This window comes from Pinus tabuliformis, chromosome 6, assembly GCF_031772625.1.
Source record: "Pinus tabuliformis cultivar Carrire ecotype Pingquan chromosome 6, CPIR1, whole genome shotgun sequence".
Taxonomy (NCBI): domain Eukaryota; kingdom Viridiplantae; phylum Streptophyta; class Pinopsida; order Pinales; family Pinaceae; genus Pinus; species Pinus tabuliformis.
In genome coordinates, this window is record NC_142292.1 from 259,389,729 (window position 1) to 259,678,086 (window position 288,358).

Below are 288,358 nucleotides of genomic sequence, written 5' to 3' on the forward strand. Positions count from 1 at the left end.
AGGGGTGCCAACAGTGGCATGCATGCATCCAACCAATTCCTTAGCCGCTGGATCTCCGTTTGAAACAAATTTTTGGCTGTCCCAAACTTCTACAGGAAGTTTCCTGTAGAACACAGAGCTTCCTGTAGAAATCTTGCACTTTCCTGCAGAAAATCCGCGTCTTCCTGTAGAAAGACTGCATTTCCCTGTAGAAAAACTGCATCTTCCTGTAGAAGGTTCAAACCATGATAAAATTGCACATACCTTGAAAAAACATTGGGATTCTTGGAGGAGGTGCTGGTGAGGTCCCTTGATAGCATGATGAGGGCCCTTGGCTCGGATTGGAGAGGCTTCTTCTCCTCCATAGAGCATCTGCAACCTGCATGCAATTTTCATATTGTGCTTATTATTTTTTCTTTTTTTTTTTCTCTTTTTTTTTTTGGAAAGATAACAGGGGCACCCCAAAGAGGTTTTCACCCGTGCCATCTGCCCTGAGTGCCTCAGAGAGGTTTTCACTCAAGGATCTTTTTCAACCTTTTCTCTTCTTTTTTTGAAAAACAACTAGGGCGCCTCATGGAGGTTTTCACCCTAATTGCCTGCCTTGGGCGCCTCCAAGGGAGGTTTTCACCCAAAGATCTTATTCCCTTTTATTTTCTCTTTTTTCCAACCCATTGACCGCCTCATGGAGGTTTTCAATCAATGAGCCAATCTAAGGCGCCTCCGAGGAGGTTTTCACCTTAGATTTCTATTTTCCTCTTTTTTCATTTTTTTCTTTTTCTTTTTTCTCTTTTTTTCTTTTTTTTCTTTTTTCTACCCTACCCTACTTGAAAAACAAAATCATTCTCAAGTATAATAATACTTCCAATGGAGCCATGTGCACATCGAGATTAGAGAAAAAACGATGTGAAGGCTCGAAATGCATGCTTTGATAGGTATCCAGATCTCAGAGACCAAATGATCTGATCTTGAAGGGATCAAACATAGCTGAGGAAGAGAGTACTGCTGCAACTTAGTGACTATCTGGAACCATGTCTCAATATAGCTTTGATATCCTTGGTCCTTTTGCTGATCTGGATCATTCTTCATGTCACCTTCTATCATGATTTTCTCATCTTCCTCTTTTTGCTGATCTTTCTCTTGAGTACATGGAGGATTTGATGGTAACCATGAAGGAACTCTCTCGATCTCTGATTCTGATCTCTTCTCTTCATCAAGTGCAATCAATGGTTCTTTGATCTCCTCTTTTGAATCTTCTTTTGCTGGATGTGATCCTTCAATGCTTCCAAGATGATCTCTTGTTTGCAATGCTTTTCCTGAGCTACGGTGAAGATCATTGAGCTCAAGAGGAGTCATTTGCACATGTTGTGCCTTAGCTTTGCACTTGTGTTGAGCTACTCCAATGTGTGGGTTTAGAGATGATGGTACGGGTAGTTGAGTGGAGGTGTGAAATTGAGATGGAGATGGATGGCAGTGTGGTTGGGTAGGCATTTGGGGTTGCCTTGGTGGAGGAGGAGGCGATGGTTGTGGATGAGCAGGTGGTGGAGGAAAATGAGCGGGATGAGAGTTGTACTGGGGCCTCCACTCCTAATAAGGTGCATTCCACTGAGGCTGTGGCTGAGCATAAGAGTGAAATGAATGAGCAACTGGTTGGGCATAATATGGATCTGTGAAGGAACAAGGAGGATATGACCAAAGAGGAGGTGTAGACCAGGAAGGATGAGCAGGGGGACCCCAAGAAGGCATGAGAGTGGCTTGATAGGGGTCATAATAGGTCTCGGGTGTCCCTTGCAGTTCTTGTTGGTAAGATCTAGGTCCATATGGCCTCCTTTGGTTCATATAGTAGAGTGATTCAGTGGCTCCTTTGGCTCTTTGATATGCAGCTTTGATTCTGGGTAAGGAAGGGCACTGATCTGTAGGATGGTATTCTTCACAGACAAAACACACTTCTATGGAGTACAATGGACATTCATTCCTAGGATGCCTTCTAGTGCACCTAGGACAAAAAATGGCCAAAGCCCTCTTGGCTTCTTCTTGCTTCTTTTGGATCCGCAAGGTATCCAGTTGCATGGCAAGAAACTGCCTCATATCACTCTTGAAATCTTCCAGCTGATTTTCAAATTCATCTTTGGACAAGATGTTGCTACCAACATTTCTGCTTGTAGCCATTTGCTCCAGAGGAATGTTTTCTTCTTCTTCTCCCCTAGAGGTTCTTCAAATATGTCTTGATGTCCACCCAGGGGTTCTTCAATCACAGCCATCGAAGAAGAGAGAAGGCTGTGTGAAGCAGTGGGGGTGTTTTGCAATCATTTTTCTAACTTATCTCTACTCCTACAAGGCATGAAATGAAATATTTTTGCTTGAATTTTTCTTTTTTCTACTTCTACTTGCAAAACTGAAATAAATTGAACTGCAACTAACTATCTTGCTAAAATGAAAATGCGGAATTGAAATGAAAGCAGGAAAGGACTAATCTATCTTGCTCAAATGAAATTGCAGGAATGAAATGCTAGGCTACGCTTGCGAAATTGAAATGCTAATCTACGCTTGCAGAAATGAAATTGCGGAATTGAAATGCTAATCTATGAAAGCAGGAAATACTAATCTATGAAAGCAGGAAATGCTAGTATATGAAAGCAGGAAATGCTAATCTACTTTTGCATAAACAAAATTGCATAATGGAAATGAAATAAACTACTTAGCAGAAGGTTGTAGTAGAAAATAGAAGAATAGCAACAATCACCAATACTCTGCCGCTTCCCCAGCAACGGCGCCAAAAAGATGGTGAGCTCCAGTATTGTAGCAATAATGCTACAACTCCTGGGGCTTCCTGTCTCTTAATTTTATCAACCCGGTAGTTCGTACAAACTTGGAAGTGACGGTGCTGTATGCACAAGTACTAGCTCTTGTCGCAGCTGTCACTTGGTCAGATGGCACAAGTCCGCTAGGGCTCAAGCCAACTTCTATAGGCTCTCAGAAGAAGCTTGTTAAATGATGGATGAAAGCTAGCTCAAAGAAGACTAATCTACTTGGCAAAAATGAACTGAAAGCAAATCAAAACATGGAAACCCTAGGAAACCCTAATTTAACTTGTCTAACCTCTATGATGCAGGGAATGTGAAGGAAACTTGTACCAATGATGCCATTACTTCTAATAAGTGAAAATGCATGAATCTAATCTACTTGCAGATTAAAAGACATGTTTTTGTATTTTTTCTTTAAGTGGATGGAGTGATTGTGATTTTGTGCTTATTAGGGTTTGGTTGTGCAGATGTGATGCGGAAGGAAGGAAAGCTTGGGAAGGTTGGGGAGGCTAGGAGAGGTTCCCAGAGATCCTTAGCATCAGTCCACAGAGGTTCCTCACGTTTAGAGGCTCAGCAACCGAGTGAGTGGCCTCCTACAGGATGTCTGCAGGGGATTCTACAGGAAACGCAGGGGTTTCTACAGGAAGTCTACAAATTGCTACAGGATGACCTACCGTGGGTGTTTGAAGTGATGGTGGAGTGATGGAGTGGTAGGGGGAGATGTGCAAGGTAGGAATAAAGCTGGTGATGGCTCAGGAGTGGAGAAGTAGGATGGAGAATGAGTGTATGAAGTGGGTTGATGGATGGAAGGTTATAACAACGAAATGTCTAAAGAATGAAGTTACGTGACGAGTGGAGGAGTTTGGGAGATAACAGAGCGGAGAAGAGGTCAAGGGTGTGTTTGAATGCGTGATCAAGACGAAGAAGAAGGTAATAGAACGGTGAAAAGCAGTGTAAATGAAACAAATGGCTTATGACTGTCACCAAGATGAAAATTCATTAACCTAGCTACCTGAACTCAATGAACAGCAATATAAAGCGTGTAGAGGAATGTGCATGAAGTGGTGATGAAGGTGTATGGTGCAAGAGTGAAGTGCATGGAAAGATCTATCATAAACGAGACTATGTTGCAGCATGTATAAAGTGAAGAACTGCGTATTTTTGTGGCTGGTATAGGCTGCACTCCAATCTCCAAGTAGAGATGGCAGTGGTGACTTTCTCAACCTCTTTTTGCTGGAGCTCCAAGAGATTATATCTATCCTCCTATCAAACTTAAGCAACTGAAAGCAATTCACCATAAACTAGTCCTGCCTATGCTCATGAAAACGACTAAATTACCAAACTGTGAATTCGAATTGCATGTGAAAACAAACTCAAAGTGCTGGAACAAAATGCAAACACATTACAACATGGAGGAGATCTATTGCTCTCAGGTTGGGCCCTAACATGAGAGCTATAGCTCCTTGAGAAAACTCATAACTAGATCAAAATCTGCCTTCTTTATTCATAATCTGATGTCATGCCAAATTTGCTTACAAAAAGAACTACACTGAGCTGTGCTAAAAAATTACAATAGTAATGCGAAAGTTTCAACAACCTATCAAAGGCTACGGCCTTCATACTTATGCAAAAACGATCATCCAACAGGTGTCCTTGATTTTAGGAGCTCGGTTGTCCAACTGAAGTTTAACTGTTGATCCTGTAGGACAGTCATAACTACTGTTCCTGTAGAACAGTTATAACTGTTGTTCCTGTAGAACAGCTGGCTGCTTCTAAGCTCGGTGGGGAGATGGATTGGAGCTCGGAGTTCTTGGTGGGAATCACGAGGAAGGTCCCCAAGACCGTGGACATCCTCTCCTAAAAACCAGCAGTGCCACCTCATTGTCTCCTTGTCTCCTTTTCCGTTGTCTTTTTCTCCCTTTTAATGCCAAAAACCTGAAATCATAATGCATTAGTCACGTAGATAAAGTGCCTACCCTTCTTCTACAAACAACATGAATAAACTAAGAAATGCATGCATAAGCAGTAAAAAGTGAATGGTTTGAGCAAAGCAAGTAGGCCAATTGAGCCCAAATTATACCAAAAATTGGGGCTCATCAGATGGAATGAAGGTCAGTGAATGAAAGGTAACTAAGTAGCTCTCATTATGCTAACAGAGGGAAGGTGAATGAACATCGATATAGGAGCAGTCAAGGATTCCTAAACAACATTCATATATGAAGGAACTAGCATAAATATGAGCAAATTTGTATTCATATTCAGGACTAATTCAGAGGAAAACATAGATAAATCACAAAAATTGAGAACAGAATACAACTAAGTGAGGTCTGAACTATTCCTTCTTTCTGCTATTTAGATAGTGAAACAATGATGGCATAAACACATATAAACTGTAAACAGAGATAAGAAACACTTATTGGGATATGTAGAAGCGTTAGGATTCCATAGTCACTCTTCAGTCATTAAAACACAACAGCCAGTTCATCTCCCAAACATTCCAGCGATCTTTGATTATAGAGACTCTCAGAAAATACAATGCAAGTCTAGAGGAAGTTATCGACCAACCAACCCTTAAAACAGTGCAGAGGGTGGTTTAAATAGAAAATATTTACAAACATCCCTTGAACAGGTGTCAAGGGAGAAAATATCTCAAAATATCTATCAAAACAGATTCAAAAGAGATCTGTGCAATAACTGCTTCTAATGCTAAGTTGTGCTGGAAATAAATGCAATAAAATATCTAAAACAGCTGCACATAAGGCAACAGCCTCATCAAAATGGCTCTTTAGGGCTGCACAGGGTCCTGCAGCTTCAAAAATTGACTGAAAGAGTGCCTTGAGCCACGCGCTATCCTCTGTGTGATAACTATGCATTTAAGGAAGCAGCGTTGCTCCAAAAATATGACTGGGAACAATGTCTCTGCAATAACTCTGCCTTGAAAGCCTTCATCTATGCCTTTAGGTGGCTTTAAAGCAACAAAAGAAGTGTTGGTGAGCCTTAATGGCTGAATGATGCTTTTTTGACTTTGCTGGGCTTGCTTTGCTTTCATCTGCTTTGAAAAACTGGACTGATACTCTTTGCCGCATCCTGATACACTTTGGCACTGAATCTGGGCCTTTTCTCACCGCTAATACTCTTTAAACTGTCCCATCGCCCCCTTCTGCCTTTTAATGCAAAAATAACTACTGCTAAGGTCCTCTGTGGCCTTTGGGTGCAATCGGCACTTGGCCGATCAAAAATAGCATTAAACTTTAAAAAATGGTGCAAACAGGAGGAAAAAGTGTTGCCGACTGTGCCGAGGCCGAAACTGGCTATTTGAAGCAAAATTGGGCCTTGGAGCGATCTCAGAATGCTTAGGGATGCATGAATTCCCTTATCGGGAGCAGGGTGGGAGCATATATGTGAAAATATGAACAAATGCCACCTTTTCTTTTACACAGAAAAAGACCAATTTCTATGTAAAATTCGTGAAAAGCATAGGCGGGAGCGGCACTATAGCGGAGATTAAATCTTGGCCGTTGGATTGCGCGAACGCAGATCCAACGGTTGGCGCTAACTCGCATCGGGGCGGACCATTGGTCCCAACACATAAAACCCCCGAAATGTCGCAGACCCGAAATGCTTATATGCCCTTCCTTTATGGAGATCGGGTCTGGTCCGTCGGCGATTTCATATCGGCGGGTTTTAACAAAATCAATATGCAGACCCGAAATTCTTTAAAATTTCCCTTTAATATTTTTCAGCTCTGGGATATAGGAGCACACAATGTGGACCCTTTCGAACCCGATATGCCTTTATGCTGCGCTTTATTACTTTTCGGCTCCGCTGGTCGGAGCCATATAGGAGTGATGCGATTAAATATGGGCTGTTGATCTCTGGGCCTGAATGGGCGGCTGAGATTAACTCCGCAATTCACTATCGGTGGGGTCATGGGGTTGCCACATAAAAACGCCAAAACCCATCGGACCCGATAAGTTATATAGGCACTCTTTATTTTATTTCGGGTTCGGCCCATCGGCGGGACAGAGGGTTGACATATATGTGATCGCCGAACTGCGCGGACCCGATATACTATTACCGGTCCACTTTATATTTTTTCGGGTCCGGCCCATCGGCGCTATGCCCCATGCCTTGAGACTTAGCCATTTTCACTTATATATGCCACTGCCCCCTCTCGATAGCGATATCGCATCGGAGGGAGATCAAACAGATCTTTATTCTCATTGGAGCACGTTTTTTTATGAAAAGGCAAGGCAAATGAATTTGGAGGGGTTATATATGATGTTTTAAACATATGATTGCCCCCTCCCGATAGTGGTATTGCATTGGAGGGGGTCCAAATGAAACTTTATTATATCGGACCCATGTTTTTGTGAACTGCCAAGCCTTTTGGGAAATCAGAAGGGTTCCTTTATAGTTTGGCATGGATTCTAAGGCATCAGAAGGGGTCCGATAGCCAAAAAAGGGAGGATTTTATCCTTTTTTGAAGGTTTTTCATGGTTTTTGCATTCTTATGCCTTGGAAGGAGTCCAAAGGCACTTAGGGGGAAAGTGATGTGGTTTTGAGAGGGGTTTAGTGGCCAAAGAGGGTTTCATGCCTTATAAAGGCAAGCCAAGGCCAAAGGGATGATTTTTATACATATGAAGGTAAACTATGCAAAGGAATGAGTCCTTTTGCATTTGGAAGATGGTTAGAGGGGTCAGTGAGGGTTCTTGCTGAGTTTCAGATAAACTTAGCAATTCCCGAGGATATATATGGTTATTTTTCAACCAAGGGGAAGGGATAAGTATACAGGGGAGTTATATACATAGTTTTAGTAGGGGAAGGGGAAATAGATAGGGACTTACATAACAAAGTTAGTAGTTAATATGATAATGATGAGAAAAAGCGCTAAGAATGAAGTCTTAGGCTATCAATGGGGGAAAATGACTGATACAAGAAGTGTGAACATTCCTTTAGTGAAGCAGATCTTCACCAAGGCAGATGATATGGAGAATGATGAATCTAAGAGGTATCAAGCAGATCTTGACCTCTTTAGGGGAAGTTAGTGAGTGACTTGGGGACAGAGGAGGAAGGGGAAAGTTAGACATGCATTTCTTGAAGTCTTCCAACTGAAAAATCACCTGAAACTTGTGATATGATAGATATAACACTTGACAATATGAAATGGATCACAAGCCATGATTCTGCAACCACAAAGCTACTTACCCGGCCTATTCACCTAGCATGTTCTCTTCTTTTTGGTTTGGGTGCACTTGAACTAGCATACCCAACTTTTCATTCTTTCCTGTTGCTTGTGCTCCTATCTACTTCTACACTTATTTCAGCTAGGGGCTCAGATTAAGCTGTTGAGCACCCTTGTTTCTCTACCTATCTACAAATCTGCCAAGATTAAGCTGTTTGGACAGATGTTCATTCTCTATATTCTACAATAGGAAATTGAAACCTAGGGAGGCCAAGATTAAGCTGTTTGGACCTCCCTATACTTGAAAACTGATCAAAATGGATTACTCATCAAAAATGGAACACAGCAGTGGCATTTAGACTAGCACACTCTCATGGATACTTCTCTGGCCATCTGTAGCAAATATGAAGCATTGCAACATGCATAGTATGACATATTTGGCATGTAAAAATGTCAATCATGAAAGATGATTAACCTGCTGCAGCAGGAGGCTAACAAGTCCAATGGCTACAATCCCTGGATACAATAGCTTTTAATTTTCAAGAACTTTTCATCAAATTTTTGACGGAAGGAAAGGAAGTTGAATTAAGGGGTATTGCAGGGAAACCAGGAAAGATAATCAGCTCTAATAGTATGACAAAGCTTCTAAAAAAGGAGCAAAGAGGTGTAATTGCAAAATTATGCTCACTAGATGTTTCCACATCGGAATCATCTATTTCTCCAAATCTCCAAAAAGTCCTGGACAATCATTCCAAGGTATTTGAGACTCCCAAAGGTCTCCCACCTATGCGTGATCATGATCATGCTATTCATCTGATTCCAGGAAATGTTCCTCCAAACATCAAGCCGTACAGATATCCCTATGTCCAAAAGAGTGAAATTGAACGTATGGTTGCAGAAATGCTAGAGGCTGGTATAATTCAACCGAGTTAAAGTTCTTTCTCTGCTCCAGTAGTATTGGTGCACAAGAAGGATGGATCATGGCGCATGTGTCCAGATTATAGGGAGCTCAACAAGCTCACTATTAAAGATAAGTTTCCCATTCCTGTCATTGATGAATTACTGGATGAATTGCATGGATCAATTTACTTCACCAAGTTGGATCTTCATTCAGGATATCATCAAATCAGAATGAAGACTGAAGACATTCCGAAAACAGCATTTAGAACTCATGAGGGTCATTATGAATTTTTGGTCATGCCTTTTGGCCTTACCAATGCACCTTCAACATTTCAAGGTTTGATGAATTCAATTTTCAAACCATTCCTTAGAAAATTTGTGTTAGTATTTTTTGATGATATACTAATCTACAGCAAGTCTTGGAAGGATCATGTTGAACATGTTGACAAGGTGCTACAACTATTGAAGGAGAAACAATTATATGCAAAAAGATCCAAATGTTTCTTTGGAGTCCAGGAGGTGGAATATTTGGGTCATATTGTATCTCATGAAGGAGTTAAGGTAGACCCTAGCAAAATTAAAGCCATTAAGGAATGGAAAATCCCCACATCCATAAAGCATTTGCGAGGATTTCTCAGGTTGACAGGGTATTATCGCAAGTTTGTTAAGAATTATGGGAGAATAGCAGCACCTCTAACAACATTATTGAAGAAAGATGCATTTTCATGGACTCCGGAAGCAACAAAGGCCTTTGAACATCTTAAAGAGGCAATGTGCCAAGCACCAGTCTTAGCTACACCGGACTTCACAAAAAACTTTATTGTGGAATGTGATGCTTCCGGAAATGGAATTGGTGTTGTTCTAATGCAAGATGAAAGACCCATTACTTTTGAAAGTCGTCCAATCAAGGGAAAGTTTTTAAGCAAAGCTATTTATGAGAAGGAAATGTTGGCAATACTCCATGCACTTAAGAAATGGAAACCTTACCTAATGGGTAGACACTTCAAGGTAAAAACAGATCATGATAGCCTTAAATACTTTTTACAACAAAGATTATCCTCTGAAGAGCAACAAAAGTGGGTCACAAAAATGTTGGGTTATGAATTTGAAATCATCTACAAAAAAGGGAAGCAAAATGTGGTGGCAGATGCACTCTCAAGAAAGGATGAGGATGTGGAAGCATTGTTGTGTACCATTTCTATTATCCAACCAGATTGGATAAACGAAGCAAGGGAGGAATGGAAGAATGACAAAGAAGTGTGGGCACTTATTCAAAAGTTACAACAAGATTCCAGTACGTTTGGTACATTTAGCTGGAAAAATGATTCGTTATGGTACAAAGATCGCTTATACCTCTGTAAGAATTCCCATCTAAAACAAAAGATTCTTATGGAATTGCACACTTCTCCCTTAGTAGGGCACTCAGGATTTTTAAAAACTTACCACAAGATTAAGAAGGAATTTTTTTGGGATGGCCTTAAATCAGATATTCAAAAGTTTGTGGCTGAATGTTTGGTTTGCCAACAAAATAAAGTTGAAACAATTAAGACACCGGGTCTATTACAACCTTTATCCATTCCAAGCCAATGTTGGGAGGAGGTTTCAATGGATTTTATCACAGGTTTACCCAAGTCTGAGGGAAAGAGTGTCATCATGGTGGTAGTTGATAGACTTACCAAGTATGCACACTTTTGTGCATTATCACATCCATTTAAAGCCAGTACAGTTTCTACTGCATTTATGGAAACAATTCAAAAGCTACATGGAAACCCAAAGATTATTGTAAGTGACAGAGATCCCATTTTCACTGGAAATTTTTGGACAGAATTATTTTCTTGTCTTGGTACTGAGTTATCTCATAGCTCATCTTATCATCCTCAATCTGCTGGGCAAACTGAGATAGTAAAAAAATGTTTGGAAGGATATCTTCGTTGCTTTGTATCTGATAAACAGACACAATGGGTCAAATGGTTGCCTCTGGCTGAATGGTGGTATAACACTTCCTTCCATACAACAACAAAAATCACCCCATTTATGGCACTTTATGGGTATCAACCACCATCCATCATATCATATTTAAGAGAAAATTCTAAGGTTTAGGCAGTGGAACATCACATCGAACATCAACAACAAGTCCTCCAACTCTTAAAGGATAACCTCGTGTTGGCACAGAATAGAATGAAACAACAAGTAGATGAACATCGTAGTGAAAGAAGTTTTGATGTAGGTGATTGGGTATTCCTACGGCTACAACCATATAAGCAAATGTCCCTCAAGCAAGCTAAGAAGGATAATAAATTATCACCAAAGTATTATGGTCCGTACAAGGTGTTGTAAAAGATTGGTACTATGGCATACAAATTGGAGCTTCCTGCAGCTTCTCGATTGCACCCAGTTTTCCATGTTTCATCTTTAAAGAAGGTTATAGGCAACAAGCTCCCAGTTCAAACAATATTGCCAGAACTTGATGAGGAAGGAAAAATTATATTGGAACCGGAAGCAGTCACAGAAACAAGAACTCGACAGCTACGAAATTGTTCAATTTCAGAGTATCTTATCAAGTGGAAGAACTTATCCGCTGAAGATTCCACATGGGAGGATGAGAATTTTATGCAGAAGTATCCAGAACTACTCAAGCGTTGAGGACAACACTTTTTTGAAGGAGAGGGTCATGTTGGGTCCCTATAATACTAGTGATTACCCCATTACTATTGTAGTTATACCCCTTATTATTATTGTTGTGCCCCTATTGCCCCCATATTGTTATTACTGTGCCCCATAGAATCCCTCTATTGTTATTTTTGTGGCTTTATATTATTATTGTTAGGTCGGCTAGATTATATTGTGACTCCTTAGACTCCTATATATAGAAAGGAGGTTTGTCATTTGAATCATCCAAGAATTGTTCATTTATGTAATGTAAAGGGGGTTGCCCCCTCGAAGAGGCTGAATTCTAAGGCGTTGATCTATCTTTTCTATCTTTTCTTGAGCTGGTTTCATAACATGGAGCAATCCTGGAGCGATTTCACTCAGATGTATGTGGACCATTCTCTACAGCCTCCACCGCTAAGCAAAGGTACTATGTTATTTTTATTGATGATTTTTCTCGTAGATGCTGGATCTACTTTATGCAAAAGAAGGATCAGACCTTCTTGAGCTTTTGTGAGTTTAAAGCCTTGGCAGAGAAAGAATTAGGAAATAAAGTAAAATCCTTGCGTGGCAACAATGGTGGAGAGTATTCTTCCCAGTAGTTTAAAGACTTCTATGCAGCAAAAGGAATTATACAGGAACTGATGACACCTCATAACCCACAACAGAATGGGGTGGCCGAAAGGAAGAATAGATCTATTGTGGGAGCAGCTCGAGCGATGTTGCATGACCAATGCCTACCACTTCATTTGTGGGCTTAGGCATGCAATACAGTAGTGTACCTTTATAACAGAAGTCCTCATCATATTTTGGGGATGAAGACACCTATGGAGGATTTTTCGGGGAAGCGACCAGATGTTAGTCACTTCCGCATCTTTGGATCACCAGTTTTCTATCATGTGACCAAAGATGCTCAGAAGAAGCTAGACCCAACAACTGAGTTGGGGATACTTATGGGGTACACAGATACACCCCACAACTATCGTTTGTTTCTGTCTACCAGTCAGAGGACCATAGTGCATAGGGATCTGAAGTTCGATGAGTAGAAAGCCATGCGAGTGTCACTTTAGAGGGAGCTCAAGTTGCATGGCGATGAGGAACTTTTAGTTCCAAAGGAGGAGGAGCCTCCTGATGATGTGGATTAGCCACATCCAGAGGATCCAGTAGTGGAGACCACCACTCCTAGAGATTCTTCTAGAGATGGGCGAAAATGCTCGCGGGAAGCTGACAAATTTATTCTACATGCGAGAGAGAATGTGTGGCAGCCATCCTCTCAGCAGAGACAGAGGAGATCTCCCGATAGATACACTAGCTACATGGCCCTGGTTGGGAAATGTGTAGCAACCGAACCTTCTTCTTTTCAGGAGGCAGTTCAGCGACTAGTCTGGGTTGATGCAATGGTAGAAGAGTACGATTCTATCATACAGAACAGTGTGTGGGATGTTGTCCCTAGACTTGGGGACAATTTAGTGGTTAGTTCTCGATGGCTTTACAAGGTAAAGTAGGCAACTGATGACAGTGTTGAGAAACACAAGGCAAGGTTTGTTGCCCGAGGTTTCTCACAGGTTGAGGGGATCAATTACGATGAGACCTTTGCTCCCATAGCAAGGTACTCATCTATCAGATCAATGCTAGCTCTATCAGCTCAGATGGGTTGGAAGATCCATCAGATGGATGTGAAGACGGCGTTCCTTAATGGGAAGATTGAGGAAGAGGTATACATTGAGCAACCTAAAGGATTTGATACCTTCGATTGCGAGTCGCATGTTTTCCGACTCAAGCGAGCACTGTATGGACTGAAGCAAGCACCCTGTGGTTGGTATACCAGGATCGACAACTATTTCACCAGGTTGGGCTTCACCAAGAGTGAAGCAGATGCGAACCTTTACCACATCATGGTAGAAGGTAAGCCATTGATTATTGTACTTTATGTCGATGTTCTGATTTTGACAGGTGATGATCAGCTGATCAAATCTTACAAGGAGGACCTTGCAAGAGAGTTTAAGATGAAGGACATGGGCCTCATGAACTACTTTCTAAGCATGGAAGTGTGGCAGAAAGATGGGGAAGTATTTGTGTCTCAAGGCAAGTATGCCAATGAGATACTCAGGCGCTTTCACATGGAAAAGTGCAAACCCATGCAGACTCCTCTAGCTGGGAACTCGAGGAAGGAGGATGCTACTTCAGGTGAGGTAGTAGCTATTACTGTTTATTGGCAGCTGGTGGGTTCACTTATGTATTTGGTGAACACACGACTCGACTTATGCTTTGCAGTGAACCAGCTGAGTTAAGCTATGGTTCAGCCTACCAAGCTATTTTGGAAGGCAGTGAAGCATGTGCTGAGATATCTCAGAGGCACTACACAGTATGGATTATGGTACAGACGGATAGAGGGAGTGAAGCTGCAAGGCTTCATAAATGCGGATTGGGTTGGTAGTCCATCAAACTGGAAGAGCACTTCTGGAGGAATCTTCAACCTTGGTTCAGCTACAATTTCTTGGTATATCAGGAAACTGAGATCAGTTGCACTTAGATTAGCAGAGGGTGAATACATGGCTGCTAGTCAGGCAGCATGCGAGGCCATTTGGATGCAGAAGATTCTAGTGGGATTATTTGGTCAGATGATGGGTCCTATAGTGATATACTATGATAATTAGAGTTGCATAAAACTCTCTGAGAATCCAGTGCTTCATGACATGTACAAGAATATAGATATTCGTTACCATCATCTATAGGATTGTGTGGTCAAGAGGATCATGATGTTGCAGTATGTTTCGACCAAGGAGCAGGATGCAGATATTTTGACTAAGGCATTGTAAAAATTCAAGTTCAAGTTCCACAGAGATAAGATCGGGGTTACTGATAATCCCTTTCTTGTTGAGAGGGAGTGTTGAAATGTGCAACAAGAAATGCTAAAAATAGAAGATGCTAAAAATAACATTGCTATAAATAGTCGGGCTATAAACAACAGTTCAGCCATTGTGGATCTTAGCAACAATGGGTGAAAAGTGAAAGTGCTAAAAATAGCTTTTTTAAAAATAGAATTTCGGGATCCCTTCTTATTTTAGTCAGTCCCTGGACTAAACATAGGAAGTAAAATTCGAATTTGATATTAATAGCAATTTGTAAATTGATTAATTAATTCATCTTGAGTTAATTAGTTAAGGAATTATGAACTTGAAGTATATGTGAGGACATGCAACAGTTTCTCCTTTGATTGAGGGATTTATCCATCATTTAAAGAGATAAGAGTGAGTTGTAATATTGAGTTGTAATTAGTTGGTTCAGTTAACTGAGTCAAGTCCAGTTAGATTAATTTAATAGTTTGTTAAATTAATGAGAGTTCTATTAGTTAATGCTTGCATGCATGTAACTAATGTATTTTAGATAACTGAAGATTCACTCATGGAGAACTCAGTCAATTCAGTCAGAGACCCAGTTGAGATCAGATTGAAGGACAATGTACTATCAGTTGCTATGATATTCCTTGGTGAATATTGCTTGCATGCAGAAGGAATATTATTCCTTAAGGATTGTGCAGTTGGACCTGAGGGAACAGTGAGTGTGATGAGGCCAATTCAAACATGTGATATCATTGGACCCCAATCAAAACTGCGCAAGGAATAGGAGGCTTGGAGGGCTTGAGGAAGATATATTCTATGTCTATTCAGTCTTTGAGCAAGTGTTGTTTGATTGCAGAGAGAGTAGGATAGCTTGAGAGCTGATTCTTTTTGTAACTTGAACAAGATTTCCACTTGTATGATAATACAGAGTTGGGCTTTTAAGCTGGTGCTTTCCCCAGTGATATATATTTTGTGTTATGGTTGAATACTTCTCATTCTTAGTTATATCTGTTCATGCTTGATGTTGCTCATGTTTGATTAAGCTTCCGCTCAATTGTTTGTAGAAGTAGATCAAGTGTTTTTCTTTAGTAAATTGCATTACCAGGTGATCTACAGTGGGAAATTCTACAAGATGGTTGTGGAAAGAACAACTCATCAACATCCTCTCTATGATCCTCGGTGACGAACTGATGCCATACTTGGTACTGTGCAATGGTGTTCGCTTACTCTTTGATGTTTCCTTTCTGGAAATGAACTCTTCCCTCCATTGCTTTCGGGTATACTGATTTGGAACCTCTATCCCACTCATCCTGTAACAAGAGAAACTTAGCCTTGAGAAATGTCGGACCAGCAATATACATTCGCATGTTATCTATGCTAGTGGCCATGAGCATTAACTAATCAAAGTATGCGTCGAGCTCTTGTCAGACTAGGTTCTTCTCTTTGGCTTCGGTGAGAATTCCAATTCACAGGGTGCCATATTTTCTCACCACGAAATCTAAACTCATAAACAACGTGCGTACGAAGCTTCAACATTGGTGATGGGCGGTTGGAGTTTCTCATAGTTCCGGATCAGACTCTAGATACATGCTTTGTCCAACTCTACTTGTGGCTTCATCATCTTGTTCAAGTGAAGTGGGGCTCCCTTGTACCTCATTGTCCATGTCTGTACATGATCATTTGCGGCATGTATATCTGTGAGTGTTTGCGCTATCCATTGTTGATGACCATGTAGATGGAAAACTGCCTTGTGCACGATGATGAACCTGTCATACAGTCTCCGCATGACTGTCTCAAAAGATGATACTTCAACTAGTATCACTTTCTTCATCTCTGCTCTGGCATATCCTATGGATTGTTACTCTCTCTACCTAGTTGCTTGCAATTCCTTAGCCATGTGCTCGTTCTCTGCTATCAAGAACTTAACACTCAAGCTTGTGGCTTTAGCATTAGCCTTTGAAGCATCAACCAAGGAAGTCGTATGTCTTCACACATCTGACACAATCACCTGTTCTTAAAAGTGCGCAAGTGATGCGTGCTCATCTGGGGTGTGCACTATACGTGCTTGTACAACTATGTGTTGTGACTCATCAAAGGCTATGTTGTACACATCTATTCCCAAATTATCCTCAAGGAGAATGGTATCCCCTTGCTCACTTGGGACTTGCTCTGCTGATGGAGCTGGTGAATCCTATGGGTTGACATTGGTTTCTTTTGGCATGAGGTTGATGTCTTGATCTTGTTCTGGTTGCTCCATATCCATGTCCATCTATTCTACTATCGGTTCATCCTTTTGAGAAAGTTATTATTCCTGTAGTTGCTCACCTTGTTACTTATCTGAGGTTGGTTCTAAGTCTTAAACATGTATTGGCATAGGTTGCAATGTCTGTGCGCCTTGCACTTCCTCCTGTTCATGTTCTTGTTCCTTTTCTTATCTCTCCCTCTCTCTGCTCCTCTACCTATCGCATTGTCGCCTCTTTGATTCTATCTCCAAAGTTACCTTATCGATAAGTGGATCTTCCTTGAGCTTGTAGCTTTGCTCCGTCTCTGTGATTTTGGTAATCTTCCTCTTGCCTTTGTCTTGTGTAGGTTTGCTACTTGCTGCTACTGTTGTTGCTGCTCCCTGTGGTGTTGCTGCCTTGAGTGTTGCTAGCCACTCTACTGCCATGTTGAATGGTTCATTAAGCACAGAGGAATTATAGCAATATCTCCATGGCTTTCCTTTGACCAATGACACACTCGTGGATCTAGGAATATTACACTCTCTCACAGTGGTCCCTGCATAAGCCATGTGGATCATATGGATTGAAACTCTTGGTGTTGAACTTAAACTTCTTGAAGTCCTCAACCTCGGCATCTGCTTCTTTCAAACTTTGGATCACGTACAACCCAATTCACAAAGGAAGCATAGGCCATGGTACCTGCTTCTTCCTATGTAATCCAGCCGATAACCCTGTAGAGATGTGGTATGCAACCTCCTGCATGAACAACTTGTTCATGGAAAACCTCGGAAACACATGCAGAGCCTTCTCTATGTTGTACATCCTGATGAAGGTGCCATTAGGTGAGGCATACCAATCTGCAATGTTCAACAACACCTCCATTGCTGCCTGGGACATGCTAGGAGGATCTTGTTCAAAGATCATTATGTACAAAGGGGCAATCAAGTGGTCAGATAGTCTAGCCATGACTCCTCAGTAGCTACAAACTGAGAGCAACTTACAATATACATTCACAGCATTCTCTAAAGGTGTCCATGCCCAATGCATGCCAGGAAACTGTTGATGGGCACATATTACATCGAGCAGGTAGGCAGACATGAAGAATCCTTTTTTTTTATCCTTGGGCAGACTCTAGGCATTGGATACATGAAATTTCATCTAGAGATCCAACATGTCACACCATTTGAAAGGTTTTCCTTCACTTTCCAGTTGATCCAACATAACAACCCAACTCTGCAAGAAGTTCTCCGTACTCCCTTGGCCATACAATCGACATGCAAATATGACCAAGAATTGGTAAGCCTTCCTGAGTGTCTTCATCTTGTATAACTGGTTGGGTGTCGTCCTGAACTTTGATGGCTCCCTTACCCAACACTTCAAGATTTCTCTTGTGTTCACGCTATTGCTGGGAGTGTAGAATGGTGCATCCATCATGTTCACCAGCTATGGAAAATGGTACATCTACTAATAATATTTCGTCCTGAAGGAAGCAAGCTCTACTCCACTAACATTGCTCAGTATCATCGTCTCAGGATCAGTGTGTGAGACAATCCAGTGGATCACATCCATGCATGAGAAGGTGGGATAGCTGCATGCAACCTTGTATAATCCTGACTTATGAATATTTACATAGACTTGTCAATCCTCCAGATTCTCCTCAAAGCTTCTATTGAAAATAGTGTTTATTTCTTGCCATGTGATCTTGATGTCTTTCTCAATGAACAAGTGTGTGTCTGTGTACACGGGCAAGCTCATAAACCCCTTCTCAACCACATCTCCAGTACTACTTTCAACTGTGTCTTTTGATCCAGCTCTCTTGGAGGCCATGATACCTATACTACTGAGAAGCTGCTCAAAAACCTGTGGTACCTGGAGATAGAGAAGACACTCATGACAAGACAATGTCAACTAAAAAACATAAAGCAACTCGAGAATCAATTGGGCAACAAACTGGTGACTATTGGGGCAAGATTGCACAACATTAACTCTGGGAGGCTGGGAGATTGTCAGCTACAATTGTGCATTGTGCAGTCTCAGCTACCTATGAGTCTCACTGTTGACTAGAACTACGCAATGTGCAGTCTAGAGAGGCTGATTCTTGACTGAAACTGCGCAATGTGCAGATCAGTCAGATTGGGTTGCTGGTTGGAACTGCACATTACGCAATTCTAGTGGGTAGGACTCAGTAACTGCCTCCCAAGATTGCGCAAAAAACAACTGGGAGCCATTGTGGATAGCCTTTGTGAAATTCCTAGGGGTAAGGCAGGGCCTTGACTACCAGGAATACACAGAGCATACTGGGAGAAGCAAGATCTGGGCCAAGGTAGCCGAGATCTGCCCAAGGGCAACCTAAAAATGCGAAGGACTGAATGTGTGTGCAAAGCTAGTGCAAACCTAAGTGAATAGACATGCATGTAATTCAGGTAATTGTAGAAATCAGTCAAATGACAAAACCATGAAGCTCATGAAGAGAGTCTCCACAACGATGAATGTTAGTGTAGAAATAATATTATGCATGCGACACTAAGGAAATGCAATGAAAAACTTCAAATAACACTTATACAAGTTCAAACACATTAAAATGCCAATGATCGTTCAAGAAAATGAGGAAAATAATACTCATACAAGCCAAGAAATAAAAAGCGATAGAAAAAGCAGAAAAAGACATGAAAATAAAAACTTACTCAGAAAAGATGCGCCAACTGTGCCGAAGGTTCCTAGATGCCTCGGGAATGCTAGAGCTCCAATATCGAATATGAAGAATGAGATCTGAGGTGTCATTTAAATAGATTTAGTGAACTTAGGGTTTATGATGCACATGCCACAAATATAGGAAAAAGTGACAATTGGCGGGGAGTTTCTAAAATTGACTTTGCATGTAACTCCTACTCCTAAAAATAGATCCCTAAAATCTAGGGATGCTTTTTCACTTTTTCCTTTTTGTTTTTTCTGGAAAAGTTGCCCAACATGCGAGGAAGGATTGCATAGTTCTAGAGGGAACCTGGTAACCTACAGGCACATGTAATAGACATGCACTAAGGGAAAATATTTTGCGTTGTTTTTGGGTTGAGTAGCCCTGGTTGGCTGGCCAACTCTACGCAATTTTCCATAGCAATGTTGTTGGCCTGCTCTGTGCAATTTTTGAGTGCAGGATAGCTGTTGGGCTGCTCTGTGCAATTCTTGGGGGGGGGATAGACGCCCTCCAAGATTGTGTAGTTTTGTATGACGACACAAGACTGGATGTGAACCAAGTGTTGGGTAAGCTTGTGGTTGACCGACATGACAAGTGAGTGAACACAAGCTATTAAGCGACAGATGAAATCAAATATACACAAGTACCTAATCAGTACAGGATAACTTCTATGATTTCAAGGAGGGAGGCTCCAAAACGAAGTGAAGGAAAAATTTTGGAGGAATTTTGTAGCCGCTACAACATTGGCGACACACCGGTGGAAATCCAACTCTTTGTGTGGACCTTGTTCGTGAAAAGCGAGTCTAACTCCTCTAGAAGTATTGTTTGATTCTTCGATTGTCATGGCTTCAGCACATAGCTTTAGTTAAAGATATAGTGCCTACCATTCTCTTGATTAGTCATCACACATACCAAGACAAGTCAACTGAGTTGTTTCAATGGGGGATGAGGGGTATATTGGTGCACAAGTAATATACATGTCAAAGTTTTGGTTTCATATTTGGTTTTGCTCCGCTGCTAGTAGGCCTGGAAAGTGCCCGACGAGTCATGTAGGAACACAAGCATCGCTTCACTGCCAGTGAGCCTGATCAGTACCCGATGGAGTTACTTTCATCACATCTCTGCACAGGAGTCCTTTCTCTTCTTTCACCTTATTTATTTTTCATTTTTCATCTTCTTTTTATTTATTTATTAAAGAACTATGCATATGCACTTATTTATTTCAGAGGTGGAAGAGGGATCCCGACTTATTGAGAGCAGAAGAGGTTTTCCCTTCAGAGAAGTATTTTATATATACCTCTGACAATACTTGTTAAGGTGTCCCCCCTCACCTAACTCTACTTGACTGAGCTGACAAGGGTTAACCCAAAAGAACCTATTAGAGTAGGTGGTACTAGTTAAAGTGCAAGTGTTTTGTGTTTTCACCAAGATTCACTCTGAACATAACTCCATCAGGGTATCATCGACTAAAGACAACAAGCTCTTCATAAATAGAGAGGACACCATATAACCAAGTGTTGATAGTTGTAAAAGTCCCCTTGTATCTCACCATGCTTGTCTTAAGGGCCACACAGGTTTTCATGTGAAACTAAACCTATGGGTGCATAAACAAGAAAACAAAAAAAATGAGCAAAGAGTGGAAGTAAAGCGAAAGCAAAGCAAGAAAGAAAAGTGAGCAAATAAGAAACACAAACAAAGTAAACAAAGAAAGAATGAAAACAATGCAGAACAAGAAAGCAAACACTACTCCTACTCCTAAACTAAACAGTGCATGGGCCCACTCACGTAAAGTGATATTTCCAATGCAACCACTAACACATTGGTTGACCCATGTTGATGAAGGCATGGTTTACAAGAAAAGTAAGTGTGTAAACCAAAAAACAAGAAAGATATAACAGTGAAGAGAAACACGCTTCGAGTTTAAAAGCGTCCATAGAAAAGAAAAGAGAAAAAGTGCAAGATAAACATTATGCAGACCTATCATGGTTATGCAACACACTCTACGCAAACAATAAGCACATACACTCTTTTGACCATGACAAACGAGAAAACATAAGAATGAAAGACAACTTATGTTTAGCAAGAGTGTTCACTGTGTATGATTCTTCCAATTCATGAGTGATGGGATCATGTGATTTTGGTGGAGGATGTGAAATATGTGAACTAGATTGATCTTCAATTTAAACATGAGAGTGATTAGGAACCTTGGGTGCTTCAAAAAATTTATAATCAGGAGTGGAACTGACCTCAAGACAATGAGGACCTCAGATAAGCACCATCTTAGGTTGAAGTGCCTCGACAACTTATGGTTTCTCCACTTCATCTATAGATAGATCGTCAAAGATGGGAGGCTTCGAAAGATCAACAACGATTGAATCATCATCATGATTGAATGAAGGAGTAAATATATCATGACAACAATGATCAGAAAATTCAATAAGTTCATCGACATCCTCATGGTTCGACGAATCATACAAAGGGGTTGATGAGAAGCAAGAATGTTCACCCTCTGCATTTCCTGAAATAACAAATAAAATATTGAGTGGATTTGCAAACAAAAATTTGTCTTGTTCGCTATGTAATGACAGACTGACATCTGGTGTGTTCTGTGAATGATCAGAAGTAGATGCATCCAGGAATGAATTCTCACACGAAAAATTAACAATGGCATAATCACCAAAGATGTCAAGGAAAAGCGGATGAGGTGCGAATAGAAGGAGGTCATCCTTCACCATGATTTCTTCTCAGATTCCCACGCATACTTATCATAAATGATAGCGCATGTTGGTTGCTCAACACTGACTCTGTCGACAACTTGATCCTCATGAATAACAAGTGTGGAGTCTAGAACAGGAGAACTCAACACAGTACAATCTAGATTATCAAAAAAGTGGAGGGACGAAGGCTGAGGAAACAAGTCCACATGACAACCAATAGTCTTGCAAGCCAAATCTGCATAGAAATCAAGAGCAGGTGTGGTGGGAGGGTGTGATAGTTCAACAGATGGATGTGCACCTTCTCCCACCTCACACTGTGAGGCTAGAGTTGTTTGATGAGATTAGGATGGACAGTCACTTGTGACAGTGACCTTGTGCATCTTAGATTTGGCAGTGCTAACACCGAGGTATGTTGGGAGGGGTTTGAACAATTCTAACACTTATAGATTTTCAGATATGTGAAGAAGATAGTGAAATCATTCACGAAGAAATTTCCAATCAATTTCATCCTCTGGGAATTGAAATGCCAAATTACGACAGCGTTCCCAAAATTGCAACAAGGATTCATCAGGAGCTTTTTACTAATTCCATATTTTTTTTGTTAAGTGCTTTACAGTCAAAATGATGGAAAGCACGGTCCACCTCTACAACAAAGTGATTAAAAGAGTAAATAGATTAATCGGGCAGTGTGACACACCATTGCAATGGATGCCCTTGAAGTGTGAATGCGAACAACGAGCAGGTCATGTAATCCTCATAGATTCCATACCTGTGGCAGAGGCTGGCAAAGACAGCTCTGTGTTTAAGCTAGGTTGTTCTTCCTTCACCTTCGTATGTGTTTTGTGACAAGTCATTCTAGAGATCCTCCAAGATTTCAAAGTCATTTCCATAAGACATACATCTCGGAGGATGAAGTGTACAATTAGTCATGATAGATGTGTAGAGATTAAAAAAGAGACTTTGAGGACTGAGCTTGTCATTTGGCCCTCCATCTAGCGCCATAAATGTTGATGGTGTTGGAACCCCCAACATGTCAGGGCGTCTCCCCTGTAAGAAGTCCCAACTAGACCTCAGACCATTTGGAGTAGGAGTCTTAGCAGTGGGTAGTAAAGTCATGCCTTGACTGCAACAATGCGTAGGGGTAAGCATGATATCTTTGTCGGATGCAAGTGTGTAACCTTCCAGCAAGTCAAGGGAGATAAATGGGGAGGTTCTAACACACGAAGTGGAAAAGGAAGTGTGTCCCTTAGAAGCTTGTAATAGTACGCAGCCTGAAAGGAACACACAAGCAGAATGACATCACGGTTGGAAGCGGAATAGTCCACCATCCAGGGTGACAGGTGAAACCAACAACACAATTCCAACAAGCTTCATACAATCATATACAAAGTAGTTCATACATGAATGCGTAAGTTAAATAACATACATTACTAAAACAACCAGAGTAGTCCAACTATAGTAACAACATATGCATGAAAACGTGTCGGTTCCTTCGCATGTGATGAGAATAATCTTAGTTGCAAGTCACAAGTTGCATCAATAGAGACTAGTCTCAAGTTGCATCAATAGGGGCTAGTCGCAAGTCACATCAACAGAGGCTAGTCGCAAGTCACATCAACAGGGGCTAGCTGTAAGTTGCATCAGCATAGGCTAGTCACATCTTCAAATTACATTGTTGGTCACAAATCCTCTTCATAGTGTTGGTTGCATTTTCCTCTTCACAGTGTTGGTTGCACTTCCTCTTTGCGGTGTGGTCGCATCTTCAAGCCACAGTGTTGGTCGAATCTTCAAGTCACAATGTTGGTCGCATCTTCAAGTCGCGATGCTTGTTGCATCTTCAAGTCATTGTGTTGGTGACTAAAAGTGCAACTTGCGACGTAAGGGAGCAAGATGGTCAAGTCTAGTTGTAGGTTGCAATGATAGAGGGCAAGAAATGGATACTAGTGATGGAAAGAATGATTAAGGGCCAAATAGTCATCTTAATGCTCAAAGTGTAAGTTTTTATCTCAGTTGGTAGTGGAGAAGAGTGAAGGTTCAATTCTAAGAAGAAATTGCAGGTTGCACTAGAGGTGTAGTGGTTGCAAGGAAAGGACACTTTGGAGAGTGAGGGCATAAGAGGGATATGAAAAGGATGAAGAAGGATAGAGTCTAGATGTAAAATACAAAGGGGAAATATGCATATGAAGTTGAGGTTTAGGGAAGAAGAAGGGTCGAGGAATATGAAGAGACAGGAATTCAAAGAAACATAGGAAAAGGTCGCAATTGCAAAACACAAGGATATGGAGGTCGCAAATCACAAAACTAGTGGCTAGTCATAGGTCACATATCTAGTGACTAGTCACATCTTTCATTTACATAGCCAGGTCACAAGTGGGAATGTGACTTGAGGGGACTCGTAGGGTGAGAGTGATTCGTAGCTTATGAATAAAAATAGGTCGCAAGGTCATAGGGGAGAGGTCACAAGCTCACAGAAGAGACCGGGTCACATAGATTGTTGACCTTCTCGAATGTGATCTTGTGACTATGCAACTAAGGAATGGTCAGTCACAAATCGCAACAAGAGGTGGATCGCAAGTCGCATAAATAAATAGTTCGCAAGGTCACAGAAGACACTAGGTTGCAGGAGTTGTTGGTCTCTGCAACCACGATTGTGACTTAATGACTAGGGGTCTGATAGTTAGGTTGTAGGGAGGGAGGTCCATGTCATGTGTGTCCCATGTCCCCATGTCAAATGACTTAGAACGGTTATTTTAGTGTAAGACTTGGCATGATATGCATAATATTAGTTTTCATAGGTGGTTTGAGTTTAGTGAGGTATAATGGTATTTATTTGGTTAAAAAAAAATATGCATGTTAGTAAGAATATGTATATTCTAAACATGTAATCTTGAAAAATCTTGTTCTTTATGTGTTCAATATGCATTCGTCTCATGACCATCAATAATAAAATAAGAGAATATTTTTGGATAAGAATGAGAAAAAAATGTCATAGAAAACCAAAATTGAAATTTTATGAAATGACAAATTCACAATATATTTAACTATGAAATAGTTATAGATATATGTCTCTAATAAATTATTATATTATACAAATTCAATATATATTTTATAATTATTCAATATTTTTTTGTCTTATTATAAAGTTAAGTTAAAATTTATACCGATAAATAATATGGTAATGATTTAATGTGTTTTATAAAAAATAATATCTTTATTTAAAAAAATTAGTAAAGTTTTGTAATAGAAAATAGTACTATTGTAAAAAGCTTTTATATTTAAAAACATTCTCATGCATCATTATCATTCCATTACAAAAATATAAAATATAGGTTGTAATGTGAAAATTGTACTGACTGATGTTTTATCATTGTAAATTAAACGTATAAAATACATAATATATAATGAACTACAACAAATTCTCACCAAACATTCATGGTTTCTCGAAGGCTCTCCCGGTCATGGAGGTCCCGTTTGATAATGACAAAAATTATTAATAAATTCGGTATGTTTAAAGCCGCTGAGGTGACCTTTCACTGGTCGACCCGTCGGATCTCTGGCCACCTCCGCCATCGCGCTCTCCCACCATTTGTCGACCTCTGTTTCCCGTGTCCGTTAGGAAATTTATGTTTCATTGTATTTATTAATTTCAACGTCAAAATCTCAAGTTTGTGAAATTACATTGGTTGAGGAAGTAATTTTGAAAATTCAACTAATAAATGTAAATATGGGGATAAGGGGTTATTGGATTGCAAGTAAACAAAATTAATTGATAATTTAGCAATGTTGAAAGTGTGACTTATAAATCTAAATATAAAGATAAGGGGTCAGCCGGGGCAAGTAAACAAAATTAATGGATAATTTTGTTTGTGTTTGTAGATTATTAAAATCATTACCATATATATGTTTGTCATGTCTACAGGATTATTAGATAAGGTGATATAAGTTTAAGTTTTTCTGCAATATCCATTTATACATTATATAGTTTTTAAATCTCGGTTTTTTATATAGGATTGTATTTTATTTTGATTAGCTATTCATTTTTGGTATTCAAGAACACAATTATACTTAATTTACCAAAGTAAATGCACCTTTCATTTTTGTATATTTAAAGTTGTGTGTTTCAAGTTACACATTTCCAATTTAATTTAGTTACATGTACTAAATTATATCTTTATATGCGTGAATAAAAGAAGTTATATGATCAAGTTAAATCTTTCTATACATCAATATATAAATCATATGATCTTGTTTGTAGATAATATATGGTGGTTTTGCTATGGATGTTTCCCCATGAACTTTAGCATGGATGAATAATGAAGGAGATTTTAGTCTTGCCATTTGTAGCACCATATTCTCTAGTTTGATTTTCATTTTACAATTGTGTAAAAACTAAGAATTGATAATTACAATGTTATGTGTTTCATGTCCATTATATGCAAGTTCTCATTGCAAATAATCTGATCACACAATTTTTATGTTTGTTTGGAATGCCATGCTATTAGAAACAAAAAGGGAAACATAAATGAAATGCAAAATGGAACTCGAAGGTTTACAAAGAGATAACAATCTAAACCCAACCCCTTTTCTACATATATCATGCTTATGAGATTGATCCTATTAAGCCTTATGTAAACCTCATGTCAACCCTAAAACCCCTTTCATGGTCCCATTTTATTATAATTGTACCCTTTGTCTCCTATATATACACTAAGTACACCCACTCTCAAGATTACCCAATATTTTCTTGTACATTGTATTCATTGTAAAAGGAGGTTTCCCCTTCGAAAAGGACTGTAGTTATTTGTTTTTTTATCATTTTTAAGGTGCAAAGTTCGTGACAAAGGTATCCATAGCATGTGAACCTAAGGTTTTGCTACTTCAAACATGTCATCGTAGCATTTTCGCTATAAATTTTTGTTGGAATGTTTAAGATGGTGAAATTTTGGGCATATTGAGGAGACGATCTCAGGGAAGATCATGTTAAAATTTCATGTTATTTTTGTGTTGTAGCAGCTACAACCACCCTCCAAAATTTTGTCTTAGCTTCATTTTGGAGCCTCACTACCAACCTTTCACAACACCTTGTCTTGCTTCGTTAAGTACACAAGCTCCAGTGTTTTTCTTGCAGAAAGATAGCCTGTCAATCAAAGCTTGATGCATTCTCCTCATAGGTTGTTCCTCCAAACTTGGTCCAGCTACAGGCTGAGCAACTCCCTCAAGAAATTGCGCAATTCTAGAGGGAAACCAACCTTCCCTCTAGAAATTGCGTAATTTTGTCTAGAAGCTTGCTGAGCTCGAGAATTGCGCAATCCTGCCAGTCAAGCTTCATCCAGAAAATTGTGCAATACCTCCCAGCAGGGCTGCTCAGCCTAGGAATTGCGCAATCCTAGGCAGTAGCCAGCTGCTCTTCCTAGAAATTACGCAAATCTCCTGGGCAGCCAACCCATCTCCCATCCAGAAATGCACATTTTCTCCCAGCAGTTGAGCAACCTTTTGCATGTGTAGTTGGGTTGACTAATTCCAACCGGGACCGAGAAAACTTGACTTGCATGCATGGCTTGCTTTTCCCAGAATAGCAAAAGGCAACATGCATAAAGCATCCCTTTATTCAGGAAGTCATTTTTAGCAGCTGGAGGTTGCATGCAAATATCGTTTAGAATCTTTCCTCCAAGTGTCTCTTTTTCCTAGATTCGTGGCATGCGCGTCATGAGCCCAAAATTATTTATTCGACGCGTCAAGCTCATTCTTTCACATCAATCTCGAAGCTCTGACATCCCACAACACATCCAGGACTCTTCAACACATCCGGCTTAGCTATTCATGGGTAAGTGGTCTCAACTTGTCTCTTTCAACATTTCTATCACTTTTTGTGTTTTCTCTTCTGTGAGTGTTGTTTGCTTGATTTATTTGAACGCTTGCTGTCGTTTACATGCATACTAGCATGTACTAGCACTGTTTCAGTTTTCGTTGCTATCTCATTGTTGTCGCATGCATGAAACTATTCTTCACGAACAATCGCGATTCGGCGACTCGCTTCACCCACATGCACATTGTTCTATTTTCTGAATCTTTCATTTGATGTTTGCATGCACAATCTATCACTTATGCTTTCACTCAATATCACCATGAATTCGCCTTCACATTTTCTTTCAATTGCCTGTCGATGAGTCTGGGCAACCTTGGCCCAGACCGTGCCTCACCAAGACAACATTATGAAATATGGAGAAGGAAGGCTTTGTCTTCCTCTCCTAAAATGTGCATTTCTGCCCAGGAACTATCCTCCACGACTGCTTTGTGCATTTCTGAGGGATAGTGATTGCTGGCCCAGAAAATTGCACAATGCAGACACTAAGCCTGTAGTCATTTCGAGTTGGAATTGCACATTGCGCAATTCCATTAGTCAGCAGTCAGCCTGGATTGCGCATTGTGCAAATCCAGTAGCTAATCGGCCTCCCCAGACATCCCAAAATGCTTTTTGCGCGATTCTGGCATCTAGTCTCCTAGCCTCCCAAAATAAATTGTGCAATCTTTGCCTATCATTCCCCAGGTATGTGTCATGTCATTCCCTGAATTTTCTTTGGTTTTCATTGACAGATTTCTTGCCATGCATGTTGCTTTATCTCCAGATCTTTCAGGTGTTCATCCGCCTCTTAGCAGTACATGATCAATGGCCTCCAAGAGAGCAGGATCAAAGGACACTGATGGAAGTGCAGCTGGAGCAGCAGTTGAGTGGGTGTTTGCACATCTACTGATCTATGAAGATACCAAGTTGTTTCTAGACAAGGACATCAAGCTGAAATTGCAAGAAGTCAATGAAGCATTTGTAAGAACTTTTAGGGAAGACCTCGAAGACCACCAGGTGTATGTGAACATTCACAAGTCCGGCTTGTACCAGATTTCATGCAGATACCCTGCGTTCCCATGCGTGGGCATGATACACTAGATCGTCTCGCAGTGTCAGTGGGACGAAGATTGCAACCTTCTGGGATTATGATGAGATGTATCAGATGTTGGAGCCCATGACTATCATTGATACTCCCTTAAGCTTTCCCAGCAGTGGTGCCAACTCCAAAGACATTCTGAATAACTGGGTAAAGGAGCCGATTAGGTTCAGGATGACACCCAACCATATCTACAAGACGGAGATACCATGAAAGGTGTATCAATACTTGGTCAATACTGTGGAAAGCACGAAAACCTTCCCACAGAGTTGGGTGATCGCGCTAGACCAACTGGCCAGAGAGGGAAAACCATGTAACTAGTCCATCATGTTGGCTCATCAGCTGGGGGAACAGGTAACGAAGGCTAAATGGTCGCCTGAAGGTATGCAAGTAGAGGTCTACATGTCTACCTGTATCCTAGATGAAATCTATGCCCAACAGGAGTTCCTGGGCTTGGAATGGACATGGTCACCAGCGGAGACTGCTATGAACACTTATTGTAAGTTGTTGTCCAAATGCAGCTTCAGAGGAGTTATCACATGACTGTCCAATCATTTTGTCACCCCGGTTTACAAGATGATATTCGAACAGTATCCACTCTGCATGTTGAATGCAACAATGGAGGCACTGTTACACATTACTGATTGGTATGCCTCACCATCCGACACCTTCATACGGATGTTCAGCACGTGGAGAATCCTTCACATGTTCTACTGAAGTTCACCTTGGACATACTCGTCGTGCAGGAAGTAGCATATCACATCTCAGTAGGACTGACAACTAGATTACACCGGAAGAAGAATGCACCTTGGCTCGCTCTTCCGTTAAGGATTGGGTTATACGAGATCCAGAGTTTCAAGAAAGCAGATGTTGGAGTAGAACAGATGAAGAAGTATCCATTCGACCTCCAAAGTTACAATCCATATGACCCACATTGTCTTGTGAAAGATCATTGCGTGAGAGTATAGTTCAACTGGATCTACGAGGCATTTCATTGGGCAGAGGAGGACCCATGGAGATATTGCTACATTTTCTCCAGACCCAATTAACAGGTCAGCTTCGTTGTCGAGTGGTTAGTGAAGTAATGTGAAGCAGCATCCCAGAGAGCACCAGCACCAAAAGTAGCAGCAACAGCAGAAGTAAGCATACTAGTGCACGACAAGGGCAAGAGGAAGATTGTCGATTGCATGGAGGAAGAGAAAATATGCAAGTTCTGAGAAGATCGAATTGTGGAGAAAGCAACTTTGGCTATAGAGGCAAAGAGGCAAAAGTGCGACAAGAGAATTGCACAAAGGAAAAAGGAGAAGAGAATAATGGAGGAAACAAAGAAGGAGTTGCGTGAGCTGAAGGAGCAACTCTGGAAGGAATAAGAGCTGCGCAAACAGGAGAGGGAAGCACAACAGAAATAGGTATAGCAGGGGCGAAACATGTGAAAATGGATGAAACAGCACCCATACAAGTAGTGGACTCATCAAAACAGCTGTCATCAAGCAGACATGGGTGAACCATCGCAGGAGCAGGACTTCACTTGCGAGATAGAGCAAGCACTTCAACAGTTGGATACGGATATGGAGAAACAGGAATTGGAACAAGACATCAACCTCATGCCTCACCACCAAGAGGTCGACTTACCCACTTCACCGCATCCAGAAGATGAGCAAGCCTCAAGCGACCAAGGGGCACTGAGATCCTTGGATATTAGCCAGAAGGAGAGATGCACAACATCTCATTCGACGAGTCTCAACAGTAGTCTCACAAAGTGTCGACTCCGAATGATCATACATCTCCTGCCAAGTTGAGGAACAAGTGATCGTTCCTAACATGCACAAACATATAGCAGCCTTGGCTAATGCTACCAAGTGTATGCTGAAGCCACTAGCTCAAGTGTTCGCTTTCTGATAGCTGAGAATGAGCGAATGGCTAAGGAACTTCAAACGGCCAAGCAAGGAGGAGAGTTGGTGAGAACGCCCACCCAAGCTGAACTGAAGAAGGAAATACTAGATGAAGTATTGTCCCTTGACATAGTTATGCGAGCGTTGTATTCCAAGTTTGGTACCGTGCATAAGGCATCTGTCCATCTCAACGGATGACAACAGAGATGTTCTAGAAGAGCATGTATCTTGGCAAACTTGCATGTTTCTGTTGATTACATGAAAACATGGATGATGAGATACAAGGGAGCCCTGCTTCACTTGCCTAAGATGATGAACGCCAATGCGGTCAAGTTGAAGGCATGTATCCGGAGTCAGATCTGGAACTATGAAGAGCTCCCGCAGCTCATCACTAGTATACAGGTTTCCCATGAATGTGTATTCAAGAATATGGATGTTATGGTGTGCACACATGCGATCCCATCTATTGGGACTCTCACCCAAGCGAAAACAAAGGCACAGGTCCGACTAGAGCTTGACTCATACTTCGGCGAGTTGATGCACATTTCCACCAGCCTAGACTTGCCCATCAGTGCAAACATCATGCATAAGTATGTTGTTGGTTCGGCTGCATTGAAGATGATGATGCACATGCTTTCAAACGAGTTGGATAGAGGAGCCCAAGTAGTGTACCCGGATGCTGTGAGACAAGAGTTAGGTTCCAGAAAGATGTCACCTTGGAGCACACAGACACCATCACAGACTACCGATCTTGGCATCAGTATGTTACTGTTGATTATCACGAGGATGTTGAAGAGTTGGAATTCCATGGTTTTCTAAGTCATAGTGATGTCTAGCATGGCTTGCTCAAGCCATTTTGTCTCACATGGGTACATGTGCATTGTAATGTAATGTCTTGTCAATTGTAATTCAAGTGTCGATAGTTGGATGTAACAATCATAGAGTAAATGAAGAGTCGTGAGGGTAGATGAACTGTCACAAAGGAGAATGTCAAGGGTCACCCCACCCTTTGTTATAAATACTCCCTCATAACTCATTGTAAAGGCTTTTGGCTGTCCAAGCTTCCGATAGGACTATCTTAGAGAGAGCTTGGATAGTATTGTAATGAGCCTTGGCTTCTCCACTGCACAAAGCTAGTACATCTCTTTGGAGGAGCACGCGGTTGTGGCTCTAATGTTCCGTTGTCGAAACTAGTGGTTGGACATGGATGTATTGTATGACTAGGACTTACACTTCTTAATATAACAAGATCCAACACATTTCATGCATATGTTTTATTGTATTATATGTTATCTATTTTACTCTAAATGATATATGTATCAGTTTACTTACGCATGCATGTATAGCTATCTATGTATGTATGTATGAATCTTTCTGAAATGTGATGTTGGTTTAACCATCAATTTGGATTTCTAGCTAACTTGCCTTCCATGTTGTGATGCATCTTTGCTTGTGTGTTCCCTTCTTAACTGCATGCTATCACAGGTTTCCAAGGGGCGCACTCACCTCAACCCCCATGTGTTAGAACCTCTCATGCACCTTCCTTGACTCACTGCAGCTATCACACCCTTGCTACCAACAGAGTTATCTTACTTGCCTCTGTGCGAAATCATGGTCAAGGTATTACCGTACAACCCACTACTGGGACTCCTACACCAAACATCTGAGGTCTAATTGGGACTTCTTTTGGGGAAATCCCCTGACATGTTGGTGGGTCCAGCACCGTCAACATTTTGCTATACTTTCTATTTTCAGAGGGAGTCAATAAGTTCTAATTTGGGTTTATTGCAACTAGTAATGGTGGACTATTCTCTTTGCTATCAATTTTATTAGTCTCTCATTTTACTACTTATAGCTAGGATTTAGTTAGTTGCATTGTATATTACATTCTTGCATTGCACTTTAATTGCAATTCATATAATGCCCTTGTATTGAATTTTAATTGCATTGCATATTGCATTCTTGTATTTCATATTAGTTGCATTTTATTTAAATCATAAAACCCAAATTATGGTAGCTAGGGCATAATAGAAGGTTTGTCATTTCAATAGTGAAAGGTATAATTATGCCCTTTTTCTAGGTAAGCCTATGAAATTGACAATGGCCATTTGCTCATGTTAAAAGGTAATTGGAGATGAAGAATTCTATCTATAGTTGCGATGTAATTTTTAGAGAGGTTAAAATTCCTTTTAAGTGTGAAAAACCAAGAGAAGATCAACCTGTTGAAATATGGCAACAATAATATTCCAATTTAATTTGTCCTTGAATTAAATTGTGAATTAAAATCGAATTTAATCTTAACAACTACTTGGAAATAATTAATTAATTTATTTTAAATTAATTAGTTGGAGAAATTCAAGTTAGAAGTCTTTTTGAAGTCATGCAAGAGTTATCCCTTAAATTAAGGAGATAAGTGATCTGATAATGAGATCTAAAGACAATTATTAAGGTATTACAAACTCATGTGCATGGTTTGCCTATGTTACTTTGTGCAATGGATTGATAAGATTGCGAAATACATAGACAATGAAGTAGTAAAAGAAACATAATAGACAACACACATAAACACAACAAGTTTAATAAGGATTTCACCCAACACTCCTGGGCTACATCTCTTGGTCTATCCTTCAGTGGTGACCTCTCTATTATGTCTTCAAAATAGTGTTTTACAACAGTGAGCTCAATTTAAGCCTCACACAACAGATACAAAACAATAAGGCTTTACTTGGATCACCCAAGTATCTTTTGAGTACACAGACTCTCCTCACTGACTCTCTGTCTCTGTTGCTCTGTCTTAGCACTGCCTGCTCCTGTCTTCTGTCTTCTATGGCTTTAAAGCCAATCCGTGCTATCTGTTCATTTCTACTTCTCGGGCTCTCTGGCTTCCCAACCTCTGTCCGCTTAGATCCCTTTCTGAGCATTAGCAATCATTGATAAACGCTTTAAAGGACGGTCTCCACCTATACTGTAATGGAATGGGTCATTGATCCTTTGAAATCCCAAAAATGGTCGTTTTCTGTTTACACAGAGAAACGTTGCAAAACACGGAAAAATCCGCCAAAACACTATTCATCGGATTTGAAATATTCATAACTCCACACAATTTTTCTATCGGGTCCGCCTTTGTAGCGATATCACATCTCCACCATTGATATGGGAGATCCAGATCCAACAACTGTGGTTCATTTCGGACGGCTCTTTCGTACGGAGGTTAACCACCCAATAAGGGTGGTTTTCTCTCTCCTCAGCCTGGACACGTGGCAGACATTGTATGGGATCGGGCGGAGCCTGGCCCAAACCATTTACTGCCTATGTTCTCTCGAAATCCTGCCTGTTTTTGATTTCCCTTTATATTGGAAAATACAATAAATATGAAAATCCCACTTATCGGACTTGAAAAATCATATAATAGCATTAAGAAACCCTTTCGGGTCTGGTTCATTACATCGACGCTTTATCCTTTGTATTTCGTTTATTTAACGAAAATCACAAATACAAAGGAAAACCTTGTTTTCCGGATCTCAAATTACATCAAATATCGTTTATAATATTATCAGGTCCAACTACTGCGAGTTATGTTTATATCGGCCCTGCTCCTTTGTAATCGTCGATTGCGATATCGTGATTCAACTTGGGCCTTCGATCTGCACGCTTGATCGACGGTCCTCGTTGACCCCGCTAATCACAGTCACATATACCATGTGGTCTCCGCCGATAGCCTCCCTTTGCCACTACCGATTGCGATTTGCGGATCGAATCTGGACCGTTGATCGGCCAGATCCGACAGCTCCAATTCAAAGTTACTTTGACCACCGATAAGCCTGTTTTTGATCATTTCTTCGTGTTTTTGGCTGCCGATAGTGTTTTCCGCCTGTTCTAAGGGTTTTTCCTCATGCGATAGTTTTGATCTTTTAAACGATTTCGAAGACTTAGAGGGTATTTGGATCTATTTTGGATCACGCCTTCCCACTGAAAAAGCTTTTGCACCACCAAAAGTTGGTTTTCAAGCATCGATCAAGTGAGGATACAGCTTCCTCACTTGTCCAATTTCCATCCAATGTGCACTGCTTGGTTTTGAACCTTTGAGTTCGATTCTGAGGTACTCAACATCGCCTCTACGTGTAGTTCTCACCTTTCTTTCCAGAACTGTATCTTCCTGCAACTCATTGAGATATTTAGGCAACATATCATCAATAGAAGGAAACTGACTTTGCTCTTCGAGATCTTCAATCAATGAAGGTTCAAATAGTCTCAAGTTCTCTGCATTAACCACTGAATAGATGTGCATGTAAGCTGGTAAATCAAGGCGAAAATCATTCTCACCGATTTTCTCAAGTATCTTGAAAGGCCCATACCTTATTGGCTTCAACATTTTACCTTCACCTTGCATTCTGTCTTTGTTGATGTACAACCAGAATTGATCACCAACTTGGAAGCTATGCTCCATTCAATGCTTATCATGCCTTTCCTTGTACTTGTCCTGGCTCTGTTCCAGTTATTCCTGCACTACTTGGAGATTTTCTTGGATCTGTTCAATGAACTTGGTTTCTTTGTCCACATCACTGTGTCCATCAACTACTATGTCTTTACTAAAGACAAAATCCAAGGGAGACATTGGTGTAAAACCAAAACAAGTCTCAAAAGGAGATCTTTGTGTAGAAGAATGCTTAGAATGGTGTAAGCATGTTGCACATAACATAAATGTTCATCCCAAAGCTTGGGATGCTTGCTGCAATAGCCTCTGAGCAACTGGATCACTATCCTGTTGACCACCTCTGTTTGGCCATCTGTTTGTGGATGAAAGGTTGTTCTCTTCTTTAGTTTGGTGTCCATTAACTCCCATAGACTTGACCAAAAATTCCCAACAAATCAGGAATCTCGATCAGATACAATAGAAGTGGGTAACCAAAATGAACCCATACATGCTGAAAGAACATTTTTGCTGTTTGTTCAGCTATAATCTACTTGTTACAAGGTATTAAAATACACATTTTGCTGAACCTGTCCACAATAACATATAAATAATCATGACCTTTTCTAGATTTTGGCAGTCCCCCAACAAAGTCCATGGAAACACTTTCCCAAGGATGAGAAGGAACTGGAAGTGGAATGTACAAGCCTAGTTTACTATTGCTGGGCTTGCTTTTAGCACACATGGTACACCATTTAATATATCTAGAAACTATTTCTTGAATTCTTGGCCAATAACAAAATCTTTGCAGTTGTGCAAATGTTTTGCTTACACCAAAATGACCTAATATTAGAGAAGTGTGTGCTTCTCGGATTATGTTAACTCTTTCAGTTTGAGGAAAGCATAACTTTCCCAAATGATACAAGAGTTGGTCCTTAACATGATAATCCAATTCTTCTACTTGTTTTTCATTACTTAAAATTGCATATACATCTTTAAAATCTATATCTTGAGCATATTGTTCAATGCATCTTTCATGCAATACTGAGTTATGCTTAAGTATAGTAGATGCATTTATGATTGGTCTGGACAACATATCTGCAACTTTATTGTGTATGCCCTTCTTATACTTGATGACTAGATGAAACTGCTGTAGAAAAGCCATCCTTCTATAGTGTCTTGATTGCTGCAATTTAGTTTGTGAGTGTAAATATTGAAGTGGTTGATGATCAGTATGTATAATTGTTTCTTTGCCCAATAGGTAATGTTTCCACTTTTTCACACTTTTCACTAATGCATGCAATTCTTTATCATATGTGGGATAATTAACTACTGCAGAAATAAATGTCTCAGAATGATAACATATTGGTTTACCATGTTGCATCAACACTGCTCTCATGGCATAGTCACTGGTATCTGTTTCAATCTCAAATGGTCTTTGAAGATCTAGCAATGCTAGTACTGGTGCTGTACTATTTTTTTTCTTTCAAGGTGTTGAAGGCTTTCTGTTGTTTTCCTCCCCACTGAAACACCTTGTTCAATCCCGTCAAAGCATGTAAGGGAGCTGCAATCAAGGAAAAGTTAGCAATGAAATTTCTCCAATATTGTGCTGTTCCTAGGAAGCTCCTAACTTCTGTAGCAGATTTGGGTTTAGGCCAGTTTACAATGACTTCGATCTTAGAGGGATCTATCTTCAATTCACCACCCCCTACAATATGACCCAAATAATTCAAAGATGTTTTGCCAAATTCACATTTTGATAATTTAACATAGAGATTTTCTTTTTTCAAAACATCTAGAGTTTGCTTTACATGCTTCAAATGTTCTTCCCATGTTTTACTGAAAACAAGAATGTCATCTAAATATACAATTACAAAATCATCAATAAAAGGCCTGAGTACATCATTCATAACTCTCATGAAAGTGGCAGGAGCATTAGTTAAGCCAAAAGGCATAACTAGCCATTCATATAGCCCTTGCTTTGTTTTGAAAGCAGTCTTCCATGCATCTTGTTTTGCAACTCTGACCTGATGGTAGCCACTACGCAAGTCCAACTTGGAAAAGTAAACAGCTTCTTTCAACTGATCTAATAGATCATCAATGCGAGGAAGAGGATAATGATTCTTTATCGTTATTTTATTCAATGCTCTGTAATCAATGCACATCCTCCATGAACCATCTTTCTTTCTCACCAACACGATTGGAGATCCGCATGGTGACGTGCTTGGTCTTATGAACCCTTTCTAGAGTAGCTCCTATACTTGCTTCTTGATCTCTGCGTTCTCTAAAGCGGATAACCTTTTATACTTGCAGCTATGACTGTTGTTTCATCACCTGAGTCTGACCCCAAATCTTCCTGAATAGTAGCAGAAGTCTTCTTCTTCTTGCCATCGAACTTCTTGGGTTTCAGCTCCAGATGCAAAGACCAGCAATGTTCATCATCGTTTCCACCCTTCTTGGAGTGAGTGCGTGAAGGTTTGTCTTTCTGTATAGTGTTTTCCTTCCTCTCTTTCCATTTCTGCTTCCTCTTTTCCTTGTTCTTACTTGTAGTGGGTTTTGATGATCCCCCAATCTCTAGGTTCATATTCTTGCCTCTAACCTCTAGATGTGTAGCCTAAACAGATACCTCATCTATGCTAGTGGGGTTAAACATGAGAATGGTGTGCCTCAAATAGCTATGTAGACCACCTATATACTTCAACAAAGTTTCAAGTGAGTCTAGAGAAATGTCTACAATTAAATCTCTTTTTCTAAATTCTTGGGTATAGCTTTGTACACTTTTCCCCTTTACTTAGCGAAGAGTTTGCCAATTCATCATAGCTTGCTGCATATAAGCTAGTGGATAGAACTTTTTTTTGATGGCAGAAACAAATTCACTCCAGGTAGAAAGAATTTTACCATGCTTCTTCAAATCAGCTTGGGTCCTGCCTTCCCACCACAATAGGGCAGTTCCTCCAAGGTGAAGGCTGGCCAGCTGAATCTTTCTCCTTTCTGAATCGATGTTCTGCACTATGCAATATACATCAATTTGTCTAATCTAGTTATCTAGATTTTATGCATTTAATTCTCCATCATATATTGGAAAATCAAATTTTACATCTAATTTAATCAAAGGGCTAGAAGGAGGTGTTGTTAGAGGAGGCTCTTTTCCTTTCCCTTTGCCTTCAAAATGGCCATCTAGAAGAGGTTCCTCTGTTCCTTTGTCTTGTTTGGAGGTTGAAGTATCTTCATCTCGACCTTTCTTAAATTCTCGATACATCTCTTCTACCATGGCTCTCATGGTCATGAAACTGTCGATGAACTGAGAATCTGATTCCAAGGGAATTTCTTCTACCATTTTCCTCCTAGGATAGACTCTTCCTATTTTTGGGTTAGTCTCAACCAGTTCTCCTTCTCCTGATTTGAGTTTGACCTAGTTAGAATTCACCAATCCAGCACAAGCTTGTCTAACCTTAGCAAACCTAAAGCTTTGATACCACTTGATCTAATAATGAGATCTAATACAATTATTAAGGTATTACAGACTCATGTGCATGGATTTGCCTATGTTACTTTGTGCAATGGATCGATAAGATTATGAAATACAGAGACAATGAAGTAGTAAAAGAAACATAATAGACAACACACATAAACACAACAAGTTTAATAAGGAGTTCACCCAACACTCTTGGGCTACATCTCCTGGTCCAACCTTCAATGGTGACTTCTTTATTATGTCTTCAAACAGAGTTTTACAATAGTGAGCTCAATTTCAGCCTCATACAATAGATACAAAAAAATAAGGCTTTACTTGGATCCCCCAAGTCTCTTCTGAGTACACAGAATCTCCTCATTGACTCTCTGCCTCTATTGCTCTATCTCAGCACTACCTGCTCTTGTCTTCTGTCTTCTGTGGCTTTAAAGACAATCTACGATGTTTGTTCATTTATTCTTCTCGAGCTCTCTGGCTTCCCTTCCTCTGTTCGCTCAGATCCCTTTATGAGTGTTACTAATCATTGCTAAATGCTTTCAGGGATGCTGACAACCTGTACTATAACGGAATGGGTCATCAAGCCTTTGAATCCCAAAAATGATCATTTTCTGTTTACATAGAGAAACATTACAAAACAAGAAAAAATTCTCCAAAACACTATTCATTGGATTTTAAATATTCATAACTCCGCACTATTTTTCTATCGGGTCTGTCTTTGTAGCGATATTGCATCTCCATCGTTGATCTGGGAGATCCAGATCCATCAGTTGTGGTTCATTTCGGGTGGCTCTTTCGTATGGAGGTTAACCGATCGATAAGGGTGGTTTTCTGTCTCCTCAGCCTGGACACATGGCAACCATTGTATGGGATCGGGCGGAGCCTGACCCAAACCATTTACTGCCTTTGTTCTCCTAAAATCCTGCCTATTTTCTAATTTCCCTTTATATTGGAAAATACATTAAAATATGAAAATCTCGCTTATCGGACTTGAAAAATCATACAATAGCATTAAGAAACCATTTTGGGTCCAGTTCATCGCATCGACGCTTTATCCTTTGTATTTCGTTTATTTAACAAAAATCGCAAATACAAAGGAAAACCCTGTTTTTCAGATCTCAAATTACATCAAGTATCGTTTATAATATTATCGGGTCCGACTATCACGAGTTATGTTTATATTGACCTTGCTCCTCTGTAATCGCCGATTGCGATATCGCGATTCAACTTGGGCCGTCAATCTGTGTGCTTGATCGACGGTCCTCGTTGACCTCGCTAATTGCAGTCGCATATACCATGTGGTCTCCGCCGATAGCCTCCCTTTGCCATCGCCGATTATGATTTTCCAATTGGATCTAGACCGTTGATCGGCCAAATCTGATGGCTCCGATTCAAAGTTACTTTGACCGTTGATAAGCCTGTTTTTGATCATTTCTTCGTGTTTTTGGATGTCGATAGTGTTTTCTACCTGTTCTAAGGGTTTTTCCTCATGCGGTAGTTTTGATCTTTTAAACGATTTTGAAGACTTAGAGGGTATTTGGATCCATGTTGGATCAATAAGATTGAGTTATATTTGATTTGTAATTAGTTAACTCAGTTTACTGAGTTAAGTCCAGCTAAATTAGTTCCAAACTGTTTGAGGAACTAATAGAGAGTTAACAGTGAGTTGATGCATGCATGCACTCAACTAATGCTACTCCGGTTAACTGTAGATTCCCTCATTAGAAACACATGCATGTCTATTCTGAGAAAGACCCAATTTAGATTAAAGTCAAGGACAATGTACTATCAGTTGCATGTGTTTTCTCATGGAGAAAACTCATGCATGTAGTCAAGGATTTAATCCTTGAGGATTGCGTAGTTTTGAAGGAGATCATCCACTTGGTTAAAGGAGAATCATCCATAAGGAATAGTGTAAGGGAATAGGAGCTTGGAGGGCAGAGAGGAAGGCTGAAGAGAAGCCAAGATTTCTTGTGAGCATCTGTGAGGATTTCACTGAGAGCTAGCTAACTGTGAGAGCTAAGGCTTTGTATAATTCCTATGTATTTCCACCATGTATGATAATACAATAGGTGGGGTTTTTAGCTGAGGCTTTCCCCAAAGTATTTTCATGTGTATTGTGTGATTGATTCTTCTTCTTCTGGTTATATTGTTCAGCTCGATCTTTAATCTTCGCAAATGATATTAGAAGTAGGTTATAGTATTCTGCTTTGATTTATATTTCATTATCAGGTTAACCTGCCATCAAATTTTCTACACAACCAAAAGCGATGCAATATGAGTTGATAGATGAAGGTTCTAACCCAATAGAAGATGACGAAGTAGATGAATATTAACCTTAGACTCGAGCCTTGAGGAGATTAGTTTGAGAGATAAAGATAACATTGATCCCTTTATTTATATAATATATGTATACATAATCGTACCTTGTTTGCAAAACTAAATGTAGCTCAATTTTAATTACAAATTCGATTTTAAGAAAAATGCAAGTAATTATTGGATTTATAAATGATAAATTTCACTTCTTAAAAATGCTAAAATTGTATTTTTAAACTTATTTGTTGTGGAATTTTATGTTCTACTATATTTTATTATTTTTCAACATCAAAATCTCAAATTAGTGAAATTACATTTATCTACATATGAGAAAGTAATTTTGAAATCTATTAATTGCCTTATGTTGGGAAATGATGAAAATTCAACTTACAAATGTAAATATAGGGATAATGGATCATTAGATTGCAAGAAAACAAAATCAAGTGATAATTTAGCAATGTTGAAAGTCTGACTGATAAATGTAAATATAAATATAAGGAGTCATTGGATTGCAAGCAAAAAAAAATAATGAACAATTATGTTTGTGCTTATAGATTAGAAATATCATTATATAATACAAGGGGTCCCTTTTTATTATAATTGTACCCTTTGTCTCATATATATATACTAAGTACACCCAGTCTCAAGATTACCAAATCTTTCCTTGTACATTGTATTCATTGTAAAAGGAGGTTTCCTCTTCGAAATCGACTATAATTATTTTTTTCCTATCATTTTTAAGGTGCAAGTTTCATAACATTGGGTATCATAGCATGTGAGGCTAAGGTTTTAGTGGCATCAAACATGTCATCTTAGCATTTTCACTATAACTTTTTTTTGGAATGTTTCATATGGTGAAACTTTGGGCATATTGAGGAGAGATCTCAGGAAATATCATGTTAAAATTTCATATTTTTTTGCTACACTTTCTAATTTAGGAGGTAGTCAAGAGGTTCTAATTTGGGTTTATTTCTACTAGTAATGTTGGACGATTCTATTTTCTATCATTTTTACTGCTCTCTCCTTTTACTACTCAAAGCTAGGATTTGGTTAGTTTAAATTCATATTGCATTCTTGCATTGCACTTTAATTACAATTCATATTGCACCCTTGCATTGCATTTTAATTGCACTTCATATGCATTCTTGTATTGCATATTAGTTGAATTTTATTGAACTCATAAAACTCAAATTATGGTAGCTAGGGCATAAATGGAGGTTTTCCATTTCAATAGTAAAAGGTCTAATTAGGCCCCTTTTCTAGGTAACCTTATGAAAATAACAGAGGTGATTTTCTCATGTTATAAGGGAATTAGAGATGAATAATTATATCTATAGTTGCAATGTAATCTTTAAGGAGTTAAAAATTCCCTTCAAGTGCTAAAAATCAAGAGAAGGCGAACCACAAATGATGCAAATTGAGTTGATAGATGAAGAATCTAACTCAATCGAAGATGATGAACTAGATGTAGATTAACCTTAGACTCTAGTCTTGGGGAGATTGGTTTGAGAGATAAAGATTACAAAAAGTAATAATCAACTTGACTTTCATTCTACCTTTGTTTTGTCTACTATTAATTATGATACCATAATCGTTAGGGCGTCAATTTAAACAAAGGGGAGTAAATTTTGGAAGAATTCCATGGTTAAGGAAATGGAGATAGTTGTTGAGACTTAGAATTGCCATCTTTTCACAATATTTCATCTAACTTTTTAATACTTTTCCATTTTTTCTTAATCCTACTTTTACTCCATTTCAATATTTATATGTGCGATTAGGTTCCATATTTTCCAATACATTTATTTTATTATTCTAAGCAAATTTATGATTAAATGTTAGAAAAGTGGAAGGTTTTCACTTATCTTTGAAAGTTGGGTTGGTTTGGTGATGATTGTAGGTATATTTATAACTTGCAACAATGAAATTTTTTTATATCTAAGATCCATATTTAAATTTTCTCCTCAACCCTTGAAGATTTGATGAGGATTTGGGAGGATCATTCTAGTATCTTGGATAGAGAAGAATCATGGAAGATTTTTTATCAAATATTTTCAAGAGATTTGTGGAAAGAGTTTTAGAGATATTACTTGCTAATTATTAGCAAATGATTGTAACCACATTAGAGATATGTGGGTCTGAATTTATTATTGGTAAAGTAAGTTTTTATATAACCAAAAGTGCATTTTCAAAGAAAGACTCTAAGCCTGGCATACATTTAAAATATGATGCAATAAATTACATTTCATGAGATATTTTGTGCATATAATTTGTAGTTATTTGATTAACTTTTCATTATAAGTTGTAGCTTTATAATTCATTTAGTTTAAAATCAAAATAAGTTATGTATGTTGTATATTAGCAGTAGCATTCTATTCTACAAAAGCAAGGGCCCACAACAAGAGAACCAAGTGTTCTTTAATATATGATATCTTTTAATTCCAGGTTTACAATATGATTTATTATTAAGCAAGTGTGTTGTGTTTCCTAATTCACCATCAATGAAATATTGATCTTCGGAAAGTTGGAAAATTTGAGATTAGCAAAGAGATAACATGGTGACAACAATGTAAACACCCTCACCCTACATTTACCCAATCTCACAAGATTTTGAGGGTAAACATGAGACAAGAGTCACTGTGACATGACCCGAACTCCAAGTTCCATTTATGGAAGTGGGGTCGACACATTGACAACTCACAGACATCCTCAGGACCCTAGGTCACCCAGAAGTTATCCCACACCTTTGATGACCAGATCCTTAGCTGGAACTATGTTTTCATAAATCTAACCCCCAACTGCACCCAAAACAAGGCATGCATGCGGTTATGAGACTCCAAATGCACTCATAAGCCTAACTGCGAGTGGTTATGACCTAAATTATTCAGTTATGAGCATGCGATCTCGAGATTTGTGTCACCTTTTCAGGCTAGCCTCCAAACCACTTCCCATAATTGCCTAAAACTTTCCAAAATCATATTTCTTATAACTAAAATGCTAATCATCCAAAATTGAATCGGAAACTTAACCTAGACTGCCTAATCCATAACATATATTTTGTTAAACACATGGAAAACATGCAAGCTATAGGTCACGAATGAAAATCTTATAAGAAGAGTCTAAGATTCATCTTAGAATCTCCAAGAAGTCTTTATTCCCTCTCCACTTATTTTCAACAACACTTATTAGTCCATATATTCATCAATAATTAGATAACTAAACAAATCATGGAAAGAGCCATAGATAACATACATAATGTAACCAAAAAATAGCCAACATAGAAATCATGGCAACTCAGCAATAATATCACCAACATAATCACTACAAATTCTCATAGATCACAAAAGGAAAATTTCTCATATTAACATACGAAAATTCCCACCAAGTCAGGGACTTCCACATATGACCCGCCCATATATTGGACTGGACCGATTCTCTCTTTCATCCAATCACCCATGCACCATATTCCAAGCATGAATGTGCGATCTCATGGAATAAACCAAAAAAAAATCATATAGGGATTCCAAATTCCAAACCACCTCAACCCTCAACCACAGTGATTCCACCTCTACAATCTGAAAATCACTAACACCAACCATATCAGTCTCTACCCAAGTTGTACAGGGCTCCAAGAACTAGTAACTCAACCCACAACATTCCAAGGCTCTAGAGCGTTTGTTCAACCTAGCTCTAGGGACTAGTAAATCAATCCATGAAGGAATCCAGATTGTTTGTCCCAATCTAGGCTCTAGGATTAGTAACTCAACTCAAGTTGTTCCAAGGCTTCCAGAGCGTTTATTCCAACCCACATACATAAGGAACATGAGCACAAATTAGAAAGAAAACAAGTGGAAAAACCCACAACACCATGGTTATCTAGGAAATGGCAAGGCAAGGCTAAAACCACTGTCAATCCAAGAAAATCTATGCGCCAATGAAAACACATAACCATAAAATCACATGCATATACCATGCATCCAAAAATCAGAAAGGAAATCAAACATGCAACTTGTTACCTACAAAGAAATCCAGTTGTAGTTGTTAATCCAATTATTCCCTTATGCTTTCCTTCTTTCCTTTGCCTTCCTTTTCCAATCCAAGTGAATTCCCAAATGGTCTAATAATTCTCCAAGTGTGCAAGAGTATGAGAGAATGAGAGAATGAAATTAGAACTCCCAAACTATACTAACCAAAGCTATGAACTGATTCTCAAAAGCCTTTTTATCATTGAGGCCTTTATTTTCTTCATTTTCCTTCATTTTTCCTCTAATTTCCCTTGCATGAAAATTTTGTCCCTTCACCTTCCTTTTCTCATATTTTATTTTATTTTCATAAATAAATGCCAATTATTGCATCTTTTCCTTTGCCAATTCCTTTTCCAATTTCCATAGCCATAAATTAATCACAAGTGATACCCATCGCTATGTTTTTCCCAACATTCAGATTGGAATACGTGTGCAATGACCTTAGTCTTATTCTATTTACATGGGAAATCAACCAGGGGTTGTTACAACCCCCCTCCCCCTTAGGGGAACACCGTCCTTAGTGTTCTGAAACTTATAACCAACAAACTACTGAAACAAAACATACAGCCTATGGAGCTTTTAGCATAGCTCGATGCAGTATTTACAAAACATACTACTTATTGGAGCTTTATATCATATCTCATTGTGGTATTTACAACAACATCCATATACATATACATATACCAATACCAAAAACGCATTTGTTTGAACGAGCAAATAATGAAGGATATAAAGCCTACATCTGATCAGCCATCTCCCATGTAACTTCATCGGGCCCAAAGTGCTTCCACTCCACTTTAACCTGCTCAATTGCTCTGTTCTAGAGCATGAGATGTTTTTGTTGCAATATGCATTGTGATTCTGCCTAGAATTCTCCCTTTGGTTCCACCTGCAATACAAACCATTCAATCACAGGATCAACATCCTGGACATACTTCTTAAGAAATGAAACATGGAAAACATCATGGAATTTCATTGTTGGCGATAATGAAAGTTTGTAGGCCACTAGTCCAATCCTCTCAAGGATCTCAAAATTATTGCAATACCAAGGTTCCATCTTGGCACATGACCCAATACTCAAGGAGCTCCTCTTGGGCTTGATGTGCAAGTAGACATGCTCCCTAACCTGAAACTCCTTGAATGCCATGTGTTGATATGCATAACTCTTTTGTTTTTCCTGTGGTGCCTTTAAATTCTTCTTAATAATTTTCATTTCTTATTCCATCTCTGCTAACATGTCTAGTCCAATTAACACCATGTTCACTGGACGACTCCAAACGATAGGAGTATTAAAATTTAGCCCCTAAAGAGCTTGAAATGGACTCATCCTCAAGGATTATTGATACACATTATTATATGAAAACTCTACCAGTGAAATATACTCCTCCCACTTCCACTACTGATGCATAACATACATTCTCAACATATCCTCAAGAATCTTCTTCACCCTCTTTGTCTGTCCATCTATGTGTGGATGATAAATTATAATAAAAGATAATTCTATCCCCAAACCTACAAACAACTCCTTCCAAAACCTAGAAGTCAACTTGGCATCTCTGTATGAAATGATCTTCTTTGGAACACCATGCAACCTCTCTATCTCATTGATGAAGATTTGAGCTACCTCGCTAGCTAAATTTGTGGACTTCACTACAATGAAGTGAAGTACCTTACTTAACATGTCAACCAAAACCATGATGGAATCATGTTGTGTTGATGTCCTTAGAAAACCTAATCGGAATCGGCCGCAATAAACCACCTGGATTCTTACACTCTGTTTTTACCTACTGACAATCCAAACATCTCGCGATAAACTTAGCCACCTCTTTCTTCAAGTTTGACCAATGATATAATTTTCGTAACTGTTGATAGTGTCTTCTGATATCCTGGGTGACCTAAATACTGGTTGACATGAAACTCACTTAAGATAATATTCTTAAGCTTACTGTCATCTTGGCACATAAATCTTGTTCATGAATCTTACCAAACCATCTGTCATGAGGTGATACTCCTCATACCTATCACCTTCACCATCTTTTTGTAACCTGTGATTTAGCTGCTGGTATCTATCATCATGCTATCTTGCCTGCAAGATCCTCTCTTGTAAGTCTGTCCATTAAGAACTCACTACTGCAATGTGTGTTAGGATATTCCGACACATAGGATATAGTTAAGTTCAACTTGGTCTAGCATAGAGTTAGGTTAGAGTTAGGTAAAGTGTGTTTCTTTACCGCTGTACATTTTGTAACTTACAATCTGACGGTCACGATATGTAGTGATCCGACGGTTCACTCTCACCTCGGTATTACCGACACTTGATCCGTGGCTTGACACCCGATTGGTCCATGAGTTCTATTTAAAGCGCATGGAGGGTCATTGTTCGGGTAATCCGTGCATGAGAGAAGCTTATGTAAATTTTCATTCTTTGATTAATAAATTGCCTGTAGTACCCACGTTGGGACAGGCCGTGGACTGTTTCCCTCCTTGCACTATGAGGGTTTTAACCACGTCAAAAATACTGGTGTATTGATTTGAGATCTGGTTGTGAGCGGTGTCCTTTTGGTATTCTTTCTGTGGAACTTACCCTGTAAATTCCTACATGGTATCAGAGCTATTTGAGGGCCGCGTCCGTTGGTGATCCAAATTTGAAGCCGGTAGAACTGCATGCGGCTGTCGTTTCCTAGATCTGTTGTTTCTGACTGCTTTCGGACCGAGAGGACTGCTCTGTTGCGTTCGGAGCATCTGTTCCAGTGAGGAACCCCTTTTGTTTCATGCGAAAAGGTTTCCGGTAGCCCTAGCTGCGTCATTTTTCAGATCGGGAGGTATACAATGTTTTTTTTTGCAGTTTACTGTTAATTTCTCTCTGCTTATTTCGGTCTCAGTTTATTTAGCCTTTTTCTTAACTGGATCTATACCTTTCATTTCTGCGTATGCTCTTTGCCCTGCGACTCTGTGCGATCTGGGCAAATCAGAAACAGAAAGGAAGGATTTTTCTCATGCGTATGCTCTTTTCCCTGCACCTTAGTGTGATCTCAGAAAATCAGAAACATTGAGAAAAATATTTAGTTTTTCGGCTAAAGCTAACCTTGAGATTTTTTTTTAAAATTTCTAGTTTTTTGGCTAAAGCTAACTTCGAGCCGCAAGGTTCGTTTTTTTTGCATATTCGTGTTGGGTTTTGTGTTTTGTGTTTTGTAGGGAAAAAGAGCTTTCTCAAGGCACGCACGCAAACCGAGGCCCCCCCCCTCTCTCTCTCCCTCTCTCTCTCTCTCTCTCTCTCTCAAATTTTTTGTATAGATCAATTGGTTCAAAGCTATTTTTAGAGAATCGAGGTCTTGGGTTCAAGTCTCCATTTTGTGGGGGCGGATTTTTTCATTCCCGCACATTCGCGCACTTTTCCGGCAACGTCAACAAGTTTTTTTCAAAAAGCCATAACTTCTTCATCCGGAAGCCTTTTTCAGAGCCGTTTTTTTTAAAACCGCCTATTTTTTCGAGATCTATCCGTTGGTACACTTACTTTCAGCATCTTCAGCTTCAGTTTTTTTAAAAAATGGAAAGTCCATGCCAAGTCATTCTTGATAGCACTAACTACTTCCAATGGGTAGAATACATGGAAGATTTACTTAGAAGTAAAGGTCTCTTCAGAATAGCCACAAAACAAGAGAAGAAACCAACAGATGAAGACAAGGCGGCAAAATGGGAAAATAGACAAGATCAAGCACGTGGTTTGATAGGGATGTCTATTTCTCCTGATCTTAGATTCCACATTGCAGACTTGAGACTCCTCATGAAGCATTAGAAAAACTTGCTAAAGTTTTTGGGATTAAAAATGAAATTAGATCCCATCAACTTGAAAATGAGCTGCTTACTTTGGATCCTAATAATTTTTCTTGCATTGAAGATTTCTTGTCCAAATTCAAGACCCTTAGATATCTCTTGGAAGGTGTTAAAGTTAAGAAAGATGATGGTAACCTTATTTATTCCATCCTTACTAAGTTAGGACCAGCCTACTCTGTATTTGTTTCCACTTTCCATTCTACAAGGGAAGCTTTCATTTGTCAAGGACAAGACTACAAGGCCCCTTCCTTTGACTCCTTTTGTGATTCCTTAATAAGAGAACAAGAAAAACTCTTACACCTTGGTCTTCTTAATTTGGAAACTCTTCCACGAAAGCGTTAGCCGCCCAGCAGCAACCCAATTCAAAGAATCTTAAGAAGTCATATCCTCAAAAGAATGGTCCTAAACCATCTCAGCCTCAAAATGAAAGATCATTTCAGCAAAATGATAAGACCAATAAAAACAAATGGAAGAAGACTGATAGACATTGTAACTTTTGTAATCGAGATGGCCACTTAGAATCTAAATGCTTTAAGAAGATGGAAGCCTTGGAAGCCGCAATGAAGAAACATAACATCCATCTGGAGCCTACTTCAACTTCAACTTCCGGAACGGCACTTTCTGCATGTCATCGTCAATCATCTCAGTCTGGTTATGCATTAAATGTATCTTCTTCCTCTTCTCATTCTCATGAGTGGCTCATTGATTCTGGAGCCTCTTGTCACATGGCCAAAAACCAAGCCATGTTTTCTTCTTTAAATGATTGTAACACCAAAAATATATATATTGGTGATGATAGATCTCTTAATGTTGTAGGGACTGGAACTGTTCATCTAGACAATGGTCAGTTCAATGATGTATTATGTGTTCCAAACTTATCCTGCAACCTTCTATCTGTCTATCAGATAACTCATTCAGGTGAAGGTAAAATTGTTGAATTTTCACCTCATGATGTTGTAATCAAGGATCTAAAAGATCCTAAACAGATTCTAGCTACTGGTCTTGCTGATGATTCCAAAAGGTTGTATAAGTTTCACAACTTTGGGTCATCCCATCTTCCCTCAGTATTTGTTGCTCATAATGATGAAGTGAGCAAACTTTGGCATGAGCGGTTTGGTCACTTAAACTATCGCTCCCTTCAGCATCTATGTAAAGAAAATATGGTGACAGGTCTTCCTATGGTATCTTGCAAAGATGGTGTTTGTTCCGGATGTGTACTCGGAAAACATCATCGGGACAGTTTTGACAAACGTGCCTCTTGGCACGCCTCAGCCCCTTTACAGCTTGTGCACAGTGATTTATGTGGTCCTCTTCTTGTTGCTTCATTCTCTGGCTGCAAGTACTTCTTAACTTTCATTGATGATTTCTCCAGACGCACTTGGGTATACTTCTTAAAACTCAAGAGCGAAGTATTTACCACTTTTTTGGCCTTCAAAGCATTTGTTGAAAAACAATCTGGACATCAAATTCTTAAGCTAAGAACTGATAATGGTGGAGAATATGTTAAAAACGCATTCATCAACTTTTGCACCGAAAATGGAATTCAAATGCAACATACTGTTCCATACACTCCACAACAAAATGGTGTAGCTGAAAGGAAAAATCGCACCTTAAAGGAAATGGCTAATTGTATGCTGCAATCTAAAGGACTCAATCTTAGTTTTTGGGCCGAAGCAATTAATTGTGCAAATTATATAATCAATCGCACTCCTACTAAGGTTCTAGAGAATATCACTCCAGAAGAAGCTTGGAGTTCCATTAAACCAGATGTAAGTCACTTTCGTGTGTTTGGAAGTGAAGCATGGGCCCATATTCCAGATGAAAAGCATAAAGCTTTAGAACCTAAGAGTGAGAAATGTACTTTTGTTGGATATTCTGAAGATGTAAAAGGTTATAGACTTATTCCATTTAAGTCCAAAAATGTTATCATTAGAAGAGATGTAAAATTTGATGAAAATAAATCGGCCTGCGAGCCTAGTCCGGCGGATGTGCCACCTCTTCCTATCTCTTCTATCTTTGAAAACATTTCTTCTTCTGATGATGAAAGCGAGGATGATAATCCTCCCCCACCTTCTCAGGATCCTCAACTTCCAAGATGGGTCCGTGCTACTCGGGATGCAGCAGGTGATCTTGCCGGTGATCCTACAGATCAGCGACGTACACGTTCTCAGTTTGAAAGAGCCTCTTCTTTACTGGCTCAAGCTCCAGTAAATCATGATCCTGACACTTTTGCAGAAGCTTCAGGCCATCCACATTGGGAAGCAGCTATGAATGAAGAATATCATTCATTGATGACAAATGATACATGGGATCTTGTTCCTCTACCAAATGGACGCAAACTTGTTAGATGCAAATGGGTTTACAGAACCAAGTATGGACCAGATGGGAAAGTTGATAAACATAAAGCTCGTCTAGTTGCTAAGGGCTTTTCACAGGTTGAAGGCATTGACTACACTGAAACCTTCTCTCCAGTTGCCAAAATGAACTCTATCCGCCTTGTTCTTTCCCTTGCTGCCTCTTTAAAATGGGAAGTCCATCAAATGGATGTTAAATCTGCCTTCTTGCATGGGGACTTGCAGGAAGAAATCTATATGGAACAACCCATTGGCTTCATACAAACAGACTCCAGCCTCGTTTGTCGACTTAAGAAATCCCTTTATGGCCTCAAGCAAGCTCCTCGGGCTTGGTATGCCAAAATGGATAGCTTTCTTTTAGAATCTGGCTTTTCTAGGTGTCATTCTGACAATACTGTCTACACCAAGAAAGTGGGCAACTCTCTTATCATCCTTGTTCTTTATGTTGATGATCTTATTCTTACTGGTAGTGATCCCAACCTTATAAACCATGTGAAGTCCAGCCTTAAAAAGAAATTTGAAATGACAGACTTAGGACACTTACACTATTTTCTCGGTCTTCAAGTCTTGCAATCCCAAGAGGGTATTTTCCTTTCCCAGTCCAAGTATGCTTGTGATATTCTTCGTCATTTTCACATGGAAGACTGTAAGCCAGCCCCTTCTCCCTTTCAGTCCGGAGTCAAACTTTCAGTCTCTTGTACTTCTCCTGAAGTTGATGCTACCTTATACCGTCAACTTGTCGGAAAACTCTTGTATTTAACCCATACTCGTCCTGATATTTCCTTTGCTGTTGGCCTTGTTGCTCGTTTTATGAAAAACCCCCGTGAAAGTCATTGGAAAGCAGCTAAAAAAATACTTCGTTATGTTCAAGGTACAGTACAGTTTGGGATTCATTACAGTGCCAAAGCAGCTCCTCTGTTAGTTGGTTTCACTGATTCTGATTGGGCTGGTGACCTGATGATCGGAAGTCTACTGCCGGTTATGTCTTCACTCTTGGTTCAGGACCTATTACATGGGCTTGTAAGAAACAGGCTGCCATTTCTCTTTCGTCAGCAGAAGCAGAGTATCGTGGTGCTGTGGAAGCTAGTAAGGAAGCCTTGTGGCTTCGTCAGATCCTATCAGAGTTTGGCTTTGAGCAGCAGCATCCAACCACACTTTGGTGTGATAATCAAAGTGCCATTCAGCTATGCAAAGATCCAGTCCAGCATCAGCGCAGCAAACACATTGAACTACATATGCACTTCATCAGAAATCTCATTCATGACCATGTTCTTGAAGTGCAATATTGTCCAACAGATGATCAGGTTGTAGACATCTTCACAAAGGCTCTCACAGAGGCGAGGTTCACTAAACTTCGATATATGCTTGGAGTTCAGGAAGTTGTCACTAAGGGGGGATAGGCTCTAGTGCCTCCTTCCTTCTCCTATTGTGTCATATTTGTAAATCCTTCAATCCTATCCCAAGTTGTTCTTAAGGGGGGATGTTAGGATATTCCGACACATAGGATATAGTTAAGTTCAACTTGGTCTAGCATAGAGTTAGGTTAGAGTTAGTTAAAGTGTGTTTCTTTACCGTTGTACATTTTGTAACTTACAATCCGACGGTCACGATATGTAGTGATCCGACGGTTCACTCTCACCTCGGTATTACCGACACTTGATCCGTGGCTTGACACCCGATTGGTCCATGAGTTCTATTTAAAGCGCATGGAGGGTCATTGTTCGGGTAATCCGTGCATGAGAGAAGCTTATGTAAATTTTCATTCTTTGATTAATAAATTGCCTGTAGTACCCACGTTGGGACAGGCCGTGGACTGTTTCCCTCCTTGCACTCTGAGGGTTTTAACCACGTCAAAAATACTGGTGTATTGATTTGAGATCTGGTTGTGAGCGGTGTCCTTTTGGTATTCTTTCTGTGGAACTTACCCTGTAAATTCCTACAATGTGATTCACCTAAATTCTCCTATTGAGATCATCTACAACTTTTTTCTCCTTGCCCTTAATGTACCTAATCTGAAAGTCAAACTCAATGAGAGTAGCCAACCATCTAGCTTGCCTAGAATTTAGATTAAGTTGGTCAAACACGTACCTCATTCCACTATTATCACTCATCGAGACAAATCTCCTACCAAGAAGGTAATGTCTCTACATCTTCAATGCATGAATGATAGTTTCCAATTCAAGATCATGAGTCACATATTTTTTCTTGTGCTTATTCAACTTCCTTAACTCATAGCATACCACATGTCCTTCCTGGATCAATACTCCACCAATTCCTCTCTTGCAAGCATTTTTACATACCATGAACTCTTTACCTGGATCTACAATCTTTTAGACCTAATAATTTGTAAGAAAATTCTTCAATTGCTCAAAAGAAGTTGCACACTCTTCAGTCCATTCAAACTCTTTCCTTTTTTTTTGTAAAGCTATAATAGGATAGGAAATCCATGAGAATTTTTTGATGAACCTCCATTAATAACATGTTAGTCCCATGAATGATCTGAGCTCATCCACATTCCTAGGAGTTGGGTACTCCATGATAACTCTAATCTTTTCTGAGTCCATGGCTATATCTTCCTTGGAAACAACCTGTCCCAAGTAATGAAATTTATTATAAGAGAAACTTAATTTGTTGAGCTTGGAATACACCTGACGCTCTCTCAACAATATTAACATTGTTTCCAGGTTCTTTTCATGCTCCTCCTCATTCTTATAATACATCAATATATCATCACTGAACACTATCACAAACTTGTCTATATAAGGACACAACACACTATTAATCAAACACATCAAAGTAGCTAGAGCATTAGTATGACCAAAAGGAACCAATACAAACTCATAATGCCCAAACCTATTACAAAATGTGGTCTTGTAAATGTCCTCTTCTTTGATGATATCCTAATCTCAAATCAATCCTCGAAAATATTATTGCTCCCTACAACTGATCAAACAATTCATCAATCTACGGAAAAGGATAATTGTTATTGATAGTCGCCTTGTTCAAATTCCTATAATCAATGCAGAACCTGAGAGTATCATCCTTCTTCTTTACAAACAACACTGGTGCAGCCCAAGGCAATACACTTTACCTTATGTATCCTTTATCAATCATTTCCTTAAGTTTCAACTTCAATTCCATAAACTCTGGAGTTCTCATCATGTACGACGTATTTGATGCTGGTGCTACTCCTAGTACCAACTCAATAGAAAAATCCACTCTCCTATGAGGCGGTAACTCTAAAATCTATGCTAGAACCACATCCTAAAACTATTGCATAACCGGATACCTCTTCATGACTTTCGCATCCTCAACATCCGTCCCTTTGCACTGGAAATATGAACTACAAACAATACAACTCCTTTCCTACTACTGCACTTTTCCTCCATAGTTGTAACCATTCTCATTGATGTAGGATTCTTCTTTCCCTGTGAGATCCTCTTTTCTCCATCATCATCCAGACACTCAATAGCCTTGCCACAACAATCTACCTTAGTCTTGTGAAAGTAACACCAATCCATGTTGAAAAGCACACACTATGTGAACCCAAAGGAATCACATTTATATGTGTTGATGTAGACATACCATTTAGCTCAAATTCACAAGATTTGATTCAATGATGAACTATTTTCTTGGTACTTGTATCCAACTACACCAACCAAGCTTCTGCATGCACTTCTTTATTCGAGCAACACTTATCCACTAGGTTAGGACTGGCATAGCTATATTTAGATCTAGGGTCAATCAAAATAGAAACAACTTGATCACAAATTTTACCTTCCGTATCGATAATAAATGTATGATGATCAACCTACCTATTAACCAATGTTGCATAAATCTAACTAGTTCTCTACCCAACATCTCCAACTCCTTGTGTGTCGTGAGCATTGTAAATCTGAGGTCTCCCACTCTGATGTTGTGGATAATCTCTCTTGTGATGCTCTCCACCACAATTTCAACACTGTAAAGGCTTCCTGCCGTCACCCTTGTTCTAATCCTTACGCCGAGATCCATGTCCTCTAACAACTGCGTTGAACTTCTTGTATGATGTTATATTCTCCTTGTTACCTACATCCTAAGGTATTCCTCGCTTCTTATTACACTTTACTTTTTTCTTTTCATTTCTCTTCCAATCATGCTTAGGCTCGTATTTACATTAAGACTTCTCATAACAATGTTTCAACTTCCCAATGCCTTCCTCCAATGTTTGAGGCTCATCATACTCAATTTGATGCTTAAATGCTAATGGAAATTCACTAACAAATCTTTGAACCTTCATTTCTCATCCTTAAGATATGACACATACCTTAGTAGCTCCAAAAACTTGGTCGTGTACTCTTCATCTTTCGTCAACCCCATCTTCAATTCATAGAAATCCTTAGCCTTACCGTCATAATATCTTTCTAACAAATACTTCTGCCTGAAGAGTCTTTTGAAATCATGTCAACTCAACTCCTCTATCCTGATGCCTCTGACTCACTTCACATGTTCCCACCAGATGTCTTATTTTCCTTTGAGACTGAAAATAGCTATTAGGACCTTCATATTCTCTAAATAGCCATGCAGCTCGAAGAACTTCTTCATCCCAATCATACATGCTTCTGAATCTTTTGGTTTCTTCAACTCTCAATCAAATGTAGGAGGTTTGGCTTCCTTGAACTCACCTGGAAAGTATTTATTCTCACTCCTCACTCCTATGGTATGGATGGTAGTGATGATGACCATGATATCTCTCTGATCCAAAACTAGAATAAAACCCATAACCACTACCCCTCCTATCAGGTGTATCCATCCATTTGCCACCTCTAATTGTGTCATCCATGTCCAACCTATGTCCTCCATGAGACCTCCTACCATATGCTTCGTTAGTCCTTTCCTCCCATCCATAATTGATCTATGGTTGTCCCTATCTCTACAAATATGATAAACTTTGAAGGATCACTGCATTGACCTCTACTTTCTTTTGTTGAGCTCTGACAATTATTTCATGTGATTGTATTATCCTATCATTATATGGCTTGCAACTTTTGATTTTTTCCTTCAGACTTTTCAACGTATCTACTATATCAAAAGAGTACTCATCTCTTTGTTTCTCAGTTGATCTGTAAGGAGATTCATGTGAACTATAATCCAACATTTTCCTTGCAACATCTTATATTCTTCTTCCTGCAAACATACCATGTCATATAAACCAAATATAAACATAATCAAACATACATTAGCGAAGTTGATGGGAGGTTATCTCGTCTACACAACTCATTCTAGATTAGCACAATATCTATCTATCTATCTATATATATATATATATATATATATATATATATATATATAACATCAACATATCAACCAACATCATCAACCTCAACATGATGACACAACTACAACAATGATCATCACGATGAATAACCAACATGCATGCGTGATAAACACATAGACAATAGGACATGCATACATAAGAATCACATCTACCGCGAAGTCTAGTGCTGCAACCTCACTCTAGTACAAATCTATAAACTCTCTCACCCCACATTTACCCAACCTCATAAGGTTGTCAGGGTAAACATGAGACGAGAGTCATTATGACATGACCTAACCTCCAAATTCTAGTTATGGAATTGGGGCCAACACACCGACAACTCAGAGACATCCCTCAGGACCCTAGGCCACCCAAACATTATTGCACAACCACTGATGACCAAATCCTAAGTTGGAACTACTTTTTCACTTATCTAACCCCCAACCACACCCAAAACAATGCATGCATGTGATTATGAGGCTTGTTATTGGAAATTTTGTCACATCCGATCAGTGAGCCTCCTAATGGGATCAATCAACAACCTATTCCTTGTAACACCCCCTCCTCCCAGTTCTACCCAAGAAACCGGCCAGCCAGGGTAAACATGCGATGAGAGAGGCCACTATAAGGGATTAAAACTCCTCGATGACCTTAAGGAAATGGAATAGATGGAACACATCAACTAAACCCATGCACATCAACAACAACACCTTCACGAGACATGTCGACCACTCAGACATCCTATCCGTGAGTCCCACTGATGTTTTAAGCCTTTTAACCCCTGGTCACTCTCATTCTATAGGCATGACAACATCTAGAAACCAAGATTCACTCTCACAAGCCTATGTGCCAGTGTCCATGGACTCTTCTCAGCAGACCCATGCCAGCGTCCCCGGGATTTGAGCCACTTTTCTATCCCATAATCCCAACCTCTGCCCAGAACTTGTTACAACCTCTAGAATCCATCAAAGACATGATGATCATACTAATAAATCAAAATCAACCTCAAGATTAGGCCTGAGCTTCCCCAACCAGGTGTAACATTTTGTCAAACACTTGGCATCAATGCAATCTACAGGTCTAGGATACAAGACAGAGCAAAAATGATTGAAAGCACTTATGAAACATAACCAGAAGGATCACCACCTTCTCAATTGAATTGTTATAACCTCAATTAGGTATTGCATCCATCATTTTAACAATTACAATTAAACACACATGAAATGAACATGACATGAACTAGTCATATAACCATGCTTATAACCATCATAAAACCATATAAATATTAGAGATATGATAGCCATTAAATCCACATATAAAAGAGCACATTAGTAATAGAACTTAGCTTTTATTAATCATAGAAAATTTGATCAGGTTTAGGGCTTCCACGTACCACCTGACCATAGACATGGTTGAACCAAATCTTTCTTTCAGCTAGTCACCCCTGCTCTATATTCCAAGCATGAATGTGGGATCTCATAGAAAAACCAATCCAAGAACAACCAAGGGAATCCAGAGGTTAAACCACCTCCACCCTCACCAAACTGTGATCACACCAAACCTGGTTCTTCAATCACAACCGAACCAAAATTGGAATGCCATCCAGAATCCATCACTATCCTTGAGGAATTTTTCATCTCCTTGTCTATTAGGTTTTACTGCAATCCAATCTGAATCACTAGGCCCTAAACCGATACTTGTCTCTCAAGGCTTACCACAATCCAAACCCGGGTCACTAGGCCCTAAACCAATACTTCTCCCTCAAGATTTACTGTGTATACTGCCAAAAACGGTCAAGGGATTCCTAGGCCTTTGGGAATGAAACTTGAGACCACCTCTGCCCTAGATTCTGATATCCATCTGGCAAAGCAAAGATCAAAAACCAAAATAAACATCCCAACACCATAGCATCCAGAAAAAGGCAAGGATAGGCTGAAAACCAACTATGATAAGCTAACAAAACCATGCCACCGACAAAAAGAGAACTAGACACTAACATGCAAAGCCATGCATGTCCAAACTAGCTAGGAAATCACACATACAAAAGGTTACCTTCAAGTATTCCTGCTGAAGCGACATGATCATGCTTTTCCTTCCTTTCTCCAAAGCTAGAGTGCTCCAAGAAAACTCTAAGTGACCAAGAGAGAGAGAGAGAGAGAGAGAGAGAGAATAATGAGAGAGCTCCAAACTTGAACTAACAAAAGGTTACCAACTGATCCTCAGAAGCCTTTTTATTAATGAGGCCTCTATTTTCTTCATTTTTCAATATTTTCCTTCATTTTCCTCCTCACATGCAACCTGTGACCTTTCACCTTACTTTTCTCCTAATTTCCTTTATTTTCATAAATAAATGTGCCAAAAATTTCTTTTCTTATTTTAATGCCTTTGCCTTAGCCTTTTCCAACTTTCCCAATCTGAAAATGGGATTCTTAGGCATCTTGTCTAGCTTACAAGAACCTCTCCCACTTCCAAAGCTTGAATTTTCCCAAGTCTTTTATTATTAACCAATGCAGAATTAAGAAATGCTTGAAAATATAGGTGTATGCTTGTATTTGTTTTAACTGATTATGTGTTATAAATTAATGTGCTGAAACTGATATCTATATATATATAATATATATAACAATAAATAAAGCAGCAGAGATAATGCGGCAATATAACACACAAATAAACAACAATATTAATTTGGAGTTCACCCACAACTCTTGGGCTACGTCTCTGTGAGCTCTTGTCAATTTGACTTGGCTCTCTGGGATTATGGTGTAAGTCTTTTTACAAGATCTTTGGCTCAACTCCTACTATTCTACACATAACAATGGGTTTAGACACCTTTTTATCCCTTGGCTCTTGAAGCTCTGGCTCTTGGCTCTCTGGCTCTTGGTTTTGGCTCTTGGCTTTGACTCTGGCTCTTTGGCTCTTGGTTCTGGCCCTTGGCTCTGACTCTTTGGCTCTCGACTCTTCAACTTTGGCTTCTTTGGCTCTCTATCAGAAAAATAGTCCCCTTGGCTTTTTACTTGGCTTCCAAGTGACCCTGTAGGCCGCTCTTTTGCTTCTACGCTACTCTCTTAGCGCTACCTGTTTGTGCTCAACTTCAACAACTCGACCACCATCAACAATTTAGCAGCCCCTGCACAATAGCTCTTGGCTCTCTATCGCTCTACTCTCTCGGCTCTCTAATGCTACTATTTTCAACATTCAATAGCAAACAATAACTCGGCCACCGTTCAACAACCTAGCAACCCACAATATTTGACATTCACGGCTTAAAAAGCCAAATCGTTCTACCTGTTGGTTTTCACTTTCAGGCTCTACAACTTCCAGCCATGTCTGCTTGAATCCCTCCTTTGGCATTCAATAATCGTTGTATAATGCCCTTTGGGCAGGTGGCCACCTATTTCTGCCACAAATAAGGGCAATCTGCGCTCGAAATCATTAGTAATAGTCATCCTCTATTTACACAGAGAACGCTATGAAAACACGGGAAATCCACATAAAACACAATATATCAGACTTGAAACATTCATAATCCCACTTTATAGCGCCATCGGGTCTGCCTGGGGATCGCCATCGCATATTGCAATTGGTCTGCTCCTTGGTTTCCCCTTTATATTTAAAATACATTGAAAACAGCTAAAATTAATGTAAAATGGCTTTGGGCAGATCTTAAATCATATATATTTCCATTTCGGAACCCCTTCGAGTCCGGTTAACATCGCATATCACTTCCCCTTTGTATTTTCATTAAACAATGAAATATATGTAAATACATTGAAAAGTGGCATTGGGCAGATCTCAGGATCCATACAATATGGTTGATAATGTTATCGAGTCCGATTCATCGGATCGCCCATATATATATGTGTGTGTGTGTGTGTGTGTGTGTGTGGCCCCACTCCATTGTAATGTGGCGATGCGATATTGCGATACGACAAGTCGCAATCGCAAATTGCTCATGCTTGATGCCTCTTTATATAATGGTCTATGCCAGCGCTGATTGTGATCCGCTAATATCGGTGATCACACATTGGCAAGTCACCGTGCCTGTGGGTAAGTCCTTCCCGTTGGTTTTAAGCAATGCGATATTTAGGCAATCGCATGTCACGATGCCTTAAGACCTGCGGTTCCTCATTTATATGGCCATCCGCCGATGTGATATAAATTCTTCTTAGACCAATCAGAGTGGGCCACGTGGCCCAATCCCGGCCTGCCATGTGTCAGCTATGGATTGGCCCGTGAGCCTATAATCAAATTTTTCAATGCAGTTCAAATTTTGACGAAATTGCCTCCTTTTCAAAGGAACATTGGGCAACCTTCATTTTACAATAACTCCTTCATTCGGAGTCTGTTTTCACCCATCCAAGTTGTGCTGGATTTAGAATGAGGAGATCTCTGAAATGAGACTATCTATAGGAGTAGCCTACAATTTTCATTTTCCTCAATTTACAAATGATTTGTGCCATTTGGCACCTTTCACCTCTTGCATGAAGTCTTTTAGACTTAGAGGTTTATCCAGGATCCATTTTTGGATCATGCCTTCCCACTAAAAGAAATTTTGGTCTCAAAAAGACTGATATACTGATCTGAATAGTAAATGAAAGTGACTCACTCTCTTCTTTTAGCCTCCCTACACTTTCCTTTGCATAGTTCCTTTGAGCCAAAGTTTCTGACCACTTCCCTTCTCTAGATGGGCTAGTCTTCCTGAGAAGAACTGTCTTCCTCCTTGCCTTCCTACAGAACTTCTACTGAAATGGTAATAGAAGGTAGTTTGAGATTCTTTGCCTTGATCATTGATCCAAGGTGGCTCAACAAATGTGAAGTACATCTGCTCCACAAAACTTTCATTTGTACCTGTTTGACAAGATGCCAACAACAATTGTTAACAACAACAAGCATACAGACAACAACTAGATGGACTAACTCCTGCTTCAACAAAAGAAACATATTTTCACAACTTGTGAAGACCTCCATGTCTTATATCTGCATACAAATGATGTACTAGAAAATGACCATTAGGAATCTTTTTCCAAAAGATGAAACTTTCATCATTATCTCCATTTGGAGACCAAGTTAACTTCTTCCAAGTCAACATGGCATCACATGCATGTTAAAGAAATCAACCCTGCAAGTTAATTACACATACATGTTCAAAAACAAGGAAATCATTGACATCCCTGTGTTCATGCATCTCAAGCTCATGCATGCATTTCATCCCTCAACTTTCACTTAAGCACACTATACTTTCGAAGCTGAAATGAAATATAATATAGATGCATCAATAGACATGCAATCTTAATTGGATAAGAACTCTAACCGTTCCTTACCAATCCCTTTCAAATGTACTACCGTTGCCTGCACATTAGCATCAACATGTGAATCATTTTGAGACACATCATTCATGGAATCTTCACTTTCATTTTTGCCATCTTCTCTTTCCACTTTCTTCTTCAGTTTTGGTGGAAGCATTGCTGGATTCAGTGTCCAACACTTTATAGAAAGATGTCCTTGCTTATGGCAGTAAGTGTATTGGATGTGCATCCTCTTGATAGCATGATTTTCCGTGTCCAGTGGACCTTTGGCTGCTTTTTTCTTTTCCTTCTTTTTCTTCCTATATGTGGCCATTCTCTTCCAACATGTAGAAACATCATGGTTATCCAAACCATAAAAGGAACATGCAACTCTTTCCTCATACTTATGTGGAAATTCATCATGCTTTGAAAAATAAAAATTTATGTGTTTAGAACCAGATTTATACTTGCCTCTTTCACCTTTATTGCCTTCATGAGGAGGTGAAGCAAATGAAGAAGTGGCTCCCTTTGGAACACCATCAAACTCTTCAAGGTTGTTAGAGTCTCCCCAACTCTCTGGTTCAAGTGTGTGCTTCTGAACACCTACATCTTGAAATTGATGTTTCAAGCTATTGCATTCTGCTTGAATACAACCTTCAAACTTTTGAGGTAGAGGACATGAAATGAAACTCCTTGAGACTGTTTCAATGGCTTTCATGGAAGCTTTGGAATTCTCTCCATAAGACTGTCCATAGCCAAGACCCAAATATTTAGGCCTTTCCTCAACCATTATTGGTTCAAAAATACCTTGTGCATGCTTTCCCAAGACCTTTCCTTCATAGCCCATCTTGGACATTAGCTTGGAACCTATGACTTTAGTATGTTTCTCAAAAGAACCAATACAAGCATTCTCAGAGGAATTTGAAGACAAACTGGAATGGCTTACCTCTTCTTCAAGTTGGTACTTGACTAAGGCTTCTTGGGCAACAAAGAGCTGCGTTTCCAACTCATGCATCCTCTTTAGGTTCATATTTGCAATATGAAGTTGCCTCTCCATTTCCTGCAATTTGTCAACAAGCAATTGCTTCTCTTCCTTCATGGAATTCAGAAGCTTTCTAATCATGCTGCTCTTCCTTCCATCCTCATACATTTCTCTCTCCATATCCATCATGGTGGAAAACTCTTGCTTCATGTCTTCATCAAAGAATCTTGTGAAGAGAACAAAATTTGAGGACCCACTTCTAGAAGTTTTCATTATGCCATTGAACAAAAAAACTTCAACAAGATAAATAAAGAGCTTATTTAAGCAACCTCTTGCAACAAACCTCTTGTGTTCCAAAGATTGCCTTGAGGTCCTTGGGATAGAGAATGCCTTCAGCCCTTATCCTTCTTGTCCTTCCTAGACTGAGCTATCAATAGCTTCCCCTTTAATTCTACAAACTCAACAAATAATCAGTGTGCAAACAAGCATACAATCAGCCTCTTGTTGTTCAAACATCTTTCAGACAAGTAGTCTTTGCTCTGTCAATTAAGCATTCTAATATAACCTTCTTAAAGGTGTGGTTAATCAATCTTAAGCTTTGATACCACCTGATCTAGAAATGGGGTTCTTAGGCTTCTTGTCTAGCTTACAAGAACCTCTCCCACTTCCAAAGCTTGAATTTTCCCAAGTCTTTTATGATTAACCAATGCAGAATTAAGAAATGCTTGAAAATATAGGTGTATTCTTGTATTTGTTTTAATTGATTATGTGTTGTAAATTAATGTGCTGAAACTGATATATATATATATATATATATATATATATATATATATATATATATATATATATATATATATATATATATATATATATATATATATATATATATATATATATATATATATATATATATAATATATATATATATATATATATATATATATATATATATATATATATATATATATATATATATATATATATATAGATATAACAGTAAATAAAGTAGCAAAGATAATGCGGCAATATAACACACATAGAAACGATAATATTAATTTGGATTTCACCCACAACTCTTGCGCTACGTCTCCGTGAGCTCTTGTCAATTTCACTTGGATCTCTGGGATTATGGTGTAAGTCTTTTTACAAGCTCTTTGGCTCAACTCTTGCTATTCTACACATAACAGTGGGTTTAGACACCTTTTTATCCCTTGTCTCTTGAAGCTCTGGCTCTTGGCTCTCTGGCTCTTGGCTCTAGCTCTTGGCTCTGACTCTGGCTCTTTGGCTATTGGTTCTGGCCCTTAACTCTGACTCTTTGGCTCTCGGCCCTTTAGCTCTGGCTTCTTTGGCTCTCTATCAGAAAAACAGTCCCCTTGGCTTTTCACTTGGCTTCCAAGTGACCCCGTAGGCTGCTCTTTTGCTTTTGCGCTGTTGTCTCAGCACTGCCTGTTTGTGCTTGGCTTCAGAAACTCGGCCACCATCAAAAATTTAGCAACCCATGCATGGTAACTCTTGGCTCTCTATCGCTCTGCTCTCTCAGCTCTCTGCTGCTACTACTTTTAGCATTCAGCAGCAAACAATAACTCCGCCACCGTTCAACAACCCAGCAGCCCATAATCTTTGACATTCACGGCTTAAAAAGCCAAATCGCGTTGCCTGTTGGTTTTCCCTTTCAGGCTCTGCAACTTCTGGCCGTGTCTGCTTCAATCCCTCCTTTGGAATTCAATAATAATTGTATAACACCATTTGGGCAGGCGACCACCTATTTCTGACACAAATGAGGTCAATCAGCGCTTGAAATCATTAGTAACAGCCATTCTCTATTTACATAAAGAACACTGCGAAAACATGGGAAGTCTGCATAAAACACAATATATCGGACTTGAAACATTCATAATCCCGCTTTATAGCGCCATCAGGTCTGCCTGGGGATCACCATCGCATATCTCAATTGGCCTTCTCCTTGGTTTCCCCTTTGTATTTAAAATACATTGAAAACAATGAAAATTAATGTAAAATGGATTTGGGCAGATCTAAAATCATATATATTTCCATTCTGGAACCCTTTCAGGTCTGGTTTACATCTCATATCGCTTCCCCTTGGTATTTTCGTTAAACAACAAAATATACGTAAACACATTGAAAAGCGGCATTGGGCAGATCTCAGGATCCATACAATATGGTTGATAATGTTATCGGGTTTGGTTCATTGGATCACCCATATATATATGTGTGTGTGTGTGTGTGTGTGGGGCCCCACTCCATTGTAACAAGCCGATGCGACATTGTGATGCGACAAGTTGCAGTCGCAAATTTCTCATGCCTGAGGCCTCTTTATATAAAGTTCTATGCAAGCACCAATTGCGATCTGTCAATATCGGCGATCACACATCGGCAAGTCACCGTGCCTGTGGGTAAGTCCTTCCCTTTGGTTTTAAGTGATGCGATATTTCAGCAATCGCATGTCGTGATGCCTTAAGACCTGCGGTTCCTCCTTTATATAGCCATCTGCTGATGCGATATCAATGCTTCTTAAACCAATCAGAGTGGGCCACGTGGCCCAATCCCGGCCTGCCATGTGTCAGTTATGGATTGGCATGTGAGCCTATAATCAAATTTTTCGATGTAGTTCAAATTTTAATGAAATTGTCTTCTTTTCAAAGGAACATTGGGCAATCTTCACTTTACAATAACTCCTTCATCCGGAGTCTGTTTTCACCCATTCAAGTTGCGTTGGATTCAGAATGAGGAGATCTCTGCAATGAGACTATCTCTAGGAGTAGCCTGTGATTTTCATTTTCCTCTGATTTACAAAGGATTTGTGCCATTTGGCACCTTTCACCTCTTGCATGAAGTCTTTTAGACTTAGAGGTTTATCCAGTATCCATTTTTGGATCATTTCCTTAGCCAAAACACACATCTAGTGATGCCCACTACGATATATTTTCCCAACATTCAGCAGAGAATAAGTTTCCCTTCACCATGGTCTTATTTTGCCTTTATTAACTTTTATTACATAAAATTTTCACCAGGGCTATTACAGAACCCTCCCCCTTAGGGAACACCATCCTTGGTGTTAAACCACATCTGACCTCAACAAAACCACTGAAAAGCAAACATACTACCCATGGAGCTTTATAACTTAGCTCGTTGTAGTATTTACACTGAAAGACATGCTCAAAAGCAAAACATCATGACAAGATAATAACCATACCGATTATTGGAGCTTTATAACTTATCTCATGGTGGTATTTACATCCATATACATATATACATAAACTAGAACATCAGCAAAATATATGCCAAACATATACCAACATCAAACCAAAACTTCTTTTCGTCAACCGGAAAAATTTAAGGATACAGGGCCTACATCTGATCTGCCATCTCCTATGTAGCTTCTTCAGGCCCAAAGTGATTCCACTACACTTTAACTTGCTCTATGGCTTTTTTCCTGAGCATGAGATGCTTCCGCTGCAATATGCATTGAGGCTTCAGCTGGAACTCTCCTTCTTGATCCACCTGCAATACAGACCAATCGATATCATGATCAACATCCTTTATAAACTTCTTAAGCAATGAAATATGGAAAAAAGCATGGACTTTCACTGTTTGAGGTAGTGCAAGTCGATATGCCACTAGTCCAATCGTCTCAAGGATCTCAAAAGGCTCGCAATACCGTGGTTCCAACTTGGCACATGATCCAATCCTCAAAGAGATTTTCTTGGGCTTGATGTGAAAATACACATGCTCCCAACCTAAAAATTCTTGAATACCATGTGTTGATCAGCATAACTCTTTTTTCTATCTTGTGCTACCTTTAGATTTTTATCTATAACTTGCATTTCCTTCTCCATGTCTTCCAACATATCCGGTCGAATAAGTACCTTGTTCAGTAAATCACTCCAGCTGATGGGAGTGTTACAACTTCATGCATACAATGACATAAAAGGACTCATCCTCAATGACCCTTGATAACCATTGTTGTATGCGAACTCAACTAATGGAAGATACTCCTCCCATTTCCTCTCTTGGTGCATCATGTACATCCTCAACATATCCTCCAAGATCCTGTTGACCCTCTTTATTTGTCCATATGTTTGTAGATGATAAGTTGTACTGAAGGCCAAATCTATACCCAAGCCTGTAAATAGCTCCTTCCGAAACTTGGAAGTGAACTTTGCATCCCTGCCCGACACAATCTTCTTCGACACACCATGCAGTCTCATTATCTCTCTAATGAAAACTTGTGCTACATCACTAGATGAATATGTAGTCTTTATTGGAATAAAGTGATCTACCTTGCTCAACCTATCAACCATGACCATAATAGAGTCATGCTGTCTCAATGGTCCTCGGAAGACTTGTGATGAAATCCAAGGAAATTACCTCCCATTTCCATTCTGAAATCGCTATAGGTTGTAGTAAACCACCTAGATGCTTACATTCTGCCTTTACCTACTGACAATCTAAACATCTAGCCATGAATGCTACCACTTCCTTCTTCAGATTCGGCCAATAGTAGAACTTCTTTACCATTGCCAACATCTTCTAATATCCTGGATGACCCAAGTATGGCTTGGCGTGAAACTCCCTCAATATAAGCTTCTTGAGCTCATTACAATTTGGAACATAGATCCTGTCCATAAATATCACCAAACCATCTGGCGTGAGATGATAATCTACATCCTGATCACCTGTACTTGAACCTATACTCTATTGTAACATATCCATGATTTCCATGTATTTTTCATCTCATTGTCCTTCCTGCAAGATCATATCCTATAACTCTATCCCATAAGAACTCATAGCTTCTATATGATTTACCTATACCTTCCTGCTAAGAGCATCCACAACCCAGTTCTCCTTCTCCTTGATGTATCTAGTCTCGAAGTCAAACTGACTAAGGGTAGCCAACCATCTAGCTTGCCTAGCATTTAGATTCGGTTGGTCAAACAAATACCTCAACCCAATATGATCTCTCAATAATGTAAAACGCCTGCCGAGGAGATAGTGTCTCCACATATTCAATGCATGTATGATAGCTGCTAGCTCAAGATCATGCATTAGATAGTTGTGCTCGTGCTCATTCAATTTTCGTGACTCATAGCACACTACTTGTCCTTCTTGCATGATAACTCCACTAAGTCCTCCCTTGCAAGCACTTATACACACTACAAACTCCTTGCCTGGATCTACAATCTTTAGCTGGTGCATGTTTCAACAACTACTTAAGCTACTCAAAACTAGCCTCACATTCTTCTATCCATTCGAACTTCTTACCTTTCCTCCGTAATGATGTGATAGGATATGAAATGTGTGAGAAGTTCCTGATGAACCTCCTGTAGTAACCTGCCAATCCCATAAATGATCTCACCTCATCCACTTTCTTAAGAGTTGCCCACTCCATGATGGCCCTTATATTTTCTGGATCTACTTTTATGTCATCCTTAAAGACAAAATGCCCCAAGTAATGTGCCTCAGTTTGAAAGAAGATGCACTTTCTAAGTTTAGCATATGACTGGTGCTCTCTTAGACATCTGAACACTGCTACTAAATTTTCAGCATGTTCTTCCTCATTTTTAGAATATACTAGTATGTCATCAATGAATACAATAACAAACTTATGCAAATAAGGGCACAACACACTATTCATTAAAAACATAAATGTATCTTGAGCATTAGTCAAACCGAATGGAACAATACCAAACTCATAATTCCCATACATGGTCTTGAATGCAGTCTTGAAGATATCCTCTTCCTTGATGCGTACCTAATGGTATCTCGATCTCAAGTCAATCTTAGAGAACACTGCTACTCCCTTCAATTGATCGAAAAAATCATCAATCCTCAGAAAAGGGTACATTTTCTTGATGGTCACTTTGTTCAAATACCTGTAGTCAATGCAAAATCTAAGAGTATAATATTTCTTCTTTACGAACAACACTGGTGCACCCCAAGGTGATTGACTTGGCCTAATGTATCCCTTTTCAAGTATCTCCTTTAATTGCAACTTCAACTCTACCAACTTAGGTGTGCTCATCCTGTAAGTTGATTTTGATTCTAGAGTTGTCCCTAGCACCAACTCAATAGAAAAACCTACCTCCTTGTGAGATGGAAACTCTGTAATGTCCTCAAGGAATACATCCTAAAACTACTGCAAAACTAGGTACCTGCTTATCACATCTCCATCCTCAACTTCCTTACCTTTATCACTAGGAATGTTGTAACATCCTCCTCCCAAATCTACCTAAGAAACCCGTTAGCCAGGGTAAATGATGAGCCCCAAAAATGGATAATTATATGGGCTCATTTAGCCTCCTAATTCGACTTAATCCACCATTCTCATTAGTTATTGCATGTTTTTAATTATATTTATGCTAATAGAGTGAATTGGATTAGTCATTATGCCAACAAGTCTAATGTGTGCTTTATGCAGTCTTTTTGGTCAATTTGGAGACAAAATCAAAGGTTTAAATGAGCACTTGGCAGCGAAATTCATGGAGAGGATTTTTAGGAAGGTGTTCCCTTCGTTTATGGGCCCTTACCTCAAATTCTCCACCATCAGCTTGGAGTTCAAGGGCTACCAAATCAATTATCACAAGGGCAGCCGAGCAAGGGCTAGTAAAGGTGCTGTTAACTACAAGTTTTGGCAGCCGAGTTCCTAAAGTTTAGGAGGGCTGTTGGGGTCCTCAAATTGTATAAATAAGAAGGCTTAGGGCCTCATTTTAGTTAGTCACTTTGTAGGCAGAAGTTAGCTAGTTTGTAGTTTGATTTTAGTCATTCTTTTAGTCATTTTTTAGGCAGTAGATTAGCTCTGCATTTCAGCACACTTTCAAGCTTTCCCTTGTGGACAGTTTTTGATGTAACTATTATTTCTTTCTCAATAAATATGAATCCAGCTTTGCACCATCTCTAATCTCTCTTAGGAGGCTGTAGTTCTTGGGGTTTGGCCCAACCCAAGTGCCCAGTACCTCTTTTGTTTACCTTTATGTGTTTTTGCTGCATTCTTAGAATAAAATTTGTTATTTAGATTAAAATATTGCTTTGTTACTTAGGTCATTTTTTATGATTAAAATAGCTTTTCATGTTCATATTGATTTGATAGGTTAATAACAGAGAATATCTTTAGAAAAAGGCTATCAAGCACCTCTAATCTCACCTCTCCCTCAGTGGGATCATGAGCTGGAACAAAGGTGACCTTGCTGCCAACAAAAACACTGTCCTTGCCTCACCATGCAATCATTAGTGTTAGATTCTCATTTGCAGAAGTTGATACCAGTTGTGGTTAAGCGTTCAGATTCATGATTGCTCAATTTTCATAACTATTTCACGTGATTTCATTGCAAATAAACTTATGTTCATTTCCTTTGCTGTTACTTAGGCCAGATTAGAATAAAGTAGCTAGGTCATTGGTTTTCCAAGTCATTGTTTGTTCAGTTTGAGAAATAACTTGCAAAGCACCTGTATTACCTCTCTATCTACCTTTCCTCCATTAGGTAATCTGCTCCAACCCTTAATCCATGATTCCTACCCTTCATTTTCCATACCTTTCCCCCCTTGCCCTAATTTCTACATTCTTGTGCATCATCGCTTCCTCCATCCTTGAACAAATCCAATCGCTCCTTAGCCTCATTCACTGGGTCCTAGACCCCTTAACATCATTATCCAACCTCCATTTCCACTTTCCCACCATTTTTCCTCCATCAACCCTCCAAAATCCTCTCTTCAGAACATCTTGTAGACCCCTACAGACTTCCTATAGAAGCTCACGAGAGCGGTTTCTTGATAGCCAAACTTTGTGAAACTCTTTGGAAGGGTGCTAGGGACCCCTTAGGCCCTCTTCAAACCTTCCCAACCTTCTACAAGCATTTCCTCTCCCCAATCCACCTCTGCACAGTCAAAACCAGTTAAAAGCACATGCATGATAATTCTAACAACTTATTCAAAAAACAAAAAGATGTTTTTTTTCTAGATGTTACTGTAGAGGTAGCTTAGACACATGCATCTTACCTTCCTAGAAGTCAATGGCATCTCTTTCAGCAGCTTGCATCCTCTTTCTGCAAGCAGGTTAGCCTTCTTTTAGTTAGCTTTCATCGATCAGTTAAAAAGCTTCTTCTCAGAGCTCATAGAAGTTGGCTTAAGCTCCTAGAGGACTTGTGCCAGTTGACCAAGTGATAGCTGTGGCAAGAGCTAGTACTTGTGCATACAACACCGTCGCTTCCAAGTTTGTTACAAACTACCAGGTTGATAAAATTAAAGAAGGGAGTTCCAGGAGTTGCAGCATTATTGCTGCAATACTGGGGCCCACCAGTAAACATATGACGAGAGGCCACTATGATATGATTCGACCTCCTAAGTAACCTTAAGGAAGTCTAATCAATGAAAACACACCATACAAACATTTGATATTAGCTTTAGGACACCCAAGAGCTAATCCACTACTCCAGGTGCCCAACCATGATTTAACCTAGCATTTAAATGAACTAAACCCAAAGTCGCTTCACATGAAAAGGCATGCATGCGATTGGAACCCTATATTCGCTCCCACAATGCCTGTAAGGGAGAGGTTGTAGTCTTTTTTAACCAGTTTTGTGCCAAAGACTCCAATATTTAAGCCACTTTTTCAAGGCTAGTCTCCAAACCAATGCCTAGAACTTGATGAGACTTTCCAAGACAATAAATGAAACTAAGGAAAAACCTCTGACACAAAACTTTATCAATGGCTTGACGTAACCAAGCCTAACCATGACATACATTTGGTCAAACACTTAGTAAATATGCAACCTACATGTGTAAATAACAAATCTGATCATAAGGGTCTCATACTTATTTGAGATTCGCTATGAAGCATTTTATCCTGATCACATTAGCTTCCATTTCATCCACTAGGTCATAGATACATTCATCATTCAATAACAATTAAGACCATGATGAGAGCCATACATAGTTGTTGTCATAAAATACATACATAACCAGCATAATAGGGATAGAAATACCAATGAAATCATAGCCATATAAACCACATATAATCCATCATAATACTCATAGAAATACAAGGAGAAATAACCTTTCATTAATGATGCAAAAACCAAACCCGAGATGGGACTTCCATGTTCCACTCGACCGTAGAATGGCTGAGCCAAGTCTCTCTTCATCCATTCACCCTCGTGCCATATTCCAAGCATGAATGTGGGATCTCATAGAACACATCAATCAAAACTCATCCAGGGCATCCAGAGGCCATCCACCTACCCCCATCAAACAATTATTCTAACCCACGGTTGGACATCACAAAACCAACATCAAATCAGTCTTTATCCAAGCCTTACAAGGCTCCAGAGCGTTTTTCCAACCAAGGCTCCGGGAGTAGTTACTCAACCCACAACTTTTACTAGGCTCCAGAGCGTTTGTCCAACCAAGGTTCTATGACTAGTAACTCAATCCACCAAGGGCTCCAGAGCGATTTTCCAACCAAGGCTATGGGACTAGTAACTCAACCCAAGCTATTACAGGGCTCCAGAGCATTTTTCCAACCAATGCTACAGGACTAATAACTCAACCCAAATCGTTACAGGGCTCCAGATCATTTTTCCAACCAAGGCTCTAGGAACTAATAACTCAACCCAAGCTAAAGAAACATGAGAACCAACGAGAAAAAAAAAAAAAAACCCACAACACCATGGCTATCCAGGAAATGGCAAGGCTAGGTAAATCCATTGTTAATCCAGACAATCATCCATGCCAGTGACAGATCATGACCAATAAACCACATGCATGCCAAAATAGTGAGGAAAACATACATGCAACTCGATACCTGCAAGAAAAATTCATTGTAGCAGTTGGTCCCAATGTCCTCTTACGCTTTCCTACTCTTCCTTTGCCTTCTTGTTCCAAAATTCCAAGTGTGCCACACTCTCCAAGAGTGCTCCAAGAAAACTCTAAGTATCCAAGACTATGAGAGAGAGACTAGAATAGAAGAGAGCTCCACTATAACCTCTCAAAATCTTACCAATTGGTCCTGAGAAGTTTTTTTTTATTAATGAGGCCCCTATTTTCTTCATTTTCCATTATTTTCCTTCATTTTCCTCCTCACATGCAACCTGTGACCTTTCACCTCCCTTTTCTCCTAATTTCCTTTATTTTCATAAATAAAATGCCAATAAATACCTCATGTCTTTTCAAATCCTTTGCCATTGCCTTTGCCAATTTCCTTAGCAATAATAAATCGAATCAACACCCACTAGGATGTTTCCCCCACCATTCAGCTTGGAATATGTGTCCCATAAATCATGGCCTTATATATTTTACATGGAATTTTCACTAGGGCTATTACAGAACCCTCCCCCTTGGGGGAACACCGTCCTTGGTGTTCAATGACACCTATAACCAAAAAAACTTCTGAAAACAAAACATACTACCTAAGGAGATTTATAACATTGCTCGTTGCAATATTTACAATTACTACTACTGAAATATGAATGGAGCTTTATAACACAGCTCATTACGATATTTACAATCCACATATACACATACACATTTGCTTCAACCAACAATTAACCATATTGTCTATGGAGCTTTACAAATCCAGGTCGATATAGTATTTACAATAATGTACACATATACACATATATACATTTGATCAAGTAGAAAATAAAAGGATATGATGCATGCATCTGCAACAAGGGAATCCAGAGGTTCCCACCTCTACACTCAAAGTAATACCAGGATTCACCTCCTTCCCAAGAAGTCCAGAATCCACTGTGAAAGTCAAATCTACATCCAATGTCGAGTGCTATAGTCCAGCACCACTTGTCCTCTTAGTGAAAAATTACCGGCTCATTGTTCCATGGTGCACTCCCAATGTGCATCTGATTCCATCTGGAAATTCTAATGACCAAAACCAAATCCATCCATGACCTTCCCTTCTCTACTACACAGTCCCTTAGGAATATGGTCGCCTATTTCGTGCAACCACTCACCTTCCAATTTCTACTGCCACCCCCATCTCGGGTAGTCCATCCCTTGGCAAGGCTTCCTCGCATCGAAAGATACAAAAACCAGGGCATATCCCTACCTTAAAACCATCATACCATTCACAGCATGCTCATGGAAATCAATGGGCACTATTAGGTACCAGTGTCCCACAATGGCCCTACTTTGAATTCTTTACCAGCATACTGCCGCATTTTCCAATTCCTTTTGTTGACACTGCTAATTCTTGTAGTCAGTTTCAATCACCCAACCAAGCATTTTCATGAATTCATGCACCAAGCACAAAACTTCCATTAGATTCAAAATAAATTGAAATAAAATAAAATCATACATCAATTGTAGCTCATTAATAAGGTACACTTTCAATTCTGTTTACTTCCTGTCACAACAAGTCAAACTAGCATCTTTGACCAAATCAACATGTATAAAAACATCACATCAGGTTAGCTCAAAACATACCATCATAGATCAAAATCATAAATCACATGTAACCATCATAAACCAGAGCCATAGATCACATGTAATCATCATAGACCAGAATCATAAATCACATGCATAGTAAAACTGAATAAAATATTGATACTTATCCTTTAATAAATCCTTGGCTTCCACCTTTATCCTTATTTTGTATGCACTCCGGATTGGTTGCAACACCCGACAAATACCCAATGCCTTCTCCTGAACCAGGTGCACATATGCATAGTGTACATCACACACATATAACCACACATGACGTACACATCATGCAATACATGTACCTACTCTTGACACACAACACATACACCTACATCCAGTGTATAATACAACACAATACATATGCCTACATCCTTTGTACAACACAATACATACACCTACACTTGATGTACAACATAACACAAATACGTATATAGAGTGCAACATAATGAATGCATATGTCACGATACCATGACTAAAAAATGCACATTCATAGTACTGCATGCCCGCAACACAGCATGTACGACATGCACTCAATTCCACATGTACACCATTACCACATGTACCAAGCACCACCTGCACAACATGTGCACAACATCACATGTACATGGCATCACCTACACAACATGTACATTGCACCATTTTACAACGTGTACACAATACCACATGTACACAGTACCACATGCACAACATAATTGTGACACCACATGTACAGAATGCCACATGCACGACATGTTCACAACACTACATACAAATAGTACAAGTTGTACCACATGTACACGGCACCACATGCACACAACACCACTTGTATAATCATGCACACAACACCATATGTACATAGCACCACATGTACAACATGCACGTAAAACCACATGTACATAGCACTGCATATCCAACATGTACATAACATCATCTATACACAGCACTGCATATCCAACTTGCACAGAGCACCATATGCACACAATGTTGCATATACATCATGCGCACAATACAATATGTACACAACACCGCATATACAACATGTACATAAAATTGCATAAACAATAAGTACACACACTATATATACACAACACCACATTCACACAACATCACATATGCAACATGTTCAACATATACAACATATGCACAACAGTAGTATCACACATCCAAACCACATTGTCTCTACCAAGCAACCGTGCTTCCAGTGTCTTACCCATGCTTTTCCTAGCATATCGTAGACCACACTGCTTTCATTTCACCGATGTATCCCTCGGTATAAGTTGTCCATAACATAGACATAATATAATCACATAATATCAACTCATAACCACATGATATTGACCTCATATATTTGTCATGACCACACTTCCCACTTGATTCCTCATAAACGAGGAACCTCTTCATCACATTCGCCTGTGTAAGCAATCATTCCTTCATAAGCACAATTCCTAATGACCCTGTCAGATAGTGACATAGATACATAGATACATATACATAAACATTTAGAATAAAAAAATCATGATCCTGTCAGACAACAACATACATACATACATACATATAAAAACATCAACATAATCATGATCACAACATAATTACTAGATATCATAAGGTCTAGGTTAAGAGAACTTCCTTGTTTGTACAAAAAATGCACAGCATTGAGAACCATAGTTCCCAACTTAGCCAAGCCATCAAACACCTCAGATCCATTTACTTTACCTTTACTGGTTACCTATCTCATGATTGTTTTGTCATCATCCATTTACAACAATGGACCCAACTAGTCCAACCGACTGTCATATTGTTACCTTCTGTTGCGCTTACTCATGCATTGAGCTTCATCCAAGATTTACATCCCTATCGGGTACCACATAGCTCTCCCCAAACTCCATTAACTTTCCTCTTTCCCAACCATTTCCCAAGACTCTAAAAAAAAAATAAAGGAAATACTAAGAAGAAAACAAGAAAAAAACAATGGAAAACCAACAACAATACGACACCACAAACAAAGTGGCATGATAATCCACTAGACATAGAAAAAAATACATCTCAAGCATAAGAAAATCACAAAGACCAAAAGCACAAGACTAACAACAGACACCATGACTCAATCCCTATGGTTCCCAATGAAAGATCAACCTGAGCCTTTTTTAAGATTTCATGGCCACCTCTCTTTCCATAAAACTCCCTACATCATACTCCCATCAACACATAACTGTCATTGCATAAATAAATATGACGATATACCATTTATCTTACCTTGTTGTGCCAAGCACTTTGCTTGCAACTGAACACATCCAAGTCATCTCTCAAGGGACTCCTATTCCCTCCACCTATAACTAGAAACTAGCTAATATCCCTGCAAGTACATATTCATGAATCTAGCACATATCCATATAATTTCATAAAAAATTAGGGTTAAGAGGACTTCTTGTATGCAAAGCACTCCTTCATTTGGAATTAGTGTTTCCAATCATAGCAGAAGGAATTATTGACCAATTCCTTTCTTTTACATTTTTACCTTGTTTCAATCGAGACTTACTATGTGTTGTCACATCACCCAGCTATTAGTTATGTAAACACATCAATTATTACCTTGTCACGCTAATACCAAGCATGTTTCCTGCAACTCTTCACACATGTCAACCACACATTTGATATATCAAGACAATCATATATATCAATTTAAAATCAACCTTTACCAAGACTAATAATCATGTCATAATCCATAGTCAAATCATAGTCCTTAGACATAATTCTACAATTGTCACCTACTTACACTCAAGTACAAATCAACCGTCCCAACACATATGTATTAGTACAATCATCTTAAATCAAGATCATTGGAAAACATACTCATATTATGCAACTCATCAAACATTCAACCAACATGAAAACATACAATGTTAAATAAATCAAATAGATGACATAATAGACACCAAACACTCGACACCAAATAGACAACATAATCAAGAATGAAGTACCAAGTATACTACATAAGAAAACTCATACCTTAGTGTACCTCAGCCAAGGTTATCTTGTCTGCACAGTTAATCTAGTTAGCAAGATATAACTTTACGACATGTCAAATCAAACATAAATAAGATCATGATATCCATAACACTTGCTAACTAACATGTTCACCTCATAAAATCATAAGCATTTATCATGTTAGTTCCTGTTAGTCATGTCAGTCACCAGTGATCAAATGTGCTCTTACAAAGTGTTTTATTAGGGTTTCAGGTCAAATTTTTATAGTTTCAAATAGATTTTCAATAAAAATTTGGTCACCGGTTAGGAAGGTCAGTCTTTACTACTCCTTTCAGTTCCATGGTCAAATAATACCATCTTGGTCAATTCAAATCACTGTTAGAAGAGTCCCATAGTCATTATGGTCATAATTCATCTAATAAGCCCATGCTAGGTCACCACTAGGTCATAAGGTTAATTTCTGAAAACTGGTCATTTCACCATTGAAATCCATTTTATAAAGGAGTAGTAAAGGTTAAGTTGGCAATTAAAGTTTTAAATCATGTTTTTATTTCATTTTTAATTAAATACTTTCATAAAGTCATGAAGCAGCAAAATGTCCAGGTCAAGTGGGTCCACTACCACATGTAAGTGAAAAAATCAATTTTCATAAGCTATAAAAGAGTCCCACTCACTCTCCATTTTCTCATTCCATTTTCCAAGACATCACTCCAACCAAATAGGTCGAATTTTTCAGATAGAGATCAGTTTTTGCATGCCAAAGTCAAGTTTCCTTTCTATGTTGCGCAAATCCTCAGGCTGTGCTACGCAAATCCTGGCACTGTTGTTTTTTTCATCCAAAGGCTGCAAACTTCTTTGCAATGATTTATTCCATAACATTCAGGTTGTGTTGTAGTAAATACAGGTTGGTGGCCTCTCATAAAACTCAAGTAATCTCTTAATTCTCTTCATTGTGTTGTTATGTTTCATTTCCCTCTCCTAGGGTTTTGAAAACAATTTTCTGGTTTTCATGATTTCCATGATTAAATTGTTATTAAATATTATATCATGATGTTTATACACCTTTTCCTATCCTAATCATACCTTCCTAAACACCCTCTATCAAACTCCTCCTTAAATTCCATCATTTTTACATAAACCCTAGCTAGAGTACACTCTCCTAACCTTGGACACTGTTTCTCTTCTTTGAAACCCTTCCCCTCATCCAAATTCTAAAATTCCACCTTCCTTAGCTCCCTAACATCCCTCACTATCCTCCCAAATTTCCCATGATTTTTCTAGTTCCCTATCCCTTTCATTTCCCTAAATTTCCTCATAGCTATCAAAATCCCCTGTTTTACTACAAGAAAAACCCTAGTTTCTCTCCTATAGAGTTAGGTGTTATCATGGAATCTGAAACCTCTAAACAAAAGAAACATAGAGGAGGGCAGGTCATCATATATGAACCTACATCAACTCAAGAGATCTTGTCATCTCCTTTCATCAGAAAATCGTTTGAAGATGCAGGGTGTCTTACCTTTTGCCAGACAATTGAGCAACTAAAGTTTCATGCTCAATTGACTAGTGCTTTTTCCACCAAATTAAGAAGGGGTAAAGTGACTATAGTAAGAGATGAGTTCATTGTTTCAAGGCAAATCATCACCATATCCATAGGGATTCCAAACACTGGAGAAATTTGGTTCAAGAAAAGAGACATTGACCTTCAGAATTACAAGATGTACCTAAAAGCACCATATAAGACAGCTCCAAAACATGTTTTTCCATTCAGAAATTTGTTGGACAGATATGCCCCTCTCATGAAATTGATCATGAAGTATTTGACATGTGAGGGCATGTACTCAAGGTTGTATCAATACCACATGAGACTTTTAATGCATTTCACCAGAGTTCAACAACTCAACTTGTCTTACTATCTATACAAAAGCCTAATAAAAATGACAGAGAAGGTACAAAATATGGGAGAAAATCATCATACTAGTCTGTTTCATCATGGCTTGGTGAAAGTTCTAGTTTTTCATCAATTAGCACAGGTAAGTTTTTCTTGGGATGGCTTTTCAAATTCAACTTTTCCTCAATCTTCTTTAGCTATATCTAGTGATGAATAAACACCTCCAAACTCACCAGTACAATAAGAGGTTGCTTCTTCAAGAAGACCTATGAAGAGGAATTATAGGGCAGAAGTGACTAAGAATAACTCCAGAGGTGAAAGTCTTGTGTTTGCTCCAAAGATTGTTGAAAGGGCCAAGCCTATAGTAGGTGAACAGAGAGCATCCCCACAGCATGAGGAATTCACTCATCCAAGTACCAATGTGACAGATATGGAGAAAAGCCATGAGGACAAAGTTGCAAAGAAAATCATAAGGGACAAGGAGGCTGACATCAAAAGTTTGGAAGACAAGTTGACAGAGAAAAATGCTTTAATAGCATGCTTACAACAAGAAAACATTGAAACTAAATCAAATGATCCAAAACAAACACATAGCCTATTTGAAGAAAGAGGATGTAAAGGGAAAATTAGTATTTCAGTTCGATGTTTCACAAGACAAAGGAGAAAAAAGCACATTAGGGAGACCAAGAACAAGAGCCTTCAAGAGAGCCTTGAGCTACAAAAATAAGTTTCTCCACCCATAGGTTAGATCACTGTAGATTACTTAATTACTGAAGAGATCAATGCAAATAGAGTATATTGGCTTGACAAGATTAATGACCACGTAGAGAATCTCCTCAAGAAGGAAAGTTGAGACAATAACTTGCAAAGACATATGGCTATGCATTACTACACAAGAAATAGAGTATCCCAAGTCAGAATTAAATATTTGAAGAAGAAGCTCAAGGAAACTCTAACAAGCCAAAAGGACAAAGAAAAGCTTGATCTACTTGCTAAGCCTCTCTCATGGCATGACATATCATATGATGGCTTCACTTGGCAATTTTGAGGAAATTTTGATAAATTTTTGCCATTTTGAAATTTTTGAGGCCTTTTCGCCTGTTTTAAGAACACAGAGGCAGTTATATGCGCAATGCCTAGGTGCTACACTTTTTCATTAGCCATCCAAATAACAAAAACTTTACATGGTTCGATAGATAATCTCTCCTACATGTCATTTATCCAGTTTTTCAAGTATTTTAGTAGATAGATTGGGATAGAACGCTCAAAAATAAGTCAAAAAATCACTTTCTGCTACTTTTTTTAAGCAGGCACTACACATATCGAAGTAGTCTTGAGAAAAAACGTTTTTTTCCATGCTAGAATGTCCAAATAACCTTCTTGAATAGTCAAATGACAACTAGAAACCTTGTCATGCGGAAAGAGTCAATTTTGCGGACAAAACCGACCTCCCTAGAAGCTAAGGCTTTCTAGTGACAAACAAGACAATCAAGCACTATCTTTCCCTAAATATGCATTTAAAATACAAGCAACCAGGTGTTTAAAGCATACCTTTAGTCCAACGCTGTTTGTAGCAGCCAAGCCTCTCCGATCCAGATGAGCTCCTCCTTCTCTTTGAAACCTGCATTCACTAACAAGCAAACGATTACATAGCACCTGAATAACTCATAAAATAAAACATATTCATCATAAAGACCAAGGAGTATATGAAACAAATTATATATAACAACTTGTTGAGAAAATGAACTTAATTGTATTAATTGGAAACAAAAGAAACCATTACAACCAGTGCATTGGTGTTGTGCAGGTCCCTCCCAGGGTCCAGCAAGAGTTCTCCTTTACTTTGATCAGCTCACCCACTTCCAAATGAAGCTAAGAAAGGATAGGAATCTCTCCTCTCAAGCTTTATAAGGGAGTCCTAATTTTAGCAGCATCTACCCTTAGGAATGTTCAGCTTTCAACCTCCCCTCCCTCTGGCCCAATGCCTGTATTTATAATGCTTTGGAGGAAGTTAATCAGGTCCACCATCAATGGGATAAGCCCCTCTTTCAATGGGATAGCTCCCCTCTTGATGGGATAAGTTCCTCTTTCATAGGGATACATGAACCATCTGGAGGCACTCAATACACGTCAAACCATCTTCTAGAATGCTCTAGAATCGACCACAAGTAACTTTTTTGAAGTAAAACTCGCGCCTTTTGACCTTTACAGGAGTACGCACCCACCCCTTTACATACAGAGCATACAAGTACGCAGGTATTGTGAACTTGAGGTGCGTACATGCAGGTAAGGTTAAGAGAAATTGCGTAACCAGAGTTATTTGACTTTTTAAGGACTTTCTCTCTTTCTTTTGACATGAGGAGCAGAGGTATAAGACTTGCCAAGGAGGATAGTATGACAGTTGATGGAGCCATACTAACTGCAAATAGTCATGGTGACAAATTTTAGTGTAACAGATTGCCCCCTAAAGTGCGAAGCCTGTAGTAGATTAGGGTTTCATATCATCTAGGAAGGGTGAAGTACTTTATCATTTCAAGGATTATCTTGTGGAGAGCCCAGTCGGAACCTGCAAATATTCAACACAAAATACATATATGAGATCATATCATCGCTGAGGTAGGCATTCCCATACTCAAATTGAAAACTTTAACTAACAAACTAACTACTGCTGTGATACAGGAATGATTTCGCAGTACATCATAATCATAGACTCATGTAGACACAGTATGGATGCAACCATCTGTTTATGATTAGTCTACTATATAATGAATACAAAACTCCTCGCAGCCTGGATGGTGGAAACTAGATCCAGGGTCTTCATTTCTACTTCCCGAAATAGTACGATTCTATCCATGCGAATAAATGAGTTGATGTCGAACATGGTAGAAACCACTTGATTACCAGTCGATGATGTAAACTGTTAACAAGTGTGAGAGAGACCACCAGTGATGTCAATGGTTCTCAAAGTACCCAGTACAATCCATGAGATGTGAATGAATGCGTTGATGTCGAACATGTCACAGAATCCTTCGATCGAAAGTCAATGATGTAAACCATCGTCAAAGGCGAGAAACTTGCCATTGATGCATGCAGATTTCAAGGTACTGACGATTTCTAGGTCATCTTTCTAGATAATGTGCTGATGTCGATAGAAAGCGACCCGTTGCAGGCAAGCCCACAACACGAAATCATAAATCAAGTTGAAGAAATGTAGCTGTAAGGACTGACTCAGGGATGGTCGAGATGGATGACAAGTATTTTGCAGATGAATGGTTTATTTGCAGTGACCTCTTGAAAACATAACGACACGACAGATGGCTTGGTGACAATTGACCCAAAGTTAATACCCGGAACCAACTGAAGATTTTCAATGTGGTTTGATCAACTGTTAGGCAAAGGATTTCCCAACCCAGGAGAATGAAAAGTGTCGTGTTCAAGAGTGGTGATAAGGTTTTTTCTGAGACGAAGGATAACAAACAGGCTCATTTTTCTCTCTTTCCCCCACCATTTCTGGCAAGTACCTCTTTATTTTTTACAAGCTTGAGGAGGATAACATATGCTTGATTATAAGCTCATCCTTCAGATGAGTCCAACTTAGTTTAGATTCGAACCCTAAGAAGGAGTGGTCCGTTCCTGTTTGTAATCGAACAGGTCCTTTACTGTGAAATTTTAACGAGTCCAGTATAGGAGAAACTCGGCGTTTTTCAATTTTAGAGAGTCTGAAAAAACTTAAGAAGACTCCAGGGTTGACCTTTTTCGTAAATTTGTGTCTCCCAAGCCCGAAAAAGTATAAAATAATACTTGAGAGAACTGCTTGATCTTTACGACCAAGGCGTACTTTCATGATTAGTGTCTTTGACTTGAAAAGTAAAAAGCGATCAAGGACACGTCGTTTTATTTCCAGTATCGAATTTGAAACAACAAAAATCCGGCAATCTTTTCCTGTTTTTACGGTCAGAAAAGGGCTATAAGGGGACCGTCTTTTAATTCCGTTTTAACGAGTGTAAAAGAAATGCTCGGCAATCTTTTCATGTTTTAGGAGTCAGAATAGGGCTTAAAGATGACTCTGATGTTTTTGTTTGTAAAAAATGACAATTTTCCCTGAAAATCCTTTATCCTGCACAAAAACCAACACATTACTCATACCTGTTTAAAGATAGATAAAAAAACTTTGAAAAATACCTTTTTATGGTGAAAAATAAACGAATTTACCATTTATTTACCCAAAAAACCTATAAAAAGGGCTTTTACCAATTCATTTTTACCATTTTACTGTTGAGGAGAGAAAAAGGGCTTTTGGCAAGAAACTTCCCGTGGACATTGCGGAGAATCCGACCGTCGAAATCGAACGACGTCTCTTTCAGGTATTCTACAACATCCTCCTCTTCATTTTCATCTGTTTAGAATTTGTTTTTAGGCCCTAGATGTCATTCTTTTGGAGGCTTTGGGGTTTCAAGATCCGCCTTTCGGGGTACGCAGGTGCCACACTAGGGACCCGCGTACCCCGACATTTTCTCAGTTGGGAAAATGGCGGGCGTATGCAGCTTGCCTTAAAGGAACCCACGTACCCACGCTCTGTTCCTAAAGGCGGGGTGCGTACTCCATGCAAAGGGTTTAAAAACCCCAAATTTTCCAAATTGGACCAATAAATTTTGATTTCATGGGTTCTAATGGATGTTTTCTGGTGTGTAGATTGCCCACCATGCTTGATTGGCGCGAGAAAGAGCACGAAGATGTTGATTTGGCCACCATTAATCATCAACCGTCCATTGATGCTTTGAAGGCATGCAGCCTTTACAAATACTGGGCCATACCTGGCATGAGGGCCCAGGTGCGCTTTCTAGAGTGGCTGGTAGAGAGATGGAACGTTCAGGACCAGTGTTTTTACATTGGAGGGCACCAGCTCGAGATAGAGCCCTCAGATATCTACTTCCTCACTGGTTTGCCCAAGAGAGGCGAACACTTGACTCTGTTCGGGACTAGGCCGGGTGGCCAGTCCATCGCTAGTCTCTGACTAGAGTGGTGTAACACTCAGTCTCAGGAGAAGGGGATAGAGATCAAAACTATATCCCGACCTGAACTTATGGTGATTGCTTTTACAGTTACCAAACTTTGCGGGGCTGCCGCTTTACACATTGCCACTGGATCCCAGATGCGGATGGCGATTGATTGCTATCGAGGCACCATTTTCAACTGGTGTGATGCTGTGTTGGCCAATTTAAAGGGCCAACTGACTAGAACCAAAAACGGACAGCTAAAGACTTTTGGTTATGGGCCTTTAGTTGTGAGTTTTTCCTTAGAGAGGGTTCCGATGCTGATCCCACAACAGCTCACTGTTGAGGCTAGGCCTCCCCGAGAGCCTAAATTGATGCGATGGGTTGCGGTTATGGCCCGTCATCCTGATGAGGGCATGTAGGTTGTCCGATTTACTCTGGAGTACTTTCACTGGTTAGAGGACCAGGTCCTTTCTATACAGGATTTTCCTTATGCCGGAGTTGATTTTCGTGGAGATCCGGACATGGTTCTTCCAGCGGGAGAACAATGGGATGACACAGGTAATTCATTTTTCACAAGTTTTTAAATTATCTATTTTTTTTTGTTTTTTATATCGTCTCAAAACTGACAGTAATAATTTTCAAAATGCAGATGTAGGCCCACATCGTCCAGCCAATCCCCAGCCTTTCGAGAGGAGACTACCAGTTGCAGTGGCACCGGCCCCACGAGACGAGGCCACAGAGACCCTAGCTGAGTTGGAACAAGACCTAGAGCGTCTTACAGCAGACATACCAGAGACTACTATAGATGATATTCCTATCAGGCTTCAGCGCTATGTAGTCGCAGTCCCAGGACCTTTTAGGAGGTTCTTGTGTAGGGTAGCCCATGCAGTGGTGTCGTATAGAGAGCATCACCAGTGATTAGATGGTCGTTTTTGTAGACACATGTGACATTTTGGTTTTTTGTACTTATCATTTTTGCCGATCATAAGGTGTTTTTCAACCTATGATCGAAGACGATGTATTTTTTGACACACTCCTATCTATATATATCATTATTACCGGCTTATCTTGTTAAACATGTGTGATGAAATGTTTTTAAATTTACATGTATGATTATTGCAAATGTCTGTTTAACATTCGAGAAGCAATTGCATCTGCTAATGTATTTAAAGACCTTGGAATATGCTGATATTCAATGTAATCAAATTCACGTTCCAAGAGACGCACTCTCAAAAATAACCTTAATAACACTGGATTTCTAATGGCATACACTCTATTAAGCTATAATACAACGAGTTCAGAATCTAACCTCACTATCAAACTCTGAATCCCAAATGAAATAGATTCAGACAATAACTCAATCACTGCACTGTACTCGGCAATGTTGTTTGTTGTTTGACCGAGGCTCACCCCATGCATAGAAACTAACTCGTCAGAGGGCGAATAGATAACCCAAGTTGCGGAAGAGATATTCCGTGTACTACGACAAGCACCATCAGCAAATCCAATGTATGTTTGGAGAGGCATCGACATCTGCAAACATCAAGGGTAAAACCAAGATAAGTAGAATAACGACGAAAAACACACTCTCTAAGCTAAGCACACTGTCTAAACTAACAAACACACCAGCTAGAAAGAAAAACTAACCTAACTAAAAATTCTCCATACCCATCATTTAAGCATAATACCTCTTTAGGTAAAGTCCATTTCTGGGTTTACCCAAAGAGTCCCCGTCAAAGTCTACCAGCTCATAGGCCCCTTTTGCTAGCTTTCGCTTGACAATATAGGGCCCATGCCACATAGGAACGAATTTTCCAGCACCTAATTTATCGTTAGCTTGATCATATAATAGCACTAGGTCTCCTTCCGAAAAATTCCGAGGGGTCACATTTCGATCATACTGAGCTTTCATACGTTTTGCATGAGTCTCGATCGCCAATGCAGCATCACGTCGAGTCTCATCTAATTGAGCTAAGTATAATAAATGCTTCTCCTCTTCGGAAGTAGCTGGAAGTAACTCGATGGCCATTTGCAGTGATGGAATCTCGCATTCAATGGGCAGCACAGCTTCCAAACCATAAACTAGTTGGAAAGGAGTGAACCCTGTTGATGTTTTCACTAAGGTTCGGTACGCCCAAAGCGCGGAAAATAACATGTTGTGCCAATTCGACTGATGAATACCAATGATTCGTCGGATCATGATAACTAAAACTCTATTGATGGACTCAACCAGACCATTCGCTTGTGGATAATGAGTTGAGCTATCGTGACGCAAACCAAGCTGGCCTGTAAGTTCGGTCATCATAATGTTTCGAAAATGGCGCCCATGGTCAGTGATTATTGCTTGAGGGACACCAAACCTAGCAATTATGTGATTGAATACGAAAATTGCAGCTATCTTGCTGTCTGCCTCGAATGTAGGCATCGCCTCGGCCCACTTAGTAAAATAATCTACCGCAAGGATGATATACGCATGCCCCCCGGCCGAGTGAGGGTTACATGTAATAAAATTGATACCCCATTTGGCAAAAGGACCAACGGCAATTATAGGGTGGAGAGGAGCAGGTGGAGCGTGCATCTTGCGATCAAACACTTGACAGTTGTGGCATTTCTGGACCGCAGTAATACAGTCTTTAAACAAGGACGGCCAGAAGTAGCCAGCACGCAATATCTTTTGGGCTGTGGCATACCCAGACATATGACCGCCACATGCTCCAGAGTGACAGTCATTCAAAACCCTTTCAGCTTCCTCGTGAGTTAAGCAACGTCGAAAAACCAAGTCCGCCCCACGGCGATAAAGAGTATCTCCAATAATTTTGTACTGTTGGGACTGGAATCGAATTTTTCGACGTTTCGACTTTGAAACTTCGGGCCGAAAGGATTGGGTCTGGAGATAGACGATGATATCCCCATACCACGGATCTAAAGTGCTGATGAGAAACAAAGATTCGTCCACAATGGGTTCCTCTGCCACAGTTTCTGTGTCAGCACGCGGGAAGTCACACATTAACTCTGCAAAAACTAAAGATTTCTTAGACTTAGATTTCTCAAACTCCAAGTCGAACTCTTGCAGGATAAAAATCCATTTAGAGTACTTGCCCCCTAGCAATTGTTTAGTCAAAATGTAGATCATAGGGTTGCAATCCGAAATGACTGTAGTTTTACGGAGTAGAATGTAGTGACGAAAACGTTGGACAGCTTGAACGGCTGCCAATGCCAATTTCTCCACATGTGAATATTTGAGTTCAGTTGGATTTAACGTCCGACTAAGGTAATATATCACATGTTCCGTTCCAAATTCATCTTCCTATACTAAGACCATTCCAATGGTGGAATGAGCGGCGGCGAGGTACAAAAAGTAATCCTGGTTGTAGTTGGGAGGATGCAGCAATGGTGCATGGGTCAACGCATGCTTGAGTGCATCAAAAGATTTCTGAGCTATCTCATCCCAAGAGAATTGAGCGTTCTGTTTCAGCAACCGGGTAAAACCCTTTGTAACCTCGGCGTAGTTAGGAATGATCCGTCGTAAAAAATTTGCTTTCCCCTGCAAACTTTGGAGTTGGTGAAGACTCGAAGGAGGAGGCAATTTGATGATAGCTTCTACCTTCGAGGGATCGACGCGAATGCCAGCTTTCGAAACTACAAATCCCAGCAATCGTCCCACTTCTATACAGAAGACACATTTGTGTGGGTTCAACCGAATACAATAATGCCTACACCTCATGAAGATTGCTCGTAAATGGACAAGGTGGTCAGTTCGATGTAATGAATGAGCAGGCAAATCATCGAGATACGGTTGCACAATGTGTTTGATGTCATGAAACGCATAAGACATCGCCCTTTGAAAAGTTGCTCCGGCATTCTTAAGTCCAAAAGGTAATTTGAAATAAGCAAATGTCCCCCATGGACAAATGAAAGCCGTTTTTGGTTGATCGGCAGGTAGAATATTGATTTGATTGTAACCGGAAAAACCGTCCATAAAGGAAAATATTTCACTGTCGGCACAATCGTCAATTATTTGATCGATATAGGGTGTTGGGTAGTTGTCCTTTGGACAAGCTCGATTAATATCTCTATAGTCGATGCATATCCTTATTGTTCCCTGTTTTTTGTTAACCGGAACAATATTCGATACCCAGTCCGTTAACGGGATCGGGTAAATGAACCCTGCTTTCAACAGCTTCTCAACTTCTGCTTTAATTGCAGCCGCTTTTCGTGGGTGAATCTGACGCAAACGTTGCCGAACGGGTTTAGCGTCCGGGTAAGTCTTAATCTCATGGACAACAATCGCGGGATCAATTCCTGGCATTTCCTCATAGGACCAGTTAAACACGTCGCGAAATTCTTGAAATAGGGCCTTGTATGTCTGAATTTCGTCATCTGAACACAAGGCACCTATATGAATGTGCTCAACAATTCCGGGCTTGACTGAAATGTCAATGGGAATAGTTCGAGAGATGTTTCCCAAATTCAGCTCTGAATCAGGATGTTTCATTGGATTCTGAGCTTCTTTGACATATTCAGCTGTAAAGATTGATGAGAAATCATTTTCAAAACGATCATCCTCAGGTAAAAATGAAGATCTGTGATGGAGATCTTCCCATGGTAAATCGTCTACACACAGGACTTCACGAAGTTGCTCGTCAGATGACACAACTTCGGGAAACGCTATTAACTCCGAGGTTGACGTGAAAAGTGATTCCTCACAGACCACATTCATTTGGTCGATTTTGGTTGAACGCGGGTCGGTAAAAGACTGCACGGCTTCATAGGCAATTTCATATGGACTCAAAGGCATAGCATCACCAAATGAGTCTATCTCAGATTCAGAAGGAACGATCCAAGAATCGTCATAAACAATGGTGTCTGATGTAATCATATGAATAGATGCAAATGAAGACAATGCGTTGATTGGAGGAAAAGGAAAAGTTCCCAGTAAACCGACATCTTTAACTAATCCTACTCCAACATCCTTATAAGGGATAGTCGTTTTGCCGACATGCTGAATACTCTCTGAAGAGGCTGGGTCGGATGAAAAGTAATCCATCTGGTCTATTGTTACGATCTTGCCATTATATGGAAACTTTATTACTCGGAAGACCGATGAAACGACCGCTGTCATAGCGTAAGACCAACTTCGACCCAAGAGAAGGTTGTAGTCTAGAGGGGCATCAACCACCTCCACATCTAGACTAACGGTTTTTCCTTCAACCCCTATAGGCAAATCCTGTAGAATGCCAAACGGATGAAACCCACGGCCATCAAAGGCCTTAAGAATTGTCGGGGATTGATTTAGTGAAGGAGAACCAAGCGATCTCCAGCACTGTATCGACATAATACACGTGGAAGCTCCCTCATCAATTACAGTCCGATGAATAGGCCGGTTTTTGACTATCACTGGGATCTGGAAAGCCATTTGATGAGGTAAGCGCGGTGTACTATTTTCTAGATCAAAGATTATTAGGTTCGGGTCCTGAACATCAACAACTCCTATAGCCGAAAAAAGTAATTTGCGTTGTGCTGGGCATGATTGCAGCACTTCCAAAGCCGACATTGCTGAGGGTGAAACAGCTAAATCCTCAACAATGTTGTAATTCTGGGCCGCTCTCGCATGTGGATTGAAAGCAGACCTTCGAAGTACACCCTTGGCGGGCGGTTTGATTACTAAGTTCGGGTTAGGTTTCTCGATCTGTAGTGGATCGGGACCGGGAGCTGAGGTTGATGGATTAGAATGAGAAGATTCTACTTCTTTGCCATCAAAAGGACTTTTACTACCATAATCTTGCGACCGAGTTGCAATCCTTACATGAGACATCATCAATATGGGTTCTTCACTGGCACTCGAGGAAGAACCTATCATCTTACTCTCCTGCTTTGGAAATGGATCTTTCAAAACAGCAGGAGTTAGGGAACCCTTGACGATTTTCACAACCTCGGCCCGATGAGGGCAATCTCTTGTAAAATGATCCTCTTCACAAATAAGACAAGGATATCGAGGTTTGCATTTTTTGTCATTGGTTTCCGACTTTTCAGTTTTCTCCTTTGGAGTTTTGTCTGCCTTATTCTTCTTCTTACCTTTCTTTTTCCCACCGGATTTTGATTTAGCCGTAGATGACTCGACAGCGTGAATATCAGCGGAAACTTCAGTAGAAGAATCTCCTGTCGGGGAGTCTGGTAAGGTTATAATAGGCGAAGAATTCTTTGAGGATTTCTTCTTGCTTTTAGTATTCACCGTACCAATCATGCCATCAGCGGCATGAGACCCCGAAGGAGCAGCAACGATTTGATTTGACTCAGGAAGATCTGGGATCTTTTCGTGTAACGTACCTGACTGAGTGTAAACTAAGTCAAGGTACTGCGCTTAAGCAATCACTTGCTCCTCAGTAACTACTCTGGCCTTAGCTACGTCTTCAGTAATCTTCGGTAATAATGATTTAACAAACCATTCAACTAAGATTTGGTCCAGGATAAAAACTTTCACTAACCGCCTTCGACGTCTCCATTCATGAATATGATCGGAAATATATGTGGACGTCGATTGCTTTAACGAAGTTAGTAACTCCGTGCCATTATCATATCTGACCGGCAACTGAAAATGAGTTAAGAACAAGGTAACTAACTGGCTAAAATTATAAAAAGAGGCCCGTGGTAACTCAATGTACCACTTGGCTGCGAGACCAATGAGAGTACGCTGGAAAAGACGTAAGTGGATCGAATCATCCGAGATGGAATTAGAGGCACACCAGAGGTGGTAAGTCATCACATGATTCGACGGGTCCTCTCCAGACTTACCTTCGAACTTGGGTATGTCACTAGGCAACTTATTTGGCATTGGCGGCCAAAACGGAAGATAATTTATTGGATCGTTCGTTAGGCGCGACAAGTCTGGTAAATCCAAAGTTGCGATAAACGGTAACTGCCGATTAGGATCCCTAAAGCTCTGGGTCACGAGACTAGTCCCAGGAGGAGGATATCCAGGATAACTTGGAATAGGAATCGCGTTCGGGATATTGTATCCTCACGGAAAACCAAGATTAACCGGACCGTACTGGGGTTGTTGTGATTGTTGATAAGTGTACCCAGGATACGGTTGATATTGGTAAACTGGCTACTGGACAGCAGGCCCGTATTGGTACTGTCCCTGGTACGGTTGATAAGTGAATTGTGGTTGACTGGTGACAACCGTACTTAAACCAGGTTGTCCTACAGGCATCTGAACTGTAGTTTGAATCGTAGATCCAGACGATGGTAAAGATGTCTAAGGAGTAGTTACAGAGACAGTAGAAATCGGAGCTGTCGATACTCCAGAAGTAAGTGGGGTAGATTGAACAGATGTTGCGGTAGTTGCAGCAGTCGTTTGAGATGGAGTACTAGGTGCAATAGGCCCAGACTGAGAAACTACTGAAGGTACAGAAGTTTGAACATTAGACTGGACTGGTTGCTGGGGTGAACCAGAAACTAAGGGTTGTCCAGTTTGAGATGACAACTGTACACTTGGCTGCAATACCTGTTGAACTTGCGATGGATCCCACACTATGTTCATTCCGGGGTATTGACCCATAACAGGTTGAGGATATTGAGATCCATAACCGGATTGAGGGTAGGATTGATAATTGAAAGGTACATTTCCCGTACCTTGAACATAAGATTGACCTTGGGGTGGTTGGAAACCTTGACTCGAGTACTGATCTCGGGGTAGATACCCTTGAGGTAAGTACTGATACTGGGGTTGACCTTGAGGTATAAATTGATACTGAGGTTGACCTTGGGGTACATATTTAGGCTGGGGTTGACCTTGAGGAATGTATTGCACCACGGGTACATACTGTCCTTGAGGTTGCCCCAGACGCAATTTGTGTACCTTGAGGTTGCCCCCAGGCGTTAATTGAGGCTGCCCCCCAGGCGGTAACTGGCCACCTTGAGGTTGAGAACTGGGAATTGAACCTGACATCATGTAAATGTCTCCTACGCCCAACGGTTTATTACCATTGTTTCCAGTTAATAACCCATGTTCAATGGGTTGAGGAGATGCTCCCGCAAAAGTACCAGAAAGTGACTGATACCAGAGGGAACAGAAGGACCGCCGTACAAAAAAGATTCAGGCGATTGAGTAAACATGGACGACTGACCTGACATATTTACAGGAGTATAAATACCTCCAGGTGGATAAGGAGCACGAGGTGGAGAAAAACTTAACCCTGAGTTGTCCAAATAATTAGTTAAAGAAAGATACCAAGTAGTACTTCTAGGTGGACTGTAAAAAATGGATTCACGCTCCCTTAGATCAATAGTAGGTTGATTTTCAGGGATAGGGACGCCTATTTCTTCTTCTGGAGCAAGTTCTTCAATAGCTATCAAACCAGAAGGAAGATTTTCGGTGATGACTCTTTCTACCCTAGGTGAATCAGGAGCACTAGAAGTTGGAGTAACAGGTTCAGATATCTCAGGTTCTTCGCCTATATCACTAGTAGATGAAAAACTACCAGCAAGCTCGGAAACTGCAATAGCTTCAGGATTATAACCTGTTTCTAGACTTTGGTAATCAGGATGAACTACCAACGAAGACTCTCCTTCTTCAGGTGAACCTACTTTACTGCCACTAGGAGTTACAAGGACTTTCAAACCTTCGTAATGACCCGGGACGTCTTCAGGAGGTTGGCCCCGAAGTCTACGGGACTTCCTCAACAAATCAGCCACGGTTACAATCTCAGGAGACTGACCCCGAAGTCTACGGGACTGTCTCGGTAATTCAGCCACAGTTAAAAACTTTTAACTACTGCACACGCAAAAAAAGTAAAATCTCAAAGCAAACTGCCTAAAGTCTCTAAAGAACCAAACAAATTCGAATCACACGCCTAAAGAATCTAGGGCGTCAAACCATACACAAACAGTAGCCTTCCAGACCGAAAACACTAGTTGGTGATGAAGTCCAACATCGCCGAATTCAGTACAGAAGTGGCGGGTGGAACAGTTACCCTGGCAACCTGCTTAATGAATAGACCGGCACAAGTTCCTCCACTTTAACCGTCTCGAGTGAAGTGAACCCCCCGGAAAATCCAAGTGAGTCTAGCCGACGTCTGCTCCAGGTACAGTGGGATCTTCCCTCCACCGTCACCTTGGGTAGAACCCTAAAGATAATGGTCACTAAGGTCACCAACAGCAACAAATATACCTGGGGGAACAGTCTACGATCCGATAGCACGCAAGGGCAGAGTATCAAGCTCAATCCCCTTGCCGGCTCCTTAACAATAATCCAAGGTTTACCGACAAGTGACCCCAGGCTCCTCGACAATGGTCAATCCGAGGTTTACCGTTTGTAGTACGTGCGTATCTGGCGTCGTTCCCAATGAAGGAGGATTGATCCCCTCACTGGTTCGGACACGATCTCGTGCTTCTCCTTTAAGAGGAGCTTTCCCAGAGCATAAATGTAACTATTGGATTTATCCTACCACAAGATGAGCTACTTGTTTGGTTTTGCTGTCTTGGAGAGTTAATTACTCTCCTACTCCAAGACACTAGCCTGATCTATATTGGTGTTTCAGAGCCCTAGTAAATAAAAAGTTACTAAGTAAATTTTACTTTAAGCGTTAATTTTATGGCTTTTCTTTAGGACAAAAGGTAGTGGAGATGAAACTGATGGTGTGTAGACTCGACTCAAATCCACTAAAAAGATGCACCTAAGATGATTTATACTATTTTTCTTTTTCAATGAATTCCCTAGCTAAGAGAGTTGGAGAATGCAAAATTTATAAGGACAAATTTCTTGGCAATGAAAATCAAAGAAACAATCTCTTTATCTTTTCCAAAGCACACAACACATGACCACTAATTATTTCATGAAAACTTCCTTTCTCTTTTCAAAGACTTCAAATGCTACTAAAACAAACTTTTCTTCAAAAGAGATTTTTGTATTTTTTCCTATATTAAAAAAAGCATGTAAAACTACTTAACAAAAATCAACTTTAAAAAATCTACGACAATCAAATCAATTTTACCTAAAAGCAAATATAAAAGAAATTTACCTAAAAGCAAATCTAATGAGGTAAAAGCCTACAAAATATAATTCCAGGATGTTTTACTCAGTTACAATTCAACCAAGGACTAGTTCATGCAGAATCATAAACCAGTCAAAAACAAAAATCAAAATCTTTTGTTCTTTTTCTTAAGAATGAAATTCACAGCTTTAACAAACAAGCTTTCTCGAAATTCTGCAAAGAGACAACACAAAGGTAGGTTTCTCGCAAAGGTGGATTTTACGAAAGGTCCGACTCCTAAGAAGACTGAAAAGACCAGGGATATCCAAGGTTTTACAACTTCTAAAGCCAAAGTCACTACAGGACCAATGCAAAAATCAAACCTAGGGCTAGAACTTCTATGAACTTCACTAAAACCCTTGATACTAATGAAACAAGCTTAGATGAAAACTTTTGACAGGTAACCAGTGGATCTGGGCAGCAAAAAACAAATTATAAACAAAATATAAGAGGCAAAAAGGAAAAAATTGGAATTTTCTCAACTTTTGACAGGGTACGCAGGCAGCCTGTTTGCACAGGTGCGGCCACGCTCTGTGTACAAAGCTGCAGTGCGTACAGGTACGCACTGTGCTTAACGCAGAGGGTGCGTACTGCTAGAAAAACCAAGAAAAATAAAAACTAATTTAACCCTAAGCTATTCCACCCAAATTCACAGTCAATCAGTCAAAAACCAGAAAGAAATCGACTTTTCTCAAATCAAAGTATCAATCAAAAGAGAAATCAATCAAATCCATGGAATCCCCAGTGGAGTCGCCATTTTGTCATGCGGAAAGAGTCAATTTTGCGGACAAAACCGACCTCCCTAGAAGCTAAGGCTTTCTAGTGACAAACAAGACAATCAAGCACTATCTTTCCCTAAATATGCATTTAAAATACAAGCAACCAGGTGTTTAAAGCATACCTTTAGTCCAACGCTGTTTGTAGCAGCCAAGCCTCTCCGATCCAGATGAACTCCTCCTTCTCTTTGAAACCTGCATTCACTAACAAGCAAACGATTACATAGCACCTGAATAATTCATAAAATAAAACATATTCATCATAAAGACCAAGGAGTATATGAAACAAATTATATATAACAACTTGTTGAGAAAAATGAACTTAATTGTATTAATTGGAAACAAAAGAAACCATTACAACCAGTGCCTTGGTGTTGTGCAGGTCCCTCCCAGGGTCCAGCAAGAGTTCTCCTTTACTTTGATCAGCTCACCCACTTCCAAATGAAGCTAAGAAAGGATAGGAATCTCTCCTCTCAAGCTTTATAAGGGATTCCTAATTTCAGCAGCATCTACCCTTAGGAATGTTCAGCTTTCAACCTCCCCTCCCTCTGGCCCAATGCCTGTATTTATAATGCTTTGGAGGAAGTTAATCAAGTCCACCATCAATGGGATAAGCCCCTCTTTCAATGGGATAGCTCCCCTCTTTATGGGATAAGTTCCTCTTTCATAGGGATACATGAACCATCTGGAGGCGCTCAATACACGTCAAACCATCTTCTAGAATGCTCTAGAATCGACCACAAGTAACTTTTTTGAAGTAAAACTCGTGCCTTTTGACCTTTACAGGAGTACGCACCCACCCCTTTACAGATAGAGCATACAAGTATGCAAGTATTGTGAACTTGAGGTGCGTACACGCAGGTAAGGTTAAGAGAAACTGCGTAACCAGAGTTATTTGACTTTTTAAGGACTTTCTCTCTTTCTTTTGACATGAGGAGCAGAGGTATAAGACTTGCCAAGGAGGATAGTATGACAGTTGATGGAGCCATACTGACTGAAAATAGTCATGGTGACAAATTTTAGTGTAACAAACCTACATATTTCTAATGAGCTATCAAGTTCTGAATTTGGAGCATGGGAAGGCCTCCAAAATCCTCCTGCAATATGGCACTATGCATATGCCTGAAGGCACTGTGCATATCACTGTGACAATTTTTTCTCAAAATTTCTTCAACAAATCTTTACTTGAAGATGTAATTTCATTAATTCGATGTCTTGATGATGTAATCATGAATAAATTAGCAAATAGGTTGTTTTTATGTTTAATTAGGCCTCATTAATGAAGAAAAACTCAAATCAAAGTCTAAGATAAGAGTTTGTTTTCAACCTTCTCACTCTCACTTGTTGGCTGAGATATTCTTGGAAACTGTTCCACCACTCATGGATTCAACCCCTGAAGGTGGGGAAATTATTTATCTTAGTCTATATGTATCATTTTCTCAGTCAGAGTGAAGGGTTGGATATTTGAGGAGAGAACTCTTGTAACTTTTGCTTCAGCATTTTCAGGAAATCAAAGAATAGTTGCAGCTATTATCTAGGAATTCATGTGCAGTGAGTTTGTGATCTTGTTTCTTCTCTGTTATAGTTTCATATGATAGATATTCATCTCTTCTTTCTATTCATCAGTTTCTTCAGTTATTTTTCCTAAGTTTATAAGCATAATTATTTTATTAAAGCTCTATTTTGATGGAATTATCATTATATGATATTTGTTTTCATGCTTAATGAATTCATGACATATATACTCATTAAGTCCTCTTATTTCTTTTTAACACTACACTACAATGACAAACCCTAAGCCATCACAAAACTACTTCTACCTTGCTCCTTTATATTTTTGTTGTTATTACTCTTTGATCTTTTTACCTAGTTACCTAGTTTTCATCCCTTGTTTAGCATCAAAACCCTAAATTTTCAAACCTATCTGATCCTAGCATATCTAGCCTAAAATCCTTTTATATTCCAGTCAATTATTTGGCTATGATCTCATAGAGAGAGCCCTCTCTGGTTTGGTGGGGCTAGCTACCAAACTGAAAGCTTGGTCTGTGGTTACCTCTGCCTATTTCTCTCAGCCTGGGACATTGTGGGGGATAACATATCGCTCATGCATAACAACCACGTGTGAAAATTCATCACAAATATGTTGGCTCATACTTGAATATCATAACCATAACCATTTGCATAGTCTAATCCAATTTAGCACGATACATATAACATCAAGATATTAATGTTATAACCCTAATAGTCAAGTTACTAGAATATAACAACAATAAGTTATATATCATGCTGATTAACAACATATAACCTAACTATCAAGGCATCTAACATAAAACAAAAATAGCAATACATACAACCGTAGGTTACTATCATTCATGACTATCTGACACATGTTCATGTGACTATACTAATCAACTATCATCTATCATGTATGTAACCATAACATCAAAAGACATGTACATAAACCTAATGTGTATGAACCTAATACATTGTAACCATAACATCAAAAGACACGTACATAAACCTAATGTGTATGAACCTAATACATATAACAATCCTTAACTTACATACCTGCATGCCAAACATACAATACCTGTATGATGATCTTCTCTTATCCCAAAGTCTAATGTTGCAACCTCATTATGGTGATCTTCATCTCCTGCTCTATCTCAGCCAACACATTAGCATCATAACAACCAATAACACCATGATGACCTAAATTGCATACTGTGACTTCACAAGGCATGTTTGACCTACATTTCATGCATAACTATAACTAAGAACATGCATGCATAACAACTACATATAGACATATGACACGAGTACAAAACCATATACACATATTTCTAGCTAGAGTCCAGTCATCGATGCATCACCATATCAACTACCCAAACCATGACCTCATGTGTGACAACAACAACTACATCAAGTGCACTCAATAACATGTGAACACTGACATGCATAACAATGCATAATCAACCATACATATATGAAGACATAATCCACGACAACACCTTCAACCTTCACATAGCGACATCACTACAACCATGATCAACACCATGCAAATGAAACATGCACATGGAATACAAGAAGAATAGACACATATGCAACCAACATGAATGCATGATGAACACACAGCCCAAGGAGAGCACAACCAAGCTCTGCTACCACTCTATAACACCCTTCTCCCACATATACCCAAGAAACCAGCTAGCTAGGGTAAACATGTGACAAGAGGCCACTATGATATGATTCAATCTCCTAAGTAATCTTAAGGAAGTGGATTTGATGAAAACACACCATACAGACATTCGACATAAGCTTCAGGACCCCGAGGAGCTATTCCACCACTCCAGGTTCCCAACCCCTGAGTTAACCTAACATTTCAATGAACTAAACCCAAATTCTCTCCCATGACAAGGCATGCATGCTAATGGAACCCTAGAGTTGCTCCCATAATGCCTTCAAGGGAGAGACTCTAGTCTTTTCATCCAGTTCTGTGCCAGAGACTGTGAGATTTAAGCCACTTTTTCAGGGCTAGTCTATAAGCCAATTCTTAGAACATGATGATACCTTCCAAGACAATAAATGACACCAAGGAAAAAGCCTCTAACACAAAACTTGATCAAGGGCTTGACCTAGCCAAGCCTAACCATGACAAACATTTTGTCAAACACTTAGTAAATATGCAACCTACAGGTGTAAATAATAGATATGAGCATAGGGGTCTCATACTTATCTGATTCACTATGAAGCATTGTCTCCTTATCACATTTGCTTCCATTTCATCCATTAGGTCATATATACATTGATTATTCAATAACAAGTAAGAACATGATGAGATCCCTACATAGTTGCTGACATAAAATACATACATAACCAACATAATAGGGACAGAAATACCAATGAAATCCCAACCATATAAACCACATATAATCCATCATAATACTCATATAAATAAAAGGAGAAATAACCTTTCATTAATGATGCAAAAACCAAACTCGGGATGGGACTTCCATGTTCCACCCAACCGTAGAATGGTTGAGCCACGTCTCTCTTCAGCCATTCAACCCCATGTCATATTCCAAGAATGAATGTGGGATCTCATAGAACACATCAATCAAAACACATCTAGGGATTCCATGGGCCATCCACCTCAACCCATCAAACAATGATTCCACCTCACGGTCAGACATCACAAAACCAACATCAAATCGGTCTTTATCCAAGCCTTTCAGGTCTCTAGAGTGTTTGTTCCAACTTGGATTCCAAGACTAGTAACTCAACCCACAACTTACATCAAGCTCCATAGCATTTGTCTAACTAAGGCTCCATGACTAGTAACTCAACCCACATCTTTTATAGGGCTCTAGAGTATTTGTCCAACCAGGGCTCTAGGACTAGTAACTCAATCCACCAAGGACTCTAGAGAATTTGTCCAACCAAGGCTATGGGGCTAGTAACTCAACCCAAGTTGTTACAGGGCTTTGGAGCGTTTGTCCAACCAAGGCTATGGGACTAGTAAATCAACCCAAGTTGTTATAGGGCTCTAGAGCATTTGTCCAACCAAGGCTCCAGGAACTAATAACTCAACTCAAGCTAAAGAAACATGAGAACCAACCAGACAAACAATAAATAAACCCACAACACTATGGCTATCCAGGAAATGGAAAGGCTAGGAAAATCCACTATCAATCCAGGCAATTGTCCATGCCAACAATAGATCATGACCAATAAACCACATGCATGTGCCATGCATGCCAAAACTAGTGAGGAAAACATACATGAAATCAATACCTACAAGAAAAACTCATTGTAGTTGTTGATCACGATGTCCTCTTGCGCTTTCCTTCTCTTCCTTTTGCTTCCTTCTCCAAAACTCAAAGTGTGACACACTCTCCAAGAGTGCTCCAAGAAAACTATAAGTATCCAATACTGTGAGAGAGAGACTAGAATAGAAGATAGATCCACGAGAACCTATCAAAATATTACCAATTGATACTCATAAACATTTTTATTAATGAGGCCTCTATTCTCTTCATTTTCCATTATTTTCCTTCATTTTCCTCCTCACATGCAACCTGTGACCTTTCACCTCCCTTTTCTCCTAATTTCCTTTATGTTCATAAACAAAATGCCAAAAAATGCCTCATGCCTTTTCAAAGTCTTTTTCATTGCCTTTGCCAATTTCCTTAGCCATAATAAACTGAATCAACACCCACTAGGATGTTTCCCCCACCATTCAGCTTGGAATTACATGGAATTTTCACTAGGGTTGTTACAAATGTGCACTGCAAACATTACACAACCTTTTCTACAACTACACTTAGCCTGAATATCAATAACCATCCTTACTGATGTAGGATTTTTCCTTCCCTGCAAAGTCCTGTTTTCTCCACTATCATCCACACACTCAATGGCCTTGTCAAAGCAATCCACTTTGGTTCTGTGAAGGTATAGCCAATCCATACCCAAACTCATATTATGCGATACCAATGGAAATACATTCAAATGTGTTGTTGTAGGCCTACCATTTAACTCAAATGCACAAGATCTTACCGAATGGTGAACTCACTTCTTTGTACCTATAGCCAACTATACTAACCAAGATTCTGCATGCACTTCTTTTCTCAAACCACACTTATCCACTAGTTCAAGATTAATATAACTATAGTTAGATCTAGGATCAATCAAGATACAAAAAAATTGATCACAAAGCTTACCATCCATCTCAATGATCGATGCTTGATGATCTGCCTGCCTGTTTTCCATAGATGCATAGATCTAAGGAATGTTATGACCAACATCACTAATTGTGTGCACCTCCTAATCACTATAGATCTGGGGTCTACCACCAATCTGACACTGCGTAAAATCCCTCTTACAGTGATCCTTACCAGATATCCAACACTACAATGGTTCCCTACCACCACCTCTAGCTTGATAATCTCCATTTCCCTTCTCAGTTGTATTGAACTTCTTGTAAGGAACATTGTTTTCTTTCTCACTTGCATCTTGAGGTCTTCCTTTCTTTGGTGGCCATTTTCCTTTAGCTTTCTCATTTCTTTTCAAGTCATGCTTAGGATCAACTTCGCGCTGCTCATCGAACACAATCTAGTATCTGTATTCTATTGGCAGTCTACTAATGAATCTCTTAACAGCTCCAAAAATCTACTAGTATACTCCTCATCTTCCATAGAACCCATCCACAACTCATAAAACTCCTTATCTGTGTTGTCATAGTACCTCTCTGAAAAGTACTTCTTCTTGAAGAGCCTTTCAAATGCATGCCAAGTCAAATCTTCCTCGTGTATCTGTTTGATATTCTTCACATCTTCCCACCAAACATTCACTTTACCTTTGAGGCTGAAAGCGATTATCTTTGCTTTCATGTTTTCTGAATAATCATCCAATCAGAATAATTTCTTCATACCCAGCAACCACGCCTCTGCATCCTGTGATTTCTTCATCTCCCCATCAAAGGTAGGTGGCTTTTCCTTCTTAAACTCATCTAAAAAGTATCCCCTATCACTCCTCTTGTAAGGATAATAACGATGACAATCATCATGGCTGTCAAAACTAGAACTAGAGTAGTATACGTGCCTATCACCTCTCCTATCTAGAGTGTCAAACAACCAGCCATCTCTCATTGTTTCAGATTTTTCTGACCTATGTCTACCAGGAAAACTACTGCCATATGCCCCATTAGCTCTATCCTCTTGTCCATGGCTGATCTGAGGTGGCCCCTAACACTGCAATTTTGACAAACTTTGAAGTAGTATCGCATTCACCTCTACTTTTTTCTCTTATTCCTGCATTATTTTACATTGTCTTCTTTGCAACTCCTTATTTCTTCCTTCAGGCTTCTCAATGTGTTTGCTAATATAGAAGAGTTCCCCACACCATGTTTCCCATCTAATTCATAGGGATATTCTATGTATTCTACCACCTTTCTAGCCATTCGATATCTTTCCTGCAAGGCATACTATGTCAGTTAAGCCAAATCACAATAAACCAACGTACCTTAGCATAATTTTGGGATGATTCCTTGTCTACAAGATTATCAAATCAGCATGATACATTTACAACACAAACATAATAGCATATAGACATATATCGAATAAGTGCATCAACGCATAAACATCATTCTAGTTAGGGTCTTGTGATCAATGCAAGGACATATCAACAATTCATGCTATGACATCATGCATGAAAAACAACCATTACTCCATTGTACACATTGCCACATGCAACTATCAACATGAATAATAAATTCCTAATCAACTACACATACGTATGAACGCATGTAATCGACCATAAGCGATCAATTCTTGTAACCAACCTACAAGACTGATACATCTGATCAAACAACCAAGAAGGAAACCTAACATATAAGGATGTAATCAAGCTGCATATAATCATGTAACCAGTCATATACTCCTGATGATGCATTCCACAAAATAAACATCAAATTACTCATGAAAACCTTACTACAATCATGATCAATGAAATCAATGCAACAAGCACATAGAATAAGAGACATACATGCAACTCACATGGATACATGACCAACACATTCACCCAATGAGAGCACAACCATGCTTTGATACCAATCTGTAACACCCCCTCCTCCCAGGTCTACCCAAGAAACCAGCCAAATGGGGTAAACATGTGACGAGAGAGGCCACTATAAGGGATTCAAACTCCTTGGTGACCTTAAGGGAATGGAATCGACATAACACATCAACCAAACCCATCCACATCATCAATAACACCCTCAGGAGACATGCTGGCCACTCATACATTTTGTCCCTGAGTTCCACTGATGTTGTAAGACTTTTAAGCCCTAGTATCTCTCGTGCTATAGGAAAGACAGCATACAGAAACCTAAAGTCGCTCTCACAAACCTATGTGCCAACGTCCATGGAATCCTCTTAGTAGACCTGTGCCAATGTCCTAAGGATTTGATCCAATTTTCTAGCCAAAAATACAGGCCTCTGCCCAAAACTTGTTACAACCTCCAGAATCCATCAAGACATGATAATTAGTAATAAATCAAAATCAACCTCAAGATTAGGCCTAAGCTTCCCCAACCGGGAGTGACATTTTGTTAAACACTTGGCATCAATGCAATCTACAAGTCTAGGATACAAGACAGAGCATGAATGAGTGAAAGCACTTATGAAACATAACCAAAAGGATCACCACCTTCTCCATTGAAGTGTTATAACCTCAATTAGGTCTTGTATCCATCATTTTAACAATTACAAGTAAATACATGAAATAACCATGACATGAACCATTCATATAACCATGCTTATAACCAACATAAAACCATATAAATATCAGAGATATGATAGCCATTAAATCCACATATAAACAAGTGAAAATGTAATGGAACTTAGCTTTCATTAATCATAGGAAAATCTAACCAGGTTCGGGACTTCCACATACCACCCGACCATAGACATGGTTGAACCAAATCTTTCTTTTAGTCAGTCACCCCCGTGCCATATTCCAAGCATGAATGTGGGATTGCATAGAACAACCAATCCAAGAACAACCAAGGGAATACAAAGGTTAAACCACCTCCACCCTCACCAAACGTGATCACATCAAACTCGGTGCTCCAATCACAACCTAACTAAACTTGGAATTCCATCCAAAATCCATCACTATCCTTGAAGAATTTTCCATCTCCTTGTCTCTCAGGCTTTACCGCAATCCAATCCTAGATCACTAGGCCCTAAACCGAGACCAGTCTTTCAAGCTTTACCGCAATCCAAACCTAGATCACTAGGCCCTAAACCGAGACTTCTCCCTCAGGATATATAATGTATCCTCCCAAAATTGGTCAAAGGATTCATAGGCCTTTGGGAATGAAACTTGAGACCACCTCTGCTCGGGATTCCAAAATCCATTTGGTAAACCAAAGCTAAAAAACCAAAATATACATCCCAACACCATGGCATCCAGAAAAAGGTAAGGCTAGGTTGAAAACCACTATCATAACCTGGCAAAACCATGCCATCGACAACAAGAGAACTATACACCAACATGAAAAGTCGCGCATGTCTAAACTAGCTAGAAAATAACACATGCAAAAGGTTACCTACAAGTATTCCTTCTAAAGTTGCTTGATCTTGCTTTTCCTTCCTTTCCCTTTACTTGCTTTTCCTTCCTTGCTCCAAAGCTAGAGTGCTCCAAGGAAACTCTAAGTGACCAAGAGTGAGAGAGAGAGAGAGAGAGAATAATGAGAGACCTACAAACTTGAACTGATAAAAGGTTACCAACTGATCCTCAAAAGCCTTTTTATTAATGAGGCCTCTATTTTCTTCATTTTCCATTATTTTCCCTCATTTTCCTCCTCACATGCAACATGTGACCTTTCACCTTACTTTTCTCCTAATTTCATTTATTTTCATAAATAAGTGTGCCAAAAATTATTTTTTACCTTATAATGTGTTTGCCAATTTTCCTTAGCCAAAATACACATCCAGTGATGCCCACTAGGATATATTTGACCAACATTCAGCTTGGAATACGTGTCCCTTAACTGTGGTTTTATTTTTCCTTTATTAAATTTTATTACATGAAATTTTCACCAAGGCTGTTACATTCCCCCTTGTCACTCTCTTTCACAAATCCCTAAGGATGTACCTCTCATTTCCTAGAGTTTGAGCTCTAAAATGCTTCATATGAGTCAGTTTGAGGACCAACTCTCCCTGTAAGTCTACTAAGGTGCATTAATCAGTAGGTTGCTCCACTGTGGCCTGCGCTGGTCACTAGCTGGTTGCTCCCCTTTTCACCTATGTTGGTTCTAGAAATCTAAGAGAATGATTGAGATTCTTGAAGCTTCCTCTTATAGGAGTTTCCAAAACTTGTTACAACTACTTACCTTGGATAAAAAAATTAGATCCCGTCCATCCCTACATTGGAGTTTTCACCACTTATCCTTTGATCTTATCCCTCCATCAAAGGTGTATCTCTTACCCTATATTGGTAATTGGATAAGAAATCCCAACTTACCATTCTTATCTATATATTCCCAACCTTCTATGTGGTTGGGGTTGGCTTTTGGAGAGTGATTTTGTGCTTATGTTGTTGTAGTGAGTGGTCATCATTCCATTCATTTAGGGTGATTGGAGGTGCATATTCTGACAAGGAAAGGACAAGTCAACAACTTGGAGGAGCTCTTGTACAAGATCAACTATTTATTATGGTTGTAATCTCCTTCCATTTATATTAATGCAAAGAATTCAATGTTTTCCTATATGTGATGTTGTTATTTCACTTAATTCAATACTAGGTTGATCTATTGACTAAAGTACTTAGATGATACTACATAGATCTCGTGTTTCTTGGCTTGTGTTATCTAACTATGTAGGTTCTAATTTTGGCAATCCGAGATGGAATTGAAGCTTCCAAGCTAAAGAAGGAGTGAAGTGTGCGAAGGATTCCAGGTAGGCCTCACTCCATCATCTATTTACTTTAAGGAAAAACATTGTGTTCCTTTTCTCTCTCTTGTTCTAGGTTATCCAACGACCTAGGGAAGATACTTTTGTCCACAAACGTAAATCCCGTATAAAAAATTGGTGACTCCACTAAGGAATGGAGCATTACCTTGGTGGTATCCTTGTCCATTTTGTTTGATTACCTCCTTAACAAACCTTATTGTATCATCCAACCAAGAACCTACCTAGGAAGTGATTTCATTGAACCTTTTTTTCATTTTTTGTGTAGGAAACCTCTTTCCCAGGCCCAATGCACCACTTGTGCTTTTGACAAAGTGTTGCACCTCACCCTGGCCCACTCTCCACCAACGTTGCAGCGCACTGTTGCCTCTTCTGCACCAGCTTGGCCCGTGTTTTTGCATGAATTTTGCCTTGGTTCTTGAGCCTATATTTGGTCAGCCTACTTCTAGGTGAACTTCCCTGAGTCTTTAGTGTCTTGTGGTATCTCTAGGTCCTTCATTTCGTTTTCATTTGTGTTTCTTTCCTTTGATAAAAATTGGTTTGGATTTTCTTTGTTTTTATCATTTGGTCACTTGTAAACTAATTTAGTTTGATTGTTGATTTCTTGGATGAGTTTTTGTTCTAGTCCTCATTCTGAAAAGTGTAATTGAATCAATAATTGGACATTTTCATCTTAGTTTTCTCCATTTTGAAAATTAAGTGTGGTGAAAAGAAAAATTTGCATCAACATTTAGGGTTTTGCATGTGCATTAGTATAGGAATGGTTGCATCGGAAAGGAAATTGCATCTTACATCTTGTTTGTTGCATATTGTGTGTTGCATCTTGATTGTTTCTTCCCTTCCTTAGCTAGATTTTCATTGAAAGAGAAATAATTTCTATTTTCTCATGCTAGATTTGCATCTTAGGATATTTAGGTGAAATTCGTGGTGAGCCCTAAAACTGAAACATAATCAAAGATAAACAGTAAAATTTATTGAATCAACCTAAGGATCATTTGTAACATTAACGCAAACATTTAGAGGTCTAGTCTAGAGATGTATTTTGGCATTGTTAAACATAGGAGCTATCATTGTTTCCCAGTGTTTCATCTTGGGGGTGAAATCTCGTTCCTTGTATGTCAGTGTATAGGACCGTACTCCATGTACCTATGGGTATATTGGTGGCGCTCCACAGACGTGAAGTATATTGGAACACTCTCATCGAAATGTTACGCATTAGACAACACCACTACGTACTACACTCTCACATACCATCGTGTATATTTTGGGAGTCCCCAATAGGTTGCTATCCATCCATAGGTAACTGAGTTTTCCACCTTGTATACCATGATACAATAACAACAACATTCGGGGAGATTGGTTGTCATACGTTAAGTCCCTGGTTTGCCAAGGTGTTTATTTAAGTTCACGATTTCTTGGTAATTCTTTATGCATATATTATCCTTTTTTTTATTTATTTATTTTTGTGTTAATAAAATTTAATTCCCAACATGGAAGGACAAAATCGCCCTCCCTGTTGTTTGCGTAGAATGAAAAATAAGACTCCACTTTCTCCAGAAGATATTCCTAACCATCGTCTTAGACATAGGCAAAAGCAAACTACCGAATCAGGAACATCGAGAACTACTTCTGGACCTCCACCCGATATTGATTAGCCAGAATCACATGTCCCTTTGAGTTTTGAACCTGAGATTACATATATTCTTGTTGGTGACACTAACACAATTGAAGTAGAATTCCCTGAAACTTTGTCACCTGAGGTCATTGAATCTGATCTCCCTGAGTCATAAACTTTATTTCCTGAGGTTATTGAACCTAATGAGCCTCAGCCATCTTTACTTGAGTCTTTGGGACCTTCCTCCTCTCTTCCTTTGTCTTAATCAAAACCAATTTATCTTGGGCCTGATAGTGAGCCTTTTCCATACATACTTCTATGTATTTGAAGATATCCCTAAAGAAGAGCCTCATCCTTCTACTCCTGTTCATTAGGAAGGACTTCATTTTTATCAAACCGAGCCTCTTTTGCCTCCTCAACCTTAGACACAATCTCCTTTACTTGATTCTTGGGCTTACGTGCGCATTTCTCGCAACAATATTCATTAAGATTGTTAACCATGACTAGAATTGATTCAATCTCCTAGCCTATGTCCACCATTATGGTTGAGACATCAAGCATTGCATCCTCATCCATGTTTGTAACATCACCAAAATCTTATTTATATGGTGCCTCGTCTGTCCCACCTGGCTATCAGTCATTATGTGGTACCTTTTCTGGTGCGGCTTCTAGTCCTTGGACCTCTCCCATGACATCCAACTCAAGAATAATGTCTAGTACCTCTCTTATGAATGTGACACAGTCTTCTCCTTTTCCTCGATCTACACCTATAGTATAGCAACTGGATTTCCCTTATGTTAGTGGGCAATGCTACCCTCAACAGCCCAACCCTCTTTATGTTGGGTACCCTCCATCCTATGGAAGGGGAGGAACCTGTTGTTGGTATACCTCAATATGGTAATCCACCTAGTTACAGTCCTCCTCATCCTGGAATGGCTTCCAATGTTTGGAAACCTACTTTACCCATACAACCTAGTTCATATTGGGATCAACTGTTGAATTCTCAAACTGTACCATCTTCATCACAAATTCCTACCTGTCCATCAACACCTCAACAAGCTCAAATACATGTGAGTCAACCTTTATAGCCCATTCCAAGGGTGTCTGGTTCCCCTAAAATCCCGAGTTGTCAACCTATACAAGGTTCCTCACCTTCTCAATTGCTTGCACAAGGTACTCCTCACATTTTGGTAGGACAAATTTTTAGAATTTGGCGTAGTCCCAATCGAACCCATACCAGGGGGCAATGCAAACCCCGATCGAGAAACAATATGGATCACATCAAGTTCCTTTTCAAGGCCAACAAATCCGAACCCAACCATTCCAAAATCTTTATCACTATCCTAGGATTAGAAAACAGAACCACTTGTATGCTGGTTATCATACCCCTCCATATTCTGGTAACTAGGTTCCTTATTATCAGAACCCTCCTTATCCAAGAATGAAAGTGCTTGTTTCCCAGGCTATCCCTTCATATCCAGTTCATCTACCTCCAGACTTTAACAAGTAGTTTCCTTTTGTGGCTACTTGACTTACTAATGACCCCATTTCTCATTCACCATTGTGGCCAATCATTCCCACTAAGTCGCCTTTTGGTATCCCAAAGTTCAATGGGAATCTTGGAGAAGACCCGTCGACGCATGTCATGACGTATCATATGTGATGTTCATCAAATTCACTTAATGATGACTCCATTCGACTCTATATTTTCCAACAAACACTTACGGGTACCACAACTACATAGTATATTAAATTACCTAGAGCATCATTTCACGACTTCAGCACTTTAGCCACTACCTTCTTGACACATTTCCAATTTCCCATTAGATACGAAATTGGAACAGAACTATTGACTAACTTTAGAAAATCAGACACTACTCATATTTCTGATCAAATTCATGAGTGGAGACGTTGCTGCCGGTTGGTCAAGGCTTAAGTTCCCAATCATTTGTTAGCAGAATGGTTTTTCAAGTCTCTGTTATCTCCCATAACAGAATATGTGGCCAAAGGTGGAGTTGTAACGAAGAGAAAGTTATTGCTTGTGCTCAATATTTAGATCTGGTCTATACCCAATCAGGCATTCTCTATGATAAGATATCAAACACTCTGAGACCTTTGAATATTGTTCCTCCTCCACCTGGTAAAGAATCTCATGCTACTGATGGCATTATAGGTTCTACCAGTTCGCAGTCGGCGAGTAAACCATCTGGTATTGCTCTTACCGCTCCTGCACAAAACCATCTATGTCATCCTTCTACGGATTCTTCTTTCGAGATAAATGTCATCTCATCTGATAAAGGAAAGTCTCAAAAAAAACCTAGAAGCAAGAAGAAAGGTAAAGGTAAGAAAAAGAAAGATTCCTCACCATAGGATAAACAAACAAATTTGTCTTCCAATGAGAAATGAAAGCCTTGAAACCCATGTTTGATTTGTAATGAGGGTCATTTTACACATGATTGTTTGAACCATGCTGAAGTGAATCAATTCCTTAAATCATACACTACTCCCACTATCCTGATTGACTCATCTCCCAATCAAGAGACCCATATGGTTTCCTGGGATGCCTCTTCCTCTAACATAGTTTTGATGCTTTCCTCCTCAAAGCTGAAGTCCTATTTCATGGTGGCCACTCGGAACAACGACTACGGTAATGTGAATCCACCGAATGGTCAGGCTACTAATCAACCTACCAATTCGGAACTAGCTTCATCTGATTATGTTCCACCTCTGGTTCCTATGGAATTGACTATTAAGCCTCTGAAGGGTGCTATCCATAAGTCTACTTTCAACCCTTGTTCGACAGCCGCTCAAAATAACAACGTAGTTGAAGACTTGGCTCAATCTCCTTCAGCTATGTTGACTCTTCAGGTGTTGCAAAATTTCCCCACCCATAATAAGGTCTTATTGTAAGCTATCAAATGTGTGGATCCATCAGATTCCAAACTAGTGGTTTTATCTCATGAAATCTATACCCCTCAACTTTCGGCTCAATTAGCTTTTATGAGCTAGGTTGTTTTCCATGGTAAGAAAATTCATCATTCTATTGTTGATGAGGGATATTCGACCTTCATAATGTCCTTGTCTTTCTAGAAGGTGATTGTTTCACCCCAACTAAGTCAATTGACCACCACATTAAAAGCCTTTGATGGAAGGACATACAAACCTTGTGGGATTTTGAACTCCCTCCAAGTGGAATTAGGGGGAAAAGTCGTCTCTGTTGAAGTAGAAGTTATCGACGGACCTTTGGATAATATTCTACTGGGACGTACATGGTTTTATGCTATGGTTGTCATCATTTCAACTTACTTCTGAATGATCACCTTTCCTCATAAAGGTGGGATCGTGGCCATAGATCAAATCACCTTTTTGCCTCTGATTCTAATGTTACTGGAAGCATCCCTCTTGTATGGGAATCCCTACATTCATATCAACATGTTGGAGTTGGTTTATTGAAGGATTCATTTCTTATGGGAACTTTTCGCTCCCTCCCCCTCCCCTTCCCAGCTCCTCCAATTCAGTTGCTTATATCAACATGATATCATCATCTACAATCCTGGACAATCCATGGATTGTCCCTGATGACACTGACATCAAATTTTTTGGCGATCAAATGTCGCTTAGGCCCGTTGAGAAATATTACGAATCCGTCTTCTTGGCTTGTGTGGCCCATAATTTTTCTTCGATCAATTAGGTAGATCGATTAATGTATTATCGTTCACCCTTTGATCCTTTCTCGTGTACATTCTCTACTGACAAAAGCATCATGGAGATCATGATGTCAAACGACGCGCCGTGGGACAAACATCATCACTGTTCCTCCTTCCTAGATACCATTGAACATAATCTTAGTGGTGTGCATGTAGAATTTAACCCCCTACATAAATTACCTACATACGAATTCTAAAAAACTGAGGATAAACAACGGAGAGAGCATAAAACATAAAATAGATATACACAGATATTTCCCCCTGGATCCCAAAACTGGGACTACCAAAATGATTTTTCATTATGTTCCTTTCAATATTACAATACACATATATACATGCCCATCCATAAACCTCAATCCATTAACCCTGGATTAGAACAATCGTAGTTCCTTGACCGGATCTACAAAATACCATGGGTAGGAAACCATCATACCCAAAACCATGTGCGAAAACCACGCACAAAACCATAGGTAGGTTCGCCCACCTAATATAGGGTCCCAAAAAAATTTCCTTGGGGCACTACCCCGGACCCCATAGAGGAGGGATACCGCCCCCCTCAAACCCCCCAACAAGGGGGGTTGCCACACCACAATTGCGCCTGGCGTAATGAAGGTACAGCTTGCCACCCCCACTCTAACCCCCCAACTTCAATATTGGGGCTAGTCATGGAAAGAATATAACACACATCCAACATTGTACCTAACTAATTTTGTCGATCCCTTTACAAATTTTGTTTCCATTCATGAGATCAAATTTGAAAAGAACCTTTGGAATATCGAAGAAACCATTCCTCTCAATATTTCGAATAAATTAGGAATAGCCTAAATTTTATACATTAGAGCATCTTGTACTTCATCTGAAGTCGAGATTTAACGAGCCCTTTTTCGCTAGTTTAGAGATGTATTTGCCTGAACATATGAGTAAATGCTAGGTATTGATCCAAACATCATAATACATGAAATCAAGATGTATCCTGATGCCAAACTTGCCCGATAGTGCCTCCATTTGGTCCATCCCAAGAAGGCTACTGGAATAAACGCTAAAATCAAAACTCTTCTTCAGTATGGTTTTATATACCCTTTTCCTTTAACTGATTAGGGATCTAATGATGTCCCTGTCATGAATAAATAGGGCATGATCTGAGTATGTGTCGATTATCGGGACATAAATCACGCTTGTCCAAAGGACATCTACCCAACCCTGTTTATTGACCAAATTGTTGGTGAGTGCCCTGGCTGTGAGATTTATTCATTTATGGATGGATTCTCAGGTTATAATTAAATCAACATTCTCCCAGCGGACCAACCTAAAACCGCATTTATATATCCCTAGGGTACTTTTTCTTATAAAAAGCTCCCTTTCGATTTAAAAAATGTGGGGGCCATGTTTCAATGTGTGATGGACTACACTTTCCATTATATCAAGCACATCATGCAACCTTATCTGGATGATCTGAATGCTCACTCTAAGCTTCGAGTTGTTCATCCCATGCAATTACAGGCCATCTTTTTCTATTGTAGACATTATAACATTTTACTCAACCCACACAAATGTGTGTGCTGTGTTGGTTTTGGTCGACTCCTTGGTTTTGTAATTTCAAAAAAAAGAATTCTTATTGATCCTTTAAAAGTCCAGGAAATCATTTATCTTCCTGCACCTTCCACTCCTATTTAGGTACAAAGAATCCAAGGGAAATCCAACTTCCTTAGGAGGTTCATCCCTAACTACGTTGAACTAACCAAAGGATTTACTCTCTTACTGGAAAAAGTGATTCCCTTCCAATGGGATGACGTTGCGCAGAAAGCATTCGATGCCTTGAAATATGTTCTGGTTTGGGAATCTCTCTTATATCCTCCTGACTATCAGCACAATTATTTCATGTACCTTGCTTCTGCCTTCTCTACTATAGCTATGGTGTTGGTCCAAGAAGACGATATGAGGGACTAAACATCCCATTCATTATCTGATTCAGAACCTTAATGATACTGAGATCTGATATACTCATGTGGAAAAGTTAGCTTTGGCGGTCGTTCAAGCCATCCAGAGATTTTTCCATTACATCTTGCTTCGTAAAACTACAGTAATTTCAGATTGCAAGCCTATGACATACATATTTTCATGTCAATTGTTGGGGGGTAAACACTCTAAGTGGATCGCTATTCTCCAAGAGTTTGACCTGGAATTAAACAAGTCCAAGTTGAAGAAATCCTTAGTTTTTTCTGATCTTATGTGCGATATTGCTTCCCGTGATGCTAAATCTATATTTGAATATTCTATCTGAGACAATTCATTGTTCCTATTCTCGTCGACCCATGGTATGGAGATCTTCTCATTTATCTCCAGACCCAGAATTTTCATCCTAATACCTCTCGCTCAGAGCAGCGACATATCCGGTACCAATCCCGAAACTATGTGATTATCAGTGGCATGATTTATTGTCATGATATCGATATGATCTTATGGAGGTGCCTCACTCCTGAGGAGGTTGAGAAAGTATTGAATGAATTCCACTCGGGCGGGGCATGCGATGGACATTTATCTAGTTACGCTACCGTGCAAAAAATCTTACGCCTGATTATTTTTGCCCATCATTTTCCGTGATTATATCCTCGCACTCTGTAAATGTCATGAGTGCCAGATCTATGATCAAAAATTCCTCGCTCCTTTGCATCCCGTTGTCGCCATTAGTTCCTTTGCGAAATGGGGCATCGATTTTATGACACGTAACCCTGAATCAACCGAGGGGCATGGATATATCATTGTCGTTGTTGACTACTTTACTAAGTGGGCTGAAGTGATGCCTAAATTCGATAATATAGGAGAAAAGGCTACATACTTTTTCTTCAACCACATGATTTCTAGGTTCGGTGTTCCGCAAGAAATAGTAATGGATCATGGGAAGAAATTTCAAAATCATATGATGGCCTAATTAGCTGCCAAATTGGGACTTTCACATGAAAATTCCACTGCCTATTATACTTAGGCTAAGCGACAAGTTGAGGTGATTAACAAAGCTGTTAAGACTATGCTTCAACATATGATAGGGATCCACATATCAGACTGGCACTTGCTTGTCTTTGTTGCCTTGTGGGCATATCAAACCTCAGTTAGGACTGCTACTAGATTCATACCCGTCCCGTTGGTATATGGTCTAGAAGCGATCCTCCCCCTCAAATGTGAAATTCCATCGCTAAAAATAGTTATTAAACTTCTTCCTGCAACTTTGACAAAGGAGGAGCGTCTTTTACATTTGACCCATTTGGATGAAACTCGACGCAATGACATGTTAGAAAATGAAGCCCATAAAATATCCATCAAAGTCCAATATGACAAAATTGTTAAGCCTAGAATCTTCTCGGAAGGAGATCTAGTTCTCTTATATGACTAGGAGGCCAACAAGTTAGGTCGAGGAAAGTTACACCCTGTGGCTGGGCCCATATGTTATCAAGTGAGTCCTTAAAAAATGGGATTATGAGTTAGTAGATCTCGATGGAGTTCCATCAAAAAATAATATTCTTGATCCCATGCATGGTACACTATGTACATACTTTCTATAGGTGTGTTGAGTGTGTTTGCAATGCGTTTTTCAAAGATTCCCATGGTTACTGTTGATTATGTTTACTTTTGGGTTGCATATGTCAACCTCTCTCGAACCGTATATTGGTTATGATGATGGCGCTAGCCATAGTACTTAGAACCTATCCTCTGCAGCATGGGTTATCTTTGCTCCAAATGGAAAGCTAGTGAGTATGCAAGGGATTTGCATTGGTCGCTCAACCAACAATATCATTGAGTACAACATAGTGGTTGAGCTACTTTCTGATGTTATTTCACATGGTATCCACCATATAGTCATCAAGCTTGACTCATAGCTCATAGTACTACAACTTGTGAACGTCTATTCAGTGAGAAATCTCGCCATCCTTCACATGGTTTTTGAGAGTGCATATTCTAGAAAGACATTTTGATTTCATATGATATGAACATATTTCTAGAAATCTAAACACATTAGCAGATGCCCTAGCTAATTTTGTTTTAGATTGACATTTGCAAATAATGTAAATAACTTTCAATTCACATCACACCATATTGAAAGTAGAATAGGAACTAGGAAACACTGAATATATATATATATATATATATGAAGTTTGGTTTTACAAAATGTGTGCCCCAAAACACATATGGCTACATCGTCCATATAAAAAATACATGAAAAAATCCTAAGTAGACAAATCAGTGGTTCTCATGATGAAACGACACTGCATGAGCTATCTTGGGCAGTAATTGACCAATACAACTAGGCATTTTGATTGTGTGTCGCTGAAGTCGCAATGAAAGATGATCAACGATGGTCTCATCAATCCCATGTTACAGTCCTTCCATGTGGCGCTCCACCTCTTATAGGATCTCTTCTACATCTGGATCTCATAGAGCATCCCCTACTACTACAACGACCTATACTTGTCACATGCCTCCTCCAGTGGTTGTCTCTCTATCCGATAGAGATATGTAGCACCCACTGGTCAAACAAGTCCAATGTGTTGGGTGTGGAGCATGATTATTTAGAGGTCTTTGTTTCAGCCAGATGTATACCCCAAGAAGATTGTACACCCCTCCACACGGGAATGATGTATCCCCTTGGTGGTTTATTTGTCTATTGTTCTTGTCTTACCTCTTGTTTAGACCTTTACTGTCTTATTCAGTCAAGAACATACCTAGGAAGACCTTTAATTGAGTCTCAATTGCAATCCTTGTGTGGGAACTTTACATCCTTAGACCAATGCACCCTTTGGTCTTTTGACAGAGCATTGAATCCCAACTGAGCCTTCTTTGTGCCTGTGTTACATAGCACTAGTGCCCCATTTTCACCTGCGTTGGCCCCTGTTCATGCGTAATTTTTCCTTTGTTGTATTTTCTCTCTCATCAACCTTGTTCCAACTGCTCTTCCCTGAGTCTTTGAGTGCATTGTGGTCCCTCTGAAGCCTCCATTTGGTTTGTTTTCAATTTAATACCTTTGGTAAGGATTTGTTTAAATATTTGTCTTTGTTCTTATCATTAGGTCATTTGCAAACTTATTTTGTTTGATCATTGAGTGCTGAGATGAATTGGTGTTCTAGTCATCATTCTAAAAATCTTGTTTGAATCAATGATCAGACGTTGCATCTTAGTTTTCTTCATATTTGAAAATTAAGTGACTTGAAAAGAAAAATCTTTGCATTGACATTTAGGGTTTTTTGTGTGCATGAAAATTGAACAGTCACATTTAAAATGGAATTGCATTTTTCACATTGTTTTCTGCATACTCTTTGTCTCTTCCCTTCCTTAGATAGATTTTCATTGAATGAGAAAGATTTCATTTCCTCATGTTAGTTTCCATTTTAGGATTGTCAAGTGACATTCGCGGTGGGCCCAAAATTGAAACTTAATTGAAGATAAACATTAAAATTTATTGAATCAACCTAAGGAGCATTTGTAACATTAATGCAAACAGTTTAAGTTCTAGGCTAGGGACGTGATACAACATTCTTAAACATAGGAGATGTTGTTGTTTTCCATCATTGTATCCTAGGGGTGAAATTTCATTCCACGTACGTGAGTGTATAGGATTGTTCTGCACGTACCTTTAGGTATATTGGATGGTGCTCCACGCATGTAAACTATATGGGGGCACTCTCATCGAACGGTTATGTATTAGAAAACACTACTACGGAATGCACTTCCACGTACCATTGACTATATTTTGGAAGTCCCATATAGGTTGCTATCCTCACCATGGGTAACCGAGTCATCCACCTTGTGTACCATGATACACCAAACATAGTATTCAGGGAGATTACTTGTACGTACCTTAATTCCTTGGTTTGCTAAGGTGTATATTGCAGTTCACGGTTGCTTGGTAATCCTTTATGCCTAGATTACCCTATTTTTTATTTATTTTTGTGTTAATTTCTAAAATTTATTATCCAGCGTGGAAGAAAAAAATCCCTCACACTGTCATTCGCGTAGAATGTAAAGTAAGCCTCCTCTTCCACCAGAGGCTACTCTTTGTCGTCATCAGAAGCATAAGAAGATGCAAACTACCGAATTGGGAAATTCGGGAACTAGTTCTGGTCTCCTCCTAAATTCAATCAACCATAATCATCTTTCCATTTGAGTACTGAGCCTGACATCACATCTACTCTTGCTGGTGAATCTGAAATAGTCAAAATAGAAGTCTTTGAAACCTTATCTCCTAGGGTTATTGAACCTAAATTTCCTAAGTTAGATACTTTACTTCCTTAGGTTGTTGAACCTGAGGAACCTTATCCATATTCACCTGTAACTTCAAGACCTTCCCCCTCTCTTCCTTTGTCTTAGACAGAAACTCCAACTGTATATCTTGTACCCGACGGTGAACCTCTTCCATACAAACTTGTGAGTATTGAAGAGATATGACAAACAAAGAGCCTTTTATATCTACTCTTATTCATTGGAGTGAACTCCTTTTTTATGAGATTGGTCCTCTTCCTCCTCTTTAGACTCCATCAAAAACTCCTCTACCTAATTCTTTTGACAGACACACAGATTTCTGGTGGAAATATTCATTGGGATTGTTAACCATGACTGGATCCGATTTGACCTCCCAACCTATTTTCTGCACTATGGTTGAGACATCAAATATTGCTTCCTCATCCATGTTTGTAACATCACCAGAGCCACATATGTATGGTAGTCTATCTTTCCCACTTGGCTATTAATATTTATTTGGTAACTTCTCTAGTGCAGCTTCTAGTCCTTAGACCTCTCTCATGTCATCCATTTTGGGATTCCATCTGCCACTTCTCTTATTGTTATAGACAATTTTGTGCCTTACAGCAACAGGCATGAATTGTCAATAATCCAAGGGATCCAAAGTTCCCTAAACATGATGTTCCTACCCCTAGAGGAACAAGGTCAGCAAACCAACAGCTCTCAGATCAGTTCTCCACCTGAAAACACTCAAAAACAAGCAATCCTGAAATCAAAGCAGGTGCTCCACTAGGCTTCTGCGTTGAAACTCAGATCCTCCATGGTGTACCTGCGTTGCAAAGCAAGTGGAACAAAGGCCACCTGCGCTGAGCGAGATGGGACAAGTGGCACACTGAGTCATTACTCCAAAAATGACACTTGGATCAGGGATTTCGCCTTGTGATGAGTCAGAGGCTCTTTTTCTCCAAGTGGAAGCAAGGTTCTCCAAGTGGACTCAAGAACTGAAGATCAACTAAAGATTAACTGAAGAGAGAGAGGACAAAAGGCAGCTACACATCAGTTGCAAGCTGACTCATCCTTTCTCAATTCATCTATATATTGAGCTCTCTCCTATGAGCTCAGGGGGCTGGAATTTTGTGCAAAGTAATGATATGCTATTGGTTTCACTATAGAGCTATTGGGTGATTGCTTGAGGGAGGTGAAGAGGAGAAATTCTTTCTGCTGGGAGGTGTTGCTGGATTAGGACCTTCAATGGTTGTAACACTCTCAGAACCTTTACTTCTTCATTAATAAAAGCTATTGAGGTTCTTCTATATGCATTTGTTCCAATGATGTTTTGTGATAATTGTATATTTGGTTTATGCTAATCCGTGAATCAGTTATGATTGCATGCCTCTTGTAGTCTCCTTCTTTGTCATTTTGCAGGATCTCATTGTAGCTGGGCCGGCAAAAGAGCAAAGAGCTGGGAGCAAGCGGCCATAGAGAAGAGTTTGGATTCGACATTAAGCGCAAGGCAACGGTTAGTGCATTTATCCACTCTCTTTTGTTTTCATAAAGAAGTAAACCTTAAGTAGTTTTCTTTACAGTTGTTGCTGAGGTACTATCACCCTTAGAGTGGGATAGGGTCATCCGAGTCGGATACTTTTCCCTACAACAAACTGGTGACTCCACTGGGGACCGTATCTGTTTGATTGTTTGTAGTATTTTGCTATTCATTTCCTGAACGAAAGAGTACCAAATCGAAAAGCTTTTGACTATATCAAAAGCGAAGTAGAGGGCAGCTACTCTAGCTCATTTCTGAGCAAGTTCATGATTTGAAGAGCTGATCTACAAGGATCCTTGTAAGCTCTTAGTGATAGCTTTTCATACTCCTAATCATCCCTTTAAGTGTGCTTGACTGATTGTTTCTGATTTGAGCAAAAACTGTGCATTTTTGAGAAAATTATGACCCGGAAACTGTGAAAACGCAATTCTCGTTTTCCAAAGCAGGTAGTACACAGGCTACGTGCTTTGCAACGCAGGTCCCGAAGGGGCTACCTGCGCTAAGAGCCAGACTGGCTGTGCAGCACCTGCGTTGGCCCAATTTTGCCTAGTGTTGTTGGGTTTCCTCCTTTTCTCTTGCCTGTTTTCACTATTGATTTGGCTGCCAGTTACCAGTCTTGCACCTGTTCTGAAACCAATATTACTTGCCATCATTCTGCCTTTGTTATATAACGAAATTGTACTTGTTCTTTGTATTTCTTACTCATTTACGATTTCCCATGACGAAGAGTAAACTAGTCTTGCTTTTGGCCTCTTAGATCTGAACCTGTGTTAGGCATTTTGCTGGTCTAAAGAGTTAGCTTGTTTGCTGTCCATAGCTGATTAGTCATTTTACTTTCGTCATTATGGTTTGATTTCATGCATTTCCAGTGATTAAGCAAGTAAATCTTAAGGTGTCTTTTGATTTTGGACAAGCTTGTTTGTTTTCACTTTAAATCGAAATCAAAGTTATATAACAACTTTCTTTTTGTAACCCATCTACATTAAGAAAGGGAAAAGAAAATACATGCATTGTGCATTTTGCATTTGACTGTTTGCTTGACGATTTAGGAAAAATTTGCATTTAGTGTGTGCTCTATGATCTGTGTGAAAAGATTTGCCTTTCTTTTCCCTCAGTAGTTAAGGTTTTCAAAGTTGAAAGATTGAAAAGTTTGCTTCTCATCTTAGACTGCATTCAGGAATTTGTTACATACATCTCGTGGTGATCCTTAAAGGCAAACTGCTAAGCAAGATCAACATTAAAATAAATTCAATTTACATAACAACGCTTTGTAACATAACACAAACACATAGAGGTCTAGGTAGAGACGTGTTCCGGCGTCGTTAAACATAATGACTGTCGATCTCTACGAAGGTGGGTGATTCCTCCTGAGAGTCGGTGGCACTAATACGGACTTGTGCTCCCACGTACCGTCGCGTATATATTGGGAGACCCCTATAGGAAATTAACCTTTATCCATAGGAAGCCGTGTCGGCCGCCCTACTGATCGCGATGTAGTGAACACAACATTCACGAAGATCGACCACCCGTACCGTAAAACGTATTCTGTGGTTTCGCGAAATGTTTGGCACACCCTCTTCCTAGAACTCCAGAGAAGTTTCTTTTGGCCTTTTTCAAACTCTATAACTGAAAAAGTCCATCCGAGCATTTGTCACTTCGGGCTTGTTAAAACATCGAAGGCGACTAGAGTCATCTTTAGCTTTTTCTCGACTCTTAAAACATGAAAAAGCAAGTTTGTGTCTAAGAGCATCGTTAATAAAACTTATTTTAAACGGAACATAATCACCTGTTATTCCCACGTTGATCTTTCAGTTGAAAAGTATGGAGCCCACCAACCAAGGAAGTAACCTTGGTGGAAGTCCAAATCCCTTCTCCTCTTGGGGAGATGTTGGTGCGCCTCATATGGCCACATTGTCACTTCCAGGATTGACAATTGGCCTACCTGTATGGCTCTTTTCAACTAATGTAGTTCAGATCGCCACTAATCCTGAGCAGTCGAATCAACAGTCAGACCAGTCTAGAACTACCCACCAGCCTTCACTTCTTATAATTCTCCCTCTGATCCTTCATCTTCACAAGGTAGAGCCAGCAAAAGTCAGCCTCCCATGGAGAAGAAGGAAAAGAAGAAGAGAGAAAAGAAGCAGAAGGGGCCTATGGCGAAGGCGACTGGGGGCAAGCAAAAGACAGCTGACAAAAACCCACACACTGCACCGACCGGGCCTAAATCGCCATGTGTCATTTGCAAAGGGGCCCACTTCCATCGTGATTGTCCTTGTATTCCCGGATACTAAGGGACTGGTCCCAAGGTTGCACAATCCGGTAGCATCAACCTCTGGTAGTCATGTTGATTGCAGTCCGTCAACTAGCGAGAGTGAAGGACAAAGAGGGAGACCAAGATCACCCTGTATGTTGTGTGAAGGCGATCATGCCATCCACCGATGTCCATTCTTAGATGAGGCGAAGAGAGTTTTGGAAGATCGTCCGGTATCACCGTTACGACTTCCTCCTGGATACCAAAAACTCGTGCCTAATCCCTCGATAGTTGAAAATCCAGCTGGCCCGCTCAAGTGGTCAGCTGAAGTGTCGGTCATTGAGAATGAACCTGCTGAATCCAGACCAGACGAAAGTCTAAAGGTCGAAACGGCAGTTGACCCGGTTCTTCCTTCAGAGGTTTCATCCTCAAATGACACCGTCATTGAAGATTCATCTTCAAATGACACTCTCACTGAAGAGGATAAGGATGACACCGTCCATATTCTTTTCATCAACACAGACTCTGATGAGCATCAGGGCAATGCGCCCATTCCTTTATCGCAGGAAGGAACATCGTCAGGGTCATATCCGGCCGTATATTCGGTCCCACCACCAAGCAACCTAGTTGTATCCTTTGATTGGAATCAACTAGGCAGACCCCGGTTACCAGCCAGTATCCCATTCAGAATCATAGTCCAAATCTACAGAATGGTGATGGCTGGAACTATCATTGATGAGGGGGCATCTGTGAGTATCCTTTCCTCTATTGCTTGGAAAGCACTGGGTTGCCCGGCGCTTTTACCTGAGATGAGAAATCTATCAGGTTTTGATAAAGGAACCAGTCACCCGTTAGGGATTCTTCCCAATGTTCCTGTTACATTGAAAGGGAAGACAGTTCATATGAACATCATGGTCGTCCAGGGACCCTTGGTTTATAACTTACTCCTTGGACGAGACTATATATTTTGCATGGAGGCAATAGTGTCCTCGCTCTTTAGAGTCATGTGTTTTCCGCACGAAGGAAGAATGGTCAAGCTCGTAGGCCAACTTTCATTTCCAGGATCACGCATCACAAATAGTCAAATACCATCCCTTAACGGTTTATTCACTCAAGGAATGCCACCACCCCCGGTTCTACTTCCCGATGAATGCGAGTAATTCGGAAAGAAAGAACTGGGACCCAGGGGGCATGCACCCTGGCCTGCCTTGGGCAGAGAAAACCTTGGGTATAAAGTTAATTTCCGCAGAAGAATGGACTAGTCCGTACCCCGTCCGAAAAAGGAAGAGAGGGTTGTTCTAGGATAAAATTCTTTTGTCAAAGTTATGTGAAGCGGAAGAATCGCTCCCTTTGTCTAAAAAAGTAGGCTCTCCTAAGGGAAGATCCACTTGTGGCAGCAAGTAGCCACCATCTTTGAATGTCAAGCCTCACCCATTAAAACAATATGTTTTGAAAGAGAGTAGGGGCAGTCTCCAAAGAAAGAGATGAAATTGCTGAAACAAGTAGTCACCATCCTTAGCAACCTAATGATAGACATCGCCGAAAAGAGAGTTTAGTTTGCGGCAGCGAACAAAACCATTTTTCGGATAATAAGTAAGAGGACAGAATCTCGAAATTATACTTTATACCTGGGGGCATGCAAACCTTTTGGAGTGCAAGCACGGGACGACTATTTATTTTTTTAAATTTTTAGGTCCTCCCTTTAAACCCGTAGGTCTAACCTGTTAAACTCGTAGGATTAGCCTTTTCCAGCTTGCATAAAGAAAGGATGAAAGGCAAAAGTTAAAACCTGCCAAATTGGAGTAATTAGTGAGGTATCGCTCCTTAAATAAGATTACCTCACCTAAGGCATTCCTTGTATTAAGACTGGTATAAATTGAGCAGTTTTAGCAATGTTCATGCTCATTAAAAAATAAACGCAAGAATCGAGCAGTTTTTGTGCAGAGTTCATGCTCGTTAAAAAATAAACATAAATTGTGAGCAATCTTTCCCTAGCAGTTCAAGCTCACTCAGAAAAAATGAACCGGTAAATAACCATTGAGAAAAGTAACCTTTGAAAGCCATATTAAAAGCCCTTGGTCGTGTTTATATGCCATCACCTCCATCCATTCATTTTGGCCAATTGTTCATCTCCATATGTGTGTTTACCCATTTTTAGGAACAGCTGCGAAGAGTGATTTCACTTTGCCATCCTTGTGACACTGCCGTGATTGGAAAATTCCAACCTGTACCTGGAATCTGCTGCTATCCCTGTTTATCACTCGTTCCTCAAAAGACGAGTCTTCTTTGAGCTCTTTTCACTGACTCGTAAAATATGAAAAGTTTGCCGAGTTTTGGCCTTCCAGCTCGTTAAAAGGACCGGAAGAGCTATCCCTCCTCTAGATTTTAATCTTTTTGGACCTGAGGGATTATTGCACAAAAAGATCGAGCGCTTGTTTTGTTCGGCTCGTTAAAGAAATCGAAAATTCATCCCTTCTGTATGGTTTTATACTTTTTCGGACTTAAGGGATTAGAAGACGAAAAAGGAATTTTGGAGTTAACTTTTCGTACCTTTTCAGACTCTCTAAAAATGAAAAGGACCGAGTTTTCCTTGTCGTTAGACTCGTTAAAATGATTAAATAGCGACAAACTTGTCTTTAGACGAGAACGAGTTTCCCTATCGCTAGGCTCGTTAAAACATAGCGATGGGCTTGCCCGAAGGGCAGGTTATAGAACAAGCATATGTTATCCTCCTCAAGCTTGACAAAAATAAAGAGGTACTGGTCAGCAATGACTGGGGAAAAATTGGGAGAACCTCACAGCATTAATGGTAGCAAGTCGCTCTTGAACATGACACTTTGTCCTCCGTATCACATCGGGTTGGGTTGTTTCATTCACCGGTCTCATAACCATGGTCCTCGCCACACCATCCAAAATTTGGGTAATTCTACCAATCCATCACATCAGTGTCGTTATATGTTCAAGAGATGTGGTTCTGCAAAGAGTCAACCATGTCCCATCCACTGCCATACATTATCCTTCATCCACTTCATGACCGCCACCCTGAATCATACATCACAGTTTGTTTTCACCTCATCACAATCACTAGCTCCATTCTGTGTCACTGATGTGGGATTCATTAAGGCCCTCCTTTGATGGATCGCTCCTTGTCGACATCAGCTCATTATCCAAGGAGTTGATCTAGGAACACCCCCTTCAGTACTTTGAAGCTTGCATGCCTCAATGGCAAGTTTCTCACTTCCGGCGACAGGTATACATCAATGACCTTCGACCAGAAGATTTTGCATGGTGGTCGACGCCAAGTCCTTTATTCCCACCATGTGGATTGTACTGCCATACCTTGAGGGTCATCATCCTTATCGGTGATTCCTCTCGCGCTTGTTAACGGTTTACATCATTGACCGGTAATCAAGTGATGTCTTTCCATGTTCGACTTCAAGAAATTCTCACATGGATCGACTTGTACATCGAGTGAAGATCGGAAGAGATTGAAGACCCCGGATCTAGTTTCATCCATCCGAGCTGCGATATATATTCAGGACATAAAGACATTTGATATGTACATCATTACAGCAGATGATCATCCTTCTCAAAGGATGATAATTTCAGCAGAGAATTATCAGTCTACAATCAGACGATCGTCTGTTCTATGTACCAAAATGTATTTATAAAGCTGAGCATGGGAATGCCCGCCTCAGCTAGATCATGAAAATGTATGAAAAATAATGTATTGTATTGTATCTTATTACAGGACACTTCTCAGCAGATTGAATGAACTTCGGATCCTCTCAATAAAGCATTTCACCCGATAAACGACCTCATACTTTAGGGGGCATCTGTTATAGACAATTTTGTGCCTTACAGCAACAGGCATGAATTGTCAATAATCCAAGGGATCCAAAGTTCCCTAAACATGATGTTCCTACCCCTAGAGGAACAAGGTCAGCAAACCAACAGCTCTCAGATCAGTTCTCCACCTGAAAACACTCAAAAACAAGCAATCCTGAAATCAAAGCAGGTGCTCCACTAGGCTTCTGCGTTGAAACTCAGATCCTCCATGGTGTACCTGCGTTGCAAAGCAAGTGGAACAAAGGCCACCTGCGCTGAGCGAGATGGGACAAGTGGCACACTGAGTCATTACTCCAAAAATGACACTTGGATCAGGGATTTCGCCTTGTGATGAGTCAGAGGCTCTTTTTCTCCAAGTGGAAGCAAGGTTCTCCAAGTGGACTCAAGAACTGAAGATCAACTAAAGATTAACTGAAGAGAGAGAGGACACAAGGCAGCTACACATCAGTTGCAAGCTGACTCATCCTTTCTCAATTCATCTATATATTGAGCTCTCTCCTATGAGCTCAGGGGGCTGGAATTTTGTGCAAAGTAATGATATGCTGTTGGTTTCACTATAGAGCTATTGGGTGATTGCTTGAGGGAGGTGAAGAGGAGAAATTATTTCTACTGGGAGGTGTTGCTGGATTAGGACCTTCAATGGTTGTAACACTCTCAGAACCTTTACTTCTTCATTAATAAAAGCTATTGAGGTTCTTCTATATGAATTTGTTCCAATGATGTTTTGTGATAATTGTATATTTGGTTTATGCTAATCCGTGAATCAGTTATGATTGCATGCCTCTTGTAGTCTCCTTCTTTGTCATTTTGCAGGATCTCATTGTAGCTGGGCCGGAAAAAGAGCAAAGAGCTGGGAGCAAGCGGCCATAGAGAAGAGTTTGGATTCGACATTAAGCGCAAGGCAACGGTTAGTGCATTTATCCACTCTCTTTTGCTTTCATAAAGAAGTAAACCTTAAGTAGTTTTCTTTACAGTTGTTGCTGAGGTACTATCACCCTTAGAGTGGGATAGGGTCATCCGAGTCATATACTTTTCCCTACAACGCTTATGAAAGTTACTCAACCTACTCCTTCTCCTCCACCTACACCTATAGTTGAACAGAAAGTTGGCCCTTTTGTTAGTGGAAAATGTTATCTTCAACAACCTAACTCTTCTTATGTTGGGTGCCTTCCATCTGGGTTGTAGTTTCCTCCATCATCCCCTCCTTCTATAGCAAGGGGGAAACTTGTTGTTGGTATACCTCAAATTGGTAATCCACCTTATTATAGTCCTCCTTATACTGGGATCACTGCCAATGTTTGGCAACCTAGTTCTCCCATCCAACTTGGATCATTTTGGGACCAATTGTTGAATCCTCAACCTGTGTCATCTTCATCTCAAATTCCTACCCATCAATTTGTACCTCAAAAAGCTCAAATACACGAAAGTCAAACTTTACAGGTTGTTATTGCATCTCAACCTATTCTGTCAGTATCAGGTACCCCCCAGGTTCAACTTACCCATCCTTTAAAAATTACCTTATAGTCTCAGATGCTTGGGCAAGGTACTCCTCAGATTCCACTAGGATAGAATATGTATAGCATGACATATCCCCAATTGAACCCACCTTATGTCAAGATGATGCAAAATACCACGGGGCAATAGTATAGACCTTATAAAGGTGCTCCCAAGTGCCTTTTTAAGGCCCACATATACAAATCCAGCCATTCCAACCTTTACAGGGTTATCCTAGAGTTGGTCAACAAGTTTACGCATATGCTCGTTACAATAATCCTCCTTATTTTGGTGCCCAAGTTCCTCTTTATCAAAACCCTCCTTATATGGGAACGCAAGTACCTGTTTCTTAGGCTATTCCTTCTTATCCAGGCTACCCTCCACTTAATTTTAACTGGAAGTTACCTTTTGTGGCGACTCTCAAATTACCATACTTGACTTGGCTCACCAATGATCCCATCGCTCATTCACCTTGTTGGTTGACAATTCCTAACAAATTTCCTTCTAATATCCCAAAGTTTAATGGGAATCCTGGAGAAGACCCGTTCACCCATGTCATCGTGTATCATCTGTGGAGTTCTTCAAACTCCCTTAATGTTGATTCCATCTTTTCCAATGTACTCTTATAGGTACCGAAGCTAAATGGTACATTGAGTTACCTCGAGATTTGTTTCACGATTTCAGTTCCTTAGCTACCACCTTCCTCGCACATTTCTAGTTACCCATCTGATATGAAACTAGAACAGAACTTTTGACCAAATTTAAACAAACTAAAGCCACTCACATTTCATATGACATTCCAGATCAATTGTTTGTGGAATGGTTCATTAAATCCCTAGTTCCGTCTATCATAGAGGATGTAGCTAAAGTCGAGATCATGACTGAAGAGAAAGTAATTTCTCATGCTCAGTATTTGGAACTCATTTATACCCAATCTAGCACGCTCTATGAAAATATACTAGATACTCTAAGGGGACCTTTGAATTTTGTTCCTCCCACTCCTGGTAAATAATATCACGTTGTCGATGGCATCATTGGTCCTTCTAATTCGCATATAGTGAGTAAACCATCTGGTGTTTCTCTCATTGCTTCTGCCCAAAAATCTTCATCCAATCCTCCTACGGCTTCTTCTTTTGAGATAAATTTTGTTTCATCTAATAAAGGAAAATCTCAATAGAAACCAGGAAGAAAGAAGAAAAGAAAAGTAAAAAAGAGGAAATATTCTTCTCTGCAGAATAAACAAACAAATCAGTCCTCTGATAAGAAACGAAAGCCTCAATACCCATGCTTGGTTTGAAATGAGGAGCACTTTACTTATGACAGTCTTCACTGTGAGGAAGTAAATCAGTTTATGAAATCCTCCACTTTTCCCGCAGTGTTGACCGACCTATTTCCCAATCAGGAGACCCACATGGTTGATTGGGACCCATCATTCTCTAACATAGTTTTAATGCTTTCCTCCATGAAGCATAAAGATAATGTTGTGGTAGCTACTTGAAACAAGGACTATGGTAATGTGAATCTTCCAAACAGTCATGCTATTGACCAACCTACCAGTTCGACATCACCTCCATCTAATCCTTCTCCTCTGCCCACAATTCCTATGGAGTTAAATATTAAGCCTCTGAAGGTCATTATTCATAAGTTTGATTTAAACCGTCATGCTAGGGATACTCAAAACTATAATGTAGTCGAAGACTTCACTTAGTCTCCATCAACTATGTAGACCCTTGAGGTGTTGCAAAAATGCCCCACCCCAAAAAAGGTTTTCCTTTCGGCTATCAGATGTGTGGATCCTTCGGATTCAAACCTAGTTTTTTTTCATCATGAAAACTATACCCGTCACCTTCCAGATCAATTGGATTTTATCATTCAGGTTGTCGTTTTTGGTAAGAAAATTCATCATTCTATTTTGCATGAGGGAGCATCGATCGGCATCATGTCCATGTTTTGTTGGAAAGTGACTGGTTCTCCTCAACTGAGTCAATCACCTACCACATTGAAATATTTTGATGGGAGAACACATAATTGGTGTGGTATTCTAAATACCTTACAAGTATAATTAGGGGGAAAAATTGTATCCATAAAAGTGGAAGTTATTGACAGACCTCTTGATTATAATATTCTATTGGATCACATGTGAGTTTATGCCATGGTCGTGGTCATTTCGAATCATTTACATATGATCACCTTTCCTCGTAAGGGATAGATTGTGACCATTGACCAACTCATATTTTTCACCTCCAATTCTCATGTTACTACAAGTGTTCCGCTTATAGTGGAAACTCTACATTCTTATCAGCATGTCAGGGTTGCACTATTGAAGGATTCCTCACTCATGGGAACCTTTTCTCTTCCTCCTCCTCCACTCCCCTATAGCTCGTCTTCGATTATTTATATCAATATGATATCATATTCTACTATCTAGATTAATCCATGGATTGTACCAGATGAAGCTATCATGCATAATTTTGGCGACCGAATGCTGCTTAGCCCTATTAAAATTGACTATGAAGCCATCTATTCGGCTTGTGAGGCTCAACCTTCTCTTCGATCAATTGGGTCAATTGATCATTGGATTATGACATGTATTATAATCCATTCTCTCATATATTCTCTACCAATGAAAGCATCATGGAGATCATGATGCCAAATAATGTGCCGTGGGATGATCATCACCATCGCTCCTCCTTACCAGATTCCATTGAGGATAATCTCAGTGATGTGTATCTACCCAATATTTTCAAGTCTTTTACAAATTTTGTTTCTATTCACGAAGTCGATTATGAAAAGAATCTCTTGAATATCAGAGAGACGATACCTCTTGATATATTTGTTAAGCTGGTTATTGTCGAAAATCTACACATTGGTGCATCTTGATCTCCATCCGAGATTGAGACCTATAAAGCCCTATTTCAAGAGTTTCATGATGTCTTTTCCTGGAACTATGAGGAAATTTCAGGTATCGACCCAAATATAGTGGTGCATGAAATTAAAATGTATCTTGATGCTAAGCCAGTCCAGCAACACCTCCGTCCAACCCATCCTAAGAAGGTTGTCATGATAAAGAGTGACTTTGAAAAAATCCTTTGTGATGGTTTCATCGACCCCGTTCCCTTGACCGGTTAGGTGTCAAATATTGTTCCTGTCATGAAGAAATAGGGGAATATATGTGTATGCATTTATTATCGAGATGTGAATCACACTTGTCCAAAGTAAAATTACCCAGCCTCGTTCATCGACTAGATTGTTGATGATTTCACTAACTGTGAAATCTATTCATTCATGGATGGTTTCTTCGGATATAATCAAATCAACATTCTCCCAGTGGATCAACCTAAAACTGCATTTATTTGTCCCTGGGGTACATTTGCCTACCGGAAACTCCCATTTGGTTTAAAGAATATTGGGGCCATGTTTCAACGGGAAATGGATTACAATTTTCATGATATTAAACAAATCATGCAGCCTTATTTGGATGATCTCCCTGCTCATTCTAAGTATTGGGCTAATCACCAAATGCATCTTAGGGCCATTTTTTTATAGTGTAGACACTATAATATTAGTCTAAATCCACACAAATGTGTGTTATGCATCAGTTCTATTCGACTTCTTGGTTTTATTATTTCAAAACATGTAATTCATACTGATCCTCTAAAATTACAGGAAATCATCGACTTGCTTGCACCTTCTTCACTCATTCAGCTTCAACGACTTCAAGGAAAAGCTAACTTCCTGTGAAGGTTCATCCCTAATTACGCTGAGTTGACCAAAGGATCCACTTGCCTGCTTAAGAAAGGGGTTCCCTTCATTGGGACAACACTTCTCAGAAAGAACTTGATGCCCTGAAAGATGTATTGGTTCGAGCATCTCTCTTACATCCCCTTGATTACCAGCGCGACTATTTCCTGTATCTCGTTGTTGCCATTTCTACTATATCAATGGTATTGGTCTAGGAAGGTGATGTAGGGACATAACACCCCATATATTATCTGAGTCAGAATCTCAATGATACTGAAATCAGGTATACCCCTGTAGAAAAGTTGACTTTGGCAGCCGTTCAATCCATTCAAAGGTTCTGACATTACATCTTGCTCTAGAAAACTACAGTCGTTTCAGATTGAAATGCTATGACATACATCTTGCCACGAAAATTGCTGGGGGGGGAATACTATAAATAGATCGTTATCCTACAAGAGTTTGACCTGGAATTCATCAAATCCAAGTCAAAGAAATCCTTGGTTTTTGTTGAGCTTATGTGTGACCTTCCTTCCCCGATTCTGAATCAACATCTGATGATTTTATCCTTGACGTGTCATTGTATCTAATTCCATCATCTAACCCTTGGCATGGAGACATTATAATATATCTCCAGATGCAAACTTTTTGTTATGATACCTCTCGCTCCGAACAATGAAGTATTTGACAACAAGCCAAGAATTACATCATTATTGGCAACACCCTATATCTACACGTTGTTGATACAATTTTACGAAGGTGCCTCATGCATGAGGAGGCCAAGAAAGTCCTTAATGAATTTCACTCAGGGGAATTTGGTGGTCATTTATCTGGTTATGCTACCGCGCAAAAGATGTTACGCGATGGTTACTTTTTGCCTACCATTTTCGAGATTGTATTCTCATTGTCCAGAAGTGTCATGCATGCCAAATTTCTAATCATAAGATCCATGCTCCGCCTGCTCCATTGCATCCCACTATCACCGTAAGAAATTTTACAAAATGGGGTATCGACTTTATGACATGTAACCTCACTCGGATAGGGGGCATGGTTATATCATTGTCGTAGTAGATTATTTTACTAAATGGGCCGAGGCGATGTCTACATTTAACAACACTAGCCAAACGGTTGCATATTTCTTCTTCAATCACGTTATCACATGGTTTGGTGTTCCACAAGTCATAGTTACAGATCATAGAAAACATTTCTGGAATCATATGATGACCGAAATAACTACTAATTTGGGACTTTCCCGTGAAATTTTCACTCCATACTATCCTTAGGCTAATGGAACATTTGAGGTTATCAATAAAGTTTCAAAAAAATATGCTTCAATGTATGGTATGGGCCCATAAATAGGACTGGCATTTTATTCTTCATGCTGCCTTGTGGGCATACCGAACCTCAATAAGTACTGATACCGAATTTACACCCTTTTAGTTGGTTTATGGTCTGGAAGCAATCCTTCCAATCAAATGTGAGATTCCATCACTAAAACTAGTTGTAGAACTTCTTCCTACCACTTTTGTAGAAGAGGAACATCTTTTACATCTAGCCCGATTAGATGACACACGGAATGATGCCGCCATAGCTAATGAAGCTCATAATAGACGTATCAATGCGCAATATGACAAAAGTGTCAAGCCTCACCTCTTCTTGGAAGGAGACCTTGTTCTTTTATATGACCACAAATCTGATAAGTTAGGATTAGGAAAGTTCCAACCTATGTGGTTAGGTACATATATTGTCAAGTGTGTTCTTGCAAAAGCTGCCTATGAGTTAGTCAATCTTGATGGAATTCCACTAGTGTAGCCTAGAAATGGGTTGTACCTAAAGAAATACTATGTTTGATCTCATGTGTAGTAACATTGTGTACATACTATGTATAGGTGTGTTGAGTGTGTTTTCAATGTGTCTCTTTATAGTTTCCTCATATTTATGTTGATCCATTTTACGTTTGGTCTGCAGATGTCGGCATCCCTTGAACCGTATTTTGGTTATCTTAATGGTGCTAGTCGTAGTACTCGGAACCTATCTTCCATATTGTGGGCTATCTTTGCTCCAAATGGTGAGTTAGTGAGTCTACAAGGGATTTGTATTGGTCACTCTACCAACAACATCATTGAGTATAATGCAGTGGTCGAGCTATTGTCTAATGTTATTTCACATGGTATCCATTTTTTAGTCATCAGACTTGACTCACAACTCGTTGTACTATAACTTGCTAATATTTATTCAATTATAAGTCCTACCATTTTGTGTATGTTTTTAAGGGTTTTCCTTCTAGAAAGACATTTTGATTTCATACAATATGAAAACATTTATAGAAATATAAACACATTGACATATGTGATTGCTAATCATGTTTTAGATAGACATTTGCAACGAATGTAAATAAGTTTCAATACACATCACATCTATTGAAAGAATAATAGGAACATGGAAACATTGATGATATATATATATATATATATCTATATCTATATATATATATCTATATGTTGGACACCTAATCCTAAAGGGTTAGTGTGGAAGCCGAAAAGACTAAGCAGTCCAAGAGACCTTGGGATCTGAAACCCAAGAGTCACAACATTGTATTATAAATGTACATCTCCTGTTAATAAAAAAATGTACTGAATGATTTATCTTTCCTATTGTCTTTACTATCCATGTGTGTTTAACATGGTATCAGAGCAGGCGAATTCTGGCCCTGCTCATATTTGAGTCACTGTTTGCTTGTGGCCTTTTGTTGTGTTTCTCTCACCTGACCTATGCATTGACCATTAATGTTATGTGGGTTGTGAACTCCTTGTGATATTGCTGGTTGATTAATTTATGTGCTGGTGTTGAATTCGTTATATATATTTGTGCTGGCATATGTACAATTTTCGGTGCGTTTGAATGAATACAACAATGTGTGCATTAAAAGCCCTGGCGCGCTGGCTCTGCCATCCCGACATTCCTGACCTCTGAAATCCGCAGGTCTCTGGCTATTTTAAGATTCTCTGTCTGACGACATTACCTGCGCTCTCATTCTCTGCCATTATCTGCGCTCTGCTCCATGCGATTTGTTGTAATTATGAATGGTCCATAAAAAGCGTATGCGTTGGCTCCCATACGCTGCTACGTTACACCATTGACTGCGCCCTCTGTCCTGAGCGCATCAGATCTGCAACTAGCCTCCATTGAATGTCCACACCTGCGCTGCCCTGACATTCTATTTATGATTCCTGCGCTTCTCTGATCATAAACGTTTCATATTCCCGGAATGATGTCCATCAGTTACATTCGAATTCTGTCTGCCATATTCCCTTGAAACTGTTGTCTGCACTGTCTGTCCATAATTAATGCCTCTGTCCAGAGCGCTACTCTGCCATAACGCCTAACAGGAGCAAATTGGTCAAGAAAAATTGCGTTCCTCACACTATCAATCAGCAATTCTACCATCTCGGGGAGATAGGTTTTGAGAGCATCGAAAGTGTACCCCATCTGTTCTCGGGATGTCGATGCCGTAAAATTCCCTCCGATGGCTTCCATCTCACGTACCATCCGAAGATGGCTTCGGTTCTTTGTGGTTTTGAACGCCATTCGTTCCAGGAGGTGAGTTGCCCCGCTGGACAACGGGGTCTCATACACGGAACCACAATCAACGTACAATCCAATTGATGCAGTGGGGCTCGAAGAGTTTTCGGATGCAACTTTGAGACCATTTGGAAGGGTCGTGACAACGGTCTTTGTTGGTTCCACATGATCTGGAAGTGTAGCCGGAATACAGAATCGATTACTGTAAATGTGTGTCTCTGTGTGTTTGTTTTTTGGATCTGTCAATCTGTTCACAGTGTAGATCAGAATTGTTAGAAATAGTGTAGCCGGAATACAGGTAAAACAACTCTGCCGAGTGGTGGAGAAACCTTCATGTGCGGATCTGCGTGGATCATTTAGAGATCTACACATACAAGGTGCCAGATATATTTCACGGAAGCCGTTCAACTGTTGTCTTTTCCGCGGACACCTGCGTTTCATGAAAACGTGATTTTTTGTCTGCTAATTGTGTTGCGTGGAGCGTTGATAATGCTCTTTTCTGATTACTTGACATCAAATACAAAAGTTTGATACTTTGGCAGCGTTGTGAGTTTATAATAATTCAAGGCATCAATATTTTCTGAACCATCCAACTATTATAACAATTATCAGACTATTATGTTTTTCGAATGAGTATAGTCACTATTTGCTGTGTGTAACTTCTTTCGCAATAAGGGAAGAATATTGCTGGTCACTTCAACTCCGTTTTTCTGGTTCGACTGTCGGAAGGTGCCTGGGCGCAAGGAAGAAAGATCTTCGAAACCATCGTTTTGCATGCACTCTTGGCGTCGCCTGAGAGATCAGAATTCCACCAGCAGAATTTGAATAGCCAGACTTTTACGTCTCTTTAATTCACATTGGTATATATGTTACATGGCTTTTGTTGAATTCCATCATCCGCAAATCAGAAGAAATAATAATGGAGGCTTCCAAGACATATATCCACGGACATGTGACAAATTAAGGGCCTGGAACATCACAGAATAAGGGTTGGATATTGGTTTAGAAACGTCTCTCCTTGCAGGAACGTACAGTGGCAGACATAGCTCGGATTTGAGATCATTACAGCCTCGGTGGAACCTAGAATTGTGCGTACTGTATCCTCGGTGGAGCCCATAATTGTGGGTATTGTAAACTTCGGTGAAGAAGTCAGACCTTGGCCATATTGCAGAAAAATAATACCAGAAGTTTTTTGTGGCACTTCTGGTGTTCATACAACTTTTTGTATTTTTTACCTATAGAAATCAAGAAAGGTCATCTCGTTGAACAAAACTTCATCAACTACCTCGAACTGTGGACTAGTTTAGCATTCAGATTTCTCTTTTCAACTTTGTATTCGGTCTACTCGGTACAGTGTTTTGTTTGTTTCGCTGGGACTGTTGTGTACTCAATTATATTTACTCGTGCCCCTGTGGTGAACTTCTTGTGCATAGTATTTCCTTTGAAACACGTCTAGAAGATAAGCTTGTGTGAATACTTGTGTGATAAGCTTGTGTTATAAATTCCGGAAGATTGCCTTGCATCCAGTAACAGAAATTAAAGGTGTAATTGATTGACAAACACCGCAGAAATTGCAGAAGTATCCATTCAAAGCGAAAGCATTCATTTTATTGAAATACTGATCAGGGAGTTGCTTATGTTGTGGATATTGTTTATTTTTACACAGCCAGTGGAGAGTGTTGTGGGAATTTCTGAAGGAAGTCCTTGGGAAGGTTCTGGTGCCCTTTTGCCTGTGTAATCAGATTGAAGAAGTTGTTTCCTCTGATCATCTTCTTTATTTCAAGCGCTGCATAAGAGTTTGGTGGGTTGTATGAAGGCAGTAATTGTTCTGGCAATTAAAAGTAGCTTTTGTGGAGGAAGTTTAGTCATTTGTATTGTCATAACATGTTGCATTCTATATGCTGGTCATGAGCTCAATGCTGATCATGAGTGAACTGCTGATATTGAATTTTTGATAACCATCATTTCTGAAGGAGTACTTGAAGGTTCCAAGCAAGTTTGCAATTGTTGTTGCCCCAGTTGTTGTATTTAAAACTCATTATAGTGCATTGATTCCTTGATTCCACTGCTGCATAAAGATTTTGGTGAGCTTATTGTTATCCTTTATATTGCACACTGATCATTCGCTGACATTTATAAAGGATATTGTTGTGTACTGTGAGTAGATATTACTTTTCTGCATTGAGTAGTAGTTGTGATCAGTTTTTTAAGGTGTAAATCAGACATTGAAAGAAAAATGGCCAGAACCAGTGAAGTATTACAGTTCCTTAAAACTTTGATATTATCTACTGTTGATGACACATTACAAATCAGCAAAGGATCTCTCTCAGAAATTCAGACATGTTTACAAAATGCACAAGAAAAGATCGATTTTTTGCAGCTTGAATCACAGCTACAGCAAGAAGAGCTACATCAAAATAGACACCATTCTGAACCTGTTTTTGTTCAGAACATTGAGACAACCACCCATCAGCAGCATGTTAATAATGGTACAGTTCATTCAAATAAAGCAGCAATCGTACATGCAAATCCAGAAACTCAGTCTGCACTTCCCAAGCCCATCATCAAACCTTGGGAACAGCTTGTCCACAACAAGCACAAAACTGGTCTTGGACATGACAAGGACTTGCCCTTTCATATTCCAGACTATGCCAAGCCCATTCAGTTTCAGAGTGCTGGATTCATTTATGACAGTTCACCTGCTCCTCATGACAGTTCAGCTTCAGCTGTTCCAGACTCTGCCTCTCTTTCACAACAGCAACAACAGCAACAACAACAGATCGTGAAATGCCAACACTGTGACCGAGTTGGCCATCTGAAAGATCACTGTTTTGATCTTCATCCATGTGAGCACTGTCATAAAACCAATCATTCTTCAAACAGATGCTTCAGAAACAAACGTCCTGCAAGAACAAAGATTCATCTTGGATGGATCGCTTCTTGGCAATGGGCATCAACAGCCAAGAAGATATTCCAAACACATGTTAGAACTTGTTCCAGAGTATTGAACAGTCTTGTAGTTGAGTTTTCTCCATCTTCTCACCTTGTATCTGACAGGGGGGGAAATGATGGTCATCTACAAGCTTCAAAGTCACATCAAGCGAGCCTGAGCCACAACCTGCCCCACCAGTTTCAGAGTTGTAGCCAGAGACAAAGATGCCCGTGAACAGATTGAGAACACTTCCTCTAGCAGAAGACACCAGCTTCTTGCCAGTTTTGGAAGAGTTCCAGGAATTGCATTAAGCATTCCAGAGTTGTTGGTCATCCTTAAACCATCACAGATTGAGAACACTTCCTCTAGCAGAAAACTTCAGTTTCTTGCCAGTTTTGGAAGAGTTCCGGGAACTGCACTAAGCGTTCCAGTGTTGGTGGTCATCCTTAAACCACCGCCCTTTTTTACCAACATTTCATAGAGCACATTCAGCCTAGTGCTGCCATGTATTTTTTCCACATTTTGTATTACATCTCTTTTCTTGGACTCATACATAACCCTTCGGATTAAAGGGGGGAATGTTGGACACCTAATCCTAAAGGGTTAGTGTGGAAGCCAAAAAGACTAAGCAGTCCAAGAGACCTTGGGATTTGAAACCCAAGAGTCACAACATTGTATTATAAATGTACATCTCCTGTTAATAAAAAAATGTACTGAATGACTTATCTTTCCTATTGTCTTTACTATCCATGTGTGTTTAACACTATATAAAGTTTGGTTTTACAAAATTTGTGCCTGAGACACATATGGCCACAAGGCTCATATTGTAGGTTTTAACCCCGTACAAAAATTACCTGCATACGAATTCTAAAAACAGAAAACAAACAATGGCGAGAGAATAACACACAAAACAAATATACACATAGATTTTCCCCTAGATCCCAAAATCGGGACTACCAGATTGATTTTTCATTATGTTCCTTTGAATGTTACAATACATATATATACATGCTGAAGCATCAATAAACCCCAAACCATTAACCCTGGATTAGAACATAGTCGTAGTTCCCTTGACCATATCTATAAAATACCGTGGAATAAAAACCATCACACCCAAAACCATGTGCAAAATCCATGCACAAAACCATAGGTAGGTCCACCCACCTAATATAGGGTCCAAAAAAGAATTCCAAGGACGATTTGTTATAGGGAAAAGTGTCTATTTAGAACTGCTCTATCCCACTAAGGTGTGATAGCTGCCTTAGAAAAAAATAGAGAAAAACTACTTTTGTTTTTCCTTTATGAATTATATATAGAGAGGAACAGAAAGACCAACCTCTGTCTTGCGCTAATCCTTCGATTCGATCCCTCTCTTCTTTGATAGGCCTCAGCTACCTGCTCCCTTGCACGCCTAGCTTCACAAAGTACCTATAAGATCACAGAAGCATAGCACTATACAAAGACATGGATCTATAATCATAAACAATCTAGCATCAGATGTAAATTGACCATACAAATGTAACAAGCATCAATGATACAAAAGCATGGAGGAAAACTCAAATAGCTTTTATTGATAAACAAGAAAAGATCCAGGAGGAGTTACAACCAGTTGTTCTGACCCAGCATCAACCTCCCAGCAAAGAAGCCCTCTTCACTCAAACAAAGCTTAGATCACCCAACAATCTGATGTTTGTCTCTAGAAACCAACAGCAATTCCTTACAATATGCAAAATTCCAGCCTCCGGATCTCTAGGATGAGGGATCCATATATAGATATCTGTAAGGGCGATGAGTCAGCTTGTGATTTGATTAGTGTCTTCTCTTTGATAGTTCTTGCTTCCACTTGGAGACTGAGGGCCTCTTACTCATCCTTGGTCGAATTCAGTGAGGCAAGTGTCACAGGAGAAGATTATGGAAGCTTCCATTGCCTCTCCACCTCGCAGAATGACACTGCCATTTGTCATTTCTCACCCATCGCACCCCACAGAAGGGACTTTTGAAATGCAATGCACCCTCACAGTGTATTTAGGTGAGATGCAACACACTTAGCCAGTGGAGCAGCTGCAATGATCCTGTTTTGACCAATTCTGAGTAGTTTCTCATGGAGAACTTCTGGGAGAAGCTGCAATCTGTTGACCTTGTTCCTTTAGGGGTTAGAACAACACTTTTAGGGACTTAGGAGACCTTGGTTTATGGACATTTCATGCTTGGGGTTGTAGGGCACAAAAATGTCTATAACAGTTGCCCCCTAATGTATGAGGCCGTTAACCTTTTGGTGTCGGGTGAAATGCTTTATTATGAGGGTCTGAAGTTCTTTCAATGCTGGGAGGAGACCTGTAATAAGATACAATACAATACATTATCTTCATAATATTTTCATGATCTAGCTGAGGTGGGCATTCCCATGCTCAGCTTTATAAATTCATTTTCATGTACATAGGACAGACAATCGTCTGAGTGTAGACTGATGATTCTATAGAGCCATCATCCTTTTGAGTGGATGATTATCTGTGCGGCAATGATGTACATTTAATGTCTTTATTTCCCTGAATATATATCGCAGCCCGGATGGATGAAACTAGATCCGGGGTCTTCAATCTTGTCCGATCTTCACTTGAAGTACAAGTCGATCCATGTGAGAAATGTTTTGAAGTCGAACATGGAAAGACATCGCTTGATTACCAGTCAATGATGTAAATGTTAACAAGCGCGAGAGGAATCACCGATAATGATAATGACCTCAAGGTACTGCAGTACAATTCACGTGGTGTGAATAAAGGACTTGGCGTCGAACACCCGCAAAATCTTTCGGTCGAAGGCCATTGATGTCAACCTGTCACCGGAAGTAAGAAACTTGCCATTGAGGCATGCAAGCTTCAAAGTACTGAATGGGGTGTTCCTAGATCAACTTCTCGCATAATGAGCTGATGTCGACAAGAAGTGATCCGTCACAGGAGGGCCTTAATGAATCCCACTGAATGACACGGACGGAGCAAATGATTTTAATGGAGGTGAAAACGATCTGGTGATATAAGGTTCAGGGTGGCGGTCATGAAGGATGGAGTATAATGTATGGTAGTGGGTGAGACACAGGTGAATTCTCTGAATGACTTCTCTTGAACATATCGGCGACACTGATGTGATGGATCGGTAGCATTAACCCCAAATGTGGATGGTATGGCGTGACCATGGTGATGTGACGGTGAAAGAAACAACCCAACCCGACTCGGACACGGAGTGGAAGTGTCATGTTCAAGAGCGACTTGCTACCAACAAAGTTTCTTTGAGTTTTTTCCCATTTTTTCCCCAGTCATTGCTGACCAGTACCTATTTATTTTTTTCAAGCTTGAGGAGGATAACATATGCTTGTTCTATAATTTGCCCTTCGGGAAACCCATCGCTATGTTTTAACGAGCCTAGCGATAGTGTAACTCGTTCTCGTCTATAGACAAGTTTGTCGCTATTAATCTTTTTAACGAGTTTAACGACAAAGACAACTCGGTCTTTTCAATATTAGAGAGTCTGAAAAGGAACGTAAAGGTAACTCCAAATTTCCTTTTTCGTCATCTAATCCCTTAAGTCGAAAAAGTATAAAACAATACAGAAGGATGAATTTTCGATACTTTTAACGAGCCGAACAAAACAAGCGCTCGATCTTTTTGTGTAATAATCCCTCGGTCCAAAAGATTAAAATCTAGAGGAGGGATAGCACTTCCTATCCCTTTAATGAGCTGGAGAGGCCAATGGATCGGAAATCTTTTCATGTTTTACGAGTCAGTGTGAAAAGAGCTTAAAGGAGACTCGTCTTTTGGGAACGAGTGATAAAACGGGTAGCAGCTGATTCCAGGTAGGGTTTGGAATTTTCCAATCATGGCAGTGTCACAAGGATGGCTAGTGAAATCACTCTTCGCAGCTATTCCTCAAAATGGGTAAACAATCAAATGGAGGTGAATGATCGGCCAATGAAAAAGTGGAGGTGACGGTGCAAACACGACCAAGGCTTTAACGGCTGAAGTACTACATTCACGATGGTTATTTACCGGGGAATAGTTCATTTTTTAACGAGCTTAAACGGGGGGGGAAACATTTGCTCATGTCTTATGTTTATTTTTTAACGAGCTTGAACTATGTGCTAAAACTACTCGATTAAATGGTCCCATTTTGATTTTACCATAAATAGCTCTGTTCTTTCAAAGATTGTACTGTATCTTTAATTGCTTCATCAAACTAGTCAGAAATGAACAATATATGCTTGAAAATGGGTTAGAACACTAATATTTTACTTTGAACTACGTAAAAGTAATGAAAAAGCGTTTTTACCTATCATTTTACCATTTCATTTGAACTTTGGTTTGTTGGAGCTTTGGAGGTGCTTTCCCCTTTGATTTTCATCAGTTGATTTCGGGAGATTCTGTGGATGATTCTTGGTGCCGTCTGGACCAGGTAGGAGCTAAACCTGAGCTCTTTCATTTCATGGTTTCCATTTTGCATTTTGAGTTTGATTCCTAGTTTTTCTGAGCCCCTGGGGTTTGAAAAACTCGTTCTGCCTTCAGTGCACCCTCTATGTATCGAAAAGTGCTTTGAATGTTGGCCAGTCTGAAGGGAATCTTACATGCAACGCTCCAGAGCACTGTTGTAGGTGCGATGGGCGCAAAGAAGGAATTCTGTGCACAATTTTTGATGGAAATTTTGCCTGTTTCTTACCAAAATCAGGATCTAACTCTTCTCTTGTTTGTTTTTCAGAGATCTTTGGAGTAAGATGACTATTACATGGCGAGAACATGAGCATGAAGAAGAAGACATGCTTGCCCTACATGATCCAGCTACAGTAAACGCACTGCGGAACTGTGGCTTGCTGAAGTTTTTCCGCACTTCTAGCATGAGACAACAGATCAACTTACTGCAGTATTTGCTCGATGCTTGGGGTCCTACCAACCAGGTTTTCCAAATCAGGGGCAAATCTATCCCCTTGACTGTAGTAGACATCTATTTCTTGACTGGCTTGTCGAGGCGGGGTGCCCCCATATCTTTATCAGGTTCGGCTCGGGGAGGCGACTCTGTGAGAGATTATGTTCGCCGGTACTGCAGAGAAGGATCTCAGCCGAGTAAAGATGGCAAGATCATCATCCGTGATGTCACTGACAGGTCCCTCAGGACTATTTGTTGTTTTTTAGTAGGATGGCCGGTGGTGCGGCTCTTCATGTAGCCAACCGATCTTACATGCAGTATGCCTTGGAATGCCTCCAACCAAAGGTGTTCAACTGGTGCGACGCAGTACTTCTTGTGATGAAAGAACAGTTGACCAAGATAAAGAGCGGGAGGTTGAAGAACTTTGGGTATGGTTCTATTTTGACCGCCTTTGCCTTGGAGAAGATACCACTGATGCAGCCGCAGTATATTGCACTTGATTTACCTTCTCCTGCTGAACCACGTATGTAGAGATGGGTTGACCATATGTCTAGGCATGCTGGCCAGTCTCAGATTTCATTTTCTGATACCTTCTTCAGGTGGTTTGATCGTCAGGAGATGGTTTATTCCGAGTATCCATACGCTGGCATGGACTTCCGGGGTGATCCAGATTTAGTACTGCCGGATGGCGAACAGTGGGGCGCCATTGGTAAAATCTTTGACCATATTCCTGTTTATCGTTTTTCGTTTATAATGTCCTTATGCTTTATTCTATCAAGACTTTAATCAAACTCATGTGTACATGCAGATGTTGGTCCTGTTCGTCCAGTAGTTCGCCTTAGAGTACCAGCTGCTGCCCCAGCGGGAGAGGCCGTTGGAAGGGCTATCCTTCGTGACCTCGATGTGGCCGAGACTCTCACAGCATTACAGGAGCAGGTTGAGGGCCTCACTCTTGGTATTCCATATGTGAGGACTGACGTGCTACCTTTGAGGTTACAACGGCATACTACTGGTGTGCCCAGACGATGGACTCGTCTCTTACGCATGATCGCACAGGCTGTGACTTGCTATCAGAGCATGCATGATTAGACTAGGGTGCCCCCCAGCATTTTGAGTTTTTTGGCCATTTGACCGATTTTGTCTTGGTTACAGAACATTATGTGTAAACCATAAACAGTTATATATTTTTTTGGTTTTCAAAGTTTTATTTTGGTTAAGTTACATGATCCAAATGCAAACATTGATGATATGTTTCTTTCTATAAATGTTGCAAATGTTATCTAACACATAATTTGCTAATGAGTCAGTTAATGTGTTTAAGTTTCTGGAAACGTGTTGATATTGAATAAAATCAAATTGTCTTTCCAAAATCTTAATCCTTAGGAACATGCGATAAATAGCTGGGTTTCAGACAGAATATATACCATTGAGTTGTAATATTACAAGTTGTGAGTCTAGCCTGACAATTAGTTGGCGTATACCATGTGTGATGGCATCAGAGAGAAGTTCTATCAACGCGCTATATTCAGCGATGTTATTTGTTGATCGACCAATACATACCCTCTGAAACTTACTAACTCGCCGCTTGGATCAAAAATAGCCCAGGCTGCGGAAGATAGGTTCCGCGAACTACGACTTGCTCCTTCGGCATATCCAACATATGACTCCAATAGGTTCGACATCTGCAATAAATGTAAAAAAGTGGATTACTTGACCAAAATAAACAATTTAGCGAAAACAAAAACATAACAAAAGCATATAGGTTACCATTACACATAGTAACACTTGAGGTACAACCCATTACGAGGTTGTGCCAGTGGAATTCCGTCATAATCCATTAACTCATAGGCTCCTTTTTCTAACACTCGTTTAACAATATAGGGGCCCATACATAAAGACTTAAATTTACCTGCTCCCAATTTATCGGATTCTTGGTCGTAAAGCAAGACCAAGTCACCTTCTGAGAAGACACGGGGTTTGTCATTTGTGTCAAACTGCACCTTGACTCGTTTCTTATGGGCTTCGTTAGCCAAAGTGGCATCACGACGGGTTTCATCCAATTGGATTAATTCCAAGAAACGAGCTTCTTCTTCTGAAGTTCCGGGGAGGAGATCAATTGCGAGTTTGAGAGACGAGATTTCACACTGGGTTGGTAAGACTGCTTTCAGGCCATATACCAGTTGGAAAGGTGTAAACCTGGTTGCATTCCTTACCGATGTTTGGTAAGCCCACAAAGCTGAGTACATGATTAGGTGCCATCTTCTTTTGTGAACTCCAATCATCCTTTGCAGCATGCGCTTTAGGACCTTGTTGATTGCTTCAACTTGTTCGTTGGCTTGCGGATAATATGGAGTAGATCTGTCGTGAGACAACCCTCGTTTGGCAGCTAATTCGACCATCATGTGATTGCGAAAATGCGATCCATGATCTGTGACTATAGCCTGTGGTACGCCGAATCTGGCGACTACATGATTAAAAAAGAAGAGGCCAGCTGTTTCACCAGTATTATCTAATGTAGCATCGCCTCGGCCATTTGGTAAAATAGTCAACTGCGACTATGATATACCCATGCCCCCCAGTCGAGGTGGCGTTACATGTCATGAAATTGATGCCCCATTTGGCGAATGGCCCAACAGCCACTATTGGCTGTAGAGGTGCGGGTGGTCTTCTGGTTTTGCTATCGAAAATTTGACAAGCATGGCAACTTCTGACTGCAGTTATGCAATCTTTGAACATTGTTGGCCAGAAGTATCCTGCTCGTAATATTTTTTGCGTTGTAGCATATCCAGATTGATGCCCCCCACACGCGCCTGAATGACAATCATTCAGGACTTTTTCGGCCTCCTCATGGGTGAGGCACCTTCTCAGAACTGTATCGATACCACGACAATAAAGTGTATCACCGACGATCATGTAGTCTTTTGCTTGGTATCGAATACGTTTTTGTTCGGAGTGGGAGGTGTTTGGCCTGTATTTTTGGGTTTGGAGATAAATGATTATATCCCCATACAATTCATTGCTTGCAGATATCAGAAACAAATTTTTGTCCACGATTGTTTCTTCGGATGTGTCATCGTTGGACGACGATGGGAGATCACACAATAATTCTGCAAAAACTAGAGCTTTCTTTGACTTAGATTTTACAAATTCCAGATCAAACTCTTGTAGGATTGCTATCCATTTTGAATATTTTCCCCCCAGCAACTGTCACGACAATATATAGGTCATGGGGTTGCAATCTGACAGAATGGTAGTTTTCCAAAGAGGACATAGTGTCAAAAATCTCTGTATCGCTTGAACAACTGCAAGTGCTAGCTTTTCAACATAAGAATATTTTCTTTCTGTATCATTTAAGTTTTTACTTAATAATATATAGGATGTTCAATTCCATCGACTTCCTGAACTAAAACCATTGCGATGGTCGTTTTCGTTGTAGCGAGATACAGGTTAAAATATTTTTGATAATCAGGAGCGTACATTAATGATGCTTTCATTAGTGATTCTTTTAAAGCATCAAAGGAAGCTTGCGCAACCTGATCCCAGACAAAGGGTACTTCCTTCTTCAAAAGACGTGTATAACCTTTAGCAAGTTCGGCGTAATTTGGAATGAACCTTCTCAGAAAGTTTGCTTTCCCTTGGAGTTTCTGAATTTGAAGCAAATTCGAAGGTGGAGGCAAATTTATGATTGCCTGGACCTTACATGGGTCGAGACGAATCACGTCCTTCAAGATTACAAAGCCAAGTAAACGACCAGAACTGACGCAAAATACACATTTGTGTGGATTGAGTCGTATCTTGTAGTGTCAGCAACGTAGAAATATCGCTCTTAAATGCTGCGGATGATCAGTCCGCTTTCGCGAATGAGCCAGAAGGTCATCGAGGTATGGTTGAACGATGTTTTTGATGTCATGGAAGGCATAATTCATTTCCCTCTGAAACGTCGCCCCTGCATTCTTTAAACCAAAGGGTAATTTTCGATATGCGAATGTGCCCTATGGACAAATAAATGCAGTCTTTGACTGGTCCTGTGGGCGGATATTTATTTGATTATACCTGGAGAATCCATCCATGAATGAAAAGATTTCGCATCCGGCGCATTCATCAATTATCTGGTCAATGAAGGGTGTAGGGTAGTTGTCTTTTGGACAAGCTTGATTTACATCCCTATAATCGATGCACACTCTAATTGTTCCTTGTTTTTTCATAACAGGGACAATATTCGATACCCAATCGGTTAGAGGAACCGGGTAGATGAAACCAGCATGGAGAAGTTTTTCAACTTCTGCCTTAATGGCAGCGGCTTTCTTGGGTGCACCTGCCGTAGCCGCTGTAGTACTGGTTTGACATCTGGATACATCTTAATTTCGTGTTCAACGATACTCGAGTCAATGCCTGGCATTTCACTATATGACCAAGCAAAGACATCTCTGAATTTGCTAAAAAGAGCATTATATATTTCCAGTTCTGAAGGAGAACAACATTTGCCAACATAAATATTCTCTACAACATCTGTTTTGGTCGAGATATTTATGGCGATAGTCTCTTCAATGTTGGACAAGTTTCGCTCAGAATCCACCGTGTTTACAGTATTTGATAGGAAATCAAAGACTGAAGGATGATAAAGGTCATCTTTAGTTTCTTCTCCACAATCCCGAAGAAGGGAACGATGGTGGGAATCATTCCATGGTGCTCCTTCAATTACCATTGATTGGACAATTCCTTCGTCGGTGACATGCACTTGCGACCAAGGATCTAAAGGGGTACCATATTCTTTAGACCTATCTATCCAAACGCTCGATGAGCATTGATTTGGGTTTGCCTCCCATGCTAGGAACATTGATTGCTACAATATTTCCGTTGGGCTTGGGGGCAAAACCATTGCATGATCCATGTCGATATCGTTTTTTGAGATCTTTTTAGAAGATATCATGTTGCAGGTTCCTATCGATGCTACTTCCGCCAGATTGATTGGGGGTGGAAGGGCGAAAGTTCCCATTACTATAGGATCTTTTAATAGGCCTACTCCCATATTTTGAAGCGAATGGGGGCTTCCATGGATCATGGGAATGCTTCCTGTAACTTGAGAACCATTGGGGAGGAAGTTTTGTTGATTGACGATTGTAATCCCTCCTTGAAAGGGAAATGCAATCTTCCTAAAATAGGTTGACACAACAGCCGCCATAGCATATTTCCATGGCCTTCCTAGTAGGATGTTGTAATCAAGATTTCCATCGATTACTTCAACATCTATTTCTACCGTTTTCCCTCCTAGTTCAACTTTCAAGTTACTTAGAATACAATAGGGGTATATGTCCTTCCATCGAATGCTTTTAATGTCGTCGAAGATCGCGACAAGGTTGGAGATCCTAAAGTTTTCCAGCAACTCATCGACATAATGCATGTAGATGCCCCTCATCAATAATTGTTCAATGAACAGTTTTGTTGAGGGCTTTCACTTGAACAAGGAAAGCTAATTGAGCTGGTAATGGGAGGATCGTATCCTTTATGATCGAAGGATACAAGATTGGAATCCTTTGGGTCTATCCCACCAATGGCTGATAATAAAGCCTGCCTTTGGGCATGGGCAATTGTGTAGTACTTCAAGAGTCGACATAGCGGATGGTGATTGGGCCAAATCTTCCACTATATTATAATGTTGTGCCGCTCTAGCGCGGGGATTAATGTCGCTTAAATGTGACTGTGTACTACTCTTTGGTGGTTTTATCGTCAATTCGGGAATGGTAGGTGGCGCAACTTCTATCGAAGTTGTTGTCGAACTACTAGGTTGAACTTATCCTTGTTGTTTGACAGCTGTGGATTCCCATAATCTTTGTTCCTTGTCAATATCAAAGCATCATTTTGCTGTTCTGAAACCGATAACATTAGCACTTGAGACGGGTAAGCATTTCCACTTTCACCAGATTTGTTCCTGGATTGGGAAACGGATCAGTTAACACTGCGGAGGTTTTTGAATTCTTCAAGAATTTCTTAAGCTCAACTCTATGTGGACAATTTGCGGTCCAATGATCCTCATCGCATATGAAGCATGGATTTTTTGGTTTCCTATCTCCAGGAGGGTTTGAAGAAGATTTTTCAGGTGATGATTCCTCCTATTTCTTCTTCTTCCCTTTGCCTTTCTTCTTGCTTCCTGGTTGTTTGGTTTCTCTGCCTTTGTCTGTCGATATGGCATTTACTTCCGAAGCAAGAAGTTCATCTTTTGCATTTTGACTTGAAATCTTACGGGCCTTTTTGGATGTAGCCTTTGTCGATTTTGTGTCTGTTGTGCCAATCACGCCATCGCCGGCATGAGAGTCATTGTTCGATTTAGGAGGTGGAGGAATTGAGAATTCTGGTCTAGGGGCGTGTTGAAGCCCCAAAAATCGGGTCGACAACAAGGGGGATACCCACCCGGTCCGGACCTTGGTTGGCAGCTCCTTATCCGTTTGGTATAGCGGGTCCGACTGGGGATAATGGGACAAGTTTCCCAATCTAAGGGGTGTGTGTGTGTGTAGAGTTGGATGATGCTGATCTAGGAGTATTTTTAAGCTAATTTAATTCAAACTTCTAAACTAACTCTATGCTATTGTAATCTAATAAGAAACAACACATCTAATCTACGCTAACCCGGGGTGTATTTCTTCTATTATGCGATCTAAAGAGATTTCGAACAATAACTGGTAATAAAGATCATTCAGCTATCATAAGAATAGAAATCAATTAAGATAAACCATTCTGCATAAGAAGTTAAGCAAAACAGTTGTGAACAATATATCGCATAATAAGTTATTCATATATCAAGCACAAATAAATGACTCCACCGTACAGAAGTGCCAAATGGTAACCCACATATTCATGCATTAACATATAAACAACTGAAAACTGCATATCACTTTAAGAATATAAGCAGAAATTGGTCAAGAGATAAAAGTACCATTTATGACTGATTTCACTCATAAGCTTCAAGCAATAACGATTTATCTCTACTTGTTCTAACATCTACTAAGAGTACAAAAGTGCAACATCAGTAGCAGACATAAAATGCAAACATTGATAAATCTCGATCCATACATTCATCAAAAACCCCCTCCGAGGGTGCAAAAGTGCATGTTCTGAGGACAAGTTTTTTGACAAATTTCCGGACCCTTCTCCAAATGCCATGAGAAGGGTTAAATACTACTAACTAATTAATCTTAATTACATAAATTTAGGACACAGCTTCAAATGACCGCCCTTCTACTAAAGCAAATTTATTTCTAAAAATTGAATCTAATTTCTAACCGTTTCTGTATTTGCTCCTTAGTGCTGTAAGCAATGCAACGTTCGCCTGGGAAGAGTCGGCTGGTTGTCTTCTCCTTTCGTTCGAGCGATGAAAATAGAAATAACAAGAGCTGGCACTGCTTTCTGACAAACTAGAAGATATTTTCGAAAATATTCCTCTGGCTTGGTGTATTCGCTGTGTGTATACTTGGTATAACCCAAATTTCTTTCAAACTGATTGTGCTGTTGCTATTTCGGTTTCCGGCCGTGCGAATGACTCAATAAGTTAGGGACTTTGCTCTCTGAACAATTTTCCGTATTGAAAATTGCTTCCGTTCTTTGTTCCAGGCTTTTCTGGAGCGTCTTCCCTCTTTAGCGTTTTTCTTTTTGCTTTACCCAGTCTGAGCTTCAGGATCTTTTGTAAACATGCTGCTTTTGTGCGCCTTTGACTCTGAGTCTTGGATAGTCTATTTCCATCAGTATCTGTTGAGTGATACTCTGGAATCTGTGGTCCTGCTGCATGCGGCATCCGTTTGCGAAGGCATCTCTTCTCTGTTCTCCGAGTATTGACGCTTTCCCCTTTTCCTTAGATGTTTCCTGCACATTGATTTATATTAGTTGCTGCCTTACAGTTTACGCAAAGGAAAAGAGTAATGACGAAAAGATTGACATGAAAGCTTTAAGTTCTAATGAATGCATAATCATGACACTCATAATGACTTGACTCTTCGAAAAACACAACACAATCCTTCTTGGATACTTTGGCGTACAATCATTAATTTCTCTTAAGGCGCGCGCCCAATTTTGGTCTACAGACAGCTTTCCTTGAACACCATGTCGAGGGAATTTTGCGATGAGTGATTTCTGCGATTCGCATCGCAGTATCGAGGATTGCGATGTCAAGATGTGTCATCGCAGGAATTGATGGTCGCATTCATCGCAGATTGCAAATCGCAGATCGCAAGATCGCAAATCGCGTTTAATCATTCAATCACTGTGTGCTGCTTATGCGATGCTGCGATATGCGATGTCGCATGTCGACAGTCGGCGATTCCTTAATTTTTTATTTTAAGAGCACTTCTCAATATATGCGATGCGATGAATTTCGCGTCGCTTCTTCGCAGTTTATTTATGCGCATAGGAAAACGCTTCACTCTCTCTTCGCGATGCGATACAGCTTTAGGGAGTTAAAATACGAAAATTTTGATAAAATGTTTTTTGGATTTTATGTTAAGGGTCCCCATTTGCTTGGTGTTATTGCTAATACCAAACAAAGAGGGGGGTTGTTGGTGACCACAACAATGGCGATTCACTGTGAAGAACCAGTTATCTCTGTTTTTCTATTGAATTTCCACTTCCGAAGCAGAAAAATTTTCATATGTCTAAATTTTGTTATGGACAGATAGAGTACATTACTCCTTATCCTATCAATGATACTTTGTCTCAACCTTTTTCATATTCCAATTGTTTGCTTCCTCAGGCTTAGTTCTTGTATTCACACCAGACATTACTCGGTCTTTTTTTTTTAAAGATAAAATAAGGTCTTCTCTGCGTACTGGCTTTTAAAATATGCTCATTTGTCGTAGGTAGAGCCTCTGCTGCCCGCAAGCGTCCATAGCCTCGACAGGGTTACCTGTTATCCAGCAATGATCCTTTATCCTGCTTGAGGTTATTTACAACATTTCAGAGAAAAACCCTTTTTGACACTTTTTCCTTTTTTATTCTCTAAAGAACAATGTCTTGGTTTGGTGGCCAAATTATGACACAGTCATTCACTCGATTTACACTTTTGCTGAACAAGCTGGCTCGTGATGAGACCCCTTGTCTTTTGATTGCAACAATCTTGAGTCGTTGCCCTGTTTTGGTAGACAGTATTGGCAAAGTCAGCAAGTTATAATATATGTGATCATGATAAGTCGGCTCGTGATGAGACCTCTTATTCTTTGAGATATAGTGTTTTCTCGGATTGTTCCTCTGAATGCTGCGATTTCCTTTAGCAGGGAGGAAGTCATTGTTTTTCCTTAAGAAAGCTCTGGACGACAATAATAGAGTTTGAAAACAGCAGCTTTACAGAGAATATTATTTTTATTATTAGATACCTTTCATTGTGCTGATATATAAATCAATTTCTTACCAAAGGTTGCTTTCATCAAAGTTTTTGAAGTTGAAACTAGCATCATGTCTAGGCTAAAGTTAACTCTACCTGTCAATAATAAAAATCAGATTTTTCGAAAATTTTTGCTACTTGTACAAGCGAAAAGCTCAAAATCTGATAGAGAATTGGTGTCTTTTTCATGAACCCTTTTAGTGACCATCTACAACTGTTTTATTTATAAGAAAGAGAAAAACAAATAAAAACTAAAACTATCCTACAAAAATAGAAGAGTGATCTTCTATGGAAAATATATTTTAAGAATCTGTCCATTAACAGGCAAAGAATCTCTTCTACCTGCCAAATCTTGCAACACAAACGTCGATGGGCCTATGACTTCTACAATCTAAAAAGGACCAAGCCACAGCTTCTGGAATTTCGTATGTTTGCCCTTTTCTTCATGAGCCTTATCCCATTTCAAAACTAAATCTCCCATCTGAAAGTTTTTTCTGGTCATTATGCTTGAGTCAAAAGAGGATTTTATCAGCGCTTGATGATGGGCATGGGTTTTCTTAGCTTGTTCTCGTTGTTCTTCTAATTTTATTATTTCCATTTGTCTTAGTTGTATGGAGGAGGTAGATACCTCATCGATGTGTTGTACTAAAGACAAAGAGGGAATGACTAAGTGAGTTGGAAGAACCACTTCTTTCCCATAAACTAAATTAAAGGGAGAAGTGCCGATTGAAGCTTTCTTCGTTATTCTATCTGCCCATAAAGCATTTACCAACGCTTTGTGCCAATTCTTTTGGTTTTGGTCGACTGTTCTTTTAATAATCCTGATCAGGTTTTTGTTTGTTGATTCAGCCAATCCATTACCTTGCGGATAGTAGTTGACCAAATATTTCAGTTTGAACCCTCTTTTAAGTGCAAACTCAGTCATTGTATTTCCAGAAAAGTATGAAGCATTATCAAACATTAAGGCCGTTGGCAATCCAAACCTAGTGATTATAAATTGATCTATGAATTCAATAATGTTTTCAGAATTAGCTGTCTTGAGAGGAACTGCTTCTACCCATTTAGTAAAATAATCTGTTGCCGTGAGGATGTACCTATGCTGCTTAGAAGAGTGAGGAACAATCTCACCTATTATGTCCAAGCCCCATTGACTGAATGGTTGCTCGATGTTAACCAGTTGTAGTGGCATGGACGATTTCTTTTGTTTCCCTGCAGCAGTCTGGCAGACTTGGCATTTCCTCACGTAACTGTGTGAGTCTTTGAACAGCGTGGGCCAATAATATCCTGCACGTAAGATTTTATGTGCAGTAGCGTCTCCAGCATAGTGTCCGCCTGCTGGTCCATCGTGGAGTTCCTGCAAAACCTTTTCGGCTTCAGTTTTCTCAAGACACCTAAGAAGCACAGAATCGTAATTCCTTTTAAACAGAACATCATTTATGAGCTGGTATTGTTTAGCTTTCAATCTCAGAGCTCTTTTCTTGGTGTGATCCAGGTGTGATGGAGCATACCCGTTCTTAAGATAATAAATGGTGTCAGCATATAATGATTCTGTGTCGTTTAGGCTTACCTCATACGTATGTACCTCTTCAGATGAGTTCTCAGGAATTTGCGATGCTCCAGCCAACATCTTGCAGAAGCCTTGACCTCTTACAATGTTTGCTGGTTTGATCTCAAGATCGTATTCTTGTAAAGCGGTGATCCAATTTGCTCTTTTTTCGCCCACATCCTTCTGTATCAGAAGGTTTCTTACCGCTGGAAACGGTACTATGACTTTGGTATGGGCTTTAAGTAAGAAAGGTCTGAAATACTTGATCGCTTTGAAAACAGCATATGCCTGTTTCTCCACGTCTGAATAATTGAGTTCAGCACCTTGTAAGTTCGAGCTAAAAAATGCGATTGGAGCTTCCGCCTTCTCTTGATTTGCTTGAGTTAGAATCGCGGCATAAGATTTCTCTGAGGCAAATGTGTATAAGATAAAAGATTCTGAAAAATTCGGGGTTGCTAAAGATGGAGCGTTAATGATAGCTTGTTTGATCAAGTTGAATGCTTCATGCTCATCTTGACCCCATTTAAAATTTGAATTCTTTTTAATCATATTTTGCAAAGGAGAAACAATACGTGAGAAGTCTGGGACAAATCTCTTCACAAAATTGATTTGACCAAGGAAAGATTGCATGGCTTTTTTGTTATGAGGCATGGATATTTCGGAAATTTCTTTGATTCTGTCAGGTTCAATGTGAATACCAGATTTTGACACTATGAATCCTAGCAGTTTTCCTTCACTTAATGCGAAAAAGATTTCTTTGGGTTAAGTGAAATCCCATACCTTAAACATCGTTGAAAGATTTGTTTCAAGTCTTTGAGATGGTCGCTTCGCTTCTTGGAGTACACTGTTATATCATCCAGGTAAATCACTACAGATTTATTGACTAAACCTTTAAATGCGATGTCCATGGCTCTCTGAAAGGTAGCGCCGGCATTGATCAGACCAAATGGCATCTTCCGATATGCGTATGTGCCCCATTTAGTTCGGAATGTGGTTTTTAACTGATCATCGGGATGTACCAGCACTTGATTGTATCCTGAAAATCCATCCAAAAAAGACATTAATTCTGAGCCTGCTACTGCCTGTAATATCTGCTCCATAGGTGGGAGGGGAAAATTGTCTTTTTGACAGGCTTTGTTGAGATTTCGGAAATCGATACAGATTCTAATATCTCCGTTTTTCTTTCTAACGGGTACCATATTGGAAACCCATTTGGAATGTCTGACGGGGAAAATTATTCTGGCTCTCAACAACTTATTTAGCTCAGTTTTTATCTGATTTTCTAAATTGGGGTGGATTTTTCTGAGTTTCTGCTGGACAGGTTTTTCATTGTCAATCATAGGGATAGTGTGTTGAATGATAGAAGTGTCGTATGTCTTCAGCTCATCGTAATTCCAGGCAAAAACATTTTTGTATTGCCTCAAAAGACGGATATACGCTAATTTTTCTTCAGGGGCTAGGTCGTGGCCTAGATTAACGTTTTGTGGTTTCTCATCGGTTCCTAGGTTTACTAATTCGTAGTTCAGAGTTGAACTGTAGAGTTTAGAATTGGTAGACCTTTTAAACCAACTTTTCAAATCATATAAGTCTTCTAACTTAACCACCGATTTAGGTATAGCATTATCAGTGCTATTTTGTTGTATTTGGTGATCATGATGGTCTTCGTCAATTATTTGATTTGAGTAGGATCCTTCAGAAGTGAGGAAATTTACAATGTCAGGATCGTCATTGAATACTCTCCAGTTTGTAATGTTGTCAGGGATGGATGGTCTAAAGATTAATTCTATTGAGAATCTATCTGGACTAAAATCTTCGGAGGGAATAAGTCTAGAGGCTACGTTAGCTAACAGGTCTGCGCTCGCATTTTGAAGTCTTGGGATTGACGAAATATTGAATGCTATGAAATGTGCAGTCAGATCTTGTACTAAAGATTGATAGTGTTTCAAATGACCTGATAGGCAATGTATGGTGTTACGTACCTGTTTGACGACAATCTCAGAGTCTCCAAAAACTTGCAGGTACTTAACGTTCAACCCGATTGCTTTGTATAGGCCTTGCACCAAGGCCTCGTATTCCGCTGTATTGTTTGTGCAATCGAATTCAAGTCTGCACGTAAGCATGGTCTTATTTCCGTCTGGGCTAATCAGAATGCATCCTGCTCCTGCTCCCTCATTAGATTTAGAGCCATCAAAATATAATTTCCAAAACAAAGATGTATTTACAGGGTTATCTAAAAAATTAACACACTTTGAATTATCAGTTTGGGAAAAATTTCGACTTGGGACAAAACTGAATTTTCTAAGTAAGGTGAGTATGAGCATTGAAATTGCCGAGGAAAGAATCTACCGAGTAATTGCCTATGATATTGCTGTTGTATGCTATTGCTTCATTTTCTCCCTCCAATTCCGTCACTATGTACTTCTGGTGTAACTCTCGTTCAACCTTTATTTGATTCGGTTTACCATTGTAGGGTAACCACATGTGCGACCAGTCGGTTGAGAAGTATCCATGGAGTTTTTCGGACCAATCCCTGCTAAGAATTAAACCATAGAATTCAGGGATATCAGCTACTAGAATGTCAATAACCTGACATACCTTCGAGTTAGATGACAATCTTATGGTCACTTGATTAAGTTCACCAATCACTTCGACTTGAGATCGATCAAGCTGAACTATGCGCACGCGGATTTTTGTGGTTGAACATTCAACTTGGCACATATTGATCTGGGTAAAATATTCGTTGAAGCACCAGAATCTACCAAACAATTGTGCACGTTTTTATTGAAAATTTCATAAGTGAGAAGAAAAGGGGGAGTGTGAGACCTTGATCTTCCTCCAATCAAGGCGATGTCATTTGGGTCAATCTTATTGATCGTGTTGGTTGGAGGTCTTCCCATGTTGTGGGAAGCTACAGCTGTAGGTAAAGATGTAGTAGGCACGACATGTAATTCTTTCATCATTATCTTCTGTTGATGTTTCAATTTGCTCAACTCGTAAAGAGTGATATTAGCCCTAGTCTTTTTCATGTCATCGATAATGTTGTACTCCATTTCATCCGACACAATGAGTGTTTTTGATGGAGGTGCTTGATCTGATTGGACTGGGCTATATTGAGTCGCTTTAGTGGTTGTTTTCTTTGTTGCGACTTTATCTTTTGCTGCAAGGCTTGCACCCTTCTGCTTAGGGGTAGTTTGGGGAGGATCAAGTTGGTTTTTGCTTCGTGTGCTAACCGGAAATGCTTCTTTATCTTCTTCTTGTGGGAGGATGAAATCCCACATTCCTTGTAGTTCCACAACTTCTTCGTCATCGGTCTGCCCTTCAGTGGTATTCTCTTCTTCTTCCTCTTCTTCGGATTCGACGTTTGAGATAACGTTGGGTGGTTTCACATCCATTGAAGGATTTCTTTTAAAAGCTCTGTAGGGCTTTTTTGAAGAAGTTTCCGCTACTTGTTTTTTTATGTCAATCATCTCATTGGACATGGTTTTTAACACTTTTTGTAATCCTTCCAAATCAAAAGGATCTTTCGTTTGTTTCTTCTTGGGGTCTTCCTTGTAGGAGACTTTCTTAGATTTGTGTTCCTCTATCGCAAATCTTTTTTCCAGGGCTACTACGCGTTTCTCTACTGCTATCACCTCTATCAAGTTTTCAACTAAGGTTGTCTTATTTGCCCTATCGACGAAGATTGCCAAGTTTGATGGTAAGGCTGTAATATACCATTCACATCTCACTTCTTCGTTGGGCTGGGAAGCAGCGGGAATTTTGTTGAGGATTTTATTGAACCGTAAATTAAAATCTTTGATGGGTTCTCTAGCATCGGCTTTAAGATTGGATAGGTCATTGATCAACGTTGTCGTTGATCTGTCATCCCCAAACTTGGTAAGGAATTGACTTTGAAAAATGTCCCAACTTGTGATAGACCCGGAAGGTAATGAAAAGTACCATGACCCGGCTGTCCCTTGCATTGTGTAGGGAAAAAGCCGGATGACAGCATCCTCGTTGGTAACTCCATTGAGATTAACAGAAAGCATGAAATTATTGATATGCTCTTCAGCTAGAATGCCTGTTTCTGGATTGAATTTGGGTAGCCATTTCTCAGGATGGGCCGGTATTGGGCTCAGGGGTGGAGGCATTAAAACTGCCCCAGGATTGTTCCATCGAGACTGGGCCATCGTTGAGCTGCTAGTGAATGAAAGTGCAGAGGATGATCCCTGATGCTGGGAAGATGAAGATATTATGATCTTTGATGATTGAAGAGGAGGGGCTGTGGAAGATGGATGAGCAGTTTGGAATGAAGACGTGGGTGGTTGACTTCGCGGTGATGGAGTTGAAATGGACGACGTGGATGAAAGAGTCTCACTATCAAACTCTGGTGGTGTTTTCCTTGCTCTTTTCCTGGTGGGGAGAGGGAATTCAGTTGGCTGGATGCCAAATTTTTCGCTCTTTTAATATGGTCAGGGGGTGAGCAGGATTGTACTGCGAAGTCACGCTGCTTTGAGATTTATCAGACCTCTAAGTATAAATAGAGAATCCTTGGAGTTTACGAATCAGAGTTTGAATCTCAGGGGGTTCAATGATAAATTGGTCTGAAATATTAGGGTATGTAGCAGTGGTTGATACTCGAGCGACTTCTAACTCTGGATTTAAACGTACTAGGGAAGTCGGGGGAGTTGATGAGGGCGATTTACTCTCAGAATGGTATTTAGATTTTGATTTAGGTGCCATTCATAGTTCGGGCCCTCCTTCTAGCGCCAAATATGTTGAAGCCCCGAAAATCGGGTCGACAACAAGGGGGATACCCACCCGGTCCGGACCTTGGTTGGCAGCTCCTTATCCGTTTGGTATAGTGGGTCCGACTGGAGATAATGGGACCAGTTTCCCAATCTAAGGGGTGTGTGTGTGTACAGAGTTGGATGATGCTGATCTAGGAGTATTTTAAGCTAATTTAATTCAAACTTCTAAACTGACTCTATGCTATTGTAATCTAATAAGAAACAACACATCTAATCTACGCTAACCCGGGGTGTATTTCTTCTATTATGCGATCTAAAGAGATTTCGAACAATAACTGGTAATAAAGATCATTCAGCTATCATAAGAATAGAAATCAATTAAGATAAACCATTCTGCATAAGAAGTTAAGCAAAACAGTTGTGAACAGCATATCGCATAATAAGTTATTCATATATCAAGCACAAATAAATGACTCCACCGTATAGAAGTGCCAAATGGTAACCCACACATTCATGCATTAACATATAAACAACTGAAAACTGCATATCACTTTAAGAATATAAGCAGAAATTGGTCAAGAGATAAAAGTACCATTTATGACTGATTTCACTCATAAGCTTCAAGCAATAATGATTTATCTTTACTTGTTCTAACATCTACTAAGAGTACAAAAGTGAAACATCAGTAGCAGACATTAAATGCAAACATTGATAAATCTCGATCCATACATTCATAAAAAACCCCCTCCGAGGGTGCAAAAGTGCATGTTCTGAGGACAAGTTTTTTGACAAATGTCCGAACCCTTCTCCAAATGCCATGAGAAGGGTTAAATACTACTAACTAATTAATCTTAATTACATAAATTTAGAACACGGCTTCAAATGACCGCCCTTCTACTAAAGCAAATTTATTTCTAAAAATTGAATCTAATTTCTAACCGTTTCTGTATTTGCTCCTTAGTGTTGTAAGCAATGCAACATTCGCCTGGGAAGAGTCGGCTGGTTGTCTTCTCCTTTCTTTCGAGCAATGAAAATAGAAATAACAAGAGCTGGCACCGCTTTCTGACAAACTAGAAGATATTTTTGAAAATCTTCCTCTGGCTTGGTGTATTCGCTGTGTGTATACTTGGTATAACCCAAATTTCTTTCAAACTGATTGTGTTGTTGCTATTTCGGTTTCCGGCCGTGCGAATGACTCAATAAGTTAGGGACTTTGCTCTCTGAACAATTTTTCGTATTGAAAATTGCTTCCGTTCTTTGTTCCAGGCTTTTCTGGAGCGTCTTCCCTCTTTAGCGTTTTTCTTTTTGCTTTACCCAGTCTGAGCTTCAGGATCTTTTGTAAACATGCTGCTTTTGTGCGCCTTTGTCTCTGAGTCTTGGATAGTCTATTTCCATCAGTATCTATTGAGTGATACTCTGGAATCCACGGTCCTGCTGCATGCAGCATCCGTTTGCGAAGGCATCTCTTCTCTGTTCTCCGAGTATTGACACTTTCCCCTTTTCCTTAGATGTTTCCTGCACATTGATTTATATTAGTTGCTGCCTTACAATTTATGCAAAGGAAAAGAGTAATGACGAAAAGATTGACATGAAAACTTTAAGTTCTAATGAATGCATAATCATGACACTCATAATGACTTGACTCTTCGAAAAACACAACACAATCCTTCTTGGATACTTTGGCGTACAATCATTAATTTCTCTTAAGGCGCGCGCCCAATTTTGGTCTACAGACAGCTTTCCTTGACCACCATGTCGAGGGAATTTTGCGATGAGTGATTTCTGCGATTCACATCGGAGTATCGAGGATTGCGATGTCAAGATGTGTCATCGCAGGAATTGATGGTCGCATTCATCGCAGATCGCAAATCGCAGATCGCAAGATCGCAAATCGCGTTTAATCATTCAATCACTGTGTGCTGCTTATGCGATGTTGCAATATGCGACGTCGCATGTCGGCAGTCGGCGATTCCTTAATTTTTTATTTTAAGAGTGCTTCTCAATATATGCGATGCGATGAATTTTGCGTCGCTTCTTTGCAGCTTATTTATGCGCATAGGAAAACGCTTCACTCTCTCTTCGCGATGCGATACAGCTTTAGGGAGTTAAAATACGAAAATTTTGATAAAATGTTTTTTGGATTTTTTGTTAAGGGTCCCCATTTGCTTGGTGTTATTGCTAATACCAAACAAAGAGGGGGGTTGTTGGTGACCACAACAGGGCGTTAGGTATTTTATCGTAGAGCGTGCTGGACTGAGTGTAAATCAAGTCCAGATATTGCGCACGAGCGATAACTTGCTCTTCTGTTATGACTCTCCCCTTTGCCACATCTTCCGTGATGGAAGGCAATAATGACTTGATAAACCATTCAGCTAAGAGCTGATCGGGGACATACGTTTTTACCATTCTACGACGACGTCGCCACTCATGTATATGATCAGATATGTGAGTGGTCGTTGTCTGTTTGAAGTTGGTAAGAAGTTCTGTTCCCGTTTCGTACCTTATTGGTAACTGAAAATGGGTTAAAAAGGTTGTGGCTAAGGTACTGAAGTTTTTGAACAAAGCTCTAGGTAATTCGATGTACCATTTTTCCGTCGGACCCGTTAACGTCCTCTGAAAGAGGCGAAGTCTTATCGAATCATCATTTAGGGTGTTTGATGAACACCATAGATGAAAGGTCATCACGTGATTCGATGGATCTTCACCCGGATTTCCATTAAATTTAGGAATATCTGATGGAAGTTTATGCGGAATCGCTGGCCACCAAGGGGCATAAGCGATTGGATTGTTTGTTAACCGGTTTAAATCAGGTAACTCCAAAGTTGCCACAAAGGGTAACTGTTGATTCAGGTTAGGTGAAGCATACCCAGGATAAGATGGGATTGCCTGAGCAGTTGGTCTTTGCATACCGGCATAATGCATTTGATGCTGGTATGTTTGGTAAGGTTGGTGGGCATGACCATTGTAAAATGGTTGATTTTGACCATTTTGAATGTACGGTTGTCCACTATTAGCAAAGATTTGTTGCTCAGAACCTTGGTATACTTTTTGGAATTACGGTTGTTGGTATTGCACCAGCCATGGTTGTGAAGCAATGTGTTGTTGCCTGATACTAATAGTTTGACCAAGATGAGGGGTAATTGTACCCGTCTAAACCTGCGTCGTTCCACCGGTCAGCAATTTTGGTTGAGTCGCAGGGTGAAGGGGCTGTTGCATTACAACCTGAGAAACCTGAGGTTGGCATACAACAGGCAGCGCTTGAACTTGCGACACCGTCACAATAGCTGGCGTAGTTGGGATATTTGACATAGGTAAGCATTGTTGCATCGAGTATACAACTCTTGGTTGTTGAGGTAGTATAGGTACCCAACCGCTTGAGGTAATTCCAGTATAACCTGAATGTGGTTGTGAACTCCCATATGGATATCCTCCCAGAGGGGATAATGAAAGGGTATACTGCCCCCCATACGGTGGTAATCCAGAACTCAAGGGAATTGTTTGCCCTTGGGGGCCGGACTGCCCAAATTGACCTCCAAATGGATCAATTTGTTGAGACTCAACATAAGAGTTTCTGGATATTATTCCGGATGAACAAACAGGAACAGACCATACTGTCGAAATAGCCCCTGAGTGGACTCCTTCTAGCGGTTGAGAGCTAGTCAGGACAGATGGTATACCGACAAACATTGTCGGAGTGATAGCAGGGAGTTCTGTCGTCGCTGTGTCAGACGACACAGTCCTAGATGTTGACGGATGTTCAGACATTTGTAGTCTATCCAAAAGATTACCTAGTGATTCTACAGGAGCTTCCGCTGGTGGTAGACTAACTTCTGATGAAGAAGGATATAGAGTGACCCCGACTCCAAATTGCGTTGGAGTACTTGTTGGAGGTTCTTCTACAATTTCTTCTATGGTAATCAGACCAGGTGGAAGGGGAAGACCATCAGGTCCGTAGAATATTTCTGGTGCCGAAGAAGGTGTGAAATCGGCAGCGACAGATGTTTGAAGAGCAAGACTCTCCGAACCGGTTGTAGATGGAACTGGTTCGGTAACACAAGTGTTTACTCTTAGACTAGGATCAGTATCACTGTCCTTCTATGGCTGTTGAACTTCTTCTGTAGAGGCAGGGATTCCAGAAATGTTTGGAGTAATCGGAGTCTCTGATGTCGTTGGAACACTTGTTCTAACTTTAATAGGAGATTTGGAACAAGTTAAACGAGTTCGCTTTTTCCGTACTGGCTTCGATTCCAGAGACAAAGACGGTTGACTCGTAAGCCTCCGCGAACGACGAGGTTTCAATTGAATTTCTTCCACGATTGCGGATTACTCGATCAACTAAAATAAAGGGGAAGTATGTTTCCGAATTAAATGAATTTTAGATGCTTTGACACAACTTGTTTTTTCAGTTTTTAAGAGTTGAGAAAAAACAAAAGATGACTCTAGTCTCCTTCGATTTTTAATGAGCCTGAAGTGACAAGTGCTCAGATGGACCTTTTTCGTTAAGGAGTCTGAAAATGAACGAAAGGGACTGATCTGGAAGTCTAGCTACAGGGAGTACCAAACCAATCGCAAAACTGCAGAATACTTTTTTACGGTACGGCAGTCAATCTTCCCGAATGCTGTGTTCAGTGCATTGCGATCGATAGGGCGACAGACACAGCTTCCTATGGATAAAGGATTAAGCCTATCGGGGTCTCCCAAAATATACTCGACGGTACGTGGGAGCACAAGTCCGTACTGGCACTTATCGTCTCAAAGTGGAGGAATCACCCAACCATCAGTGAGAACAACAGTTACCAGGCTTTACGACGTCGGAATACGTCTCTAGCCTAGACTTCTAAATGTTGTGCGTTAAGTTCCAAAGCGTTGTTAGATTCATTGAATTTATTTTAAGTTGATCTTGTTTATAAAGTTTGCCTTTCGGGTTCACCATGAGATGTAGATGTAATTCATAAAATACAATCTAAGATGATAAACAAACTTTTTATCTCGTTTATGCAATGAAAATCCTAACTACTAGGGAAAAGAAAGACATAATCTTTTCACAAAGAGCAAAGAGCACACTCTAAATGCACTTTCCTAAATCAAGCCAATCAGACTGTCTATATGCAAATGCACATGCATGTATTTTTTTTCGACTTTATTAGTATATGGATGCTAAAAAGAAAGTTGATGCACAAATCTGAATTTCCTTTCAAGCGACAAATATCAACAAGCTTCTTTTCGAAATCAAAAATGGAGACGATTACAACACCTTACGATTTTGAACTGAATACTTGTTCTTGACACTAGAAAATTACAAATTCAGACCAAAAGCAATAGTAACAGGATAATCGACCATCAGCAGCAATCAAACTTTTTCCTACAATCGAAATCGACACTTGCGACAGATGCTAAAAAGAAAGTTGATGCACAAATCTGAATTTCCTTTCAAGCGACAAATATCAACAAGCTTCTTTTCGAAATCAAAAATGGAGACGATTACAACACCTTACGATTTTGAACTGAATACTTGTTCTTGACACTAGAAAATTACAAATTCAGACCAAAAGCAATAGTAACAGGATAATCGACCATCAGCAGCAATCAAACTTTTTCCTACAATCGAAATCGACACTTGCGACAGATTCAAATCAAAGGACGACAGTACGACTATGCTACTTTTGCAAAGGAGAACTGTAAATGACTCAACAAACACACAAAAACATCTACAATTATTTTGTACAAAGGAGGCGGAATAACAGCAAGGAAAAGGGGTTTCAAATAGACATATACTGATCACAGGCAACAAGATTCAGGAATAGAACTAGAAATAATGAAACACAGAAGCCACAGCTACACAGAGCTAGTCTGATCAGCGCACCTGTAACACAGAGAATCTGAAATGCAGCGCAGGTTGTCCACTCGGGAAGTGCGCTGAAATTCAGAATCTCTGAACAGCACCTGCGCTGGGCCAGAAACGAGACTCTGTTCGGGTTCCGAGTCACAATTTGCAGTTCAGTTCTTGGGTTTTGGCCGAGTAAAAAGCAATCAGTAATGCAACAATTAGGGGTAGATCTAAGGAGGATCTAAGAGCTATCACAAGGGCAATCAGATAGTTTGTGAATCAGTTGTTTAAATCATAAACAGATTCGATAGATGGATTGAAGTAGCAGTTATCTACTTTGCATTTGTTATGGCAAATGCAGTTCGAATGCTACTTGTAAGTTTATGAAACAAACAACAAAGAATGATAAACAAACAAACTAATTATCTCCCCAGCGGAGTCGCCATTTTGTTATAGGGAAAAGTGTCTATTTAGAACTGCTCTATCCCACTAAGGTGTGACAGCTGCCTTAGAAACAAACAGAGAAAAACTACTTTTGTTTTTCCTTTATGAATTATAGATAGAGAGGAACAGAAAGACCAACCTCTATCTTGCGCTAATCCTTTGATTCGATCCCTCTCTTCTTTGACAGTCCTCAGCTACCTGCTCCCTTGCACGCCTAGCTTCAAAAAGTACCTGTAAGATCACAGAAGCATAGCACTATACAAAGACATGGATCTATAATCATAAACAATCTAGGATCAGATGTAAATTGACCATACAAATGTAACAAGCATCAATGATACAAAAGCATGGAGGAAAACTCAAATAGCTTTTATTGATAAACAAGAAAAGATCCAGGAGGAGTTACAACCAGTTGTTCTGACCTAGCATCAACCTCCCAGTAAAGAAGCCCCTCTTCACCTCAAACAAAGCTTAGATCACCCAACAATCTGATGTTTGTCTCTAGAAACCAACAGCAATTCCTTACAATATGCAAAATTCCAGCCTCCCGATCTCTGGGATGAGGGATCCATATATAGATATCTGTAAGGGGGATGAGTCAGCTTGTGATTTGATTAGTGTCTTCTCTCTGATAGTTCTTGCTTCCACTTGGAGACTGAGGGCTTCTTACTCATCCTTGGTCGAATTCAGTGAGGCAAGTGTCACAGGAGAAGATTCTGGAAGCTTCCATTTCCTCTCCACCTCACGGAATGACACTGCCATTTGTCATTTCTCGCCCATTGCACCCCACAGAAGGGACTTTTGAAATTCAATGCACCCTCACAGTGTATTTAGGTGAGATGCAACGCACTTAGCCAGTGGAGAAGCTGCAATGATCCTGTTTTGACCAATTCTGAGTAGTTTCTCATGGAGAACTTCTGGGAGAAGCTGCAATCTGTTGACCTTGTTCCTTTAGGGGTTAGAACAACACTTTTAGGGACTTAGGAGCCCTTGGTTTATGGACATTTCATGCTTGGGGTTGTAGGGCACAAAAATTTCTATAACACGATTCCCTGAACCTCGTGCAGGGAGGCTATGCCCCCCTGCATACTCCCTGACACATTGTATAGGGGGAGGTACCACCCCCCCTGTAAACCCCCCACACGTGGGATAGACATGGAAAGAATATAACACAATCCAACATTAAAAACTACATGCAAATATCCAAGTAGATTAATCAAAATTCTCATGATAACAAGCCACAGCACAAGCTATCTTTCACATTAGTCGACCAACACAGTTTCGCACTTTGATTGTGTGTTGTAGAAGTCACATCAGAATCTAATCGATCGTGGTCTCATATATCCCATTTTTCAACCCCTCTATGTGGCGCTCCACTTGTTAGGATCTCGGCTACATTAACATCCCGTAGTGCATCTCGTCCTACTGCAGCAACTTGTATTGGTTCTACTTCCACCTATAGTTGTTCTCCTACAGGAAGGAGATATGAAGCACCTATCGACCGAATAGGCCCAATATCTGCATGGACAAATCAATTGTTTAAGTCTCGGAAACATCAAAAACACAAAAAAAATGTAAAACTTTTAAAAATTCAAATAGTTGAAATATATTACCGGTAACATCCCATCGCTCACCCTCAGGAAGCACAAGCTCAGTGTCATCACGGAAATCCATCCATACATACGAGTAATCATTGATCATAATGAACTTTCTACACAACCATCCAAAGAAGGCTGGTGAGAAATTGATCGTTGATGGACCTACATGTCGAGACATATGATCTATCCACCTCCTCATGCGTGGAACCCTCAGATCAATGGGCTCAAGCATAATCTGCTGATGCTGTAGTAACGAAATCCGCTCAAGAGAAACGAGACCAAGACGGACTATATCCAAATTTTTTCAACTTTCCATCTCTTGCTTTAGACAATGTTTCTTTCATACTAACCAACACTCCCTCACTCTAGTTGAATATTGTTGGCTCAAAACACTCCACACCATACTGCATGTATGATCTACTAGCTACATGAATTTTTGAGCTACCTGCCAATCTAGCAATGATGAATAAGATCGTTCTTAAGGCAAATGTGTTACATCTTTTATGCTAATATTTCCATCTCTAGTTGGCTTGGATTGAGGTCTGTAGTAAGTAGTGATTTAATCTTTCATTGTTTCTCCACCCCTTCTCCCGCCTAAGAGAGAGATGGGGACACCTGTCCTAGATAAACTTGTCAGAAAATATATGTCCTCTATTATTATCTTGAACAGATTTTCCCCAAATATGAATTCTTGTGCTTGCACATTCGATGCATGAACAAGATATGCTAGTAATTCCATCTGTTGCCTCATATGAGGAATCCAGAAGAATTTCAACAATACATAGTTTTTTAGTGCCTGGATGGTAGCAGGATCATTAGCTACATTTAAATATTGTTCTCCATGTTCTCTTTCTCTCCAGATAAAGTCCATTTTGTGCTAATGAAGACCTAAAACATCAAGAAGAGACTCATTAGGATCCTTTCCATGTAAGAAAACTGAAAGCAATTGAAGGGAAACTGGAAAACATTTTTTGGATTTCAAGCCAATGCAGCCCCAAGAGGAGAGACATTGTGTTGCACCCCTCCCCTATAGTATACCCTCACTTAGGTGCAATACACCTTTTGACCATCTGGGTCTGCGTTGATCCTAGGGATATTTTTTTAAACCCCAGGGCCCTAAAAAATGTCTAAAAATTGCATGAAAACATGAAATTGGACCATGAATTGAAAGATAAAGGTCTTAACTCTTAACTAGAAGTGACAGTGCTTGAAACGATCTATCAAATTAAGTGCAATCAGCTGCATAAAATCGAGATCAAAAACTACTCAAAACTCTCACTATTGAAGGTAAATGTGAAATGGTAAATATGAATAGTCATTTTGAATATTTATGGTTGTTTCTTCCATTATTTTATTCACATTTAATATTTTGACCTTGTTACAACCCATTTTTACCATGAAATAGGTATTTTTAATCCTTTTTGTGATGTTCTGAGCAAGTCGACAGCTGTTTGACGGATTTTGTCATGTTTTGAACAGATTATTTTGACCAGGGAGCACAATTTTATCATTTTTTTAGGCTTCGTAAACCTACGAAAAAGGAACCCCTAGAGTCCTCTTTCATCTCTTTTCAGACTCCCAAAATATGAAAATATTGTCGAGCACTTGTCTTTTCGAACTCATTAAAGTAAATGAAAAGACGTTTACTAAGTATAATTTTAACCCTTTTCTAGACTGAGAAAGACTAATTATGAAAAAGGAATACCTTAGTCAAACATGGCTAAGAGGTTCCCTTGGGTATTATTTTCTACCTTTTCAGACCTAAGGGACTATCTACGAAAATGAACATCTGAAGTTTTCGTTTCCGCCTATTTTTCAAACTCTCTAAACATGAAAAATATGTCAAGTTATATCATTGTTGGAATCGTTAAAACATCAAAAAACAATGGACTCATCGTTCATGATGGGACTGAACCACTCCTTCTATGGGTTTGTTAAATATTCTCAAAGGGATTCATCTGAAGGATGAACTTACAGATCAAGCATATGTTATCCTCCTCAAGATTGTTAAAAATAAAGAGGTACTAACCAGTATGGTTGAGGAAATTGGGAAAACATGGTACTCCATTTGTTAATGGCAGTGAGTTGCTCTTGAACACGACACTCTTCCACTTAATCTATGTGGCTATTCGGTTGGTATAGCTACTTGTCTTTTGGTTTATCATACCACTTCAAAGCCTCTGCTTTTGTTTTTGGGTCAATGTTTCCAACTCCATTTCAGTGTTTTCGTTGTGTCAAGAGAATTCATTTAGTTAATATCTGCTACAATACTCTTAAGCCTTCATTCCATGTTTTACTTTCCTGATCCAGTTCTGTTTCAACATCATTCTGATCATTTTGTAAAATCATCATACCTATTTCATGTTGTTGATGGGGGAGACATCAAGTCCCTCTTGCAACAGGTCACTTCCTGTCGACATCAGCTTATTATCTAGGAAGTTGACTTATACACACCCCTTGGTACCTTGGTGCTTGCATACATTAATGGAAAGTTTCCTTACTCTCAGTGATAGGATTACATCATTGGCCTTCGACCGAAATATTATGTGTAGTGTTCAACATCAACTCATTCATTCACACCATATCGATTGTACTAGAGTACCTTGAGAGCCATTAATATCATCAGTGGTTTCTCTTGTGTATGTTAATGGCTTACATCATTGGCCAGTAATCAAATGGTGCCTACCATGTTCAAACTCATCACATTGATTCACATGGTTAGACTCATACACTGGTAGGTCATGTGAATGAGATAGAAGACCTCAGAACTAGTTTCATCCATCCAGGTTGTGTTTTTAGGAGTAATACAAGATCACAATGTATGATGGTTATGATTATACATGCATCTATTCAGTCACGGGTCCACCATTAGTCATCTGTGGACGTCTCTTTTGATCATTTTACATGTAATGTTAGCTTATTTGTTCAATATGGGTATGCCTGCCTCAGTAAAATTGTCATGATGAAAATGTATTGTAACAGATGATGATCTCGCCGATTGTTCCTGATCCTGACATGTCACAAGGTAAAGCACTTCAGTCATCATTTATCATTTCTGACTTTGCACTTTAGGGGGAAATCTGTTATAGGCCATTTTGTCTCATCCGGTCAATAGGCCTGCAAAAAATATCATTCACATCCTTTGAACACTTTTTCATGCTCCCTACACAAAGCCCTAACCATGACTCATTCTATTCCCTGAGTTTCTGCCTGAAAACACCTTATTTAAGTCATTTTAAGGACCACCACACCCTGGTCTCTTACTGGCCAATGTTGACTACCAGGTTGCTCTACTCTACACCTGCATTGATCACCAATAGGTTGCTCAATGTTGAGGGTGCGTTGATTCTAGAAATTTAGGAAAAAGAGAAAGAATCGTGAAGCTTCCTCTTCCAAAAGCTTCCAGGATCTATTGTAACTATTTACCTCTGATAAAATTCTTGAATCCTATCCTATCCTACCTTGGAGTTTTCATCCCTTATCCCTTGAGCTCATCCTCTAATCAAGAGTGGATCTCAAGCCTAGATTGGTCAAAGGATAATCATGAACTACTTCTTTCACCTATATATGTACTGCCATCCATGGGCAAGGGGGTTGGAGAGTGATTCTACCCTTATGTTGTTGTTGTGAGAGATATCTTTCCATGCATAAGAGTGATTGATGAGCCTCGGTATTGCAACAAGAATGTTGCAATTCCCAAGGCTACAAAAATTAATTATCAACCCGGGGTTCATAAAAACCTAAGAGGTATCAGCACTATATATGAAGCATACAATGTGTCCTTCCTTTAATGTCATGATGTAATGGAGTGCATGTAATGAAATCAAATCCTAAACTAATTGCATAAAATGAAATGATCGAAATGGAAACCTTAACCTATTGCAAGAAAGAAAATAGAAGGAAAGCAACCTATTCTAATTGCATAAAGTAAATATCATGAACTAAATTTCAAACATTACATTTCAAAGATTTTAGATCCATTAACAGAGTTCATTGGATGTGGCAATCAAAATTGCATTATCAATTTCATAAATCTGTCCATTAACCCAAACCGCTGAAATGTTTTGCATGGGTAAAGAGGCAGGTCCTAAGTGGTCTTTAGTATTCCCTAATCATTGATTTATAATATAGGGGTCTTGATTCAACCCTAAGGAACAATAACCAAGCTTCTTGAGAAAATCTGGGCAAGTATATACACACTCGAAGAGTACTACAAGAAACAACAAATTTACTACAAGAAACTATAATTCCTCGAATGACCAAGAAAATAAAATCTAAATTGGATGGGAATTTTTTTTTATTGACTAGGATTTCTTAGGTCTCTATTCCAAGTGGAATCACTCAAAAAACCTATGTTAACCCATGCTAAAAAATAGCATAAAATTACTAGTCTGAAATATAGAAATTTGAGAACTAGTGAGCTAGTAAATCTATCAAATGCCTAACCTAATAAAGTGAAAATGGAATGGGGTAATTTTTGTTATTAACTATGTTTTTTGGATGTAATGGAAGTGGAATCAACTAGATTGAAGCTTGTTAACATGCTCTAAAATATAGTATAAATTTACTATTATTTGCCATAAGGGACTTCCATAAATCTAGATTTAGGAATAAGAAAACTAATCCAAGTAGCTCAATGATTACTATGAAATTTTGTTGCTGCCTCGAAAATCGCTGCAACAACATTGGGGATAACCACCCGGTCCGGACCTTAGTATAGCTCCTTTTCCGTTTGGAATAGTGGCTCCAACTGGGGATAATGGGACCAGTTTCAAAAAGTGGATAAACGGGATGAATGGATGATTTATAAACTAAACTAGTGGTGAGCGAATAACTAAAACTATTAACAAGAATACATAAACTATGATCTATCCCGGGAACTTATTGAGATTTAAAGTGCAGCGCTTCATGATCCGTGTCTATAAACAGGCATATAGATGACTCCATTTAACAGACATGGACATTATTTCATTCATGATTACTATGCTTAAATAGTTAAACAAAGCGATTAAAGCGATATTACCACACTTATAATTTATATCATTGACATATACATGATTAAAAAGAAAAGCACATCATAAAACATCCAATAGTGGAATGAATATGGATCTGCTGTTACAACGCATGCATATAATCAATAATAGCAAGAATAATGACATAACAATTCATATGAAAGGAATGAATTCAGACATAGATAGAAATACCAGATGAGCTGCTTGACACTCCCAATATCAATCGCTACTTGTAATTCTTCCTTCAACGCAGAAACATTCTCAACAAAGACAATAGTGCACAATTGCATAAAAAACTTCCTTGTTGAATTAAGAACAACTGGTCCAGTTTCATAAAAGAATATTGCCTGAAGCACAATAGTGCAAACTTCAGTCTTTAAGTCTGGTACAAAACTTTACGACCCTTTCCAAAACAATGAAAGGGTCTATAAATACTTAGCTAATCTACCTATCTATGAAACAGAAATCCTATTTAATTGGTATCAATCAATCTTGATATGATTTTCTTCAGTGATCTGGCAGTCGGTGGCATGATTCATCAGGTAGGCTGCTTGCCTTTATATCTGAGCTGACTTATCGCAAGCATTGGCTCTACTTCAGGAGGTTTGTTGAGGCGCGAACTGAGCTGGGTGGCATAGGTGGCATCCTGAATATCGGGAATCATATACCCGATCGCATCTGTTAGGCACTTAAGGGCGGCTCTTTGTGTATGCGGCTTTACCAGGAAGAACCAATATGTGTCCCAGGTTAAACTGTTAATCCTAGTGATTAATCTCCCCTTTTCCTCTAAATCAGGATAACATGATTGCTCCAATGTGTTCGTTGTTGTCAACTTTTCTGGTGTGCATTGGGAGATCATGTTTGATAAATAGAGAGTGTTATTAACCAGTTCAACTAGATTGCTGGAAGTTGATTTACATCTTGAAGCTGCCCTCTCTGCTCTCATTAACTGGGACTACCATTCCGTAAAGAGTATATCTTTATGTGTTTCTAGGATCCTGGGCAAATTTGTCGCTTGTCCTTGATCAGAATCTTGCCAGTCAAGAAATGCAGCTATGGTTTCTTCGGCTTGATCCAATTCAGTTCTGGCCTTCTCTACCTGCTTATTTATGGATGTCGTTAATTCACACAGTGGCTCTGCCTAGGCGATTTGTTGACACAGAAGCTTAATTTGGGATATTAATGCAGTGTTTATTTGTAATGCTTCTGCTCTAAATTCAGCCACTTGTGGAATGCCCTTTATTTTTTCAAGCTGTGATGACAATTGAGCAATTTGCTCATCTTTTGTTTTCATCATTTGCTCATTTGCTGCTTTTAATTGTGCCAATGCCTCTGATAATTCCTTCTGTTTCTGGATCGCGCTTTGGTCAATCCTTTGCTTTTCTCCCTGCAATTGTTGAGTTAGTTGACTATTCTCTTGCTGTTGTGTCAACAATTGCTGCTCTGCCTTCTGCTTTGTCTCAGCTAACTCTGCTCGTAATGAGAAAATCTCTTGATCCTTGGTTTTCATTAGAAGACTTACCTCCGATGCCTTATCAATTGTCGCTGCCGAATAGGCTCCCGCATACTGCGACAGTTTTGTCAGGTCGTCGGAGGGGTCAAATTCCTCCTTCCAAACCACATTGCCCGTAACAGTTTGCTCTGGGAAAAGGGAAGGTTGATCAGTCCTTCTTCTTTTCCTTTGTCGTTCAACCATTGCTTTATGCCTTGGGCTGTAGAAGACATCCAAGGGAGGAATATCTTCTACCTGCAAAATGATTTGGTCGGAGGGGTCCTTTGGTATTATCTCTACCTCTTTAGAAATGGGTGGGCTACTGGTTCCACTTAGAACCTGAGGTGAAGTGATGTCCTGTGTATCCGTTGTCTTGGAAGTGTCTGTATCCTTTGAACATTCCAACCCACTGATGATGGAATCAAATTGCTTCCATTCCTGGAGCAATTTAGGGTCAATACGAGTATCTATATTGACATCAATGGTGGTTTGTTTTTGCTTTTCGGCTTGGGACTCCTTCCGCACTTTTTCCTGCTCTCTCTTCTGCTGTTCCTCTTGTTCTTTCTTTTGCCTTTCCTCATGCTCTTTCTTTTGCTTTTCCTCTTTTTCTCTTCTCTGTTTTTCCTCTTGCGCTCTCTTCTGCTTTTCTTCTTTTTCTTTTCTCTGCCTTTCTTCTTGTTCTCTCCTCTGCTTTTCCTCCTGTTCCTTCTTATGATCCTTTGTTATAACCAGAGGTTCCTTTGACTGTTGCCAGTCAGGCTCGCTTGATGATGTCGCTGGGGTTGTCGCTAGTAAATCTAGAGGCAGAGTTTGCAACCTCTGGTCTCTAAGTTTATTAAATTCAGTCAACCCTTCATCATTATATTTCACTTTAGCGAATGCTTTAACCTGATTTATTGTCTTAGCTGAAGAGAACAGGTTGTCAAACATATCTTCTTTATGGTCAAATCTTGTCAATTTGGCCTGTTCTAGTGCAGTATAGGCAACTTTGTTTGGATCAAACTGCCTATTTGGGAGAGTTGCCAGAGTTAAGGATTGAATCTTTGTAGCTTCCTTTTCTGCAGGTTTGAGGTCATGCAAGGTATATACACCGCATCTCAAAGGAAAAGAGGGCCAGCCTTGCTTCTTATTTTTCTTGAGTGTTTGTGTAACACTCTCAGCAATGATTTGGTAAGAAATTTCCCTTGCCAGCAGTTTATCCGGTATGTATAAAGGGAGGACATGAGGTTTGGCTTGGCTACCGAAAACTCTTATGTAGGTAAATCTCTCCTCTCCAAACCATCTACCTATTGCGGTTAAATCAATTCCGGCTTGATAAGAAATCTTGGGAGCAGGTTTATCGAAAATGGAATAATAAATAGGCAACATAAAACCATTACAGACTTGGTATAGATGATGTTTATAAGAATATTTCCACAATTTCTGATGATATATATGAATAGGCGTGGGGTCTTGTGCAGTCCACCTGCAGCCGAGTACGGGGAATTCAGAGTTAAAACACAGGGTATCTAGAATATAGGCACTATAGTAGAATGGGGGAATTACCCTTTCAGAAATACGAGTCTTGCTTCTAAATTCAAGCACAGTTGTTGCTAATTTGTCTGAGAGGATAGTGGCCCAATCCATAATTACACTGTTGCATGTTGCTTCCATTAGGGGAACCATTTCTATGGTAAAATTAGCAGAGTCATGCAATCCCCATAATCTACACATCATTATTCCAGCATAGCAATAAGGAGAGGCCAGAGAATCAACCGAGTACTTACCGGAAGATTCATGTTTGTGCTTGGCCGGATTTTGTCTCCAATCCCGGATGGGTTTGGATTCAACTTCGTTCTCGTTTGAGAATTTTTCCAGGAATGCCTTATTGTATATCTTCTCTGGCTCAGGAAAATGATACATTTGCCTCAAATCATCAGCTTTGAACGACCCGAAAATTCTCCCGTCTCTGGTGCTGAAGGTTCTATCCAGGATTGGGATTTCTTCAATTGCCCACCGCACTACATCTGTGTATGGGAGAATTTGTTCCCTGGCTGCTATCCTGTGAAGGAAGGAGTCGGCTAAGTCCTTGAGAGTACCCTCAGATTTCCGAGTTAAATCCACAGTAGCTTCTACTGTTGTCACTGCTGGTTCTTCGGCTTCAATCAGGTTGTAGGTACCTTGCCAAGTAACTCTGACGAGACCCGAACATGTAGTATCAGATATCAATCCCTTCTTTTTGTCCACGACAGCTTGTCCTGCAGCTGGTGTAGCGGAAGCGCCTGTGGTCTTCTTGGATTTCTTCCCCATTTTGCTTGAGCTTTCTCCTTTGGATGAATTCTGCACAGAGGCGAAAATAAACGTAACACAGAGATATGCCAATGAAAATCCAATATGGGAAAGATATATTGATCAAAGCGTGCTGAGAGATTAACTCTAAAAATGGCCGCGGATACAATCCATGGGAAGATCTTACAATTACATTAAATGGCCGTTTAAAACCTGCCACCCCTTAAATGCCCATTATACCATTATTCGGCCGAATGACCCGTTTAAGCGTGCTATGGATGTTTTGGCGGTTGGGCGCAGGTGCATCATTGCTTAGCAGATTAAGCTTTAAATATGATTTGATCATAATATCCCTCCATTTAACGGCTTTTTTGAAATCCGCGCTATATCATAATCGGGCGTCGGGAACACTTAAATCCTTATGTTGACAATTTTGAAACCCCGATCGCCGATAGCGATATCGCATCGCATCGGGAGAATTGGTATTATATAAACATATGGATAGCATACCACCGATCGCCGATAGCGAAATCGCATCGCATCGGGGTGAATGGGCATAACAATGTGCATAGATAGTGTATCGCCGATTGCCGATTGCGATATCGCATCGCATCGGGGGTATGACCTGGGCGCCTTATTATTGTGCATAGGATATTGTCGATTGCCGATTGTGATATCCCATCGCATCGGGGTGAAAGGCTTGGGGTGCTTTAAGACTGTGTATAGAGTATCGCCGATAGCCGATAGCGATATCGCATCGGCGGGAACCCATATGTCACTTATTTGTGTTTTCTATGTCATTGCGATATGCGATCTTGTGATCGCTTTATCGCAATGATAAAAGATTGTTTTATTTGATCAAAACAATCTTTTATTTGTGTTTTCTATGTCATTGCGATATGCGATCTTGCGATCGCTTTATCGCAATGATAAAAGATTGTTTTATTTGATCAAAATGGGTTTTTTAATAAAAGGTTTTAATATATTGTCTTCATTTGGTTTTCGGACCTTTTTCAAATAATGCAATATTAATACCAATTAACTTCTAAAGGGACCCATTTCATATGATAATTTTGTAAATATAAATGATATGAAATGGGGGGTTGTTGTAGGGCACAACAATTGGCGATTCACTGGAAGAACCAGTTATCTCTGAAAAGCATAGAAATACTTAAACTTTTGCAAAATAGAGTTCTAATGAAAGGGGAAAATTCTAATATAACTAGGTATATATGCATTCCAAGTAAAATGAATCTATTTTTGCTAATTTCCTCACTTTTTTTAAGAAAATAGATACATTCTAAGTTTTAAATAGGCCTCTATTGGTTTATAATGATAAAACATAAAACTTTTCCAAATCAGCTTTTATAGTGAACTCTTCTGTCATAGGTAGAGCCTCTGTTGCCAGCAAACGTTTATAGTTTCGACAGGGATACCTTTTAACCATGCTATTGTCCATTTTTCCATCCAATTAAGAGTGTGATTAACAGAATGAATTCAAAACATGTTTTCATATTTTGTATTTCATTTCCTTTTTCTGTTATTGATAAGATAAAAAGCCATTGTCCTGGTTTGGTGGCCAGCTATTGACAATGCCATTCACTGGTAGTAATCTAACCGAACAAGCTGGCTCGTGATGAGACCCCTTGTCTTATAATTTTAAGCCATTACCCTGTTTTGGTATGCAGTATTGGTAATGTCGGTTAAACTATTTCCCTATGAACATGGTAAACAGGCTTGTAATAAGACCTCTTATCTTTAATATCATATATTTTAGAATTACACTTTGAGTGATCATAAACTTTAGTGAATGGGATGAACAATCTTCTCCTTAAGAGTAAATGGATGACAGGGTAAGAGTTGAAGATGCTGAAATTGGATTAGCTTCTATCTTGATATTGATAACTTTTTGAGACCAATTTGAAAACAGAAAATGATTTACAATACTTTTAAACTTTGAGAGGAGTTCACAAAACTTGAAATGTGGTTTCAGAATACAATGATACCTAATTTCCTAGAAATTATCCCTTTTGGTTAAGAGTTCTATTATTTTAAAAGCAAATATCACACTACTTCTGTAGATCAAATTTTCAAACACAGCAAAGGTCAATAGAAGATACCTTACAACATTATTTTCTAACCAGAATCCTACAAACTACAAAAATCTATCAAACTAAAAGGAGAAGGGGTTACCTCCTCAATTAAATAATTTCTTCAAGATAAGGCCATTAACAGGGAGAGAATCTCTCAACCCTGATAAGTCTTGCAATATAAAGGTCGAATGGCCTACCTTTTCACAGATCTGAAATGGTCCAAGCCACATCTTCTGGAACTTGGTGTGTTTTCCCTTGTCCTCATGGGCTTTGTCCCATTTCAGAACTAAATCACCGACTTGAAATTGCTTTGAACCGGATGAGACTGAATCAAAAGCTGCCTTGATGACTTGCTGATGTTTGGCATGAATAACCCTGGCTTTTTCTCTTTCCTCTTCTAATTTTAGAATTTGATCATGTCTAAGCTGAATAGAAGAGGAAGGACTTTCCTCAATGAACTAAACTAGGGCTAGAGAAGGAAGAACAAGATTTGTGGGTAGTACTGCTTCTTTTCCATACACAAGGTTGAATGGGGAAGATCCTATAGAAGCTTTCTGTGTTATCCTATCAGCCCATAATGCAAACATTAAGGATTTATGCCAATTTTTATGATTCTGTTCGATAGTTCGCTTAATGATTTTGATCAGATTTTTATTAGTAGATTCCGCTAAACCATTACCCTGGGGATAGTAATTAGCAGAATATTTCAATTTAAATCCTCTTTTAATAGCGAAATCAAACATAGAATTACCTGAGAAATAAGATGCATTATCAAAAACAAGAGCATTTGGGACACCAAACCTGGTAATGATGAATTGATCTATGAATTCAATGATTGCTTCAGAATTTGCTGTCTTCAAAGGGATTGCCTCAACCCACTTAGTAAAATAATCGGTAGCAGTAAGGATATACTTATGTTGTTTGGAAGAAGGTGGAGTAATCTCCCCAATGATGTCCAATCCCCATTGCTCAAATGGTTGTTCAATGTTGACTGGTTGCAGAGGGAAAGCTGATTTGCGTTGTCTTCCACTAGAAGTTTGACAATTGAGGCATTTCCTTACATACTCGTGGGCATCTTTAAACAGAGTGGGCCAATAATATCCAGCATGAATAATTTTGTGAGCTGTTGTGTCAGCTCCAAAATGTCCTCCTGCTGGTCCATCATGTAACTCCTGCAAAACCTTTTGTGCTTCAGGTTTCTCAAGGCATCTTAATAAGATAGAATCATAATTCTGCTTAAAAAGCACATCATCAATAATTGTAAAATTCTTCTCTTTTAACCTAATGGCCCTTTTGTTCTTGTAAGACAGGTTTGGAGGTGCATAACCATTCTTTAAATAAAAGATTAAATCTGCATATTGAGATTCAGAATTAGTAACACTTATCTTATTCATTTCTTCAGTTTGATCTGTATCGCTTGATTCTGGAATGTTGGATGCTCCTGCCAATACCCTGCAAAAACCTTGGCCCCTAACAATCTTTGCTGGCCTAATTTCTAAGTCATATTCTTGAAGCGCTGTGACCCAATTTGCCCTTTTTTCACCCAGTTCTTTTTGGATTAATAGTTGCCTAACTGCAGGGAAAGGAACTATAACTTTTGTGTGGGTTTTCAAAAGGAAGGGTCTATAATGTTTGACTGCTTTAAATACAGCAAAGGCTTGTTTTTCTACTTCGGAGTAATTCAATTCAGCACCCTGAAGATTTGAGCTAAAAAATGAAATGGGTGCTTCCAGATTGTGATCATTTAGTTGCGTGAGTACTGCAGCATACGACGAGTTGGATGCGATGGTATACAATGTAAAATGATTAGAAAAATTTGGAGTATTTAAGGCTGGGGCATTGATTATTGATTGCTTGATTAGATCAAAAGCTTCTTTTTCTACTGATCCCCACTTAAAGACTGAATTTTTCTTGATCATAGTTTGAAGTGGCAAAATAATTTGAGAAAAATCTGGAACAAATCTTTTAACAAAATTGATCTGGCCTAAAAATGACTGCATCGATTTTTTATTGTGCGGGAAAGGGATTTCAGAGATTTCTTTGATCCGATCAGGATCAATATAAATGCCATCTTTAGACACAATAAAGCCTAAGAGCTTTCCTTGGTCAAGAGCAAAGAAAGACTTTTTAGGGTTAAGGGAAATACCATATCTTTTGCAACGTTGAAAAATTTGATTTAGATCATGCAAATGATTATACCTGTCCTTAGAGAATACAGTAATATCATCTAGATAGACGACTACTGTTCTATTAATCAACCCTCTAAAAGCTATATCCATAGCTCTTTGGAATGTCGCTCCTGCATTTATAAGTCCGAAAGGCATTTTCTGATATGCATATGTTCCCCATTTTGTTCTGAATGTAGTTTTAAGCTGGTCATCAGGATGAACCAGGACTTGGTTATATCCTGAGAAACCATCTAGAAAGGACATCAATTCAGAGCCTGCTACTGATTGAAGTATTTGCTCCATAGTAGGTAATGGGAAATTGTCTTTCAAGCTCGCTTTGTTCAAATTTCTGAAATCAATACAGATCCGAATGTCGCCATTTTTCTTTCTGACTGGCACCATATTAGAGACCCAGTTTGAGTGTCGGACAGGAAAAATAATCTTGGCTTTCAAGAGTTTGTTAAGTTCCGATTTTATCTGGCTCTCTAAGTTTGGATGTATTTTTCTTAACTTCTACTGAATCGGTTTCTGATCGGGAAGTATCGGAATGGTATGTTGGATAATAGATGTATCATATGTCTTCAAATCATCATATTTCCAAGCAAAAAACTGTTTATTTTTCCTTAACAGTTTAATGAATGCCTCTTTCTCTTCAAACGAAAGTCCTAATCCTAAATTAATATTTTGAGGAGCTTGCTCAGTACCTAGATTTATCAATTCAAACCTTAGGGTAGAGCTTTGGAGCTTTGCATTAGTCACAGGTTTAAACCTGTATTTAATATCATAAAGATCCTCCAGCTTTACCACAAGCTTAGGAATTGCATTTTCCTGAGGTGTTTCTCTCATTTGGGAGTCATGCTCATTTTCCTCAATGATTTGATTATCATAGGACTTTTCAGAAGTTAAGAATTGTAAAATATCCTCATCATGGTTGAATACTCTCCAATTAGTGACATTGTCAGGAATTGAAGGCCTAAAAAGCAATTCTACGAAAAATCTATCTGGGCTGTAGTCTTCAGAAGGTAGGAGCTTGGAAGCTACATTAGCTAGGAGATCGGCTACCGAGTTTTGAGACCTAGGGATGGAGGAAATGTTGAATGCGGAGAAGTGCGAGGTAAGTTCTTGTACTAGTGATTGATAATGCTTGAGGTGATTTGAAAGACAATGGATTGCATTCCTCACCTGTTTAACAATAATTTCAGAATCGTCGAATACTTTTAGATATTGCACTTTAAGGCCGATTGCTTTATATAATCCCTAGACTAAGGCTTCATATTCGGCTGTATTGTTAGTGCATTCAAATTCTAGCCTACAGGACAGCATTGTCTTTTCTCCTTGTGGGATAACCAAAATACATCCTGCTCCTGAGCCCTCACTAGACTTGGACCCATCGAAATATAATGACCAAAATAAAGAAGAATTAACAATTGTATTTACAGTTTTCTCAGTATCATTGAAACATCTAGACCTATCTGTTTGTGAAAAATTCTCAATCTGAGATGTAAAATGATTGACTGAGAAAGGGGATGGTTGGGCAACAAAGTTGCCAAAGAATGATTCTGATGAATAATTCCCCAAAATGTTGTTGTTGAACGCTACGGGTTGGTTTTCTTGCTCAAATTCAGTAACTGTATGGGTCATATGTTTCTCTTGATCGATCCTTATTTGATTTGGCTTACCCTTATAGGGAAGCCACATATGTGACCAATCAGTGGAAATATACCCATGCAATTTTTCGGACCAATCCCTACTCAAAATTAAACCGTAAAATTCAGGTATATCGGCTATTAGGATGTCAATCCTTTGTACTACTCTGGGATCTGCAGACAACCTGATAGTTACGGAATTAATCTCTCCCACAACCTGTACTTTGGTCCTGTCCAACTGTACAATATGAATAACAGACTTCTGGGGTTCAATGTTCAGTTTAGAACAAACTGAATCTGGCATTATGTTAGACGATGCCCCTGAGTCAATTAAACAGTTGTGCAGGTTTCTGTTATAGATCTCATAGGTTAGAAGGAAGGGTGGAGTATGAGAATTTGATCTATCTCCAATCACAACTAAATCGGTAGCTTCAACCATACCTGGAGGAGGTTGGCCTGAATCATTAGCAGCTTTTGCACTGGGAAGAGGTGTAGAAGGAACAGCATTCAATTCTTTAAGAAGTAATTTCTGCTGATGCTTTAATTTACTAAGTTCAAACATAGTAATGTTTGATTTAGTTTTCTCCATGTCATCAACAATGTTATACTCCATTGAATCGGATACCACTAATGTTTTAGATGTTGAAGGAGTTTTAGAAGTTGAAGGCTGGTTTTGGGGAACTGCTGTAGGTGATTTCTTTGCAGATGTTTTTTCTTTGGTTGTAGCGGCACCAGCACTCCTTTTCTTTGATGTTACCTGAATAGGTTCGGAAGTACTTTTACTCCTAGTAGTGACCGGGAACGCTTCCTCTTCATTATCGGTATCGGATTTGGGGAGTATAAAATCCCACATTCCATGACATTCTACTACTTCTTCCTCATCGCTAGTTGGTGAAATCGTTTCCTCTTCCTCTTCTTCTTCTTGCTCTGAATCTGCATTAGATATGACATTTGGTGGCTTTGATTCATTTCTCTTATAAGTCCTAAAGGGTCTTTTGGTTGAGGTTTCAGATACCTGTTTCTTTATCTCAACCATTTCATTTGATAAAGTTTTTAGGACTTTTTGCAAACCTTCCATGTCATATGGGTCTTTTGGGGTCTTCTTTCTTGAGTCATCTTTAAAAGAGACTTTTTTGGCTTTTCTGTCTTCCAGAGCAGCTTTCTTCTCTAGAGCATTGATGTGTTTTTCCACAGCAAGTGCTTCTCTCATGTTTTCAGCTAAGGTAGGTTTCCCAGCCCTGTCTACAAAAATGGCTATATTGGCAGGTAGGGCGGTGATATACCATTCGCTTCGAATTTTTTCACTTGGTTTGGAGGCTGTAGGGATTTTATTCAGGAGTTTATTGAAGCGGGCATTAAATTCCTTAATTGGTTCCCTATGCTCTATTCTCAGATTGGAGAGATCGTTTATTAGGGTAGCCAAAGACCTATCATCTCCATATTTGGTAAGAAACTGCTCTTGGCAAGTGTTCCAACTGGTAATGGAACCAGAGGGTAAAGAGAAATACCAGGATCCTGCTGATCCTTGCAAGGTGTAAGGGAAAAGTCTAACAACAACATCTTGTTCTGTTACTCCTTTCAAGTTGACTGCTAACATGAAATTATTAATGTGTTCCTCAGCCTGGGTCCCATCATCTGGATTAAACTTGGGTAGCCATTTTTCAGGAGCATCTGGTAATGGATGCAATGGTGCAGGCATATTGACTGCACCAGGTCTGGTCCATGGATCTGCCATTATAATAGCAGTAGTGGTTGATACTACCGCTGGAACTCCAGATGTCTGGGAAGGAAATAATGTTGAGGAATGAGCAGGTTGGGATGCTGAAGCTTCTAATCCCTGGTGAACAACAATATGTAATGGGGGAGTGGATGGTTGACTTTGCAGATGAGAAGTTGAAATGGAGGATGTGGATGAAAGCTCTTCACTGTCAGATCCTTCAGTATTTTTCTTCGCCTTTTTCCTTTTGGGTAAAGGGAACTCAGTGGGTTCAATACCGAGCTTTTCGCTCTGAAGTCTGGTGAGAGGGTGAGGTAAATTGAACTACGAAGTCGTACTGCTTTGTGATACCTCAGATTTCTGTGGTGAAATCAAGAAGCTCTGAAGTTTGTGGATAAGAGACTGGACTTCAGGTGATTCAAGACTTAATTGTTCTGGAGTATGATGGGTTTGAGCAGTGGTAGTTGATTCCTCTTCTTCTTGTTTGGATACTGGAGAACCAGTATGCAAATGGGAAGTTCGAGGGGATTCGGAGGGAGAATTACTCTTAGAATGGCTTATAGATTTTGGTTTATGTGCCATTCACAGTCAGACCCTCCTTCTAGAGCCAAAAATGTTGATGCCTCAAAAATCGCTGCAACAACATTGGGGATAACCACCCGGTCTGGACCTTAGTACAGCTCCTTTTCCGTTTGGAATAGTGGCTCCGACTGGGGATAATGGGACCAGTTTCCCAAAAGTGGATAAACGGGATGAATGGATGATTTATAAACTAAACTAGCGGTGAGCGAATAACTAAAACTATTAACAAGAATACATAAACTATGATCTATCCCGGGAACTTATTGAGCTTTAAAGTGCAGCGCTTGATGATCTGTGTCTATAAACAGGCATATAGATGACTCCATTTAACAGACATGGACATTATTTCATTCATGATTACTATGCTTAAATAGTTAAACAAAGCGATTAAAGCGATATTACCACACTTATCATTTATATCATTGACATATACATGATTAAAATGAAAGGCACATCATAAAACATCCAATAGTGGAATGAATATGGATCTGCTGTTACAGCGCATGCATATAATCAATAATAGCAAGAATAATCACATAACAATTCATATGAAAGGAATGAATTCAGACATAGATAGAAATACCATATGAGCTGCTTGACACTCCCAATATCAATTGCTACTTGTAATTCTTCCTTCAACGCAGAAACATTCTCAACAAAGACAATAGTGCACAATTGCATAAAAAACTTCCTTGTTGAATTAAGAACAACTGGTCCAGTTTCATAAAAGAATATTTCCTGAAGAACAATAGTGCAAACTTCAGTCTTTAAGTCTGGTACAAAACTTTACGACCCTTTCCAAAACAATGAAAGGGTCTATAAATACTTAGCTAATCTACCTATCTATGAAACAGAAATCCTATTTAATTGGTATCAATCAATCTTGATATGATTTTCTTCAGCGATCTGGCAGTCGGTGGCATGATTCATCAGGTAGGCTGCTTGCCTTTATATCTGAGCTGACTTATCGCAAGCATTGGCTCTACTTCAGGAGGTTTGTTGAGGCGCGAACTGAGCTGGGCGGCATAGGTGGCATCCTGAATATCGGGAATCATATACCCGATCGCATCTGTTAGGCACTTAAGGGCGGCTCTTTGTGTATGCGGCTTTACCAGGAAGAACCAATATGTGTCCCAGGTTAAACTGTTAATCCCAGCGATTAATCTCCCCTTTTCCTCTAAATCAGGATAACATGATTGCTCCAATGTGTTCGTTGTTGTCAACTTTCCTGGTGTGCATTGGGAGATCATGTTTGATAAATAGAGAGTGTTATTAACCAATTCAACTAGATTGCTGGAAGTTGATTTACATCTTGAAGCTGCCCTCTCTGCTCTCATTAACTGGGACTGCCATTCCGTAAAGAGTATATCTTTATGTGTTTCTAGGATCCTGGGCAAATTTGCCGCTTGTCCTTGATCAGAATCTTGCCAGTCAAGAAATGCAGCTATGGTTTCTTCGGCTTGATCCAATTCAGTTTTGGCCTTCTCTACCTGCTTATTTATGGATGCCGTTAATTCACACAGTGGCTCTGCCTGGGCGATTTTTTGACACAGAAGCTTAATTTGGGATATTAATGCAGTGTTTATTTGTAATGCTTCTGCTCTAAATTCAGCCACTTGTGGAACGCCCTTTATTTTTTCGAGCTGTGATGACAATTGAGCAATTTGCTCATCTTTTGTTTTCATCATTTGCTCATTTGCTGCTTTTAATTGTGCCAATGCCTCTGATAATTCCTTCTGTTTCTGGATCGCGCTTTGGTCGATCCTTTGCTTTTTTGCCTGCAATTGTTGAGTTAGTTGACTGTTCTCTTTCTGTTGTGTCAGCAATTGCTGCTCTGCCTTCTGCTTTGTCTCAGCTAACTCTGCCCGTAATGAGAAAATCTCTTGATCCTTGGTTTTCAATAGAAGACTTACCTCCGATGCCTTATCAATTGTCGCTACCGAATAGGCTCCCGCATACTGCGACAGTTTTGTCAGGTCGTCGGAGGGGTCAAATTCCTCCTTCCAAACCACATTGCCCGTAACAGTTTGCTCTAGGAAAAGGGAAGGTTGATCAGTCCTTCTTCTTTTCCTTTGTCGTTTAACCACTGCTTTATGCCTTGGGTTGTAGAAGACATCCAAGGGAGGAATATCTTCTACCTGCAAAATGATTTGGTCGGAGGGGTCCTTTGGTATTATCTCTACCTCTTTAGAAATGGGTGGGCCGATGGTTCCACTTAGAACCTGAGGTGAAGTGATGTCCTGTGTATCCGTTGTCTTGGAAGTGTCTGTATCCTTTGAACATTCCAACCCACTGATGATGGAATCAAATTGCTTCCATTCCTGGAGCAATTTAGGGTCAATACGAGTATCTATATTGACATCAATGGTGGTTTGTTTTTGCTTTTTGGCTTGGGACTCCTTCCGCACTTTTTCCTGCTCTCTCTTCTATTGTTCCTCTTGTTCTTTCTTTTGCCTTTCCTCTTACTCTTTCTTTTGCTTTTCCTCTTTTTCTCTTCTCTGTTTTTCCTCTTGCGCTCTCTTCTGCTTTTCTTCTTTTTCTTTTCTCTGCCTTTCTTCTTGTTCTCTCCTCTGCTTTTCCTCCTGTTCCTTCTTATGATCCTTTGTTATAACCGGAGGTTCCTTTGACTGTTGCCGATCAGGCTCGCTTGATGATGTCACTGGGGTTGTCGCTAGTAAATCTAGAGGCAGAGTTTGCAACCTCTGTTCTCTAAGTTTATTAAATTCAGTCAACCCTTCATCATTATATTTCACTTTAGCGAATGCTTTAACCTGATTTATTGTCTCAGCTGAAGAGAACAGGTCGTCAAACATATCTTCTTTATGGTCAAATCTTGTCAATTTGGCCTGTTTTAGTGCAGTATAGGCAACTTTGTTTGGATCAAACTGCCTATTTGGGAGAGTCACCAGAGTTAAGGATTGAATCTTTGTAGCTTCCTTTTCTTCATGTTTGACTCCATGCAAGGTATATACACCGCATCTCAAAAGAAAAGAGGGCCAACCTTGCTTCTTATTTTTCTTGAGTGTTTGTGTAACACTCTCAGCAATGATTTGGTAAGAAATTTCCCTTGCCAGCAGTTTATCCGGTATGTATAAAGGGAGGACATGAGGTTTGGCTTGGCTACCGAAAACTCTTATGTAGGTAAATCTCTCCTCTCCAAACCATCTACCTATTGCAGTTAAATCAATTCTGGCTTGATAAGAAATCTTGGGAGCATGTTTATCGAAAATGGAATAATAAATAGGCAACATAAAACCATTACAGACTTGGTATAGATGATGTTTATAAGAAGATTTCCACAATTTCTGATGATATATATGAATAGGCGTGGGGTCTTGTGCAGTCCACCTGCAGCCGAGTACGGGGAATTCAGAGTTAAAACACAGGGTATCTAGAATATAGGCACTGTAGTGGAATGGGGGAATTACCCTTTCAGAAATACGGGTCTTACTTCTAAACTCAAGCACAGTTGTTGCTAATTTGTCTGAGAGGATAGTGGCCCAATCCATAATTACACTGTTGCATGCTGCTTCCATTAGGGGAACCATTTCTATGGTAAAATTAGCAGAGTCATGCAATCCCCATAATCTACACATCATTATTCCAGCATAGCAATAAGGAGAAGCCAGAGAATCAACCGAGTACTTAACGGAAGATTCATGTTTTTGCTTGGCCGGATTTTGTCTCCAATCCCGGATGGGTTCGGATTCAACTTCGTTCTCGTTTGAGAATTTTTCCAGGAATGCCTTATTGTATATCTTCTCTGGCTCAGGCAAATGATACATTTGCCTCAAATCATCAGCTTTGAATGACCCGAAAATTCTCCCGTCTCTGGTGCTGAAGGTTCTATCCAGGATTGGGATTTCTTCAATTGCCCACCGCACTACGTCTGTGTATGGGAGAATTTGTTCCCTGGTTGCTATCCTGTGAAGGAAGGAGTCGGCTAATTCCTTGAGAGTACCCTCAGGTTTCTGAGTTAAATCCACAGTAGCTTCTACTGTTGTCACTGCTGGTTCTTCGGCTTCAATCAGGTTGTAGGTACCTTGCCAAGTAACTCTGACGAGACCTGAACATGTAGTATCAGATATCAATCCCTTCTTTTTGTCCACGACAGCTTGCCCTGCAGCTGGTGTAGTGGAAGCGCCTGTGGTCTTCTTGGATTTCTTCCCCATTTTGCTTGAGCTTTCTCCTTTGGATGAATTCTGCACAGAGGCGAAAATAAACGTAACACAGAGATATGCCAATGAAAATCCAATATGGGAAAGATATATTGATCAAAGCGTGCTGAGAGATTAACTCTAAAAATGGCCGCGGATACAATCCATGGGAAGATCTTACAATTACATTAAATGGCCGTTTAAAACCTGCCACCCCTTAAATGCCCATTATACCATTATTCGGCCGAATGACCCGTTTAAGCGTGCTATGGATGTTTTGGCGGTTGGGCGCAGGTGCATCATTGCTTAGCAGATTAAGCTTTAAATATGATTTGATCATAATATCCCTCCATTTAACGGATTTTTTGAAATCCACGCTATATCATAATCGGGCGTCGGGAACACTTAAATCCTTATGTTGACAATTTTGAAACCCCGATCGCCGATAGCGATATCGCATCGCATCGGGAGAATTGGTATTATATAAACATATGGATAGCATACCACCGATCGCCGATAGCGAAATCGCATCGCATCGGGGTGAATGGGCATAACAATGTGCATAGATAGTGCATCGCTGATTACCGATTGCGATATCGCATCGCATCGGGGGTATGACCTGGGCGCCTTATTATTATGCATAGGATATTGCCGATTGTCGATTGCGATATCCCATCGCATCGGGGTGAAAGGCTTGGGGTGCTTTAAGACTGCGTATAGAGTATCGCCGATAGCCGATAGCGATATCGCATCGGCGGGAACCCATATGTCACTTATTTGTGTTTTCTATGTCATTGCGATATGCAATCTTGCGATCGCTTTATCGCAATGATAAAAGATTGTTTTATTTGATCAAAATGGGTTTTTTTTTTTAAAGGTTTTATATAATGTCTTCATTTGGTTTTCAGACCTTTTTCAAATAATGCAATATTGATACCAATTAACTTCTAAAGGGACCCATTTCATATGATAATTTTGTAAATATAAATGATATGAAAAGGGGGGTTGTTGTAGGGCACAACAACTTCCAAAGCAGTTCCAAGGATTAAATGATTCTTGTGATCCTACAAAGGAACTTACTTCAACCATTTAACCCAATCCTACAACAAGAAATCATTAATACTAAATGTAGAAATAGAAAAAAGACAAGAACTAGAGATGCATGTGTATAAGAAGTGAAAGGAAGAAAAGTGAATGATACAAAAGAGCTCTAAGGCTCCTGGGATGGCCAAGCCCAAGGAAACTTAGATTCCTATGAAGGATACCAAGATTTAGAAGCTGAACATGTCACCAATCTTCATTATTTCCATCAATATAATTACATCCCTACATAAAATGAAAGTGGAGCTGCAAAAATATGAGTTCTCTCCACAAGAAGACTAATAAAAGTCAACCCCTAGAGGAAACTTCGACTTGGTACTTATGCAAAATGATTAAGAATCATTCCCCATGAAAGGATAATCTTTCCCCACTAAAATCCCTTTATTAGTGGATCTGGCTCCCAATACTATGAATCTGCATTAAATGGTAGGGAACACATTCCTAGATTTTCTCAATCATTGGAGCTCCACAATCTATGCCATAATTTCATAATATCTTGTTGGTTTATTATTTATTATTGATCCTATTGTAGTAGGGATCAGGTTCCTATATTGTCTCCTCCTCCAAATCTCCATAATCTACCCAATATTCTCACAATATTCCACAAAAAGAATTAATATTAGGCACAAATATGCAATTATCCATAAACCTTCCTAATTAACATATTAAAGTTAAAAATACATTATCTAATGCAAAAAGAGAGGTTTAATGTGTTGAAGGATGGTCATATGGGCCTTAATTTATGTCTAATTTAGAGGCCCATCAGTGATTAGAGGTGCACTTTATGACAAGGAAAGGACAAGTCAACTTGGAGGAGCTCTTCTACAATATCAACACCTATTTTTGATTGCAACTCGCTCCATTTCTATTAATGCAAAGAGTCCTTCGTTTTCCTATATATGATGTTATGGTTTCATACATTTCAATACCATGTTGATCTATTGAATAAAGTGATTAGATGATGTTACATAGATTACGTGGATCGTTGGTTTGTTTTATATGACTGTGCAGGTTCTACTTATAGCGATCGAAGCTAGGATTGGAGCATTCAATCCAAGGAAGGAGCGAAGCATACAAAAAAATCCAGGAAGGTTTCATCCCATTATCTATTTACTTTAAGGAAAACATTAGTCCTTTTTTCTTTATGTTGTTCTAGGTCAGTCCACCAAGCCTAGGGAAGATACTTTCGTTCGCATTCGTAGATTCCGCATAACAACCTCATTATTTTATCTTTTTCCCTCAAGTAAATTTGAGGGTGAAAACTTGTCCCAAACACCATCAATCCTTAGAGTGCTTGAAAACGGCTTGTTGGAAGGCATTTCTTGGGCATAATATTTTTGATTGTGAAAACCCTTTTAGGCATTGTAATCAAACAAATATTGCTTGTAAACTAGCTTGTTGGTGAATAATATTTATAAATAATGAAAATTAAATAAAAATTCCATTCAAGTTCCATTACCCTTTACGTCATAGATTCACGAAGTTGTTTCTCCATTAGAAGAATGTTTCAAATTTTAGCTTACAGAAGGTGGCTACTCCAAATATCATGTTATGGTGTGAGAAAGATTTAGCAGCTAAAATAAAATTAAGTTATTATAAAAAGGTCATCAACCCCACCCTAGAAGATCAAAAGTATCTCTCTATTTTAACTAGCTCAAAGAAGAAAATTAATATAGCAAAGATTAGAACGAATTCTCATGAGCTCCATAGTGAAACAAGTCGTTGGCAGTTCCTAAAATGCTATGGATGGAAAGGATCTGCAATATATGTGATAATAGGAACATCGAGGATGAAAACCACTTCCTCTTAGAGTGCCCCGCGTACAACCACATTAGATCTCAGTTTCACAATCTTTGTTACAATACTGACCTTCCTAGAATTTTACAATGTCAAAATTATAGTGAGCTCTGGAGGCTTCTCTCCAAGCTTTTTGAGCATAGGAATAAAATCTTAAATCAAAATAAATAATTTGTTTCTTTAGGTCTGATAGACCAATGTTTGGTCTCAGTGGACGTTAACCACCATCGTCATCATCATCATGTTTTTTATTTTATTTATTTTATTTTATTACTTTTATTTTGAGGGAGTCAAATGTTAAACATTACAAAATATCTACCATATTGGGATCAAATGCTTACATAGGAGTTAAGTTTACTTATGAACCTCAAATATAAATAAAATTTGTAATAAAAAGTTGATGAGAGGAAATCTTGGATAAAATATAATATTATAGTATTATATTTTACCCAATATTTATTACCATGCCCACCCACTGAAAAATGGCCAGGGGTGGGGGAATTACTAATTAAAATGTTATATTATTACATTTTACCTAATATTTTTTGTCTCGCTTAGCCTAAATATAAATTTTGCTCAATATTTCCCCTCACCCCTACTAATTTTATAGTTGAGTTTTTTTACTCTTAAATTTCAAATATAAAGAAAAATTACAATAAAAAGTAGACCCATTGAGGGGAAATATTGGGTAAAATATAATATTATAGTATTATATTTTACCAATATTCTTGCAACCTAGTAAAATGTGGATGAAGGTAGGCATAAGTATTAGATAAAATGTAATATTTATATTTTACCTAATGTTTCCCCCATCACCTCCCCTCGCCCCATCTCTCTTTCATAGTTAAGATTAGTCATTTCTAAACTTGCCATCTTAGATCCATCAAAGCTTTGTTCCAATAGCACATTATTACACATAAATTAAGAGAATATATTATATTAAAGTGATTATCAAATAACCATTAGAATGAGAAACATACAAAAAGACCTATGGGCACCGAACATATCTATGGAAATGCTTAGCGCGAACATATCCATAAAAATGTTTTACCTTTATAGGCTACATGGATTCAATGTCATCCTTTTCTATAGCTAATTATGTATTTAAATATAACATCAAACTAATATGGATCTAGGATACTTTAATTTCCCCCTTAAATAGGTTATATTCCACATGAATACCATGGGTCAATACCATGGGTGCTTAATACCATGGGTCATTTTTGTTTTTATTTTTATTTAATTTTTATAGGGTTATTTTTATTTTGTTATTTCGTTATTTTTATTTTATTTTCACCAACTTAAAATGTTTACATTAAGTTACCCATCTCTACCATATTTTATTTTTATTTTTTCCTAGTCAAAATGTTTACATTACATTATTTCATGTTACATTACACATATCTAGCATACTCCACTGGAAAGCACCTCTCAACCCACTAAAAACTGAGTAATTTTATTAAAGAAATAAAAAAAGCACCTCTCAACCCACTAAAAAATGAGTAATTTTATTAAAGAAATAAAAAATATTATATTATATTTTAAAATAAAATATTAGTTTCAAAATCTGGAGTCCAAAACTATGAATGCTATATTAACTATTTTACTTTAATTATTAGTTTATTTTATTTAATTTTTATGTTTATGTAATTTGACTAAGTTAAAATGTTAAAAAGGACGGGATGGGACATTACAACATCTCTACTACTCATTACAACATCTTTACCATTCTGGCTACCATATTGGGCTGGACTAGAGCGCCTCTTGACGCAATTATTTTTCTACAAAAGTGTTACATGCCATAAAAACCAATAGGCTATCCTTAGCTCAATCTAGATTTGGGTAGTGGGAGGATCCACCAAGAATGCTAGCTATTGACTTTATTTTTGGACATTGTGATAACCTAAATTTAAAATTGGGTTAACCTTGAGTGAGCCAACATAAGTTGATAAATGTTACTAGGGAAGTTCATATATTGTGTTTACAAGTTGTGCCTTTGCCCATGGGGCTCCCCATGATAAAAACAACATCGTATCTTTCTATAGGCATTAAAGTGATCATTGGTGGTGGGAGAGTCCATGTTTTTCCCAAGTTTTTCTCATAAAATTATTTAGGATTAGAAATGGTGAGGAACACTCAAAGTTACAACAATAAATACAATTGGGGCCTTTGCTTCTTGGTGTCACTTTGGTGGCAAGAAAAATTCTTTAATTATGATCTCAAAGTTGAATGGAATGCATGTGTAATATTGATTAAAGTGTGGCTCTAATTTGTTGCAAATAGCTTTATAGCATGGTGCAGATTGTGAGCCCTGAGGGTTAGCTCAATTGGATGAGTTCCCATCACTAAAGCACCTCGCTTATGGGAGGAAACGGGGTCAATTGTCCTCGATGCTCTAGGGGTTAGGCTCTACTAATAAGTTGGTGGGATGTGATCCCTTCAGGTGGATCTACTCGAATATTTTCTCGAAAAAAAAGCACGGTGCATAGTGTGTGTTTGCAAGTTGCAAGGAGAGCATGAAATAAATGTTATGGTTGTGGAAACAGATGATAAGGTGTGAAGACGCATGTCGGAAGTGATTTCCATATGATGAGTTTGTTATTTTTTTGTTGAATAGGTCTTATTTGTTGATAGTGATAATAAGTTGGTTAAGTGATTGTCATATTTTAAATAGCTAACAATGTGGTTGAATTTGTAATTATGAGGTAGAATGCCTTATAGATTTATTGAAGACAAACATTCTTATGGAGATTATGATAGTCCACTTATGAAATGGCATGGATAAAGATTTACAAGGATGCATGTTGCAAACTCATTTGATGCTTGATGTTGCATAAAGTATTGTACATTGTGTTGGTCTTGAGAGGAGTCCAAATATGAAAAACTATGATGGCATGTGTTTCTTGTACTTGTGTAACTCCACATTTGAAGTAACAACAAAGTTGTTGCATGAGGTTATGGTTATATGACTACAAGACTCAGCATGATATGTAGAATCCTTGAAATGTCATTTTTCTTGGGTGTCTTTAAATTAGTGTGACATGATGATATCCCTTCGGATAAAGACAAGAAGTAAGCATGTTAATAAGAATATGTATATCCTTGAACATATATTCTTGGAAAATATTTTTCTTCATATGTTGTAACTCTTATAGAGGAGTATTCCTTATTATGAATGGTATGAATGACAAGGAGATGTCATTCATATTAAGAGTTAATGAATTATCACATTATACAAATTTAATATGCATTTTTTAATGAGTTAGTAAATTTTCTTCTTCTTATGAAGATAAATTCAAAAAATATATACAAATAAAAAATAGTGTAATGATTTCATAGGTTTCTATATATTATTATCAAAATGAGTATAAAAAAGTAAATGCATAACATTATTACTAACATAACCATATAAATTAAATGGTTGGTAAATTCCACTAGAGGATTCAATCATCATAAACATCAAAACATAAAATAAAATTAAATAATACATCTCACATTGCTAAAATAAAATTTTAAAAATCATAAAAATTAAATAGATTATAACTAATTAAGTATTATTTTTTGGTATTAAACTGCATTAAGTAAGTTATTCATGTATGACCATTTCCATGGAGGTAGTTACGATATCTTTTTTTGGGATTCAACTGCGTTAAGTAAGTTATTCATGTATGACCATTTCCATGAGAGGTAGTCGTAACTGACTAATTTCTCATGATTTTTGAATAGTCCACTTAGCACTCATTGCATCTGGTGATGCTCACAAGGGTGAAGAAGTGGGATTGAAACTAATGAAATGAATCACATAACGTCAATCATTACTTCCAAGGCTTGCACTCAGTAACCAAGAATTCTCGGGAGGTCACCCATCCCATATTACCTCTGGCTCAAGAGCGCTTAACTGTGGAGTTTTCCCCACATTCAAGCCCTCTTATCTTGCTACCCCATTTGCAAAACATTAACAAGTATTGTGCCTCATGAACCATTCAAGTAGAATTCCCTCTACTCTTTTGAATTTAAGTATTAAGGGGTTTCGTAATGCATTATATTAGATATCATTTTTTAGGATTCAACTGCGTTAAGTAAGTCATTCATATATGACCATTTCCATGAGAGGTAGTCGTAACTGACTAATTTCTCATGATTTTTGAATAGTCTACTAAGCACTCATTACATCAGGTGATGCTCACATGGGTGAAGAAGTGGGATTGAAACTAGTGAAATGAATCACATAGTGTCAATCATCACTTCTGAGGATGACTCTTTTGAATTTAAGTATTAAGGGGTTTTCGCAGTCCATTATATTAGATATCATTTATTGGGATTCAACTGTGTTAAGTAAGGCATTCATGTATGACCATTTCCATGAGAGGTAGTCGTAACTGACTAATTTCTCATGATTTTTGAATAGTCCACTTAGCACTCATTGCATCGGGTGATGCTCACATGGGTGAGGAAGTGGGATTGAAACTAGTGAATGAATCACATAGTGTCAATCATCACTTATGGGGGTGACTCTTTTGAATTTAATTATTAAGGTGTTTTCACAGTGCATTATATTAGATATAATTTTTTGGGATTCAACTGCATTAAGTAAGTCATTCATGTATGACCATTTCCATCAGAGGTAGTCGTAATTGACTAATTTCTCATGATTTTTGAATAGTCCACTTAGCACTTAGTACATCAAGTGATGCTCATAGGGGTGAAGAAGTGGGATTGAAACTAGTGAAATGAATCACATAGCATCAATCATCACTTTCGGGGCCTGCACCCGGTAACCAGGACATCTAGGGAGGTCACCCATCCCAGATCGCTTCTGGCTCAAGCATGCTTAATTATGGAGTTTTCCCCACAATCAAGCCCAATTAGCTTGCTACCCCATTTTTAAAACCTTAACAAGTATTGTGCCTCATGAACCATTCAAGTAGAGTTCCCTTCACTCTTTTGAATTTAAGTATTAATCGGTTTTCGCAGTGCATTATATTAGATATCATTTTTTGGGATTCAACTGCGTTAAGTAAGTCATTCATGTATGACCATTTCCATGAGAGGTAGTCATAACTGACTAATTTCTCACGATTTTTGAATAGTCCACTTAGCACTCATTGCATCGGGTGATTCTCACAGGGGTGAAGAAGTGGGATTGAAACTAGTGAAATGAATCACATAGCGTCAATCATCACTTCCAAGGCTTGCACCCAGTAATCAGGACTTCCGGGAGGTCACCCATCCTATATCGCCTCTAGGTCAAGTGAACTTAACACAATTGAATCCAAAAAAATTATATCTAATATAGTGCACTGCCAAAATCCCTTAATAATTAAATTCAAAACAGTGAAGGGAACTCTACTTGAATGGTTCATGAGGCACAATAGTTGTTAAGGTTTTGCAAATGGGGTAGCGAGCTAAGTGGGCTTGATTATGGGGAAAACTCCACAATTAAGCGCGCTTGAGCCAGAGGCGATATGTGATGGGTGACCTCCTGGGAAGTCCTGGTTACTAGGTGCAAGCCCTGGAAGTGATGATTGACTCTATGTGATTCATTTCACTAGTTTCAATCCCACTTCTTCACCCCTGTGAGCATCACCCGGTGCAATGAGTGCTAAGTGGAATACCTCTCATGGAAATGGTCATACATGAATGACCTACTTAACACCTCTCATGGAAATGGTCATACATGAATGACTTAGTTATGACTACCTCTCATATAACTTCATTTTAAATTATTATTAATTAAAAACAAAAAACAAAAAGAAAAAATCAATATATAAGAAACATATATTCATTTAAAATAAAAAACATGTAACAAGATTTTTAACCATGGAGATTCATCCTACTTTTCCATGGAGATTTTTAATTTGTAAATATGGTTTCTTACAATACTATGGGCCAATACCATGACTTACACTGCATGCCCATAAATAATAACTCATTTCATACATTTCTTGAGATGATATTTTTTTAATTAATAATTAAATTAAAAGGACAAAAATAGCATAACTACTTTGGATATAAATCTAAACTTTTGATTTGTGAATACTACTAAGAATATTTTATAATATTCTATGGAGATTAAATCTCTACCTATCCACCTAATAATTATTGATAATTAAATTAAAATTCTGGAAGCCCTAAATAAATATGTTTTCCAGGTGTGTAATTATTTAAAGAAATTTAGTAAAGATTTGTATTATAATATATATATATTTGAATAACCATATAAATTAATTACTAATAAATAAGCATCAAAACACTTACCTCATGATTCATCTCACATTGCCTATATATATATATATATATATATATATATATATATATATATATAAACTAAATTATAATCTTGTTTTAAATTAATAAGAAGAAGAAGAAGAACTGATATATATATATATATAGATATATATATATATATATATATATATATATATATATATTATATATATATATATATATATATATTATATAGATATATAGATATATTAACTAAATTATAATCTTGTTTTAAATTAATAAGAAGAAGAAGAAGAAGAAGAACTAATATATGAGTTAAACATATTTCAATGGTGCATCTCTGAAACCAAGTACAAGGGACAGCTTGATTAAGAGGGGTATTATTGGTCCACGTTGGTGTGCTTTATGCAAGCAATAAATGATCTCTTTATTTCTTGTCCTTTTGCAATATATATATATATATATATATATATAATCTTGTTTTAAATTAATAATAATAATAAGAAGAAGAAGAAGAAGAACTAATATATGAGTTAAACATATTTCAACGGTGCATCTCGGAAACCAAGTACAAGGGACAACTTGATTAAGAGGGGTATTATTGGTCCCCGTTGGTGTGCTTTATGCAAGCAATAAATCATCTCTTTATTTCTTGTCCTTTTGCAATGGGTGTATGGTCATCTATTAGAGCATCTCTAGGCATTACACATTTATGGCAGGGCATCTCATGGAAAATTTTAGGGGCTAATATTCGCAAGTGGGCTAATTTTCCATGATTCTTCCAAAAAAAAGATTCACCAATTTCCATTTCTTCTAAAAATTATTCGCCCAAATTTTATAATATAAATTATTTTTATCCTAAGAATCGTCAAAATTGTATGGACTCTACCTATAAAGTAATCATAAATTTGGATATTTTTATAAATATATCAAAAAACATTTCATACTTTTCATACTAGACACCACTGAGATTTTCCAAGATTTATAAACTTTAAAATAAATTTCCATCCTTGAAATTTTCTTTGCATCTTATCAAAAGGCTTGGGAAAATTGGTGGAATAATGAAAATAAAAAAAATAACCACACGACAAAACAAATACATTTGATAGAGTTGTTGCTTAAATTTTTCCCATCGTTTCTCTGATATGTAATTTTGAAACTCCCCATAGGCCTCATCATATCTATGAGGCTAGCATTGATCGATATTTTCCATGGTTTTATTTTTATGGTGTCTCTCTTGCTGGAGGTGTTTAAGGGGGAGGGGTTGTTTCATTTTTAAATCAAGACCATATCTATAAAATAAATGGTGGACTAGGAAGTGGCACAAACAATTATGCTGACCTTCTAAGCCTAAAATTTCTTATGTCATTTGCTATTGAAAAGGGAGTTCGTAGATTGCAGATTTTTGGGGTTTCAAATATTGTTATTAATTGGCCCAACAATACTTCTAGATATCACATGCACATACTATGTCATATTCTTGAGGAGATCAATCTCTTAAAGTAGTGTTTTGATCATATCTCTTGGTACCATATTTGCAAGGAAAGGAACATCGAGGCTGACACTTTGTCTAAAGTAGGTGTTGCTCAAAATTTGGGAACTTGAAAAATCATAGTGTTGATAAATGGTCAAGCACAAGATTTTTATCACCGACCCTTCATTAAGGGCATGCAAATGGATCTATAATGTTCTTACTTGGAATCTTTTTATATGGTTTTTAGTGAATGATACTTAGTACCTTCGGGTTATGCATAGCTCAATGTTTCACTGATGGTGTATACCTACTTTGTTGGCATTATGGCTAAAGTGTTGTCCTTGATGGCAACTCATACAGGTGATGGATCACTGTACAACAGGTCAGTAGCAGAGATTGATAATTAGCTCACAAATAATGAAGAAAATAAGAGGTACGCAGGTACACAGTACAAAAGGCGCGGACCCGCAGGAATATCATAGATAAAGTGCGTACATACCCGCAGGTACACCATGTAAAAGGTGTGGACCCTAGTTCACGCACTTTCATGTAGTGAAAAAGTATTCTCACGTGGGAATCCAATGGTGGACCATAGTATTTAGCCCGACGTATTTGATCCTATGGTTTGGTCAGTGGTATTGTTTTATATTATTATTATTATTATTGAGCCCCATGTTTTTGGGCCCCTTGTATTGGTTATCTATGGTATTAATTCATGGTTTTAGCAAGAGCTTGCCTATATAAAGCAAAGGAAATCATTTGGCTATACACTTGTGAAATTAGAAGATCTTAAGAGAAGCTAGATCTGAAATTCTTGTAATCGGTTTGTGAGAGAGAGTTGAATCAATATCAAGGAGAAACATGAGAATTACAAGTCGAACCTACTAATGGGTTGATATCTCCTCGGCGCATGTTCAGATCTGTAGATCTGACAGTCTGGGTTATTCTTGAAGTCTTGAAATTATCTATACCCGCAGGACCGCAAGTACAGTGAAGGAAAAGTGCGTAGATACGCAGGCCCAGAAGCACTATGGGTGCGGAGGTTCGCAGGCCCAGAATTACAGAGGATGCGTAGGGGTGCAGGCATTCCATTGGACACAGAGCGGAGGTGCGCAGGAAGTCCGTGAGACACAGTGCGGAGGTGCGCAGGAAAGCAGTTGGAAACAGTGCGGATGTACGCAGGTGGTCTATGGGTGAAGCTGCGGACTTTTCATGAAATCTATTTAGCTGCCGCTGTTTATTATTGTTGTGTTCTGGAATCTGAAGTAACGTCTGGTTTCTGATATTATGTTCTGATAACAGTAGTCTGAGAAGTGATTGATTAAATGTTTATACATTGATGGATGAGTGGATCAGGTTCTTAATGACTCATTTTTATGTGATCTGATGGACTAGATCTAGTTGATGACTCACTTGTATATGTATTGATCTAGTGTTTGGGTGATTCAGAAGATTGATTGATTATGTGCTTCAATGATATTAATGGGTCCAGTATGAAAATTGGATGAAACGTGACCTTTCAGATTATGTGTTGTGCTTCAGGAGTAACCAGTATGAAAATGTATGAAACGTGGTACCTGGAGGAGAGAAGATTGTAGGCCAGCACCTACGTACTAGTATCTAAGCTAGTACAAGAGCTAAAGGAAATCTATGGAGCATTGTAGCAGGTAGCAGCCTGCGTACTAGTAAATGAATCAGCTAGTACAAGAGCAAAGGGGGTTTTAGCTCCCGTACTGGTATAAGACTGCACCAGTACAAAATATTGTAAAAGAATTTTTCTTAAGAAGATTGAGATGACTTGCAGCAGGTGGTTTTCTCCCACATTGGGTTTCCACCTTATATCATGGTGTTCATGTGTGTGACTTATGTGTGATGATCTGTTCTATTTTACTGCACCAGTTTACTGTTAATATGATTGATAATGTTCTAATGCACTCAACTAACTGAATCATAAGAAGTTGTGGAAGTAGCATATATGAATTTGAATATGGAAATGAAAAAGTTTTATTAATGTTATAATACTGATTCACCCCCCCCCCCCCTCTCAATATTATTTCCAACAATTGGTATCGGAGCCAGGTTCTTTGGTAGAAGCTTGATCGCTTGAAGGAGATCCGTGGAACAATGGGAAAGAAGCTTAAGAAGAAAGCACCTAAGAAGAAGAAGACATCTCAGAAGAACTATGACAGTGGGAGAATCGATTGGGGATTAGGTATAAGAAGCTCTTCAGATTCAGAATCAGATTCAGAATCATTTCAGAATGAAGATGAACTATCAGGTATGAATTTGCTATCCTCTGATGTTCCAGCTATCTATCCATTTGGAAAAGATGGAAGTGATAACGAAACAACTGAATGTGCTCTTATGGGTGAGGAAGAAGGATATCAAATAGAGGCATAATTTAACAGGCTGACAAACAAAATTAGTGAACAAGAAAGACTTCTGAACATAAAGAGTGGTGCCCTCAAAGAAGCTGTTACTAGACAAAAATCTCATCGAGAGTTATTCAAGGAAAAGTATCAAAAGTTGCAGGTTGAAGCAACATCTCTAAGAAATGAAGTCATTGAAAAGAACACAACAATCAAGGAGCTCAGAGATCGATCCAGTTATTATGAAAGTCTTGAAGCCACGATCCTCTTACTAAAGGAAGATCTTGAAGAATCAAAGAAGCAGAATGAAGATCTACACCAAGCAATTGAAAAACAAGACAACGAAGTCATCAGCTTAAAATCCCAGCTGGAATGTGCCTTCAAAGTTCGTCAAATGTAGCAGGATCTGAATGAAGAACAAGAAAAGGAGATACTCAAACTAAGGCAACAAATGGAAGAAGGAAGAAAATATGAAGAAATTTTGAAGAAGCAATGTCTGGAAAAGGAAGAACAGCTTCAGGTTGAGGTAAATATCTTGAAAGGTAAATTAGAAGAAAAGGATAAGCTTTAATGATTTCAAGATAGTTCTAAAGTCTTGGATGATATTCTTAATAGTCAAAGGTCTCCTGCTATCAAAACTGGTCTTGGCTTTCATGAAAATGTTGAAGGTGAATCTAGTTCACAAGGTGAGGCAAGGAACTCTAAAGAGAAATCTAAAATGATCAACGAAGAGATGAAAGGTCAATGTCATCATCTACCAAGGAAAGAGATGCTTCAAAGAAAATCTTTTACTCCTCCTATGAATAATGTTGAATGTTATGTATGTCATAATCTTGGACATGTTGCAGCCAGATGTAGAAGAAGAAGGGTTCAAGACCATCATGCAGAAAGATCATCTCATTCAAGGTACTTTAATGGATATTGCTTTGCTTGCAATATGTATGGTCACAAAGCTGTTGATTGCTACAAAAGGAATATGAAACATGTAAGATGTTATGCATGTAACAAGCTTGGACATATAGCAAAGGAATGCAGGAACAAAGCACGGACATCACACCAAAAGGAGAAAACATCATCACGCTTGAAGATATGGAAGAAAAAGGAAGTTCAGTCAGAAAGTGGCGGCACTGCACATCATACAGACATAACAGAGGGAGCCGCAAGTATAAAACTTCAATCTCCTACGCAAGCTTGATAAAGGGAAGTTGCATATATATGCGAGTTAGTGACTGCACAATCACGTATATGATTGTTTGAGGAAAGGCAGTAGGGACAGGTTCAGGAAAAGGATCAGTTATGATTTTCTCTAGTTGATATTGGTTGTATTTTGTTGATGATGTGTGGAAATGAGTTGATATTGATGATATCTTGATATTTCTTACTATTATGCATGATCAGATCTGACAGTAAACATTATGGCACCGGTTTAGGGGGAGCATATGTTTTTAATGCATTGTTGGCATTATGGGTAATAGTCCTTGGTGATGATGCTTATATGGATAAATGATTCATCTTGCTATGATATGGTCATGAGTTGTTCAGATGATTCTTGGGGTTTACATAGTTGATTTTCAGATCAGATGCTACATATGTGGTGCTTGCATGGTGATCTTCATAAGGATAAGGAGCAGTACTTAACTTGAATTCACATCTTCTTGATGATGAGTCACTCATATGTTGTTGTCGTCATATGCATAAAGATCATATATTACAGTTATGATGCATGATTCCTTTTATTATTGGCTCATATGGATGAGGATTGTTGGCTGGATACAGGGATGATTTGGAGACTGATGATAATGAGCTCTTATGATGATAGGATTGTTTCATACATATGATGATTAATGCAGATTGTTGATACTTAGTTCATGATGGAATGTGAAATTCTGTTGATGCGGACATACCTTGATGATTCATGCACTAATTGCTGTTGACAGATACTATGAAGCAGATCATACAATGTTGTTGCTGATGTTTATCATGATCTTATTTAGGTGTTTGATCTCTGTAAAGGTCATATCAAGACTCATGATGTAATAGTGTGTCTCTATCTATTGTAGTCATTTGATGAGATCTCTTCAGGTCATGTAACGGCCTATGTTGGTTTCCCCACTATGCCTGGGATGAAGATGTAATATTTCTAATGTATCCCCACTTGGTTGGGTGGATTATCCTCACTTGGTTGGGTGATGGATATATGTATTAAGTTTTTTGGTGATAGGAAGGTCATTTATGATGTATAGAGTCATGTTCTTCTTGTAGAACATCTTTTTGCAGACCTTGCTTACTGTCAGGGGGAGCTTGAACATGAACAGCACTATATAATAGAGCAGACATTTTAGCATGATCAGATTGGTGCACCATGGCACATACAAAGGGGGAGCTCATCTGATTTATAGTCAGGGGGAGCATGTTCTTAAGGGGAGCATAACCCTTTGCCCTTGATGTCAAAGGGGGAGAGTAATGTGGTGTTGTTTCCATCAAGTCCAAAGGGGGAGATTGTTGGCATTATGATGCATGTATTGTACTTGATGGCAACCCACTCATAGAAGAACATCTCACTTATATACATTCAGATGAATCTACAGAAGAGATATCAGATGTAACATAATTCATGGATGCAGGACAGTTCAAAGGAATCAAATGACAAGTTCTTAGTATGACAAGTAAGCTTTGCCATCAAGTCCAAAGGGGGAGATTGTTGGCATTATGGCTAAAGTGTTGTCCTTGATGGCAACTCATACAGGTGATGGATCACTGTACAACAGGTCAGTAGCAGAGATTGATGATTAGCTCACAAATAATGAAGAAAATAAGAGGTACGCAGGTACACAGTACAAAAGGCGCGGACCCGCAGGAATATCATAGATAAAGTGCGTACATACCCGCAGGTACACCATGTAAAAGGTGCGGACCCTAGTTCACGCACTTTCATGCAGTGAAAAAGTATTCTCACGTGGGAATCCAATGGTGGACCATAGTATTTAGCCCGACGTATTTGATCCTATGGTTTGGTCAGTGGTATTGTTTTATATTATTATTATTATTATTGAGCCCCATGTTTTTGGGCCCCTTGTATTGGTTATCTATGGTATTGATTCATGGTTTTAGCAAGAGCTTGCCTATATAAAGCAAAGGAGATCATTTGGCTATACACTTGTGAAATTAGAAGATCTTAAGAGAAGCTAGATCTGAAATTCTTGTAATCGGTTTGTGAGAGAGAGTTGAATCAATATCAAGGAGAAACATGAGAATTACAAGTCGGATCTACTAATGGGTTGATATCTCCTCGGCGCATGTTCAGATCTGTAGATCTGACAGTCTGGGTTATTCTTGAAGTCTTGAAATTATCTATACCCGCAGGACCGCAAGTACAGTGAAGGAAAAGTGCGTAGATACGCAGGCCCAGAAGCACTATGGGTGCGGAGGTTCGCAGGCCCAGAATTACAGAAGATGCGTAGGGGCGCAGGAATTCCATTGGACACAGAGCGGAGGTGCGCAGGAAGTCCGTGAGACACAGTGCGGAGGTGCACAGGAAAGCAGTTGGAAACAGTGCGGATGTACGCAGGTGGTCTATGGGTGAAGCTGCGGAATTTTCATGAAATCTATTTAGCTGCCCCTGTTTATTATTGTTGTGTTCTGGGTTCTGAAGTAACGTCTGGTTTCTGATATTATGTTTTGATAACAGCAGTCTGAGAAGTGATTGATTAAATTTTTATACATTGATGGATGAGTGGATCAGGTTCTTAATGACTCATTTTTATGTGATCTGATGGACTAGATCTAGTTGATGACTCACTTGTATATGTATTGATCTAGTGTTTGGGTGATTCAGAAGATTGATTGATTATGTGCTTCAATGATATTAATGGGTCCAGTATGAAAATTGGATGAAACGTGGCCTTTCAGATTATGTGTTGTGCTTCAGGAGTAACCAGTATGAAAATGTATGAAACGTGGTACCTGGAGGAGAGAAGATTGTAAGCCAGCACCTACGTACTAGTATCTAAGCTAGTACAAGAGCTAAAGGAAATCTATGGAGAATTGTAGCAAGTAGCAGCCTGCGTACTAGTAAATGAATCGGCTAGTACAAGAGAAAAGGGGGTTGTAGCTCCCGTACTGGTATAAGACTGCACCAGTACAAAATATTGTAAAAGAATTTTTCTTAAGAAGATTGAGATGACTTGCAGCAGGTGGTTTTCTCCCACATTGGGTTTCCACCCTATATCATGGTGTTCATGTGTGTGACTTATGTGTGATGATTTGTTCTATTTTACTGCACCAGTTTACTGTTAATATGATTGATAATGTTCTAATGCACTCAACTAACTGAATCATAAGAAGCTGTGGAAGTAGCATATATGAATCTGAATATGGAAATGAAAAAGTTTTATTAATGTTATAATATTGATTCACCCCCTCCTCTCAGTATTATTTCCAACAATCTTTTTGTAATATATTCACAGCAAACACTAATGATCGACTCTTAACTTTTTGTTATATATTCACAAGGGATATTTTTGTTTTGACAGACTATGATGATGTATAGATAAGGACTTAATAGTCCTTGTTATTTTGGCAGGAAAATGCAAAAAATGCATGGGGATTTTTGAGTGCACACATGTGCACATGCAAAATGTAATTTTCATCTTTTTAATAAAAGTTACTATTTTTTCTTTGGAAAGAAAAACAATATGAATTCAACATATATGCATTTAAAAAAGAATATAACAAGATTCTTAATGATGGAGATTCAACCTACTTTATCATGAATATTCTTAATATGTAAATGGATCGTGTTAAAATATCATGAATCAATAATATGGTTTACTAATACCATATATCCAAAACAACCCAAACTCATATAACATATTTTTCAATTAATCAATTTAATTAAACAAGCATAAAGAACATAACTCATTTTGAAATAAATCAAATAAATCTTAACCTTTAATTTATAATTAAAGCTTCCCCGATCAGGGTGAAAGCAGCGAGATGGACTCCTCAGGATCCAAACCATGGTTAGCATCCCAAGACAAAAGGATAGTGAGGGTGTTGGTTTTGGCCCTCACACACTCGCCAACCTTTGCAAGGTGGCTAGACACATGCAAGGAATTTATGAGGTTCTGCGAGACTAGTGTGATACCTCCCACCTAGAATGTTATGTTGCGAGTTGGTTTTGAGCCAGAGGCATTATAGATAGTTTGGTTACAGGTGTAGAGGGAGTCTCAGGTGCGCTCTCGAAGGTCCCTTCTGAAGCTAGTCAACTAGGTACAACAACTCCCCTCCATTATACAATGGCTAGCATCTACGAGTATGTCTTATATATGATTTTTTCCCTTCCGACCCCTTTGCTTAATTTCTCTATGGTAATTCGCAGGGAACAGGTCTCTGAGACAATATTTTGGGTTAGAATGTCTACATACCAGAATTTGTGGAAGGAAAGCGCTATATTTTCTAATGGACAACCTCAATTTGGTTGAATTGTCTCTATTAATTATGGTATCTTACTCTTACAGATGGGTATGCAATTGGGATCTATGATATGGCATTTGTTTTTTATTATATGCATGGGGGTGTGGGTTTTATTTCATGGCTTCTTGTTTCTTTTGTTGGTTAGTATGTGAGGAGATTATCTGAGAGAGTATCTATTTGAATGGACTTTGTGTTTGGTTCTTTGGCAGCTCGGGGAGCCATGGATTGATGATGTCGACCTTTATCAGTACACCCATATCATATTTGGTGGAAATTGTTTGTTTTATTTGTTAGTTTTTTTTAGTTCTGTGGATTTCTTTTGTGTTATAACTTTAGGTGTTATTCCCAGGTATATGCTCCACGTTCGTCACTTTTCCACTTGCACTATGATATGGTATGAGGGTTATTATCTCTATGTGTCATTTCTTCACCACGGCTAGAGAAATCCTAGTATGGGGTGACCTTCGTCTGGAAGAGGAACCATGATGAGTGAGGCTCGGGGCCAGAACCATCGTGCAGAGCTTGGGCATGGTGGCAGTCAGCCCCAGCCACGTCTTTCTCAAGGTCGAGGTCGTATAATGATATTTGGGCTCATTCATGAAGTGCCTCAAGCATACCAGACTGGCACTCAGCCACAGATCAGCAAGCTTATTTCTGGGTGGGAAGCAGACCTAAACCAACGGACAACACAAGAAAATTTGGATGTTGAGGAATGGTTGGAGTTGGTACCAGAACCTGGGCATACCAAAGGTCATTCCTGTTATAGACATTTTTGTGCCTCGCAGCATGGAGCATGAAATGTCAATAATTACAGGGATCCTCAGTCCCTAAACATGTTGTTCTTACCCCTAGAAGAACAAGGTCAGCAAACCACAGCACTTTCTATCAGTTCTCCACCTGAAAACACTCAAAAACAGGCTATTTTTGGATCATGTCAGCTGCTCCACTGAGCAACTGCGCTGAATGTCAACTGCTCCTCCTTGTACCTGCGTTGAAAGTCAACTCCAATGAAGGCTACCTGCGCTGGGCGAGATTGGCCAAGTGGCACAGTCATTCTGCAAGGTGTCAACTGCCCAGGTAGCTTCCAAACTGACACTTGGTTCAAGGGATTCGCCCTGTGATGAGTAAGAGGTACTTGATCTCCATGTGTAAGCAAGGATCTCCAAGTGGACTCAAGAACTGAAGTTTAACTGAAGAAGGAGAGGACACAAGGCAGCTTTATGTCAGTCTCAAGCTGACTCATCCTCTCTTCTTCTCTCCTATATATAGAGCTCTTATATGAGGTCTAGGGAGGCTGGAATTTTGTGCAAAGTAAGGAAGTGTTGTTGGTTTACAGTTAGAGCTATTGGGTGATTGCTTTTATAGAGGGGAAGAGGAGATTTCTTGCTGCTGGGGAGGTGCTGCTGGATTGGAGCCATTGATGGTTGTAACCTTCTCAGAACCCTTTTACTTCTATCAATAAAGCTTTGAATGTTCTCCTATATACTTGTATTGCATTGATGTATTGTATTTACTTGTATATCTGATTCACTCTAATCCATGCATCAGTTATGAGTACATGTTTCTTGTAGTTTCCCTCTCTTGTTTGTGCAGGATCTTTGTGTAGCTGGGCCGGCAAGAGAACAAGGAGCTGGGAACAAGGGACGAATAGAGAGGACAAGATCGACAAAAGCGAAGGATATCGGTTGGTCAATCTTTTCTTCCTTCTCTGTACTTTCATAAAGGAAAATATCAAAGCTTTACTTTCAGTTGTCGCTAAGGAACTATCACCCTTAGAGTAGGGATAGGGTCATTCCGAGTCGGATACTTTTCCCCACAACAAACTGGCGACTCCGCTGGGGATCGTATCCGTTTGATTGTATTTGTAGTATCTTTGCTATTCATTTCCTGAAGAAAAGAGTACCAAATCAAAAAGCTTTTGACTATATCAAAAGCGAAGTAGAGGGGCTGCTACTCTTGCTCATTTTCTGAGCAGATTCATGATTTGAAGAGCTGATCTACAAAAGACTCTTGTGCTCTTTGTGATAGCTTTTCATCCTCTTGATCACCCCTTAGCTTGTACTTGACCTATAGCTTTTTATTTCAGCAAAAACAGTGAATTTTTGAGCTTTTTATGACCCGGAAATCCTTGTAAACGCAACTCTCGTGTCTCAGTGCAGGCTGTCCAAAGGCAGTTTGCATTTCAGCGCAGGTACTCCCTTCGGGAACTGCGCTGAAAGTCAGTTTGACAGACCAGAGCCTGCGCTGGACCAGTTAGCCAGTGTCTTGCTGAGGTTTCCTACTGAGTCTTAGCCCTGTTTTCACTGTTATTTTGCTGCTGATTGCTTGTCATTTGTACTTGCTGTAAACCAACTTTCCTTGACATTATTCCGCCTCAGTTGTGTGATGAAACTGTGATTGTTCTTTCAGTATTTCTTGTTTCAGTTACAGTTTCCCATTGTGAAAAGCAAACCAGTATAGCTGTGGCCTCTTGGATCCTGAACTGTAAAAGTGTCTTTGTGATCTTAAGAGCTAGTTTTGTTACTGTTCATGGCTGTTTGAGTTTGTTTGTTTTTCATTTTTGTGGTTTGAATCTATACATTTCCAGTGTCTAAACAAGTCGATCTTAAGGTGTCTTTTGATTTTGGACAAGCTTGTTTACTTTTGCTTGAAATTAGATTCAAAGTTATACAACAGTTTCCTTTTTGTCTTACATCAACATTAAGGATAAAGAAAAGAAATATCTGCATTGTGCATGTGCATTATTGACCGTTTGCATGTTGATTTAGGAAAAAGTGCATTTAGTGTGTGTTCTATGATCTGTGTGAAAAGTTGATGTCTTTCTTTTCCCTCAGTAGATTAAGGTTTTCAAAGTTGAAAGATTGAAAAGTTTTGCTTCTCATCTTAGATTGCATTTAGGAAGTTGTATATATACATCTCGTGGTGATCCTTAAAGGCAAACTGCTAAGCAAGATCAACATTAAAATAAATCCAATTTACATAACAACGCTTTGTAACATAACGCAAACATCTAGAGGTCTAGGTAGAGACGTGTTCCGGCGTCGTTAAACATAGTGACTGTCGATCTCTACGAAGGTGGGTGATTCCTCCTGAGAGTCGGTGGCACTAATACGGACTTGTGCTCCCACGTACCGTCGCGTATATATTGGGAGACCCCTATAGGCAATTATCCTTTATCCATAGGAAGCCGTGTCGACCGCCCTACTGATCGCGATGCAGTGAACACAGCATTCACGAAGATCGACCACCCGTACCGTAAAACGTATTCTGTGGTTTCGCGAAAGGTTTGGCACACCCTCTGCCTAGATCTCCAGAGCAGTTTCTTTTGGCCTTTTTCAAACTCTATAACTGAAAAAGTCCAACCGAGCATTTGTCACTTCGGGCTCGTTAAAACATCGAAGGCGACTAGAGTCATCTTTAGCTTTTTCTCGACTCTTAAAACATGAAAAAGCAAGTTTGTGTCTGATAGCGTCGTTAATAAAATTTATTTTAAGCGGAACAAAATCACCTGTTATTCCCACGTTGATCTTTCGGTTGAAAAGTATGGAGCCCACCAACCAAGGAGGCAACCTTGGCGGAAGTCCAAATCCCTTCTCCTCTTGGGGAGATGTTGGTGCGCCTCATATGGCAACATTGTCACTTCCAGGATTGACAATCGGCCTCCCTGTATGGCTCTTTTCAACTAATGTAGTCCAGATCGCCACTAATCCTGAGCAGTCGAATCAACAGTCAAAACAGTCTAGAACTACCCACCAGCCTTCCACTTCTTACAATACTTCCTCTGATCCTTCATCTTCGCAAGGTAGAGTTGGCAAAAGTCAGCCTCCCAAGGAGAAGAAGGAAAAGAAGAAGAAGGAGCCTAAGGCGACTGGGGGCAAGCAAAAGACATCTGACGAAAACCCACCCACTGCACAGACCGGGCCTAAATTACCATGTGTCATATGTAGAGGAGACCATTTCCACTGAGATTGTCCCTGTATTCCCCGGATACTAAGGGACTGGTCCCCTCGTCTGCACAATTCGGGGGCATCAACCTCTGACAATCAGGTTGATAGCTTTCCGTCAACCAGCGAAAGTGAAGGATCAAGACAAAAAGGGGGAGTAAGATTCCCCTGTAAGTTGTGTGAAGGCAGTCATGCCATCCACCGTTGTCCCTTCTTAGACGAAGCGAAGAGAGTTTTGGAAGATCGTCGGTTTCACCGGTAAAACTTCCTCCTGGATACAAAAAACTCGTGCCAAGTCCTTCGTTGGTTGAAAATACAGCTGGCCCACTCAAGTGGTCGGCTGAATCGTCAGTCACTGAAAATGAACCTACTGAATCCAGACCGGACGAAAGTCCAAAGGTCGATACGGCAGTTGACCCGGTTCTACCTTCAGAAGTTTCATCTTCAAATGACACCGTCGCCGAAGAGTCATCTTCATGCGACACCCTCACTGAAGAGAATAAGGATGACACCATCCAGGTTCTTTTCATCAGCACCGACTCTGATGAGCGTCAGGGCAATGCGCCCATTCCTTTATCGCAGGAAGGAACATCATCAGGGTCATATCCGGCCGTATATTCGGTCCCACCACCAAGCAACCTGGTTGTATCCTTTGATTGGAATCAACTAGGCAGACCCCAGTTACCAGCCAGTGTACCATTCAGAATCATTGTCCAGATCTATAGAATGATCATGGCTGGTACTATCATTGATGAAGGGGCGTCTGTGAGTATCCTTTCCTCTGTTGCTTGGAAAGCACTGGGTTCCCCGGCGCTTTTACCTGAGTTAAGAAATCTCTCAGGTTTTGATAAAGGAACCAGTCGGCCATTAGGAATCCTCCCCAATGTGCCTGTTACGTTGAAAGGGAAGACCGTTAATTTGAACGTGATGGTCGTCCAAGGACCCTTGGATTATAACCTACTCCTTGGACGTGACTATATTTATTGCATGGGAGCGATAGTCTCCTCACTCTTTAGAGTAATGTGTTTTCCACACGAAGGAAGGATGGTCAAGCTCGTAGACCAACTTTCATTTCCGGGATCTCGCATCGCAAATAGTCAAATACCATTCCTAAATGGTCTGTTCACACAAGATTCGCCTCCGCCCCCAGTCCTCCTTCCCGATGAGTGCGAGTGATTCGGAAAGAAAGACTGGAACCCAGGGGGCATGCACCCTGGTCTGCTTCGGGCAGAAGAAACCCTGGGTATAAGGTAGAATTTCCGCAGAAGAATATGACTAGTCCGTACCCCGTCCGTGGATGGAAGAGGGGTTGTTCTGGAATAGTATTCTTTTGTTAAAGTTATGTGTTTGGCAAAAGAGTCATTCACCTTTGTCTAAAGAGGTGGGCACTGCCCAAGTAGGAATTCCCTTATTGCGACAAGCAGTAACCATCTTTGGGGAAAAGCAAGCCTCACCCATTAAAACAAATGTTTTGAAGGATAAGTAGGGGCAGCCTCCAAAGAAAGAGATTCTATTGTTGTGACAAAGGGGAACCATCTTTGAGTAACCCAATGATGGACATCGCCGAAGAAAGAGATTGATTTGCGGCAGCAAATAGAACCCTCTTCGGATAATAAGAAAGAGGCAAGCCTCCCTCAATAATACCAATGTTTTGTCTTTGAGTAGTGTTCTTCTCTTGTCACAAATAGCTGTTCGTTAAAAGGTGGGCCGACGGGAAGACTGAGTACCGCGTAAGACCCCTTAGAATAACGAGAAGACTAGTATCGTTAACGTTAGATTAGCAAGATGACAAGTAGCTGTGAACACCCAAAGAAAAGCAGAGGTGGGGGAGAGGAGGGGCAGCCTCGAAATCCTACCCTATACCTGGGGGCATGCAAACCTTCTGGAGTGCAAGCTAGGGGCGGTTATTTATCTGGTTTTAAGATTAACCGTTTTCCGAACTTACACAAAAGAAGGATGAGTTGGAGCATAGATGTGGTAAGGCGCAAGCTCTATAAAAAATGGATCCTTAGAGGAGGCATTCTTATTTTATGACTGGTATTTCGAGCAGTTTTAGCACATAGTTCATGCTCGTTAAAAAATAAACGCAAGATCCGAGCAGTTTTAGGGCATAGTTCATGCTCGTTAAAAAATAAACATAAGTTTATGAGCAGGCTTTCCTTTAGAGTTCAAGCTCATTCAGAAAAAATGAACCGGTAAATACCCTTTTGAGATCGTAAATTCATCAGCCATAAAAGCCTTGGTCGTGTTTGTGCACCGTCACCTCCACCGTCATTTGGCCGATCATTCACTTCCATTTGTGTGTTTACCCATTTTGAGGAACATCTGCGAAGAGTGATTTCACCTAGCCATCCTTGTTACACTGCCGTGATTGGAAAATTCCAACTTGTACCTGGAATCAGTTGCTATCCCTGTTTATCACTCGTTCCTCAAAAAACGAGTCCTCTTTGAGCTCTTTTCTGACTCGTAAAATATGAAAAGTTTGCCGAGTTTTGGCCTTCCAGCTCGTTAAAAGGACCGGAAGAGCTATCCCTCATTTAGACTTTAATCTTTTTGGGACCTGAGGGATTATTACACAAAAAGATCGAGCGCTTGTCTTGTTCGGCTCGTTAAAAGTACCGAACACTCATCCCTTCTGTATTGTTTTATACTTTTTCGGACTTAAGGGATTAGATGACGAAAAAGGAATTATGGAGTTAACTTTCTGTACCTTTTCAGACTCTCTAAAAATGAAAAGGACCGAGTTTTCCTTGTCGTTAGACTCGTTAAAATGATTAAATAGCGACAAACTTGTCTTTAGACGAGAACGAGTTTCCCTATCGCTAAGCTCGTTAAATCATAGCAATGGGCTTGCCCGAAGGGCAGGTTATAGAACAAGCATATGTTATCCTCCTCAAGCTTGACAAAAATAAAGAGGTACTGGTCAGAAATGACTGGGGAAAAATTGGGAGAACATCAAAGCTTAATGGTAGCAAGTCGCTCTTGAACATGACACTTTTCTTCCGTACCACATCGGGTTGGGTTGTCTCATTCACCGGTCTCATCACCATGGTCTTCGCCAAACCATCCACATTTTGGGGTAATGCTACCGATCCATCGCATCAGTGTCGTTATATGTTCAAGAGAGGTCATTCTGAAAGTGTCAACCGTGTCCCATCCACTACCATACATTATCCTTCATCCATTCATGATCGCCACCCTGAATCATGTGTCACAGTTTGTTTTCACCTCCACTAAAATCATTAGCTCCGTTCCGTGTCATTGATGTGGGATTCATTAAGGCCCTCCTTTGACGGATCGCTTCTTGTCGACTTCAGCTCATTATCCAAGAAGTTGATCTAGGAACAACCCCATCAGTACTTTGAAGCTTGCATGCCTCAATGGCAAGTTTCTCACTTCCGGCGACAGGTATACATCAATGACCTTCGACCAGAAGATTTTGCGTGGCGTTCGACGCCAAGTCCTTTATTCGCGCCGCGTGAATTGTACTGCAGTACCTTGAGGGTCATTATCATTATCGGTGATTCATCTCGCGCTTGTTAACGGTTTACATCATTGACCGGTAATCAAGCGATGTCTTTCCATGTTCGACTTCAAGAAATTCTCACATGGATCGACTTGTACATCGAGTGAAGATCGGAAGAGATTGAAGACCCCGGATCTAGTTACATCCATCCGGGCTGCGATATATATTCAGGACATAAAGCATTTGTCATGTACATCATTGCAGCAGATGATCATCCTACTCAAAGGATGATAATTTCAGCAGAGAATTATCAGTCTACCATCAGACGATCGTCTGTTCTATGTACCAAAATGTATTTATAAAGCTGAGCATGGGAATGCCCGCCTCAGCTAGATCATGAAAACAGAATGAAAAAATAATGTATTGTATTGTATTGTATTACAGGGCACCTCTCAGCACTTGAATGAACTTCAGACCCTCTGGATAAAGCATTTCACCCGATAAACGGCCTCATACTTTAGGGGGCAACTGTTATAGACATTTTTGTGCCTCGCAGCATGGAGCATGAAATGTCAATAATTACAGGGATCCTCAGTCCCTAAACATGTTGTTCTTACCCCTAGAAGAACAAGGTCAGCAAACCACAGCACTTTCTATCAGTTCTCCACCTGAAAACACTCAAAAACAGGCTATTTTTGGATCATGTCAGCTGCTCCACTGAGCAACTGCGCTGAATGTCAACTGCTCCTCCTTGTACCTGCGCTGAAACTCAACTCCAATGAAGGCTACCTGCGCTGGGTGAGATTGGCCAAGTGGCACAGTCATTCTGCAAGGTGTCAACTGCCCAGGAAGCTTCCAAACTGACACTTGGTTCAAGGGATTCGCCCTGTGATGAGTAAGAGGTACTTGATCTCCATGTGTAAGCAAGGATCTCCAAGTGGACTCAAGAACTGAAGTTTAACTGAAGAAGGAGAGGACACAAGGCAGCTTTATGTTAGTCTCAAGCTGACTCATCCTCTCTTCTTCTCTCCTATATATAGAGCTCTTCTATGAGGTCTAGGGAGGCTGGAATTTTGTGCAAAGTAAGGAAGTGCTGTTGGTTTACAGTTAGAGCTATTGGGTGATTGCTTTTATAGAGGGGAAGAGGAGATTTCTTGCTGCTGGGGAGGTGCTGCTGGATTGGAGCCATTGATGGTTGTAACCTTCTCAGAACCCTTTTACTTCTATCAATAAAGCTTTGAATGTTCTCCTATATACTTGTATTGCATTGATGTATTGTATTTACTTGTATATCTGATTCACTCTAATCCATGCATCAGTTATGAGTACATGTTTCTTGTAGTTTCCCTCTCTTGTTTGTGCAGGATCTTTGTGTAGCTGGGCCGGCAAGAGAACAAGGAGCTGGGAACAAGGGACGAATAGAGAGGACAAGATCGACAAAAGCGAAGGATATCGGTTGGTCAATCTTTTCTTCCTTCTCTGTACTTTCATAAAGGAAAATATCAAAGCTTTACTTTCAGTTGTCGCTAAGGAACTATCACCCTTAGAGTAGGGATAGGGTCATTCCGAGTCGGATACTTTTCCCCACAACAATTCCTCCCAATACAAACATATTGTCTACTTGTATTGGCTCATGAAAAACATTGTAGAAAGAGCTTTGCCTACTCCTACAGGTTCTCCAGCTAAGAAAGACCTTTTTCTTCTAGAAATTCATAAAGAATTCCATCTTATTTCAGATTCAACAACAGAATGCCTATCTTAGCCATATCGAAAAGCATATTTCATGCCTCCCTCAAACGAAATTAGTTGGCTCGAACACGAAAGGTCCAACTCATGTCGACTCTTCTAATGATTAGTAGTTTGTCTAGTCTAGTATGTTTTTCTATTTTTGTTAAGTAAAAATGCAGGATATGCATACTTTGATACTATGTTGTAGATATTTAGATATTAGATGAGATAAGGGCATGCAGACATATATAGCTCTAAATAAAATCTTAAATTATTTTGTTTTTGGATGGCTTATAATACGGTATGGTGGCCAACAAATCTGGTTTCCCACTGGGTAGATTGAGGGCACCATACCATCTGATCAAGGATGTAAGCTGCCTTTTTTGATGAATAAATGAAGAAGGTCCTGCCAAGGTTACAAAAAAAATTATAATTAGAGCTAAAAATATTTTAAAATATTCAGTGTAAAAATGTATGTTTTAAGCAACAAAGTGTGGTCTATCTATTTTATCGTTTTAAATATTCTTGGTCATTCAACATGTTAGATTTTCAGAAACCTCGGCCATCTCTGTCTGCCACCAGTTGTCAACGTTTGTTTCCTTATGTCCACTATCTTCTGCCACCATTGTCTACTTGTTGGTGGTCTATTACTTTGGATAGGTCGATGCCTACGAAGGAGTAGAGAGACGTTAGGGGAATGCAGTGCGCTACCCTAGTCGCCTTTACAAATTCGCCGACATAACACAAACTTGTTCTTCCCTCCCTTGTTGCCATCTCCCTTATTTTTTACTGACATCCCTTGTTCAAATCTTCTATTGTACTCTGCTATCCCATGGCCAATTACTAACTCCACTCATCATGTTCAAAACCTTGGTATTTCTACTAACTTGAATACTAGATCCCTAAATACCCAACTCACAAGATACTGGACATGTACGAGAGTTGAGAACCAACGAGTGGTCGGGTAAGTTTTCTGAAAAGGAATGGTAGAAGGTGGGTTCGACTTCTAAGAAGAGGGTAATTATTGCAGTGAATGGGTCAAAAGAAGCCACACAGGCCAAATATGGGATTGGTTTAACGGTTGAGAAGGAAAACAAGTCAAATGTATCGAATATGCCACAGAAATTTCAAGGATAAGGTATGATTAATTTCATATGAATATCTAGGCTAAGCCAAATAGAAATTTCAGATTTACTGAAATTATTATTTAAAAATAAATCATAAAAATTAATTAAAATATAATTTTTATTTTAAATGGTTGTATTATTAATTATATTAATGTGTCTATTTTGAAATATGGTTTTCATAATTTTCATTTAACTAATAATTATGAAATTGATGGTAGGGATTTAATCTCCGCAAATTATTCTAGAATATTTTTTCTCCTAGAGGTGCTCTACAACAGAGTATATGAGTGATGTGTAGGTGTAATGTAAGAAAGTTTGTAAACATTTTTACATGTCTTTAATATGTTGAATTTATATTAATATGTCCAATTGGTAAACATTTGCATGTTGTTTAGAAGTAATATAGAGGGTAATATGGGGGAGATGTTGTAGTGTCAGTAAAATGCTAAAAGTAATAAAAATAATAAAATTCAATTTGTTACATTGTAATATTGGTTTTTTTAATAAAATTATCGAATATTTTTTTAGAGAGAAGAAAATCATAATATACATATTAAATAGGCTTTGCTACAACACCATAGCTCATCAATACAACTTTACCAAAAACCATATCTCATTTCGCAATCAAAATATTTTATAAATCTTTTATTTGAATTTCATTTTATAACATTTTTTTATTTAATGTAAAAGAATAGAAAAAATTATAATTACTTTTGAGATATATCTACACCTCTATCACATTAAAATATATAAGATATAAATAGTAGCTATAAATTAAGATCCATTTTACGATATAATTTAAAATAATAATTTTGTAACCATATTTAAATTTCATTAATAAGCGGGGGTTGGGGAACATTTGAGGTTCTAGGGTTTAACAAAAAGAGAGACAGCAGGTAACAGGCAACCATGGAGGCACAGGGAGGAGGGAGCTCAACTCCCTCCTATAGTAATGTGGTTTCAAACAAAGGAAGAGGAGGGAACAAGAACAAGCCTCCACAATCCTTGGAGGTCAATACAAAAACTCTGAAACTCAGAAGGCAGAAGGCAGCAAAACCCATGCAGAACAAGGGACCCACGAGGAAGATCGAAAGGAGGAAAAATCAGAGGAAAGAGGTCAAGGACCAGAGAACGGAACCAACTTGGGCCCTTGCAAACCCAAAACCGTCACTAAAACACGGGTTATATTGAATGATCTAACTCTGCAAGAGCACAGGGATCACATGGTAAACTATGCCATTATATGCAAGATCATGGGAATCTGGCCATTAGAGAAAGAATTGTACACTTGGATAAAATACAACTGGAAACCAAAGGGGGAGTTAAATATACATCTTGGATCCAAAGGTTTTTTACAGTGGTGTTCACGAATATAGAGGACAGAGACAGGATTTTTGAAGGAGGACCATACTTCTTTGCAGCTATTGGTCTCTATATGCGGCCATGGATGATGAACTTTGTGCCAGAGCGAGAAACCTTCACTTCAGTATTGGTATGAACTAGACTCTACTCCTTACCTTTATATTACTAGATACCAGAGCCTTTAAAAGCTATAGGTAATAAAATAGGTCAGTTCTTAAAGATTTCAGATGCAACTCTAAGAGGAAAATATACCTCCTATGCCCGTATATGTGTGGAGATGGACCTATTAGGAGCCCTTCCAGATGAGGTCATTCTAGAAATCTATGACAAAGAATCGGTTCAAAAATTTGACTATGAGCACATCCCATTCATATGTCACAAATGTCATGAGTATGGGCACCTATCTAGAGATTGTCCTCTTAATAAAAGGGAAGAATACCTAAACACCAGCAAAGGGAAAGATCAGACAGGTTTCACCAAAGTAGGAGGAAAAGGAAAAGGAGGAGGAAGGAAGACACAAAAGAACCATACTGAGAATGATAACAAAACAAGAAGTTACAATAGTTTTGAGATCTTAGGAGAAAAAGAAGTAGATGGAGGTGACCAAAAAAGTACAGAGAATCAGGCAGTAAGGGGGAAAGGAAAAGAGACCAGCATGGAGTTCACACAGGAACAGAATGAACACACGACGAACCCTTTGAGTACCATGGAGATAGAGAAAGACCATGAAATGACTCAAAGTGAAAGTGGCACAGAGGACCAAGACTTACAGGAGATCCTGGAAAGGGAGAACCTAGAGCTGGAAAAGTTTCTAGAACAAGGAGGAAACCTGGGAATAAACTCCATACCTCAGGAGGATGTTGACAAGGTATAACAAATATTCCTTAACAAGTCACATCAAATAGCTGCAGGAGTCAAAAGAGGACATGATAACCAGGAAAATAAAGGGACTTCATCAATAGGGTTAATAACAGGAAAATTAACAAAAAACCCAGGCAAGAGGAGGGGAAGAAAAAGACAGAAAGAATTGTTGCTGGAGTGTGGAAAACTCATGATTGACTCAGGAAGGATGAAAGATATTTCCAGTTACTCCTTCAAAACCCCACCTCAATGAAAATCACAACCTGGAACATTAGAGGACTAGGGAGTAGAAGAAAACAAAGGAATCTAGGTAATAGCATAAAAGACGAAAAACCTGACATAGTGTTCATATAGGAAACAAAATGCTCAGTGGAGAAGATCAGAGAAAAACACAGCAAATGGTTAAATAGATATGAATACCTTGAGGTTAAGGCTAATAAATCTGTTGGGGGAATTCTCACTCTATGGGATCCACAGAAATTTGGTGTGATTGATGCGGAGGTGTCTAGACACCATCTCTCTTTGATTATCCAACCAGTGGGTGACAGGCAATGTTACATGATCACCAATGTCTATGGGCCTCAACCAATGGAGGACAAACTTCGACTCCTCACAACACTGGAGGATTTGAAGAAGAGATACCCAGCTCTACCCTGGATTCTAGGAGGTGATTTTAACATGATAAAATCACTCACGGAGAAGAAAGGAGGAACAAGAACACTTGGTAGGGATTTTGTTGCCTTCCAAAACTTCCTCACCGACATGAAACTAGTAGATATGGAAACCAGCAATGGGATCTTCACTTGGAATAACAAAAGGGGGGGCTTGTAGGTTTTAACCCTGTACAAAAATTACCTGCATATGAATTCTAAAACACAGAAAATAAACAATGCGAGAGCATAACACACAAAACACATATACATAGAGATTTTCCCCTGGATCCCAAAACCAGGACTACCACCTTGATTTTTAATTATGTTCCTTTCAATGTTACAATACATATTTATACATGCCGAAGCATCTAATACCATAGACCGAAAACCATCGCATCCAATACCATGGACCAAAAAACCATCGCGTCCAAAAACATGTGTGAAAATCATGCACAAAACCATAGGTGGGTCCGCCCATCCTAACATAGGGTCCAAAACCAAAATTTTCTAGGGCGCAGCCCTGGACCCCATAAAGTGGGTTACAGGTATGCCTCAAACCCCCTGTGACCCCTCCCCCCCCACCACCCCCGGGTACACAATCGGCACAACGAACCCCCTGTGACCCCTCGGTTAACTACGTGGGCTAGTCGTGGAAAGACTATAACACAACCCAACATTCTCCCACTTGTTGTTTTCTTTCCACAAGGGGCCACAAGAGAGCTTAGACATTTTCCAGCCCTGAAATGCCCATTGTCTCTCTACACAAAGAGAACTTCTCAGAGCTCATAGATTTTCTCAATGCATCTGCAGTATTCTTCAAAGTGTCCACCATTACCAGCAACACCTTTTTGTCTTCTATCATATCCCTCACAAAGTGATACTGAACATCAATGTGCTTTGTCTTTGAATAATATGCAGGGTTCCTTGCCAAGAAAATTGCACTTTGGTTGTCACAGTCTATCCTTATAGCTCCCTATACTAACCCCATACTTGAATACAATCTATGCAACCAAACTGCTTCCTTGCTTGCATGAGTGGTTGCCATGTATTCTGCCTCTGTAGTTGATATTGCCACTACAGATTGTTTCTTACTCATCCAACTGACTGCACTTCCAAATAGGTTAAAAACATACCCACTTGTAGATCTTCTCTGATCCAAATCTCCAGCCGAGTCAGCATCAACAAAGCCACGAATATCCAACACTTTGTCCAATCCCGGTCTTCCTTGGTAGCACAAACCATAATCACTAGTGCCCTGCAAATACCTAAAAACCTGCTTCACTGTTGTCCAGTGCTCCTTCCCTGGTTTTGACATAAACCTACTCAATGCTCCCACTGCATGTGCAATGTTTGGTCTAGTACAAACCATTGCATACATCAGGCTACCGACTCCACTTGCATATGGAACATGGGACATGTACTCTTCCTCTTCTTATGTCTTGGGACACTATTCAGCAGATAACCTAAAACCTACAGGAATAGGAACCTTCACCGGTTTACTATCCTGCATATTAAACCTCTACAATATTGTGTCGACATACTTCCTCTGGTTTAACCAGAGCTTCCTCTTTGCCCGATCTCGTTTAATTTCCATGCCCAAAATATAGTTTGCAACACCAAGATCTTTCATGTCGAATTTAGAGGATAATTAGGTCTTCAAATCCTGGATAATTTCTTTGTCATTTCCAACCAAAAACATATCATCCACATACAAGACCAGATAAATAACACAATCACCAATTAATTTAAAATACACATAGTGATCTGCTTTGCTTCTGGTGAAGCCAAGTCCCCGTATAAATGTATCGAATTTCTGATACCACATATTTGGTGACTGTTTTAACCCATACAGAGACTTCTTTAACTTTCATACCAGTTCTTTCTTACCCTTCACTACAAAGCCTTCAGGTTTCTTCATGTATATTTCCTCTTCCAGATCCCCGTGAAGAAATGATGTCTTCACATCCATCTATTCTACTTCAAAATCAAAAGCAGTAGAAACAGATAAAAGAAATCTAATAGAAGTTACCTTTGCAACAGGAGAAAAAATATCACCAAAATCAATTCCCAGCACCTGGGAATAACCTTTTGCTACCAACCGAGCTTTGTATTTCTCCACCTTTCCTTCTGCATTTGTCTTCTTCTTGAACACCCATTTGCTGCCAATGGCTTTCCTTCCAGCCGGCAACTCCACCAAATCCCAAGCCTCATTTTTGTGCAAAGATGCCATTTCATCAACCATGGCATCTTTCCAGAGTTTTCCATCCTCTGAATTTACTGCTTCCTTCACAATTCTAGGATCATCATCAGTAATAGAAAATGCAAAATTTGAACAGAAAGTAGATGGACTATATCTTTCTGGCTGCCTTATTTCTTGAACTAATCTTCTTACACCTGGAGTTTGTGGCTCTTCATCTTCTGATTCCTCCTCTTCTGTAGAGTCTGACTCTTCCTCCTTTAGCTCAAACTCTATCTTCTCAGGTTCCTTTCGTTGGACTTCATGTTTAATAACATCTTTCACCTCTCTGAACAACACATCTCGGTTGTACACAACCTTCCTTGTTGTTGGGTTCCAAAGCTTAAAACCCTTTAAACCATCCTTACACCCAATAAAGATGCACATTTTAGATTTACTATCCAACTTGGTTCATTTCTCCTTTGGAACATGTACATATGCATCACATCTAAATACCCTCAGATGTGAAAGAGAGGGTTTCTTACCATTCCATACCTCTTTTGTAGTCTTATCCTCCAACGCTGATGAAGGTGACTTGTTGACCAGGTAACATGCAGTATCCACTGCCTCTGCCTAGAATTCATGTCCTAACCTGGCACCAATGAGCATGCTTCTTGCCCTTTCCATCAACGTCTTATTCATTCTTTCTGCAAATCCATTTTGCTGAGGTGTATATGGAGTACTCTTCTATCGTGCTATACCACACTTCTTACAAAATTCTTAAAATTCCTTACTGCAAAACTCTCCACCATTATCTGTCCTCAACACCTTTATCTTCTTCTCTGTCTAGTTTTCCACCAGAGCCTTAAATTCTTTAAACCTGTCAAAGACTTCAGATTTTTTCTTAAGGAAATATATCCATGTATTCCTTGAGAAGTCATCTATAAATGATACATAGTACACAGATTTACCTAGTCATGGAACCTTCACAGATCCAAACACATCATTGTGCACAAGTTCTAATATCTGTTTCGCCCTCTTACTACAAGAGGGGAAACTCACCCAATTTTGCTTCCCATATACACAATTTTCACAGAAATCAAAATCTAGAGAGATATTACTCATACCTTCTACCATACCTTTACCATGAAGTATTCGAAGGACCTTCTCTCCAATATGTCCAAACCTTTGATGCCACAACATGGTCTTCTCTCCAGAGACCACTAAATTTTTTGTTCCACTTTTAGGAACCACAGAACTGCTGCACCCATCAATAACAGTGCTACCTTGTAGCTTGTACATAGTTCCAATTCAAACTCCCTGCATCAATACTAGTGCTCCCGAACCATTTTGTAGGTATCCTTCTCGAACACTGTTTTTACACCTGCATCATCCAGCTTGCTTACAGAAATCAGATTTTTGGCCAATGCAGGAATATGCAGAACACCCGGAAGTGTTCTAAACCTTCCACCTTGCAACTTCAACTTTACTTTTCCACGACTAATGATTCTAGCCTTCCTATCATCCCCTAAGAAGACATCAACACCATCGTATTTCTCATACTTGCAGAACCACTCTCTATGGGGAGTGAACTGAAAGGATGCACCTGAGTCAATCAACCATGCCTCATGATCTACATGTGTACTTGAAGAAGCCAAGTACACATTCCCACCTTCATCTGAGGTGGTTTTCACCTCTGCAGAAGGAGCATCATTAGATCCCTTTCCTTTATCAAGAGCTTTAGATTTACAGTCCTTTTTGTAGTGCCCTTCCTTTCCGCATTTCCAACACACCACCTTTATAGGTTTTCCTGGAGATTTAGATCTCCCACTCGATGACTTATTTTTGTTTCTGTTCTGGGACCGTCCTCGTACAAACAAGGCATCACCATTCTAGCTGTCCATATTTTTCCGTCTCATCTCCTCCGTCAACAAGGATGAGACTATTTCATCAAACTGCAAGGCAGTTCCATTGCTACCTATTGCAATAACCAGACTATCCCACGAATTTGGTAGAGAACACAACAAACTGGTGCACTTATCTTCATTTGAAATTTCAATATCAACAGATGCTAACTAACTTACCATAGTATTAAATGAGTTCAGGGGCTCTGTCACCGAGTCTCCATCTTTCATCCTCGGGTTATACAGTTTTTTCCGCAAGAATAGTTTATTCACCAGAGACTTAGATTGATACAAAGTCCCTAACTTGTCCCATAAAGCCTTCATCGTAGCTTCCCCTGATACATTCAACAATACTGAATTTGAGACACACAATCATATTGTGCTCTTTGCCTTCCAATCCAACTTCTTCCATTCTTCATCGGACACTCCCGTTGGTTTAGTACCTGGATCTACCACGATCCACTGATCTTTATCCACCAACAGATCCTCCATCTTGAGTTTCCACAACTCAAAACTATGACCATTAAATTTCTCGATCTTTATCTTTCCACTGCTCGCCATCTTCTTTCACCACCAGAATCGATCTCGCAGATCTCCCACTGAACAGGGTCTACCACAGACCCGAGCGAAACCCCTCAACAACAAAGGCGTCCCCTTGAAGCCAAAACTGCTCTAATACCAAATGTGGGTTTTAACCCTGTATAGAAATTACCTGCATACGAATTCTAAAACACAAAAAATAAACAATGTGAGAGAATAACACACAAAACACATATACACGGAGATTTTCCCCTGGATCCCAAAACCAGGACTACCAGCATTATTTTTCATTATGTTCCTTTCAATGTTACAATACATATTTATACATGCCGAAGCATCCAATACCATGGACTGAAAACCATCACGTCCAGTACCATGGACCGAAAAACCATTGCATCCAAAAACATGTGCGAAAATCATGCACAAAACCATAGGTGGGTCCGTCCATCCTAACATAGGGTCAAAAACCAAAATTTTCTGGGGCACTACCCAGGACCCCATAAAGTGGGTTACAAGTACACCTCAAACCCCCTGTGACCCACTCCCCCCTGCACTACATAATCGGCGCAACGAAGGGGGGCTCCGTCACCCCTCTAACCCCGTAGTTAACTACGTGGGCTAGTCGTGGAAAGAATATAACACAACCCAACAGGGCTCTACCCAAGTAGACTCAAAATTAGATAGATTCATTATCTAAGAGGAACTTCTTCTCATGGGAAGTAGCCTGACTGCACTCATCCTACCTTTTGGAGGTTCATATCACTAGCCCATTCAATTGGAAGCTTCTCTATGTGGTAAACCGAGGAACAGCCCCTTCAGGTTTGAGAATGCTTGGCTCACACATTCAGATTTCCTCACAAACATTGAAAAATGGTGGAAGGAAGAGCTACACTTTCAAGGTACAAAGATGTTCCTTCTACACTGCAGGCTCAAACACATTAAAAATAGACTCAAAGAGTGGAATAAAAAGGAATTTGGCAATATCTTCAAAGCTAAAGGAGAAGTGGAAAAGAAACTAAAGGAAATAAACCAAATTCTCATCACAGAAGGCTATACAGATGAAAGAAAAGAGATGGCAGAGTCACTGCAACATGAATGGGAAAACAGATGTCTACAAGAGGAAATATTCTGGAGACAGAAATCAAGAGTACAATGGATTAAGGAAGGGGAGAGAAATACCAAATTCTTTCACAGATCTACCATAGCTCACAGAAACAATAACATAATTGTTAAAGTTACAGATCAACAGGGAATAGAAAGAAACACCCATGAAGAGATGGAAGAGGTCCTAGTCCAGCATTTTCAGAGAATTGATGAGGAAACCACAGTATATAGATATCAGTTTATGAAAAGATTTACTCAGTACATACATAAATTGGTATCTAGAGAAGACAATTACAATCTCAACAGACCAGTAACAGAGGAAGAGATTGAGGAAGTCATTACAGAGATGCACAACGGGAAAGCACCAGGCCCAGATGGCTTCAATGTGGACTTTTTCAAAACATGTTGGAGGATAGTAAAACAGGATATTCTGGAGGTAGTGGAAGACTCTCGAAGATTTAAAATAGTCTTGAAGGCACTCAATGAATCTTTCATAGCCTTAATCCCCAAACAGGAAAAGGCCACCTCTCCAGATAGATTCAGACCTATAGCATTATGCAATGTGGTGTACAAAATAATATCCAAAGTAATTTCCAACCGTCTCAAACCTCTCCTCCCTTCCCTAGTGTCAGAGGAGCAAACGGGATATGTGGAAGGAAGACAAATTCTTAATAACATAATTCAAGCACATGAAGTGGTTCATTCACTCATTACCAATAAACATGCAGGTATCTTAATTCAACTAGACATAGCAAAGGCCTATGATAAACTTATTTGGTCGTACATAAGAGTAGTTCTAAAAGTCTATGGCTTTTATTACAATTAGATTAAGTGGATCATGGTGCTAGTTACCACTACCAGTTGTTCAATTCTTCTCAACGGCTCTCCCTCCAAAACCTTCAAGCCTACCAGAGGTCTCAGGCAAGGTGATCCTCTTTCTCCTTTCCTTTTTATTCTAATGATGGAAGGGTTAGGGAGGGAAATCAATGTTGCTAAGGAGGAAGGGAGAATTCAGGGTCTGAGACTCACTCAAGGTGGGGACACAGTGACTCATCAGCAATTTGTAGATGATACTATGCTTCAAGGCACACCCACAGTCAAGGAAGCCAAAGCATTTAAGCAGATTCTAAGTGATTTTGCTATGGCTGCAGGCACAGAGGTAAGTCTTACTAAATCAAATATTTTCTTTTTCAATATGGACATTTCGATTCAAAGAAATCTTTCTAGAATTTTGGGCTTTCAAAGAGAGTCATTGCCCTCGAAGTACCTGGGAGTTCCCCTCACTGACAAACCGTTACACAAGGAAATATGGGAGCCTATTCTAAATAAGCTAAGAGATAAGATCAGCAAATGGACAAATAGAGCCCTAAATCTAGTAGGGAGGTTTATTCTAACTAAGGCTATCCTCCAATCCATCCCTATCTATATGCTATCAGCCATTCCGGCACCAGTTGGTGTAATTATTAAAATAAGAAACATTCAAAGAGACTTTCTCTGGGGGAAAGGTGAGGAAAAGAAGAAATGGGCCCTAGTGGCATGGGACAGGGTATGCAAACCTAAATCCCATGGTGGCCTGGGTCTTCATGACCCAAGAATTCTTAACAGAGTTCTAGGAGCCAAAGTCTAGTGGAGATGGCTAAAAGAAATACAAGCCCCCTGGGCAAAACTATGGAAGAAAAAGTATGCTAGGGATTGGCAGGAGAAGAACCTCATAATAATGACATGACAAGTGAAAGGTTCGCCAATTTGGAATAGGGCGTGGGAGAACTGGGCTCTAGTCCAAAATCATAGTTTCAGGGAGATTAGAAATGGAAATCTGGCCTGGTTCTGGGAGGATAATTGGCAGCAGGAGGACAATCTCCGTAGTGAAGAATTAGCAGACAGTCACACAGATACCATCAACAAAGGATTAAGGAGGTTAAGTGACTATTGGGATCAATCAAGGAATAATGGTAAGTGGTGAATATGGAAACTTCCATATTACAAGGAAATGGGCATGTTGAATACTCAAGCTATAACCCTTAATGGTCTTTTGAAAAGAGACAAATCTTAAGCTCAACCTTGGACAATCAATTAAGATGGGGAAAGAACAAGGCAGGTCTCTTCACCCTTAAAGAGGCCAAAAGGATAGACACAGGGCTTAATTTTTCAAACACTGATAAGATGTGGAAAGAACTCTGGGATAATCCTCATTGGATGAAAGTCAAACTGTTCAAGTGGCTGGTTCAACAGGGCAAGATTCTGACATGGGATAACCTAAGGAAAAGAGGCTTTGTTGGCCCCTCAAGATGTCACCTGTGTGGACATCAGGAAGAAACCACTAATCATATCCTGAATAGATGCTCATTCACTACAACACTTTGGAACTAGGTTGGAGATGTCTTTGAGCAGACAGATAGACATGTAAATGACATCATTGCTACACTGAAAAACTGGCAGAATTTTTTTTTTGAATAATGAGATTTTAAAGTTTTGACCCCAGGGTTCTTAATCTGGAATGTTTGGAAGGAATGAAATAGCAAGATTTTCAAGGGTAAGGCGAGCCCAGTGAACATCATCCTAAAGCTAATCCTTAAGCAACTCAAAGAGACTATTCATATCCTGGGAGGTGTCGCTACTGGAAAACCCATAAGACAAAGAGAGGCCAGAATCTTAGAGAAGTTAGAGCTTAAGGTTAATCTCCCATGGGTTTCTATACAGATCAACAAGAATACCTCAGCATAAAAGGCTTTCTGGCAACCTCCTTCATAAGGCTTTGTAAAGTTTAACATAGATGGCACCTCAAAAGGAAATCCGAGAGAAGCAGGGTATGGAGGGGTCATGAGGGATGAGGAAGGAAACATACAGGTAATCTTCCACAGTTATCTAGGCAGAGCAACAAAAAATATGGCTAAGCTCATGGCTATGGAATTATGCTTGGAAACAGTCCTCAAGTACAACATACATAATGTCATCATTGAGGCTGACTTGAAGTTAGTCATTAATTCGATGAATAGAATAAACACTAGAGAAGCACCAGAGAAAATCTCAACACACTGGTGGCTTCTGCAAGTATACCAAAGAATCCAATCACACCGAAGAGTGCTAAGAACTCTTAGGTTGGTGCATGTCTGCAGAGAAGCCAACAAAGTTGCGTACTGGCTTGCCAATGAGGGGGTTCGAAACAAGCATATCGACTTGTGCTACTGGTGGGAGGAGGTAATGGATGATAGGTTGAAGAAGGAATGCTCATCTCGGGCCCTCACCAACAGACAACAACACCAGAACAGATCAAGAGACATAATTTTACTTCCTGTCAATGAAGATTAAGTTCACATCAAAAAGTTTATCTGAGGATATGCACTGTCGGTTCTCCAAGGGTGCCTCTGCAAGCAGGAACAAAGGCAGAAATTGTGACAGGAGAAGAGATGAAAGAATATGCTACCAAGAAGATCACCTCAGAGCAACAACACCATGCATAAGGCATTCCATTCAGGAGGCCCCCTTTCGGATATGTCTTCCTTGTGCAATGCATTGGAGGTCAAAGGAAAAGAAAACCAGGGTAAAAAACTGCTCGAGATTTACCACCTGCATCAGGCGCCCTCTAACCCAGGAGTGGTTTTCTCGGAGGACATGTGATGCCATTTAGAAAGTGATGAATGGTGGTAGGAGAAAATTGATTACCACCTTCATCACTGGGTAATCCGTGAGTGGATGTGCGGTCCAATTTGGCTCGTGGCCATCAGATCTGGAGAGGGAAGATCTACGACCACCTTTTGGCATGCAAGTTGGTGGGCTCGAAAGGATAAAACTACTAATGGTTTACCACCTTCATTGGACACCATCCAAACCAAAGACTGTTTTTATGAAAAGCCAGCAATTCCACTCAGGAAGCAACACGTGGCGAAGGATGGAAAAAGCAAACCGCCTTCATCGCGCGGTATTCGGTGGGCTTTTAAGCCGCACGATATGGACACCAGTCGTTGGATCAGGAGGAATTGATCAACAGTCAGCGTTGATCGAGAAGTTTAATGGTTTTTCTACACGTGTTTGTTTTTTGACCGCCGGATAGGAAGGAGACAGATCAACAGTGAGTTTTGAGGAGCGAACTTTGGTTCCACTAGCCCGCTTACGGTTCCAAGGCAGTCTAGGCATTGTTTCTGTTTGACTTTTGGAGGATTTTATGGGTACTTTCGGTCTCTTCCCTCTCCCTTTGTGGGAGTTTGTGCCTCTGTGTGTCTGTTGTAACCTATGTAAATAATTTTTTACCTAATTTAATAGAAGGACCGTCTCTTTCCTTAGCAAAAAAAAAATCATTAATAAGCACATAAAAACTTAATATTTACAATATAACAAGATTTTTGACCATGGATATTTAACCCCACTTTACCATCGATATTATTAACCATATTGTACCATGGGCCAATAGGATGTCTCAATACCACATGCCCAAAAACCATCTCTTATTTCACAATCAAAATAATACTTACATTATAACAATATTGTTAACTATGGATACTCATCCTTTTACCATGGATATTATTAATCATACCATACCATGCGCTAATACTATGGCTCACCAATACCACATGTGGAAAAACCACCACCTCTCATTTCACAATCAAAATATATGATGATGATGATGATGTTGGTGATTAAACTACACTAAGACCAATATGGTCTATGGACCTGAAGAAGAAGAATCTAACTGTAATTCTTTAGAATCTTATTTCTAGCAATAAGTACACCAAGATCCCTGTAGTTGGGCTAACTTAACAAGTCAAGAAGATTGGAAGTGTGATAGATGTTAGGGAAATGGGAGCGGATGTGAGTAAGGGTGAGACAATCTAAAAAAAAGGCGTTTTCCATCCTCCACCCTCTTATTATCATAAAGCTGACAAATTCTATCATCCCAGGGGGTCTTGGGAGTAGACCATCGCCCGGTTTCACTTCGAAGCTCATGAGAATTAGTTATCATCTTAGTTATGTTCATATTTTTCTTCGAGTTGGTCAAAATAGAAAGATAATTTTAGTTCTCAAGGGTGGGGTTGATCACCTCGTTATAATATCTTAGCTTCCTTTTACCCTCCAGCTCCCTATCATCCCATAGCTTATCCTTAAATTTTGAGGTGATAATATCTTTGACACTATCCTTGCTTCCCAGTATGATCTCTTCCTTTATCCCCCAATAGTTGAGCCAATACTAGGCATCTTATAATGCCCACACTTGAGGTGAATTTCGGGGTTTTTACTAAAGTTAGAAGCAATTTTAGGAAGCCTCTTGGACTCCATGTTGTAAAATCTATTATTGTACATTAGATAGTTAAACATAGCCATGCTTTCAATAGGGGAGAGGTCAGCTTCAATAAGGAGGATAGCATAGGGGGTATTTCACTTGATCTTGAGATTGTAGTTTATGAATTGTTTTTTAATCATCTCAATCATTCTCCATGACTCTCTGGATATAGTGAAATCCCATACTTCATGAGGGTCTTAAAGAGGAATCTTGTATTACTCTAACTACAAAGATCGGAAGCCTTACAATTGTGTTCAAACTCGTAATAAGCTTTCCATCCTCTAATAATCATTTTCTCAATGTTGTAATTCCAGTTGAGATGATAAGGAATGTCAATACCCAAATATTTATAAGAAGAGACATGTTCCAAGCAATTGTTATCATAGACGAAATTTCCATGGGTGATCTTTTTGGATTTAATTATCATGATTTTAGTCTTGTCGGTATTAACCATCATACCCATCTTGGAGCAATAGTCATGAAGAGTCTTAAGTTGTTTGTCCAGGTCCTCATGGATTTTAGCAAGAAGAACAATATCATCAGTGTAGAGGAGAAGAGTAATGAAATACTAGCAAGCTCTCTCCCTTTGCACCCCGTGATTTCCAAACACTCCTCTAGCTTATTGGTGCAAATACTAAAAGGGTAGGGGAAAGGGGACACCCTTGTTTAACCCCAATATTTCATTTAATATCTTTAGACCACCCTTCATTGGTCTTAAGCTTGGAAACAACCATCTCGTAGAGGCGAATCACAACAACCTTCAACTCAGGAGGAATCATTATCTCATCAAGTCTTTTCCAAAGCTTATCCCAAGGAACAGTGTCAAAGGCTTTTGTAAAGTCTAGAAAGCAACAAAAGAGATCAACTTTACTATTGTGACATTCCTTGGCAATGATCTTGAGAGTGACAAGATGGTTGATAGTCGATTGGCATCCCCTAAAACTAGCTTTCCTTTTAGGTCTTTTACCATGGCTTTTAATCCAATGGTTAATCTTCTTATCCAAAATGAGACCATGAAATCTTGGCAAGGATATGGCTAATCATAATGGTCCTGTAGTTACAGGGGACAGTTTTGTCCCCATTTTTAAAGATAGGCACAATAAATCTTTGCGTACAAGGCTTAGGGAAGTCATTATTTATAGCTAAATTGAGAAGCTTGTGGAGATGAGGAATGAGGATAGATCTTCCCAGCTTTAAGATCTCAACTTGGTATCCTTCAATGTCTTTAGCTTTTCCACTAGCGAGCTTATTAATCCCAGACTCAACGTCCTCAAGCTAAAAGATATCTTATTTAATAGGAGTGTTAACAATGGTGTCCATGGTGTCTAGGGATTCATACAACTTCTTAATATAGACGTCACACATTTCTACAGGGATCAAATGATTATATTTAGATTTACAAACAAGCACATTCCGTCAAAACTTTCTGGGCACAACTTTAGAAAGATGAAGAAGATGTTCTTGTATCTTATTAATATATGACCGCTTCTTGTCTTTAATGAGCGATTTGTATATACTAATATTTTGAAGCTTTACAGTTTTGTTAGGAGCGTCTCGAATAGTTTTCCTGACACTTTTACAGTCTTTGTCATACCAAGGGTTGGAAGTTCTATTAATCTTCTTATATGAAACCTCAGTGGAGAACTTGTTAATGGTAGTGGAAAGGGTAGTAGTAAAATTGTGATAAATTTGATCAATATTGTTATTATAAGTCAAGGAACTTAAATCCATTTTTAACTCCTTTAAGAAAAGGTCTATATTACTCTAATTGAAATGAGTGTGTCTTTGGCTTTCACTAGTATCCTGCATGTGGCTGGTATGCATAACAAGATTGAGGGTTAAAGACAAAGGCCTGTGGTCAGAGTCAGGCTTGAAATCTTTAAGAAGCTCAAAGTTGGTAATATGGTTAAGGACATGGGTGTCCGAAATCGCATAGTCCACAACACTACTACCCAATCCATGTAAACAGGTCATTTGGGCAGAGCAAGGCCACTTGCTAATACGAGTATAGATAATCAGGTATTGGGAACTACATATCTTGAGGAGATCGGTGCCAAATAAGTTCTCAGTTTTGTCTTCATCGGTTCTCTTGAATCTATTAGCTAAGTCACTATTTTCGTCAAGCCACAAGGGGTCAATTTTAGAGTAGTTACTTAACATAAGAGCTTGGTTGGTAACAGTTCTAGCATTGAAGTCCTCAAGAAAAACAATATTACTTTCATTCCTCAAGTTGTGAATGTCTTTTACTAAGGCAGTGAAAGGACAATTCTTATCTAATTTGTTTTTCTTATAGGAGGTAGAGTTTATAGGATCAAAATAACATATTGCAAGATAAATCCTATTGGAGGAAGAATCGAAGATCACAATCCAAATGTACTGATTGAAGGGGTCGATAGTATGAAGTTGGATGTGAGAAGAAACAATGTTCTTAATGTAACAAGCTATACCACCAAGACCCTAATTGAAGGGGTCGATAGTATGAAGTTGGATGGGACAAAAAACAATGTTCTTAATATAACAAGCTATATCACCAAGACCCTGATTGAAGGGGTCAATAGTATGAAGTTGGATGTGAGAAGAAACAATGTTCTTAATATAACAAGCTATACCACCAAGACCCCTTCTAGAGTATTTATTGTTCCAAGCAGACCAAAGAATGAATTTATTACATTTTTCAACTGTGAGACATTTTGACCCATTCAAATTACATAAAAATAAAAATGAAAATAAAAAACAAAATTATTAATTAAAACATTTTGACTTTGTGAAATTACATTCAAATAAAAATTAAATGAAAAATAATAATAATAATAATTAAACTAGCCTAGATCCACCTTAAGTCTGGTTCTATCAAGCTTCTAGAGGGATCAAATCTCTAGAGGTGAAAATATTTTCTTCAAATTTTGCACTTAGGAAAGAGGGTTGCACCTGGAGAGATTTGATCCCTCTTGATAGAACCACAGTTAAGATGGATCTAGGGTGGTTAGTAGTAGTTATAAAATCAAATTTAAAACAATATTGGCCAATGCTATTGTAACAAAACATATTTAAGAGTCCATAATTTCCATAATAAAATGAAGATGAATTTTCATGGTTAAAAATCTTGTTACATGTTTTCTTTTTTAATGTATATATGTTTAACTTATATATTAATTATTTTTATAATTAATAATAATTTAAAATTAAGTTATAAATTAATTTATTTTATGATTTTTTAATCTTGACAATGTGAGATGTATTATTGAGCCTAGCAACAGGTAAATATGAAGGAGGTATATATACGTTTAACTTATATATTAATTATTTTTTATAATTAATAATAATTTAAAATAAAGTTATTAATTAATTAATTTTATGATTTTTTAATCTTGACAATGTGATTCTACATGCCAGCATAAACTAGATGTGTGACTATGTTGGTGTTCAAGGTGTGACTATGTTGGTGTTCAACTTAAATTTGACAAGTCTCCCTTTTAAAATAAAAATAAAATGTTTTTTAAATAAAAAAAATATATATATATAAATGTTTGGTTACTGAATTTACCTAAAAATATTATAAACATCAATATTCTTTTTAAAAAAAATTAAAAAAAATTGTGTGAATATACATGTTTGGTTTAATTTAATTCAATTAATCTCACTTTCACTACGTAGAAATAACTTAATTAAAAGTTAAAAAAAATATTTATATGAGATTGTAATTTTAAGTTGTGTAGCACAATCCAAGTGCTCAAGTAAATTCATCTTTCCTGCGAGGGCAAGCGAACAAGCTCGAATCTGCTGAGATCGAGACACAGGATTCCCATGACGTTGCCCTCGCCCCGCAATAGTCCACGGTGCTTTTCACGCCTTCTTTCTGTTTAAAAAATCTTCTCCTTCGCCTTAACGTCTTCTTTGCCTGCCATTGATCGGCCGTGGATTAAGAAATTCAATGGCTTTCATTTCAACTTTGGGCAACAGAATATGACGTAAGCTGTGGAATATATATATACACAACTGTAGGCGCTGGGATTTGTTGGTAGGTAGGTGGGATGGTTTCTCCGGTTTCTTTCGTCCTCTGTCAATTTTGGAGTTCATTCGTGGAAAGTGTAGTCTTTTTTAGTCGTTTGGGAGTCCTGGAATTCTGGAGGCCGCCGAGGTCTTTTTCTGAGGGAGTCAACAAGGAATGAAGATGAGCGATATCTCGAAGGAAGGAAGGGAACATTCAACAGAGAGAGTGACCTGACGACCTGCCCAATGAAAACATCATTGTCCAGTGAAATTAGGTTTCATTGCCAGTAGATGGAGTCCAGTGAAATAGCATTTTCCGTAGATGGAGAGGTACACAGGAGCATTATTAAAACTGGTAGTTGAGTTCGGTGGATCGCTGTTATTGGTTTTGGAAAGTGGAAAATGAATAGTAATTAATATAATAATTACTTTTAATCATGGTTATATATTTATTTGAGCTTAAATTGGTTATGGGTAAGCTTAAAAGTTTTAATCTTTTTATTTTCTTCATAATTTTAATAGTTAAGAATATATATTAATTATAAAGTTTAGTGGTGAAGTATATATATATATATATTATAAAAGTTTATAAAATTCAAATCTAAAGAATATAGAATAAACTTAAATTTTAATAATTTAAGTAAGGGAAAATAATTATTTCATTATCAAATATTTAATAATAATCATAAGAAAAATCCAAAAAGTAATTATAATGTTAATATTTACCTTTATTTCAAGTAAATTAAAGATGGCTAATTCTAGCCTCAATATCATATCCAAGTCATGATGATGGTGGTTTTCGAAAACTCCAAAAAGTGATTATAATCTTACCACTTTAGTGTCACGTGTTATTCATCTTCGTTAACTTTTGTTTGCGTTTTGTAATAATTTAATAAAGATTTTATGGTGTTATTAATATAAGTTATAAAATTGTGATTTTATTAACCACTATAAAATTTAGGTTTAAGTTATTAGCAATTTTGTTAATAAGGAAGGAGAAATAAACATTTAGGTTGATAACATACAAGATAGAGAAGGTAAGGAAAGACAAAATAGGGTAGCAAACATAATTATTAAAGGGATGAAAGACTGGGAAAAATGAATTTACTCTTGACCTTGCAAGAGACTTCTTGAAAGACAAGTTGCTATGGCAAGGACAAATATGTCAAGCATGGAGGGTGGGTAAGTTTAACACTGAGAGAGTCAGGCCCATAAAAGTCATCATGCCTAGCTTGCGTGATAAATATATCATTCTAAGCAAGAAACATCTCTTGAGGAGTTCTCGCTTTTTCCTAGAAAAATATTTAACTATAAAACAACAGGGGGAAAGGAGGGAGGAAATGTTAAAGGTTAGGGCAGCAAGAGATGAAGGCAAGAGAGCATGGATTTATAAAGGCAAAACTGTGGTAGCGGGATTTGGACCTCCTTCCAAAACAAAGCAGCAACATGGTAATAAAGAAGAGGCAACAAACTCTTCAACAGGAAATCAGGAAGCAAGGTCAGTATGGGAAAGCAAGGAAAAAGACTCAAATGTGAGTCTTGCATGTCAAAATGAATAGAAATCAAGCCATACCCAGGTTTCCTTAAGGTTACTTTGTTGGAACTGCATAGGTTACCCATGGAGTTACTTTGTTGGAACTGCATAGGTTACCCATGGAGACGAGGACTTGGGTTAGGGCCTATTGCGGAAGATAGAGACATAATTTGCCTCATAGAAACACATGAGCATGAAGGGTGCAAGACACCTTTGTTTGAAGGATATTGGAAGATGGCAGTGTGGAACAAGGCAGCAGGGAATGGCAAAGGGCACGAGGGTATCATGGTTTTAATAAGGGACAAAGAAGGTCGTCTCATTCAGTTAGAAAAAGAAGACAATAAGAAATTCATTTGGTTTAAAATATCAAAAACTGGAAACCACATCAGAATTGCAGCATGATATTTTGCGCCGCAAGTTTCAAAAATCTACAAAGGTAGAGCGCTTGACCACAAAGATCCATTTACAACCTTAAAAGCGGATATTGCAACATATTTGCAGCTAGGTGAAGTCCTTATAGTGGATGATTTCAATGCTAGGACTACAAGTGAGAAAGCTAGCATTCTTTGTTGTAAAGATGATTGCGACCCTGTTTGGCTTATAGAAGAGAGTAATCATTAGTTAGAAAGAAGTTCAGAGGACAAGGGTTGCAATCTCTTTGGTGAACAATTGCTTACTCTATGTGGGGCCTTTGATTTAGTCATTTGAAATGGCTTGACTAGATGGGCAAAGTTCAGTAATTTCACTTGCAATACCTACAATGGAGCAAGTGTAGTAGATTATGTAATTTGCTCACATGGTTTGTGTGAGAAAATGGAGGAAGTTTTGATTGGAGATCAGCTGTGGGACTTAAAATCATATCAAAAACCAATTTATTTATGTTTCTCTTGGACTAGAAAGAAACAATTAGAGTCAAAAGTTCAGTATGTCCAACAAAATATCCCACAGGGCAGAATTCTTTTGACTCCAGAAAATTGTAATACCTTCAAAATGACGCTAGAAAGGCTCTTCAAGAAGAAGAAAATCATAATTCACATCCTTCATAGTCATGAATTAACACATTTAATTCAATGCGCACTTGCAAAGTGCAAAAGGGAAAAAATTAAGAAGTCTGAAACAAATTTCTTTCCGGTTAATGCTTGGTTTGACGAGGAATGCAAAAAGGCAAGGAGAATGTGGAAATATTCAAACAAGGATACCGTAAAGCTCAAAGCTTACAAGTAGTTATTAAGCAAGAAAAATGTTGATTTCATGGTTTCAAGGAGGGAAGAACTAATCTTCCTTTGGAAAAATAATCCCAAATTATTTTGGAAGGAGCTCCAACCAAAAAAGATACAAACTAGAAATAGTATTACAGCTTCTAAATCATTTGAATATGCAAGACAACTCTATGAGCAGGATCCCAAGGTTGCCCCTCCCCCCTTGGTCAACACTGGTACTAAACTCTTCATGGTGCAAGAGGTAGAGATAGGTATCAAGAAGTTGGGTGTTGGAAAAGCAAAAGACTTAGCTGAACTCCAAGTAGAATATCTAAAGTGGGGCTCAAAGATCCTTGCACCTCACATTACAAAAAATTTCAACAACATCATACAACATGGGCTCTTCACAGATTGGACAACTAGTCTGGCAATACCTCTTTTCAAGAGTGGTGACATCAATAATCCCTCCAATTATAGGACCATCATGATAAACCCTTTGTTTGCAAAGCCATTTGGAAGCATGCTACAAAATAAAATTATAATGTGGGCGGAAGAAAGAGATAAGCATGCTAAAGGGCAAGCAAGTTTTAGACCTAAACATTCCACAGTCGATCATTGTATAACTTTAAGGCACATCATTGAAAAAGTTTGGGAGAAAAAGGAAGAAGTCTTTTGTTGCTTTGGTGATTTTAGAAAAGCGTTTGAATCGGTTCCTAGGGATAAGCTTTGGCACAGAATCGAGGAACTTGGGGTTCCTAAACATTTGAGAGCAGTTGTGCATAGGTTGTATGAAGAGGTGAAAGTAAAAATTAGAACTTCAGCAGGCATTTCTGAAAGTTTTAGAAGTGATATCGGGGTCAAGCAAGGTTGCCCATTGTCTCCTACCCTTTTTGGTTTATATATCGACAAGATTGAGGAGTGGTTAAATTCGCAAGGGGGTGATGGTATCTATTTGGGCAAGTTTGTTATAGGGCTTCTTTTGTATGTAGATGACCTTATTATGATTGTTAAATCGGTTCTTAGTTTGCAAGAGAACTTACTATCTCTTGAGCATTTTTGTAGAAGTGTGGGGATGCAAGTCAATATTAGCAAAACGAAAGTAGTGGTTTTCTCTAAGAAAAGAAAACTTAACTAGCATAAGTTCTACTTTGAAGGCAACATTATGGAAGAAGTTGTAGAATACAAATACCTCGGAATTGACTTCAACAAAAATCTAAGATGGGATGGTTGTAGAAAGAAAAGAACTTTGGGGGGTTGGAAAGCATTTTATGCTTTTTAAAATAGGTGCAGAGAGGCAGAATTATGGGACTGGAAAACCACTCAAACTCTTTTTGGGCTTCTAGTAATTCCAGTGATTCTCTATGGTTGTGAACTATGGGCCAGTAGTACATCTGACATGTAGTGGAGACAAATTAAGAAAATTCAGAAGTGTTTGATTACAAACAAATTCAACATTAAAAGTGCAGATCCTCATGCTATCTTGTTAAGTGAAGCAGGGGTTTCTCCTAATGAAGCAATTGCTATGGTGCGAGGTATAAGGTATTTAAAGAAAAAATTGAGAAAATGGAAGAGGATAGATGGCCTAAGGTTGTCTTTAATGACAGATTGTGCAACTGAAAAAAGAAAACTTGGACGCAGTAAAGTAACAAATGGTTTAGTAAATGGGGTATTTGCTTGAACACGTGTCCCATAAAAAAACAAAGAGATAAAAGCTTTTGTTATGGAAAAGTTCCATTAGCGTACTTGGGATAAAGAGCTAGGAAGAAAAAAAAAGTATTATATTGAAGTGTTTAATCCCACTCATAGTCATCAACCAAAAGCAAACATAGAGGCCAATATCTCTTGGAGAGCCAAAATTCTCATTGCTCAGTTAAGGATTAATTTTTATCAACTCCATTGTGAAACAGGGCGCTGGAAAAGGCCAAAAGAAGTGTGGGAGGAAAGGGTATGCATTTTTTGTTCTTCCAGAAAAGAGGAAATAGAAAAACATTTCATTTTAGAATGTGAGACCTTCAAAGACAACAGGGAAAGTTATGCAGATATGCTAGTAGCTAGCTCTTGGGATAATCTATTTAGCGAGGGGATTTTCGAGAATCTGGGAACATTTATTGTGAAGATTCGCAGAAAAAGGGCCAAATACATCAAGCAGATGAATAAGCAATATGTCTCATATGCTATCTTTAGCCTCGTGGACATTGAAATAATTTCTTTCTTTATTTCTTTCTATAACATTTTTTTATAGTGATTGTAAAAAAAGTCCAAAAAGTAAGTGTAATTTTATTATTTACATTTATTTCAATTAAACCAAATATGACTACTTCCAACCTCAATTCCATATCTAATTCTTATAACTAATTCCAACCTCAATGCCATATCTAACTCTTAATGATGGTGTAAGAAAATTCTTAAAAACGCAGTTATAATCTTACTACATCAATATCATATTTAACTCATCTTGTTTAACTTTACTTTATGTTTTGTAATAATTTAATAAAGTTTTTATCTTAATCAATATAATTCCTAAAAAGGCTTGAAGCCTAAGGAATTTTGTAACCTCCCCAAACTTGAATGTCATATTTAACTCTTGAGGTTAGTGTTAAAAACTCCACTTTCCATTATAGAAGTGATATGTTTCGAGGAGGAACAAGTCTACCCGACAATGTGGCTTGATATTTCGCTGGATAGAAAGAACACAAGTTTATAATTGTCATCGTGTTGAATTTTAGTTTGTGTTTTGTAATAATTTAATATAGCTTTTATGTTTTTATTAATATAATTTCTAAAAAGGCTTGAAGAGTGAGGAATTTCGTGACATCCTGATGTACATTTCCTTACACCTTTGTGTACATCATTACATGGAGCAGATGTGAATATAAGTTTGCATTTTTGATAGTCGAGGTTTCGCCTCATATGATGTTTTTATATTTCTAATGAGATTTTTTATCTCTATTTAATTTGTATGGGAATTGTTTTAGGGCTAAATTATTTTCTAGAAAAAAATATACATGTAATCAAAGCCAATAGGTTATCTTTAATTCAATTGTAAATTTGCATCATTGGAAGGTTTACCAACAAAGTCAACCATTAACTCTATTGTTGGGTCATTTTATGAACCAATTTTTACGATTGAGTTAAGCTCAAGTGAGTCAATATAGGTTAATAAGTCTTACAAGGAAAGTTCATAGATTGTGTTTGCAAGTGATGTATTTACCCATGGAAGTTCCCATGAGAAAAACATCATTGTAGCTTTGTGAAGGCATGAAGATGATTATTGGTAAGGGAGAATTCAGGTGTATTTAGGATGGTGTTTATAGCATTACTTATGATTAGAAATGGTTAGCAACACTTAAAGTTACAACAAGAAATACAATTAGTGTAGGTTTTAACCCCGTACAGAAATTACCTGCATACGAATTCTAAAACAGAAAATAAACAAAGCTGAAAGCATAGCACATAAAACAAATATACGCAGAGATTTTCCCCCGGATCCCAAAACCGGGACTATGAGATTGATTTTTCATTATGTTCCTTTCAATGTTACAATGCATATATAGATATCTATCTATATATATATATATATATATATATATATATATATATATATATATATATATATATATATATATATATATATATATATATATATATATATATATATATATATATATATATATATATATATATATATATATATATATATGCCAAAGCATCCAATACCATGGACCGAAAACCATCGCGCCAAAAACCATGTGCAAAACCATGCACAAAAGCATAGGTAGGTTCGCCCACCTAATATAGGGTCCAAAAAAAATTCCCCGGGGTGATGCCCCGAACCCCGTAGAGGGGGGCTAACCGCCCCCCTCAAACCCCCTGTGACCCCCACCGCTGCGCAATCGGCGTAACAAAGGGGGGCTCCGCCCCACCTCTAACCCCCCAGTCAACTAGGGCATCTAGTCGAGGAAAGAATATAACACAACCCAACATTCTCCCACTTGTTATTTTATTTCCACAAGAGAGCTTAGTCATTTATCCAGCTTTGCAACGCTCATTGTTTCTCTACACCAAGAGAACTTCTCAGAGCTCACAGATTTTGTCAATGCATCTACAATATTCTTCAAAGTTTCCACCTTTACTAGCAACACCTTTTTATCTTCTATCATATCCCTCACAAAGTGATACTAAACATCAATTTGCTTTGTCTTTGAATGGTAAGCACGGTTCTTTGCCAATAAAATTGCACTTTGGATATCACAGTCTGTTCTTATAGCTCCCTGTACTAACCCCATAATTGAACACAATCTTTGCAACCAGTCTACTTCCTTGCTTTCATGAGTGGTTGCCATGAATTCTTCCTCTATAGTTGATAATTCCACTACAGATTGTTTCTTACTCATCCAACTGATTGCACCTCCAAATAGGTTAAACACATACCCACTTGTAGATCTTCTCTGATCCAGATCTCCATCCCATTTTGCATCAACAAAGCCACGAATATCCAAAAATCTATCGAGTCTTGTTCTTCCTTGGTAACACAAACCATAATCACTAGTGCCACACAAATACCTGAAGACCCGCTTCACTGTTGTCCAATGCTCCTTCCCTGGTTTTGACATACACCTGCTCAATACTCCCAATGCATGCGCAATGTCTGGTCTAGTACAGACCATCTCATACATCAGGCTACTGACTGCACTTGCATATGGAACATGGGACATGTCCTCTTCCTCTTCTTGTGTCTTGGGACACTGTTCAATAGATACCTTACACCTACAGGAATAGGAACCTTCTCTGGTTTACTATCCTGCATATGAAACCTCTGCAATATTGTGTCGACATACTTCCTCTGGTTTAACCAGAGCTTCTTCTTTGCCCGATATCTTTTAATTTCCATGCCCAAAATATAGTTTGCGACACTAAGATCTTTCATGTCGAATTTGGAGGACAATTAGGTCTTCAAATCCTGGATAATTTCTTTGTCATTTCCAACCAGCAACATATCATCCACATACAAGACCAGATAAATAACATGGTCTCCAATTAATTTAAAATACACACAGTGATCTACTTTGCTTCTGGTGAAGCCAAGTTCCCGTATAAATGTATCAAATTTCTAATACCACATCCTTGGTGACTATTTTAACCCATACATAGACTTATTTAACTTGCATACTAGTTCTTTCTTACCCTTCACCTTAAAGCCTTCGGGTTGCTTCATGTAGATCTCTTCTTCCATATCCTCGTGAAGAAATGTTGTCTTTACATCCATATGTCCTACCTCAAAATCAAAAGCAGCAGCAACATATAAAAGTAATCTAATAGAATCTACCTTGGCAACAGGAGAAAAAATATCACCAAAATCGATTCCCGACACCTGGGAATAACGTTTTTTCTACCAACCAAGCTTTGTATTTCTCCACCCTTCCTTCTGCATTTGTCTTCTTCTTGAACACCCATTTGCTGCCAATGGGTTTCCTTCCAGCCAGAAACTCCACCAAATCCCAAGCCTCAATTTTGTGAAAAGATTCCATTTCATCAACCATGGCCTCTTTCCAGAGTTTTCCATCCTTTGAATCTACTGCTTCCTTCACAGTTCTGGATCATCATTAGTGATAGACAAAGAATTGAACAAAAAGCAGATGGACTATACCTTTCTGGTTGTCTTCTTTCTCGAACTGATCTTCTCACAACCGAAGTTTGTGGCTCTTCATCTTCAGATTCCTCTTTTGCTGTAGAGTTTGATTCTTCCTCCTTAAGCTCAAAATTTATCTTCTCAAGTTCCTTTGATTTGACTTCATGTTTAATAACATATTTCTCCTCTTTGAACACCACATCTTGAATGTACACAACCTTGATTTTTTGTTGAATTGAGGCTTCTGTGATCCATATTTAGTTTATGAGAGATTTTTCGGCATAAATCACAAGATATTTTATTTGTCGACACGTTTCGAACCAACTAGTGTGGTTCATCATCAGGACAAGTTGAATGAGCAGATCAGGCTTTGCATGTTAAATAGATAGAGCAGAAACTCCAACAGTTGTATTCCATGATTAATCTGGGCGAAGACCGGGATGACGGAGGAGTCTCTGCATCTTTTAAGAAATGCCAGATCTGTCTTCAACTTCGAAACCTGCAAGCGTGCCCGTTCAAATTGGTGAACCTTAGTTGCAATGGCTTTTCCGTGCAGGGATTCAATTGTTGAATTGAGGCTTCTATGATCCATATTAAGTTTATGAGAGATTTTTTGGCATAAATCACAAGATATTTCATTTGTCGACGCGTTTCGAACCAACTAGTGTGGTTCATCATCAGGACAAGTTGAATGAGCATATTAGGCTTTGCATGTTAAATAGATAGAGCAGAAACTCCAACAGTTGTATTCCACGATTAATCTGGGCGAAGACAGGGATGACGGAGGAGTCTCTGCATCTTTTAAGAAACGCTAGATCTGTCTTCAACTTCGAAACTTGCAAGCATGCTTGTTCAAATTGATGAACCTTAGTTGTAATGGCTTTTCCGTGCAGGGATTCAATTGTTGAATTGAGGCTTCTGTGATCCATATTAAGTTTATGAGAGATTTTTAATTAAATGATGGTTATTCCCCTAATCCAGTCAAATCTAGCCGTTATCAATATAACCGTTACCTGGTCATGGAATACAGCCGTTGGAGTTTGTGCTTTATCTATTTAACATACAAACCTTGATCTGCTCATTCAACTTGTCCTGACGATGAACCACACTAGTTGGTTCGAAACACGTCGACAAATGAAATATCTTGTGATTTACGCCGAAAAATCTCTCATAAACCTTGCTTTTTACTGGGTTCCAAATCTTATAACCCTTTAAACCATCCTTATACCCAATAAATATGCACTTTTCATATTTACTATCCAAATTTGTTATTTTCTCCTTTGGAACATGTACATATGCATCACATCCAAATACCTCACATGTGAAAGAGAGGATTTCTTACCAGTACATACCTCTTGTGGAATCTTATCCTCCAACACCGATGAAGGTGATCTATTGACCAGGTAAAATGTTGTCTCCACCACCTCTGCCCAAATTCATGTCCTGGGTCTACCAGACCCCGCAAATCTCCAACTGAACAGGGTCTACCACAGGCTCGAGCAAAACCCCTCAGCAATACAGGCATCTCCTTGAAGCCAAAATAGCTCTGATACTAAATTTAGGTTTTAACCCTGTACATAAATTACCTGCATACGAATTCTAAAACAGAAAATAAACAAGGGTGAGAGCATAACACATTAAACAAATATACACAGAGATTTTCCCCTGGATCCCAAAACTGGGACTACCAGATTGATTTTTCATTATCTTCCTTTCAATGTTACAATACATATATATACATGTCAAAGCATCCAATACCATGGACCGAAAACCATCACGCCCAAAACCATGTGTGAAAACCATGCACAAAAGCATAGGTAGGTTTGCCCACCTAATATAGGGTCCAAAAAAATTCCCCATGGTGCTGCCCCAGACCCCATAGAGGGGGGCTAACAACCCCCTCAAACCCCCTGTGACCCCCCCGTTGTGCAATCGGCGTGACGAAGGGGGGCTCCGCCCCCCCTCTAACCCCCTGGTCAACTAGGGCATCTAGTCGTGGAAAGAATATAACACAACCCAACAATTGGGGCCTTTGCTTCTCAGTATCATTTTGGTGGCTAGGAGAATTCATTCATCATGATTGAAAATTTTTACGAGATGCATGTGTAATATTGTTTAGAAGGTGGCTCTAAGTTGTTGCAAACAACTTTATAGCATGGTGCATGGTATGTGTTTACACATTATAAGGAAAGCATGAAACAAGGATTGTGATTGTGGCAATAGATGATAGAGTGTGAAGAAGCATGTTGGAAGTGATTACCATATAATAAGTTTGTTATTTTTCTTATTAAATATATCTTCTTTGTTGATAGTGATAATAAGTTGGTTACATGATTATCATATCTTAAAGGGCTATTAATAATATGGTTGAATTTGTAATGAAAATAAAAATGTCATGATTGTGAGGTAGAAATCTTATGGATTCATTGAAGACAAATATTCTTAGGGAGATTATGATAGTACAATTGTGTGACAACCCTTATCTCAATTGCAGATTCTTAAAACCTACTTACATGGCTACTTAATCCCACCCGTCAGTCTTCGTTCACATAGATGGACGTTCATGGTCACTATCAAACCTTATCATTAGAAAATTTGTGCAACCAAAAATCAATCTGTAATCTGTATCATTAATGTCTTTTATCTATTTATTCTCATTGCACCATCCAGTGGAAAGTTTGAGGCATAAACTTAAAGATGATAATATGTCCTTATGTTGTCTAGTGGGGAGGTCAAGGCATAAATTTAAAGATGACAAGGTCATAAACTCAAAGCCAAATAAAATGTCTAAGAATGTATTTTTACATGTGTTGAACCTAGAATTAAGAAAACATTTGACTTATACAACAAAGGTAAGCATAAATCAATTTTCAACATGTTATGAGAATGCACTTATTACATAAGAATAGATATAATCAAGTGTAACAAGGGAAACCTTAATTGTGCCATCAACTTCATCATAGATAGATGGATAGATATCCATTCCTTACCATTGATATCATATCTTAAATATATTGGCAAAAGCATTAGAGCCAATGTAAATGGATCATTCAATAAACATAAATTTTGAAAAGCATTTTGGTTTAATAGAGGTAGTGGAAACTTAAATGATTCATTTATATTTCTATAATTAGAACTTTGAGTATTATTAAAGGCCAAGGCCATTTCACAAAATTGTTTGGTTTTTGAAGTAAATGCAATACATTGAAAATATGCTCAAAATTGAAATTACTAATTTTAAAGATTTTTCTTTTAGGGTCTAACCATTCTCTCTACCATTTGTAGCAATGACACTTAATTAGTCTACATGTTTTGGTGTTGTTGAAATTAATAGGCAAAATCTTAGTCACGATAGGGTAATATTTAATATAAGAAGAAACAATTTTGTATTAAAATTGTTTGAAAGGTTGTATAACACAAAGGTTGATACATATCATGCACCCAGCGTGCATGATATGATGGCTGGGGCGGATGGCTTTCGCTCCCCCCAGCCGAGTTCGAACCCTGCGGAGGTCCTCCTTCGGCGATTTGTGACGGCTTTGCCGTATCTGCCGGCTTCGGCCGTATTTTGTCTGGCTTCGGCCCTAGTTTGACTGGCTTCGGCCATATTGTAATCATGAGGGCTTCGGCCATATATGGATTTTCTCTCTGAAAAAAAATAATCTTATCTTTAACCTTCATATTAATCAATTTCTTCAAGTCCCTCGATAAATTTACCTCTTTGCAGATGTTATATTGAGATTAGTTTGAAGAAATTTTTTAATTTGTAATAGATAAATCTCTTGATGCACTCGAAAATAATTTCCATTAAGTGTCATTATTGGATTGGTAGCTTTACAAGTAGACCTTAACTAGTAAATGAAGTGAATTAAAAGCTTCTAATAAATTTTTTTTGTAATATATACAATGTAGAAAAATACAAAGTTATTTTAGTAAATTAAAGTCTCTCAAAGAATGATAGACATGTTGATCGAGGCTTCTTAAAACAAAAAACATAAAAATATTCTTAATTGTATTTAAATTAAAATACCTTTAAAATTAAGGAAGGGAATGCCAAAGGAAATTACGGATGTGTGCATTGTAAAAAGGGAAAAGCCACTTTCTTTTTTTGATATTTCTCAAATTCTTGGAAAGAAATTCATTATAATTTTTCGGTAATACTTTTGTAGGGGCTTCTTAAAATGGAAGGAACATAAGTCGATTTTTTTCTTGCCAAATATGCTACTCAAATGTATCACAAAAATTTTCACTTTAAAATGAGAAAATATTTTTTTTTTAATGCAATCCCCTTATTTTTCACAATTGGTAATAAAACTTAAGGTAGCTTGGGAAAGCTCCCACTTGTTTACTATTGGACCACATCTGAATCAATGCATAATTTAGGTGATTTTGTTTTCAGAATTCATATAGATATCTTACTTTTGTATTTAGACATAATGTAATAGTATTTGAATGTGTGTACATTATCCGGACAAATATGTCACGAAGAATGACATCATTTTAGGAATATTAATGAATCAAAAATTTTATGTATAAAATTATGTTTAAAACATAGAAGAAGATAAACCCAATATTCCTTTTTAAGTTGCAAAAGATTATGTCATTTTCCCCTTTATCAAGAGTAGGGGTTGTTGCATTTTTTCTTTGTATGCACTAAATAATATAATGTGCATTTTAATGTTTTTAATGTGAATCATGATGTGATTCACATTCGTATTATATATGTGTTGAGTGACATTATATTTTTGGTTTCATAGTTAAGTATTAGTGGTGACATCCTTCCTACCAAATTTTAAATCTACAATAAACTTATTTTACTCTTTGTTGTTTGCATCGCTCATATAAATAAATATTTGTATACAATCACTAAATTATATTCTTGATAATTTTGATGGAATAACTATTCATATGATAATTTCACAATGAAAAAACTCTTACCTTCAAATAAAAAGATAATGTTATATTCAAATTACACTTTGTTGTAATGTTTTCAAATTAGGAGCACATGGGGAGTACATGATTATAACATTATGATAGAAATTTGTTCCTTTTGATGTTTGGGAATGTAAGTGTTTCTTAAGAACTACACCCACATCAACATCTCAGAATCCTCGAGGACTGTTGAGGAGTAATGAGAACGTTATCCCAAAGTTTTAAGCCGCTCGAGTGAGAGTTGAGTCCACGCTAATAATAACACAACTCAATCCACTCAGTAGTCATGGAAAAGAAGAATAATAAAACCCTAACACACTAATCCTAAACACAACCTCTCTTTAAAAGGAAACAAACCAATCAACTCTATAAGGTTTAGGGCCTTAGATCATTGTAGGGCCTAAGTTGCTATAAATACAGGAAAAAGGCAATCATCTAGTTAGAGCTTAAGCTAAAAGGCCTAAAGTCCTGTAGAGCATAAGTTGTTGTAAACAATAAAAGAAGAAAAAGTGATTAGCTACAAGATTTATGCATGAACAATTAAGTAAACAATATCCCTCCTATAATGTCAAACATTAAATGCATATGTGAATGAGTGAAGCTATGTTTCTTTAATTTTTGTTTGATCAATGCGTGAACAATAAAGTAAACAATATCCCTCCTATAATGTCAAACATTAAATGCATATGTGAATGAGTGTACTATACACTTAATGTTGCTTTAATTGTTGCTTGATCAAATGAAAATATAAGTCATTCATATGATATGCATTATTGATTCATAACGAATAAGGCTTCAATATACAACAAGAAAAGTGATTAGCTACAAACTTTATGCATGAACAATTAAGTAAACAATATCCCTCCTATAATGTCAAACACTAAATGCATATGTATATGAGTGAAGGTATGGTGATTTAATTGTTGTTTGATCACATGAACAATTAAGTAAACAATATCCCTCCAATAATGTCAAACATTAAATGCATATGTGAATGAGTGTATTATACACTTAATGTTGGTTTAATTGTTGTTTGATCAAATGAAAATATCAATCATTGATATGATATGCATTACTGATTCATAACGAATAAGGCTTCATTATACAACAACAAAGTATCATGAAAGAGCAATTAGTTAACCCATTTATTAGTTGAATATTAGTTAAGAAAAGAAAAGTTATTGGGCTTATGGTTTTGAAACCATAACCTCAATATTGCACTACTAATAAATTTACCATTGAATCACATACCTAACTTGTAAAATTACTCTCTTTAATCATATAGTTAAGTCGTTGTATTTGTATTTGTTTTTTAAATAAAACCTTAATTCATTATGTCCAATAGATAATTAAATTGTTTAATGAATAATATTTATTTGTTACAATAATTAAACATTAAAGGACTTGTAGCCAATGAAAGAAGTTAATAAAACTAAACAAAATTAAAATATATAAACAAAACAAAATTAAAAGGCAGATAACTAAAACAACTATTAAATAAACTAAATATCGACCCATTAAATAATTAGGGTTAATGTGATATACAGTCAAACATGGTAAAAATAGAAAAGTTATAGAACGTGAAAGAAAACACATAACTTTATAAAAAAATCACACATAATTTTATAAAAAAATCTCTTGTAGAGCATAAGTTGTTGTAAACAATAAAAGAAGAAATGAGATTGGCTACAAAGGTATATTATACATTTAATGTTGCTTTAATTGTTGTTTGTCCAAATGAAAATATTAGTCATTAATGTGATATGCATTATTGATTCATAACAGATAAGCATGAAAGAGCAATTAGTTAACCCATTTATTATTAGTGCAACATTATTTAAGCAAAACAAAATTTACAGTTGTTAATGAGAGAAAATAAAAGAAGAAAAGAGATTTGTAGAGCATAAGTTGTTGTAAACAATAAAAAAAGAAAAGAGATGGGTAGAGAAAATAAAAGAAGAAAAGAGATTGGCTACAAAGGTATATTTTATACTTATTGTTGCTTTAATTGTTGTTTGACGAAAAGAGATTGGCTACAAAGGTATATTATACACTTAATGTTGCTTTCCTTGTTGTTTGATGAAAAGACATTGGCTACAAAGGTATATTATACACTTAATGTTGTTTTAATTGTTGTTTGATCAAATGAAAATCTTAGTCATTAATATGATATGCATTATTGATTCATAATGGATAAGGCTTCATTGTACAACAACCAAGTATCATGAAAGAGAAATTATTTAACCCATTTATTATTAGTGCAATATTATTTAAGCAAAACAAATTTATTGGGATTTGAAACCATGACCTCCAAATTGCACCATTAATGACTTTACCATTGAATCACATACCTAACTTGATAAATCACTCTTTGTAATCATATAGTTAGGTTGTTGTATTTGTATTTTATTTTTAAATAAAACTTTAATTCATTATGTCAAATAGATAATTAAATTGTTTAATGAATAAGATTTATTTATTACAACAACTAAACATTAAAGGACGTGTATCCAATGAAAGAAGTTAATAAAACTAAACAAAATTAAAATATGTACAAATAAAAAGAAAGGTATAAGGTCACCAACTAAAAGAACTATTAAATAATATAAAGATCAGTACATTTTAAATATAAATTAGGGTTGGTGTGATACACAGTAAAACATGGTAAAATCAGAAAAGTTATAGAACGTGAAAGAAAACACAATGATTTTATAAACTTTTACAGTTATGAATTTTAAAATAAATGCCCAGATGCCAAAACCATCAGAGAGAGGTTTGAACAGCAAGGGAAATTCTCCATTTTATTTATTTCTTAACCAAGTACACTTACATGGGGTGGAATATGCGGGGAAAATGAAAGGTGTTACATAGTTGATTTAAACCCGTTGACAGTGGGTAAGAATATTTGTCCTTTACCCGACTATAAACGAGTTATGAAGTCACTTCTCAAGAGGCACTCGAAAGAGGCATCCTTGCATACCTAGCAATGACATCACATAGATGGAAGTTAGACACACGAGGAGGGAAACTTAGGAATAAAACAAAGAAATCCTCACAATTGGTCACCCTCACTCGCACGGGAAACATATGGGTGTGAAGAAGGGAATCCCTTGTATCGTATAATATGATGTCATTTATAGATCTTATTTTGTAAATGAATGGTCTCAATTGTTGTTGAATGGTCATAGGATGAATGTCAGATATTTGTATTCATTCTGTCGATTTAAAAATTCGTCTTAGTAACAATTGACTTAGCATATTTTTCGAATACAATCTTCTTAAGAACACCATGCAATCTCACTATCTCCCTAATGAATACCTGAGATACCTCACTAACTGAATTAATAGACTTCACTAGAATAAAGTGATCTACTTTGGTCAACTTGTCAACCACAACCACAATGGAATCATGTTATCTAGATGTCTTTAATAAACTTGTAATGAAATCCATGGAAATGACCTCCAATTTCCATTATGGAATTAGAATCTATTGTAATAAACCACCTAGGTGCTTACACTTTGCTTTTACCTGTTGATAATCCAAACACCTAGCAACAAACTCTACCACCTCTTTCTTCAGATTCAGCCAATAGTAGAGCTTCTTCACAGTTTTCAAAGTCTTCGAATATCCCAGGTGAACTGAATACGGCTTAACATGAAATTGCCTCAAGATAAGATTCTTGAGCTCACTATTGTCTGGCACATAGACCATGTCCCTAAATCTAACCAAACCATCTGTTGTAAGATGATAATCCACATCCTGATCACTTGTACTCTATTGCTATAACATGTTCTTAAGTTGTTGGTACTTGTCATCCTACTACCTTGCTTACAAGACATGATCCTACTAGTCTATCCCATATGACTCATAGTTGCAATGTGATTTACTTGCACTCTTTTGCTAAGAGAATTTGTAACATTGTTCTCCTTTCCGTTAATGTACTTGATCTCAAAGTAAAACTCACTAAGCGTAGCTAACCATCTAGCTTGTTTAGCATCCATATTAGGTTGGTTGTGTTAGGTTCCTATACCAATATGAGTCATAATTTTGAATGACTAAGGTTAAGCCTTGTAATATTGTACATACCTTTGCTTTCTGCAAATGTTTTCCATATTATAAAAAATTTAAAAAATATAAAGAGGATATGTCCTAAAAGAAAAATCAAAGGACAAAAGAATAAAAGAAGGTCTAAAAAATGAAGATATATGAACCCCAAAAACAAAAAGACCGTGAAAGTGTGCAAGTCTAAATGCCACTACTATTTACTTTTATGCTTAATAATGATTGTGTGCAACTTGTTATTCATGCCACAATCCATGGTAATCAAATAGTTTAATCTTGGTTACTCCATGATTTGAATTTCATGTTTATAGATTAAAGAATAAAATCTGACCAAACAGTTTAATCTTGGCAGATCATAGTTAGGTAGAGAAAATAAAAGGAGCTCATAAGCTTAAACTGGGCCCTTGGATGATATAAGATTAGAATTAGATAGTTTGCTTTATGAAAGAAAAATAGATAGAATAAGGGTTTGCTAGCCTGAATGCACCCTAAGAAATGAAGAAAATATGTTAGAGGTAAGAAATGGGTAAGTAGAAGAAAGGTTGTTTAAACTACAAAGTTACTTAGATCAAGGCACATGCATCATGCTTATATAAATCTTTCAACATGTATGGTCAACTATGAAGCCAAAGTAAAGGTTTACAAGTTCATATGATTAACTCCCCCTCATTCACTTTCCCCTTTACTTACTAATTTCCTATCAACAAATAAGTTCTAAATACTCTAAATCCTATAAGTCAAAGAGGCTCAGAGCATTTATCTGACTTTTGGTGGGATTGAACCCTCGGCTTAATGACTTATGGATGCAAGTACTAGAATCCCCTTTATAAACACATTCCCCCTTCATAAAATCCATTTCCCCACCTTACCCTAAGAAAAACCATTTTCCTAAGGTCAAATTCCATTTACCTAGGAAAAGTAATAAAACCCCCATATAAACCCATTTCCTAAGGTTTAAACTCTATTTACCTAAGGAAAAGTAATACCCCCCCATGTAAATCACTTTCCACACAAAAAACCCACAAAAGGTCTTTTTTCCTAAGTTTAAATCTAAATGAGCAATATATACCTTTTACCCTTTTTACTTAGGAAAACTCACTATGCCCGCTCATTTCATATTAATTACTAACATTATTATATAAACCCATTATAACCTTTTTCCCCATATTAAATTAAAACCCCTATATAAAATACCCCAACCCCTTAGTTTTAATAAAAACTAATATGAATACCCCTATCCCGCTACAACTCCACTTAAATTTACCTAACCCTGGTAAAAATTAAGTTAACCCTGCCCCATTGCCTAATCCTATCATTAAGCGGCACCTGATAACTTTAAACTTGCGGTTTAAACCTAAACTAATCCCAAACCACCTCGATTAAACCCTGGGCCCAGGGGTTAAAATTGATGCTCGTTTACCTGTTTTTGGCCATTTTAACCGTAAATATGGTTTACTGCAAAATAAACCCATTATTGTTAACTGGCTAATTAGTTATAAAAGTGTCAAAATGACAGGCAGGTAATAAAATTAAAAGTTTCAATTATATATACATATTTTATTTATATATTTGTTTACTCCAAACTGGCACACTCCAACTCTTGACTTCTACATTTAATCCATCAGATTTGATGTCAGCCGATATCTATTATTCAATCTATCAGATTTGATATCAGGTGATTCTATTATTCTATCACTTTGGGTGCAACTCAGAGAAACCAAAACCTTTTGCTCTGAATCAATTGAACAATTGAACAGAATATTGATTTCCGATTATGGTATTGAACAAAAGTTTATAGATGTCAGAGGAAGCTCTTCGATTCAAAAATTACATCGAAGCTCACAAAGAAGGCAGGAAGATGACTGTCACAAAAAAGCCAGGAAGATGATTGTTGCAAGAATATCAATTCTCTGTTACTTGTGCCTTGAAATTCTCTAAAAGCTTTGGGAATTTTATAATATCCCTGGTACAAAGTTTAATACAATAATAAACAGAAATACAAGCACTCTAGCATTCAGGGAAGGAGTAAGCATTTATCTGAGTAAAGGCTTCTCCAAATTTGGGTTAATAGCATGGTGTTCAGGTATGCCCAACTTTCCCTCCTCAAGCTTTCTCATGTGGCAGAAGCAATGCATGATGCATGTTTGCGGTTTTGAAGATAAGACCATTTGTAAACTTGTTTGTTAATTTATTTGGATCAGCAACAGTCTTGAATGCTAAGGTGGGTTTGGTTGGCAAAGAACATTTTCAAGAAGGGGCTCTGTTAGGTATTTAAGGGAATTTTCTTTTGAATATGTCATTTTTTTCTTCTTCTTTGTGTTTCGAGGCTATTCATTGCATTTTATTCTGGATACATCATTTTTATCTTAATTATCCTTAAAAAAATATATAGACTAGGTTAGTTGAGATCATAGATAATAATATCTCCAAGTTACTCCCAAGTCAAACTCTACTGGGACAAGCTAGCTAGACGTTCCAAGTCTGAATCTACAAAATAGTTGTTTTCTGTGAGTATTTTATTTACAACAACTACGGTAAAAGTTTTCCACTGGGTGTTGGAGAACACATGTCTAACATTGATAATTCTCTGACCAATGCCAAAAAGGTGAATGCCAATTACAAAACAAAACATCTAAATACTTAAAAATTGCACTTTGAATGACATTCCTAAAAGATAATTTCTCAGAAGAAACCAACTTGAAATCACTTCTTTGTAAAAGAGAAAAAATGTATTTTGCATTGTGGAAAAATTTAGAGTTTTTTTTTATTCAATGGAATTCCGTTATCAGTTAAAAACTTGCATTAATGCGTATTAATTAAACAGAAATTACATGGTTTATAATAAAAATATAATAATATAATGAGGAAGATTTGATCCTAATATTGCATCGCTTTCTTGGAAATAGATAGATTGTATGACCTTATACATTTCTAAATTGCAGAAAATTTGATAAAACATATATCTATAAAAATGGACATTGATATAAACTATGAATTTGTTACATTAGATTATTAGGGTTAGGGGTTTGCTTATGAGAGTTATGGAGTGTTTTTCTTATGAGAATATTACATTCTGTAACTCCATAAATATAGGTTTTGCTAATATGGAGTTATGAGAATATGGATCGTCATTCCATTACCAACCTATTTAGTTATGGATCATCATATTTAGAATATTTAGTTAGAATATTTCAAATATTCTAAATTATGTGACACAAGCTGCTAGTGGAAGTAAAATGGACTTAAATAATGGGTTGACTTGGGTTTCTTGCTTTGACAATTGTTACTTCATTTTTAACCCTATCATATATTATGAATTCGAACACCTACATTGGCTTGATTTTCACAATTCCCCATTATATTCTTTCTTGAAATTTGTGCAAAATTCATTTTTTTAAATATTTTTAATATATGAAGTAAAATTCATATATATTTAATTTATTTATTTTTATTCTATAAAAACTGTATATTAAAAATGTAAAAAAAAATTAATAATAAATTTTCACTTAGTATGTTTTTATAGGAAAAATATTATGCAAGGCAGAAACAAATATTAAAAGTCATCTGAAGGGTCATTTAAAAATAAAGTCATCAAAAAAAATTTGTGATGGGTAGGGGACCCGTCAAATTTAACCCCTGCCTAGGCCCCACTTCAATCCTCGTTCATTTCCCCCCACGCAGCTCTTCCACCTGACCACCGTCCGATCACGATTGCGTAAATCCAACGGCTTAAAGCCATATCGGCCGGGCCCGATGGACTGCCTTTACCCGTCGGATAAGGTGGTTTTCCCCCGACCCTCGATGGCTACGTGTCGAGCCCTAACACTGATTGGGTGACCCCTCTCTAAAACCACCACGCCTAAAAGCGATGCGATGACTCCTCAATACCACATCCCCATCGATCCGATAAACTGCTCGTCCTCCATTAATATGAATTTCGTGCCACTTTTAAATATTTGCCCATTAAATATTTAAACCCCGAAAAACCATGTTTCCTCGCTTTTCACTAGTTTTACACTATAAACATATGAAACCCTCCATCGCCACCATAAGCCTCTGCCTTGCGATTTCCCCTCCAATTATGTCCTAAAGCACTGCCCTGAGACCTTTCCCAAGCATTCCCATGCCAGAGAGCCATCGAGTGCCCTTCGTACAGACCTGTGTTTTCTTAAGTATTATTGAATTTTTCAAGTTATCAGACTAAGATTAGAGCTTGGATAAATAGTTCTGATACTAGTCAAAGAACCTGTTTACTCCAAGACTCGAACCAGAAACCTGTTAAAATACCAAATTCAGAAGCAGAAGACCAGTTACACAAGGAACGAAGATGAAGACTAATACACACAGAGCCGAGAACAAGACAAAGACAGAGCAAGTGACAGTTCAGAATAGAGTAACCATACCAGAGATGCAGATGAATAAAACACACTGAAACATGATCAAAATCCACTTCTCATTGCTCATACACATTGAAAACATAAGAATTTATTGCTGAAAAACACAGTAAAAGGTAAATTGTAACAGTAAAAGGAAGAAACACAGAAAGGATAAAGACAGGTCATCAAAGTGAAAGAGTATCAGTGATAGAGAGTATCAAATGAAAGACATAAGTGAACACAACCTCCAGAGTAAATGATTCAAATAGCCAAAGCATAAAGAGCTAAAAGAAAACCATAATAGCCAGCAACACTATAATAAAAGGGACAACATGAAACAGTTCATTAGCTGCCTCTATCTTCCTGCGAGAAGATATTTTCTATTTCCTAGCTTAAATCTCAAATCAATTTGAGATATTTGGAATAACACCTTAGCATAATACTTGGCAATTTGAAGTATGTAGGGTGGATTCTTAGACATTTCTTTACACTGCTTGATTGAAAGACTATAAAAATTATTGGAGCATTGACTGAGCCAGCAAGCTGGATTGGTGAATAAAGACAAGATATTTGAAAGGATTCATGTGCAGAGCAAAGTGTAGACAAGTATTTTCTCACGTTATTGTTATTCCTTAAAGTTTTCATACTGTTGATCTAAATCTGGATGCCATAATTGGAAGTATTATATCAGAATTTGTTTAATTACACTATGTTATAACAGTTAGGCAAATCTATGTTTTCTACAAATAATCTAAGTTAAGGAATTCTTAATTTCTCCTTAGTTTAGGTTGTTTCTTTTAATCTATAGAAAAGAATTCTTAATTGCCCTTTGTTTCTGATTAGCCCTCTATTCCTCGTTTCAATCCCGGTCTGAGAATTCCTAATTGCTTTCTCACCTTGGTTAAAACTTTTTCCATTCCTCTGGCCTAAAGACCTGTACTTTACTCTATTATCTTGCCCTTTGAACATTCCCTTTAATGAGTTGATCTAGTTCTGTTGCCTTTCTTTTGACTCCATATTCCCAATGGTCTAGAGACATCATTCTATCCATTTGTTTAAAGATCCCCACCACCAAATCTTCAATACAAATCAAAACCCCCTTGAACTTTCGTAGCTAGCCTAATATCCAAACAAACAAAGATAAATCTTATAGAGAGAGCCCTCTCTGAGCATCATGAAGGCTAGGTCCTCATCTCCAAAAGTGCTTAGTGGTTACCCCGATGATCTCCTTCTTTAACTTTGGGAAATTACTGGGTGATAGCTATTAGGTTCATATACCAATAGGAGTCATAATTTTGAATGACTAAGGTTAATCCTTTTAATATTGTACATACCTTTGCTTTCTGAAAATGTTTTTCATATAAAAAAATTAAAAAAATATAAAGAGGGTATGTCCTAAAAGAAAAATCAAAGGACAAAAGAATAAAAGAAGGTCAAAAAAATGAAGATATATGAACCCCAAAAACAAAAAGACCATGAAAGTGTGCAAGTCTAAATGCCACTACTATTTACTTTTATGCTCAATAATGATTGTGTGCAAATTTTTATTCATGCCACAATCCATGGTAATAAAATAGTTTAATCTTGGTTACTCCATGATTTGAATTTCATGTTTATAGATTAAAGAATAAAATCTGATCAAACAGTTTAATCTTGGCAGATCATAGTTAGGTAGAGAAAATAAAAGGAGCTCGTAAGCTTAAACTGGGCCCTTGGATGATATAAGGTTAGAATTAGATAGTTTGCTTTATGATAGATAAATAGATAGAGTAAGGGTTTGCTAGCCTAAATGCACCCTAAGAAATGAAGAAAATATGTTAAAGGTAAGAAATGGGTAAGTAGAAGAAAAGTTGTTTAAACTAAAAAGTTCCTTTGATCAAGGCACATGCATCATGCTTATATAAATCTTTCAACATGTATGGTCAACTATGAAGGCAAAGCAAATGTTTACAAGTTCATATGATTAACTCCCCCTCATTCACTTTCCCCTTTACTTACAAATTTCCTATCAACAAATAAGTTCTAAATACTCTAAATCCTATAAGTCAAATAGGCTCAAAGCATTTCTCTGACTTTTGGTGGGACCGGACCCTCGGCTTAATGACTTATGGATGCAAGTACTAGAATCCCCTTCATAAACACATTCCCCCTTCATAAAATTCATTTCCCCCCCTTACCCTAAGAAAATCCCTTTTCCTAAGGTTAAACTCCATTTACCTAGGAAAAGTAATAAAACCCCCATATAAATCCCTTTCCTAAGGTTTAAACTCTATTTACCTAAGGAAAAGTAATACCCCCCATGTAAATCACTTTCCACACAAAAAACCCACAAAAGGCCTTTTTTCCTAAGTTTAAATCTAAATGCGCAATATATACCTTTACCCTTTTTACTTAGGAAAACTCACTTCGCCCGCTCATTTCATATTAATTACTAACATTATTATATAAACCCATTATAACCCTTTTCCCCGTATTAAATTAAAACCCCTATATAAAATACCCCAACCCCTTAGTTTTAATAAAAACTAATATGAATACCCCTATCCCGCTACAACTCCACTTAATTTTACCTAACCCTGATAAAACTTAAGTTAACCCCACCCCATCACCTAATTCTATCATTAAGCGGCACCCGATAACTTTAAACCTGTGGTTTAAGCCTAAACTAATCCCAAACCGTTGTTGTTAAACCCTAGGCCCCCCTTCAATCCCCGTTCATTTCCCCCTACACAGTTCTTCCACCCAACCACCATCTAATCATGATCGCACAAATCCAACGGCCCAAAGCCATATCGGCCAGGCCCGATGGACTGCCTTTACTCGCCCAATAAGGTGGTTTTCCCCTAACCCCTGATGGCTACATGTCACGCCCTAACACTGATCTGGTGACCCCTCTCTAAAACCACCCACGCCTAAAAGCGGTGCGATGACTCCTCAATACCACCTCCCTGCCGATCTGATAAACTACCCATCCTCCGTTAATATGAATTTCGCGCCACTTTTGAATATTTCCCGTTAAATATTTAAACCCTGAAAACCCATGTTTCCTCGCTTTTGTCCAGTTTTACACTGTAAATGTATGAAACCCTCCATTGCCACCATAAGCCTCTACGATGTGATTTCCCCTCCAATTACGTCCTGAAGCACTACCCCGAGACCTTTCCCAAGCATTCCTGTGCCAGAGAGCCATCAAGTGCCCTTCCTGCAGACCTGTGTTTTCTTAAGTATTATTGAATTTTTCAAGTTATCATACTAAGATTAGAACTTGGATAAACAGTTCTAATACTAGTCAAAGAACCTGTTTACTCCAAGACTCGAACCAGAAACCTGTTAAAATACCAAATTCAGAAGAAGAAGACCAGTTACACAAGGAACGAAGATGAAGACTAATACACACAGAGCCGAGAAGAAGACAAGGAACAGAGCAGTGACAGTTCAGAATAGAGTAACCAGACCAGAGATGTAGATGAATAAAACACATTGAAACTTGATCAAAATCCACTTCCGATTGCTGATACACATAAAAAACATAAGAATTTACTGTTGAAAAACACAGTAAAAGGTAAATTGTAACAGTAAAAGGAAGAAACACAGAAAGGATAAAGACAGGTCATCAGAGTGAAAGAGTATTAGTGACAGAGAGTATCAGATGAAAGACATAAGTGAACACAACCTCCAGCGTAAATGATTCAAACATCCAGAGCATAAAGAGCTAAAAGAAAACCATAATAGCCAGCAACACCACAATAAAAGGGACAGCATGAAACAGTTCATTAGCTGCCTCTATCTTCTTGCAAGAAGATATTTTCTATCTCCTAGATTAAATCTCAAATCAGTTTGAGATATTTGTAATAACACCTTAGTATAAATACTTCACAATTTGAAGTATGTAGGGTGGATTCTTAGACATTTCTTTAGACTGCTTGATTGAAAGACTGTAAAAGCTATTAGAGCATTGACTGAGCCAGCAAGCTAGATTGGTGAATAAAGACAAGATATTTCAAAGGATTCATGTGCAGAGCGAAGTGTAGACAATTATTTTCTCACGTTATTGTTATTTCTTAAAGTTTTTATATTGTTGATCTAAATCTCGATGTTATAACTAGAAGTATTATATCAAAATTTGTTTAACTACACTCTAGTATAATAGTTAGGCAAATCCATGTTTTCTACAAATAATCTAAGTTAAGGAATTCTTAATTGCTCCTTAGTTTAGGTTGTTTCTTTTAATCTATAACGGATTCTTAATTTCCCTTTGTTTCTGATTAGCCCTTTGTTCCTCGTTTCAAACTCGATCTGAGAATTCTTAATTTCTCTCTCACCCTGGTTAAAAACTTTTCCATCTCTCTGGCCTAAAGACCTGTACTTTACTCTACTATCTTGTCCTTCGAACATTCCCTTTAATGAGTTGATCTAGTTCTGCTACCTTTCTTTTGAATCCATATGCCCAATGGTCTAGAGACATCATTCTATCCATTTGTTTAAAGATTCCCGCCACTCAATCTCCAATACAAATCAAACCCCCTTGAACTTTCGTAACTAGCCTAATATTCAAACAAACAAAGCTAAATCATATAGAGAGAACCCTCTCTAAGCATCAGTAACGCTAGGTCCTGATCTCCAAAAGTGGTTAGTGGTTACCCCGGTGATCTCCTTCTTTAACTTTGGGAAATTACTGGGTGATAACATAGCGGCGACTCCACTAGCGAGAACTAACATTTTCTTCAGAAATATTTTAGATGTTTAGATCTTATTTATGATGGTGGACAGTGATCAGACACGCAAAGGTTAAAATCATCCACCTGGCGACTCCAAATCAATTCTACAATCAAGACTCCACTGGAGGAATGAACCTAAAAGAACTATATGAAAATATCAAGCTTTTAACTTGGCTTGTTATCCAAGACATTATCTTATTTCTCATTGATAAAGTTTTTCAATGTATATTGTATTTTAGAGAAGATTTTAGATTAATTTTTTATTATTTCCCTTTGAAAAGTGTAGATATAAAGTCTCCTTACACATTTGAACAATAGTCTTCTAACTCTTATGAAGATCATTTTCCAATTGAGGAGCATCAAACAATCAAGACTGATCATACAATCCCTGTACATATTCCAGTGCCTCATAAAGTTCCTAATAGATATAAGCCACTCATATTACCTCCTACACTCCATGCTTTCCCTAACAATTATTACAAGTATCTCCCTAGGTTTGATGGAGAGAATGGTATCACTGCTCAAAAACATATTCAAGGTTTTGAGAATTATCTAGACTTATTTGAAATTGATGAAGATGATGTTATTATCAACTTTTTTCTCTTTCTTTGCAAAGTAGAGTAAAGAATTGGTTCAAGAATTTACCTATTTCAAACATCTCAAATTTCCAACAGTTTGTCAAAATTTTCCTTGATAGATGGATAATCAAAGTCAATCTTCTTGTGATTATAGAAGAATATAATCAATTAAAAAGACGGCGAGATGAAACAATACAACAATTTTCAGACATATTTAATCAAGCCTATTATTCAATGCCATCAAATATAAGACCTCCCCCTGATTCAACTCTTTTGCATTACACAGGAGCATTTGATCCAGAGATAGAATTTCAGCTAAGAGAAAGAAACCCCTCAACATTGGAATAGATGCAGAACATTGCAGTAGATGTAGAAGTTGATGTGCAAATTAGAAGAGAAAAGTTGAATGCAGAAGCAGAAGAAAACAACACTACAAAGCAAAAACTTGACATTTTGATGAAGAAAATAGAGGAAAGGATGTAGAAGATCACCAAAAAGATGAATTTTTTGCTCAAAATCACCATGACACATTTATTTCACAAAGGAAAGAGGTTGATATTCATGAACAAATTCCTACTAACTCCAACTACCATAGATCAGAAGATAGATTCATAGAGCAATATGTGGAGGAGCAATCTCCTGATCTAATGTGTATGTTTGATGACATTACTTCTTTTGATGATTTTCCCAAATATGATCAGTATGATGATAATCATGTTCTTCAAATCCAAACTAACTTTACAGAGCAATCAGAAGCTAGTTTGGGAAATAAGGAAATCCAGTTTCACCAGCTTGAAAACAGTGACCATCTAATCCATGTCAACTATGAAAGTGAAGAAGAAAGTGCAAAAAAATTGGAAATAAGTGAAGCTTCTTTGCCTCTTTGTTTTGAATCATTTCAGTTTTTAAAGGAAATGTGGTATAACATCTCTAAAGAAAAGGATGAGAAGCTTGTAGAAACCTATGAAGTTCCATTCAAACCTATATGCAATAAGTTGCAGCAATCCTTCCAAGTTCTTTATGATCCAATAGCTGATAGGTTGGATGATGAATGCAATCAGAATTTTTCTCCATTAACAGACTATGAGAGTCAAAATCAAGATGATAATGTTTTCACCAGACAGACATTTCAATCAGTAGAAGTATCATCACAAAGCTCATCTGAAAGTTTGCAGGGTGTTAAAGATAAAAGTGACATTTCAGTTTCATGGCATGGAAGCCATCTAGAACAAGTGTGCAGTTGCTTAAATCAGTTGAACAATAGTGTATATATTTTGGAAGATCCTTTTGTACAGTTTTTAGAGTCTACAAAGGAAAGCAAGTATTTCCTTATCTTCTCATTGGTTGACAAGGTTATATTTGGCTTTAGAACCTCAATTTTAATCACAAACAAGCCCAAGCAACAAAATCCATCAATGTATATAATGCTTGAGTGGTTGCATTGGTTGTTTCATTTTACCTAACCAGCAGTCAGAAAGATGATTAGAGTAAGTAGGTAGGATTTCAGTTTGAATAAATTCAGGTTTCAGCAGCAAGTTTATGTTAGATCAGATTTTAGTTTGCAGAAAAGGGTGTATTTTCAGTTCAAAAGTTTTAATCACAAAGATTATACAACAGAGAATATACATGTGTGGTATTAGCCCAATGGATTAGGATACTAGTTGACGGTGTTCTTGACATTTCACAAGGAAATTCCATTGCCAAGTGGAGCCACTGTTAGGTTCTTATACCAATAGGAGTGATAATTTTGAATGACTAAGGTTAAGCCTTGTAATATTGTACATACCTTTGCTTTCTGCAAATGTTTTCCATATTATAAAAATAAAAAATAAAAAAATATAAAGAGGGTATGTCCTAAAAGAAAAATCAAAGGAAAAAATAATAAAAGAATGTCAAAAAAATGAAGATATATGAACCCCCAAAACAAAAAGACCATGAAAGTGTGCAAGTATAAATGCCACTACTATTTAATTTATGCTCAATAATGATTGTGTGCAACTTTTTATTCATGCCACAATCCATGGTAATCAAATAGTTTAATCTTGGTTACTCCTTGAGTTGAATTTCATATTTATAGATTAAAGAATAAAACCTGACCAAACAGTTTAATCTTGGCAAATCATAGTTAGGTAGAGAAAATAAAAAGAGCTCATAAGCTTAATCTGAACCCTTGGATGATATAAGGTTAGAATTAGATAGTTTTCTTTATGAAAGAAAAATAGATAGAATAAGGGTTTGCTAGCCTAAATACACCCTAAGAAATGAAGAAAATATGTTAGAGGTAAGAAATGGGTAAGTAGAAGAAAGGTTGTTTAAACTACAAAGTTACTTGGATCAAGGCACATGCATCATGCTTATATAAATATTTCAACATGTATGGTCAATTATGAAGGCAAAGCAAAGGTTTACAGGTTCATCTGATTAACTCCCCCTCATTCACTTTCCTCTTTAAGTTCTAAATACTCTAAATCCTATAAGTCAAAGAGGCTCAGAGCATTTCTTTGAATTTTGGTGGGACCCGACCCTCGTCTTAATGACTTAGGGATGCAAGTACTAGAATCCCCTTCATAAACACATTCCCCCTTCCTAAAATCCATTCCCCCCCTTACCCTAAGACAACCCCTTTTCCTAAGGTTAAACTCCATTTACCTAGTAAAAGTAATAAAACCCCCATATAAACCCCTTTCCTAAGGTTTAATCTCTATTTACCTAAGGAAAAGTAATACCCCCCTGTAAATCACTTTCCACACAAAAACCCACAAAAGGCCTTTTTTCCTAAGTTTAAGTCTAAATGCACATTATATACCTTTTACCCTTTTAACTTAGGAAAACTCACTCCGCCCACTCATTTCATATTAATTACTAACATTATTATATAAACCCATTATAACCATTTTCCCCATATTAAATTAAAACCCTATATAAAATACCTCGACCCCTTAGTTTTAATAAAAACTAATATGAATACCCCTATCCTGCTACAACTCCACTTAAGTTTACCTAACCCTGGTAAAACTTAAGTTAACCCTGCCCATCGCCTAATCTTATCATTAAGCAGCACCTGATAACTTTAAACATGCGGTTTAAGCCTAAACTAATCCCAAACCGTCGCGGTTAAACCTTGGGCCCCCCTTAAATCCCCATTCATTCCCCCCCGTGTAACTCTTCCACCCGACCGCTATTCGATCATAATCACGTAGATCCAATGGCCCAAAGCCATATTAGCCGAGCCCGATGGACTGCCTTTACCTACCCGATAAGGAAATTTTCCCACGACACCCGATGGCTACTTATCGCGCCCTAACACTGATTGGGTGACCCCTCTATAAAACCACCCATGCCTAAAAGCGGTGCGATGACTCCTCAATACCACCTCCCTACCGATCCAATAAACCACCTATCCTCCATTAATATGAATTTCATGCCACTTTTGAATATTTGTCCGTTAAAGATTTAAACCCCAAAAACTCATGTTTCCTCGCTTTTCACCAATTTTACACTGTAAACCTATGAAACCCTCCATTGCCACCATAATCCTATGCGATGTGATTTCCCCTCCAATTACGTCCTAAGGCACTTCCCCGAGACCTTTCCCAAGCATTCCCATGCCAGAGAGCCATCAAGCGCCCTTCCTGCAGACCTACGTTTTCTTAAATATTATTGAATTTTTCAGGTTATTAGACTAAGATCAGAGCTTGGATAAACAGTTTTGATACTAGTCAAAGAACCTGTTTACTCTAAGACTCGAACCAGAAACCTATTAAAATACCAAATTTAGAAGTAGAAGACCAGTTACACAAGGAACGAAGATGAAGACTAACACACAAAGAGCTGAGAAGAAGACAAAGACAGAGCAAGTGACAGTTCAGAACAAAGTAACCAGACCAGAGATGCAGATGAATAAATCACACTGAAACTTGATCAAAATCCACTTCCAATTGCTGATACAAATTAAAAACATAAGAATTTATTGTTGAAAAACACAGTAAAAGGTAAATTGTAATAGTAAAAGGAAGAAACACAGAAAGGATAAAGACAGGTCATCAGAGTGAAAGAGTATCAGTGAAAGAGAATATCAAATGAAAGACATAAGTGAACACAACCTCCAACGTAAATGATTCAAGCAGCCAAAGCATAAAGAGCTAAAAGAAAACCATAATATTTAGCAACACCGCAATAAAAGGGACAGCATGAAACAGTTCATTATCTACCTCTATCTTCCTGCAAAAAGATATTTTCTATTTCCTAACTTAAATCTCAAATCAGTTTGAGATATTTGTAATAACACCTTAGTATAAATACTTCACAATTTGAAGTATGTAGGGTGGATTCTTAGACATTTATTTAGACTGCTTGATTGAAAGATTGTAAAAGCTATTGGATCATTGACTGAGCCAGCAAGCTGGATTGGTGAATAAAGATAAGATATTTCAAAGGATTCATGTGCAGAGCGAAGTGTAGACACGTATTTTCTCACGTTATTGTTATTTCTTAAAGTTTTCATACTATTGATCTAAATCTGGATGCCATAACTAGAAGTATTATATCAGAATTTGTTTAATTACACTCCGTTATAACAGTTAGGCAAATATATAATTTCTACAAATAATCTAAGTTAAGGAATTCTTAATTGCTCCTTAGTTTAGGTTGATTCTTTTAATCTATAGAAAAAGATTCTTAATTTCCCTTTGTTTCTGATTAGCCCTCTGTTCCTCATTTCAATCCTGGTTTGAGAATTCTTAATTGCTCTCTCACCCTGGTTAAAACCTTTTCCATCCCTCTGGCCTAAAGACCTTCACTTTACTCTGCTATCTTTCCCTTTGAACATTCCCTTTAATGAGTTGATCTAGTTCTGCTGCCTTTCTTTTGACTCCATATGCCCAATGGTCTAGAGACATCATTCTATCCATTTGTTTAAAGATCCCCACCACCCAATCTTCAATACAAATCAAAAACCCCTTGAACTTTCATAACTAGCCTAATATCCCAAACAAACAAAGCTAAATCATATAGAGAGAGCCCTCTCTAAGCATCAGGAAGGCTAGGTCCTGATCTCCAAAAGTGGTTAGTGGTTACCCCGATGATCTCCTTCTTTAACCTTGGGAAATTACTGGGTGATAACAGGTTGAACAAGTATCTCAACCCATTTTGATCACTCATCAACATAAACCTCTTGCCAAGAAAATAGTGCCTCCACATATTCAATGCATTTATAATAGCTACCACTCAATATCATGAGTCACATAGTTCTTCTCGTGCCATTAATTTTCCTTGACTTGTAGCATACCACCTTTCCCTCCTGCATCAAGACTCCACAAAGTCCTCTCTTACAAGTATATGTACACACCATGAACTATTTATTTGGATCTGCAATCTTTAGAACTAGAGCATTTGTAAGCAACTGCTTCAACTACTCAAAATTGGTTGCACATTCCTCTGTCCATTTAAACTTCTTTCCTTTTCACTGCAAATATGTAATAGGATAGACAATTTGTGAGAAGAACCTGGTGAACCACTTGTAGTAATTTTCTAGTCCCATGAATGATCTGACCTCATCCACCTTCCTAGGAGCTTCCCATTCCATGATAGCTCTAATATTTTTTGGGTCCACTATTATACCTTCCTTGAAACAACATGCCCCAAGTAATGAACTTATATCTAAAAGAAGATGCACTTACTAAGTTTGTCATACAAATGATGCTCTCTTAGCATTATTAACATTATTGCTACATGTTCTGCATGCTCTTCCTCATTCTTAGAATATATAAATATGTCAGCAACGAATATTATCACAAACTTGTCCAGATAAGCATGCAACACATTATTCATCAACACATGAAAGTAGTTAGAGAATTAGTCAAACCAAAAGGAACCACAACAAACTCATAATTCCCATATCTAGTACGAAATGTGGTTTTGTAGATGTCCTCTTCTTTGATGTGTCCCTGATGATATCATGATCTCAAATCAATCTTCGAGAACATTGTTGCTCCCTTCAACTGATCAAACAAGTCATCAAGCTGCAGCAAAGGATACATGTTCTTAATCACCACCTTGGTCAAATTCATATAATCAATGCATAACCTAAGAGTACCATCCTTATTCTTCACAAACAACACAAGTGAACCCTAAGGCAACACACTTGGCCTAATGTATCCTTTATTAAGCATTTCCTTCAACTTCATCTTCAATTCCACCAACTCTGGAGTGCTCATCCTATAAGGTGCCTTATATGTCGGTATTGCTCCTGGCATCAACTCAATAGAAAAGTCTATTTCCCTATGAGGCGATAAATCTGAAATATCTAATGGAAATACATCTTAAAACTATTGCAAAATCGAATACCTCTTTGATACTTCAGCATCCTCAATATCCTTACCTTTATCACTAGAAATAAGAATTGCAAACAATATACACCCTTAACTACAAATATTCTTTGCCTACATAGTTGTAACCATTCTTACTGGTGTAGGATTCTTATTTTCCTGCAAGATTCTCTTCTCTCCATCATCATCCAAGCACTCAATAGCCTTATTATATAAACATGCCTTAGTCTTGTGAATGTACAACCAATACATACCCAACAACATATTGTATTATCCCAACAGAAGTATATTTAGATGCATTGATGTAGACATATCGTTCAACCCAAATGCACAAGATCTCACCCAATAATGAATGCTTTTATTAGTACTTATATCCAACTGCACCAACCAAGACTCTACATGCACTTATTTATTCAAGAAACACTTATCCACGAGGTCAGGAATGATATAAAAATCTCTCCTGTGATGATCCTTTCCACAAGTCCAACACTGCAAAGGATTCCTTCCCTCACCCTTGTTCTGCTCCTCAAACTATAAGCGTTGTCCTTTGTCAACTACATTGAATTTATTATATGGCGATGCATTCTCCTTGTCATCTATATCCTAAGGTTTTTCCTCTCTTCTTAGTCTGTTTTCCTTTATTCTTCTCATTACCTTTCCAATATTGCTTAGACTCATTCTTGCACTTAGATTACTCACAACAGTGCTTCAACTTTCCAATGACTTCATCCAGTGACTGAGGCTCATCATACTCAATCCGATCCTTGGACGCTAATGGAATTCCATTGATAAATATTTGAAATTTTGTCTTCTCATCCTTAAGATATCGTACATACCCCAACAACTCCAGAAACTTAATTATGTACTCCTCATTTGTCCTAGATCCCATATTCAATGCATAGAACTCCTTAGCCTTACTGCCATAATATCTCTTTGACAAATACTTCTTCCAGAAAATTCTCTTGAATTCATGTCAACTCAATTCCTCTATCCTGATGTCTCTAACACGCTTCACATCTTAACACTAGATGTATGCTTTCCCTTTGAGACTGAAAAATGGCTATCTTGGCTTTCATATTATTTTTATAATCATGCAACTCAAATAGCTTCTTCATTCCAAGAAACCATGCCTCTGCATCTTCTGACTTCTTCAACTCACCATCGAATGTAGGAGCCCTGGCTTTCTTGAACTCATCTGGAAAGTATCCCCTCTCACTTCCCTTGTAAGGATGATAATGATGATGACCATGATACATGTTGAACCAGAGCTAGAATAGAACATGTAGCCACTTCCTCTCTTATCAGGTGTATCCAAGAACCTACCATCTCTAATTTTTTCATCCTTTTCTGACCTGTGCCCTAATTGATAAATGCTACCATATGCCCCATTAGTCTTGTCCTCCTCTCCATAATTGATCCATATTTGTCTTTGTCTTTGCAAATATAATAAACTCTAAAGGATCATTGCATTGAACTCTACATGTCTCTCTTGTGCCCTGGAAAGTCTTTCATGTGACTAAATGATCCTGTCATTATCTGCCTTACAACTTTTGATCTTTTCCTTTTAACTTCTCAAAGTATCTTCTATGTTAGGAGAGTACTCATATTTGTGCTACTCAATTGATCTACAAGGAGAGTCACGTGAAATTTAATCCACCATTTTGCTAGTCATCTTTGATCTTCTTCTTCCTACAAACATACCACATTAGAAAACAAAATATAAACATAATCAACATACCTCTGTGAAGTTGAGGGGAGGCTATCTCATCTGCAAAATTGATCAATATTAGCATGATATATATATATATATATATATATATATATATATATATATATATATATATATATATATATATATATATCGACATCACGCATGATAACACTAACTTCATACAACGAGCTCATGCACGATTACCATAACCATGAAAACACATGCATAACAACCACATACACATTGACATGCATGTATGAAAATCACTTTCCCCTGAGGACCAGTGTTGCAACCTTGCTCCTATACCACCATGTAACCACCTCCTCCAACATTTACCCAATTTTACCAGCCTGTCAGGGTAAACATAAGACAAAGAGTTACTATGACATGACTCGACTTCCCAGCTCAAGTAAAGGAAATGGGGCCTATAAATTGACCACAAACTGACAACTCACAACATACCTCAAGGCTAAAGGACACTTAGGGGCCAAAGGACCACCCCAGGTGACCAAACCCTAAGTTAGGGTTGCATTTCCCATCATTTAACCCCAAATTGCATGCATGAAAAGGCCTCCATGCGGTTATAGGCATCCAACTTCATGCACAACACTGCCTGAGTGTGGTTGTGACCTAAATTGTCTAGTTCAGAGGGTGTGGTCCCGAAATTTGACTCAAAATTCTAGGTTTGCCTCCAGACCACTTTCTAGAACTACCTGATACTTCTCATAATAATTAATGACATGACAACAAGGATAAACCTTCAAACTCAAATCAAAACTTGACTTATACTGACCAGAACATACTAGGAATTTCGTCAAACACATGGCAAACATGTAAGCTACAGGTAATGAATGTATATTTGATCATAGAAGTTTGAGATTCATCTGAGAATCACCAAGAAGGCCCTATACCCTCTCCACATAGATAAAAAAATACTTATCATTCCATATGTTCATCAACCAATCAATAGCTAAACAATTAATGACAAGAGCCATAAATCATACACATCATATAACCATCATATAACTAGAAAATAACCATCATGTAAATCATGGCAGGATATCCATAATATTACCATCATAATAAATACATATACTCATAGATCACCATCAAAAAATGTCTCATATTAACATGGGAAAATTCCAACCAAGTCAAGGACTTTCATGTACCACCCGACCATAGATTACACTGAACCAATTCTCTCTTTCAACCAATCACCCTCTATTCTATATTCCAACCATGAATGTGGGATATCATGAAAATAACCAAGACAAACCAAACCAGGGGTTCCAGAGACAAAACCACCTCAACCCTCAACCAGTGATTCCACCTCACAGTCTGACATCACGAACACCGACCAGATCAGTCTCTATCCAAGTTGTCCAGGGCTCCAAGAACTAGTAACTCAACCGAAAACCTTCTAGGTATTCTAGAGAATTTTTCCAACCCATCTCCAAGGATTAGTAACTCAATCCACCAAGGGCTCCAAAGTGTTTGTCCCAACCTAGGCTCTAGGACTAGTAACTCAACCCAAGTTGTTTTAGGGCTTCCAGAGCATTTGTTCCAACCCACATCCATAAGGAATTATGAACACCAATCCAAAAAAAAAAGTGGAGAAACCCACAACACCATGGCCATCCAAAAAATGGAAAGTTTAGGCTAAAACCATTGTCAACCTAGGCAATCCTCCATGCCAGTGACTGCAGATAACTAGAAAATCACATGCATATACCATACATACATAAATCAACAAGGAAATTGCACATGCAACATGTTACCTACAAAGAAATCCAGTTGTAGCTATTAATCTAACTGTTCCCTTGCGCTTTCCTGCTTTCATTTTCCTTCTTTCTCCAATTCCAATGTATGCCAAAGTGCTCCAAGAATTCTCCAAGATTTCTCTAAGTTTGCAAGGGTGTGAGAGAATGAGAGAATGGAAGGAGAGCTCCAAAACCAAAATAACAAAAGCTGTGAATTGATCCTCATAAACCTTTTTATCATTGAGGCCTCTATTTTATTCATTTTACTTCATTTTTCCATCAATTTCCCTCTCATGCAAATATGTGACTCTTAATCTCCCTTTTCTCCTATTTTCCTTTATTTCATAATTAAAATGTCAATTATTGCCACTTTTCCTTTGCTAACGCCTTTACCAATTTCCATAGCCATTAATTAATCACCATTGATACCCGTCACTATGTTTTCCCAACATTGAGCTTGGAACACATGTCCCGTGACCTTGGTCTTATATTTTATTTACATTGGAAATCAACCAGGGGTTGTTACACGAATTCATATTATTGAGAGCCAATTCAAATGCATAAGATCACAATAGATGTTTTAAGATCAATAACATTGGTTCATGTCATGTGTTTGTATATATTAGAGTTTTTGAGGTTCTTTTCCCAAATATCTTGTGTGTTGCAAAAAATTTCATTGTTTCTTTGAATTAGTGTTGTAGAAATTAAATTAAATTAATTTTTTTTATCTTATTTTCTGCATACAATGAATTTAATTCTTCATATAAATTTTTTTAATTAGTTTTTTATTGCCTCAATAAATATTTAAAGTAGCTACATCAATCATATCAGTGTCCTAATCCAAATATGTTGGGGGGGTCCTAAACTTGCCCAAAGGGAAACCAAGTATTTTTTTCCACCTCCCTATAGAGTAAGTGTTCCAAAAATCAAACGTCTTAAGAAAATTAAGCAAAATAAAACCATCTCCAATCAAGTCCCAAAACATCATCCTGACAACAAGCATGCCAAAATTTAAGAGTCTGAAGAGGTGAACAGAGTCTAATCTTGGCACTCAAACCTATTGGGGTTGGAATAACATAGATACATGGCATATGTTGCCCAATATGGTCGAATCTAGCATCCACTCATTCCAAACAAACTTGTGGATTTCGTTGCACCCTTTTAACATCTAATCTAGCGAATATATTATATCGTTCTACTTGTTTATCATCCAAGGTTTTCATCTTCTAATACAAGGACAGGGCATTGAATTAATATTTTTTCCTGCCCCTAGTATGACTAGGGCCAAGGATACACTATTCAAGTGTATATAGAAACTAAGAATCATAAAATGTCATCCTTTCTCTAACAATTGTGATTTCCATTTGGTGAAATTATTCGTGAGTATTAGGGGGAACAATAACTTGAAAAGTTTTAGCAACCTCATGGGCTTACTATTGGACTCTCTTATGACCTTGAGGATCGGAATCTCACCCACCACATATACTTCTCATGTGTTGACGTTGCATATTAATTGATAGGAGAAATATCATTACCACAATACTTAACATCAAAGGGAACCAAAAATTGAGGGAAAGAAGGTACATAATTAAACAACACAGGTGATACAAGTTATTCGAAACAAAATACAGTAGGACCCAAATCCTATATAGAAGTTCTCAACAATAAAACCAACAACACAACCAATACTCAAATATAAAACCCTGACTACAGAGTGACATTCTTAGGTTACGACAGGGCCCTCGGCTCGTTATACACTCGAGAGTTTAAACCCATATTCAACACAAGAAAACCACAATAGAATTTCTCATCAAAATGTGGGCTTTGAACCAAAACGAGAGTTTTAACCATAGTACCATTATCGTAATGAAGATGGAAAACAGAATTAAGTGTTACCCAATAGGTATGATCCTTCCAGTGGCGGGGGTGGTCCTCAAAAGCACCAGTTGGTGAAACCATGTACTACACTGTGCCGAAATCATGACAAGCCGCGAACCCTTGACGTATATCATTTCTGATAGTCTTACTGTGCCACATAAAATGTCAATACCACTGTTAGATTTGATTTGTCCACCTTGGTTTCTATGTTAGGTTGGTAATAAGAAGAACCCCTAACACTCTATAACCAAGCCTCTAGTTAAAATCCCACTAGTGAGTATATCATTGGTTGCAGTCACCCTCTAAGTTATCCTTTAAGTTAAACGAGGCCTCCACGTTGATAATTGTTAGTTGTTTCCACCAGGAACCTCGCCTCTTCCAAGTGTTGTTTATTCCTTTCCCACTTCCTTTGTTTAATTCCAAGGCAATGATATAAAGTACTGCATGCTTTAGCATGCATGGGGGTGGCCAGGCCACCCCCTTAATTATTTATCATCCCCTCCATTGGGTGGTGGGCACAATCCCTCGTGTCTCTATTTGAATTGAAAAACAACCCCATCAGGGAGGCCTAATTCCCATTAAAACTCCTTCCTGGTCAGGTGGTTTTATCCTCCTCCAAGATTTGAGACAAATTATTATTCCAATCTCCTTTGGTTCTTAGGTACCATCTAATTTCAAGGCATAATCCTTGATGAAGGAAACCAAAATTGCTAAGAAATCAATAGCCATGTCACCCATTCTCCTCGTGTAATTCACAAAGATATAGTTATAGGATAAGATTAGTTATCTTATTTAAGAGATTAAATTGATCAATCTCCAACTTTGAGAAAAAATTTCAATAAGTGTCACTTGGAGTAGTTTATGGGTGGTCCTAATAACTAGTTGAGAATATCCATGTATTTGGAGCCAAGAAATACTTTCCAATATTGCTATCTTAAGTCTGTTTTCCAAATCTAGAAATTATGCTTCATTTTTACTTGCAATCTGACCATTTTTAGCATAGATCCATAAAATTTTATGATTTCTATCTCATATCATCCCTCTAAGCCCAACTTGCCTTAGATTACCTTTAGAGACTTCATCAAAATTGACCTTTACGAAGCCCTCAGGTGGGGGAGAATAGGAGGAGGGGGGAAGATGCCAAAGGAGGAGGATTTCCAAGAGGGAAGAGAGAAAATAGATGGGAATATATATATAATTTATTCAGAATGACCACTTCCTAAGGTTGACCCTTCTAATCATCTTGATGTCAAGTCTCCACAAGGATATTTTCTTTGATTTTTTGCCAAATAATATGCAAAACATTATCTTCATATTCTTTTTTATTTTTAATATTTCCCTATTTCTTTCCTTCCCAATGACCCATAGAATAAAACCTACAATTAGAATCCATGCTCTATTTTCCATCAAGTTCATAAAAGCATTTGTCTACCATTGTTCTAGGGTCTCTATCGAACTATTGGGAGACCAATCTGAGTGACCAAAGAGTTCAAGTCCTCTCCTCCACATACATTCAAAGAACTGGAAGTTTTTTTTGATGTGCTCTATTTCTTCCTCATGTAAATGGATGACCCTTGGAATCCTTTTTGTTGTATGTGGTCCCATGTCAAAATCCCTCATCATCCCACTAACCACAAGAATTGTGCTACCTTGGGCCACAGCCAATTCGTCCAATTTTTTATCCATGAGGCCTCTCATGGTAGACAATGGTGTTATGCATGTAAATAATATTCTTCCTTAAGAGTAAATGTACCCCTTGGTTTATATACCCAATGCAGAGTCTTTGGTTCTCTATTGATGTTCATTTTTTTATTCCACAATTCTTGAGAGAGGATCTTCCACTGTGCTAGATGAGGAGAGTTTGGCTAATCTTTATGTACCTTCTAGACCCTCCGTTGAGTATCTTCAGCGCTCTGTTTCCATAAATTAGCCACCATTGAGAAACATAGTTTTGTGGTGAGGCCTTATATGTCTCACATGTCATTCCATTGACATAACTTTGGCAGTTGCTACCATGAGTCCTTCCAAAAGAGAGTAGTACCTCCATTCTCTATCTCCCAATAAACATGATTTTAGATTAAACCCCAATTCTTTTGCGTCAGGTTCCATGTAGAGGATTCTAAAGGAAATATCTCTAATTTTAATTTCTTTGACTGAGAGCTAGAAGATCCATATTTTCGATTCTAGATTTGCCTCCAAATATTTGATCCTCCTTGGAGATATTTCCACCATATATTCACTCCAAGTGCTTTATTTAATGTTTCTAGATCATGCAGGCCTAGCCACCCTACCAAATTTGGAATGCAGAGATTATTTCAAGCCACAAGCACCAATTTCTTAACATTTTTCGATCCCCTCCATAAGAAATTTATAAATAATGTAGAAATATTTTTTCATGTAGCTTTGGGAGTTGCGGGAACTGACATTTCATACATAGGGATAGCTTGAAGCACCGATTTGGGTAGGACTAGACAACCAGACAGATTAAGGGATCTAAAGGCCAAACTCTCTACTTTATTTGAGGTATTCTAAATTACACCTTGCCAACATGCTAATCTTAAAGAATTGAAAACAAGAGGAACTCCCAAATATTTTTTTCTCTAGGATGCTAAGTTGGAACCCAAGAACACAAGGAAAATGGATTTGGAAAGCAGGGCTAGTAGTCAAGAAAAATGCATTGGAGTTCTCACCATTAATCAGTCTGCTTGAGGCATTCATGATCTCCAACAAGATCAATTTTATTACCTTGATTTCACATAAGGAGACTTGACAAAAAAGAATGATGTTAGCAATAAATTATAGGTGTGTAATTGTTTAAGGCTCCCCACAAGGGTGAATCCATCTGAGGATACCCTATTTTCTCGCTACTTTTAGATATCTCCCAAGACCTTCAACTTCTATTATGAAAAGGAAGATGGAGATTGGCTTGCATTGACATAAACCCCAAGATGGGTTAAAAGGAACATAGGGTGATCCATTCACAAGAATGGAATAGAAAGGGGAAGATATAAAGGATTTGATCCAAGAAATCCAAGGCTAAGAGAATACGAATGTTTGAAGAACACTAATGAGATATTGTCAGCTAAGTCTATTATAAGCTTCAAGAAGGTCCAACTTGATCAACATCCCTAGTATTTTCAACTTCTTCAAAGAATGTATTACCTCATGGGTAGTGACAATGCCATATAGAATCTGGTGGCCCTCAATAAACCCTTTTTTCTCCAAGGAAATTATAATATTCAATAAGGGATTTTGTTTCTAACAATAACTGAAGAAATGATTTTATATATAACATTACACAAAGCAATTGGATAGAAGCTGCTAGGGTATTCTGATTTACTAGATTTAGGAATGAGAGTAAGGAGAGTTGCATTGAGGCTCGACAATACTTGTTGAGTTTGATGGGATTCTTCAACTAGATGATGAATTTTTGGACCAATAAATTTCCAACATGCTTAAAAGAAGTCAATAGTAAATCCATTTGGTCCTGGAGATTTTTTCCATGGAATTTCCATAACTATCGCTTCCACTTCTAAGAATGTGATTAACTCATTCGAGGTTCATTTTGATCCTAATTGATCAAATGGGGAATGTGGGTAGTTATTATTTGAATTTCTTATTGTCTATCAAGGTTTGAATCTATCAGCATCTCCTGAAAATAAGAAGCTAATTCTTCTTCAATCTCTTCATGTTGCAACACACCTTGCCCCACTTTGGATTTGATGGAGAAGATCATATTATGTTTTCTTTGCTTGATCATGGTCATATGGAAAATTTATGTGTTACATTCCCCTTCCCTTAAGCACTGCACTCGGGATTATTTTTCTCCATAAAGGCTCCTCCTATTTCCAACATTGTTCTAGTTTGTTTACGATTTTCCCTTCCTCCAAGACAAGAGCTTCTATCCTCCCATCTAAAATAATTTATTATTATATTTGTTGCATCCGAGCTTCCAAAATTTGCTTACCTGTTAAGATGTCGCCAAACTCATTGGTGTTCCATCTTTGACTTTATTTTTGAACTCTTTTAACTTGAATTGAAAGGAATGCATTGGGTTCCTTCTTTGAACCTCAATCTGCTCCCACTAGTTCTATGCTTTATCTAAGAAATTTGAATCCTTAAGCCAAAAACTTCCAAAGCAGAAGGGTTGGTTTTTGGGGTTGATTTTAAAGTTAAGTTCAAGTCTGATAGGCTAGTGATCTGAACCTAAACAAAGAATGATTGTCACCTCCACAAAAACATCTCTCCCCATTAGGGCTTCGGATACGAAAAATTGATCTAACTCGCTTACTATTTGGTGTATGCCACCTTTACAGTTATTCCATGTGAATATACCATTTATTGTTTCTATGTCTACCAGGTGCAACCCTTAGATCAATTCAAAAAACTATTGTGCCTCCAATTCTAATCTCCTCAATCCGCATTTATTTTCATCCAAGGATTTAATCAAGTTGAAGTCCCCTCGCCAATAATCCATATCTTATCACGGTGGATTTGTCTTATTGCTTTAAGATTTGCTAGGAAAGCTTCCTTTTCAGCTGGTATGGGGGGTCCATAAATTGTTGTTAATGTGACAACCTCCTTAGTACCAATATAGCATAACTTCCCTGAGAGTATTCTTGGGTACGATATCCAATCCTAAAAGGGAATTTCTGTGGGGTTCCATAGTATTTCAAATCCACCTACACTCCCTCTTGTATCCAACACCATAACTTCATAACCTTTCCAACTAAAATCAGCTATTTCTCTAATCTTTTCACAATAGATTTTTGTCTCTTGCAAGATTATTATCTCAAGATGTTCCTTGTTCATCCTTTCTTTGAGATGCCTTTGTTTTCCTCAACTATTAAGGCCTCTTATGTTCTGTGTAATAATCTTAATTGAGAAATATTTTATGGGATGGGTATACCTCTGATAACATAATCACTTGAACTGTATTAATTAGGTGCTCTCATACTATTTGGTCAGATTCCTAGATTAATTCCGTTCCTTGTTTCCTATTCCCTTTAATTACCTATCTTTTTATAGGAGTCATTATGTGTTTCCATTCTTGTGTCTGTTTACGTTGTCTCCAGATCCACTTTACTTATGCAGCCTTGACTCTCCAATTTTGTTAGGAATTCTTGAAATTGTTTCTTTTGAGAATTTCAAATAAATCTTGAATCTAGAAGTGTCCATTATGTCATCATTTTGGTTAGGAGTCGCTCCTCACTATTGAGATTCTCCATTGGTTCCTCTATCTCTGTTGTCTTGTTCATCCACTTGTGATGCCTCCTGATCTATGTTTTCTTGCAAATCCTCCTAAGTGTTTCGCTTAGGCGTAGCTTTCACCTATTGTAACGACCTCCTCCCACACTTACCCAAGTTCACCATTACACTAGGGTAAATATGCGACGAAGAGTTACTATGACATGAATCAACCTCTTAGGTACAGTTAAGGATGTGGAATCGATAAATGGGCTTCAGCCCCATATTTTATTGTCAACCTTGTTTTATTTATTGATTACTTTTCTTTGAATATATATATATATATATATATATATATATATATATATATATATATATATATATATATATATATATATATATAGATATATATATATATATATATATATATATATATATATATATTCCATTAATTATTTTTATTTATTAAATGATCTTGTCATAATTAGGGTCATGACTCCTTTTATAATTTTTGACCTCCCTCACTGTTTGGATTTTGACTTTGATTTTTTTATTCTTGTTAGTTAGTTTTTTTTAATTATTATTTCCCAATAATAGAATTTTTTAATAATATTTGATTTTAATAAATTAATTTAAATATTATTTTTCAAAAACTAGTCGTTTAATATCGTTGTTACTTATTAATATTTATTTTTAATAAATTAATATCATAATTTAAATATTATTGTTGAAATATAGTCGTTACTTGAAATTATGGTCTCTACATTGCTCTTTATTCAAGCCTTTGCCATGGTCTGCCTCTTCATCTGGTCCTGATGATCAACAACACTTGTTGGTTTAAAACGCATCGGTCAAAAATTTACCTTATGTGATTTCTACTGAAAGACTTTTCTTAAACTAAAACTTTATTGACCTTCCGCATGAGCTACAGGACCCCCAGGAGCTAAAAACCCACTCCAGGTGCATAGACCCTTAGCTAGACTGTTTTTTCACTGACCTAGGTTGTTGGTCGCATGCATAAGCCTACATACATGCAGTTGTAGGTCTCTAGTCGCATGCATAAGCTTACAAGGTAGGAACTACAGTCCCAATTTCTTAGTTCTAATCCTACAACCGTGAGATTTGTGCCACCTTTTCAGGGCTAGACTCCAGATAACTGCCCAAATCTTGATGAGACTTTCCAAAACAATAAATACAAAAGGATAAATCCTTTAACACAAAATTTAATCAAGGACTTGACCTAACCAGGCCTAACTGTTACACTAAAATTTGTCACCATGACTATTTGCAGTTAGTATGGCTCCATCAACTGTCATACTATCCTCCTTGGCAAGCCTCATACCTCTGCTCTCCATGTCAAACTTCAAGAAAGAGAGAAATTCATTAAAAATATATATATCTCTGGGTACGCAGTTTCTCTTAGCCTTACCTGCGTGTACGCACTCCAAGTTCACAATACCTGCGTACTTGTACGCTCTATATGTAAAGCAATGGGTGCGTACTCCTGTAAAGGTCAAAAGGCGCAAGTTTCAATCCAAAAAAGTTACTTGTGGTCATTTCTAGAGCCTTCTAGAAGCTTGTTTGACGTGTATGAAGCGCCTCCAGATGGTTCATGTATCCCTACCAAAGAGGAACTTATCCCATCAAGAGGGGAGCTATCCCATCCAAAGAGGGGCTTATCCCATTGATGGTGGACCTGAATAACTTCCTCTAGAGCACTATAAATACAGGCATTGGGCCAAAGGGAGGGAGGTTGAAAGCTGAACATTCCTAAGGGTAGATGCTGCTGGAATTAGGACTCCCTTGTAAAGCTTGAGAGGAGAGATTCCCATCCTTTCCTAGCCTTATTTGAGAGTGGGTGAGCTGATCAAAGTAAAGGAAAACTCTTGTTGGACCCTAGGAGGGACTTGCACAACACCAAGGCTCAGGTTGTAATGGTTCCTTTTGTTACCTTGTAATGCAAATGAACTTATTTTTCTCAACAGATTATTATTCATGGTTTGTTTCATATACTCCTTGGTCTATATGATAGATATGTATTGTTTTATGAGTTTATTGGGTGCTATTTTATCTTTTGGCTTGTTAGTGAATGCAGGTTTTGAAGAGAAGGAGGAGCTCATCCGAATCGACGAGGCTGGACTACTACAAAGCGTTGGACTAAAGGTATGTTAAAGATCCCCTGATTACTTGTATTTGCAATGCATGTTTAGAGAAAGGTAGCTTTATTTGTCTTGTTTGTCACTAGAAAGCTTTTGCTTCTAGGGAGTTCGGTTGTGTCCGCACTAACGACTCTTTCCGCATGACAAAATGGCGACTCCACTGGGGAATCCATTGATGTGAATGTTTTTTCCTTTGTATGAACTTTTGATCTGAGAAAAGTTATTTGTTTTTTGGTTTTTGGCTGTCTGACTGTGTATTTGGGTGGGCTAGCTTAGGGTTAAATTAGATTTTAGTTTTTCTTTGTTTTGCTAGAAGTACGTAGCCTCTAAGTTGAGCACAGTGTGTACCTGTACGCACTGTCGCTTTGTGCACAGATCGTACCCGCACCTGTGTAAACAGGTCGCCTGCGTACCCCTGTCAAAACTAAGAAAATTTCATTTTCCTTCTTTTTTGGCCTTTTACATTTTGTTTTTAATTTGTTTCTCTACCTAGATCCACTAGTTTTCTGCCATAAATCTTCACCTAATCTTGTTTCGTCAGTGTCGAGGGTTTTAGTGAAATTCATAGGGATTTTGCCTTAGGGTTTGATTTTTAACTGGTCCTGTAGTGACTTTGGCGTTAGAGGTTGTCAAACTTTGGATCTCCTTGGTTTTGTTCAGTCCTCTTAGGAGTCGGGCCTGTCATAGAAATCACCCTTGTGAGAGACCTACCTTTGTGTCTTCTCTTTGCGAATCTCGAAAAAGTTTGTTGTTTGAACTTTGAATTTTATTCTTGAGAAAAGAGCAAAAAGATTTTGTTTTTTGTTTTGACTGGTTTTTGGTTCTGCATTAACTAGTCCTTAGTTACATTTTGACTGAGTAAAACATCCAGGAATCATCTTTAGTAAGCTTTTGACTCGTTAGATTTACTTTTATATTTATTTCTCTTAGACTTGCTTTTGAGTGGAATTGAGTTGATTTGGTTGCCATAGCTTTTTTAACTTTGATTTTTGTTAAAGTTTTATATGCTTTATTAATTAGGAAAAAATACAAAAATATCTTTTGAAGGAAAGTTTGCTTTGGTAGCATTTGTGTCTTTGAAAGAAAGAGGAATTTTTGTGAAGTGAATAGTGGTCATGTGTTGTGTGTTTTGAAAAGATAAAGAGTTTGTTTCTTTGTTTTTCATTGCCAAGAAAGTTGTTTTATATCAAATTTGCATTCTCCAACTCTCTTAGCTAGGAAATTCATTGAAAAAGGAAAAATTAGTGTAAATCATCATAAGTGCATATTTTTAGTGGATTTCGGTCGAGTCTACACACCACCAGTTTCATCTCCACTACCTTTTGTCTTAAAAAAGCCATAAAATTAACACTTAAAGTAAAATCAACTTAGTAACTTTTATTTACTAGGGCTCTGAAACACCAATATAGATCAGGCTAGTGTCTTGGAGTAGGAGAGTAATTAACTCTCCAAGACAGCAAAACCAAACAAGTAGCTCATCTTGTGGTAGGATAAATCCAACTGTTTCATTTGTACTCTGGAAAGCTCCTCTTAAAGGAGAAGCACGAGCTCGTGTCCGAACCAGTGAGGGGATCAATCCTCCCTCGTTGGGAACGACGCCAAACACGCACGTATTACAAACGGTAAACCTCGGATTAACCATTGTCGAGGAGCCAGGGGTCACTTGTCGGTAAACCTTGGATTATTGTCAAGGAGCCGGCAAGGGGATTGAGCTTGATACTCTGCCCTTGCTTGCTGTCGGAGTGTAGACTGTTCCCCCAGGTGCATTTGTTGTTGTTGGTAACCTTAGTGACCATTATCTTTAGGATTCTACCGAGGTGACGATGGAGGGAAGATCCCACTGTACCTGGAGCAGACGTCGGCTAGACTCACTTGGATTTTCTGGGGGGTTCACTTCACTCGAGACGGTTAAAGTGGAGGAACTTGTGCCGGTCTATTCATTAAGCAGGTTGTCGGGGTAACTGTTCCGCCCACCACTTCTGTACTGAATTCGGCGATGTTGGGTTTCATCTCCAACTAGTGTTTTCGGTCCCTAAGGCTACTGTTTGTGCATGGTTTAACGCCCTAGATTCTTTAGGCGTGTGATTCAAATTTGTTTGGTTCTTTAGAGACTTTAGGTGGTTTGCTTTGAGGTTTTACTTTGTTTGCGTGTGCAGTAGTTAAAAGTTTTTAATTGTGGCTGAATTACCGAGACAGTCCCGTAGACTTTGGGGCAAGTCTCCTGAGATTGTTACCGTGGACGATTTGTTGAGGAAGTCCCGTAGATTGCGGGGCGAACCTCCTGAAGAGGTCCCAAGTCATTACGAAGGTTTAAAGGTCCTTGTAACTCCTAGTGGCAGTAAACTAGGTTCACCTGAAGAAGGAGAGTCATCGTTGGTAGTCCATCCAGATTACCAAGGTCTAGAAACAGGTTATAATCCCGAAGCAGTTGCAGTTTCCGAGCTTGCTGGTAGTTTTTCATCTACTAGTGATATAGGCGAAGAACCTGAAGTATCTGAACCTGTTACTCCAACTTCTAGTGCACCTGATTCACCTAGGGTAGAAAGAGTCATCACCGAAAATCTTCCTGCTGGTTTGATAGCTATTGAAGAACTTGCTCCAGAGGAAGAATTAGGTGTATCTATCCTTGAAGATCAACCTACTATTGATCTAAGAGAGCGTGAATCTATCTTTTACAGTCCTCCTAGAAGTACTACTTGGTACCTTTCGTTAACCAATTATTTAGACAACTCAGGGATAAGTTTTTCTCCACCTCGAACTCCTTTTCCACCTGGAGGTATTTATACTCCTGTCAATATGTCTGGTCAGTCGTCCGTGTTCACTCAATCTCCTGAATCTTTCTTGTACGGCGGTCCTTCTGTTCCCTCCGGGTATCAGTCACTTTCTGGTACCTTTGTGGGAGCATCTCCTCAACCCATTGAACATGGGTTATTAGCTGGAAACAATGGTAATAAACCGTTGGGTGTAGGGGACATTTACATGATGTCAAGTTCAGTTCCCGGTTCTCAACCTCAAGGTGGCCAATTACCGCCTGGGGGGCAGCCTCAATTAACGCCTGGGAGGCAACCTCAAGGTACACAAATTGCGTCTGGGGGGCAACCTCAAGGACAGTATGTACCCATAGTACAATACATTCCTCAAGGTCAACCCCAGCCTCAATATGTACCCCAAGGTCAACCTCAGTATCAGTATTTGCCTCAAGGGTATCAACCTCAAGGTCAAGGTCAACCCCAGTATCAGTATTTACCTCAAGGTTATCAACCTCAAGGTCAATACTTGAGTCAAGTTTATCAACCACCTCAAGGTCAATCATATGTTCAAGGTACAGGAATTGTGCCTTTCAGTTATCAATCCTATCCTCAATCCGGTTATGGATCTCAATATCCTCAACCTGTCATGGGTCAATACCCCGGAATGAACATAGTGTGGGATCCATCGCAAGTTCAACAGGTATTGCAGCCAAGTATACAGTTGTCATCTCAAGCTGGACAACCTTTAGTTGCTGGTCCATCCCAACAACCAGTCCAGTCTAATATTCAAACTTCTGTAACTTCGGTAGTTACTCAGCCGCCAATCGCACCTAGTACTCCATCTCAAACAACGGCTGCTGCAACTACTGCAACATCTGCTCCTTCCACCACACTTGCTTCTGGAGTATCAACAGCTCCTGTTTCTATTGTTTCTGAAACTACTCCTCAGACATCTTTACCATTGTCTGGATCTATGATTCAAACTACGGTTCAGATGCCTGCAGGACAACCTGGTTTAAGTACGGTTGTCACTAGTCAACCACAATTCACTTATCAACCGTACCAGGGACAGTACCAATACGGGCCTGCTGTCCAACAGCCGGTTTACCAGTATCAACCGTATCCTGGGTACACTTATCAACAACCTCAACAACCCCAGTACGGTCCGGTTAATCCTGGTTTTCCAGGAGGATATAATATCCCGAATGCGATTCCTGTTCCAAGTTATCCTGGATATCCTCCTCCTGGGACTGGTCTTGTGACCCAAAGTTTTAGGGATCCTAATCGGCAATTACCGTTTATCGCAACTTTGGATTTACCAGACTTGACGCGCCTAACGAACGATCCAATACAATATCTTCCATTCTGGCCGCCAATGCCAAATAAGTTGCCCAGTGATATACCCAAGTTCGAAGGTAAGTCTGGAGAGGATCCGTCCAATCATGTGATGACTTACCACCTCTGGTGTGCTTCAAATTCCATCTCGGATGATTCGATCCGCTTACGTCTTTTCCAGCGTACGCTCATTGGTCTCGCGGCCAAGTGGTACATTGAGTTACCACGGGCCTCTTTTTACAATTTTAGTCAGTTAGCTACCTCGTTCCTAACTCATTTTCAGTTGCCGGTCAGATACGATAACGGCACGGAGCTATTAACTTCATTAAAACAGTCGACCTCCACTTATATTTCTGATCATATACATGAATGGAGACGTCGACGACGATTAGTGAAAGTTTTTATTCCGGACCAAATCTTAGCTGAATGGTTTGTTAAATCATTATTACCGAAGATTACTGAAGATGTAGCTAAGGCCGGAGTAGTTACTGAAGAGCAAGTAATTGCTCAAGCGCAGTACCTTGACTTAGTTTACACTCAGTCAGGTACGTTACATGAAAAGATCCCAGATCTTCCAAAGTCAAATCAAATCGCTGCTGCTCCTTCGGGATCTCATGCTGCTGATGGCATGATTGGTTCGGTAAATACTAAAAGCAATAAAAAATCTTCAAAGAATTCTTCGCCTATTATAACCTTACCAGATTCCCCGACAGGAGAGTCTTCTCCTGAAATTTCCGCCGATATTCACGCTGTAGAGTCATCTATGGCTAAATCAAAAAACGGTGGGAAGAAGAAGGGTAAGAAGAAGGGTAAAGCAGACAAGACTCCAAAGGAGAAAACAGAAAAGTCGGAAACCTATGACGAAAAGCGCAAACCTCGATATCCTTGTCTAATTTGTGAAGAGGATCATTTTACGAGAGATTGCCCCCATCGGGCCGAGGTTGTGAAAATCGTCAAAGGTTCCTCAACTCCTGTTGTTTTGAAAGATCCATTTCCAAAGCAGGAGAGTAAGATGATAGGTTCTTCCTCGAGTGCCACTGAAGAACCCATATTGATGATGTCTCATGTAAGGATTGCGACTCGATCTCACGATTATGGTAGTAAAAGTCCTGTTGATGGATCAAAAGAAGCAGAATCTTCTCGTTCAAATCCATCAACCTCAGCTCCCAGTTACGATCCACTACAGATTGAGAAACCTAACCCTGACTTAGTAATAAAACCACCCGCCAAGGGTGTACTTCGAAGGTCTGCTTTCAATCCACATGCAAGAGCGGCCCAGAATTACAACATTGTTGAGGATTTAGCTGTTTCACCTTCAGCAATGTCGGCTTTAGAAGTGCTGCAATCATGCCCAGCACAACGAAAATTACTTTTGTCGGCTATAGGAGCTGTTGATGTTCAGGACCCGAACCTGATAATCTTTGATCTAGAAAATAGTACACCGCGTCTCCCTCATCAGATGGCTTTCCAAATTCCAGTGATAGTCAAAAACAGGCCTATTCATCGGACTGTAATTGACGAGGGAGTCTCCACGTGTATTATGTCGATTCAGTGTTGGAGATCGCTTGGTTCTCCTTCGCTGAACCAATCCCCGACAATTCTTAAGCCCTTTGATGGCCGTGGGTTCCATCCATTTGGCATTTTGCAGGATTTGCCTATAGGGGTTGAAGGAAAAACCGTTAGTCTAGATGTGGAGGTGGTTGATGCCCCTCTAGACTACAACCTTCTTTTGGGTCGAAGTTGGTCTTACGCTATGACAGCGGTCGTTTCATCGGTCTTCAGAGTAATAAAGTTTCCACATAATGGCAAGATCGTGACAATAGACCAGCTGGCTTATTTTTCTTCTGACCCAGCCTCTTCAGAGAGTATCCAGCATGTCGGTAAAACGACTATCCCTTATAAGGATGTTGGCGTAGGATTAGTTAAAGATTCTGGTTTACTGGGAACTTTTCCTTTTCTTCCGATCAACGTAGACCCTTCATTCGCATCCATTCATATGATTACTTCAGACACTATTATTTACGATGATCCTTAGATTGTCCCATCTGAATCTGAGATAGACTCATTCGGTGATGCAATACCTTTGAGTCCATATGAAATTGCTTATGAGGCCGTGCAGTCTTTTTCCGACCCAAGTTCAACCCAAATCGACCAAATGAATGTGGTCCATGAGGAATCCCTTTGCGCGTCAACCTCCGAGTTAATAACATTTCCCGAAGTTGTGTCATCTGACGAACAACTTTGTGAAGTCCTATGTGTAGACGATTTACCATGGGACGATCTCCATCATAGATCGTCGTTTTTACCTGAGGATGATCGTTTTGAAAACGATTTCTCATCAATTTTTACAGTTGAATATGTCAAAGACGCTCAGAGTCCAATGAAACATCTTGATTCAGAACTGAATTTGGGAAACGTTTCTCGCACTATTCCCATTGACATTTCAGTGAAGCTTGGAATTGTTGAACACATTCATATAGGTGCCTCGTGTTCAGATGACGAAATTCAAATATACAAGGCCCTATTTCAAGAATTCCGCGATGTGTTTGCCTGGTCCTATGAGGAAATGGCAGGAATTGATCCCTCCATTGTTGTTCATGAGATCAAGACTTACCCGGACGCTAAACCCGTTCGGCAACGTCTGCGTCAGATCCACCCTCGGAAAGCGGCTACAATTAAAGCAGAATTTGAGAAGCTGTTGAAAGCAAGTTTCATTTATCCGATCCCGTTAACGGATTGGGTATCGAATATTGTTCCAGTTAACAAGAAGCAGGGAACAATAAGAATATGTATCGACTATAGGGATATCAATCGTGCTTGTCCCAAGGACAACTATCCAACGCCCTATGTCGATCAAATAATTGATGATTGTGCCGGCAGTGAAATATTTTCCTTTATGGACGGTTTTTCCGGTTACAACCAAATCAATATTCTACCTGCCGATCAACCAAAAACAGCTTTCATTTGTCCATGGGGGACATTTGCTTATTGCAAATTACCTTTTGGGCTTAAGAATGCTGGAGCCACTTTTCAAAGGGCGATGTCTTATGCATTTCATGACATCAAGCACATTGTGCAACCGTATCTCGATGACTTGCCCACTCACTCCTTACGTCGAGCTGATCACCTTGTCCATTTACGAGCAATTTTTATGAGGTGTAGGCATTATCGTATACGGTTGAACCCACACAAATGTGTCTTCTGCATCGAAGTGGGACGATTGTTGGGATTTGTAGTTTCAAAAGACGGTATTCGCGTCGATCCCTCGAAGGTCGAAGCTATCATCAAATTGCTTCCTCCTTCGAGTTTGCGCCAACTCCAAAGTTTGCAGGGGAAAGCAAACTTTTTACGCCGATTCATTCCTAACTACGCCGAGATTACCAAGGGTTTTACCCGGTTGTTGAAACAAAATGCTCAATTTTCTTGGGATGAGATAGCTCAGAAATCTTTTGATGCGCTAAAGCACGCGTTGACCCATGCACCGTTGCTGCATCCTCCCAACTACAACCAGGATTACTTTTTGTACCTCGCCGCCTCTCATTCCACCATTGGAATGGTCTTAGTACAGGAAGATGAATTCGAAACGGAACATGTGATATATTATCTTAGTAGGACGTTAAATCCCACTGAGCTAAAATATTCGCATGTGGAGAAATTGGCCCTGGCAGCTGTTCAGGCTGTCCAGCGTTTTCGTCATTACATTCTTCTTCGTAAAACTACAGTCATTTCGGATTGCAACCCTATGATCTACATTTTGACTAAACAATTGCTAGGGGGCAAGTACTCTAAATGGATCGTTATCTTGCAAGAGTTCGACTTGGAGTTTGAAAAATCTAAGTCTAAGAAATCTTTAGTTTTTGCGGAATTGATGTGTGACTTCCCGCGTGCTGACACGGAAACTGTGGCAGAGGAACCCATTGCGGACGAATCTCGGTTTCTCATCAGCACTTTAGATCCGTGGTATGGGGATATAATTGTCTATCTCCAAACCCAATCCTTTCGGCCCAAAGCTTCAAAGTCGGAACGCCGAAAAATTCGATTCCAGTCCCAACAGTACAAAATTATTGGAGATACTCTTTATCGTCGTGGGGCAGACTTGGTTTTTCGTCGTTGCTTAACTCATGAAGAGGCAGAAAGGGTTATGAATGACTATCATTCTGGAGCGTGTGGCGGTCATATGTCTGGGTATGCCACAGCTCAGAAGGTGTTGCGTGCTGGCTACTTCTGGCGGTCCATGTTTAAAGATTGTATCATTGCGGTCCGAAAATGCCACAACTGTCAAGTGTTTGATCACAAGATGCGCGCACCACCTGCTCCTCTCCACCCTATAATTGTCGTTGGTCCTTTTGCTAAATGGGGTATCGACTTTATTACATGTAACCCTCACTCGGTCGGGGGGCATGCGTATATCATCCTTGCGATTGATTATTTTACTAAGTGGGCCGAGGCGATGCCTACATTCGAGGCTGACAGCAAGACAGCTGCGATTTTCGTATTCAATCATATTATTGCTAGGTTTGGTGTCCCACAAGCGATAATCACTAACCATGGGCACCATTTTCGAAACATTATGATGATAGAACTTACAAGCCAGCTTGGTTTGCGTCATGATAGTTCTACTCCTTATTATCCCCAAGCAAATGGTTTGGTTGAGTCCATCAACAAAGTTCTAGTTATCATGATCTGACGAATCATTGGTATTCATCGGTCGAATTGGCACAACATGTTATTTTCAGCGCTTTGGGCGTACCGAACCTCAGTGAAAACATCAACAGGGTTCACTCCTTTCCAACTAGTTTATGGTTTGGAAGCAGTGTTGCCCATTGAATGCGAAATCCCATCACTTCAAATGGCTGTCGAATTTCTTCCAGCTACTTCCGAAGAGGAGAAGCGTCTATTATACTTAGCTAAATTAGATGAGACTCGACGTGACGCTGCATTGGCAATCGAGACTCACGCAAAAAGGATGAAAGCTCAATATGATCGCAACGTGACCCCTCGTAATTTTTGGAAGGAGACCTAGTGCTATTATATGATCAAGCTAACGATAAATTAGGTGCTGGAAAATTCGTTCCTATGTGGCATGGGCCCTACATTGTTAAGCGAAGGCTAGTAAAAGGGGCCTATGAGCTGGTAGATTTTGATGGGGACTCTTTGGGTAAGCCCAAAAATGGACTTTACCTAAAGAGGTATTATGCTTAAATGATGGGTATGGAGATTTAGTTAGGTTAGTTTTTCTTTCTAGCTGGTGTGTTTGTTAGTATAGACAGTGTGCTTAGCTTAGAGAGTGTGTTTTTCGTCGTTATTCTAGCTTATCTTGGTTTTACTCTTAATATTGCAGATGTCGACGCCTCTCCAAACGTACATTGGATTTGCTGATGGTGCTTGTCGTAATACACGGAATATTTCTTCCGCAGCTTGGGTTATCTATTCACCCTCTGACGAGTTAGTTTCTATGCATGGGGTGAGCCTCGGTCAAACAACAAACAACATTGCAGAATGCAGTGCAGTGATTGAGTTATTATCTGAATCTATTGGGATTCGGAGTTTGATAGTGAGGTTAGATTCTGAACTCGTTGTATTACAGCTTAATAGAGTATATGCCATTAGAAATCCAGTGTTATTAAGGTTATTTTTGAGAGTGCGCCTCTTGGAACGTGAATTTGATTACATTGAATATCAGCATATTCCAAGGTCATTAAATACATTAGCAGATGCAATTGCTTCTCGAATGTTAGACAGACATTTGCGATAATCATAAATGTAAATTTAAAAACATTTCATCA